Source organism: Stegodyphus dumicola, chromosome 6 (assembly GCF_044657685.1).
Source record: "Stegodyphus dumicola isolate Sdum_Otavi_A_Nest chromosome 6, ASM4465768v1".
In the NCBI taxonomy this organism is placed as follows: domain Eukaryota; kingdom Metazoa; phylum Arthropoda; class Arachnida; order Araneae; family Eresidae; genus Stegodyphus; species Stegodyphus dumicola.
The window spans coordinates 70,979,745-71,268,102 of NC_140773.1; the positions used below are offsets into that span (position 1 = coordinate 70,979,745).

At 32.5% G+C, this 288,358-nt stretch overlaps 2 protein-coding genes across 10 annotated transcripts; both read left to right on the forward strand.

The window, feature by feature from the left end:
• Nucleotides 1-21,970: 21,970 nt before the first annotated feature.
• LOC118193729 (uncharacterized) lies at nucleotides 21,971-231,460 on the forward strand. 9 transcript variants are annotated; one of them, XM_085818507.1, is made up of 31 exons: nucleotides 21,972-22,481; nucleotides 27,455-27,552; nucleotides 37,319-37,363; nucleotides 51,790-51,811; nucleotides 58,132-58,172; nucleotides 59,742-59,769; nucleotides 66,774-66,832; nucleotides 76,139-76,181; nucleotides 90,788-90,843; nucleotides 90,928-90,946; nucleotides 93,287-93,324; nucleotides 94,697-94,730; nucleotides 94,895-94,938; nucleotides 123,038-123,056; nucleotides 135,392-135,435; nucleotides 142,037-142,093; nucleotides 152,840-152,858; nucleotides 152,994-153,043; nucleotides 153,151-153,204; nucleotides 172,888-172,939; nucleotides 176,995-177,225; nucleotides 179,464-180,350; nucleotides 183,427-183,627; nucleotides 183,872-183,994; nucleotides 184,253-184,318; nucleotides 184,465-184,479; nucleotides 191,733-191,843; nucleotides 199,404-199,576; nucleotides 208,721-208,771; nucleotides 225,116-225,223; nucleotides 231,075-231,460. In XM_085818507.1, the coding sequence occupies exons 1-31, from the start codon at nucleotides 22,178-22,180 to the stop codon at nucleotides 231,151-231,153; spliced, it is 3,171 nt and encodes a 1,056-aa protein (XP_085674633.1). In that variant the 5' UTR covers nucleotides 21,972-22,177; the 3' UTR covers nucleotides 231,154-231,460. The 9 variants fall into 9 exon arrangements, with proteins under 9 accessions (XP_085674635.1, XP_085674639.1, XP_035220746.2 ...); XM_085818509.1 differs by lacking the exon at nucleotides 208,721-208,771 and having other exon boundaries at nucleotides 21,971-22,481; XM_085818508.1 differs by lacking the exon at nucleotides 184,465-184,479.
• Nucleotides 231,461-275,676: 44,216 nt separating this feature from the next.
• On the forward strand, nucleotides 275,677-284,260 carry LOC118193728 (uncharacterized). Its single transcript, XM_035364854.2, has 3 exons — nucleotides 275,677-275,789; nucleotides 278,833-279,107; nucleotides 283,889-284,260. The coding sequence occupies exons 2-3, from the start codon at nucleotides 278,948-278,950 to the stop codon at nucleotides 284,077-284,079; spliced, it is 351 nt and encodes a 116-aa protein (XP_035220745.2). The 5' UTR covers nucleotides 275,677-275,789; nucleotides 278,833-278,947; the 3' UTR covers nucleotides 284,080-284,260.
• The last annotated feature ends 4,098 nt before the right edge of the window (nucleotides 284,261-288,358 follow it).

Here is a 288,358-nt window from a genome sequence, read left to right on the forward strand (position 1 = left end):
AGCTGTCATGGAAAGAGCTTTTTCTTTTCACAGCCCACTCAATCGCTGAAATCGATTAAAAACAAATTCTTTCATACGTGTTTAAAGCTCAAGCGTGTTAGCTGTCATGGAAAGAGCTTTTTCTTTTCACAGCCCACTCAATCGCTGAAATGGGTTAAAAATAAATTCTTTCATACAAGTTTAAAGCTCTAGCGTGTTAGCTGTCATGGAAAGAGCCTTTTTTTCCCAGCCCACTCAATCACTGAAACGGATCAAAAATAAATTATTTCATACATTTGTTTAAACCTCATGACTGTTAGCTGTCATGGAAACTGAAATTTATGTCACGGTTTGTGTGTCACACGTCGTCAACGGTATGATTTGAGGTGAAAATTGAAAACCCGGTATGAAAAATCTCTTTAACTTCACTTTAGAAGAAGGTGTGGGATAGAGAGATTTCGTCATTGGAAAAATATCTTTCAATGTCCGTCGATGAAATCCAAACGAGGGGTCCTAGCTTTTCAAATGGGAAACATTTTCCCCTAAACGGAGGAATGATTTCTATTCTGGGAGACGTCAAAAATTGGAAAAAAGCTTGTGTTCACAGAAGCTCTTTCTAGAGGAGTGGTCCTGGGTCCAGATGAGGTAGAGAGAGAAAAAGCATGCTGCACCTTGGACAGCCCGCACAGTTCTGAACAGAAAACGTAGAATACTTTTATACAAAAGTATTGAAAGTGAAAGTAAAAGGCCAATCGTCTTGGCTGTAGAATTTTCACTTGGTTGCCGACTGGGAAAAATTTTTCAAAGCTCAGAAAAAAAAAATTTGAGATGTAAAAAAAAAAAAACTTTTTGTTAATTTTTATCATGTCTTCTAGACATGATGAAAATTAACCCTACATCCCTTTTGTGTGGGAATGTTGTCTTACTGTTTCTAAAAATAGACCATGTATACCAATATACTACAAACGGACTTGAACGCCTGTTCTCAGTATGTAGCTATACAAATTTGAAGGTGAAATTAAAAAAAAGACATCTTTTTGGGGAAAAGGGAGTAAATTTGTATAGGAATATACTACAAACGGAATTTAAGGCCTGTTTTCAGTATATAGCTATACAAATTGGAAGGTAAAAAAAAATAAAAAAAAAGACATCTTTTTTTTTCGGGGGGGGGAAGGCAGTGAATTTGTATAGGAATATACTACAAACGAACTTTAAAGCCTGTTTTCAGCATATAGCTATACAAATTGGAAGGTAAAAAAAAAATAAAAAAAAAGACATCTTTTTTTTTCGGGGGGGAAGGCAGTGAATTTCTATAGGAATATACTACAAACGGACTTTAAAGCCTGTTTTCAGCATATAGCTATACAAATTGGAAGGTAAAAAAAAATAAAAAAAAAGACATGTTTTTTTTCGGGGGGGAAGGCAGTGAATTTCTATAGGAATATACTACAAACGGACTTTAAAGCCTGTTTTCAGCATATAGCTATACGAATTGGAAGGTAAAAAAAAAATTAAAAAAAAGACATCTTTTTTTTTCGGGGGCAAGGCAGTGAATTTGTATAGGAATATACTACAAACTGACTTTAAAGCCTGTTTTCAGCATATAGCTATACAAATTGGAAGGTAAAAAAAAATAAAAAAAAGATATCTTTTTTGGGGAAAAGGAGTGAATTTGTATAGAAATATACTACAAGAACATCAAGAAAAGAACATCATGGGTCCAAGAATTGAAAGTGAAAGTCCAAAAACGAAATGTTAACGACTGGGAAGAAAATTTTCAAAGCTGAGAAAAAAAAAAAAAAATACTTCCTTTTTCTTTCTTAATTTGATGTTTTCATTCTTTTGACCTTGTAGAAATAAAAAAAGTGAAAACATCAAATTAAGAAAGAAAAAAGGAAGTTTTTTTTTTTTTTTAATGTGTTAAAATTTTTCCAGAGCTCTGAGAATTTTTCCCAGTCGGTTTCTAGAAGCAACTCGTTAATGTATTTAAACCACTCGCGTTTCAGTTTCAGATCAGTCTGTGCTGTGCACTCAACGTGGATACACGCTTCTCACTCTCCTGGGAAGACCTTCTGTGAAGGTATGTGAACATTTTTTTCTTACTCTTTTGTATTTCATAGACTACAAATATTTATTGAGTCACCCATTTTATTGAAATGTATTCTTGTTTCCTTTCAATACTTTGAGGTAGGGTAATATTTTTCCCCCTGCTACTGTTTTTGTTTTTCAAGGCTAGAAATGTTTTACTCAATAGCTGTTTTTATAGAAAACATGCTATTATTTCATATACTGATATATTTTGTGAAACTTTAACAAATTCCTTTCAAGAAGCCAAGATCTCGTGATCCACAGCTGGCTAGATACGTCAGTGTAATCGGATCACGATTGTTCCATCATATACTGATATATTTTGTGAAACTTTAACAAATTCCTTTCAAGAAGCCAAGATCTCGTGATCCACAGCTGGCTAGATACGTCAGTGTAATCGGATCACGATTGTTCCATCATATACTGATATATTTTGTGAAACTTTAACAAATTCCTTTCAAGAAGCCAAGATCTCGTGATCCACAGCTGGCTAGATACGTCAGTGTAATCGGATCACGATTGTTCCATCATATACTGATATATTTTGTGAAACTTTAACAAATTCCTTTCAAGAAGCCAAGATCTCGTGATCCACAGCTGACTCCATTAGTCAGTGTAATCGGATCACGATTGTTCCATCCTATACTGATATATTTTGTGAAACTTTAACAAATTCCTTTCAAGAAGCCAAGATCTCGTGATCCACAGCTGGCTAGATACGTCAGTGTAATCGGATCACGATTGTTCCATCATATACTGATATATTTTGTGAAACTTTAACAAATTCCTTTCAAGAAGCCAAGATCTCGTGATCCACAGCTGGCTAGACTCGTCAGTGTAATTGGATCACGATTGTTCCATCCTATACTGATATATTTTGTGAAACTTTAACAAATTTCTTTCAAGAAGCCAAGATCTCGTGATCCACAGCTGGCTAGATTCGTCAGTGTAATCGGATCACGATTGTTCCATCATATACTAATATATTTTGTGAAACTTTAACAAATTCCTTTCAAGAAGCCAAGATCTCGTGATCCACAGCTGGCTAGATACGTCAGTGTAATCGGATCACGATTGTTCCATCATATACTGATATATTTTATGAAACTTTAACAAATTCCTTTCAAGAAGCCAAGATCTCGTGATCCACAGCTGGCTAGATACGTCAGTGTAATCGGATCACGATTGTTCCATCATATACTGATATATTTTGTGAAACTTTAACAAATTCCTTTCAAGAAGCCAAGATCTCGTGATCCACAGCTGGCTAGAGCAGTCAGTATAATCGGATCACGACTGTTCCCTCCTATACTGATATATTTTGTGAAATTTTTAACAAATGACTTTCAAGAAGGCAAGATCTCGTGATCCAGAGCTGACTCAATCAGTCAGGATTAACGGATCACGATTATTCCATTGTATACTGATATATTTTGTGAAACTTCTTTAACAAATGACTTTCCAGAAGGCAAGATCTCGTGATCCACAGTTGACTAGACTTGTCAGAATTAACGGATCACGATAGTTCCATTGTATACTGATATATTTTGTGGAACTTTAACAAATTGTTTTCAACAAGGCAAGATCCTGTGATCCACAGCTGACTCCATCAGTCAGGATAATGGATCATGATTTTTTTCAATCATATACTGATATATATTTTGTATATTTTGTGAAACTTTAACAAATCCTTTTCAAAAAAGGCAAGGTCTTGTGATCCACAGCTGACTCCATCAGTCAGGATAACGGATCACGATGGTTCCATCTTATACTGATATATATTTTGTGAAACGTTAACAAATGACTTTCAAGAAGGCAAGATCATGTGATTCAATAGAATTGTTCAATCGTATACTGGCATATTCTGATAAAACAACAGAATGATCCAATTTTGAATACGATCCCAATATGTTTTTATAAAATCCATTTCATATTTTGTAAAACGTGAACGACTGACTTTCAAGCTGGCTGCATGGGTGTTTTTTTTCGTGGTTTTTCCCCATGTGTAACGTGAATACGAGCCAGTTTCCCTTCCAAAGTCCTCCACGAAGGCATTTCTTAAGGCAAATAGCCCTCAAATGCTTTACCGTCATCCGAATCGACTTGACCTCTCTCCAAATTTCACGGTGTCATTTGAACTATCGAGTCGGCTGTTGGAAAAAAATGTCTGACAGCTGAAAACAATTCAGCTCCAGTGCACAGCACAGACTGATTTAAAGCTGAAACGCGAGTGGTTTAAATAGATGAGAACCCTCTATAGAAATAATTTGAATATATCTGGTTTTGTGAATCAAGCCGACTGGGAAAAAATTCTCAGAGCTCAGAAAAAAATTCTGAGATGTAAAAAAAAAAAAAAAAAAATCTTTTTGTTAATTTTTATCATGTCTTCTAGACATGATAAAAATTAACTCCCTTCTCTTTTTGTCTGGGAATGTTGTCTCACTCTTTCTAAAAATAGACTATGACTCATTCTTGTGGAATTCTGTTGGGATTTTACTTTCGATTGGCTTTTGACTTTGTTTCAATAACTGGGGATAACTGGACATGATCAATAGATAACTGGGGAAGTTATCTATAAAAGCATTCCGCGTTTCACTTCAGATCCGTGTGGGCTATGGAAGAGGCAACACGTCTCTCTCTTTACCCAATCTCATGATATTCTTTAAGAATTTCTTAGCCATTTGTCAAAGAAGGGGACTATAATTGAAGAATTTATGAATTTGGGAACATGTCACCCATGGCAAATCTAAAATCTTGGAAGTGGATACTGGAAAGCCCCGCTCTGATTATAATTCTGAGCTCTAGCATGGGACATTTTTTAAATCAATAAGCTAAACTATTTTTCTAGTCTCATATTCTCTCGTGACTAGGGTTCCAGATTTGGGTAGAGAGAGACATGTTGCCTCATCAACAGCGCGCACTGTTCTGAACAGAAACGTGGAATGCTTTTATAGAAAAGTGAAGAGTTGAAAGTGAAAGTCGAAAAACGAAATGGGATCGGCTAGGAAATATTTCTCAGAGCTGAGAAAAAAAGTTCTGAGATGTAAAAAAAAAAAAAAAAAAAAAAAAAACAATCTTTTTGTTAATTTTTATCATGTCTTCTAGAAATGATAAAAATTAACTCCCTTCTCTTTTTGTCTGGGAATGTTGTCTCACTCTTTCTAAAAATAGAGAATGACTCATTCTTTCTAAAGAGTAGAATTCCAATAAAAGATTGGATGAGTCATGGTCTATTTTTAGAAAGTGGGACACAACATTCCCAGATAAAAGTGGGATGAGTTAATTTTTATCATGTCTAGAAGACATGATAAAAATTAACAAAAAGTTTTTTTTTTTTTTTTTTTTTTTACATCTCAAAATTTTTTTCCCAGCTCTGAAAATATTTTCCCAGCCGATCTCATTTCGTTTTTCGACTTTCACTTTCAACTTTTCTCTTTTCTATAAAAGTATTCCACGTTTCTGTTCAGAACACTGTGGGCTGTTGAAAAGGCAACACGTCTCCCTCTCTACCCTAATCGGGAATCCATGATGTTCTTAAAAAGAATTCTTTGAGAATCTCTTATCCTTTCTAAACTTTAGAAGAGCTAGCTGGATGTTTCTTCATTTCTTTTTCAAGTATGTGTTCAAAGGATTCTTTTAAATAGTTGCAAGTAAGACGTTGTATCATTTTCTGTTGATCATGAATCTATTAAAAAATTTCAATGCCTAATTTTAGGGCTACCTATACCCGGCATGATTCATATGTTTTACTCTACGTTTTAGATGAGACCCTCTCTTAAAAACACGATTTTCCTATTCAAAGTTGAAATGAGTTTCTAAAAGCATGATCCTTTTAAAAAAAACATGTGTGTTTGTGTAGGTGTGGTGGGACGGTTAGATTTCTTTCTTTCTTATTTATTTTCGTGAAAAGCATTTCTGTGTAGACGAAAGTAGGAAGAGATTTCGAAAAAATATTCTATCCTAGAACGATGAAGTCATTCCATTGAAATCTTCTCCTTTGATCCATCAATAGCTTCGAAATACAAAAAAGAAACATTCAGCTTGTCTAAGGTTCAGGAATTGTAAGAGATTCTTAAAGAATTCTTCTTAAGATCATCATGGGTTCCAGATTTGGGTAAAGAGAGAGGGAGACCTGTTACCTTTTCAAGAGCCCACACTGTTCTGAACAAAAACGCGGAATACTTTTATAGAAAAGAGAAGAATTGAAAGTGAAAGTCAAAAAACGAAATGGGATCGGCTGGGAAAAAATTTTTCAGAGCTCAGGAAAAATTCTGAGATTGGAAAAAAAAACTCTTCCTTTTTCTTTATTAATTTGATGTCTTCACTCTTTTGACCTTGTAGAAAGTCAAAAAGTGAAGACATCAAATTAATAAAGAAAAAGGAAGAGTTTTTTTTTTTTTCTGACTCAGAATTTTTTCTTGGCTCAGAAATTTTCCCAGCCGATCCGATTTCGTTTTTTTACTTTCACTTTCAATTCTTCTTTTATCTATAAAAGTATTCTACGTTTCTGTTCAGAACAGTGTGGGCTGTTGGAAAAGCAACACTTCAATGTTTCCCCCCTCGACTCGATGAGTCAAACAAGACCTATCTAAAGGGTTATTAGAACGAATTCATACTTGTGTATTGAAATCACTCCAGTTTCGACTTAACATCAGTCTGTGCTGTGTATTCTGCTTGGATACATACTTTTCCCTCCTAGAAAGAGCTTTTGTGAAGGTAGGCCATCCATTCTTCACAGCTCTTAGACATTTATTTACAGCTGATTTGATCGACGAGACATCACCTTATTTTTAAGCATCCAGTCTCTGGGATCTATGAAAGTTTTTATCGTTTTGTTTCTGTTGAGTCTGTGCTGTAGAGCCCCCAAATGTCTACAAGGGTTCTTATTCTACAACGTGTGCACTGTTTTGATGTTTCATTTCATAGCTGGGGTGATGGGTGGGTCACCTTCCTTTCAAACTGCACCGTGGAGGTAGAGATATTAGAAAGTTTCCAGCCTACGTGTTTAATTCATGGGTTAACCACGGGTCGTGAACAAAAGAGGAACCTTCGTGGATCGTCCCTAGGAAAAAGCATACAAGGGAAATGGCTACTCGTGTTTTGTCTATTCGACATTATTCAAAAGGATCTCTACTCTCTTTTTGGTTCGAAGTATGTCTCTACCTGTTGTCTTAGGTGTCTAAAGAAATTAGCTTTTCAGGAAAGGAGTTGTCTTAGGTTTCTAAAGAAATTAGCTTTTCAGGAAAGAAATGTTACTTGAGAAACATGACGAGATAGGTTGAAAGAGGTTTCAAAGAGAAAAGAGATATGTCGTTTATTTTTTTCTTGTCTGAAGACATGATAAAAATGAACAAAAAGTATTTATAATATATATTATATAATATATATATTATATAATATATATATTCTTTAATTTTTAAAAAATTTTTTTCAAATCTCTCAGAAAATATTTTCTAGCTCATCTCAAAATGACCCTCCTACTCAGTTTCGAAAAAAGAGACTGTCTTACTACTCTCTATTTTTTTTCAAATTTCTAAGAAAAAAAAACATTTTACAGCAACATCTCTCACCATGAGCCTGCTTCATCCTTTCCGAAAAAAAGACACGTTGCTATTGTCTTCATAGGTGTTTCTCTGAGATCCTTTAAAAATGGTTTCAGAATCCACTCGACAGGATTTGTCAATGTATTCCGAGCTTCACTTCAGAGGGCTTGCTAAACATACCTGATTTCAGGGAAAAGAGTTCCACGAGTCGTTGGAGGAGATATCCAAAAAAATATAACGTGGTTGTGAGTCAAAATAAACGAACCCTTTTCACTTGAGAGCCATCACGAGATTTCAGTGACCACGAGAGGGTGGAGAAGATATCCAAAACACAACTCGTGGAGATGACTATCTCGTAAGAGAAGAAATCTAACCGTCCCACCACACCTACACAAACACACATGTTTTTTTTAAAAGAATCATGCTTTTAGAAACTCATTTCAACTTTAAATAGGAAAATAGTGTTTTTAAGAGAGGGTCTCATCTAAAATGTAGAGTAAAACATATGAATCATGCCGGGTATAGGTAGCCCTAAAACTAGGTATTGAAATTTTTTAATAGATTCATGATCAACAGAAAATGATACAACGTCTTACTTGCAACTATTTAAAAGAATCCTTTGAACCCATACTTGAAAAAGAAATGAAAAAATATCCAGCTAGCTCGTCTAAAGTTTAGAAAGGTTAAGAGATTCTCAAAGAATTCTTCTTTAGAACATCTTGGATTCCCAATTAATGTAGAGAGGGAGACGTGTTGCCTTTTCAACAGCCCACACAGTGTTCTGAACAGAAACTCGAAATACTTTTATAGAAAAGAGAAGAGTTGAAAGTGAAAGTCGAAAAACGAAATGAGATCGGCTGGGAAAATATTTTCAGAGCTCAGAAAAAAATTCTGAGATGTAAAAAAAAAAAAAAAAAAAAAAAAAATCTTTTTCTTAATTTTTATCTTAATTTTTATCATGTCTTCTAGACATGATAAAAATTAACTCACCCCCCCTTTTGTATGGGAATGTTGTCTCCCACTTTCTAAAAATAGACCATGACTCATCCAATCTTTTCTTGGAATTCTATTCTTTAGAAAGAATGAGTCATTGTCTATTTTTAGAAAGTGGGAGACAACATTCCCAGACAAAAAGAGAAGGGAGTTAATTTTTATCATGTCTAGGAGACGATAAAAATTAACAAAAAGATTGTTTTTTTTTTTTTTTTTTTTTTTACGTCTCAGAATTTTTTTTTCTGAGCTCTGAGAAATTTTTCCTAGCCGATCCCATTTCGTTTTTCGACTTTCACTTTCAACTCTTCACTTTTCTATAAAAGCATTCCACGTTTCTGTTCAGAACAGTGCGGGCTGTTGATGAGGCAACATGTCTCTCTCTACCCAAATCTGGAACCCTAGTCACGAGAGAATATGAGACTAGAAAAAATAGTTTAGCTTATTGATTTAAAAAATGTCCCATGCTAGAACTCAGAATTATAATCAGAGCGGGGCTTTCCAGTATCCAGTGCCAAGATTTTAGATTTGCCATGGTGACATGTTCCCAAATTTATAAATTCTTCAATTATAGTCCCCTTCTTTGACAAATGGCTAAGAAATTCTTACAGAATATCATGAGATTGGGTAAAGAGAGAGACTGGAGAAGATATCCAAAACACATCTCGTGGAGATGACTATCTCGTAAGAAAGAAAGCTAACCGTCCCACCACACCTACACAAACACACATGTTTTTGTAAAGGATCATGCTTTTAGAAACTCATTTCAACTTTGAATAGGAAAATCATGTTTTTAAGAGAGGGTCTCATCTAAAACGTAGAGTAAAACATATGAATCATGTTGGGTATAGGTATCCCTAAAACTAGGCATTGAAATTTTTTTAATAGATTCATGATCAACAGAAAATGATACAACGTCTTACTTGCAACTATTTAAAAGAGTCCTTTGAACCCATACTTGAAAAAGAAATGAAGAAATATCCAGCTAGCTCTTCTAAAGTTCAGAAAGGTTAAGAGATTCTCAAAGAATTCTCCTTTAGAACATCTTGGATTCCCAATTAATGTAGAGAGGGAGACGTGTTACCTTTTCAACAGCCCACAGTGTTCTGAACAGAAACTCGAAATACTTTTATAAAAAAGAGAAGATTTGAAAGTGAAAGTCGAAAAACGAAATGAGATCGGCTGGGAAAATATTTTCAGAGCTGAGAAAAAAATTATGAGATGTAAAAAAAAAAAATCTTTTTTTAATTTTTATCATGTCTTCTAGACATGATAAAAATTAACTCACCCCCCTTTTGTATGGGAATGTTGTCTCCCACTTTCTAAAAATAGACCATGACTCATCCAATCTTTTCTTGGAATTCTATTCTTTAGAAAGAATGAGTCATTGTCTATTTTTAGAAAGAGTGAGACAACATTCCCAGACAAAAAGAGAAGGGAGTTAATTTTTATCATGTCCAGAAGACATGATAAAAATTAACAAAAAGATTTTTTTTTTTTTTTTTTTTACATCTCAGAATTTTTTTTTTCTGAGCTCTGAGAAATATTTCCCAGCCGATCCCATTTCGTTTTTCGACTTTCACTTTCAACTCTTCACTTTTCTATAAAAGCATTCCACGTTTCTGTTCAGAACCCTGCGCGCTGTTGATGAGGCAACATGTCTCTCTCTACCCAAATCTGGAACCCTAGTCACGAGAGAATATGAGACTAGAAAAATAGTTTAGCTTATTGATTTAAAAAATGTCCCATGCTAGAACTCAGAATTATCTGTTCAGAACAGTGCGGGTTGTTGATGAGGCAACATGTCTCTCTCTACCCAAATCTGGAACGCTAGTCACGAGAGAATATGAGACTAGAAAAATAGTTTAGCTTATTGATTTAAAAAATGTCCCATGCTAGAACTCAGAATTATAATCAGAGCGGGGCTTTCCAGTATCCATTGCCAAGATTTTTGATTTGCCATGGGTGACATGTTCCCAAATTCATAAATTCTTCAATTATAGTCCCCTTCTTTGACAAATGGCTAAGAAATTCTTAAAGAATATCATGAGATTGGGTAAAGAGAGAGACGTGTTGCCTCTTCCACAGCCCACACTGATCTGAAGTGAAACGCGGAATGCTTTTATAGATAACTTCCCCAGTTATCTATTGATCATGTCCAGTTATCCCCAGTTATTGAAACAAAGTCAAAAACCAATCGAAAGTAAAATCCCAACAGAATTCCACAAGAATGAGTCATAGTCTATTTTTAGAAAGAGTGAGACAACATTCCCAGACAAAAAGACAAGAGAGTTAATTTTTATCATGTCTAGAAGACATGATAAAATTAACAAAAAGATTTTTTTTTTTACATCACAGAATTTTTTTCTGAGCTCAGAATTTTTTTCAAAGTCGGCTTGATTCACAAAACCAGATATATTCAAAGATATATTTAAATCAGTCTGTGCTGTGCACAAAATTGTTTTCAGCTGTCAGACATTTCTTTCCAACAGCCGACTCGATCGTTCAAATGACACCGTGGAAGTTGGAGAGAGGTCATGTCAATTCGGATGACGGTAAAGCATTTGAGGGCTATTTGCCTTAAGAAATGCCTTCGTGGAGGACTTTGGAAGGGAAACTGGGTCGTATTCACGTTACACATGGGGAAAAACCACGAAAAAAAACACCCATGCAGCCAGCTTGAAAGTCAGTCGTTCACGTTTTACAAAATATGAAATGGATTTTATAAAAACATATTGGGATTGTATTCAAAATTGGATCATTCTGTTGTTTTATCAGAATATGCCAGTATACGATTGAACAATTCTATTGAATAACATGATCTTGCCTTCTTGAAAGTCATTTGTTAACGTTTCACAAAATATATATCAGTATACGATGGAACCATCATGATCCGTTATTCTGACTGATGGAGTCAGCTGTGGATCATGGGATCTTTTGCCTTGTTGAAAAGGATTTGTTAAAGTTTCACAAAATATACAAAATATATATCAGTATACGATTGAAAAAAATCATGATCCGTTATCCTGACTGATGGAGTCAGCTGTGGATCACAGGATTTTGCCTTGTTGAAAACAATTTGTTAAAGTTCCACAAAATATATCAGTATACAATGGAACTATCGTAATCCGTTAATTCTGACAAGTCTAGTCAGCTGTGGATCACGAAATCTTGCCTTCTTGAAAGTCATTTGTTAAAGAAATTTCACAAAATATAGCAGTATACAATGGAACAATGGTGATCCGTTAATCCTGACTGATTGAGTCAGCTCTGGATCACGAGATCTTGCCTTCTTGAAAGTCATTTGTTAAAGCAGTTTCACAAAATATAGCAGTATACAATGGAACAATCGTGATCCGTTAATCCTGACTGATTGAGTCAGCTCTGGATCACGAGATCTTGCCTTCTTGAAAGTCATTTGTTAAAGAAGTTTCACAAAATATATCAGTATAGAATGGAACAATCGTGATCCGTTAATCCTGACTGATTGAGTCAGTTCTGGATCACGAGATCTTGCCTTCTTGAAAGTCATTTGTTAAAATTTCACAAAATATATCAGTATACGATTGATAAAATCGTGATCCGTTAATCCTGACTAGTCTAGCCAGCTGTGGATCACGAGATCTTGCCTTGTTAAAGTTTCACAAAATATATCAGTATACGAGGGAACCATCGTGATCCGTTGATCCTGACTGCTCTAGCCAGCTATGGATCACGACATCTTGCCCTGTTGAAAGGGATTTGTTAAAGTTTCACAAAATATATCAGTATACGATTGATAAAATCGTGAACCGTTTTTCCTGACTAATGGAGTCAGCTGTGGATCACGAGATCTTGGCTTCTTGAAAGAAATTTGTTAAAGTTTCACAAAATATATCAGTATAGGATGGAACAATCGTGATCCAATTACACTGACGAGTCTAGCCAGCTGTGGATCACGAGATCTTGGCTTCTTGAAAGGAATTTGTTAAAGTTTCACAAAATATATCAGTATAGGATGGAACAATCGTGATCCGATTATACTGACGGGTCTAGCCAGCTGTGGATCACGAGATCTTGGCTTCTTGAAAGGAATTTGTTAAAGTTTCACAAAATATATCAGTATAGGATGGAACAATCGTGATCCGATTACACTGACTAATGGAGTCAGCTGTGGATCACGAGATCTTGGCTTCTTGAAAGGAATTTGTTAAAGTTTCACAAAATATATCAGTATATGATGGAACAATCGTGATCCGATTACACTGACGTATCTAGCCAGCTGTGGATCACGAGATCTTGGCTTCTTGAAAGGAATTTGTTAAAGTTTCACAAAATATATCAGTATAGGATGGAACAATCGTGATCCGATTACACTGACGTATCTAGCCAGCTGTGGATCACGAGATCTTGGCTTCTTGAAAGGACTTTGTTAAAGTTTCACAAAATATATCAGTATATGAAATAATAGCATGTTTTCTATAAAAACAGCTATTGGGTAAAACATTTCTAGCCTTGAAAAACAAAAACAGTAGCAGGGGAAAAAATATTACCCTACCTCAAAGTATTGAAAGGAAATAAGAATACATTTCAATAAAATGGGTGACTCAATAAATATTTGTAGTCTATGAAATACAAAAGAGTAAGAAAAAAATGTTCACATACCTTCACAGAAGCTCTTCTCAGGAGAGTGAGAAGCGTGTATCCACGTTGATGCACAGCACAGACTGATCTGAAACTGAAACGCAAGTGGTTTAAATACATTAACGAGTTGCTTCTAGAAACCGACTGGGAAAAATTCTCAGAGCTCTGGAAAAATTTTAATATATTAAAAAAAAAAAAAAAAAAAAAAAAAAAAAAAAAAAAAAAAAACCTTCCTTTTTCTTTCCTAATTTGATGTCTTCACTTTTTTTATTTCTACAAGGTCAAAAGAATGAAGACATCAAATTAAGAAAGAAAAAGGAAGTATTTTTTTTTTTTTTTAAATCTTTTTTTAGCTTTGAAAATTTTCTTCCCAGTCGTTAACATTTCGTTTTTGGACTTTCAGTTTCAATTCTTGGACCCATGATGTTCTTTTACTGATGTTCTTGTAGTATATTTCTATACAAATTCACTCCTTTTCCCCAAAAAAGATATCTTTTTTTTATTTTTTTTTACCTTCCAATTTGTATAGCTATATACTGAAAACAGGCATTAAAGTTAGTTTGTAGTATATTCCTATACAAATTCACTTAATTTCCCGAAAAAAAAAGATGTCTTTTTTTTATTTTTTTTTACCTTCCAATTTGTATAGCTATATACTGAAAACAGGCATTAAAGTCAGTTTGTAGTATATTCCTATACAAATTCACTTAATTTCCCGAAAAAAAAAAGATGTCTTTTTTTTTATTTTTTTTTACCTTCCAATTTGTATAGGTATATGCTGAAAACAGGCTTTAAAGTCCGTTTGTAGTATATTCCTATACAAATTCACTGCCTTCCCCCCCGAAAAAAAAAGATGTCTTTTTTTTATTTTTTTTACCTTCCAATTTGTATAGCTATATGCTGAAAACAGGCTTTAAAGTCCGTTTGTAGTATATTCCTATACAAATTCACTGCCTTCCCTCCTCCGAAAAAAAGATGTCTTTTTTTTATTTTTTTTTTACCTTCCAATTTGTATAGCTATATACTGAAAACAGGCCTTAAATTCCGTTTGTAGTATATTCCTATACAAATTTACTCCCTTTTCCCCAAAAAGATGCCTTTTTTTTTAAAATTTTACCTTCAAATTTGTATAGCTACATACTGAGAACACGCGTTCAAGTCCGTTTGTAGTATATTGGTAGACATGGTCTATTTTTAGAAAGGGTGAGACAACATTCCCAGATAAAAGGGGGTAGAGTTAATTTTTATCATGTCTAGAAGACATGAAGACATGATAAAAATGATAAAAAAAAACAAAAAGTTTTTTTTTTTTTTTTTTTTTTTTTTTTTTTTTTTTTTACATCTCAGATTTTTTTTTCTGAGCTCTGAAAATTTTTTCCCAGTCGGCAACCAAGTGAAAAATTTCCAATCGGCTTTTACTTTCACTTTCAACTCTTTTCTATATAAGTATTCCACGTTTTCTGTTCAGAACCGTGCGGGCTGTCCAAGGTGCAACATGACTATAGACGAGCGGTCTAATAGTTCCATGACAAAATATCGCTTTAATCTTTTCAGTAACAGTATTGAGGATACTTTTCTTGTAAAAAAGAAACAAGTATTGTTTTCTTTCATCTAGGGAAACAATCATACCTTGGATGTTTAGAAGAAGATCCGTTTAAGTAAAAACGATTAGCCCCATTGCACAACATCATCATGGGTTCTCAATCTTATCCCAACAGCCCTGTGATCATTGTTTTTTTCCAAAGTCAGACCAAAGTATTCCTTTTAAATCATTTTCTGTTCTTCCTGGGTGGGGGATTGCGTACCGAGAATGTATTTTCCACAAACCCCACGGATTAGAACAGAAATATATTACAATCATCACGCCATCGTGGTTTTCGAAAGACAAAACAATTCCTCATGAAACAACATCTTTTCTTCCTGGTTGTGAGATGAGGTAGAGATGTTGCATCGTCCACAACCCACACTGATCTGAGCAGAAATGTGGAATGTTTTTATAGATATAAGAAATAAACTGAAAGTGAAAGTAAAAATGAAATCGTGTTGGCTGGAAATATTTCTTGGCTGTCGAATGGAAAAAAATTTCCAAAGCTTAAAAAAAAAAAAAAAAAAAAAAACTCTTCCTTTTTTTCTATTAATTTGATGTCTTCACTTTGTTTACTTTGGAATGAAGAAACCCAAAGACCATGACTCATCCTTTCTAAAACATATAATTCCTAGAATGAGTCATGGTTTATTTTTAGAAACACTGAGACAACATTCCCACACAAAAGGGGGGTAGGGTTAATTTTTATCATGTCTAGAAGACATGATAAAAATTAACAAAAAGTTTTTTTTTTTTTTTTTTTTTTTTACATCTCAAAATTTATTTCTGAGCTTTAAAAAATTTTTCCCAGTCGGCAACCAAGTGAAAATTCTCCAGCCAAGACTTTTACTTTCACTTTCAACACTTTTCTATAAAAGTATTCTGTTTTCTGTTCAGAACTGTGCGGGCTGTCCAAGGTGCAACATGCTTTTTCTTTCTCTACCTCATCTGGACCCAGGACCACTCTTCTAGAAAGAGCTTCTGTGAACACAAGCTTTTTTCCAATTTTGACGTCTCACAGAATAGAAATCATTTCTCCTTTTAGGAAAAAATGTTTCCCATTTGAAAAGCTAGGACCCCTCGTTTGGATTTCATCGACGGACATTGAAAGATATTTTCTCATGACGAAATCTCTCTATCCCACACCTTCTTCTAAAGTGAAGTTAAAGAGATTTTTCATACCGGGTTTTCAATTTTCACCTCAAATCATACCGTTGACGACGTGTGACACACAAACCGTGACATAAATTTCAGTTTACATGACACCTAACAGTCTTGAGGTTTAAACAAATGTATGAAAGAATTTATTTTTGATCCGTTTCAGCGATTGAGTGGGCTGGGATAAAAAAGGCTCTTTCCATGACAGCTAACACGCTTGAGCTTTAAACATGTATGAAAGAATTTATTTTTAATCCATTTCAGCGATTGAGTATGCTGGGGAAAAAAAAGCTCTCTCCATAACAGCTAACACGCTTGAGCTTTAAAAATGTATGAAAGAATTTGTTTTTAATCGATTTCAGCGATTGTGTGGGCTGTGAAAAGAAAAAGCTCTTTCCATGATACCTAACACTCTTGAGCTTTAAAAATGTATGAAACAATTTGTTTTTAATCGATTTCAGTGATTGAGTGGGCTGTGAAAAGAAAAAGCTCTTTCCATGATACCTAACACTCTTGAGCTTTGAAAATATATGAAAGAATTTAGTTTTAATCCATTTCAGCGATTGAGTGGGCTGGGAAACATTTTCTTAGAGCTCAGGGGAAAAAAGGCTCTTTCCATGACACCTAACACGCTTGAGCTTTAAAAATGTATGAAACAATTTATTTTTAATTCATTTCAGTGATTGAGTGGGCTGTGAAAAGAAAAAGCTCTTTCCATGATACCTAACACTCTTGAGCTTTAAAAATGTATGAAAGGATTTATTTTTAATCCATTTCAGCGATTGAGTGGGCTGGGAAACATTTTCTTAGAGCTCAGGGGAAAAAAGGCTCTTTCCATGACACCTAACACGCTTGAGCTTTAAAAATGTATGAAACAATTTATTTTAAATCCATTTTAGCGATTGAGTGGGCTCGGAAAATTTTCTTAGAGCTCAGGGAATGTGTCTCCAGGTTGAATGCACAGCACACACAGATGGGTAGTTGAAACTCGAGTAGCTTAAATAAATGTACGAAATTTGGGTCATCGAGTGGACTAGGAAAAATTCTCAGAGCTCTGGAAATAATTCTGAGTTCAAGCATGAGACATGAGAACAGAAATGTATTACAGTCATCATGTCATCATTGTTTTCGAAAGCCAAAAGAATTCCTCATGAAAGAACATCTTTTTTTCCTGGTTGTGGGATGGAGTAGAGTTGCTGCATCTTGAACAACCCACACTGATCTGAACAGAAATATGAAATGTTTTTATAGATATAAGAAATGAATTGAAAGTGAAAGTAAAAATGAAATTGTATTGGCTGGAAATATTTCTTGGCTGTTGAATGGGAAAAATATTTCCAAAGCTGAAAAAAAAAAAAAAACTCTTTCTTTTTTTCTATTAAATTGATGTCTTCACTTTGTTTACTCTGGAATGGAGAAACCCAAAGACTATGACTCATCCTTTCTAAAACATATAATTCCTAGAATGAGTCATGGTCTATTTTTAGAAACAGGGAGACAACATTCCCACACAAAAGGGGGGTAGGGTTAATTTTTATCATGTCTAGAACACATGATAAAAATTAACAAAAAGATTTTTTTTTTTTTTTTTTACATCTCAAATTTTTTTTTCTGAGCTTTGAAAAGATTTTCTCAGTCGGCAACCAAGTGAAAATTCTACAGCCAAGACGATTTGGCTTTTACTTTCACTTTCATCGCTTTTCTATAAAAGTATTCCACGTTTTCTATTCAGAACCGTGCGGGCTATCCAAGGTGCAGCATGCTTTTCTCTTTCTCTATCTGATCTGGACCTAGGACCACTCTTATAGAAAGAGCTTCTGTGAACACAAGTTTCTTTCCACTTTTTAATGTCTCACAGAATAGAAATCATTAATACGTTTAGGGGAAAATGTTTCCTGTTTGAAAAGGTAGGGTTTTCGTTTGGATTTCATCAGGAACCGTTTATCAGGTTCTAGCGAAATTGGATGATCCATCCATGGATCAGAATTTCCCATCTGTAATTTGGATGGATCAAGATTTCAACATAGTTTAAGAAAAATCCTTCAATCCTATTTGAAAGGAGATGTCATGATATTGAAAGACATTTTTCCATGACGGACATTGAAAGACATTTTCCCATGACTGACATTGAAAGACATTTTTCCATGACGAAATCTCTCTATCCCACAGCTTCTTCTAAAGTGAACTTAAAGAGATTTTTCATACCGGGTTTTCAATTTTCACCTCAAACCATACCGTTGACGACGTGTGAGACACAAACCATGACATAAATTTTAGTTTCTATGACAGCTAACACGCTTGAGCTTTAAAAATGTATGAAAGAAGTTATTTTTAATCCATTTCACCGATTGAGTGGGCTGGGGAAAAAAAAAGGCCCTTTCCATGACAGCTAACACGCTTGAGCTTTAAAAATGTATGAAAGAATTTGTTTTTAATCCATTTCAGCGATTGAGTCTACTGGGAAACATTTTCTTAGAGCTCAGGGGAAAAAAAGGCTCTTTCCATGAGAACTAACACGCTTAAGCTTTAAAAATATATGAAAGAATTTATTTTTAATCCATTTCAGCGATTGAGTCTGCTGGGAAACATTTTCTGAGAGCTCAGGGGAAAAAAAGGCTCTTTCCATGACAGCTAACACGCTTAAGCTTTAAAAATGTATGAAAGAAATTATTTTTAATCCATTTCAGCGATTGAGTCTGCTGGGAAACATTTTCTCAGAGCTCAGGGGAAAAAAAGGCTCTTTCCATGACAGCTAACACGCTTAAGCTTTAAAAATGTATGAAAGAATTTATTTTTAATCCATTTCAGCGATTGAGTCTGCTGGGAAACATTTTCTCAGAGCTCAGGGAAAAAAAAAGGCTCTTTCCATGACAGCTAACACGCTTGAGGTTTAAAAATGTATGAAAGAATTTATTTTTAATCCATTTCAGCGATTGAGTCTGCTGGGAAACATTTTCTTAGAGCTCAGGGGAAAAAAAGGCTCTTTCCATGACAGCTAACACTCTTGAGGTTTAAAAATGTATGAAAGAATTTATTTTTAATCCATTTCAGCGATTGAGTCTGCTGGGAAACATTTTCTTAGAGCTCAGGAAAAAAAAAAAGGCTCTTTCCATGACAGCTAACACGCTTGAGCTTTAAAAATGTATGAAAGAATTTATTTTTAATCCATTTCAGCGATTGAGTCTGCTGGGAAACATTTTCTTAGAGCTCAGGGAAAAAAAAGGCTCTTTCCATGACAGCTAACACTCTTGAGCTTTAAAAATATAGGAACAAATTTATTTTTAATCCATTTCAGCGATTGAGTCTGCTGGTAAACATTTTCTTAGAGCTCAGGGAAAAAAAAGGTTCTTTCCATAACACCGAACACTCTTGAGCTTTAAAAATGTATGAAAGAATTTTTTTTAATCCATTTCAGGGATTGAGTGGGCTGGGAAACATTTTCTTAGAGCTCAGGGAATGTGTCTCCAGGTTGAATGCACAGCACACACGGATGGGAAGTCGAAACTCGAGTGGCTTAAAAAATAAATATACGAAAGCTGGGTCATCGAGGTGACTAGGAAAAATTTTCAGAGTTCCGGAAATAATTCTGAGTTCAAGCATGGGACATGAGAACAGAAATGTATTACAATCATCATGTCATCATTGTTTTCGAAAGCCAAAAGAACATCTCATGAAAAAACATCTTTTTTACCTGGTTGTGGGATGGAGTAGAGTTGCTGCGTCTTGAACAACCCACACTGATGTGAACAGAAAAATGAAATGTTCTTATAGATATAAGAAATGAATTGAAAGTGAAAGTAAAAATGAAATTGTATTGGCTGGAAATATTTCTTGGCTGTTGAACTGGAAAAATATTTCCAGAGCTATAGGAAAAAAAAAAAAAAAAAAAAAAAAAAAAAATCTCTTCCTTTTTTTTCTATTAATTTGATGTCTTCACTTTGTTTACTTTGGAATGGAGAAACCCAAAGACTTTTTAAACATATCCTTTTTAAAAACTTATCTTATCTTATAAACTTTAAACTCATCCTTTTTAAAACATATAATTCCTAGAATGAGTCATGGTCTATTTTTAGAAACAGTGAGACAACATTCCCACACAAAAGGGGGGTAGGGTTAATTTTTATCATGTCTAGAAGACATGATAAAAATTAACAAAAAGTTTTTTTTTTTTTTTTTACATCTCAGATTTTTTTTTCTGAGCTCTGAAAATTTTTTCCCAGTCGGCAACGAAGTGAAAAATTTCCAATCGGCTTTTACTTTCACTTTCAACTCTTTTCTATAAAAACATTCCACGTTTTCTGTTCAGAACCGTGCGGTTTCTCCATGGTGCAACATGCTTTTTCTCTGTATACCTCATTTGCATCTAGGATGTTTTTCCTACTTCAAGAAGTGGAATTTTTTGGGAATACCTTACAATTTCACGAGCTAGCTGTTTCTTATATTTCGAGGAGATTTCAATGAAATTGTTTATAGATGTCACCTATTGCAGATGGGGAAAAAGTCTATACTGGATCGCTGGAGACATCTCATCCAGATAGGTCACGTTATATTTTTTCCCACACCTAAATAAACTGGACATGAGCCATCCTTTTGTTTTCTCATCCAACAAAGATAGACACTGCAGACCGTTTTGGGTTTTCATTCTTCGCGAACCGAGATGAGCCGCAGCGACACTTTGCGTTTTCTCTGAGCGCAATAATGGATTACGTGAGCAGCCATTTTGTTTCCCATCTCACCCAGATAGGCCATGTTGTATTTTGTTTCATGCACCTAGCCAATTTTGGACATGAGCCATCCTTTTGTTTTTTTTTGTCTATCGAACCAAGATAAACTCTGGAGACAATTTTGTGTCTCAACGGAAAAGTAAATTTTCTGAATGGGTACCGGTGTTCGAATACTTTTGTGACCGACTGTACATGGGCCCCTGCAAGCCGGAATTTTGATGATGCCTCTATCGACCGCTTCAGTGTCACCTCGAGCGTCGTCTCGTTAGTTAATCAGTCCTATCTAAACTTCGACTTCTCGTCAATGAACATTCATCCTAAGTACTATGCATTTGAGCTCAGCAGTTATACCATTAACATGTTCGAGAACGTCTGAACTCCTGATAATCCAACCACTTTAAAATTGGCAATGGTTTACTCACAGAAAGCTCAGACAACTCGACAGCTTGCGGACTTTAAAAATAAGTCCTGGTTACCTGGGCATATTCACAATGTCACCGCTAATCCTACTGACGGCCATGCTGCCCAGCTACTCATCAACTATTTCATGGAGACCGCGCTGTGGTCTGAAACACGACTACGCATTTCCGAGGATACATTTTTTTATTTTCTCTGGCAAGCTTCTACTGTCTAATAGACTTAATTACGATTATGAGTTTCTCCTACTGCACCGTTGCAACTTCAAAATCCGTAATGCTTTGGATTATATGATGCCGCAATTCATGCTTCATGATTGAAGAAGCTTATGACTACCTCTTTATTGCCAGTGTTGCAACTAAGGATTTAACCCTGACCTTTTAACTTACATCTTTTAAACAAACCTCGGATCTTGAAAAAAGAAGAAGAAGCAACCAACTTAAGATTGACATTGACGATTTTAGAGGCAAATATGAGACTTAATCTAGCCGGTACTGATCATCCAGAAGCCTGCTTATTTCGCTAGTGTATTTAACTATTAGCATTGTTACCTATTTCGCTGGATTGTGTTGTATGCAAATAGTGATGGACTGTGCGATAAACAGCGTCCTGCAAAAGAGTTAATTATGTAACTCGCTTACTGCCTGACTCTTACTTTTCTTATTCCTTAAGGAAAAGACAGTGATATGCCAAAAGGTTGCGTTCATGTTTCTCAAAATTTACTCTTAAAATCTAAAGAAAACGAAAGTCAACTTTTACAATAGCTAACCTTTGCCGTAAATAAAAAATAAAATGATGTAATGGATTAATCTTTCAAAACTTGAGTGGCAACAGCTGGATTTTACATTTTTTTTTTTTTTTTTTTTTTACACGAAAAACGAAATTCGAATTTAGTTTCTGTATACGGTGGATGGTGGATAGGATACGTTTAGATGAAAAAATAATAATTTTTTTGTTTCTTTAACTTCGGTTTTCGCGGCATCTTGTTTCCTGTAGATATTCGAGAGGGTTTTTTTTAGTTCTTTTAAAGGTTTTTTTTTTTTTTTTTTTTTTTGCCGAGAAGCGAGAAAATGTATTACACTGAATACAATTTGCGTCAGCTGCTGGAAATAGCTCTTCGTGTTCCAGAAGTTGGAGCAGTTAATTTCAATATTTTATATACAATTCTCAAAGCAATTATTCAAAAACAAGGTCTGGAAGGGGTGAAGCCATATTTTAGTATCGATGTACCCTTACCAGCGCATATTGCAGGTTTAAAATCTAAATTAAACGCTGCGTATATTAAACGCTCATATTCCGATGAATCTCTACAGCCTGCTGATTCATACCGCAGTGATGATATAAGTAACGTAGATAAAGAAGATAGAGATCCAGGTATTTAATGTCACTTAATTCATATCTTGCTTCAAAATGCTTCATTTCTGCGAGTCAGCACATTTTTGGATGTGTATGTTTTTATTTATTTATAAATTTTTATCTGTGCGTGTGATATTTCATTCTTTATCAATTAGTTATCTGATGATGTGCAAAATTAGTTATCTAGGATTATATTGTTTATGAAAATTAGGACTATCTGCCTGTGGCAGGTATCCATTCATGGGAAAGATCTTTGCAAGGGAAACTAGAGTATATATTTTTTAATGTATGTAAATCTCATGCGACCATGTTGTTCAACCATTGGAAATAGTAACAGTATTCTGCTAAACGACTCTTAAGTGTTTAAGAAAATTAAATTTATAGTAATGCAGGTAAAGTGCAGAATCGCCCAATTATTTGGTGCGTAATGTTTGGCATTTTTTACAAGAGTAATAAGAATTAGATTTTTGTCAATTTCCTTTGACTTTTTAAGTGAAAATACATCGAGGTGTACATAGACAAAGTCAAGGGAGTGCGCAATGCCGAATTTGTGCAATTCTCTGATGTTTTTTTAAGTGAAAATAGGTTGATGAGCACATGGATACCGAGTTTGAGCAATTCTTAAAAGTGTGCCAAGAAGTGGGTGATTCTGAACTTTCTCCATGTATGCTTCATACTTATAATTTAGTATTGATGAAAAGTTTCGATTAAATCCTAGGGCCATTTGGTTGATCTTTGGATTATGGTAACCTGGCGATTTTTTTGGCGAAAATTTGGCGACCAACTCTGCTACAGCAACCCTTTATGTTTTTTTTCCCGCCGCCATTTTGTCTTCACGAAGTAAAGACATGTTTCTTTTCTTTTTATTTACTCAACACTTTTTCCAACAATCTATTAGCCGAATTACACTTATGCTAGAAATTTTATGTAACAAAACTGCTTAATCATGACAAATATTAACTGCAGAACTGGGAAAAGTGCACAATTGCAAACTCCTTGCGCGTTTTTCAGAATAGCACATACACATGAACCATTTAGACGTCGACTTATTTTTACTTAAAAAAACATCTCAGAATTTCACAAAAAGGGCATTGCACACACTCTTAACTTTATCCATCTACACTGCTATTTTCTCATAAATTACAAAAATTTGCACGAAAATGCAGGAAAATTTTCTTAATCTTTAAACTCGGTAAAAAGCACATATATGAAATTACCTGATCGCGAAAAAGTATATACCCTTTCCAAGGATGAACATTTCCTCGTATAAAATAAATAAAATATCCAAAAGCTTTTACTTCTAAATTATCTATTATATTATAAACGTCACCAACGAATTTATACGCAAACATTAAAAATGGTTACAAATACTTAGTGTCAAATATTTAAATTATTTCCATGCACATTTACTTCCACTGAAACGTATACCAAATTCCTACAAACATATAATTCACAAAATAACTATCATTTAATTAAAATATAATTAAATTCAAAAACACTACTTAAAATATTAATAAGCACTTACATTAAATTAATAAAAATTAGCTTATAATCCTAATTACTTTAAACTAAATCATTGCTAATAACAATTTTCCAATAATACCATATTACTTTATTTACTCCTTACATTTAGAACAATGCATAAAAATAATATCCTCAAATAATTAAAAATACTAACTTACCTAATCTTCTTCAGAATCTTGATTACATGGCGGATACACTTTTCTAATTGATTCAATAAAATTATTGAAAGATTTTTTCTGCGAATTTTCCCTCCATACTTCTTCCGCTAAATAAAAAGCAAAATTCTCTTTATCACAATGCCTTGGAATGGCGCTTTTTATAGCACTCCACGTGCCCTCTATTATATTCGTACGTGCACCTGTTTCAAGATCTTTAAAATGATATTTATGGTTCACAGCAAGATGTTGAAAACCTTCATCCTCCAAACATGCATATGATTTCCAGCAATCAGATACGATTATTGTACCCGGTAGAATATACTGTTTAATATTCTAACGGTGAGGTGCTGTTCTTAGCATCGCGAAAAAATTTGAAAAAGGTGCAAATCCCCCTCCGTGTCCTACTAACCTTTCTTCTCGTCGTGTGACGTTGGTGGGATAAACAATTAAAACTGCATAGGCCAATGGGCTGAGATTGTAGTGTTGGTGGGAACTCCTGTTCCCCCCTTTTTTTTATAGAGGGTGTGACAGACATGAAAAGACACGGAAAGAACTCAAAATGGCATCAGTCAAGTTGTTAGAAGAACAAAACTGTATATAGTGATAGTATATAGTGTATAGTATATACATAGACGTTCTTTGGGTCATTTTTGGTGTTGGCGATAATTTTCAAAATCGCACCTAGGCTGCACCATGTACTAGGATTTTACCGTCATCTTTTTTAACGAAGAGTTTTACAGATATGCGTTTGTCATATTTAAGCTAACATGCAGCAAAAAATTAAGTATTTGCATACAGAAAAAAAAAAAAAAATAGTTTTGAGTTATTTCACATTTTCTGCTTATCTGCATTCACTTTTGGCTTTACAATGAGAGTGTGAATAATCAGAAAATACCTAACATTCTTTTAAATTTAATATCTTTTTTGTTAGATCAAAAATTTAAACTGGAAGTAAACATGTAAAATATTTAAAATACCATTTGGTTTATGCTAATGCCTAACTGACTGTATATGAAAAACAATATTTTTTTTTTTTTTTGCTTTATGCAAAATATCCAGCAGTTTTATTATTTACAGTTATACTCATAGGCTGCAATCTTTCTTTAATAAATAAATAATAATAAAAAAAAAAAAAAAAAAATCTTAGTCCAGAAGAAGATTATTTTTGCATATAAGAAAAGCTCCAAAAAGTTAATGCTGTGTTCATTGTGAATAGTAAGAAAATGTGCAGCATAATTATCAAAATTAATTATAATTAAATTGTATATGGTTAAAATCACTTTAATGTGCTCTAAATTCTGTCATAGCATTTGTGCATGGGCAGTCTATCCATTTTGTTGTTTGGAATCCCGATAATGTACTTTTCAGCTTTTTATTTTCCTTTATTTCCTTTCACCTGTGTACACACTCCTGATATTGATTTTATCTATCAAATCTTTTGATATTGGATTTATTTGTAGAATATTGATTATACTTCTTAGGATACCTGTTCATATAAATAAACCAGTTCATTAAAAATCAAGGTAAAAATATATTTATAGTTGCCCCTTGGCGTAAATTGGTAATTTTTGGCAGTACATGGATACTGAGTTTGTGCAATTCTTTTATTTGTTATTTTGGCTTTGTGTAGCAGTGATTTTTGGCACACATCGACCTATTTTCACTTAAAAAATTCAGAGAATTGCACAACCTTGGCATTGTATCTTTGTCCATGTGCACATCGATCTATTTTCACTTAAAAAGTTAAAGGAGCAGCTAAGAAAAAATATATAATCTTAATAAACTACATTTTAAATCAAACAATCAAATAACATAAAAAGAGGAAATTCATCTTAGCATTACGCAAAGTCAATATCCACTTATCTTATTTAGAAATTTTTCTGTCTTCAGTCAAACAAAATTCCTTAACAACATCCAGAAACTTCCTAAAATTATCTAAACTAGAATCTGTATACTGGCCTCACCACATAAGTTCACAAAAATAAGAGTAAAAAAAAAATCCTCCATATTGCCGGTATCCTCCGTTGTTCGAACATATGCATTTTCTTCCAACAAACAGGAAACTTATAATGGCTACTAAGTAAACCTTTATTTAAACACCAGTGAATTAATGCTGTTTTCCCCTTTCGTTCCAAATTGTGCAGAAACTTCAAATTAATCTTACCACATTCAGCCATTTTACCATCTTAACCACAAAACAGCAACATACTTCCTAACCAACACACATAACAAGCCATTAGAAATCTTTTCCCATCATTCAAATTCATCGCAATCATGCAACTACTTATTTCATAATAGGATTTTCATAACATTTATTTACTCAGGTTACCAAAAATGAAATAATTTCCTGTTAATAAAAAAAGCATTTGTGGTACAAGGGCAATTCGTGGTAATACATTTTATTTCTTTTAATTATTACATGCTTCACCCTTAGGCACTACACGGAAAGGGAGGGATGCCCTGTGGAGGTCTTTTTAAGGGAAACTGGCTTGTATCCACGTTACACACGGGGAAAACCATGAAAATGCCCATGCAGCCAGCCCGTTCGCTGGGACTCGAACCCCGGACCGAACTACCAGTGTTCAGAGTCTTTTACCGCTCATGTGGTGGGCCCATGTGGTAATACATTCAAAATTGAATATTTATCATGCGCAGGGTTGCCTGAATAATTGTTGTATATGTGGTTATCAGAGTTTGGTGTATTCTGAAGCTTTGCCAGTTCCTATTAAGATGGTTACAATAATAAGTAAGTACCATATATTTAATTTTCTATGATACATAGTTCAGCAAAATGAAGCTTGTATTATTCAGGTTGCTGAACTATGTATAAAGAATGTATTGAGGGTGCTGAACTATGTACTCTTAAGTCAGTTTTTATTCTTTTAGAATAACATCACAATGCAGCTGAAAATTTTCTTGGAAAATTCTGGTTCTTCATATTTCAAGGTTGGCAGCTATGATATAGTAGGGAAATAAGAAATAAATTAATCTATCACTACAGGTTAAACCAGCATGAAAAGTAAAATGAGAAATATAAAAGGAATTAAACTGAGCTGTCCCCCAAATCTCCAATAGAACTGGGTATGCATTAAATGTTATATTAAGCATGTGGAACTGAATGAAAGGAAATATATATATATATATATATATATATATGTGAAAAAATTTTAAATCATCTCTTCAGCAAATAAGTGTTGCAGTTTTCACAAACAAAAGTAAAGTAACAATTATGCTTCTTCAAATATGAAGTTCTACTTCATAATTATTTACGAAATCAGAAATACTCTCATGTGTAAATATTTTTTTTAGAAGAGATGCTTAACATTTATAAAAAAGAAGAAGCTGTTAGATGGCAGATTCTGAAACTGGTTAAAAGAATGGGAACTATTGAAGATGAAATAACTGAGGCAAGCTATGAAAAATTTTTAGTAGTGTGTTTTATATAAATGCTGAAGATCATATGACTATGTGAAAGATCTGTTGTATTGATTAGTTTAACTGATAATTAAACTTAAATAATTGGTAAAGTAATTAACAAATTGGGGCATTCTTTTTGCATTGGAAATGGGAAATCTTTAAAAAAATATCAAAAGCATATCATTGAATGCAATTTAAAACAACTGATAGAAAGCTGTCTTTTCATTCATGTTAAAATTTCATTTACATTATATGATAATATTATTTTTTTTTTCCACTGCAGAGATTTTAAAACTTTTTTGTATTGTAATTAACAAGAGATGTATAACATTAAGAAATTTGATAATTTACAAATTCTTCCATTTGATGTTAATTTCAAATAAAAAGTCTGTGCATTTCGAGACACAAAGAAAATGATCTCTTTTTCAGGAGCAAAAATCTTTATTGAAGTTCTTAATGATAGATCCACTAAGTATTTTTAGCCATAATAGTAGTTTAAAAACTGAAACTAGTATTTATTATAAAGATGTGTAGCTTATGATTATCAAGCAAATAAAAAAAATCACTCTATAGTGGTATTTTTTTTATAAGCTTTGTATCATACTGTTAAAAATGTCGTGCATAGATAAATGGTTTTAGTGCAATTATATATGCGAAATTGTTGTATTTTTCTGTGTTATGTAACATGAAAAATCTAGACAGAGGAGCTATCCAGGAAAAGTAAGAATACAGAGGCAGGTCTCTTTAGTAGATGAATATCTTGGTAATTTGATGCTGGCAATGGTTTTGGCAACTAAAATTTAATGACATTTTGGTCCGGTCCCTGTAATCACTGTAATAGGTACTTTAATTGAATAAATGTAATTGATCACTATACAGTGCATCCGTAAAGTCAGGGTGCACTTTTGATCTGTCACAGGAGAGCAATAAAACAAGATATAAATGTGAAATCTTCACCAAACAAAAGGAAAACTGTCCAAGTTTCCATAGTATGATGTGTAAGCATGTGCGCACACAGGTGAATTCAGTGTGTTCTATAGCTTGCCCAGTTCGAATCCATGACCGAAGTGCAATGTGAATATCATCGTGTGTACAATGAACTGCCACCTCATAGGAATAACATTCATTGGTGGGATAAGCAATTGAAGGATACAGGTAGTTTGTTGGACAAACCCCATTTTGCCATCGATCAGTGACGAGTCTGTAGAGACTATATGGAAGAGTTACCTAAGAAGCCCTGGTTAATCTTTGGATTATGGTAACTTGGCGATTTTTTGGCAACTAACCCTGCTACAGCAACGTGCTAGTTTTATTTTGGACGCCATTTTGTTTTCACGAAGTAAAGGCATGTTTTTTTTTTTTTTTTTTTACTCAACATTTTTTCCAACAATCTGCTAGCCGAATTACGCTTATACTAGAACTTTTATGAAACAAAAATGCTTAATCATGATGAAGATTAGGTGCGAAATTGGGAGAAAGTGCAGAATTGCAAACTGCTTGCCACGTTTTTAAGAATTGCACATACACAGTATCATCCATGTACACGTCGACCTATTTTCACTTAAAAAAAAATCCCAGAATTGCACAAAAATGGCATTGCGCACACTCTTGACTTTATCCATGTACATTGCTAAAGTCCTAGCTAGTAACCTTTATCGCCTTACCAAAATGTCGCCAAACTACCTGTTACCATATTCCAAAGATTAGCCAAAATCCTTACAGCAGCATCATATATGCATCATGAGATCGACAATGATAACCGATTTCTGCAAATGATTGTGTTTAGCAATGAGGTGACATTCTATGTTAATGGACATGTTCATTGTGATAACATCCAAATATGGGCTACTGAAAATCCTCATGCCTACTTAGAGTACGAACGTAACAACCCTAAAGTGAACATGTTATGTGGCCTGATGCATGATAAAGTGATAGGACTATTTTTCTGCGGAGTAGACTGTGACGGCATGGATGGAGCCTACATTGACCTGCACTGAATAGGTATAAAACTTTAAGAGATTTTCTCTTGTTTGGTGAAGATTTCCCATTTCTATCTTGTTTTGTTGCTTTCCTGTGACCGAACAAAAGTGCACCATAACTTTATGAACGCACTGTGTTAGCCGTAATCATGATATGACCATCATATTGCATTCCAGTAATTTCAAAAAGCAGAAAGTACCAGAAATATCTCAGTGATCAGGTGAAAAGTATATAACAGACATGGCCAAACTGCGGCTGACAAGCTACTTGCGATCCTTTGCCATCTAAAATGTGACTGATTTTGAATAAATATAATTTAATGTTTTAATACAAATGGAATTTGAAATAGAAATCATGCATTGCCATGTTTCTTTATTAATTGCTAATTTAATTTCTGGTATTATATTTGTAAAAATTTAATAGATTTCAAACAGTCCACTGCTGGCTTATCGGCTGAGCAACAAATATGTAAAATTACAAATAATTCCATTTCTGGTGTATAAATAATTCCAAACATTACTATTTCAGTTAGGATGCTTTTTGAACAGGTAATGGTCATTGGAATACACTAATACATTATAAGTACTAATAAGTTAATCTAAAACTCAATGTTAATATTTTTACTTAATTATTCTCCCTAATATTACTCTCAAGTTAATGTTACTTCAGGCAGTATCTGCTTATATTCCTGTGTAATTCCATTGTTCACATCAGCTGTGATCCACCTGAAAGATTTGCTATTCATTGTAGGGTACTACTTTTATTCAGTCCTTGAATGGCGTGAGTAACTGATAAAGAAACCTGTTTCACTGTGCAGTTTATATAGAGCCCTTTTGGGAACTACACTGATATGCGCCCTTGAGTCGGCAAATTTCTCGACAAACATTTTAGGTGAGAAACTCCACATTGCCATATTGCTATCTAAATTTTTTGCCTACATTTCGAACTTTAAGCCTAAAATGTCTCCAAAAACACTGTTTTCGCGAATGCAAAAACCACGTTTTGAACACACAATTTAAGCTAAAAATCCAAAACAAAAACAAAAAATTTAGATAGAAAAATTGTAAAATTTCTAACCAAAATTATTTGACAAGAGTCCTTGTACACAGCGATATGTTTTAACTTAAAAAAACATCTACGAATGGCACAATCTAGGCAATGAACGAATCTACGAACTACGCACACCTTGCTTTAATAAATTAACATAACAACAATAAATTTCAAAGAATACCATGTACACAGCATCCTGTTTCAACTTAAAAAAACATCTACGAATTGCACAATTTAGGCAACAAACGAATCTACAAACTACGCACACCTCACTTTAATGAATTAACATAACAACAATAAATTTCAAAGAATATACCATGTACACAGCGTCCTGTTTCAACTTTAAAAAACGTCTACAAATTGCACAATTTAGACAGTATGCACTAATCAACAAAATAACTAAAATAAATTTCAAACAATTCAAAAATACAACAATAACGACAGAAATGCATACTAAAAAAACAATGAACATAACATTCTACAAAATAAGAACAAGAATAAAATAAAATGCACTTACCATGAATTAATGCTTTTTAGAACAGCAGAAATACCAATTTCATACCGCCTTTAACATGCCGCCACGTAATCACTATTGTGTTTATGTGACAGCCAGACACACTATCCAGAAAATTCATACTGTGGTTCACAAATAAATAAAAAATAATCACAAATCCCTAGTTCTATCATGCACAGCCAGTAAAAATAATCTCCCAGACCCTCTTTCCACACCTCCAAATACCCACTGCCCCTCAACAGGATGGCCACGATGATATTTCCTTTTGCCGAATTTCAACAACTTTCAACATTTTATCTTTCTCCCTAGCTTCTCAAACACAAAGCATGATGTGAACCAACGAACTCCAGCGAAAGATTTTTCAACGTCAACAGGGTTGCCATACAACACGCAATCGCACCAAAAACCAGCGCAGAACACATATTGCCACATTTGGTGAAATTAGGGCATATATCAGAGTTGTACCCTCTTTTGAATCTGTGGAAGAATTTTACAAGGATTTTATATTTGATGGAGCTTCAGCTTCTTAATTATAATTGTCTCAATTTTGCTGCAGATCTCCTTCAAAATTAATTTCCTGTCCCTAAGCAAGTCAGGCATTTTTATGCAACTGCTTCACAGATTTTGCAACTATTTACAATAATATGAATTATGAACACATTACCTAAGTGAAACGCTTTCATAATAATTCCTTGTTAATTCTAGACAGAGGCAATTCTAGGCTCCATGATAATTCTAGGCATCATAATTTATTTCACCAATGGTTGTGCATGCTAAAATATTTGGAGTCATGGGAAGATCATTATTTTCACAACAATTTAAATTTTAGTCAAAATGATCAACAGAACACAAACATCTCTCTTCTCCAAAGTTTCTGTCAAAATTGGCATATAAAATCACTTTAGCTTGTGATATTTTCTTGTATTTTTCAATTTCTTGTTTGATTACCGTCTTTCTTTCTACCTCGCACTAGGTTAGAGTTGCTGGTAAATATCACACTAGGCTAGAGGCATTTTGCTGCCCGGCATATCTAAAATTTTTCACTCTTTAGTTCTGCTGCTCTGCAGCTGCACCAGTTACCCCAGCTCTGATGCCAGCATTACACTTCTTTTAATCTGTTGATATTTTTTATCTTCCTAATTTTCAACCATCATGTACCTCTTGCACATCCTTCATGGAAGCTTAGTAGCCAAATGAAAAGTTGCACAATCATTCACTGCTTGATCACTACAATTTTCGGGCAATAATGTGAAATTTTGTTCCCGTAAATGTTTATTTTTAAAGTCTTATCTTTTATTTTGTAAAGTACCCTACCTAAAGTACTGTATTTGAGATTTATTTTCTGTAATGTAACCCAATGGAAAGTTGTACTTTGTAACTGTCAGACTGACAAAAATTTATTTTAAACTTTCTCCTGAGTTATTTTATTTAGAAATTCAAGACAAGACAGTTTTTTGTGCCATAGTCATTTGCCCACCATTATGAGTCTAACAGTTAGAATATGGTGGATCCGTTCACTGATTTCACAAGAGCTTAGGAACTAAATTATTAGACGTCTGCCTTGTTTGAAAGAACTCTCTATGTTGGTCCTTGTTAACTGTGTGGAGAAACAAAAACTACTTTATACCACTAGACAACACACTTTATACCACTAGAGCCGAGACCGTCAAAGTACAGATTTCAGCCAGTACAATAAACAACTTCAGGAGCAGAGGGGAACATGCTAGAGAAAGGCGAAACATTAAAGCTAATTCTCATCTGAGTACCTGGGAAATTATTTCTAATTGGAAGATATAATCTATGTTGTTTTCTCTGAACCATAGGTAATTTTATTGTTTGAAAGAGAAAAGTACTGAAGTTTTTAAAATCATGTGAAGACTTCAGAAATTTTCAGATTTATATTTTGCTGTAAAAAAACTTAGAAATGATGACATGAGTTTCAAATTAGGTTTATTACCCACAGCTGAACATTATACCATTAATATTATTAATATCAGTGTCTAGTTCTCTCTTGTACTAGATTGAATATTAGTTTATCTGTAGTACTCTCACATCCCCGTATTTGGAGTAGGACTTGTCTTTGTTATGAGCAACATCAATGGCAGATTCCACCTATTTCTTTAATATGACATCCCTGATCTATGAATGAGATTTGAATCCAAGATTTGCTGACAAGTATGTGCTTTGTGCCACAAAACCTAATTGTCAATCTCTCCTAATGTCTACTTAAATATTAAATCAGCTGGTGCATACCTATTATCATTATCTTGAGGGTGAAACAAAAAACACACTGATGTGATGATTTCTCTGAAGGTTTTGAAAAACAAAGTTTGCGAAAGGAAATTAACAAATTGTACTGACCTCTTCAGTGAGCTGTGACTAAGTTTGAGTGATCATATATGAAAAGAGGGTAAAAGCATATTTATGGGTACCCCTTGGCAAAAATTGCGATTTTTGGTGGTGCATGGATACCAAGTTTGTGCAATTCTTTGACTTGTTATTTTGGCTTTGTTTTTAGTGCCAAAAATCACCGCTACAGAAAGACAAAATAACAAGTCAAAGAATTGCACAAACTCGGTATCCATGTACACATTGACCTATTTTCACTTAAAAAAAATCACAGAATTGTACAAACTAGGCATTGTGTACTCTTTTGACTTTATCCATGTACAAATCAACCTATTTTCTCTTTAAAAAGCATCAGAGAATTGCACAAACTTGGCATTGTGCACTCCATTGACTTTGTCCGTGTATACATCGATATATTTTCACTTAAAAAAGTTAAAAGGAGCACCCAATTCTAGGTAAAAGTATATTTATGGAACATTCAAACTACTCAAATTACCATAAATGAAACAACAACTTGGCGATAAATGAAACCACAACTTCACGGTAATACAAGAGGTATCCTTCAGTCTACTCTAACTGTAAAGACTTTCAAAAACACTTTTATTTCATATACAAGTTATATGTAGCATTTGAGGATTAACATATCGAAAAAATAATAGAATAAAATCATTCAGTTGGTGAAAGCTTTACAATTGCTCATTATGTGATTTGCTTTTGAATTTTGAATTTTCATGAATTATTATTTTTTTTCTGGTTTTGTTATTGTATGCTACCAAACATAATGATAGTCAGATTTTTTTAAATATCTGCTAATAATGTTTTTTGTTAACAGTTTACAATAGCTAAGACAACTCTTTCCTTCAATTTCTGAAATACGACATTTTGATTATTGATTATTAAAGAAATATTCCATGTTTAATTTTTTCCCCTCTGTACATGCAGATTTATTGTTTCATTTTGAAAACTGTTTTGGAATGGCTTCTTGCCATTTGCATTCTGCACTAAAAATTAAGATCTCTTTAAAATTCTTTCATTAATCAAAACTTTCATAACAGTCTGCATATCAATGCTCATCACTTAATCCATTAATTTCAGAGACTTTTTTCCTGTGTTGATATTTTATCTTTATTTACATAGAAATTTAATTATTGCATCTGCAATTTATATACGACTCCTGAGTTTTCAAGAGAAGCACTTTAAAAAATTTAGCTAGTTTTCATTTTTGCATTTGATTCTTTTATCAGGATAGTGTGCTTTGAGAAAATTTTTAACGAGACAATATGAAATAAACTACAAGCTATTTATTTTTATACTGCCTAATTATTAGAAAATATTAAAGTAAATATCTGGTAGTTTATATAATATTGCCTTGTTAAAAATTTTGTGCTTAAAATGTTATTACCACAGACTATCCCTCTTAGACAAAAGATGTTAACATTCTATTTCGCAGTACAGTATAAAGTCCATAATCCGGACTTGTCGGGACTTCGGTGATTCCGGATTATAGATCATCAATTTAAATCTGGTAAGATGGCATGCAGAAGTTATACTATTAAAAATATGAAACCGTACTTTATGAAATAAAAAGCAATTATAATCTAAAGAGTATTAAATTTTACAAAAAAAAAAAAAGGCTTAATATTTATTTGTTTACTTCATTTAAAATTTCAGCACGCACATGCATAAAGCATATGCGCGCAATGTATGTGCATTCTTTACATGCATGCGTAATGTATGTGCATTCTCTACACGCATGCATAAAGTTTGTGGCTTTGAGGTGCGGATTATAGATCATTCTTGATAATGGGCGTCCGGATTACAGACTTTGTGCTGTATATAACAATTTTTATATTTTTGGTTATTAAATATATTTGGTACTTTTCTGTTATTAGGACCAGATTCAGAAATGTATGTATATATGCATGTATATGTTCGTGCATGCATATGTGTATGTGTGTATATATGTATGTATGTGCATACACATACATGTTGTACATGTACACATACATATACACATGCATACATATGTACATTTCTGAATCCAATCCCATTAACAGGAGATTACCATATTTTTTATATCAAAATTATTACTATGGTTATGATTTCTTTCAATTCATGATTCAAACACACACACACATATCTATAAATACATATATTTGAATTCAGGAATGTTCGAGAGCCGCATCTAGATTTTCTAAAAGCCATAAGTTCATATTTACATCATTATACAAGTTGTGGAGGAGGTTTTAAATAGAAAGAAATCCCTGATAACTTTGTAAAAAGAGTCTAAACTAATTAATTACTTCCTTTTGGACACTGAATAGTTTTAATTTACCATATTTCATATACTATATACAGTCAAAAGTCGTTAATTTGGACACCCATAATCCGCACCTCAAAGCTAAAAACTTTCTGCGCATGTGCCGCGTTGACACATGTGCATAGGCGTTTAGGCGTGCGCATAAGACCTCTTACGACTGCGCATTTGCGCGTGCGCAAGCGCAGAATACGTTTTCGCGTGCGCGTTTTATGTATAACGGACGGTATAAGCTAAAATTATCTAATTATCTATTTCAGTTAATGTTGATGATTGTTTCTTAATTTTTGAATTGGATCCGGCTTATTATTTTTTGCAGACTGTAAGAGCAATGCTATAAAAGTAAACTTGAACTTTCGATTATGTCAAATAGAATTTCCGATTCTGGAGCTCCCAAAGGATCGTACAAAACGAAAGTATGTTTCGATGTCCATGAAACAAAAAGTGGAATTGCTGCAAAAACTGGATAAAGACATGAAGAATGTGACAGAGAGGTTAGTGAAAACGAAAAAATTTCGATTGACAAGTTAGTCGGTATTCTCGGCACAGCAATTAACGGGTCTTGAACAGCGGAACTTTGTAACTGAACAAAAAATTATACTGAACAAAATATTGTCTGTTTATAGAATTAAAGAGAAAATATTATCACATAAAATGAAATAACTTAAACAACTTACATTGAAAGAAATGTTTAATAAAGTAAACAAATAAATATTAAGCTTTTTTTTGTAAATTTTGATACCCTTTAGATCATAATTGTTCTTTATTTCATAAATTACGGTTTCATATTTTTAATTTTAGAATTTCTGCATGCCATCTTACGCGATTTAAACTAATGATTTATAATCCGGAAAAATCGATAATCCGGAATCGCCGAAGTCCCGCCGAGTCCGGATTAATGACTTTTGACTGTATATTATATGCATGAGCCGCACAACTTGCCTGTGAAAGCCGTATCAGGCTCGCGAGCCGCACTAGGGCCACCCCTGTTATATATTGTGGCAGTTAATTAAAGGCATATCTTTCTTGTGGAATTTAAGTTTTAGTGAAGCACTGGAACTTCTGCACTGAATATAATAAGAACTGTAGAAAATTTATAAAATGCTTCTAATTCTATTTGTGTTGAGTTTGTTAATAAGAAAAAGTAGTAAGTTTACTTACTTATAGGTGCCTTCTCATATTTAGTATTATTAAGGTATTGGATCATATGTATCTAGTAAATTACAATCTATAAGAGACAGAGAAGTGAAATAAGTATACACTGAATTATATTGCTGAGAAAATATTTTTTCCGAAAATACAAAAATTTATCATCTGATAAAAAATGTGATCCATTTAAGCTTATTCAAGATGTATTTGTGTACCTTTTTGTGTGTACATTGTGTGTGTGTGAAAATTTTTTACTTATTGAATTATTACTTTTAATTTTTACAAATGAGGAAAAATACTTTTTACCGTGTATATTAAAAATAATAAAGGAATTCAGTATATATATTCATTATATATATTCAATGTATATTCAGTATTACTTTCCTTTAACTTGTAGTTGCATGTGCTGATTTCTCAAATGGTGGATGAGCTAGCAGATATGGTAAGTAAAGGTGTGCTTTTTTAAATGTTTGGAATATATTTTCTGTAATTGGTCTTGTTCACTTGCTTTTGTAATTGCTTTTTAAAATATTGAATTATGAAATTGGAAAAAATAATAATTTCTTTTGTTTTTGGTTAAATGTATGAAATTATTGAACTCTGGTAATTTTTATCCAGGTTTGGTTCTGATGAAATGGATTGTTGCACAGAAATTTTTGCACATTTTTGCAATGTTTGAGATAATTATGAGCCTATATAAGTCCATAGGGACAGCTCTCATACAGCCTTGTATGACTGCTGTAATAAGCCTGTCTGTTTACATATTTTAGTTGAAAAGTACCTCAAATAGTTAGTTTAGGTTTAAATATGAAAAAATAAAATTATGTGGATTTTATTAAACATAGAAAACAATATCCATTTACTTGTATAAGCCATCTTGTAAGTTACATACCCGACCTTTTACCATGAAATTAAAATATATAGTCTTGACTGTTTTTGATATATTTAATATTTGTTATATGAATTAGTAAACAGTATTATTTAAATACTTCTACTTCCATAAAAATTATTTGGTCTAGTCTCTAGAATTTCTTTTTTAAATAATCATAAAATAAAATAATTCTGCTCAGTGCCTGCCCTAAATTCTAAAAATTTTGCCTTCCCTAAATTTTGTTGCTCAGTGCTTCATTAACTTTTAAACATTCTACCATGTTGGCTCTGGCACCAGCCTTGACCTTACATCATTTTATAGTTATTCTCAATGCTTGTATTATCAAATAAATAACACTACTAGTTTCTTCTATGCATTCTAAATGTATGCAGTTTTTTAAAGTAACATTGTCTTTAAATAAATCTCAAAATCCTAAAACAAACAGGATATTTATTGAGGAAGAAATTGATTACATAAAGAGAAAGAAAGTTGTTCTTTTAAGGTATATTGTTGAAACATTAGCCAATTAGAAGATGAAAAAGAGACAACTGAGTGCATTGATTTGTGTATTGAAGCAAGTGAACTTAAAAGATACTGAAAAGAAAAAAAAAAAAAAAAAAAAAAAAAAAACCTTATTAGCTAAAATATCTGAAAAATTTTCATAGATTAGCAATGCTTATTTTAACATATGTTTAAAAAAATTAATTGGAGCCAGTTTAATAGTAAGTCATTAATGACCAAGGGTATCTAACTACCTAATTTAATTACTATTTGTAACTCCCTAAACATTAAGGCAAATTATCGCTTTTCCTTATCCTTAATGTGAACGCAAGATGCAGCACAAAAATATAAAAATTAAGCTAAAGATTTATTCCTCACAACTAGTGAGATTTTAAAATCCAAAACAACTTATAACTTCTGGTGTATGTTTGCTTTTTGGAATTTTACGATTTATTAACTCAGTTACAACTCCATTAACTTTATGTGAAGCTACAACCCTAAGTGTGTCTGATAGAGAAAGTATGACTAACTTTTGCCACTTATCAACCATTTAAAATGTCAGATATTCAAATGTGTTGTGGTCAATGTCTTTCTTCAATACTAGCACCGAAAAACGATTTAGAAGATGTTGCTCTTTCTTTTTTCTGCTTGTTCAGTAAGCAACCAACAACCAAGCTTTTACTACAATTCATGCTGATTATGATTTCATTTCACATTTAACATTTGGCACTTGATTTAAAATCAGTATAAAACTTCTGGTTGAGCAAGTTTATCACAAAATGAAGTTAACAATAACAGGTTTAAATTAGACAACTTGCTGTTTCTCTTGAGAAGGAACAGCAGTGTCACAAGGCCGGTGGAAGTGATCAGGAAAAAAAATTCGTTCTTTGCTTCTTCTTGAAACTTTGCAGGTTTCCTTAATGTAGAAAAGGGCTTTTGTCTGAAAAATGCCAAGAGAGTAAGATGTCTTTCCACTTCTGTAATAATGCTGTAATGTCAATTATTTTAATTAACCGAGAAAGCCTGCATTAAGTTTTTAAATATAAATAAAGAAAGACAAATGGTCTTAGTTTTTCTATAACGGAAGCTCGGCAACATTACAGAGGCATGAAAGAAAGAATTAACATTAAGCTAACTATTAGTAAAACTTCAATAAAATGTGCTAATCTTCATTATGTAAGACTATTGTAAGTGAAAATAAAAATGTTTCAAGAATTTTTTTATTTAATTTATTTGATACTTGATAAAGTTTTTGAAGTTTATTTTGTACTCAAATTTGTTTTATAATTATGTTTAATAATAATAATATACCCTTAGGATGCATTATTAAAATGTGCTAATCTTTATAATGTGTGGGAGTACTGTATGTGTAAAATATTTTTTGCTTAATATTAATTACTTCATAAAATTTGTTAAGTTGATTTTATACTCAGATTTGTTTTATAATTTTGTTCAATAATAATAATAAAACAAACTTAATTTGAAAGTTATTGAGGGACCAATTGATCAGCACATGTACATTGCGCAAAAAATAAAAAAAGGACAGTTCAATATCTCTTGTTCTACAGGCCCTATTGACGAAATTCAACCTGCATTTTTCATGTCTCAAAAGCATGACATAGGATATGTATTAGATTTATATATAACATTGTTCTTATGTAGGTATTTTGATACAAAATCAAACTTTTTCTGAAATGGCATGCCAATTTTTTTCCATATTTTGATTCTACGACTCAAATTATGCCAAACTGCCAAGTTTTGTAAAAATTGCACAATTAGTTTTTAAAAATTAGCTCTCAAAATTTTAGTTTCTCAGTGTTAATTGAATTTGATATATGTTTATTAATATTTCTTTTTATTATTAAACTTACTCGATTCCTTCTTCCAGAATTTGAAATTTTGGCTTAATCCAAATACGAGGGCCATCCAGGAAGTAGATTACGTTTCCGTCTGTGTCCGTTAGGGGCGGGGCTAGCGCGGCCATCTTGGGGTCAGAGCGTTGCGCAGCTCAGTCTGCATCTAGCCGTGCTAGTGAGAGGTTCGTGCTGTGCTCCGTTCAGATACTGTGACGGTTTGAAATGTCTGCGTTAATTGAAAATCCCGCGAGCTGCGGGGTGCGCTCAGTAATAAGGTTTCTGACTGCAAAAAACTGGAGGAAATTGGTTTATTGTAGTGCCTCCTGGAAAGAGGCACTACAATAAACTCTCAAAGGTATTGCCAAACTCTCCAAAAACTCAGAAGAGCAATTCAAAACAAGCGCAGAGAAATGTTGAGCTCTAAGATCTTGTTGATTCACGACAACGCCCGGCCCCACACGGCAAATGTCACTCGTAAAGTTCTTGAAACTTTTAAGTGGGAGTTGTTTCCTCATCCGCCGTACAGTCCCGACCTGGCACCGAGCGACTTCCACCTATTCCCAGCAATGAAGAAGTGGCTGGCTATGCAGCGTTTTGATGACGACGCACTGCTGCAAGAAGAGGTAACGAAGTGGTTGAAGGCGCAGGCGGGCGAATTTTTCGACGAAGGAATTTCCAAGCTCGTACATCGCTACGATAAATGCCTTAATTTGTATGGTGACTATGTAGAAAAGTAGTATTTGAGTGTGGCTTTCATCTGTATATAATAAAATTTGTTTCCTATACTTTGTTTATTTTTTTATTTCAAAACGTAATCTACTTTCTGGATAGCCCTCGTATAATTCGCACATTTTTTATCATTTATTTTTAAAATTTGTATTTAAAAATATTTTTCCAACAAATTTTTGTATTATAACCTATAGAATGTTTAACATTGTTTAAAAGTAGATGTATTTCTAGGCACACCTGCAAAAAATCAGAGTTTTTTTATTCAAAATTTCTAAGATATACAAGAATTTGCATATTGGAGCATTTTGAAATTTGGCAACTTTTTTTTGAGCAAGAATAACACCAAATGTTATATACGCACTTTGTTAAAGTTATTTGAAAGTATGAACAATGACTTTTTTCCCACATGTCTGCAATGAAAAGGAAAATGGGTAGCTATAAATTAAGTAGTTCGCCAAGTAAATTATTCTTGCCAAAAAACTGAAAAAAAATCCGCCAAGATAAATTTTTGAATTTTTCCATAAATTTCGCACCAAATTTTACAGAATTTTACATTTAGGCATAATTTGAGTCGTAGAATCAAAATCTGGAGGGGGGGGGAATTGCATGTCATTTCGGAAAAAAAAACCGATTTTGTGTCAAAATACCTATGTTGGAATGATGCTCTATATAAATCTAATATACATCCTAAGTCGTGCTTTCGAGACATGAAAAACACCATTTGAATTTTGTCAATTGGCTCAGTAGAAGTTATGGAACTGTCCCATTTTTTCCCCTTTTTTTTTCACAGTGTACCATGAAATGAAAACATGCATGCATACAGGTATTATGCTTTTGAAGACATTCTCATGAGCATCCCTGAGTGTGTAGGAACATACCCTGTAGAACATACCATGGCAGTTGTAGACTATGTAAACATCACTGCTGAAGAAAACACCTGTTTTTTTTTTTTAAAAACTCTAATAAATAGTTTTTTTTTCAACTTGATTTAAAATATTTAAAAATCCTGAGGTATGTACTATCCATACACAATTAATAAGTCAGCTTATTTGTTTCAAATTTCATGAGTATTAAATATTACTATTTAAAATTCTGAGATTTTGCTGTGAGTCTGATCTGATAGAAATTACTTAAATGGCATATATATTTTGTAATATAATAGAAAAAATAAGCAAATCACAAATGCATGTCACATGTTTATTAACTTGACTAACTAAACTGTTGCCATTCAACAAAAAACAAAAAAGGAGCTACACATGAATATTAAGGAGCATAGAGTCTATAATTATAGCATTGCTTTGGCAGATGCAGTATCATAAAAATAAAATAAAGCTTATTTCTAGCATTCTCCTTGCCAAAGTATGCCTAAAATAACTCACTTAAATTGATTAAATACTACCTTCAAAATGAGGGATTTTTTTTTTTTTTTTTTTTTTTTAAGGGAACTTGCAGAAACTCTTCAGAACTGAACAATAAGAAAAATTGGTAAAAGAAATTTACAAGTGTTATGAGCATATACAGGCACCTTTTATATTACACATAGGAGAGCTATTTGTGAAAACCTAAATATTTTCTCAAGTTGGTTAACACTGTCTTTGAAATGTTTTTAGTCAAAAGATCAGCTATGTTTTCCTTGAAATTTACATATTCCAAGTTAATCACACCTTGCTCAGTATAGGCACAGATAAAATGATGCTTGATGTCCATGTGCTTACTGTGTTCCGATGTAGTTTGGTTTTGTGCAATGAACATAGCTGCTTGGTTGTCTACTTTTATAACTGAGGGCGATGGGATAAACTTCAACATCCCCAGTTCATTCAACAGTCCCCTTATCCATAAAACTTCCTTTATAGCAAGACCAGCAGCCACATATTCGGCTTCAGCCGACACCTAAGATCAGAACATATCCACTGAAGGACTTTCTGTCAACCTTGTCAGCATCAGAGAATATTTCAAGGGCTCTTCCTGTCTTTCTGAATGTAAGGGATAGCTGTCTGGTCTCTTTAAGATAGTGGAAAAGATGTTTAACACTCCTCCAGTGAAATTCAGTTGGCCTCTCATTAAACTGGCTAGTATAGGTTGCACTAAATGCAATATCAGGACGTGTTCCACAAGCAAGGTATAATAGGCTACATATAGCTTGCCTATATGGAATTTGGTCACTTTCTGCTTTTTTATCTCTCCACTCTTCATCTTCTACCTTTTGATGTTTTACAGTGGGATCCATGGGTGTTGATGCTCCCCTGACTGATTCTAATTTGAACTCCTTCAGAATTTCTTCTATGTAAACTGTTTGATGTAATGTTAAGGTGCCATCAGTCTGCTTCTGGATCCTCATAGATAGTATTTCATTTGCTTCACCAAGGTCTGTTGCTTTGAATCTTTGCACAAACATATGCTTAAATGTGGTTATTTCCTCTAGGGTCCCAACAATTAACATCTCATCTACATAGATACCAAGATATAATGCTTTGTTTGGGTGGTAATAAATGCATGGATCGCATTTTGAGCATGACAGTCCACAATTCTTCAAGAAAATATCAAAGCATTCATTTCATTCTCTTCCTGATTGCTTTAAGCCATACAAGCGTTTTTTTAAATGGGACACTAAATGCTCTTTATCTTGCTCTTGAGATCCTTCAAGCTGTGTTATGTATATGTCTTCTTTGAGTAAGCCATTTAGATAGGCAGCAGTGATGTTCGTTTGATGAATTTCCATTTGTAACTCGACAGCAAGGGCTAAAAGGATTCTTATAGATTTTGTCTTTACAACAAAGTCTCTGAAAAATCTCTACCAGGGACTTATGAGTAGCCTTTAGTTGCTAATTGAGCTTTAAATTTGATTATTTCTCCTTCTGCATTTTTTCTTTGAATACCCACTTGCATCCTATGTGTTTGATGCCAGCTGGCTTTGGAACTAATTCCCATGTCTGCTTTTTGTACAAATTAGACAATTCTTCCTTCATGGCTTCTCTGCATTTGGTGAATTCATTGCTTCTTTTACACTTGTTAGGTTCTTACAGATTTTGATGGCAGGTTGTTCTTCACAAACAGCTTTATATAACACTGGATCCCATAGTAAGTCTTAGGTCTCCTTTCTCTAGTGTTTTTTCTGATTCCAAAAGAGTCTTCCTTACTACTATCAGAATCTCCCAGTAATGCTGATTCTGTATCTTCAATTTCTTCTGCTGTGCCATTTAATGTTGCTTCAACATCTTCAACTCCTGTGGTGGTGCAACTGATGGGTACTTCTAATGGAACAACATTTACTTCACTGTCAGAATTGTAAGTTAAATGTTACTTCATTTTCCTTCTTTGCTTGAGTAGCTATCTGGCTCCTCCTCAATGGAAAAACAGTCTCATCAAATTTAAAATTTCTGCTTGCTAAAAGCTTACCTTCCTCTGTATTCCATAGTTTGTATCTTTTCACGCCTTCGGGATATCCCATAAAGACAAATTCTTGAGTACACTTCCGTAGCCTTCCTTTCTGCAGCGTGTTATCAATTTGAGCAAAAACTCGACAGCCAAATATTCTTAGGTGACTAATTTGCACAGGCTTCTTGTTTCAGAGTTCTTCAGGTATGTTTCCTTCAGTAGCTTATGATGAACACTTGTTGTGCAAATAACAGGCAGTAGTCACAGCATCTACCCACAATTCTTGTGGTATGTTGGAATCTAGGAGAAGACATCTAGTCATATCAAATAGAGTATGGTTCATTTTTTCTGCAACTCCATTTTGTTGTGGTGTCCGGGGAACTGTGAGTTGTCTTGTTATTCCATTTTTAGTTAGGAAATCATCAAATTCATTGTTGACATATTCCCCTCCATTGTCACTTCCTAGAGTAGTGATTTTGAGTCCATGGAAATTTTCAACATTTGTTCTATATTCCATGAATTTTTCAAGGACATGATCTTTAGATTTCATAGTTTTAACCACAGCATGCCTTGAACGACGTACCTTGATCCACCTTTTGACATAGGTATGATAGTCCACTTACATCAGTATGTATCAGCTGAAGTAATCTAGTTGAACGTTCAGCTTTTTCCTTGGGAAATGGAGTCTCATTTTCCACAAAACACATGTTGAGCAAACAGTCTCCTTTTCTTGGATTTCTTCACACGTCATATTCGAATCATCCCTTTTCATAAGTTTCTTAACTCCATCATGATGGAAATGTCCTAATCTTAGATGCATAGTTTCTTTATGTCTGAAAAGATATATTATGTGTGTTTGCTTCTCTTCAATTTTGTATAGTCTTCCATACCTATGTGCAGTGAGGATGACCTTATCTTGTTGTCTTGGATCTTTTATGATTGCTTTGCCTTCCTCAAAGGAAACAGTAATTCTCATTTCTTCTGTTCTTCCTACTGAAAGAAGATTACCATCAGGCTTAGGGACATACAGAACATTTGCTAGGTGAATAGCATCTTTCCCACATTGTCTGATAGGATTCAAAACAATGTCTCTTGTGCCAGAAACTTCAATTTTTTCAGAATTGGCTATCTCAACTTGTGATTTCACTGAAGCTAAATTCATAAATTTCTGCTCTTGAGTTCAGTGACTTTGCTATCAAGGTACCAATCACAGACAGGTTTCTCACTGCAAGAATCAACAAACAGTGCTTGATATATTTCATTAGAAACCATTTTTCCATGTGGGGTTTTAGCAGCAGAGCAATGTTTGGCAATATGACCCCACTCCCCAGAAGAAAAGCAACGGGTTTTTCTGTCAGTATTTTTATGCTGTTTCTGTAATGGCTGCATAGTTCTGTACTTATCTCGAGTTTTGAGGGCTTTCTCTCCCATGACCTCACTGGTAGCAACTTCTTATTTCACTTCTGTGTAACACAGTAACTTTTTCTCTTCTATGATGAGACGCTATTTTACGATTTGAGTTGACAACATATCTTCTTCATATTCTAAATTGAGGATAAGGCCTTCATATTCCTTGAGCAAACCCATTAACATAACGAGGGAAACTTCTCTGTCTGCAAGTCCGTGTCCGTAAGATGATAACTTTTGGTGTAGGTCCATCAATCGACTTAGATAAGAACTTGACGCTTTCTCCTGGTTTTAAAGTTGCATCAAAAAATTCTTTTAAAAGTTGTAGAAAATACAAGAGTCCGAATTTTGTATGGATGTCTTTTAAAGTATCCCATGCTTCTTTCGCTCTTTCACAGTTAGCTATGTCATCTAAGAACTTGTCTTCAACAACTAAGAATAGAAAGTTTAAGGCTTTCTCATTAATTTTCTTTTCATCATTCTTTAATTCAGCACCGTAACCTGGATCAATCACTTCCCAACAATTTTTTTGAACTGAAGCAGCTTGTTCTCAGATTTTCAAAGTATTGTTATTATCTCCGTCGAGTTTCTGAATCTTAATTTCTTCCATCGGGTCACTTTCAACACGTTAAGCTTAGCTTTGCCAGCGCTGTGGATGTTGCTTCTTTTTTTTTTTTTCGGAAAAATTAAAATTTCTTCTTCATTTCTGCCAAATAAACTTCTTTAGAGCATATCATGCTGGTAACGTGATAGAAATTACTAAAATGGCAGATATATTTTGTAATATAGTAGAACAAAATAAGCAAAACACAAGTGCATGGTATATGTTTATTAACTTGACTAACTAAACTATTGTCATTCAGCAAAAAACAAAAAGGAGCTACACATGAATATTAAGGAACATAGAGTCTATAATTATAGCATTGCTTTGGCAGATACAACATCATAAAAATAAAATAAAGTTTGTTTCTAACATGATCCAAATACAATTAACTAGAAAAGTCCTTTATTATTCAAAAATATGTATATTTATTAAATTTTTTAATATAAATTGTTATGATAGTTAACTTCCGAAGCTTTACAGGGTGAATGAGATCATATTTTGATTAGTATGTTTGCTAATAATAATTTGCAATAATAATCATTATCATAATTTGATCACTACTGATGTATAAGGGCATCATCTCCTGCATACAAGTAGTATATTTTTTACTCAAAATAAATTCCAGTAGGAGAATTCAGTTATTTTAATGTTAAACAATAATTTTCGTTAAGAACCTGAGGTCACGTCTCAAATACGAGTTATAGCTTCTTAGAGATGACTACTTAATATGAATGCAACTGCTATAGACTTCACCAAAAAACTAAAAAAAAGACTATGTCTCTAAAGTTTTGAATGCTTTTTTATCTGGTTTGTTTTTGAAATCAGTTTGAAAATTTCTTTGAAAATATTGCATATGGATGTGGAACTAGTTATATAAAATTATGCTATTTGCAAAATAAATAAATAAATAAGAATAATTAATAAATAAATATATAAATTTCAAGATATTTTTTCACTTAAATGCTATCATAAAATGCAATTTAATGACCTCAATATCTATGAGACAGTGATCAGTTTCAAGATCTTCACCATTATACAAGAATGTATGCAAAGCAATCTGCTGTAGAAAGATTTTTTGTCAGTTTTATACTCTAAATGAGAAGATAAATCCTGCAATATTTGCAATTAGAGAATAAAATGCAATTAGAGAAGATACTAATTGCATTTTATTCGATTCTAATTGTATGAATTCATGTAGATATGTGAAATAAAGAAAAGCCCATTTGTGCATATCTTAGCCTACATTGTTGTCTCTTTAAAATTAAGTGTGCAGTTATTAGCTTAGAACAGTGTTCTTTTTTCATTGTATTTACTCAGAATAAAAAGTTTTTAAAAGTGTTTCATCCTACTTACTTGTTTATTAATTGATATAACTAACCCAAGAGATATAGTTTCGTACTTTTCTGTTATCAGGGACGCGATTCAGAAATGCATGTGTGTATGGATGTATGTGTTCATGTATGCATGTATATATGTAGGTACATTAGAGTGTGTATGTATACGCATGCAGATATATGCACATTCATACACATGTACATGCAAACATACATTTGTTAATCCAGTCCTGATAACAGAAGACTACCTACATTTTATCATGATATCATATAGCAAAAAATATCTAAAATTTTTAATAACAGATGTTGTTCAAATTGTATGTATGAGAAAAGGGAATAATAATATTGCGTGCGTACGAGTTCGTTATGAAATGAATGCACAAGTCTGATGAAAAATGAACAAAAATTTATTATTATCACAACAAAAATGCTTAAATTTTCTCAAATTATCATGCAGTATTACAATATCTCACAGTAGTTATCTTTTAACTACTCAAATGTCCAATAGAACGTAATTCAAAACAGCTAAAGAACGCTAATCCGCGAATTCGCTACAATCAACAAGAGCAGTTTTCTAAGCAACAACAAAAACTAAGCAACTACTACAAACTGAGATGTTTTCCTCCTTTTATAAGATTTTAAAATCACGCGCTAGAATTTTCCAGTACTTTCTCGAAATCAAAAAGAGATATTTATTTATTTAACGCACGCGCTCTTGTATTCTTAATTTTTCCGGCTTAGCTTTCTTTTAATATTCGTCACGCGCTGCACTGCGCAAGAAATAAAACCGTTTAATTTGTAATTGAACTAACATTAGCTTTTTAAATACCAAATTCGTAACACTGCCCCCTTCCCAAGGACTGCACGTCCCGGGCAGTACAATCCCTGGACAGGAAGCTAAACTTACAACTGTGGCATAAACATTACATCACAATATCAAACAACATGAACAATAAATGCAATAACTAACTTAAATCAAATGCTATCAAATACTAAATACAAAACAAATACTAAATACAAATCAAATCAAATACACATTTAAAAACAAAAAGGACCATGGTCTGATACTATTTACAAGTATTTACATTACGTACTATGGCCATAGTAATGAGCTAACCTGTCGTAATGAACGACTTTAGGTTTAGAGTTCGAAGACTTACGAATCCGAACCACGACGTCATTCAGCCTATTTAGGACTGTGTATGGGCCATCCCAAGGTGACTAATTTCGGACAAAGTCCTTTCCGTCGAGTCGGATTCCACAACCACACATTGTCTCCTTTGTTGGATCTCTGTCTAGTAGCTCTTGTGTCGCATCTGGTCTTCATTTTCTCCGTCGCCAAGTTGACTCGCTTTCGTGCAGAACGGTGCATCCCGTCAAACCGGGCCTGGGCATCTTGGATGTGTTCCTCAGGCGATGAAGGCGCATCCGTAGGGCGACTAAACAGGCGGTCACAAGGCAGACGAAGGTCTCGACCGAAGAGCTTCTGGGATGGAGAATAGCTGGTAGTCTTGAGTTTCTTTTCGACCCTGGTATGATTTCGGCAGCTTCACGAGCTCGATCTTTCGGACAAGGTGTCGACATTTCCAGGCGAGGATCCCTTTTGAGGATGGATAGTCATGCCATCAGATGCTGAAAGCAGCTTATTGTTTTTGAAATCTAAGTAAAAATTGTATTTCCTTAAAAAGTCCAATCCGAGTATGCATGGATCTGTAATATCCGCCACATATGCCGTGTGATGGTAGGCGGCACTTCCAAACGTGATGTTTACGTTTAACTTCCCAGTTATGTCGATCTTGTCAGCAGACGCAGTCTGAAGGGTAACACAGGATGGCGTCCAAATAAGTTTATCTTTAAACTGTTCAGCTAAATCTTTCCTAATGATGGTAACATTAGCTCCTGTGTCAATGATCATATTGCAAGGGACTCCATCGATATTCCCATTGATGGACAGTCCGTTATTGTTGCCACTCACTATAGAGATCTTAAGCGCTTTAAAACAGGGATTTTCATTATCTGGCAACCTCCATTCCTTGATATGGTCATTAATTTGTTTCCTGCGTCGTTGCTCAGAAATTGTCTCAATTTTCGTACCCTGGTGTGTTCTGCAATTCTTTCGTACGTGGCCTTCAGCTCCACAGTTCCAGCACTTTGGTTTCTTGTCAGTCCTTTTCCTTCCCGTGGCATTTAATTGTCAGTTTAAATCGTATGCCTTATTTTCCGTGCTCTGGGGAGTTCTGCAGTTCCTTCGTAGGTGGCCTTCAACACCGCAATTCCAGCAGTTTAGGGTCGGTTTTGTTTCACCAATATTCCGTCTCAAGGCGTTGAGTTGTCTAGTTAAATCGTCTAGACGAGCAGTGACTTGATTCTCTGGCTGCTGGACTTGAGCAGCTCTCACGGGGTGGCGGTCTCGACGAGTGGCTTGCTGGGCTGCCTCGAATTTCATGGCGTACACTAAAGCACTTTTCAAATCTTTAACATCCGCCATTCTTAGAGCCTTCTGTATTTCGGGATCCCGGATGCCATCGATAAAGTACTGCAGGGACAGGATTTCCCTCGTTTCTCTCGGGCACTCCGTAAAGGCGAGGTGGGACAGCCTTTCAACATCTGTGGCGAGTTCCTGGAGTGATTCGGTGGGCTTCTGTTGACGGGATTTTAATTGAAGCCTGCTGTAGTCTTTTAAACATTTCTCGCCAAAGCGCAGCTCCAATGCGCCGGATAAAGCTTCGAAGTCAAGTCTTTGGTTTTCTGGAAGCGTCTGCTCTCAGAGAAGCTGCGAGATGGCAGGCCTTAGTTTGGGAATCCCATCCATTCGCATCCAAAACGATAGAAAATTGTGTTTTATGCACTTGCCAGGATGTCTTCCCATCATATGTGCATAGCTTCAGAGAGGAGCGAGCAGGCATAGATAGAAATTTAAAACCTTCAGAATTGCTTCCTGCCATCTCTATGCACTTCTTTAGGCTGTCAACTTCTTTGGCGATGGCAGCAGAAACCCTATCATCAATTTGGGATTCGATTTGTTGTTGAACAGAACAAACTCTTCCTTCTATTTCTTCTTTGACAGAATCAACTCTGTAACCTATTTGTTGTTCCACTGCCGAAACTCTGTCTTCTATTTGCTCTTTCACAGAAAAGACTTTTTCTTCAATTTGTCCAACTTTAATTTCAACAGCGTCTATTCTGCCTCCCATAACCTGAAATTTATTTTCTATTATGCAGGTAATTTCTTTTTTCATCTCTTCTTGTCTTGCTTTAATCTTTTCCTGTCCTGCTTCAATCTTTTCCTGATTAGATTTCATATCTTCTTTCAACGAGGCAAAGACTGAGATCAACTGCCTTAATTGCTCTTCCATCGCTCTTGTTATTGGCATTCAAACCCCACTCCTGACACCAAAAATTATTGCGTGCGTACGAGTTCGTTATGAAATGAATGCACAAGTCCGATGAAAAATGAACAAAAATTTATTATTATCACAACAAAAATGCTTAAATTTTCTCAAATTATCATGCAGTATTACAATATCTCACAGTAGTTATCTTTTAACTACTCAAATGTCCAATAGAACGTAATTCAAAACAGCTAAAGAACGCTAATCCGCGAATTCGCTACAATCAACAAGAGCAGTTTTCTAAGCAACAACAAAAACTAAGCAACTACTACAAACTGAGATGTTTTCCTCCTTTTATAAGATTTTAAAATCACGTGCTAGAATTTTCCAGTACTTTCTCGAAATCAAAAAGAGATATTTATTTATTTAACGCACGCGCTCTTGTATTTTTAATTTTTTCGGCTTAGCTTTCTTTTAATATTCGTCACGCGCTGCAGTGCGCGAGAAATAAAACCATTTAATTTGTAATTGAACTAACATTAGCTTTTTAAATACCAAATTCGTAACAATAATATTAACTCTTGGCTTTATTTTAACTAAAATTTAGTATTGCTTTGGAGGTAATTGTCATCTTTAAAAAAATAATCATTTGTAGATATAAGCACCAGTAAATATGACTTAAAACTTCCATTTATAAATTTTAAGTTACGAATGAATTTTGATTTTTTAAAAGAATTTATCACTTAAAACTCATAAATTTTTCATAATAGTCTATAGTTGTTTATATTCTTTTTTTATAAAATCATTTGTATAAACTCTAGTTTTTAAATGAATAAAAATTTATCATTCTTTGATCTAGAAAAGAATTACTACTTTGCAAGGTATGTACTTAATTTTATCATTAGTTATGCTGTTTTGCTATTAATGAATATTTTTGTTTTTATTACTTAAGGCTTTCCTTTTCATAATGAATTAATTAATTTGTATTTTACATGATGATTTGAATGCTTTTAACCTGTATTTGACAGATATTTTTTTAAAGTTATTTCAATATGTGTTTTTATTATGATCACAATTTTTCTAACATGCTGCTTTCTCTCTTTTTTAAAGTAAAGTATTTTTTTTTTTTAAATTTCATTATTATTCAACTTAATTTTTTGTTTTATGAAGTAAGTGTATAACAAATTTTAAAATTGTTAAAACAGTCAATTCAGTTATATATAAGTATACACATACTGATGAGCCAAAACATTATGACCACCTACTCAATACTCATTGCATTATTTTTGACCTGCAAAATAGCTGTAACTCGCCTTGGCATGGATATCACAAGTTCTTAGCAGATGACTGGAGACAGGTTGCAATAATTGTCTAAATTAACATGATCCAAATACAGCAGTCATGCAAAATCAAGTTATTCAACATGGTAGTGTTTGAGTTCTGAGCTGCCATTCCATGGCATCCCAAATGGGGTCTATTGGGTCAAGATACAACAAGTAAGGTGGCCAGGACATTAATTAGAATTAATCCTTATGCTCTTCGAACCACTCCAACACAACTTGAGCCTTGTGACATGGGATGTTGTCCTGCTGGAAGATTCCATTTCCACTTGGAAAAACAGACTCTATGTAAGGGTGTAATTGATCCACAAATGTGTTCAGGTAGTCGTAGCTTTCATGGTCTGTTCTACCATAACTAAGGGTCCCAGGACTGCTCATGAGAACATCCCCTGTAGGGGTCTTCAACCTTTCATGCCAGAGGGCCATATCAATAAATTCACAAAGATCTGCGGTCCACATGTCTGTCAAAAAATAGGGTAGTCAATATAAAAAAGGGAGATTTGTTTTGCAAGACTACAATTGATAAGCGAAGAGAGAGTGTTACAGATTTGTATATGTATACATTGGTTCCAAAAAGTCAAATGGAAATTGAATTGAAATGTTTTGCAATTTTTTTTAACTATGGAAAAAAAAGTATAAAGATGATTGTACAAAACGTGTTACAAAATGCATTTACAATAAAACAAGGGAAAAAACTTCCATTATTGGTGGGAGATGGTAGTTACTTTAGTTTTAATGTGAAATATGACATTGTTTTTGCTTGATTAAAGTTTCAGTATCCGGTTTAATCTGTGTGGTTGCAATTCGTAAAGTTTCCTCCAAATGCCTGTCTGTCAGCTGTGTTCTTGTTTTTGATTTTAGGATTTCATTTTACTAAAAAGCTGTTCACATATGTAGGTACTGCCAAAGATAGAAGACATGAAGAGTACATATTTACAAATTCCTGAATACTGTCTTTGGTCACGCACTTCAAATAAAAATCAAATATTGCAGGATTTTCAAGAAACTTGCATTTTACTGCAGAGTCACACTGTAAATCTGTAAATTCTAATTGAAGTTCAGGTGGAACACTTCCAACGTCTACTAAAAATGGTGAGGAGAACAATCTCATAAAAATTTCATTTTCACGAAAATCTGCTTTTGAATTCCTGTTTCAAATTTGAAATGCATTGTACGTAATTATTTGAATTCCATGCTGTAGAGTTCTTCACACACTCCATCAATTTTGGAAAGTGAGTGGAGTTCTTATTTAGCAACTGACTTTCCCACAAGATTAATTTTGTCTCAAAAGCTTTCAGAAAGTAATGCATATTATGAACAAGTAGATCTTTTTCCAGTAAGTGATAGTTCAAATCCTTGAGATGATCTGCAATATCGACAAGAAATGCAAAATCTCTCAACCATTTCTCATCACTGAACTCGTGAATAGATTTTCCTTTAGATTCGATGAATTGTTGAACTTAGCTCTTCAAAGAAAACAGGCGCTGAATCATCTTTTCTCAGCTCAACCAATGTGCTTCCGTGTAATACAAAGCATCATCATATTCAGCTTCCAAATCACTCAAGAACTGTTAAAATTGCCTGTGATTCATCTTTTAGACTGAATGAAATTAACTACTTTTACAACAACATTCATCACATGTTCAAAGTTTGAGAAGGACTTCTTGCTCCAATTTTCTTGGTCGATGATGCAGTGGAAAGTCATCATAGTATTATTTCCACTTTCCTTCACATCAGATTTGAGTAATGTTGTTACTCCTAATTTTTCTCCAGTCATAGATGTAGCACCATCCGTGGTTATAGCAGTTATATTACTTACAAACTTTGTACAAAGTTTGTTTCAGTCTCTAACACAAATCTGTTCCTCATGTTGTACTTTTAAGTGCAACGACACTGGCTAATTTCTCTATAACATCAGGCATGTCAATAAAATGTTCTAAATATCAAGAATAAGACAAAAAAGTTTTTGTACAACAAAAAGCTGACAAGCCAATTTTTCTTGAAATCAAAATTTTCTAAAGTTCTTCAATTTTTCTTCCAAATCGGATGTGGGGTCACTAACATGCCTCCAGCGGGCCATGGGTTGAAGACCCCTACCCTAAAGCATAATACTGCCATCAGCAGCCTATGTATGATCTGCTATACAGAGGGGAGCAACTGTTTACCTGGAAGATGGTGTACCCTGACATGACCATTGACATGATGAATGAGAAATCAGAATCCATCTGTTCAGGCAACTATCTTCCACTTATCCATGGTTCAGTCTCAATAATGACGCTTGGTCAACAGAGGCACATGAATGGGACATCTGCTGCCCAGTTCCAAATCCAACGGTGTCCTCTGAACTGAGTATTCCGAAACACTAGCACTTGGACTTACATTGTATTGGTCTGTCGGTTAAGCCACTGCATGGCACTGATTTTGCTATGCCTAGCGGGGCAGTCTCCAATGTCCTTTTTCTTTGATGATGCATTGACGTCCAACAACTTTGCATCTACTGCTGATTTCGCTGTCTTTCATCCACTTTGCATAATGCTAACGACAGCAAACCCTGAACAACCTACTAGTTTTGCATTTTCAGAAATACTTGTTCCAAGTCTTCGGGCCATAACAGTTTGCCCTCTATCAAATTCACTTAGATCAAATTGCTTTCTCGTCACCCACAAAAGTAAGTGCAAGAATGATTGTTTATCTTCTCCAGCAGCAGTTCAATACCATTCTCACTTTATTATGTGTCCTCTACATCATCCAATCGAGTAGAAATGGTCATAATGTTTTGGCTCATCAGTTTATATGTATATATTGAAATGCCTAAAATTATATATGCAAGAGACAGGTTTCAAAGCTATTTTATATGTGTGCCTTATATTTATATTCAGTGATTTTATTTTTGAATGAATTAATTAAAAATATGCATATCTATGAAGCAAAATCAAATTTGGCAAAGAATTATGAGTTCAAATCATAATTAAAGAAGGGTGAGGCAATTTAATTAAAAATGTTAAAAAAATATTTCAAGCAGTTCCTCTACAAAATTTATAGGTCTTCACTCTGAAGAAAAGTATTTAAAATGTTTGTAATTACATCTATAATATTAAACTCTGCATATAATATAATCAATTTATGAAACTAATATTGTTTTGGTACTTATTAATACAATTACCGTAGTTGTAGCTATTAATACAATTACCGTAGTTGTAGCTGCCAGATTTTCAAAATACACCAAACTATGGCATATTGCCCAGTTCTGTTGGTGTATGACCTTAAAGCTGTTCATTTTTAAGTAAGGGCTACCAGGTTAAAAATGCTAAATGCAGTTGATGTTTGGCAAATATACTTTTTGCCAAATAATTCTTTGCCTTACTGAACTGCTTCTTTGCCACCTATATGAGCAATCTGTTGATAATTCAGAGTCACATTGCTTTAACTTTTGATACTTATAATTTTGTGTTTAAAGAGTGTTTGCAATCTTTAAATTCATTGAATCCGTAATAGTTGCTTAGTTAGCTTATTAAACTTTTGAAGTATATGTGAAACAAGGTTTTTCCCCCCAAAAAATATCTGGAACAATCAATGTCAAGGAAAGAAAAATAATCCAAAATGAGCTAGAGTTTTCTGAGAAGGAAGCAGCTTTTGAAAAGTTATGTATTTCTGTTCAGCAGATTCTGAATGGAACAGCTGCCACAACTTGTATCATTGAGAACAGTTATGACTATAAATTAAGAAACTAATATTTCGCCTGTCCCCTATTGCCCGCAAAACAAAGATCTAATAAAATCCAGAATGTGCTTTTAAGCCTGGATGAGTTTGATTTGTTTGCTATTTGGCAAACAATCAATTAATTTTATGCTAATAACAAAATTTCTTCCTTTACTACTTTGTTGCCTGTTATGAAGCAAAAAATTTATTTCCATTAGAAAAAGAAATGTTAATGTGGTACAAAATTGGGCTTCAGTGAAAGTGCATCTTAGACAATCAAACAATGGCTATGCAGAGATAAGATGTGTGCAGTGGCAATACAGAGTTTTGCGAGATATCAAAAGATTAAAAAAGCATGACAGAGTAATCATTTGTTTGGATGAAATTTGTATACATGGCAGTATGTGCTTCGGGAAATGTTAGCAGGTTGGAAAAATTCTAAAATTGATAATTGTGCATGCTGGTAACCAGGATGGGTTTATAGAAGGAGCGAGTTTCGTTTTTCACTGTGGCATGACGTCAAGCATTACCAATGGACTGATGCATTTTGGTAATTTTTCAAAGTGGTTAAAAGAGAAACTCCATATTAATATTCCATCAAATAGCATAATTTGTTGGATAATGCCCCTTACCATACCAAGGTTCTGAATCCAAAGCCATCTAACTATGTTACTACTGTGTGAGTGGTTAGACACAAAAGAAGTTGTTCACAATCTTTGTGTGAGCATGACGCAAATGTATGCCCAATGAAAAAATACTACATTGATGAATAGTTGAAGGAAAGAGGCCATAATATATTTTGAATACCCTCTATCTTCATGGTTTTAATGCCATAGAACTAGCTTGAGCTGCTAGAGGAAAGTATGCACGAGAGAAGAATGTTAGTGGTGAAATGAACTTCAAAACAATGAAAACTTATAACAACCGAAATCATTACAACTAAAAACAAATGTTGGGAACTTGACAATTTATTTGAAGAAACTGTTGAACAACTAAATTTTATGGCTTCTCAGACAGTGAGCCAAATCAACTGCAGAATCTGATTCTGATTGCTTTAAGAGAAATTCCTCTTTAAGCTGGTTTGGAATGTTGTAGATATTAAAGATGATCCTTAACATTTGTTTCTGATTTTTGTAATTATTTATTCCCATAAATTTGTCATAATTGGTTGCTTTATCAAATTAAAATTTTCATGATTAATTAAATTGTTTTTCTTTCTACTTGCATCACAATTTTCCTATTTATTAATGATTATAACTTTATCGTCAATTTCAAATTATAATTTCTAACCAAAAATGGGCTAACAGGGCCACATCAGAAAGCCACTATAGTTATATTAACATGGAAACTTTACTTCTCATCATAGTTGAAGAATGGAATCATCTGAAATTACATGACTGAAATACCTTTTTCTCGATCAGTAACTATTCTTCACTTTTAACAAGCAATGTTTTGATTGTGTTCTTTTTATTGCATTCCAAGTTCGAAAAGTTGTATAAGCCAACTGTGATATTTTTTGCATTAAACTTCATTTTAATATAGTCACTTATAGGATTTGTCTGCAGGAGAAGAAACTGTGGTAAAATTTCTGAAAAAATACATTAATTTTCTGTAAAATATTCAAGGGAACAAAAATTACTTCGAAACTATTTTTAAAGTGATTGCTACAAAATTTCCACCAGAATTAAAGAAACAAAAACTTGCATCTAAGTAGGTTTACTGATTCATTTTTGGAATATATATGTAATTAAAATGTAAAATATGAGAGTATATGTATTTCCATAATAAAAACATTTTTGCAATTATAAGTCATAATTCTTTTCTTATAAAAAATCCCTAAAATGTGCTAAAGTACCCTTATTTTTCATAAATAAGTTTAATAGTTTTCTAAAATTCAAAATCATAAATTTAAAATGAACTCATGAGAAGTTATCTTAAAACTGCTAATGTTATTTTTAAAAAGTTATAGCATTATGCTTAAAATTATAATTATGGTTTAAAAAACCAGATTCTTATATATAATTACCAAATTTCAGTGCTTTATTCAGTAAGTGCACTGTTAATAATTTCTTAATAACTTAAAAAAAGTTTCTTTAGTAAAGTAACTTTTTATTTTTAAGATAAGGTTTAAGATAGGTTAATATATAATTTTTTTCTTTTAGATTCATCCTTTACCACCCAGATTAATGAGCTGAGGGAGAAAGTAAATAGTTTTTCTATTTAAAACTGATAATTCTAAAGCATGTTTTGGTACTTTCTGACTATTCACAGTCCCACGAAAAGTCCCAAACTCATTTATTACTTTGAAGAGCATTCACAAAGTTGTTGACGAATTTCTCACCAAGCTAATGCACAAAACGCAACATCCATTATTAAAATAACGATAAAAAAGAAACATTGGTAATAAAACACTTACTTTTTTTTTAGAATTTTTTTTTTTTTTTTCCATTATTGTTCTTTCTATGTGCACATAGACCGGTTTTTGCTTAAAAAGTATCAGAGAATTGTGTACCGATGAAAACATGCATGTGCTATGCATACACCTGAGTTGCCACATAAATAGTTTTTGTGAAGAAATTCAAAGGATCGATGTTGGGGCTATATAATGAGTGTGGCAAAAGATCTCATTCGAGTCCGTATAGAGTTCAGCCGGTGAATGCAGACACATGCAGTCTTGCATTATCTTGATTGATCATTACCTTTTTGTGCCAGGACTCTGTGTCATTTTTCCTTGATTTCAGCGTCAAAACAGACTAGCATTTTGCTATATACCTTACTAGTCAAGGGTTTTACCTTTTTACAGGTACTGTTTGTAAATAATACCACAGCCATCCCACCAGATACAAAGCATTATCTTTTTGTTACTCAAATTGCGCTTTGCGATGCTGCTGATGGCATGAGCAAGCGGCAACTAGTGATTAAATTTCTACGTCAGGTTTATGCGATGTATTGTATGACTGGTGTACATGGCACTAAGCTAAGGAGTTAGGCGACTGTCTAGCTCCTTAACAAGCTCTTAAGTGGTTGCATACTGATTTTCTTTCACAAGTTCTCACAGGTAGGCCTCATGAACGTCAGTAAGCCACCCAGAGTGCTCTGCTTCTTGAATGTCATAGTCCTTGTTTTTGAGCTTTTCGGACCGAACCTTCACAGTTTCATATGATACAGCATTAGTACCTAAAGCTGCGTACATGATTTGGTGACATTTTGTAGCTGACTTTTTGCAACAGAATTGGAAATAAATCATGGTTCTAATCTGCTAGATTGATAGTTCCATTTCAGACACCTTGTACTTATGTTAACAATATTTTTTTTACAAATTTCACAACACAGCATTCTAAAGCAAGCCTCTTTCTTTCAAATGCCAAAAATCATATGACAAAATTAAACATAGCAATGTGAACTGCTGCGCAGACGATATTTGTGCCGGTGGGAAACTTTTATTAAAACCCAATATTTTAATGATGTATTATTTTGCCTCATAAATACTTTTTTGTGACTTTTTGGCAGGGTTGCAGATAATCAGAAAGTACCCATATATTCATTTTCTCTTATATTCTAACCTGCTGAATTTATTTTAAAAACCTTTAAAAATTGTGGCTTCTAAAAAATTTGATTTATGTAGATTAATTAAAAATAGCATATAATATTAAGCATATGTAATATTATAGTTTTAACCATTTAGTTACTTGAGGTATTAATAAATGCATTTTGTATCTTCATACATTTATTTAATTAATAAAATGAATAATTGCATTTAATATACTTGCAGTTGACAGCTGAAGAAAGTACCAAAAAAAGTAAGGTCATATTTATATGTTATTAAATTTTTTCTAAAAATGGTTATCTTCCTTGAAATTTTTCTGTCTTTCTACCATTTTTTTTTTTTTTAAATTTATATTGTTAATACTTTTGTCTTATCTCACACTATTAGCTTCAGCAGGTACTGAAAATAGTGATTAACATGCCAATAATATGTATGTCTTCCTTTTGCAGCTATGTCCTTACTCTTCAGTGTGTTTTTAAAAGTAATTTTGAACTATGTTATTCTTTTCTGTGTGTTTATGATTTGTTTTATCTTCATGGATTTTGAGATATACTGAAAAAAGAAGTAGAAGCTGATGATTTATTTACCACTGACATCATTACAGCAGCTGAAGATTTTTACAGCAGTTACTTTTACGATAACTGAGATAATTAATGCTTAGATCATGATTTACATTATGTTAGTATCTATTGAAGTTCTTGTTCTGGAATAAAATACAAATACAATTTTATCTTTTGGAGGGGTGGAATTTTTTGTAATGTTTTTGCCCAAGAAATTGCCATTGCTTTTGAAATCAGTAAATTAGCCTTTTTCAAATAGTTTAAAAAAAAAAAAAAAAAAAAAAACTTTTTTTAGAACACAGAGACACATTCTTTTAAAATTTGTTTGAGCTGCCTATGACCTCTGAATGCTAATAGCTGTGCTAAGCATTATTTAGATGTATATATTAAGACGTTTTTTAGATTGTTTAAATATTCAGAAAGTTCAGTTATAAAGTATAATTAAAAAATGAAACTGCCTTGCACATTAACTATAAAATAATTCATTATGGTATTAAAAAATGAAAAGTCATAAAGAAACAAGAAAATGTCAATTTGTAAAATAATTTGAATGAACTTTTGCCTTGCTTTTGGATTGGCCAAGCCTCTGTCAATAACTTAAATGTCTGCAGTTGGCCATAACTATCACCATCAGTACTTCCTGTGTAATTTCTGTGTGATCTAAAATTATGCTGTCTGGTGCCTCTCTAAATTCTAAAAATTTTTAGATCCTCTAATTTTGCTGCTCGATGCTTCCGTAAATTAAAAAAAATATTCCACACCTAACTTCTTCCACTCAGCATAGCCAAACCAGTTGCATGAACTTTGCCACCACCTTGATCGCTATGTATTATTGTCAGTGATTAGTTATTTATTTTCTGCTGTTATACAGCATGCATTGCAATGTTTCTTAAAGTAAAGAAAAAGTTTGTGTTTTAATTCTGTTTATTGAAGAGCTTTTGGATACACAGTATTTTTTGTTTTTCTGTATGGTGCATACACGAATAAATCGAAAAATTTTCTGATGCATGAGCAGGCCACATTCAGCTGCCCGTGTGAAAAGCATGGATTTTCCGAATTTAGTCCACAAACTTGTAGCGATTGTCCCTTTCAACAAAGCACAGGGACAATTTTTTGAATTTAAAAATTCAGTTGGATAATTGACAAAATTTTCTCGATTCATTACCACATTGATGGACTTATATGTTGCCACTTCGCCTTGTATTTCCTTTTGAATGCTTAAACTGATGGCATTAACGTTGTTGTTTTTGGCTCCTAATATAGCAAATGCACTGAGCCACTGATGATTTTTATAATTCTGCTCAATATTTGGGAAACCTTTGTGAATAAATTCTTCTGTGGTTGGTGTGATATATTGTGTGCATTCATCGGTTGCCATTTTCTCATTCTCAATGTCCAACAATTGTTTTCTGAAGCATTCAGCAGATGCATCATGTTGTATTTGTAAATTCATATTGGTTTCAAAGCCAGTTTCTGTACATGTTTCTATAAGAATGATCATTTGAGATGTGCATTAAGTTCATCAGCAGGTGCCAAACATAATATAACTAGGAAAGTTGGTTGAAAATTGCCAGACAATAAAATGAGTGTGCTGTCAAAAAGCTGTTCATCACCTGTTAAATCATTTAGAGTTTGTTGAAGTACTTCCAATGCTTTTTTGTGTGCCATAGTGTATTCATCCCATATAATGAGTTGACATGATTGGAGTACTTTAGCCATTCCAGAATTTCATTTGATATTGCATGTTGATGTTTCAGTGATTTGCATATTTAATGACAATTTCAGTACTGAATGTGCTGTTCAACCACCGTCTAAAAGAGTTGCCACAACTCTGAATGATGTGATTGCTAGTGCAATATATTTTTGTGACTGTACAGTTGCCAAAATAAGTGATATAAGAAAACTTTTGCCTGTGCTTCCGGGCGCATTTAGGAAATACCATCTGCTGCTCTGGCTTCTAATTGCATGCTTAATTCTGTCATATACTATATGTTGTTCTGAAACCAATCTGGGGAGATTCATTTGAACAAATGTCCCAATTCATCAACATCAAAGTGTGTTTCTCATTGCAAAGATCGTTTGGAGATAGATCGATTTGGTGCAGCCATTCATAATTGTATCAGTGCTTTGTTAGCGACTCCCAAACGTATGTTTTAAGTCAAAACTAATGCCTCATTAAATACAGTTGGTGTGGATTAAATATCTGGATTTTGATTCATTCTATCCAAATGATGTAGGATGTGTTCACACATTGGTTTGTATCTTTCCCAAAGATCATTTGGATTGTAAGGGAAGCATGTTGTCAATATGATTGCAAATGACATTCATATTTGCTGTGGTTGAGCAGTATTTGATTCATCAGTGAGTGAAGTGTCCTAGTATGCATCATTTTCAAGAAGATTTAATTCTTGGCAAACTTCTTGATAAGTGGAACATATTTGACCATTTACTATTCTCAGTTTTTGGAAGGATATTGTCCCATGTACATTGATTAATGGCAGTCACAAATAAAAGCATTCTGAATTGTTTGGGTGAACAGTCTACAGACGGCCTAATGCACCGGTCGAATATAAATTGGGATGTCCTGTAACTGCTTTACTTTGTTTGCAATGCTGAAATTTTTTCCTTGATGCCTTCCATGTATAGTATTTTGGCTTTTCAAAGTAAAGTAGCGTCTTTGCAAACATATCATCTGTACACAGTGAGGAAAATACAGTTGACATTGGTGGCAGCGGTGTCAATGCTCTTGCACATGCGTTTTCTGTTGTGAAGTACACCTACTGTACATTTCAAGGTGAACTGGCGAATGAACATTAGATGATGTTCATATATTGGAAATGAGAAAATGCTCCATACTCCTTCATTGCTAATAATATAGCAATGAAGGTTGATATTGGTAAATTTTATTAGTAGATTCAATTGCATTTCCTGTTCTTGAAACTGCCATATCGCTTCCTTTGTAGACATATTTTGCAAATGTACTTGATTAGTTTCACCAAATTGCAATACTCTATATTGATGTATACTTTGTTCGTTTTCAGGAATAATGTTTAATACAGTACAACTCAACAGTTATTGACTTCATCATTGTTTATCATTGACTTAACATCATTGTTTCACACTTTTAAAGTAATGGATTTGCCACCATTTTCAGTTGACCATTGACGATAGAGTGGATATCCATCATTGCAAGTGATAGTCTTGGCATGTAAGTCTCTTGGGTATCATTCCTTCCATTTACCATCAGACATGCATGGTGAATTGTTGTTGAGTATGCTACATAGACCATGAATCATGTTTTTGGTGACAACTTCAAATGAGCCTGGATTCTGCTGAGCTGATTTGATTGATTTGATCTGGTGTGGCTTTTTGATCAAGCAAATCAAAACGTGTGTGCTAGTCTTCTTTTTTGCCATTCAGTGTAATACTTCCAAAAGTATGTCTTTCCAAAATCATGATGCTTGACAATGAAATCCACTAAAGATTTCAATTTTTGTTTGAACACATGTGCAAAAATATCATGACGATCTGATGATGATTGTCCAGGTAATAAAAGTTCTTTTTTTTTCATCTCACACAAGATCACACATAAATGTAGTGAACAAATCTAGGTGGCCGTATCTATGAACATATGTCATTACATCTTGAGCATATTCATGCATGTGCTGTGGATTTCCTGTAAATGCGGCTGCTGGTGTGACAATTTTTCCCAGTTCATTAGGATTCATATTGCCATCATGAACAATTGCATCATGCAAATGAATTTATTCTTCAGAACACAACTAGGTTTGATTTAATTGAATGTAGAGAAGTCATTTCGTATCAATTTTTACATACATATCGACTAATTGTCAATATTTTAATATGTGATTTTCAGTGTTTTCACTGATTATCAATCAATATGATCAGTAATTCACGGCACTGATTTTCTTATTTATCTCCTCATGTGTTTGTAAATTTCTCAAATTGATGTTGAAATGATATCCAAAATATTATAATTTTTGCTACTGTATGACTATTCTTACATTTGAATTAAAAAGACACATCTTTTTAAAAGATTTTAATTTATTAATAAATGATTTAATATTCATTAATTAAAACTCAGAAACCTAGAGTTCAGAAGTTAAATGATCAAACAAATGCAAAATTAGCATTTTGGATTTAAGATTATTTAATGAAATCAGATAGACATTTTTAATCATATTAATATATAATACTTCTGTTATTTAAAAAGAGATTCATTATTAGTCAATAATAATTAAATAATTCAACTAAAAATCAAAGGTATGAGAAATTATTCTCATCACAAGAGTTGAAAAAGAGGCAATACTTGTAAGAATGACTTTTTTACTCTTTAGTGGAGTTATGCTTTCTAGAATAGTGACACTTTTCAGTAATGATATCAGTTTTTTATTTGGTTATGAGCTTTTTGTTTATGCTGTATTATAGTTGCCACTTCTATAAGTCAGATTGGCCAAATATGTGTTCAAAGTTCTTTGTGGTTCATCCATTTACTTTATTGAGAACCATGACTTGTTGATCCTTCAGTTATTTGGTGCTTTAATAAAAGAGGTTTAAACAGCCAGCTTACAAACACTTCTTTTATCAAGGTATGTTATCAAGGTGTGTAAGTTCTGTCTTCTTTTATCAAGGTGTAAGTTCTATCTTGAACCTTGAATGAGTGTGTTTCTCTGAGGATTAAAAGAAATGTGGTTCTTAATTAAGTGAGCTTTGTTTTCTTTATGAAAACCAGTTAACATGGTGTGGAAGTGCAACCTTAGCATTCTATCGTGTTCAAAGTGTTCCCATTGAGGTACACGCATTAGATTTGCAAGAAGTTTTCAGAAATGTTTCATGCAATGCTTTCTTGCATAATCATACATTATCACTCTATAAATAGAAAAGGAAGGGATATTGTAAACAGAATAAGAGGTAAAGAAAGCATTGGTTATGGCTGTAACCATGAAGTGAGAGATTGATTCAATAGACAAAATGAAATTCTTTTTCCTGGTTAAAAGCATGAAGTTTGAATTTGATCAGATTACTGGAAGAAACAATCTTCGATTTGCTTTGTTTGAACCTTGTAATATGCCAAATATGCCTAACTAAAAAGATCTAAGCTTAGAAAACTAAACTGAGAATTACCCGAACAGCACTGTGCTATTTACTTAAACAAAGAACTAAATTAGATGAGAGCTATTAAAAAATGCAAAAGTGTCAAGGAAGCACAAAAGTACTGGAACTCTTACAGATCTAGAAACTGTTTTTATAGGATGGTTTCAAGCAATAAGACTGAAACATGCTCCTATTCCCGGAGCTGTGCAGTTTGCTAAAATGCTATAAGAGAATGTTCTATGAAGTGATTGATGACTCACAAGATGGAGAAAAAAAAAGCATTCTTCTTAGAAAACTGCATTGCAAAAATTAAGGGGCAGATCATTGTATGGCTGATAGCCGAGTACAAGATGTTTTAGCTGGACAACTAAAGTAATGAAAGCTGCGCAAAAATTATTGTACAGGTCTTTTATATTTTATAAAGCTTTGTTAGAATAAACGTTAATGTTTAAAATGGAATAAAAAACTGGCTTTAAGAAACTGAAGGAGTGAGTTATTGTAATATTAGTAGAACAATCAAGAGGCCTTATTGAAACCTCAGCTTCAAAGGGCTTAATCTGAGTTATTCTGAAAACAGGAATTTATGGATGACAAGCAGTATTTCTACAGATTTTTCTTTGGAATAGAACAAACAATTGAAAAACGAAGAAATAAGTTGTTTGATTACTGTGCCGTACAGCCCTTTGATCTTGTACTAAAAAATATTGAGTTTGTGTCTATTCCTGCAAATACAATTTTCATCTCTTAGGTTTTATACCTTGGCATAATAAAAGCTTTGAAATGTCAGTACAGGAAAGGAGATGTTAAAAAAAAAAAATTACTTTTAAAGGGCAACTACTTCAAAGAAGATAATTAAATTGTTATCTTTGCTAGCATCTATGCATATTATGGCCAATGTATAGAATATGGCTTTATAAAATATGGCTTTTATTTAGAAAGGCCTCAGATGAGATGCAAGCTATAGCCAATATTTCAGACATCAGTGAGGGAATTTATGAAGATTCATTTTTAGAATACATTACAACTGAGATAACATTGAGACAATATGTGAAAACTAACTACAGTATTATAGAAAAATTTAAAAGAGCTTTAGAAACTAAAACTGGCAGTGATAGTAATATGGCAGAAAATGAAGACATACAAATTTCAGTCAAACCTAGAAAAGCTGTGCAAAATTTAAGAACTCTTGAATTGAAAAGTGGGGATCAGAGAAAGCTATCAGCAGTTTTACAGACTTGAGAATGCAACTCAAAAACTGTTGAATGAACAATACGGAACAAACACAAATAATTCGGTTTTTTTTATAAAAGTTTAAAATTTCATGAATTATATAATTATAAAATTTTTTTATAAAATATTGAAAAATAAATCTCATATTGCATCCCCTCTAAAAAACTTTTAAGTACCAAAAATTTTTTTCATTAATTGAAATCTTTTATTCTCATTATATTATTATTTTTTTATTGTAATAATTTTAGTTTGCTAAATAGTCATTAAAAATTTTGATTATAAAAGTAGCTTTGAAAATTATTTATAAAAAATAGTTGTAGTTACGGAATTGTATGGATCTCATATGTTTCAGACGTGGAAGATATAATTCCAGAAATAGAAGATCAATTTGTATCATCTCTATCTCCTGTGGTAAGATTTACTCAAAATTATCTACAATTATGCCTCCAAATGGATTTTTGGTGGATAATTATACATAATTGTTATAAATAGAAAACATGTATTGTGATTAGTTATGTCTAAATTCAGAATGTGCTTGGTTATTCTATGCATGCTGAAAAGTGCATAAATGTTGGTTAGATAAGTAGATTTTAGAAATATGCCTCTGAAATTTAGTTAGTGAAAGTATCTTCAACTGGATTTCGCCAAACTCGTGAAGAAATATGTATGATTTAAGAGTATGCATATATTGTTTTAGCTTTAGTATTTCCAATTAAGTCCTTAACCCTTTCTAAATGGGCATTCCATATATACATTCCCTACAAATGCACACATGTCTATGAATGTCTCTCACAGCCGGCCGTTCCCCCCTGCATCGCTGGAAAATGACCTGGATGGGAATGTGTATGTGTATAGTCTTAGGATCCTGACCTTCAGTTTGATCAGATTCTACTTAACTTTACAGATTTGTTAACGTGTCAGCTGTTGCACAGGAGGAGGGAAAGTGTAACGCAAAAGAACAAACAGAACTTGACTTTTTAACTTCATTCATGCTATAAACATTTAGGTTCCGATATCCCTTTGAATCCTTTTTTTTTTAATTCTTTTATTTATTTATTTTGCTACTAAGTATGGTCATTTTGTGGGGGTTCTGTTATGCTTTGCATTGCTTTTATTGCTTATATTTCACATACTTTCCTTTTTATTTCTGAAAGCCTTGACTTCAGTTTATTATGGCAAGCAAATGTTGTTTATCAGAAGAAAGATATACACCTATCCCTCGATTTACATGAAAGATAGGTTCCGCACAAAACTGTGTAAATCGAAATCTTGGATTTTTGTATGTAAAACAAAAAACATACTAAATGTGCATAATTTAGTTATTTATTTACATGAAACAAAAGTAAGACATCTTAAAAGTTATCCTTCCTTCATAGAATAACAAATATGTATAGGTAATAGTGTAGATACATAAGAATTTTTTTTTTAAGAAAGAGAGATGAAAAATGAGCAACCACCTTCACCAGGAATCGAAACCCGGACTTCTGGAAAATGCGCCCAATGTGCAGACCATCACACCAAAAAGGCGTTAGAAATACCTTATATATATATACTCCCCCTTTTAAAGTGCGACTGGGGTTTGAGGGGGGGACCCAATCGCCAAATCCCGGGTGAGGAGAATCATCATCCACAACCCTTTTAGTTCGGGTGCCGCTATTAGAGATATTAGGGGTTTTTTTAAGAGAGATGACAAATGAGCAACCGCCTTCGCCGGGAATTGAACCGCGGGCCTCTGGAATATGCACCCAGCTTGTAGACTACCACACCCCGAAGGCATGCCAAGAAAGCGGGAGAAATATGTTATAATAGAAGTGCATATTTAATTTATTTTACATTAGGAAAATATAAGATCAATAAAAAAATTACTATCACTTTAATCACTGTCATCACTTTTTTGAATTATTAGTCTTTTCTTCTTGATAGGTGTGATGTCACTTTCATCATTTGAGTGTTCTTAATAAAATTCTGCTTCAATGGTTGATGAATTAGGGAAGATCTCAAATCAACAAAACTCTGTAGTTAACAACACTCCATAATTAACAATTGCTTATGCTTTTTTCCTAAATATTTGTAAATCTCCTCATATTGATTTAAGCTTTTACTAAGCTCCCGTTGGAATTGGAAAGCTCATTCAACATTTGTGTAGTATTGCAAAAAATGATTACCTAATTTTTCTTCCCAATTTATGTCCTAAGCTGATGACTCTTGCTGTGAGCGCAACTGGTTTAGATTGCTCTTTATCAGAATCATTGTCTTCATCATGTTTATATGTTTCATGAATCATGTTAACTAACTCATTTTCATTTCGTTCTTCATCAACCATTATTTCTTCAATATCTGCCTAAGCTAAATCCTCAAAACCTTCTTGTCCTATAGTTTGGGCCAATTTTGTGATCTGAGAATATTCATGCTGTAATCTATCATTCTCATCTTTAGCAGCATCTGGCCATTTTGCTTTTCAGCATGCATTAAGCATTGATTGTTTAATCTGAGTAATTGATAGTCCGACATGATTAACACAATTTAAGATTCTAAAGTTCTTCCAAGTATCCATAAGAGATTCATCATTCTCCATTTGTTCTAAAATATACCTGAAGGTTTGTTTGGTATACGGTGCCTTACTTGATCTAATGGTTGTAATAAGGAAGTTGTATTCTTTGGTAAAAAGACAACTTCTATATTTTTGTGTTGTAAATCTTGAGGATGACAGGTCCATTATCATTTAATAGAAGAGCCTTAAAAGGCAATCCCTTTGTACTTAAATAATGTTTGACATCCATGTTATAAAGCCATTCATTGAAAGCTATGGCCGTGACCCACGCTTTCTTATTAGCCATCCAATGAACTGGATGGCTATTTATGTTTATTCCTTTAAATGAGCATGGTGTTTCTGATTTGTTAATAACCAACGGTTTTATTATATAATTGCCTGAAGCGTTGTAACGGAATGAATTGTTATAAGACTTTTCGCTTCCTTATGACCACTAGCTGATTTGCAAGCTTTAGCTGAATATGTTCTTTCAGGCATGTTTTTCCAGAATTACCTAGACTCGTCAGCATTGAAGATCTGATCAGAAGTGTAGGAGTTGGCGGCAATGATTTCAGCAAATTTTTCTGGATATTGTTGTGCTGCATCCGAATTAGTAGATGCACTTTCTCCTTTCAATCTTAGATTATATAAAGCATATCTTTGTTTAAATCTCTCAAATCAACCATGACTGGATAGGTATAGTGGTAAATGATCCAATTAGTTGACATGGATGAGAGTGATGATTCATTTTCTAAAGAGTTAGGGAGCAATATTTCTAGTGATTCTGATGCAGACATTTTATCAGAGATTGAGCTCGAGTGCCTGCCTTCCACTTCGCATGAAACATTTTGTTACTTCTTTTTGTAAATAGCCTTTCTTGTATTTTTAAAAATTAATGTTTTTTAGTATATTTTGTCAATTAAACCTTTGAAATGGTTTGAATAACGTTTCCGAAAATTATTTCTTATTAAGTAAGCAGAATTTTTTTAAATATATTTTCAGTAAAGGAAAAAGATTATTAAATGTTAATTTTAACATACATGATAGCATAAGTAATAATCTAAAATTCTACCAAAAATTATGACTTTAGGACATACTTTTTGTTGTGATTTTTTACTTCCTTATATTTAGTAAAGGAAGTATTGTAATCACGAAAATTTTTGGGTATCTCGTTTCAAATAAAATATCCATTTTGACTGCTATCGAATACAATTTAACAATGTTTTTACGTGACATTTGTATGTAAGAAGAGAATAAAGGACTCTTTTCCAAAACAGGGTGCAAAAAGTATTTAAAATGAATTCAGAAGAGATATTGTAATGTCTGTACATATGCACCTTGCATAACTCAAAAACGTGTAGTCTCAGAATGTTGAAATTTTGTATATAGGACTGCTATAACGTGCACTTTTTCTTTTGGTTGCAATTGGTCACACCAAAAGTATATATATATATATATATATATATACTCAGCACCATGAGCTCTTTATTTTTATTCTTATGTGTTGGTAAATTGTGCATTTTTTGCTTTAAAAATGATTGAATTATGTTGTTCTTATCTTTCGGTTAACATTTTTATGCCTTTAGTTAATTTGCATGCAATAGTTGTAGAATTATCAAAAATTTAAAAGTTGTTCAAGTGCGGCTAAGCCTAATTTTTTTATCACAGCTGCCATATTTGTTTATATTTGAAACTTATTAAAATAGTGAGTTAAGTGAGCTTCTACACCTTCAGTATCCTTTTTACTGAGTAAGACCAAAAGTAAACTTTCAGTTTTGCGCACTGAAAAATCTGCTTTCTTGTTTGCTGTCTGAATTGCTTGTTTTTACTTAAAAAATTTAATTTTAATTGTAAAAATATTTTAAATTGTTTTAAATGTATTTTGTGTTTTATATTTTTCTATATTTTTCAATTTTTGATAAAAATATTTTGAGGTTTTATGTATATTTGTCTTGTTGTGAAGTGAGAACTGAGTTAATTGATGGAGAACTGTATCTGTAATGAAATTGGACGAAATAAGTTTAAATTAAATGCAGCAAAAAATGCATATAATTTAATATTCTGTGCAAGAAAGTCATGTAGTGTACACATAAGATTTTTTCCTAAAGTTAGGCTTAGGGACACAAGCCCTGTCCCACGGAACATTCCTTTTGATTCCGATCTGTTCCTAGGGACTTCTGAAACAAAGGTACACCATCTTGAAACAGTTAAAAAATAAGTAGGAGATTTCAATGGAGTTTTTTCACAGAAAACTTTGAGATAAGTATTCCTGAGTTTACCACACACATACGAAGGTTACTCTGAAATTTTTTAGGTACACATAGATTTTTAAAGTTATGCTTGCGAAATTTTAGGAGTGTTCAAAGAGTCTCTTCCAGGATCAGTGAACTTCTGTAGGCGAATTTTTCAAAGATTAACTGCTACTACCCAATGAAATGAAGCTTGACTTTCTAAACAATAGTCCTGTAGGACGTTTTTGGAGAGTTCAGATTACCAATATTGTTAACGAGTGATAATGAACCACAGTTCACTTCACACGAGTTTAAGATATTTCTACAGAGTAACAGAATCAAGCACAGAACCACAACACTATTTAAGCCATCTAGTAATGGGCTGGCTTGAATGGTATGTGTTTACAGTAAAACAATCTTTAAGGACCATGCAAAATTATCCAGAAAGAGAGAAAAAACTCAGTACATTTTTAATGCAATATAGAAAAGCTTCAAATTTAACTACTTTACAGAGTCCTGCATTCCTAATGCTGAAGAGAGAAATTCAAACAAGAATAGATTTATTGAGACCAGATCTCAAAAGAAAGATGAAAGACAGAGTTCGAAAAGGAACCCACAAGGTTGCAGATCAAGGATTTAGTGTCAGCATTTGCGAAGGTGACAGACGATAGAGATTTGGAACCATCCAATCCAAGCTTCATTACACTATAAATGTAGATGGTCAGCTACGGCAGCAGCATGTAGACCAGATGTGTGATGGAGGAAAAATAATTGATAAGGGTTGCACACGTCTACCTCCAAGCTCTCATGATTTTCAAGGAGCCTGATTAGAGTGAAGTTCCAGAACCATCCAAAGATAGATGAGACTGTGTCGTCTTCTGAGCGAAAAATTTTACCAGAAGTTCCATCCACTGGAGCCACAACCTTTGCTTCGGTCCAGTAGAATTTGATGTCCCACAGATAGATTGCACTTGTGATAAGAGGGGAGTATTGTGGTATATCAAGAACTTAATTGTAATCAAAATTAGAACTGACGTGTGCCAAGCATTGAGCAGTGTGCTAAGTGATTGTGGATGTAGACAGACTGTAATGCTGGTCGTTGGACTTGTATGTGTGTATTTGTAAGGTTTTATGTACAGTGTGGTGTGTCTTGTATATAATAAAATATCTGTGGATAAATACAATGTCTTGTGCTATACAGTCAAAATTCGTTAATTCGGACATCCATAATCCGGACCTCAAAGCTACAAACTTCTGCGCATGCGTCGCATAGGCGTTTACGCATGCGCGTAAGACCTTCGCGCTTGTGAATATGCATGTGCGCATGCGCATAATACGTTTACGAATGCGCATTTAATGTATAACGGACGGTATAAGCTAAGCTAAAATTATCTAATTCAGTTAATGTTGCAGATTGCATTGTTCCTTAATCTTCGAATTGGATCCGGCTTATTATTTTTTTTAGACTGTTAGAGCAATTTTTATAAAAGTAAGCTTGAACTTTCGATTATGTCAAATAGAATTTCCGATATATATTTACTAATATGTAAAGGATCTACAAAGCGAAAGTACGTTTCGAAGTCCATTAAACAAAAAGTGGAATAGCTGCAAAAAATGGATAAAGGCATATCCTTTGTTTTTCTAACCATTCCGAAATCTGTTTATCAATCTCACGCTGCTCTGTGGTGGCGGGGGGGGGGGCGCCACGGCACGCAATGAATTGGAAGTTAACCTGTCAGCACTATCCTTATTTTCAGGGCAGATGTTTGTATTTTATTTGGCTTATAATTCCTTACTAAATGTAGTATTTCATCTTGATGTACTCTGTCTTTGATATGATTTAAATCAAATTCCTCGTCATTATAATTCACTTCCGATAGTGAAGAAAGTGACACAGAGGTTATTGAAAACGAAAAAATTTCGATTGACAAATTAGTCGGTATTCTCGACACAGCAATTATAGAAATTATTTCTGTTTATAGAATTAAAGAGAAAGTATTATCACATAAAATGAAGCAACTTAAACAACTTACATTGAAAGAAATGTTTAATAAAGTAAACAAATAAATATTAAGCTTTTTTTTTTGTAAATTTTGATACCGTTTAGATTATAATTGTTCTTTATTTCATAAATTACGGTTTCATATTTTTAATTTTATAATTTCTGCATGCCATCTTACCAGATTTAAACTGATGATCTATAATCCGGAAAAATCGATAATCCGGAATCGCCGAAGTCCCGATGAGTCCGGATTAACGACTTTTGACTGTAATACCCACTAAAGACGTAGCATATAGCCTCGTCATTCTCATCTTCGGAAAGAAAATAATGTTCGTGTAAGTTCTTTTTTAGATTAAAAAATAGCCAAACCACACATAGCTAGATCAGGTAAATAAGATGGATGTTGTTTTTGTTCTAGAAACTCAACTGTCAGTCTTGCTGAATGATAAGATGCATTGTCACAGTAGAGCATGAATCATCTAATATCGACTTGAAGAATTTTTGGACGACACTTAGTGGTGTACCAGTTAGTTGTGGCTGTTTTCTGTCCTTCTAGCTTCATGGCTTTGATCAGTCCTCCACTTCTGAAGAAAATGGAACACATTGCTTTTTTCATGGGACATTGACTTTTCACCATTGTGGACATGGGATTATTTTCAAAGACCCATACTTTACTTTCTTGATGTGTTGGAATGTCAAAAAGTACATTTCAGCATCTGTTACGATTTTAGAAATAATGTGATGATTGCCATCTTTAAATAATTTAAGAGTTTCTTTTCTGATTCTGTTGCTTTCCTCTTTTGAATGCTCACTTAAATTTTGGGGAACCCAAACTAGTTGTTTTATATGCAGTTCTTCATGAATAATTTTATGTATGGCTGCAGATCCAATGTTAAGTTCCTTCTTTATCACTTGGTAAGTGCAGAGATTATCATCGATTAACATTTTCCATGTGGCAGACACATCATCTGGGATTACCTGCTGACAATGGCCTTTCTGTGTGTTCTTCTTCCCGAAAAGAGTTGCGACCTCTGTTGAAGTTCTTTAAACCATCTGAATACATGTGCATAAGATGGACTTTCATTTTCAGATGCTAATTATAGACATTGAATGCATTCTTCTTAATTTAATCCCACTTTAAAATCATAGAAAATATTCTCTCATCAACTCCATTTTTCTTTCTACCTAAAATTTATTAAGTGCTAAACAATTTGCAACTGACCAATAAAAAATTGTCTGCTAAGCTAAAATAATTCATATTTTCAAATCTTACCCTGCCACTTATAGTCTGTGTGTATGTAAAAAATTTCAGAGTGACCTTCGTATATATGCATAAAAAGGGTTCCTTAATTTTACTAAAATAAAAGAGTATAATGAGAGTAATCTTTAAATTAAAATGTAGTTGAAAACATAACATAGCCTTCAACAGAAGTGTAAAATTCACGAGTGCAATATAATTTTACAAATCACGTTTTCCTTTTTCTTATTTTTTTTACTGCTGATGTTATGGTATTAATCTGTTAGCCATCAAGTGATTGATTTATTTACGCATACTTATCTCCCAATATTAGTAAGATCAAAAATCACCATCTTAATAATCCTGTTAAAACATTATGGAAAGCAGTCTGAAATGACAAATTATACGTTAGTTAACTGGAATTTTTATACATATGAATCTAAAATCTGTGCTGCAAATGTTAGATGGATTTAAGGAAGCGAGCCCAAATAATTTCGTAATCATGTATTATGCAACGTACTGCTTTTTTTTTTTTTTTTTTTGTTAGTTATCTTTGAAATGCAGCACTAAATTTGGTTGTTGTTTTAATCATTTCTTTTTACTGCCATTTTCTTACTTGTTTGAATTTTAAAACAGCATTTTAATGGCACCATCTAAGCAATAACTAGCTAACTAAAAGCAGTAGATCATGTACTACATGATTACCACAAATTTAATAATCAGATTGAATAAAAGCTTATTTTATGAAAAGCTAAGCAATAAGTGTTCTTTTGAAGCATTGAATATTTATTATAGCTTGCCAGAGACTAATAAGCGCTTTCTTTTTCAAATTAATTATTCAAATGAGTCATCTGTAATATATTCAGATGTTTGAAAATCTGCTCGACCAACTTAGAAACAGGTAGATTTGAGTCCCTCAGAATCAGTCCTAAATACAGATTCATAGTTCACTATATTAAAATCATGGTATGGAGCTTCTTCTCCCATTCACAAAAATTATCTCAATTAATTCTTAGTTTGTTGGTGTAATCCTAGAGGCTATTAGCAGTAGCTTCATAGACCATTATCTCCTTAAGAAATAAAATTTAAGAAAACTGCATCATTGTGTTTTATAGAAATTTCTGGCTTAATTTATACATCATATGCCACTTTTCCTGTATGAAAATCTCAAATAAGATTCAACATGGCTATTTACAAGTAGCCATGGTACTCATATATGCCAACTGGAAAAGCCCTTATGTCCAATATTAGTTTTGATTTCTGTAATGCATTATGAAATTGGAAGATATTTCTTGTTTTTTAAGTTATACTGTGTTTTCATACAGGAATTATTTTACATATGTAAAAAAATACTTTCAATCATATCTAATGTTGATTTTTAAGGACTATCATGGGTGAAGTTTCACCTAAAATACGTTTTTTACAATAGTGTTGAAAATGTTCATGATTAGTAAACATATTATTTGTTTAATTAGTGCTATACTGTTATCTATAAAAACGTTTGTCTGTATTTTTCGTTATGTGCATAGCAAACAAAAGTTTCAATGTAATTTCTTGCAGTATCCTTGATTTTAAAGTTGAAAGATATGCTACTGTACATCGGCCTGCGCAGCTGAGGTTATCAAGAAATACATTACCTACCATAAATTTTTTTTTGCATTTTATGTAAAGTTTCTGATATTTAAGAACACATTAAAAAGCTTTTTTGATATTTTAGGTTCAGGAGTTTCATAAGAAGCTGGCAGAAAATTATTCTGAAGGTGATATAGTTTATTTATTAAAGCTAAGCAATAATGCATGCTGTAATATTTATTATACAAAAAATGTGACAATAATGATGTAGCTGTGACTTGAACAAAATTTTTTACAGATTATCCAATTATTCTTTTTCTAATAATAAATACAAAAGTAATAAATTTTACTTAATTTTGAAAAAATGTGTGTGTAATAACAGCTTTAAAAACATGTATATTTTAAATGATTTCATTAAACAATAATTTTGTGTAACTTATTGATCTCCAAGTTTTGTGTCTTGTAAAAAAAGGGGGGATATGTTTCTTTTTTAAACATAACAGAGTGTTTATAGCTGCATAATATGTTAGTTTCGAACTGAACTGGGACCACAACTAATCCATGAGCTGAAAGACTGACTGTAACGTGAACAAATCAACCCATAAAGCAAATGTATAATCAGATAGGCACATGGAGTATTTTTGTAAGTTTGAATATAATCTATCAGATTATGGAAATCTCCCAAAAATCAAGGCCCCAATTTCAATTTTATTAGATTTAACTCATACTCACTCCAACTTTGGCTAGAATATATATATTTTATATAGGCTCTGGTTAGAATATATACCATGCATACACAGATGCTTCCTGACCTTATAAATGAGTTACATTCAGAATGACCTTTCAAGCCACAAATTTGTTTGTGAAATGGTATTAGGTTTGTTAGGCATATCTGTTAGCCATGCTCGAGAGATAAGAGCTAAAAATAGTACCAAATGAAAAATTTAAATACTAAGACAAGTAAGTAGTATGTTTTTAAATTTTATATACAGTACATTATAAAAAATAAATCACTATTTTTCTATTCAGTACCTACTTTGGATAGTCATCTTTGAAGCATGTGTGGATGATGTGAAGCTAAGGCTAGTAAATCTTTACATAGGTGGGGTGAGTCAGTGTCTGACTTGCCCTCTGAAGAGTCATCGACAGGTAAAGAAGTTATTTCTGGGAAGGAAGCTGTATGAGTGATTTAAAGAGTTACTATGTGAAATGAGCCACCAATACTGATTACTGAAGTGACTTTCTTAAGAAAATAAGTGTCTAAACTTGTCTGAACTGCTTTTTTTTTTTCTTTTGCATAAATAAAATGAAAGCACTGTGTGGCATTGTACACTTTTTGCTTTTTGACATTTGGCATATTTTTTGATTCTGAACAAATTTCTGTCTTTGAGAATAGTTTTCTTTGTACTTGTGAAAGTTCTTAAAGCAGATAACCTGTATATGAAATAATTTGAATACTAAAGAAATGACATGAAAAAGTAATTGCAATCATTGTCAATTTTAATATTTCTGTATTCTCATTGAGAAACAAGTTTTCTGCCAAAGTGGCACAGTAGATGGCTGTTCTCGAATGATTGCTTTGGTACACTATAGAATTTTGAAAGTACATTTGAAGTAACATATATTAGCAAGTTGGTTAGGTTAGGTTATTTAATTACGGCAAAGCATCGAGAGCTATCTGCCTAAGGGGAGGGATGCCTTCGTGGAGGACTTTCAAAGGGAAACTGGCTCGTATACACGTTACACATGTGGAAAACCATGAAAACACCCATGCAGCCTGCCCGTTCACGGGACTCGAACTTCGGAACGAATTACCAGTGTTCAGCGACTTTACCGCTCGGCCGCTTATTAGCAAGTTGGCAGCAGTGAAACAAGACAGAGAATGCAATGTGTCTAAGATGAATCTGTGTTCAGAGTGATTTATTTTTGCTTTAGCCTTATTTTGATTGACTAATTAATAATGTTCTAAAATTATTTTTGGCTGGAGTGTTATATAACTGCTTCATTAACAGTGTACAAAAATTGTATGACCATAATTAATTTTGAAATGGTGCAGTTTAGATAGGTTTATTTTAAACAGTTACTATTTTTAGGACAGAAAGGGAAAACAGCCAAATTAAAATAAAAGTTTATAACTTTATGGCATTAAAGGATTTTGCTGTGTACTAACACATTATCAAAATTGACTTATTGTAAACTGATTTTATGTCAGTGTTCATTGGTACAGTATTCTATAATGAAATCTCTTGTTGCTTGTGAAAAAAATTTTTAAGTTGGTGTTTCCCTCAGTGGCTGACTTATTCTGAGTATGGGTATGACAATTTTTAAGTAGTCTAGTCATTCAGGGGATTATTATTATTCTTGGTGAGATGGGTGCCATGATCCTGGAGTCCCAGTCATCTAGCCTTTTTTCTTTTCGCCTTCCTCTTGGCTATTATTTTTCCCTCTTGTGGTTTTTCCTCATTTGAGATAGGGGCTTATAAGATTTTATTACAGCTCTTGTCTCTAACTTCAAGTACTAAGTAAACTGCCCATATATTTGCTGTGCATGAAAACACATGTCATTGGAAAGGAGGTTCTTGGTGTTAAGGGGCAAAGTACTATCCCCAACATGCTGCTTTGGCCTCTGCTTCAGCTAAACGGAAGGCACTTTGTTGTCCTAATGTGTATCATTTGGTTGGTCTGTCTTCGGCAGCTTGGGGATAAGCTTTCGGGAGTACTTGCTTTCAGGAAAGCTGACTATGGGGCTTCAGTTTGCATATAGGTTTGGCTAGCCATAAGACAAGATTCTGTGTTTTTTATTAAGTCCATGGTGGTTGAGGCGGTTAGACCTGAATCATTTCTTTCAAACATAGCCTCTTCAAATGTAACATTTTATCAAAAATCTGATTCTAATGAAAGCAATCCAAGCACTGCAACTCCTGATAAATCTACTGTTAACCCTCTGACTCGCTCAGGTTTTCACTTAGAAAGCAAAAAAATTCCCAAAACTACTACAAGAAAAAATTATTTTCTTAATTTTAATGTCAAAATGCCCCTGATAATTTATATGTGGTCTGTCAAAGAATGTTTAAGTTGTATACCTTAATTGTCATATAAGATTTTATATTCTGAACCCTAAACATTGCTTCCAGTGCCAGCATCTTGGCCATTCTGAGAAGTCTTCAATGCCAGACCAACAGGCACACTTGCTATCTGAGGATTTAAAGTTTTCTTCGTGTTTAAATAAACTAAAGCTTGGCAGTCTGTAATTACCATAAATCGGATTCCAATTAAAAATTGTCGAAGTCGTGTCAAAGTCCAAACTCTAGCCATTAATTCTAATTTGCTTGAATGATAATTCTTTTCTGTTTCTGTTGTTCCTTTACTTACACAATAAACTAAATGCCATTTTTTATCTTCACCTTTTTGCAACAGCATTCCTGCCAGCCATTTGTTGCGCGCGTCTGTGTGCACTTCAGTCTCTGCTTCCTGATTATATAACACTAGTATTGGTTCATTAGTTAAATGATCCTTAAAAGTATTGAATGCTTCTTGCTGATCTTCGTTCCAACGAAATGTTTCATCCTTCCTCGTCAGTCTCGTTAGCGGCTCAGCTTTCTCTGAATATTTCGGTACAAACCTTCTAAAGAAACTTGTAAGACCTAAAAATTGTTTAACTTCATGTTCATCGGTTGGTTTAGGAATGTTTAATATGGCTCGTACTTTTCTTGGTCCAGGTTGCATACCATTTGATTTTATTAGAAATCCCAAATACTCAACTTAATCTTTTCCAAATTCGCATTTTGTCAGTTTCAATGTCAGCATTGCTTCTCTCAATCTATCAAACACTTTCCTAAGTTTTTCCATCATTTCTTCCCAAGATTTAGCCGGAATTAATATGTCGTTCAAATAGCACAATACTTTATTAAGCAGTGGACCTAAAACTTGACTCATAAGTCTCTGAAATTCTGCAGGAGCATTAGTTAACCCAAAGATCAAATGTTCAAATTGACCAGTATCATCTGGAGTGATGAAAGCTGTTTTCAGTTTCGCTTCTTCAGTTAAAGGAATCTGCAAATATCCATGAGCTAAGTCCAATGTAGTGAAAACTTTACACTCACTAAGACATTCAAGAAGATCATCTATCCTAGGGAGTGGAAATTTATCTTTAACAGTTTGCAAATTCAACTTTCTATAATCTATCACTAATCGTAATTCACCTTTTTTTTCCCTTACGAGTAAAATTGGACTAGCATACGGAGATCTTGTTTCAGTAACAATTCCATATTGCTTCCATTCATTTATTATCTTCATTATAGAAGCACGCTCTTCGGCATTGGTTTTATACGACTTCATGCAAATAGGCTTACTCCCTTCAATTTCTTTAATATCCATTTTTGTTAAGTTTGTACACCCTAATTCCTCCATATTTAATGCAAAACAATCTCGATACTCATTTATCAAATGTAAAACTTCATATTTTCTCTCTTGCATATTATTGTTATTAACTTTAATTTCTTCTAAAGTAATCGGTCTCTTAAACTTCATAATTTCATTTATTATCAGTATTTCCTTTTGACTTGAATTTTCAGTTTTCTGATCTGAACTTGGTTCAACTAATTCTGCCACTTCCGCTCTACCGATACATTGATTCTCTTTCAAAATTAGTTTTTGATCACTGTAGTTAGTGACTGGTATCACAGTTTCTCCCTGTATTACTTCCAATAATGAGCCCAACTCATCTTCCGATCCACTTATTAAAACATAACCGTTATTTATTTCATCAGTTTTAACTTTCCCGAAATTAACCATATTACTTTCGATTTGAGTTTCTTGGGAAGCCTGCAGTTTAATTCGCGGAGTGTTGCTATTATTTTGCAACTGTGAAAATGGGCAATCATTAGCATAGCATATGTGCAAGGTATTACCTAGCTTGGCGTATGCAATATGTAGTAAATCAATCTATGTTCGACCAACTAATAAGTCGCATGGTTGCGTTTAATCTCCTACAATTAGAACTGTAATGTCCTTTCCTTCCACATTATCAGTCTCTAAGTTAACAGTTACTTTTCCCAATGTTCTAGCGGCTGGATTACTCTGGTTCCCAAAGCCAAACAATTCCTGCACATCAGGTTTTATAATAAGATTCAGTCTCTTAGCCACAGACTGTTTCAATAAACATGAACTAGAACCCGTATCTATGATTGCAGTAATTTCTTCTCCATTATTGATGCGAGCATACTTTAAATATACAGCTGGTGAAACACCTGATTCTGGTCCACGAATAAATTATTTTTAACATTTGTCAAGTCTGGATTCTTAGACTTGACACTTTTTAAATGTATGACCCTTTTCATTACATTTCCTGTAAATAATTTCTTTTTTAGGTTGAGAACAATCCGTCGCTATATGTCCATAATCGTTACAATTGAAGCATTTCGGCTCACCCTTTTCATTGCAGATGCCAGAATTATATTCCCTTTTCCTTTCATCTGTTTTATAAAATCTCTCAGATTGTATTTATTATCAAAACTGTTTTTAAAACCCACTTTGAAATTACCATCTGTTTGCATAGAATCGTTAATATTTCTGTGTCTTGAATACTGATTATAGGATCCTTCATAAAATATAGAACTAAATTTGGGCTTAGAATTATGCCTAAAAGTTTTATTTTCTACTTGAAGTACTTTTATCCCTACCCGAATATTTTCATATTCATCTAGTTTTTCAGGCAACTCTTCAGGATTAATGAATTTAGACCAATCATCAATGAAATGGTCTCGGATGGCAGCAGGAACCTTTTTCTTTAATTGATCCGTAATAATAATTTGTTTTAAAGAGTCAAAATCTGTTACATTTAATCCAGCAAGCCACTCTTCAAAATCATTTTTTAATTCAAACGTGAAGGCCTTCCACGTATTACGCAACGTTTTAATATGATCAACGAACTTGTGCCGAAACTGTTCAGGGCTTAACTTAAATTTTCTCAGTAGCAGTTGTTTAACGTGCCTGTGGTCATTAGCTTTTTCTTCCGATTCACGGGAAATTAATTGAGTTATTTCATAAGGCAATAGACCCAACAGCTGAGAAACTCAGTTTTGTTCTTCTAACCCAATACGTCATGCCTGTCTCTCAAATAAAACTAAATAAAAACTTATATCACCTTCATTCAAATCATACTTATGCATTAATTTACTCATATCACAAATATTACTTGTACTAACATTAGAAGGAACAGAATCATTTACATTACTACTTCTGATTTCCGCTTCTATTTTCAATTTTTCAAGTTCAAATGTTCTTTGCTTATCTTTTTCTTTTTCTAAAATTTCTAACTTTTCCCTGTCTAAACGATCATTTATGATTCTATCTAGCATTTGTTTAGTAAAGTCTTCGTTATAATTCTTACTATTCAAAATCATATCTCTTAAGCCTACAATTTTAATACCAGAAGGGATATCTACATCAAGTTCCAAAGCAAGTTCTTTTAAGTCACATTTCTTGCCAAATAAGCCATCTTAGACTTCAATTTTCAAATAATAATACAATAATTATTCTTAAGTTCTTTCTGTTTAATGCTTAGACATAACATAAACAGTTTATAAATTTACGTGCCTTTCTACTTTCAGTTTTGGCGAGCTTCCGCATTCAGCTTAGGCTTAATGTACATTAAGGCAATATGTTGTTAAACCCTAGATAATAATTCTAGTTTAAATCCCATTTCTGAAATGTTAGCAATTAATTAGTTCCTTTATTAAAAACACATTCCTTCAAACATTATCGTTCAAACATTAATTGTTAGATACTTGCTTTATTCAGAAACATTACTGTCAATATTACTGCTCAAAAACATTACAGTTCAAATCATTACCGTTCTAAAACAAACTGTTGTTGCCAATCGGGAAAATACGTTTTAAATAAAATTAATACATTGTGTTTACAAGTCATTGGAAAGGAGGATGTGCAGTTAAAATAAGAAAGAGACGGGTCACTCAATACAGAAAAAAGAAATAATAGTTCATTGCAAACATAAAAATAGCTCTCAAGAAACTGCTAGCAAAATTCATAATCAGAGTAATAGTTCTATAAAGGGTATGATGTCAGATTCTTTTGACTCTGATGACATGAAAATTGAAGATGTGTTAGACATTCTGAAAAAACTCCTATGAAAAATAAAAGAATAACATCAGAAAAATAAACATCAAGCATAATGGCCACCTTCACATCGTGGGACTGCTATGGATTCCACCACAATCTCATTAAAATCAAGGCAATGATTGATGTTCAGCCTATGTGCTTTGCACTGCAGGAAATGCTGCTGAAACGAGAACGGCATGCAAAGCTTCAGAGATATATTTTGGCCAAGAAAGACAATCTGGTAGGTGAGCTAGCTAAGGGAATGTGGGTCTCGTTGCCTCACTCGATTATCCATCAAATAGTCTTGATTTGACAACTCCCTCCAAGCTGTCACCGTACAAACAAATTTTCACATTTTGGTTACCACTCTTTCTGGTTATTTGCCACCAGTGATCACATCAATCAACAAGATTTGACTGACGTAATTGAGCGGCTGCAAGAACCCTTTATAATAATAGGAGACGTAATTGGTCACAGTCCACTCTGGATGAGTAAGGACACATATCTTCTAGTTATACAAATTGAGCAAATGATTGAAGATCATTACATTTATGTCTCAGTAATGAACAGGATACCTACATCCTGAGCCTACGCAAACTTTTTATGTTATTGATCTTGCCATCTGTTCACCATCTATTTTACCTTTTTATACATTTAGTGTTAGATATGATCCTTCCAACAGCAATCATTTTCCCATTTTAATATCTCTCAAACAAGAGGGAGTAGATCCTATGTCATGAACTACTAATTTTATACTTGATAAGGCAGACTGGGAATGCTTCTCATCTCTCGCAGAGCTGACAGAAGGAATATTGAAAGATGTGCCCATCGAAAATGCAATGAAAGGCATTAATAATATTATTTTTCAGACAGCTAGACTCTCAATTCCTGTGACATCAACAAGGTACCATAGTATTCAAAACCGTAGTGGAATAGTGAATGCCAGGAGACATAACAGAGAAAAAGCTTAAGGAATCTATCTCACTTTATCTACCTCACTTATAGCCTTCAAAAATGCTAAAGCATATGCTAGAAACATCAAAGGCATCAAAGCCAAAGGGATTCAGGAATCTTCTATGTGTCATCAGTAACATCCTCTACAACAAGTAAAAGAGTTTAGGAAAGAGTTAAAAAAACATGCAGACCTTATAAAGACTTCTCACTTTTCTTTCCTAGAAAAAGATGGCTGGATGATTAGCACCACAGAAGAAATTGCGAACTCTCTTGATGCGAGAACTCTCTTGATTTGCAACTGTTGTTTCATCCAGCAGGAATTGCCCACCAACATTTCTTTCTGAAAAGCGTCGCTCAAAGAATATTCCCATTACATTTGATTCTTCCAATTCAGAGCTATATAATGGTGAGTTTTCCATGACCCATATTACAGACACATAGGTCTCCCCTAGGTCCAGATGGCATCAGTTATGAAATGCTTAAGCATCTTTCCTGTAAGTCATTAACAGCCTTTCTGTCTCTTTATAACTGAGTGTAGAAGAAGCATATTTTTCTTAGTGCAAGGAAGAAGTCTTGTAAGCTTTTCAAAAATGGTGAAACGCCACCTAGTTTATTACTTAGGAAAAAATAACATAATTTTGCAAAGGAAGATTGACCATCAATAACATGCTTCATTTGGAAACTTCTGTTCTCCCAGCCTTTGTGAAAAAAAAAAAAAAATCATCCAGTTTCTGTGTTTTTGCTGTTAAAAGGGCATACAATAAGGAGTGGATATATGGTGTAATCTTCATGCTACTGGTTTACACGGTAGCCTGCCTAATTTAATAGAGAATTTTTTTTTAAGGCTGGGACTTTTCAAATTGCCTCTGTGGTATCAGATAGCTTTTATCAAGAAGAATGTGTGCTTCAAGGCAGTGTTCTTTGTGTTGACCTTTTTATCTTAGATATAAATTATGTTCTAAGAGAACTCTGTCCAACTGTTTCTGGGTCATTGATGACTTCCAGATTGCTTCTTAAGGTACAGACATGAGAAACGTTGAGATGCAACAGGATTCAGAAAGGGTCAGACAGGCATGGATTTATATTTTCAGAGAAGACACTTTGCATTTGTAAGAAAGCATAACCTTCATTCTGAGCCTTAACTTCACCTAGAAGTGTCACTGATTCCAGTTGTGTCCAAACTGAAGTTTCTAGGAATAGTGTTCGACAAAAAGTTAACCTTCCTTTCACATGTTCGTTATTTGGAAAAGAAGTGTTTTAAAACATTAAACTTTAAAATTAAATTTAAAAGTCTTTTCGAAAACTTCTGGGGATGTGGAACTTTGCTCACTGCTCTGATTTTCAGAGCACTAGTTCGCTGTAGACTGGATTATGGCTTAGTTGTTCGTGGACCAGCAATGCCTTCTGGTGTACAGAAACCGGATCCTTTTTATCATCAGGCTGTACAGATTTGTTCTGGAGCTTTCAGGAAATCCCCTGTACAGAGTCTACATGTGTACTGCTATGAACTGTCGCTCCAGTTCAGATATAAGCAGATGTCTTTCTCTCATTATTTCAATATATTTTCATAGCCTGACCACATTAGTTGTCTCCTGGTGTTTCATGACTAATACAAAACATTGTTTCAATGCGACTTCTTTGTGTGCCTCCATTCCTCAAAACAGTTCAGTTGTTAACAAAAAATACTGCATATTCGGTATAAATACCCAGAAATTGAACATCTACAAATTCTGCTTAGGAAGGATATGCATTAATTTAGAAGTCAAACAACAAAAATCAGCGCTATATTTAAAAAATTTCACAGGACTAGTTTCGATGGTTTTACCGAACCATCATTCTCAGGTGCAAAAGCGCAAATGAACGAGATAAGATATGATGATTAGATATTTTGTTGTTTGACTTGTAAATTAACATTTGTTCGGCATGTTGTTATTGTATCTTAAGGATATGCATATTCAGCTTCTGGATATTTTTCTCAGTTTTGATAAGAGAAATACTAGCAACATTGCATATAAACAACTTTTTGCTGAGCACAGACATTAATATAGTAATTACATGCCTATACAGATAAATCTAAATCTGATAGATATGTTAGATCCTCAGCTAGAAATCATATGAAGGGCAAACGATTACATGATGAATGCTCTGCACCCACTTTGGCTGCTATTTATTATGCACTTTCATATATAAGCTATTCCAGAGAAAGTCTGTAGTTTATACTGTCTCATATAGTGTGCTAAAATCATTAGAAAAAAATTCCCTTAGTCATGGATTTTATGAAATTAAATCTCAATTTAAAGCTTCATTGATACAAAATTCTTTATTGTTGAGTTTCTAGAAATATGGGGAAATAAAGGGCAAAAATCTGGTGGATATTACAGCAAAGTCTACTATGGATCTATCCAGTGATCTAGTCCCTTTGAACAACGATCATTAAAGTTAAGATTTTTAGTAAATCTCATTGGTACTTTGTCACTCTGTCAGCACTCTGCACTCTGTAAGCACTCTGCCATGGTCAATTGAATAATAAATTAAGGAATGTAAAACTGGTAATAGAGTATTGGGAGGCAAATAGGAATTGGAAGAAGGAGGTGGTGTTAATTTGTTAAAGAATCAGCTATTTCTGAATCACTCATTGTTACCTTCTAAAAGCAGAAAGTGAGCCAGTGTGTCCTAATTGTAATAGTATTCTGTCTGTGCATAATTTTTTTATCAGTGTTCTTACTTTAACAGATTGTGTTTGAAGCATATTAATGAGTGTGACTTCCTCTTTCATTGCTTAATCAGTAAAGAGGTTAATATTTTTTTTTTTTTCAGTACCTGAAAGAGTTGGGTCTTTATCATTTAATTTCATTTAATTTTCAAATTATGCATATGTTAACTATGTATTTTAATGTGTCTCATGTTTTCAATTTTATCCCTGTTGTTTATCAAAATCATGGTCTGAGTTTTTATACATTTTTTCATTTCAGTCATGATTTTACTGATTAACTTGGTTTTTAAGGTGGCCATTTTTTAAGCTTCTATTTAAAGTATTAATTTGTGGTACCTTCATTGAAACTGGTGTTGCATTTCATTGAAACCGTTTCTTATGATATGTAAGATTTATGAATGTTTCTTGTGGTATAACATAATTTCATTCAAAATTTTATTTGGTCATATTATAGTAATAATATTTTATAATAAATAAAATAGTAATAATATTTTATAATAAATAAAATAGTATTACTTCATTAAAATAATTTAAAATAATAATTAAAAAAAAGTTTTTATTTCTTTTCCTATTTCAAAAACATTAAAGATAATAATTTTTATTGGGTAGTTTGAGTTTAAATTTATCCATCCCCCCTTTTTTATAAAATTTAAGAGAATAAATTGTAGATGCAATGACTGCTCTTTAAATTAATTTTATCATGTTTGTTTATGTATAAGTTAGTGTCTTGTATCTTAAAATGTATTTCTGAAAACATATTTGTTTTATATGTGCAGTCTAATGTTTAAATAATATATAAGTTTTTGATAATGCAATAAATGATAATTAATGAATCCCTGTAATCTGTGCTCAGCTTTTAATGTAAACAAACAACTTCCATTAAAAAAAAATCAGCTTGGGAAATCTAATGGCAATTTTTTCTAATGTGTATATAAAAACGAACTTTTTATCACAATATGCTATATCATTCAGGTGAATTTATTTTATTATTTAAGTTATTTAGCACTTTCTACACTATCATCGGTGCTTTTTTTAGTACTAAATATGGATCATGAATCGCCCCTCCCCCTTTCTATTTTCTTCTTTCTTTTTCCCTCCTTTAGATAAATCTCTATTTTTGGATATATTACATTCCTTTATCTTTCAATATTAATTTCAAAATTATATTGTTCATTAGTTCTGAAATTATGTGGTATGGATTATGAATTTATTTGTCCACAGCATTTTAGAAATTGCATTCCTATTAAATGCACTGTGTAGCATTTTAAAATGTGTTTACAGTGACAAATAAAAATAGATATTTGAAAACAGCACTCGCAGAAATTTTTCTGGTTTAAGAAGACAACCATTGTAAAGAAAAAGGGGCTAAGAAGCAGAGAAATATTTTTTAACAAAGCCAAAATTTTAATTCTAGCACTTTTTCAGGCTTATTAATTAGTTTGTGCTTGTGTGGAACATAGCAACAAGATTTCTGTGGGCTTTCATTTAGAGAGATGCTAAAAGCCTTTTTATTTATTTATTTTTATTTTTTTTTTATTTTATTTTTATTTTTATTTTTATTTTTATAAACAGTGTATTTGTTTATTCGTTTTCTTTTATCTCCTTTAAAAGTTCAAAAATTATTGTTTGACATTATTGATGGATATACAATTATTTTACATAAAATTCTTCAATATGCTTCTGGAAAAAGATTCTGCAGTTCCACATAAAATCTCAATGCTTAATGCCTTCTTATATTTTTTCTTTGTATATTAGCACATTATATATTTTAAAAATATGATAATTTTGTGTTCAGTAAATCTTGATTAAATAATTCTTAAGATATGAATAGGTTCAGTTCATTTATTGAAAGTCTTGAAACTTACTCTGATATCTCAGTACTCAGATTTGAGGTTGTATTACGCATCATTTATCATTCTTGACATAATAAAAAAAGGGTATCAAGCCTGAACTAATCTGATGAGGGGAGTAAGACTCTGCATGAGGATTAGAATCTTGAATTAAAGTAGATAATTTAAGTATGTTCTTCTGAAAGATATCTCCCCAAGTTTATTAAGAAAAATGAAAAGTTTAATATCAGTAAAACTGCAATAGAAATAAAAAAACAACCATTCTGGCAGTCATAGAGGTTTTTTTTTTGTAAATTATCTAAAGCTCAAAAGAATACATTTAAGCTTAGCTTTAGCATGTGCAAAACTTAAACACCTTTTCTAATTTTAGCTGTAATTCTGCTAAAAATCCACTATAGACATGAAATTCGTTCTACAGATGCACAACATTTTACTTAAAAGATGAGGAAAGTAAATACGGAACAAATAGAAAAAGGCTTTATTGACAAAATGTGTCTGGTGCAAAAAACTGTCTGGCCAAGAGGGAGAACTAGCTAAAGAGCCTTAGTAAAGGATATGACCTTCCTTAACTGGCAATGTTTGCGTTATACAGTTTGTTGATACTCAACACCAGATTATCTAACAATTCTTGGGGTAAGAGTTCCCATTCTTGAAGGAGCATCTTTTTCAGTTGTCTGGTGTTTTGCAGAGGGTAAGATCCTGTTATCAGCTGTCTCCCTAAGGTATCCCACACACATTCAAGGGGATTTAAATCGGGGAGCATGCTAGCCAATCCATTCTGTGAGTATCTTCATCTTCCAGGAGATCCTCAACAGTATGAGTCCTGTGCCGTGCATTGCCATTCATATAAACAAAATCAGAACCAAAGAAACCATGGAAAAGACGCGTGTGAAAGAGAAGAACTTTATCATACAATCTCTGATAAAGGAATCCCTACTGAAAATATGGAACTGTGTCCTGGTATGCAGCATTCGAAACAATGGATGAATAGGCCACCTTTATGAAGTCATCTGACTACTGTGCCTGCCATCTGGTTGCTATGCGCAACTGCTGAGCAGTGTTGCCCTCTGTCTGATTTCAATCTCTTTTCACTTATAGGAAATATATAAGTCATCAATTACCATTGCTTCTATTGGCTGATCACCACCAACCTTTCTTACAGCTGTACCTGTCATTTGGAAGGCTTTCCAAACTCGTGAAACAACACTTTGATCTATTCCAATCTTTTGGTTAACAGCCATCAAAGTATGCCTTTCCTCAAGCTTTACAATCATTCTACCATATGTAAAAGCATCCTGATGTTTTCTTGTAGCCATACTGGACATATAACATCACTTTCACTTTCAGAAGAATGCCTGGAAATGTGCCTTTTTTTTTAAGTTGCCTTGCAATGCACATACTGATCCCTCATGTTTTGCATGCTCTGGTGTGCCCTCTGACATCAAAGTGCTGATATTTGCATATGTATCACCTTTATACTGAGCTGGCTTTCCACTGTACTATTTATTACAGCCCTTTTTAACAATTTCATGGTTGTATAATGAAAAATGAATTTTTTGCTTGAGTTTTGAACATTAATGTAGAAATGGCTGACCTTCGAATATAAACCTGTGACTTTCCAAAGCAATTATTCAAAGTGTGCATTTTATGTATCAGCAAACTTTACTCATGCATGTATTTATATACTGTTTTTGTAAACAGCAGAAAATTAATGGAAAGTGCAGATCAAAGAAATAGTTTTTTGTGTATTGCATACTTATTCATATGTAAAAAGTCCAGATTTAATATAAAAATCAAAGAGAAAAAATGAAAGCAAGAAAATTACATAAACTTCAGAAAAATGTGATCTATAATCTACAAAATACAATAACCTTGATCTCAAGGTATGTGTATTATAGAATTCCATTGTGTATTGGTAATTTATTATTACTCACGTTTTATATTTTTTAAAAACGATATTTACATAGTTTTATCTCAAAGTAATGTATTTAAACTTTTCAGAGTACCCTCAACATGTCATGCTCATATACTATATGTAATTAATTCATATGCAAGTTCGTTCTTTTTTTTTTATAAAACATATGAAAGTACAAGGTATTCAATTAGTACAAATATTTTATAAATTTTTTTTATTTGCTTACTAATATTTAAATTTTAGGTAATGTTTTAAAGGAAAAAGTAGAGCAAGTTAGTTTGGATTTAGACACTATTCATGTAAGTTGGATAATTTTGAATTCATTTTAAAATTTAAGTTTTCATTTAAAAATTGTCTTTGCTAATTTTTTTCTGTATTTCTAGGAAAATGTGAAGAATTTGGGTAAGTGTGCTTTGCTTTGCATCTTATTATTATTACTTTTTTCACTCCTTTTAGTGTTTTTACCAAAAAGAGAAAAACAAATATTGGGAGATCTCTTCCTTTAATTTGCTTTGTTTTATATTTATTGGACATCATGGCTTTATGAATGAATTTTGAACAGAGCAATAATTTATGGACTACTACATAATTTTAAATAAATGAAATTAAATCATAGATAAGTATATGTTAATGAATAAGATGTTAGTTACTTTCCTAGTTGAAATTCTATTATTGGGCAACCCCTTTTAATGGAAATTTCCCAAATCCTTGGAATCTTGATATTTTTGTAGAGTAAATATTGCTGTTTCCCCCCTTCCCCAACAAAGAGCTTTGTTTAAAGTTTAGTTTTTCTCTGTTTTCATCTTGTCATTGCCGGTTTTCAACACCCCCTCCCTTTAGGAATGAATCTAGTTGCAGAGAAAGACTTTTGTAGTAAATAGTTCAAATGAAAAAGTGGTCTGTTGAAATGGAGACAGTAGGAAATATGGGAAATCATGTTTCTTTAATAAGTTTGAATCAGAACCTTAAGGTATCAGAAACTTAGGTGGAAGATAAAAATTAACTGTATGCTATATTGAAACAGAAGGCAGTTGGGCAATAGAGGTATAAATTTAAAATGCCAATTTTCAAATAGATGTTATGGAAATCATTTGAATTTTTGTATAGATATAATCAACTGGTAATTTTATTCCTTTAGTCACCGCATTTTAAATATTCAGTTGCCACATGTGGTGACTTTGGTTTATGGCTATAGGTTTTTAAGTGGCATTGTTCTGTATGCTACTAATCACAGTATGTGCCCATGGATGGATGATTTCACCAAAAACTAAATCATGAAGAAACCCACAGAGCAGCAGAATGGGATTAGTATGGTTTAAGAATTTGGATTGCCCACAGCATTATTTCATATGCTTGAGCAGCTTTCAGAACTACAAGTACTGCTGTTAAATGGATTCGTGATGGTCACCCACATGCAACTACATTTGCAGAGATCTTCTATATGGCCCAGCTAGCTAAAAAGAACAAATGCCGGACTGTGAGGGGAATGACTAGCTGCATGCATAATAGTAATATACAGAATATCACAGTTTTCAGTATAATGACTATAAAAGGCTGGTATATTCACCTGACATTCCCTACTGAGAACCACTTCAATCTTTCATCAAGACTTTCATGCTGGAGACTGGCAACCATTAATATGGTACAAAAATGCAATTTTCTCTCTATATACAGTACAAAGTCTTTAATTCGGACGTCCATAATCCGGAATGATCTATAATCCGGACCTCAAAGCTACAAACTTTCTGCGCATGCGTAGCGTTTACGCATACCTTTATGCATGCGCATATGCGTTTATGCATGCGAATAATGTGTTTATGCATGCACGTTTAATGTATAATAGATGGTATAAGCTAGGCTAAAATTATCTAATTATCTATTTCAGTTAATGTTGCAGATTGCATTGTTCTTTAATCTTCTAATTGGATCCGGCGTATTATTTTTTGTAGACTGTTAGAGCAATTTTATAAAAACTTTCGATTATGTCAGAAAGAGTTTCCAATTCTGGAGCTGCCAAAGGATCTACAAAGCGAAAGCATGTTTCGAGGTCCATCAAACAAAAAGTGGAATTGCTGCAAAAACTGGATAAAGGCATTAAGAAAGTGACAGAGAGGTTAGTGAAAACGAAAAAATTTCGAATGACAAGTTAGTCGGTATTTTCGGCACAGCAATTACAGGACTTGAACAGTGGAACTTTGTAACTGAACAAGAAATTACGTCTGTTTATAGAATTAAAGCGAAAGTATTAGCACATAAAACGAAGCAACTTACATTGAAAGAAATGTTTAATAAAGTAAACAAATAAATATTAGGCTTTTTTTTTTTTTTTTTTTAAATTTTGATACCTTTAGATCATTATTGTTTTTTATTGCATAAATTATGGTTTCATATTTTTAATTTTATAAGTTCTGCATGCCATCTTACCAGATTTAAACTGATGATCTATAATCCGGAATCACCGAAGTCCCGACGAGTCCGGATTAAAGACTTTGTACTGTATATATATATTATTCATCTGTTTTTTAAAATTATTATTATTATTATTATTGTATCATGTTTCGTGAGGTGCTAGTAATGTAACTTTCATTTGCCTAGACCGTTTTAATGGCACGCACATGTGTACATTTGTTTTGGTCCTTAAATTTTATGCATTAATATAGTTTGTATTTTGTGTTTATCTTTTAAATGGATGAATTTAAAATTATTTTGTTGCTTCAAATCTAAAACAAAATTAATTTTTAGATGACAAAATTGGTACAGAAGTGGAACTGAAAATAAAAGTAAGTGAGAATATTTTCAAGAATTTTATATGTAATATTTTAATAATAAAGCTTTTGCGGAAACATTTTGCAGAATATGTACAATATCACTAGTTCAGAATTTTAGCATTTCCAAAAAATTCCATTCCTTCCCATATTATCTTTTTACGCCTGTTGTATATTTTTGACTTTCTATATACTTAGATTTGCTAATTATTATTTTATGGTTGTGTGAATTCTGTAGCCTGCTGATCCAAAATTTATTTCAACAAATTCTATTAATGTTTTTTGTTTAGGTTTACTCCTATACAATATTTTTAGTTATCTTTAAAACTTCTAAGTATAACCATCTTTTGATTTTTATCGAGACTGAAAATTTTAATTCTTACATTAAGTTTCAAATTTTTTATTTAAATAAAGATTTAAAAGTTTATGATTTTTTACATTAAAGAGAATTTTTATTCATGAAAATGAAAGGTTATCATGAATAATAAGAGACAAAATTCAAAGTTTGCTTCTAAATGAGCTCATTTAACACTCAAATGTAAAAAATAATTTATCTTCTGATATTAATGCTGTTGAAACTGATATGATTGCATGTTATAAATTTATAAAGATTTCTTTAATAACTAAGCCTGCTCTACAGGAAAACTTGAAACTATCGAGAAGAATAACAAATCTTAAGGCAAAGGAATAGCTATCAATAGCTCATAGAGAGAAAACGAGATAAGTAAAAGTTTCCTAAACACATAAGGAATACCACAGATTACTAAAATCACTAGCAGAGCAAAGTATAAAACCAAGAGAAGCTCATTAGGAAAATAGTCACACAATCCTGAGTTGAAATCACAACTCTGGAATCTAGGCTGCAATGCAGACTTGTATGTGTATACTCTCTTTGCATGTATGCAGACACACTTTGCTTGAGAGGGAGAGTAAGCGCTTTCATAAACTTTGAGAAAAGTTGCTTGTAGATCTTTAAAAGATCTTAGTGTTTTCTTAAATTTACTAGGATGGTGATAAGTTGGTAAGAAATCACCAGATGTCACCAAAGCTTCATAGGAGTACTTCTTTTCTGTCTCTGGTTCTTCTTGAGCTGTCCTTTAAATTTGTGTGTCAATAAATTCAGAGTTAAAAAATCTACAGCAAATATATAAAAATCAATTTATAAATAAATACAGATATTTACTTAAATTATAACAATATTGTTATTGATGTTCTATTAATATTCAGAATATTTTTCACTGAAATAGTTTTATTTGTGACTGAAGAAAAAAACTTAGAAATTCTTCATATTTTTCTTTGTTGAATGAAAATATTGTTTGTTTAATTTTTTTTTAATGTTCAGAATGTATTGTTTTTCATTAATGTTTATTTTGCATGTCCTTTCAAGGAGAATGTGCAAGAACTGGTTTCAAAAGAAATAGGTAATGTGTATGTTTATTTATTTATTATTTGTAGTTTGTATACTAAAACCTCGATTGGAACAAAAAAGAGTCTTGAATTTTATTTTTTAAATACTTTTTAAATATTTTATTATCTGCTTTCCAGAAAAATATATATATAAATTTTCCTCATTTTTTATTATTAGATCTTGGATTAAAAAGTGTTATTTCTGATGTAGAAGCACTGAGGGTGAGTGAAAAATTGAAAATATTTATTAAAGATCGATTTCATTTTAATGCAGAAAAGAACTTGTAAAAATGAATCTACAAATACATAGTATTCATTTGGGAATAGTTTTGAATAAAAGCAATGAGAACAATTGTAATTCTAGAACAACTGAAGGTAAAATAAATGTATATTATTGTGTTATTATTAACAAAAGATGGAAAATATATTAAATTTTTTATTGTAAAATATTGGAAATTCTATATCAATTAATTGGAGATCCATCATTTATAGAACATTCCTAAAGTAGCAAATGATAAATTTTAGGTTTCATGAACGGTTATCACATAGATATGTATACATAGCAGTATAACTTCAGTGTGCATGGGAAACTGCTCCAATAACATAAGACAGCATTTCTCAATCTGTGGTCTGCTGACCTCAAATGGTCCTCAAGAACTACCCTCGTAGTCTTTCTAGCTTCCCCCCCCCAAAAAAAAGACAAAAGCAAAATTTTAATTAACTGCTCATACCAACCTTAGAGAGCATTTCAGAGTTTTGAAGTTACACATGGCAGTCATCTATCATATTTTCTCCCAAGACTGACATTTAATAAAACCTATTATCGGTTACTCTATGTACAGACTTTCCAATCTAGTTTTAACAACAAAAGATGGATGTAAAGTGTTCTGACTGTGGTGCTTCTTACCAGCATACATCCAAACATATAATATAACTTGAATTTGCAGGCTCATCCATCTCATGAATGTAAATACCAACATTTATTTAACTTCTAGTTAATAAAGCAAAGAGCCTTGAATTATTAAAAACAGATATATTTTCCCTTTATTTAATATCATTATAAAATTAAATGAATGTTAATTGCAGTTTAAAAATGTAATTGATAATAGCATATACTGAAAAAAATTACTTTTAAAGAAGACAAGAGTAAGTTAATCCCCAAAACATTTTAATTTATAAAAGTTGTTTCCACTTGAAGAAGATTTGGTAAATGTTGATATAAGATGGTTACAAACAATTAGAGATGGGCAAAAGTGCTCCTGTAAGGTATCAGATCGAAACCGTTCACTCACTGAAGTGATTCAGTTCTTTTTAACGATTCACCCTTCACTAACAATGACCTTGATGACTGCGCTTAGAACAGGCTGGGATCAAGAGTGGTGTACAAAGATGGGAGAAAAGCAGAAGGAATTGAACAAGGAGTGGTATCGCTGGAATCAACTCAACCACACTGCTGTCTCCCAGGGCTCATTTCTTTCAACTGTACTTTTGAGATTCCTTAAAAAACTTTTCTACATAGATAAACAAAAAAATTCTGAAAGTTAAAAAATAATGAAAAATAAACTCAGTTTTGTTAAAGATTACATTATTTTATTACTATAATTGATATTTTGTTGCTACTACAAAGAACAGTGTAAAAACAAATTTTTAGATTGGAGTGAGAGCCCGAAGAACAGGAAATTTTCTGCTGACAGTTCGGGCATTTTCCTATTCTTTATCTAATTTGACAAAATGATACCAAGTATCTCTCAAGGTTCTTCTGTTCGACAGGGTCCACATTTTGTTCTCCAATCTTGAAAAGTACATTAGATGGAAAAATTTATCTTTATAAATATATACTAGCTCTAAAGAAGATTAAAGAAAAATTCACAGTTCTTGATTACATAACGTTAGTAAAATAAGTAAATAAATAAAAATATAATTTATTATTTTACATAAATATTACAGTAATATTGTATAAAAAAGAAAATACCTAATATACATAGCTGTACTATGACACGGTATTTAAAGAATTGAAAGGAAACTCAAAGGAACAGCTCCGAGGAAGTGAAAAGAGCAAATAATCAAGACTTCGCAGTAGCCAGATTTGTGGCTAGAACAGGAGCGATGAAATGAGCGAATAATCACATCCCCGAAGGACCCAGATCTGCAACTATTGCTGGAGCGCTGACAGCTGGGAATCTGAGGAACTAGTTCCTATAATCTACATACTTGAAACAGATCCTCACACTCTAGATTGGAAGATAAAAACTACATCCATATTCAAACAGGGATGATCAGTTTTGTTGAGAAATGTTGGTTTTTTTGATGCTTTTTTTAAATACTTGATGGAACACAAGCAAACTAAAAGCACACACGTATACATAATACACATACACACATAAAAAGTAGGTTAAAGACATTTGGGGTGAATAATAAAGCAAAGAATGCTAGTGTTTATGTTAAGAGGAAAAAATTTTTTTGGCATGCTTCCCAACAACAGCTCTTGGTGAACTGTTAAACAACTGCTGTTCCGTTTAATAATAAAATCTTACTTATTAATAAAAATCTTACTTAGTATTGAGAATAAATAGAAAGCATTTAGATTGTCACTAAAAAATGCAAGACAGTTTTATAAAACAAGACAATAAAGATACAGCTCCATGTTATTTTAAAATCTTACAGTTTATTTTATATGAAAATATCAGTTATTATAAAGTTGTATAAATTAACTGATGTACATTGTGCGAGAAAAAAAAAAGAGACTCTTCTATATCTCCCGTTCTACTAGGCCGAATGACAAAATTTAACTTGCGTTTTTCATGTCTCGAAAGCCCGACTTTAGAATGTGTATTAGATTTATATACAGCAATATTCTAATACAGGTATTTTTGACGCAAAATCGGATTTTTTCTGAAATGACATGCCAATTTTTTTCCATATTTCAATTCTACAACTTAAACTATGCCAAAATGCCAAGTTTTGTAAAAATTGCACGAGTAGTTTTTTAAAAATTAGCTCTCAAAATTTTAGCTCCTCGGTGTTAATTTTAATTGAATTTGATATATATTTATTAATATGTCTTTTTTTTTATTAAACTTACTTGATTCCTTCTTCCAATCTTAACAGAATTCGAAATTTAGGTTCATTCCAAATGCAATTAACCTATTTTTTATGATTTATTTTTAAAATTTGTATTTTTAAAAAATTTTTATAAATTTTTCGAAAAAAAGTTTGAATTATAACCTATAAAATTTTTACCATTATCTTAAAGTAGATGTATTTATAAGTAAACCTGCAAAAAATTAGAGTTTTTTATTCAAAATTTCCTAATATATATGTGAATTTACATATTGGCATATTCTGAAATTTGGCATATTTGTTATAAGCAGTAATAGCGCCAAATGTGGTTTACATACTTTGTTAAATTTATTTGAAAGTATGAATGATGACATTTTCCTGCTAGTTTTCAATGCAAAAAAGGTAATTTAAAATCTGAAATATTTCCGTTTTTATTATAATGATTATTTTCTCCCCTCCCGCTGTGTATCAAGCTATTAGGTGACTTTTTGGTAAAGGTTTAACTTTAAATTAAGTTTTTAATTGCTTTTTTGTCATTGAAATAAGAGAATAACAGATGCATGACAGACATAACAAACCTTAGCAATATATTTTGGTATAGACTTTTTAGGCATAGAATGGCTAACACCAACAGAGGAATATAGGAATTTTCAAGCCAAACTTCAGATTAATCTGAATAGATGGGAATGCAATAATGCTGAAAGAAAAGTCAGAGAAAAGTGATAGTTTTTTAAAGAAAGGAATTTTATATATCCTAGCTCAATCAAACCATTAGCCATCATATTGTTGAATTTATTCTAAATTCTGTCTATAATTTGATTATCTTCATCTCAGTGGTTAACCAGCATTTCACCAATACATTTCACCTGCTCCAAAACTCATGGGCACCAAAACTAGTGAATGGTATACAATGTAGTCTGCTAAAGTCTGTTACTTTAAAAGAGGAATTTCAACATTATGTTCTGCCTTTGATTTGACTCGTAACCGTGGAAACAACAGCTGTGGGAAAGAGTGACTTGCTTAATTTTTACCCCCTTTCATTTTCGTCTGACGTGTTTCACTTCACATAAAGCAGATAAATGAAAGCTGAGTTGAAGTGCAGTCTTAAATGACTCTGAGAAAATAAATGCTGTGCAGTAATGAGAGTTGGGCATAATTCAGTTGCAGTGTAATTACAATGCAAGTGCAAATATAAGTAATTCAATTACAATATTATTAGTTACATTGTTATTGTAATTACTTAGATATGTAATTACGATTGCAATGCAATTTCTATTGCAACTCAATTATGATGGAAGTCTCTTAAAAATCGTGCAGTTATCATTGTAATTGTGCTTGCAATTACATTAATATACATTATAGTGTAAATGTATTTTAAATTGCACAATTATAACATAATTGTAATTGCAGATAGTTCAGTTACAGTGTAATTATAATTGCATGATTTGTGATTACAATTACATTACAATTAACAATCAAATTAACCCATTAGCCGCTGGTGTTGCGTTGACGCAACGGTCAAAATAAATGCGTATATAAATATAACTACCTAAGATATTTTATACCAGCAGATGATTTTGTGTATGGAATATTATGAAGATTATTTCTGTAAAAAAATATTTGCCTTCAACAATCATTTTGTTTATAATAATTATTCTCATACTTTAAGCAAAATTTTCGACCGGGTATTTTTGCTGAAAATATTTAACGAAAGGATCGCCGTCTTTATGAGTGATCTATTTTTAGTCAAGGTCACCGTTTATCAGAACATTACATCAGTCAGATGTTTATATTTGTGTTGGTAAGGGAGGGACAACAAGTGTTGCGCTGACGCAACGTCAGCCGGAAACGGGTAGTCAATCTCCTTTTTCACTCATTCCTTTCGATGTTCTGTTTCATGTTCTGGTTGTTTAAAAATGCCTAGAATGAGGTATCTTACATTAGAAGAAGCCCTTCAAAGATTTTTTGATGAAGAAACAGATGATGATAATGTTAATAATGACCAAAATGAAACTGATATTGTTGTTGTTTCCCCAGAAATTTCAGAATCTAGTGACGAAGAAGAAAGGAATGGCAATGTTTTAAATAATGACAATGATATTTTACCAAATGATATTGCTGGGGAAATTTAAATTCACGTAAGAAGTAAGTTTCAGCCTTCTAAAAGCAGTTATAGTCATACTAAAAAGTTTAAAAAGCAGAAGACTGAAATCTTGAAGTGGATAAAAAAGGAACTGTTAGTTATATCTCAGGAAGAACATGAAGAAAGAGATAGATGAGAAATTATAAAAGACAAAATACAAGGTAAAACTAGTGCACAGATTTTCGATTTTCGTTTTGGTTTAGACATTTACTCTCTTCTCGTTGAACAGATAAATATATACGCTACGGGGGGGGAAGCGCCAAGAATTTATTGTATCTGAAGCCTGTATGAGAAGATTTATTGGAATATTATTGCTTACAGGATATCATTATTTACCTCAAGAAAAAATGTATTGGTCTTTTGATAAGGACATTTCTGTTCCTGTTGTACGAGAATTGATACCACGTTTGCAGTACAGGAATAGTAAGCAGAATTTGCATTTGACAATAGTCAAATTGACAGTACTGATAAATTATGTGAAGTGAGACCGTATCTAAACTTACTAAATATCACCACTTTTTACTACTGAAAATATGAAGTCTCTTTTAGATTTCAGACACGAGAATGCATTATTCCTTTCGCGAACTCCTATTGAGAGTGTAGAATCAGCTAGAAATAGATCAGCAACAGGAAGACCTCGTAAATTCAGCATTAAAAAACCATTGCATGGAGATGGTAGACTTTTTATCATAAAGTCCGTTGATAACAAAAGACTTTGTTGTAAAGAGTACCATAGCCAGACTGTTTCTAGATGCAAAGTATGTAATGTAGCTTTACATCATGATTGTAATCAAGCTTTTCATGCTTGAATCTTTCAATTGAAATAATCTGTATTTGTAAAAGAAATACAATGTATATTTTTAATATTAGTACAATCCTACTCACTAAACATCCGTAGTCTTATTCCGCTGAAGTTGCACGAACGCAACACTCACGTTTTCCACGGGTAAGAGCATTTTTTTTTTATTTTCAATGTAAATTTATGTTATAAATACTTAATTTAATATTTGTTATTATTTTCATGAGAAAAGAAACATTCCTTGTAGTTTTGGCGGTTAATGGGTTAATAATAATAGCTAAAATTATAGCTGCAGTTACAATTATATTGTATATGTACATACAAACTAGAATTACAATTAAATTTGTTAGTTCTTTGTTGTAAAGAGTACCATAGCCAGACTGTTTCTAGATGCAAAGTATGTAATGTAGCTTTACATCATGATTGTAATCAAGCTTTTCATGCTTGAATCTTTCAATTGAAATAATCTGTATTTGTAAAAGAAATACAATGTATATTTTTAATATTAGTACAATCCTACTCACTAAACATCCGTAGTCTTATTCCGCTGAAGTTGCACGAACGCAACACTCACGTTTTCCACGGGTAAGAGCATTTTTTTTTTATTTTCAATGTAAATTTATGTTATAAATGCTTAATTTAATATTTGTTATTATTTTCATGAGAAAAGAAACATTCCTTGTAGTTTTGGCGGTTAATGGGTTAATAATAATAGCTAAAATTATAGCTGCAGTTACAATTATATTGTATATGTACATACAAACTAGAATTACAATTAAATTTGTTAGTTCTTACAGTTTATTCACCTTGAAGGAGGTGCATTATTTTTCCTTGTCATATAAAATATTGTCCTTGAAAAGTAAAACTTGCAGACATGATTCATGCCTCTGAAATTCGTGAACGAAATGAATATAAATAATCTAGAAGCAATTTTTGGAAAGTGCTGTCAGTGCGAAAAATATAAGATCTTTATTAAACTTTTATGTACTGTCACATATGGCCGTTTTTCAGAGTATTGCCATTTGGCAAAGCATAATATCTTAATTTTTTTTTTTAAATTTAAGTTATGTTTTGTTGTTTGAACAAAGTTAGTGATTCACTGTACAGTCAAAAGTCGTTAATCCGGACTCGTCGGGACTTCGGCGATTCCGGATTAACGATTCCGGATTTCCGGATTATAGATCATCAGTTTAAATCTCTTAAGACGGCATGCAGAAATTCTAAAATTAAAAATATGAAACCGTAATTTATGAAATAAAGAAAAATTATAATCTAAAGGGTATCAAAATTTACAAAAAAAAAAAAAGGCTTAATATTTATTTGTTTACTTTATTAAACATTTCTTTCAATGTAAGCTGTTTAAGTTGCTTTGTTTTATGTGATAATACTTTCTCTTTAATTCTATAAACAGACATAATTGTCAGTTACAAAGTTCCGCTGTTCAAGTCCTGTAATATAATAACTACAGTCAAATGTGCCGAGAATAACAACTAACTTGTCAATCGAAATTTTTTCGTTTTCACTAACCTCTCTGTCACCTTCTTCATGTCTTTATCCATTTTTTGCAGCAATTCCACTTTTTGTTTGATGGACATCAAAACATACTTTCGTTTTGTAGATCCTTTGGGAGCTCCAGCATCGGAAATTCTATTTGACATAATCGAAAGTTCAAGTTTACTTTTATAAAATTGCTCTTACAGTCTGCAAAAAATAATAAGCCTGATCCAACTCGAAGATTAAGGAACAACGCAATCATCAACATTATCTGAAATAGATAATTAGATAATTTTAGCTTATACCGTCCGTTATACATAAAACGTGCACGCGAAAACGTATTCTGAGCTTGTGCACACGCAAATGCGCAGTCGTAAAGGTCTTACGCGTAAACGCCTATGCGCATGTGTCAACGTGGCGCATGCGTAGAAAGTTTTTAGCTTTGAGGTCCGGATTATGGATCTTTCTGGATTATGGGTGTCCGAATTAACGACTTTTGACTGTAGTTATTTTATTGTTAAACTATAATTAATGCAGTTATAAGAGCTATAACATAATGATATTTATAATTAGAACAATTGCATTTTTGGCTTAGTAGCAATTAAATTTTTTGCTTAGTAAACTTTTTTTTTTAACAGTGGTAAATCGATTTAGGTTCCAATTCTGGTGAACAATCTAGATGCTTAATTATATTCATACTTTTCCTTTTGTGAATACAAATGAGTTTTCCTTAGAAAGACTTGCATGAAGGCATCTTTATTCTTATACACTTTGCTGTATTCAATTAAACAGTCAACTAATATTTTTGCTTAACAATTGTATATAGATTTAGTTTTATCCGAAATATTTTCTGCATGAGCAATTTGCTTGCAGCAAAGCTTGCTTTAACTGTTTATTGCAGATATGTTTTGTCTTTAATAAACATCTAATTCATATAGTTAATGCCACTATTTGAAGTTGCAGTCCACACATAAGCAGAATGGTCTCAGATAGAATAATAATGCAGTTTTTCTGTTGGCAGCTGTTATATTCATTATTATGCTTGCTTATTCCTATCTGAGGCTATGACAATTAGTTTGGGCACCTATAAAAACAATATGTTTAAATTATTTATTTTAAACATTGGTTATATTTAATAAAGGCCTTTTCATAGTTAATATCATCACTGCAAGTTGGGCTTAGTAATTATGCAGCATTGTCTCAGTAGAAAATAATTCTGTTTTCCTTCTGGCAGCTACATCTTCAGACTGTTCTTTTTAATAATATTATGCTTGCTTATTTCTACCTGAACCAATGGAAACTAGTTAAGGCAGGTACATCTGCTTGTTAATGTGTTTTCACTATTTATTGAAACTATGTGTTTTTTAATAAAGGCCCGTTTCATAGTTAATATCATTACTGCAGTTTGGACTTAAATAATGCTGGAAGATCTCGAATGGAATGCAAGGCAGTTTTTCTGCATTCAACATCTATCAGCAATTGAGCCGTAACATCGCTAACATTATTAATTTGACCCTGGTTTAAATTTCAGCAAATAGGCTGGCTAGATAGGACTTTCTGTGGTTTTACTCACTGTAAAGCCAGTTTCTCTTAGAAAGTCCTCCACGTAAGTATCTGTCTCCTTACCCGGATTGTGTGATTTACCCGTATAACTTAACCTTCTGCCAGAACAGTCATCTTCAGGCACTTGCAAAATTATGCTTGCTAATTTTTACCTGAGGTTCTAGAAAATAGATTGTATGGATGTAATCACTTGTAAGTAAATAATGTTTTTTCACTATTTAGGGAAAGTATGTGTTGTATTTATTACTAAATTAATTTGTAACTATGGATCCTAGTCATGTTTTTACAAGCTGAGGTAGAAAAAATAGGAATTACCAGTGTCAGTTATTTTCCTATTGTCCACTGCAATTACAATTGCAGTTTCTTTGTAATTGCAGTTACAATCACAATTACGTTTTTGTTATTGTAATTTGATTACATAACTGCAGTTAGATTATACAACTTTGCAATTACAGTGTAGTTGTAGTCAGGGCTGTGGAGTCAGAATTGAAGTCGAGCAGATTTTTGGGTAAAGAGTTGGAGCTGGAGTCGGTAAAAACAGGCCGACTTTGATTTCAGCTTTTGTTGGATTGTTTGAATTTGACATGAAATTTAAATGAATTGAAAAAAACTAATGACAAGCTGGGTTATTATTGTTATTTATGGACTATATACATAGTTAATTTCTATTTTAATTAATAGTTAATTTCTATTTTATTGACATATTAATAAGTAAATATAAGGGAGGAGGATGGCTGTGATATTTGCCATTAAACTGATTCATTTAGTTACTTTATTTAGTTACAAATCTCACTGGTAAATTTAGGTAAGCAGCAGTAGCAGCAAGAACTCCCAAAATTGATGCCATTCTTAGGAAGCAAGCAGTAAAAGGAGCAATTATTGATCAAGTAATGCGATAAGGAAGTACATATTTAATAATAAAGAGCTTTTTAGAATTAAGAACTTTTTTAGAAGATGTAGATAACCCTAATGTTTCACTGACAGAAAGACTGTGGAATGATTTTGCAGAATTGGAAACTCTTCTTTCTACACCGTATACAGCCTCAAAAAAGCTGCAATCCGAAGAATTGACAGGAGGCAATAATGGAAGAATGTGATGTTTGTTCTTTCTGAAATGGAGGGTTTATTGCAGAAGGAATCATTTCTTCAATGAAGAAAAGAGAAACTAGTTTTCTAGACAATGAGATCTTGCTGGGTTCAATATATGTAGATCCGAAACACCGAATTTTCTTGGATGACAAACAAATTATAAAGGCAAAGAAAGCCATCTGTGAACTTTCATTAAGAATGAAATTATTCTCAGAACAGTTAGAGAATCAATTCGAAAATCAGGACAGTCAAACTTCAGACACTGCAATTGAGTCTCTATCATACTCTTCCAGTGATGAATTAGATTTTGAGAAATATTTTTGGATAATATTGAAAAGGTTAAGGCAAAGCGAATGAAAATAAAGAGCCTTTAGGCATAAAAATGAAAAAATACAAACAAGATTTCTACGCAGTCTTTGAAGAAATAGAGAAATGTGATTGTGCTTGCAAGATACCTCTTTTAGAACTTATAAAAATCTATCGTGAAAAGTTAAAAGAAGTACTAAGAGCTCTTCCTCCTACTCAAGTTAGTGTGGAAAGTTCTCAGCTCTGAAGTTTATTAAATCGGATATGTGGCTCTCCAATAAAGAAGATCTTGCTAAAGCTATACTTTTTCTTAGAAATTACTAATGCCAGTTTTTCCATTTCATAATAAATGCTAATTAATATAAATAATTTGCTATACCGTCAATTTTTTTTCTGTGGCATCTATTACTTCTTTTATATTAAAAAATAAACTAACCCATATGTGTATATATATATATATATATATGTGAGGGAGTCAGAGTCATCATTTTCCCTACCGTCTCCACAGCCCTGGTTGCAGTTACCGGTAATTGCAGGTAGATTTCATGATTACAATGCAATTATAATTACAATTTAATGGCAGTTACGTTGTAATTGTATTGAAACTGAAAATTTTAATTGAAAAGCAATTACTTTGTAATTACAATTACATGGTCCAGTTACAATAAGAGTGTAATTGTAATTATAATTACAATTATGTTTTCCCTATCTCTGGCAGTGATGACAACACAGCTTAAGTTCACAAACAGGGGGAGCAATGGCATTGAAGCACCTGTTTTAAAGTAACAGACTATAGCTGAGTCATGTTTTCAGCAGAAGTTTGAATTTCGTGTTTTGAGCAGAAGGACATGCATGAAACTGTGGATCCAAGTTATTAGCCTGAAACATATGATTAGGATTCTATTAAATATAGAGGATTTTGTGAACAAGAGTTGCATACATAGGTCTTCCTGTTAATCATTTGCAGTTTTTTGTGAATGCCTTCGTATCTATCATGTATTCCACAAAATAATTTATGATTGCAGTTATATGCAGTTGAAACCAGACCAAGACATCAAATACTGTGCTAGCTGTATCAGAACCCTCCCCCTTACTTTTCTCAGATTCGAATCAAATTGAGGATTTGTGGAACCTGCTCAATTCTCTTTATATGCTTTATAACAAAATTTAACGGACAGAGTTGCATTATGGATAGCTATAAAAAACTCACGAACAAGAACTGGCAAATTCTTATAACAGCTGTATACATAACTGAAATACTCTTGCAGATTATTTTTACTAGTTATGTTTAGTATTAAAAGAAGTGTTAGGATTGTGATATATTTTATAGATAATATTATACATGCTGAGATGCAGCACATATTTTGAGTAGCTGATAATTAGAACCTCGGAAGAAACTTATGTTATTAAACCATGTTAACATGCATTTAAACAGGTGTCTGAAAACGAACAATACTTTCATTGAACCAGCTTACAAATCAGTATTAATTCTAATAAGAACTTTATATTGAAGTAAAGCACTAATGCATATTCAAAGATGACATTTTTATTCAGTCGCTTCTGAAATCTAAACATAATCAACAACTCTCTTGAGCAATAAATTGCTATTTCCACAAAAAATCTTTTAACATGAAAAATAATTATTATACATTGGAGATATAGGTTTTAGCATAGTACATTAGTATTTATCATCCTTCCATCTTTCTATGTGAAAATTAAATTTAACTTTTCAAAAATATAATAATAAAAAGTTTTAAAAATCCTGGAACTTAAACTGCATGTATAGGTGGAGAGGAATACAAGTAAAATAATAGAATATACAAAGCTCTAAAAGTAAGAAAATTTAAAAATACTATCCCTAAAGAAAAATTAAAATGTAATAGCATAGGACAATTAATAATAAAATAAAAAAAAAAAAAAAAAAAAAAAAAAATTCAAGTCTTGGTGATTTGGAATTCGAGTTATTCTTCCAGATCTAGTAACTTTTGGCAACTCATTGTTTTTCCAGGTAGGAAAATCTTTCTTTTCATGCTTTGTAAATTTAGACAACCTATTACAGCTGTTGTGCAAATTGTAACTCGTATTGATAATTGTGGAAACCTCTTTTGCCAATGAAATCTCCTATAGATAAAGATTCTGAACCGCCTAAAGTAACTCCTCACTGAGTTTGAACTGTGGCACATACCAGGAAATAGTTTCAATATTCTACCAAGAGGCCAAAATAATTTTTTTCTGTCATCACTGCCTTCTAGAACTATGTCTCCCTCTCTAGGATCACAAAAACTAGATATTTTCTTTTTTAATATTTTTAAAGCTCCAAGGTATTCTTGACAAAATCTCTTTCTAAAGCATCACACACATTTTAGGCATAATGCAGTTTGCATTTTAAGAACTTTGTATTTATATCATGCCCAAAATTAGGAAATGAAACATTCTGAATTTCTTTCAAGGAATTCGAAGGTGTTGTGGCTGTAAGATTTGAATCGGCCTATGCCACCATTAGAGGTCTGTCATTAAGTACAACTTCATAATTGCGTGTAACAGTGTACATTTTCTCATAGTTAAGATTGGGTTTTTGAGGATTTTTCTTAATATTCTTTTCAAAATATGAATCAGATGCTTCTACCCATCTCCTCACCATGGAGCACCAGGAGGTATAAACTTCTGAGTAGTGTGCTCGTCATCCATTTGTTTAATCACATATGTGGAATCATTTAAGGCAAAAGCATTATTTGCACCTACAAAATTAGTTCCATTCTTTGTATAAACTACTGAGGGCCTTCCATGTCTTGAAACAAAACGATGGAAAGCTTGTAAAAATGCTTCTGTTGATAATGAAGTTACAAGTTCTAGGTGAATGTAGTGATACACTGCGCACATAAAAAGGCAAATCCATGCGTTTTGTTTTGCCTCTGAGAAGTAAAGGACCTGTAAAATCAGTTTCAGGAATTTGGAAAGTAGCAGCATCTTTCAATTGATCTGCTGATAATGCTGGTGCTGGAGGAGTCACATTTTTGGCAAAATAGTGTTTACAAACAACGCGAGTCCATATAACAGAAAAAAACAGTTCTTCATTGAGGTAAAATCTAATATTTTTCACTTAGAGAATTCAAGACTTCAAAAATTCTAACATACATTTTTTCTTATGTTTTTCCATTACCAAAACTCTGACGATGGTGTGGTTGCTTGGTAAAATCGCTGGAGTTCTAAATAAGGTTGTGTCATCTCTCTGAAATATTGCAGTTTTTGAATGTATTATACCATCTTCTACAGAAGAGTTTAGAGACTAGCCTTTTATCTTTATTCTGCTGAAAGTACTGCTTTGAATAATATGGATAATTTCTTTTTCTGCATCATTTAGTTCAATGGTGGTAAGGTCACCTTTCTTTTTTCCCTCGTTTCTGGATTCACAAATCGATGATCCAAGCCATTACTCTAATAATTTTTCTATAGCTTGAAAGATAATTATTTAACAAATCATAGGCATTGGCATTAATCATAGATGTAACTATCTTCCTCTTCTTTTCTTTGGCAATTTTTTCTCCTTCACTTGTGAAATCGTTCCTTGCTGACCCTTTTGGTAGCAAATAAAGCCACTGGGGTCCCTTCCAACATTTTGAGTGGAACAGATCAGCTGGATTTAATATTCCTAGAGCATGTTTCCAAAATTATTTAGCAATTAACTGTCTAATTTCTTGCTCTCTGTTATGAACAAATACATCCCATACTCCATCGTGCTGTATCCATGCTAGTATGTTAGATGTATCGATCCAGAAATAAGCTCTATGTTATGTGAATTCTTTTAAAATATTTGCAGCAAGATGTGCTATGTAGCTCCAAGTCGTTCTAACAGTGTTATTGTAATCTCTCGTTTTCCACAGGGAAGTACACTCTCTTTAGCTTATAACAAGTGAACATGAACAGAAGTTTTAAGTTTCAACATGAACAAAACCTAAAGGTGAATAAGCAATTTTACTTGTGTCACAAATGAAAAGTAGAGAAATTGGGTGTGCTTGAATGCCTATGTGTATCTGTCTTGGTATTTTTAATTTTTATAAGTGGTTTAAGCAGTTTAGCTGCTTATAAAATTTGAACTCGGTTTCTGCATCAACTGCTTAATCTCAAGATAGTTTTCCTTTTCACAGGTGATGCAGTAGTAACACATGGGGAGTAAGGTAATCTGAAAAGATATTCCAAGGGTGTCAAATATTTAATGAGCAGATGCTAAAATTCATCTATTTGTTATCTTTTCTGGCAAGTCTTCAATAATGGTGGAAACATTTAGGCAAAACATATTTCTCTTATGTTCTTAACACATTCCTAGCAGACTGGATGGGTTAGGAGAGTCATCTAAAGGATCAATACATTCCCAACCATAGAGATCTAATATAACTGTAGGAACTTATGTAAATCGATGATGTTCCTCTGGGGGGGGGCTGTTGATGCTAGTTAAACAGTTATCCTTATAAAAGCAATTTTTCAGCTGTTCTGCAATTTTCAAAGGATACTTCAATAATTTTTTTCATTTGTTCCATTCAAAGTGGATTCCAAATGATAATGAATCACAGATCCAAGCAAAATTGGGCTACATAAACGCCCAAATATTATGCTACCTTGTCAGAAGTATTTTAATAATCCATCAGATCTGTACCAAAAAAATTGTAGATAATCTCTGTCTTTCAAACGAATGCTTATTTGTTAAAAAGCCATATAGATATCAGTCATGTAAAATCTTTTAGGAATTGAAAGAATTTATTCAATGAGATTCATTCCTTTCTTTTTCAACACAATCGTTAAGACTAAGTGCTCAGGAAGTATTGTAATCGCAAAAAATTCCATGTACTATATTTCAACAAAGATATCCATTATGACCGCTATGGAATGCAATTTAATGATGATTTTGCGTGACATCCGTATGTAAGAACAGAAAAAAGGTTTTTTTTTTTTTTTTCCAAACAAATTATAAAACTGATTTAAAATGGATTCAGAAGAGATTATTTCATGGCGTCTGTACATTTGTATGTATGTATCTCATATAACTCAAAAATGAGTAGCCTCAGAATGTTGAAATTTTGTATATAGGATTGCTATAACATGTAGTTGTGCATGTTCCATTTTGGTTGCAATCAGTTGTACCAAACGTATATAAATATATATACCCACTCTGCTACTCAGCTCATTGAGCTCAGTTTTTCTTTCCTTATATGTTGGTAAATTGTGCATTTTTTGCTTTCAAAATGATTGAGTTATGTTGTTCTTATATTCTGGTTAAAGTTTTTATGCCTTTAATTAATCTGCACACAATAGTTGTAGAATTATTAGTAATTTAAAAGTTTAAGTGCAGCTAAGCCTAACTGTTTTTTACCATAGCAACCATATCTGTTTACATTTAAAACTTTGCAGAAAAATGAATTAAATCTTTCTGCACCTTCAGCGTCTTTTTGCAAAAAGGAAACCTTTAGTTTAGTGCGCGGAAAAATGTGCCTTCTTGCCTGCTAGCCGAAATACTTGTTTTTGCTTTGAAGCTGTAATTTTAATTGTAAATTTTTTTAATTGTTTTGTTGTTGCCTATTCTCGAAAGATCTGACATGTCAGATCAGCTCCAGAAGGTTGTTGACTGCCAAAAAATCAATAACAAAAGGTGATCAGATGCCAAGTCCCTTTAGAAAGTCTGCAATCCAGTGATCTGGTCACAGCATTTTTTACAAGCAGGATGGATTTTTCTGCCACTCTCAAAGGAAAGACATTTAAGGTGGCCACTGGTTAGTCTAGCCAGAGCAGTCTGGGAGCCACGGTCAAATTTGATTTCCAGCAGAGAGCCAGGGGATGTTTCTGTGTGTCATTGGTGTGTGGGTGGAATACGTCATATTAAACTGAGTTTAGATCTTTCATTTGAGTAAAGTTCTTGGTAAGTAAGCGAAGAGCCAGTGACCGTTTCATTCTCGCTACCCTATATGGCCAGTCTATCAGCAACCTCATTACCGTTAATGTTGACATGTGATGAGATCCATTGAAGGTGCACGTCGTGGGTCTGAGAGATCTTCCTCAGTTTGAGCAGAATTAATATGCTGGTTGCATCGTTTGTGGAGGATCAACGTTTGTGATGTTGTAGTGCTCTGCAGATTCAGATATAGTTATAATCATAACAATCCCCAAAATAACAATCATAAGCCAAGATGGCATCAAGCTCCAGGGTTCGTACGGCCAGGGTTCGTTTTGGCCAAAATCAGCAGGAGGTTCTTAATTTTAATCATCTGAAATTTCTATCTGTTTTTATGCCATTTTGAGTGTGAATTAGCATTTTGAGGAATATTTTTTTTCGATTCACTGCCATATATATGGTTATCTTTTGAATGTATTCATGAGTTATAATTTGTTTCTATTTCTAATATAAATGATGGGATACTCGAGTTTCTAAGCAAAAAGTGAAACATAAGCATTTCAAAAAAATTTTTTTTTTTTTAAGTAAATAGCTCTTAAACAACTTTTTGCTTTTTGGGATGTGAATTCTTTTATTAAGCAGTTCTAAATTTGGCGTCTTTTCAACATTTTGGCGATTTTAAGATTAGTTTATATAGAAACTTTTTAATTCCGAGATCTGAGAATTTGTCGATGATTTTTTTTAAAACATCGTAACATTAATAAATTTCATTAAATTAATGGTAATATATTGAAATTATATCTAAAATATAACATTAAAATAAGACATTTTTATTTTTTGCTGTAATATTATAACGTTTCATTTTGGCAACTTATTATGCAATATTTTAAATCTGAAAAATAAATAAGGTATAATGCTATAAAGCACAATTTACAAAACAGCTCTTAGCAAAACCAAAATTGGCTATGTAATTAATTAAAAATGTCTTGTTTTTAATTTTTTCATAGTAAGAGTTTTTCCCATGTAATTGTCTCAGAATATGCATCAGTTTTCTCTATAAAATTAATTTTATACTTTTTCTGTCCTTTTTTTTTCCAAAATATTTCAGGCTTTTTGCTGTTACGAAATTGGTAGGGGTAATTTTTCTTTAGGATTTTAGACATTGCAGTTTGTAAAGTTTAGAAGGATTTGAAGACAAGATTTATAGACCCACCATTCTAGAAGATTAGAGAAATATATGACAAAATGAAAAATGTCTCCATGGTATCTACACACAATGGATGTATTTTACAGAAAGTTTGCAATGAATTTCTTAATTTTTGGAGAACATCTGGAAGAACAATGCAAACATAATATTTAAATGTTTTACTTCTGATACTAGAATCTTAACATATTAATCTTCTCTTTATTTTCTCTACTTTTCACTACACAGAAGCATGGAAAATATCAAAAATGCTTCTGATCTTATCACATGGGCAGGCATTATAGAAAGGGAATTTTTTATTAATAAAGAAATTGAAAACTTACAATTTAAAAGATTCGCGTAATATTTCTTAATGCATTATACACATAGCTGGCACTATGCTTTTTCCTACCTGATGCAATCTCTGTGGATCCTAAATTCTGTTGCCTAGTGCCTTTCTAAATTCTGCTTCCAATGCCTGCTCTAAATTCTAAAAGTTTTGCCATTTCTAGATTTTGTTGTTCGGTGTGTCACTAAATTCTAGATATTCTGTCACATCAGCTCTAACCGGCCTTTACTATATATATTTCATATTGCTTATGAATGTTCATATTATTAAAGAAATAAAATTACCCGCTTTTTCTCTACATTCTAAATGCATTTAGTGTTTTTTAGAATAACAGAAATCCTTAATTAAATCCAAAAATTCTAAAATGAAAAGGAAACATGTTGAAGAAAGGAACTGAATACATAAAGAAATTATTCTTCAAAGATATGTGCAGTTATTATTATGTAAATTACCCAATTGCTTAGGATTTCAACCTTTACTATAATTCCCCATTTCTATTTCCTCGTATGATAGAGTTAATGAGCCAGATTAAATTAAAATTAAATAGTATAATCTTTGACCACTAGTCCACATTATTAGTTTGAATTTGACTGTTCTTGTTTAATTGCGTCACCGTGAGCTGTAATTGATTTTGTTAGCATCAGAACATGCCTTTATGTTCTAAGCTCTTTTTAAATAAGAGGCTTATTTAAACCTTTGTCTGATATTGTAGTTAATTTCAGACATAGCGATAATATGCTTCATGCCTGTCGGGAGTTTTGGAATATTTAACTTTTAACAGATCAATTAAACCCGCATAGGTACATTGTGGAGAGGGTGACAAGTTAGGAGATAAAGACGCAGAAACTAGTCATTGATTTGCATATTGAGACAAATCTCTAATTGTTATAAAAATGCTTAAAGAGAAGGAAATCGATATAAACCAGCCAAAATGTCTGGGAAGGCTTCAAATTAAAATGATGGATAAATATTTTGTTGACTGTTGTTACAAAACATAAATGTTCTGTAGCTTTTAATGCGTAATTATCTTAATATCGTTTAAGAATCTGTGTCATAAATTACATATGCTTTAAACTGTGAGATTTTATTAGATTTTGATTTAAATTGGGCTTTTTTAACAAATATTGTTCAAAAATTAAATTTAATAGTGGTCATGTAAATTCATAATGACTAAGGTTATCAAACTACTTAATTTAATTATTTATATCTAACTGCTTACCCTTAAAAATTATCTCTACATATTAAAGTGAGTTATTGCTTTTCATTAATACTCACTGTGGTCACAAGATAAATTATATAAAAGTAAAAATTCAAGTAAAACATATTCTATGCATCTACTTAAAATAACACAAAACAACTTATCACCTCTGGTGCTTTAATGGCTTATTGGAACTTTAAAGTATATTAACTGGGTTACAACCCCTGGAACTGTACACGAAGCTACTACACTAACTGCATCAAACAGAACCTGACTAACTTTCAACACTTGCCAACCTTGCCTACATCAGGCCTTTCAGGTTTGTTCTAATCAGCAGGTCTCTCTCTAAACAAGCAGCAGCGGTGACAACATTCAGTCTTTTGGTTATGAATCATTCTGATTATGATCTTACTTCTCATTTTAACGTATGCCGTTTGACATAAAATTTACATGCTATTTATTAAACCTCTAAATTGACCAAGTATGTGACAAAATGAGACATACAAAAAAAAAAAAAAAAAAAAAAGCTAACTTTTAGTAAAACGTAAATGTCACTTATCTTCTTTCAAATATGACCAACAATTATAAGTGTAAAATATTTAATGCTACTTGATAAATTGCATAAAGTTTATTTTATTCTCAAACTTATTAACAATTATGCTAATGACTTCATGTTTAGTAATAATGCGTACTACTTAGGGATCTATTTTATTTTTAGGATGGTATTGCAAAAGGGAAATTCAGGCATAGATAATATGTTCATTTGAATTTATTCAGTTCCCATTTGCTCATATGTCCTTAATTTTTTTCATTAATGGTCCTTAAAAGTACTTAATTTCCGTGTGCAGAAATGTGTATGAACCCTGAGCTCCACATTAATCGCAATTAACTCACTCCTGAAGACAGAGTAAATGTCAGGGTTGTGCTGCTTTTTTGAGTTTCAAAGTGTGTGTGTGGGGGCTTAATAAAAATACCGCAGCCAGTATGATCTTTTGTACGACTGCCATCAGTATAGACTTGCAATGCATCTTTAGGAATGCAACTAGTAATTTCCAGAGCCAGCTCTCTAAGAAGGTTTTCATGGTGAGTTTACTTGTTTGCAGTAAATTTCAGATCAAAGTGGAAGAAAACTCTTTGTAGTCCCACTGAGGGATCAATAAAGAATCTTAGAGGTGCGACTTCCTGAGAGATCAGGTTCTGAGTATCTGCCAAGCTAAATGGGCTGTATTTTTTTAGTCTTTAATTGTTAAGCCAAGTGGAAAGATACAATGATGTATGATGTTGGGGGCCGTAGCTGTATATTATATTGAAATGCTTAACTAAATTAATTCTTCTTCTAATATGCAGTAACTGGAAGTTGATCTTGAACAATGCTATACCAGAAGGGCAGCTATTTCTGGTTCCGAGAATAATTCGAGCTTCACTTAGTTGTATACGTTCTTATTTCTGAAGATTGGTTTGCGCAAGAATAAATTTGGTATCCATATTCTAGAATACGTCTTATTAGGGCGATATATGTGGCTCTAAAAGGTGTCGATATACTCCAGTAACAGGAGCTTCATTAAAAGAGGTTCCAAAAGTGGATCTTTATGAATGAAGAATGGCACATAGTGTTTTATGTTAGCCCTAGGATTATACATATTGGCATTATTTAGTATTATTTCTTTAAATAAGCCAGTTAGCATTTATATTGTTGGTCAAACACTTTATATCAATGCAGTTATCAACGGATTGCTGGAAGGAGTTCCAGTCAGCCCTAGAAAAGTTCCAGAAGGATTTTTTGATGATTTGAATGTGCTGTTTTTCCATTTTATTAATTAAAATAGGTAGGTGGGCACTCCCAGTTGAGTCCATCACAGTCCATTTGCATAATTGATGGATGTTTGAACTGACAAGTGAAATGTCCAACGCCTCTATTGTATTATTGTTATAGGCAGCATGGGTAAGGGTACCCTCATTGAGTATCATAAACCCAGTGTCATCTATTAAATGCAGCATTTCTTCTCCTCTGCTTGAAAAACAACCCCAGAAAGAGTGTTTGGCATTGAGATCACCTAAAATGAGCATGTTGTCTTTCAGAGCCAACGGAAGGCCTTTCAGGAAGTTGAGATTGGTTTGGGGGTATACATTGTAAATATGAAACGGTTTGCTTCTCCATGTGACATCTATGCTCTGAATCTCAAAGTTAGAACTAAAAGTCACACAATCAGTGCTCTTGTAGTTGATACCTCTGATCAGAAACGCAAGACCCCCCTCCTCTCCTGGAGGGTCTGTCAAGTCAATAAATGTATCCTTTAATTTTCAAGTTCAAAGTGATTTTTAACTTTGTTTCTTGGATTGCAATAGCTTGTACATCATGGGTATTTGCAATATCTAAAATTTGTTCAAGTTTGACTCTAGTAGCTTTTGTTGAGAGTCCATTTATGTTGCACTGTAGGATTTTCAGGGTTTTTATCTTATAAGAAGACTGTAGATTACTTTTCGAATGGTGCTCTCTGCCTAAACCCTGAACATGTCCCTGGTTGTTCTGCATGACGGACAATGCAACAGCATCTGCGGTAGTCAACAAAACCATAAGGAGGAGGAAGTGAGCAGCTTATGTTGGTCAAAAAGACTAGAGACCCCCTAGGCAAGATCTCCAAGGGTAGAAGTCTGTCTTTGATCCTTTGCCTGCAGGTCTTAGCTGAGCATTAATAGAACAACCTTCACGCCTTAGGTGACTTTTCCAGGAGATTACTCTCCCAACGTACTTCACCCATTCCGCCCAGGTACACCCCCTCGTAGGCTAAGAGTACACTTTGAGGCAACCTGCAGGACTTGAGGGGGTTTAATTGTTTTAACTGTATGTGATGTTTTATGTTTTTCTGTATCTTTCAAATTTTAATGAAGATAGTTTGAGTTTTTATATATTTTTTTCTTTTCGCACAGTTTTAAATAAATTGGATAAGAAATATATCTAACGAAATTCAAGAAAATAAGTTTAAGTGAAATGCAGGAAAAAATGTGTATTATTTAATATTCCATACAAGGAAGTCGTGGTGTGCACATTAGCTTTTTTGCTTCGCTGAAGCATCTAAAACAGGTCTTAATTTTTTGTAGTGGCGTTTTCTTTTATAATATGCTTATAATGTAAATAATAGTATGGTAATTCAATTTCATTATTTGGGAATTGTTCTATTATTCTCTCTTGTTCCCATTCCTTTAGTATTTCCCCATAAGCTTCATATAGATTTTCCAGTTTTAGTCATTTGATTGTATTATTTAACGTTATCTAAATTAAAATTATCTTTCAAGGGTATAATCGTTTTTGAGCCATGGTAAATGTAGTTGGAAGCAACTTTCATCATTCATTCTAATTGTGTTTAAGAAATGTTCTCTTGGAGTTTCATGCAACTCTCGGAAGGCTCTGAAATCCTTTTTGAATCGAGAGATCATTAAGTTGGGTAATAACACTTCCTTATTCAACACTGATGTTACTAATAATATTGAGTTATTTGAGATCTGTGAAAGGCTATTTTTATCGATTACAGTCCAACCTAATTTTGTCTTCATGGCCGCGAATCCTGAAGCTAGAAGTCTGAAGCTTCCCATCAATAACTAACCCACTATATCAGCCCTTCTTAGGATTTCAGTAGAACCAAAATTTTGATCATTAAGGCTAATGCCATTTTTGACTAATTCATCTGTTCATTCCCCAGTAGTGACTAAAGGCATAATACTATAAATAACATCTTGACTAAGAGCCTTGAAATTGCTAAGATAGCTTCCATCAGTTTCATCTTGACCAAAAGCCTTGAATATGCAAATATAGCTTCCATCAGTTTTGGATACAAATACAGTGAAAATATTGTGCTTTTTTATTCCTCTAGAGGTTTTGACAAATAATGAGTGTCAGAGCTTTATTTACTACCTTTTTTGACATACATTTTTGCTGTATTGCTCTGTAAAATACACGAGGGAGTGTCCAATAATAACCGGAATTTCATAATTAAAAGCATGGACTTTATTAATTTTTGTAATACACATTTTTTGAAAATAATTTTAATCTCCTTCAAAGTAATCTCGGTACTAATGCACTTGCCCAAATGTTCATTCCATTGTTGAAAGCACTTTGCAAATTTGGCCTCTATGGTACCTGCTAGTGCTGTTGTCATATTGTTTTTGACTTCATCAATATTGGCAAAATGCTTGCCTTTCAACTCATCCTATGGAAAGGAGGAAGTTCACGGGAGCCAAATTTGGTGAACAGCATGCATGAGTCAAGGTTGAGGCCAAAAACCAGTGAATTGTGAAAGTGGGAGCATTGTCATGATGCAGGAATCACTTGCCAGAATTCTACAAGGCATTCCCAAGTACACTTGCAATTCATTTAGAGTATGTTTTTTTGTAAGCTCCTTGCACCATTGCAACAGTTTCAGCTGTATTCTTACAGAGTAAAAAACGAAATGGCACAGCTACTCATTGTTTGTGAGAATCTGCCATTTCTTCATATCAAGAGTGCACTACAGGCACACACACAGAACTGCCAGAGAAACCACATGCATTATTGTTGGTTGACACCATGTGACATACTGATTCACTAGAGGTCTTCCCGCAGCACCCTAGGAAAGAAATCTTGTACTACTAGTACAGGATGTGCAGAAGTATGATTCAGGTTATTTTTGGGTCTTCCCTTACATGGTCATTGGGAAGCAGAATTTATTATATCCCTTATTGTACTTTTACAAACATGCCCTGATAGAGTAACCATTAAAGTTTGAAGTAGAACATTTGGGGACTTTGAAAAATTAGCCAATGTTTCATCTTTATGAGGAATTTGACTATTTTTTTTTTTTTTAATAGTAGAGCTACTTTGATGCTTGTATATTTTGACACAAGAGTTTGTGATGTTTTTTTCCCAGAAGCAATACATGACACTTTTTTCTAGCATTTAGCTATCCTGTGACCCTTATCTAAGTAAAAGAAACAACTATGACTATTGTGTACAATATTTCTTTTTTCATTCAAAATCAAAGAATATACTGATGCAGTTGATGGATATTTACTATGACTTCTAAAATCAGCACTTTTTGAGCTATGACTTTTAGATGGTTGGTTTGTCCCTAAACATTTACTGTTGCTTTTCTCTCTCTGTTTCATCAAGTAAAAAATAGAAGTAACTCATCTAAATTCCATTCATTTGATAGGAGAAATCTATATTATTATGATCACAATCTCCCTCATCTGTTTCAAATTCTGTGCTTTCAATGAAAAACTCTGAACTTTTGCCATGCGTGAAGAGTTATATTAGGTAATGATGATTCTACCAGTCAATACAACATTGTGACATATTTATTTCTTGCAATGCTGATAATTTATAAAGCACGAAGTTTTAATTTCACACTGTCATATAATTTCCTGAATGAAAACTTTTTATTTGAAATTGTCTTCAAGACTAAAGAAAGTAAATAACTTTCACCGTCATGTGGGAAACTCTTAATTCCTCAGTAGACTATTTTCTCTTCGTTGAATTTTTTCTCTTCATTTGCAGCACGTAATGAATTGGAAGTTGATCTGTCAGCACTATCCTTATCTTCAGGGCAGATGTTTTAATTTTATTTAGCTTATAATTCCTTACTAAATGTAGTATTTCATCTCGATGTACTCCATCTTTGATGTGATTTAAATCAAATTCCTCGTCATTATAATTAGCTTCCGATAGTGAAGAAAGTGACACAGAGGTTATTGAAAACGAAAAAATTTCGATTGACTAATTAGTCGGTATTCTCGACACAGCAATTATAGGACTTGAACAGCAGAACTTTGTAACTGAACAAGAAATTATGTCTGTTTATAGAATTAAAGAGAAAATATTATCACATAAAATGAAGCAACTTAAACAACTTACATTGAAAGAAATGTTTAATAAAGTAAACAAATAAATATTAAGCTTTTTTTTTTTGATACCCTTTAGATCATAATTGCTCTTTATTTCATAAATTACAGTTTCATATTTTTAATTTTATAATTTCTGCATGCCATCTTACCAGATCTAAACTGATGATCTATAATCCGGAAAAATCGATAATCTGGAATCGCCGAAGTCCCGACGAGTCCGGATTACCGACTTTTGATTGTATATGGAAACTGAAAAATGATTGAAAAATTAAATCACTTCTAGTGGAAAAAAAATCTTTAATATGTGTATAATTACCTCGATTAGGTATGCATAACTCACATCTTGGTTATAAATTCTTCCAAAGTGTTTATCAAGTCTTGTAGAATTGCATGCCACTCTTCTAAAAGTGTACTTTTCAGCTCTTGGAGGGTGTAGGGAGGACTTTGGGATGTTGAAATTTGGTGCCTAAGGCATCCCACTCATGCTCAAACTGGTGAGTAATGTGGCCAATCCATTCGAGTGATATCTTCTGTTTGCGAGTATTCTGACACCACATGTGCTCGATGAGGCTGATTGTCATCCATTTGCAAAAACTCTGGGCCAACTGCATCCCTAAACAGTCTAACTTGGGTTCCAATACATAACCCTAATATCTCTAAGCAATTACAAAACCTCCTTGAAAGATATGCAGCTCATTGTGGCCATTTGTTATGACTCCTGCCCAAACCATTAAACTGTCATAACAGAAAGATATTTCATGGACAAGGGAAGGCAAGTTGGGCATTCATCAAAGCACATCTAGAATCACTGTTTAGACTATATCTGGACTCATCAATAAACAATACTCAGGCCCAGTCATCTTTGCTCCATTTGAACATAAAGACTGCACCAGCTTAAAAGGGCCTCTCTAGAAGCTGAAGTGAGTGGGACACAAACCATTGTTTTTCTCGCATACACCCCAACCTTGTTAGGCCTTCATGCAGCAGAAGAATGGCTAATTCGAATTCCTGTAGCACCATGAAGGTCTAACACTAAATTTCTTGTAGTCACTTCATGGTTTCTTTGAGCCGAAAACAACAGAAAACTGTCTTCTGATGCAGTTGTTGATCTTGATCGCCCTTGACCAGTCTGTCTATCAACTGATCCATTCCTTAAAAAGCAGCTCCAAACTCTTGATGTGACACTTTGAGGGATATTCACATTTTTGGCAACCTCCATTTATGTTCGACCTCCCTCAATTCTACCAATAATTCTCCACTTTTGACCTTTCTCATAAATGATGCCGTTGAGCCACAACTACTGAATAATGATCACTCTTTGACATCACATTCACTTAAAACAACACTACAGACCAGAATTCCTTATCTAAAATGATATTGGTTCATTTGCTTAAAGGATATTAATTAATAATTAGTATATTAGTTAATTTAGGATTTGCATTAACTACAAATATAAAGTAACATAATTTTGATACTCTCCATTTATAATTTTCAATCTCATCAAATTCTTTATTTATCACATCTTTATTTTCTTCAAGAATTAAATAATTAATTTCTAGCTAACTCCTCATATTCTAGCATGCTAATGCATGTTCAAAGTTGACATGTTTATTTGGTCTCTTCCGAATTCTAAACATCATCATCTCTCTCAAGCAATACATTGCTGTTGCTATAGAAAAGTCTTTTAACTTGAAAATAATTACTGCTCATTTTAGATACAGGTGTTAGCATAGTTCATTCATATTTATCAGCAGGTATCTTCTTTAAACTAATTAATGGTATAAACTGAGAATTTTTGCAATAGCTCGGTACTGTTCATAATAGAAGTTGATGAAAGTTGACTACTGATTGTTTTAGAAATTGTGCTATGCCTAGTTGTGATAGTCCTTTTGACAATTTTCACATGTGTGCTTGTAGCATTTACAAACATAGCCATAAGAGGGCTAATATTAATCAGAAGATAACAGAGATGGTGCTGGTGAATTTAAGATTTCATTTTATTACTGGTGGAAGAATTTGATTCGATTCTGTTACAACAATTAAAAATTTGCTTCCCTTAAAAAAAAAAAAAAAAAAAAAAAAAAAAAAAAAAAAAAAAAGGTTCAAAATTAATTTAATTTTAAATTATCCATATGAAGAATCTTGAAAGAAGCTATTCATATGTATGGAATACCATAATTATGAGTATATGTAACCTGGGGATTGTTGACAAAGTTGACATGCTTATTTGGTCTCTTCCGAATTCTAAACATCATCATCTCTCAAGCGATACATTGCTGTTGCTACAGAAAAGTCTTTTAACTTGAAAATAATTATTGCATATGGGGAATTTAAGATTTCATTTTATTACTGGTGGAAGAATTTGATTCGATTCTGTTATAACAATTAAAAATTTGCGTCTCGTTTTTAAAAAAAAAAACTGGTTCAAAATTAATTTAATTATAAGTTATCCATATGAAGAATCTTGAAAGGGGCTATTCATATATATGGAATACCATAATTATATGTAACCCAGGGATTGCTTGTAGATCTATAATATTAGAATAATATATCGAAATACATAAATTAAATTCACACCCATATCTATTTATATATGATGTAATCAAATGAAAAATTATGATAATGCTTAAAATTTTCCATGTTTAGTTATCTTCAGATCTAGATCTGACCTTACTTAAGTTGAGAAAAACAGTTTCATGACATCATGCAGTGAGGAGCAATATTGAACAATAATGTATGCAATATGTAGCATGACTTCATCTCTGAGTAGATGGCAGACATGTTTAATAAGTGTTAGTGAACAGTTGTATGCTTTTTATTGGTTGAGGATAATAAACCCAGCCTCACATTTTCTTGAAAGTTGAGAAAAACCTACCAGAAATTTGCAACACATGGCTAATCAAATACGATCATTACATCTAGTTCACAGAACAAGTGGATGTATATGTGAAGGTCAAAGCATGGAATTTTGTAACTGAAGTTCCCCTTTGTACACAGTATATTTATTGAGTACATATGACATCTGACAGTAAAGAAGCCAGTGCTACACATTACAGTATTGCATGTAGTAATTTCTTGCTATGTGACGTAACAAATCTATTTCTGTTCTGTTATATTTGGAATGATCAATTCTACTTTTGAAAAAGGAATGCCTATTTCATATCTTTATGGGAGGAACTTTTAGCATTATTGCATCTTTTTCATTTGACTAAACCATATATACATATGCCATTAATTGTTTTTCAATATTTATATGCTGTCATTTAATTTATAATCAATTTGATACAAATAAATAGCACTTATAATGTAAATCATCATCGTAAGATTTATTCGTTAAGTACGTATTTGCTTGTGAATTCTTCAAACTTTTCTTTTGCAGGTAAAGCATGCACAATTAGGTGAGTCATTTCTTATATAGTTTTTAATTCTGGTGAGTAGCAATTTTTAAGCCTTAAATGCTAAGAATCATTTTATGACTTTTCATGTTGAAAAAAAAAAAAATCTTTGGTCAGAATTTCTTTTCTTTTTCTTTTTTTGCTTAGCTGCACTTCTTAACAAAAGTGGAAAAATCTTTTTATCTATCATAACCTTATAATTAGTAGCTTTTTTCTTTGAATATTAATTGCATGATCTGAAAACTATTTACATCAATGAGCATGATACAATGTCTCACAAAAATGATCGGCTGCTATACTTTTTTTTTTTAAATAAGAAGGAGAAAAGCTTTGAAATAAAATAATAAAGAATATTTTCCCTTTGATTACATATTTTCTTAGCTCTCTCTCTTTGTGTTAAATAAATTTGAAAAAATTTAACAGTAAATTTAAAAAATAATATTTTATACTTAAATTTAAAAAAAAAAAGATACCGCGAAATTAATCAGACAATTTCTAATTAAAGCCATCTGAAATTAATAAAAAACGAAATTTCATGAAATTAGTTTGGATAAAAAAGCTAGGCAAAAATCTAAAAATTGTTTTGCAAATTAGATTATTGCAAATTCAAATTTCTTTTTAGAAAAATATCTGTTATTTTAATATTTTTTTGCAATGGCTTGGTCAGGAAAGGAAACATTGCTAGAAACCTACAGATTAGTTATTGATTTGCATCAAAAGAAAAAAAGTTATTAGAAAAATGGCCTATTTATGTAATTTCAGTAATTCTATAGTTTTGATATATATTATTAAGCGTTATAAAAAACAGGATTGTATTCAAAACAAAAGAAGACCTGGAAGACCATTTAAGTTATGGAATAAAGCACTTTATTCTAAGGAATATAAAAAAGTAATAAAAATAAGGAATATAAAAAAGACTGAGTGCTTCTAAACTCGCTGCGAAACTTGTTGAATTATATGGAATATGTGTAAATCCAGAACTGTAAGAACAATAATCTAATTTGCAAGATATCATGGACAAGTAACAAGAAGAAAATTTTATGCTGGGGGTAGGGGAACCTTGACCTTGTTTAAGGAAGAAAAAAAAAGGCTTTGACTTGTTTTTGCAAAATCACTGAAACGGAAGACACCCGACTACTGGGAAAAAATGTTGTTTGCTTATGAAAGCAAATCTAACATCTTTCAGCTCAGATGGACAAGTGCTAGTGTGGAGAAAACACAAAGAAGAATTTCAGAAGCAAGAAGTCACCAAGTATTAAACATGATGGAGGAGGAGTTATGGTGTGGGGATCTATGGCACATTCCGGTGTTGGTAATATAGAGTTTATAGATGGTGTTATGGATCCAGTATAAGTATGTTGACATCTTTATGGAAAATTTGTCTTTGTTGGCACATAAAACTTAATTTACAAAACTGTTTTAAATTCTACCATGATAATGATCCAAAGTATACTGCACAGAATGCTAGACTCTGGCTGTTATATAAGTGTCCAGAAGTAATTAAGGCACCACCTGTATCGAAAGATCTTAATCTTATTGAACATATTTGGCAGGAACCAGAGTCAGAAATTCAAAAACAGAGCAGCACCTAAAATCAGTGATTCAAGAGGAGTGGCATAAAATAAATCCGAAAATAACAAAAAAACTAGTGGGGTCACCACCCAAAATATTAAATGAAGTGATTGAGTGTAAAGGTAATCCCACAAGATATTAAGTAGCAAAAACAATGTAATTTTTTGTCATTTTTAGCTGTTACTAAAAGTGTCTGATTATTTTTGTGAGAATATTTTTCTTCATTAAACAAACAATATTGATTTTTGAATTTAATTTTTGTCTTTTTGAAAATTTATTTAATGTAAAAAATGTTTAATTTATTTATAATCAAATTAAAAGTATTTTTGTTTTAATTTATTTTTGTTTTTATGTTCATTAAAAAATGCAAAAATTCAAATGTCCTATCATTTTTGTAAGCCACTATATATATATATATATATATATTTATATGCATTTTGTTCCATTTTATATTCTATAATATAGACAGTAAATAAGCTAATATAAATGAACCTACTAATTTATCTTTGCTTTATATTATGCTTTTGTGTTGCTAGATGCTTTTTTATTTACAATGATGTATAATTTCCTTTTGTAAATTATAGTTTGATGTGTCTATGGTATAATAGCTATTATTCTATTATACTGGAGTATAGATAGATTTATAGTATTGTTAAGTAATGAGATAATCTAAAAATAGGCTGTGCTCAAAACATATGGCATGCACAGTCAAAATAAAAGAGGGGTCAGTTTTATATCTCCCATTCTAGTCAGCCAATCAATGAAATTCAACCTGTCTTTTTCATGTCTCAAAAGTGCAACTTAGGACATATTAGATTTATGCATAGTATTATTATAATCTGCATATTTTGACACAAAATCAGACTTTTTCGGAAATGACGTGCCATTTTTTCCTGACTTTATTTTGCACCACAGATCATGCCATAGTGCGAAGTTTTGTAACAATGCAGCAGTAGCTTTTTTTAAATTAGTGCTCAAAATTTTAACCCTGCAATGTTAATTGAATTTCATATGTATTTGATAATATTGCTTCTTAAACATACTTGATTTTTTTTTTCATTATTCAAAATTTAGTTCTCATCAAATAAAATTCATACATTTTTTCTGATTTATTTTTTAAATTTGTGTTTTTTGAAAAAAAAAAAAAAATTGAATAACAACCTATAATTTTTTTATCATCATCTTAAAGTATTTATATGTAGGCAGTATACTATACCTGGAAAAATTAGAATTTTTTATTCAAAACAAAGAAAGATAAACAGAAAAGCAATATGACCAAAACTGTGAGACCCCTAAGGTTTAGATTATTTTGTTAAATTCTTAATCTGAAACTCTTATGAAATATGTATATCATGCATAGAATTTTTACTTTTATGGGGGGAAAAACGAAGAATCAGTCTAAACAGAGTCAACATTCAATAAGCTGTAACTGAAGAGACCTTCCCCCAAAAGAAATAGTGGAAATTTGAGAATTAGTATTGGTATCGAATAGTGTGTTTTGACATTCACTTTGATTTATCTTTGCATTCCCAGTTTCATAAATCATTTTCTCGAAAATTCTGAATTGCAAAAGTTCAAGTAATCAAAGTTTTAGTCTTTATTTACAGTGGAGCAATTAAGTTATTAGATTGTGTTAAAAATTAGGGAAAGTTGCAAGTTTACCTTGATGCAACTTTCTGTCATAATAAATGTGTTAGGTAATTAAACAGAAGGTTTGTAGAAGTTTGTATTTGGCACAGGTCTAAGAGTAGATGTCACATTCTTTTAACCTTTTCTTGCATGTGAAGAAAAACTTTTCTTTGAGAGTCAACTTTAGTTTTAGGAAGCAAAAATAACTGCAGAGACAAATCTAGATATTATTCTGGATCACTAAGTGGACATACTTACTTTTGGTAGGAAAATGATTCTATGAAGTGGTTCATAGAATATTTATTGTCATCCTATACAGCACATTTAAAATATCAGTCTCCAACTGAATAAACTAAGATTAAAAATCACGCTTTTTATTCTCAGTCATTTGTGCCTACTGTGCCAAACATTTAAAACTGTATAATTGTTTTGGCACTTCTGATTGTAAGATAAACCAAACCTAATATCACTTAATATAATGCAGTGTAAACCTGTTTAGTTTTCCCCAAATGCAGAGAAATTATCATCTCTTCTTTAGATTCCAAGAAAATGAAGTGAATACAGTAATAGCAAATGAACCTAGAGTTCATTTGCACTATGGTTTGGCAGTCTGCAAACTAACACATTAACAAAACTTAAACTCTACTTTTTGTACATGAGAATATAATATTTTTAATACTTACAAATCAGTTAGTAAATTAAAGATTAAAAATCTGGATCCTAATTTAAGTGGGCCTACTAGTAACCAAGTTATTAATGATTTCTGATTATTGGTAGCTTGCCCTTTTTGAGTCTTAACCCAGACAAATAGGCTGGCTGCACGATTGGTTTTCCCCAAATATAATCCGAAAATGAGCCAGAATGATTCTCCACGAAGGCATCTCTGCCCTTAGGCACACCATGTGCTTTGCAGTATTCAAATTACCAATCAAACTAATTTCAGCACGATTTCTAAACTCAGCTACAAAAGCCTGAAATTGTCTGTAAATCAGGCATAGCTAACCAGTTGGGAGGAAAACGAGAGTTATAGTGAACTGTGAATACTCCCTTTCTAAATTTAAATTGTCATTCATTAGTTAAACTTCTTAATTTGTACTTTTGGTGGAGCTGATTAAAAGAGTAGAAGTTCAGGTATAAAACCTTGATTGATATAAAATTAGCAGCATTTGCACAGAAAAAGACTTTTAAAATTTTCCAAATTGTTTTACTAGAATTTATTAATGTAACAGTAATAATCATTAATTATATTAGTAATGATTACAGTCCAATTCTTCACATTGTAAATTAGAATTTTAAGCACATGTGAAAATATGTTACATAGGGAAATGCATTTTAAGATGAAAGAATGAGTTTAATTTTTATTTTAATTTTTTTACACTTATTTAATAAAGATGCCCTCATTAAGAATCAAATTCAGAAGTTGTACAAGGTTTATATCTCTCTTTATTGTGTGCCCCCATGGTGTAAATGAAAATATGTCTAGCTAGCAATCAGGAAGTCCAGAGCTCAAATTCGTTAAGATATTGTTGAATTTTGTAGTTTGCTGGCTTCTAAAAATTATAATATACTACTTTACAAGTGATGTACAAACTAGAAGGTGGTGGATGACAATTCATCACCATCAGGATTTGGCAACTGAGTCTTCCTTCCTAGTCACCTTTTAAGTCAGAAAGAGTGTAAGGTTTTTCCCTTCCTTTGTGGTGTAACTGAAAAGCATGTCTGACTAACAGTCGGGAGGTCCTGAATTGGTGAAGGCACTGTTGATATTTCTAGTTTTCTGGCTTCTAAAAATCATAATATACTTTACAATTTCAGCTCCCTGAATAAGTGGTGTACCTGTCCATAAGACGTTAAGTAACCGTAGTGATTTCTGTAGAATCAGTGAACTACTATAATCTGACTGATTAATTCAATTTCTTTAGAATTGAATGTTTGTATTACAAATTTGATTTTTAAAAAAATTATTCTAAATTTTATATTTAAGTAAAAATACATTGCTATTTAATAAAAACGGCTCTTTAATGACAATACCAATGACTCTTTCAAATATAAACAACAGCTTGTTTCAAAATACATTATGTAGTTAATGTCACAAAATATCTTTGGAATTATTTTTATGTGCTGCATTACTACATACAGAAAAGAAAAACAAATCACATTCTAGTAAATTTTGCCATTGGTAAACATTACTGTAGTAGGAGACATGTTTTATTTTCAATATTTTTGCCACATTGTTCAAAGTATTTATAAGTGTTAAATACTTAGGCACTGGCGTTAATAAGGGTATGCAAAGAATACCGTTTTATAGGGGCCCAAAAGCTTAGGGGGTCCTTGAATGTCCTTCTGAACTACATTTACTTGATTAGAAGAAGATGGATTCTTTTTTAAATACTATATCCACTGCTGGTGATTCAGAATTGCAGCACCACAAAGGGATGATCTGGCGAATGTCAATCACATGAAAGGAAGAAGAGGTTGGGATGTACAAATGGTTAGTATTTCAGCCCATTTAGACGCTGCAGGTGGGAAAAACAACATCTGAAGCACTGCATAAGAGAAAAGTTGTGTAGTGGAAAGCGTTTTGTAAGGCCAGAGTTTGGTTAGAATGTCGTGTCATTTCTCGAATAATAATAAGAAATGCTTATCAGCAAGTGTCAGAATTCAATAGAGGCAGGATCTTTGCCTATTGAGAGTGTGAGAGTATGGATTATCGTTCTGTGATATCGCCCATCTCACTGGTCGTCATTAAGCACAATCATACAAATATGGAATCAATGGGTTGCTGAGGGTCATACTGAATGCAATGCAGGACCTCAATGCCTTTTTATGACTAATGTCCGAAAGGACAGACATATTGTGATGTTAACCCTGAAAAGTTGTATAACCATATCAGGGACCATTAATCCGGAAATGGGCATGTTTGTAGCACACCAAGTATCCACTCATACAGAGTATCGCTGTTTGCAGCAGCATGCACTACAGCATGGTGACCATTACTTCAACTTCCCTTGACAATGCACATTGTCGTCTTTTCAGACGAATTCCAGTTCTGCTTGCAGTATTCTGATGGCCTTATACATGTCTGGAGGCTTTGAGGAGACCGCACGTTGCCTGCTTGCATTCGATGTCGGCATAGGGGCACTTCACCTGGTGTGATGGTTTGGGCAGCCATTCGGTACATGGCATGCACATCTGTAGTTCAGATTGATGGTAATTTGAATGCACATGAGTACATTTCTGACATCTTATGTTCAGCACTTGTGCACTATATTCGAGGCATGACAAACGCCATCTTTGAACAAGATAATGCAAGACCACATGTAGTATGCTGTGTTCTGACCTTCCTTGATACACAGGGTATTCATTTGTTGCCCTGGTCTGCATGGTCACCAGATCTGTCACTCATTGAAAACATCTGGTCATATTAGAGGTCTGTATGTTAGAGCAATGCTATATATAAATCTAATATAAATCCTAAGCTGCACTTTCAAGACATGAAAAATGCAAGATGAATTTGATCAATACAGGTTGTATGTTGACTAAAAGGTAGATATAGATCTGTCTCTCCTTTCTTTTGATAAAATGAAGATACTTCTATATACTCAATTCATTATTTCTGAATACTGCATGATATTTACAGCAGTGGTTGTTCTACAGCAGTGGTTGTTCTGTATTTCAAAAAAGCTTTTATTTTCTTTAAACATGAAAAATAAACATAAACAATAAAATATCAGCCTTATCAGGTTTGCAATGGACATATGTTTATATGCATTTGGTATTAGGACTTAAATCAAATTCTGTGAAGAAGAGTTGGGAGATGAAGAATAAAACTTTCATAGATTTGAATAACTATTTTCAGAAAGTATGTATTACTGAAATGGAAAGAAAACAATATCTGTTAGTCAAAATTTCTGGTATCCTAATAATGACTTTAGCAAAGAACATTGACACTGTTTGGCACCAACCAAAAATCTCAGTAGCAGATAACGTACCAATAGCCAACATTTTTCTAAAAAATATGCTATAAAAATAACATAGTAATAGATAAAATTTTCTTGTTCTTAGTTACAACCCGAAATATTAGTCTGTTACATTTTTGTTTCCAAGATATTTTGCAGGATTTTATAAAATGTCAAATTGTATTTTACAGGATTATCAACCGTCATAAACTGAATTTATTGGTCCAACACATCTCATGCAAATAATTTTGTTGCATTTCACTGACTGAGATTTGAGGAATTTGAAAAACAGGATAATTTCACTGAGCATTTTATTGTGTTTCTTAAACCAAAGCAATTCACATAAAGCAGCAAGAAAAATCATAATGTTAAAAAAATAACCTTCATTGAAAATATGGTTTCCATAAAAAGATTTATCAGGCCTTAATATGATAGTTATAAACAATAGTTTGTAAATGTATCAATCAGTAGTTTGTAAATGTATTTTTTCTGATAAATAAATAAAAACAGGTAATTTTTAACTTAAGTGAGGCTCCTGAACATTAAAATAAAATGTTTGCAACATATAATATTTTTATGTGATGAGAGTTAAGTGGATACCAATCAGGGTCGGGCAGATATTGGGGTAAAAGGAGTAAGAAGGAGTAAAAGAACGATTCCAACTGCAGTTTTTGTTGTAGAGTTTAAATTTGAAATGAAATTAAAATGAATTGAAAAAATTAATGACAAACTGAGTTATTATTTTTATTTATGGACTATATATAGACTAAATTGTTATTTTCTATTTTATTGACATATTAATAAATAAATGTAAGGAAGGAGAATGGATGTGATATTTGCCATTAGTGATTAAACTGATTCATTTAGTTACCAATCTCACTAGTAAATTTAGGTAAACAGCAATAGCAACAAGAACTCCCAAAATTGATATCATTCTTAGGAAGCGAGCAGGAAAAAGGAGCAATTATAAATCAAGCAACGTGATAAGGAATTACATATTTGATGATAAAGTGGATTTTAGAATTAAGGACTTTTTTAGAAGATGTAGATAACCCTAATGTTTCACTAACAGAAAGACTGTGGAATGATCTTGCAGAATTGGAAACTCTTCTTTCTACACTGAATACAGCCACAAAAAAGCTGCAATCTGAATTTCGAGGCGAGAATGGAAGAATGGGATGTTTGTCCTTTCTGAAATGGAAGGTTTATTGCAGAAGGAATCATTTCTTCAATGAAGAAAAGAGAAACTATTTTGCTAGGTTCAATATATGTAGATCCAAAACACCGAATTTTCTTGGATGACGAGCAAATTAAAAAGGCAAAGAAAGCCATCTATGAACTTTCATTAAGAATGAAATTATTCTCAGAACAATTGGAGAATTCGAAACAGGACAGTCAAACTGCAGACATTGCAACTGAGGAGTCATTAACATCCTCTTCCAGTGATGAATTAGATTTTGAGAAATATTTTTGGATAATACTGAAAAGGCTAAGGCAAAGCGAATGAAAATAAAGAATCAAGGGCCTTTAGATATAAAAATGAAAAACACAAACAAGATTTCTACATGGCCTTTGAAGAAATAGAAAAATATGATTGTGCTTGCAAGACACCTCTTTTGAACTTATAAAAATCTATCCTGAAAAGTTAAAAGAAGTAGCCCTAATAGTAACAGGCTTCTTTCTACTCAAGTTAGTGTGGAAAGACTCTTCTCAGGTCTGAAGTTTATCAAATCGGGTCTATGGCCCTCCAGCAAAGAAGATCTTGCCGGAGCTATACTGTTTCTTATAAATAACTAATGCCAGATTTTCCATTTCCTAATAAATGCTAATTAATATAAATAATTTTCTATACCATCAATTTTTTTCTGTAGCACTTATTACTTCTTTTACATTAAAAAAAATGAGCTGTAACCCATGTATATATTTTTATGAGGGAGTCAGAGTTGGTGCTGGTCATTTTCTCTACCGACTCCACAGCCCTGATACCGACAAAATAGACTTCTAATTTTGTTAACATATAATTCTCATCATGCCACTAATATCCTTAATTATGAAATCTGGTCAGATGATACTTCTGTTTAATGTAAAAGGTAACACAGAATATAATACATTAATGTTACTATTGAAGAAGTTTGTCTATTGACCAATACTATGTTTAAAATCTCTAATTTCAGAATTTTTTTTTCTAAACCAATCTTTTCAGTATTTATGAAACTTTCTACATTTAAGAAAATTTCAATTCTGGCAAAATAGAGTAGTTTTTCAGTGAAATTCAAAATCTGTAATTTCGTTGCTATCGTGGAGGTCATTATTGAAATTCTGAGAAAGGTGTGTGTATGCACGCATGCACACGGGAGGAGAGTTGTGTATATCATTAAAGAAACATATATTATTTATCGGGAGAAAAGGTAAAAATTAATAAATAAGCCAAGAAAATTAAGGAAAAATAATAACAATTTAAAAGCATATTTTTTAATGTGAAACATTTTATTTCTGATGATCTCTTTTATGAGAGTTTTCTGGTTATTAGTTATTAAGTACAGACTTAATAATGTTTATTATTATATTGAGTACTTTCTTATTATTGCAGTCTCTGTTTTTTAAATCCCAATTTTGCATCAGAATAATAGCCAAGTTCATGTTTGCTTCTCACATTTATTTTGTGTCTGCCATGTTCCTGCAACTGCTTTTAATATGACATCAGCTGCAAAGACTTATTAAAATGGCTAACAGTAACTCATTGATTTTTATTATGCCAGTTAGCAGAGTGCTTACAGTCTTTCAGCATTTTGTTTAAAAGCAGCTATTGTTGGATCAAGGAAATGAAATTTCTGTTTCACAGGAAAATGTCCCTAACCTGCTTTTACCAATTCTGTTCTATATGTTCACCAACAGTCTGAATAAACCTTCCATTTCTCTTCTACATGATCTATTTTTGCCATGAGTGTGGTTGCCTCTCTATTCAGAGCATGAGCTAGAAGGAAGTCACCATTTTCTTGGCAAAACCCACCAAATATCCAGTATTATGAAAGAAACTTCAGGCCTTAGTTTTACTTATACAAAGTGATTTTTCTTTATGTACACAATTTTTTCAGGGCTACATATTCGCTTATTTAGTTCTCAGATTAGATGTAGAGAACACATCTTTCTTGTAAAATTATTCCAGTCAGTAGTTGTATTTTTGTAAAGGCTGGATTATTTCTTCCACAAATTAATTAATGCCGGTTTCTGTGTTCAACAGTAAATAAATTGTTGCACTGATACAAAGAATATTCTGAAAACACTGATCCAATTGTTAAAATGTGTCTTTTCCTTCACTTGCAGCTTTTCATATTACATCTTTAATTTATTGATATGCAGTTATATTTAATGGTCATTTTTGCATACTTGAATATGCGATAAAATGTATCTTTCTTGAAAGAAATATCTTGCTCACTTTTGGTACAGCAAACATTTTAAACACTTTTTTGAAAAAATATGTATGTTAACACATGGAACACTTGGAGCTGTTCTTATGATGAGAAAATTATAATTGATCATGAATTGCTAACATTTAGATGAAAAAAAGAAGATACAGGATGTGAGTCAGAAGTTTCAAGACTGGTTCATTTCTGAGTAGGGGAGCTCAGAAATGAAACTGGCTCTGCCAGGTGGAGGAAGTATTGGGGGGGGGGTCTCAGGGAATGAACTGACGCTGCGGCAGTTGCCTCTGGAACCTTGGAGAGTGCGCATCTCTTGCAGCGTGAGTGCGTGTCATTGAGCTCGGTCAAAAAGTGGGTGATGCGAAAATAGAGCAGCACTTGGAGCAACATTATGCAAATAAGTTTTGCGTGCAACTGAACAAAACCACCACGGAGATGTTCGGTATGATTCAAGAGGCCTTTAAGGAAGAAGCCATGTCCTGTGCAATGGTTTTCATGTGGCACAAACGTTTCGAAGATGACCGCGGGAATGTTGAAGACGACGACCGCTTTGGGAGGCCATCATCAAGCCAAACGCATCAAAATGTAGAGAGAATGCTGTAACTTTTAAACAATGACCATCGTCTTAGTGCTACATTAATTGCCGATGAATGGGGACTCAGTCTGGGTACGGTGTGGAGGATTGTGATGGAGAATTTGATGATGCGAAAAGTGTGTGCCAAAATGGTGCCAAAAGTTTTGTCGATGGATCAGAAGAAACGGCGCATGACTGTTTGCTAGGAAATGCTCCAACGGTTGAATATTGATCCAAACCTTCTGGAGAAAGTGATTACTGGTGATGAGACCTGGGTCTACGAATACAATCTTGAGTCGAAGTGTCAAACCTTAGAAAGGCACACTGCTTCCTCGCCGAAGCTCAAGAAAGCTCGCATGAGCAAGTCGCATGTGAAATGCATGCTGATTGTTTTTTTTTTATGGTAAAGGATTGATACCTAAGGATTTTGTTGCTCGTGGACAGACTGTCACAGGTGACTTTACCCTGGAGTGCTTCGCCGCTTGAGGGACCAAGCCCACCTCATCCGCCCTGCAATCAAGGGCGACTGGATTCTCCACCACGACAATGCGCCCGCTCACATGTCGCCCGCCGTCGGTGAAGTTTTGGTCAAGCTCAACGTGACAACACTGCCGCAGCCATCCTACAGCCCCAACTTGGGTCCAAGTAACTTTTTCCTCTTCTCCCGAATCAAGCAAGTGAAGCGATTCGACTCCATCGACGCCATCCAGCATAACGCCCAAGGCCTTCCAGAAGGGCTACGAACAGTGGAAGATGCGCTGTGTTGATAATGAAGGATCATATTTTGAAGAATTTTAGTCCACTGTACTTAAATGTCCAATAAATTTCTAGGTCTTGAAACTTTTGAATCACACCCTGCATGAGTAGACATGGCTTACTTGGTGTCTTTTTCATGAGCAAATTATAAATGATTGTTGCGAAGGCTGGCAATCATTTGAAGATGAGTTGCACTGATAATTTATTGATAATCTTGGTGCCATTTATGAAATGGGGCTGTAACTGATACCTTTTTTTTTTTTGTACTTTCATTAAAAAAAAATTCATTCCAAAATGTAAATAAATATAGAAAAGCATAATTTTGAATTTTTTTTAATATTTCATTTAATAAACTGCTGAAGAAATTATCATGTGTGAAATAAATTCTGTAAGTTTCTTTTGCTTATTTTAAATATTTATTTTCAGATGAAACTTTTAAAAAATATGTGTCCGATTCTGCATTCATGAAGGTAAGATTTATGCATACTGAAATTTTGTTTTTGGTTTTCAGAAAATGTATTATAAAAATTAAGTAGCAATTTGTGGTAATGTTTCATAATATGTCTATTAGATTCAAAATGATTTTCAGCAGCTCAGAGCTAGTTGCTTTATTACTATCATTAATAAAATGCAGATACTCCATTGTTGTCTCAATTTGTTAAAGTAGATGTAACACCTTACTAAAATTAACTCCCCTCCTTTTTTTTTTAAATTTTGAAATAAAATTTTGCATATACGTGGTTTAGTCCCCTCTACTCTCTAAGAATGTATTCTAGGTAAAACTGCATTTGCTCAAAGTTGCACTAAATGTTACCAAATACAGCAAAATATTTACTTTTTTTATCTTTTTTTTTTTTTCATTTTGTTTGATGTTTAAATTTTGTATGATATATATGATCAATACAAGCTATCGTATAAAATTTTCACTGAGTTTAGTATTATGAATCATACCTGACTTATATATGCTACTTTGTTTAATTTATATTTCATGAATCCAATAATTAAATTTAATTATTAAGAATTATAATGCTGGTTTAGATTTATTATTGTAACAAAAATAAGTGCTTAAATAAGTCTTTGAGAATCTGTTAAAATGTTCTTACTACAAAGGGGTTCTGATATATACCACAGTAGTTGCACAGAATAAAGGCATGAAATAAAGTAATATTGCTGTGGAGTGCATGAACTACCTTAAAAAAATTTAATATTTCTGTAACATGTAAGCAGTTTGAATCGAGTATGAAATAGTTTTGTCTGGTGTTTTGTAACTGGAATTAAATTGAATGAAATTTGATGTTGTGCTGTGACCAGTGTCCCCTCCCCCCAATTAAGTGAATATACATAATTTACATTTCATTATGTGCATTCAATTATGTTAAAATAAATAAAGAATTTAAAATGAGAGAAAGGTAATTTAAATATTGAGTAAATAATAGAGGACACTGGTTATTATTTTTTTTAATTGTGTTAGATATATGATAATATTTTAAGCCTTAATGGAAATAATGAAATTGATTTAAAAAAACTATTTTATAAGGAAGTCATAAAAATAGAATCTGATAGTCTGAGCAATCTGTCTTTTATATTGTTCGATGGAAATTTTATTTATATTATTAGCTTTTTTTAACCCTTTAACTGCTTAAGACGTGTTTAAACGTTTTTGGAATTTCTTTAAAAATGCTTAAGACATCTTTACACGAATTTCAAATCGCATGAAAAATGCTTAAGACGTGTATACATGAAGCCCGAATTTCGCGAAGATTGCTTAAGATGTGTTTAGACGACGCGATCTGGTCTTCCTTCCCCTACCTTTCTGCAAGCGGCTGTCAGTTGACACAAAGGTCTTAATAGGGTGTGAAGTCTCTTTGAAAAGAGCACTTTACGAAAAAGTCCTTAGAGTGAAGTATCGTTGTCAGACAGCAGGTATGTATTATCTGTGTGCCGACTAAAAGTTTGCGAAAGAAGCTAAATCGTTTTACAACTGTTTGCCTTGTGGTACTTTATATAAATGAAAGTCAAACAGGATCCGACGTTGTTATAGTACATTGCCGAATTTTAGTAGAAACAAGAAAAAATAAGAATTGTAACAAAGGATGCCTTTATGCCTATATGTTATAGAATCAAATATTTTATTTTTGTATTGACAAATGATTACAATTTCTGATTTGTCAGGAAAAAATATAAAATGCTGCAACCAGCTTTCTTGTTTACCCTCGTATTTCAAATGCGCGTTATTATAATGGTATATTCTTTTTACATTCTTAAATGTTAAAACTGTGCTTTCAGCATGCCTGAGTTTTGTACTCGTATGTGTGGCTCTGTGCTCCGTAGAAATGGCGAACTGACATATAAAAATTATATGAATGTTGAAAGTGAAAGAAGATATTCTACTCGAAACTTCAACTAAATGGAATAAATGAATACGCCAAAGGAATTTCTCGAAACATTTGTTTTAAAAATTTTATTATTAAGATTTTAAATCCAAAATGTTTTAAAATCTAAAGAAAAAATATGTATTCCTTGAAACATTTTTGGAAAGAAATCTATCGATATAAAATCTCTTAAAATTAATGGAGTGTAAATTAATTAAAACAGTTAGTGTACAAAAGGGTTAGATATACTCTGCACAAAAAATTACAGTCAGAAGATCAATTATTTAAAGAATTAAATTAATTACATTAAAAGAATTTAAAATAAATTAACATCTGTCCAAATGTCAATGCTAACAGCAATAGCACGAATAAAAGTTATTCTTTAAATTCCGAACTTAATTCATCCGTCTGTACACAATGATTCTGTCTTTGCGATTACATTTCTTATAGATACTACAAAAGGCCGCCAACGAAGTAGCGGTAAAATCGTTGAATACTAATAGTTTGAAGCGGGTTCAAATCCTGACGAATGGATTGCCTACATACCAGTTTTCGCGAATTTTTGCTGCCCATGTTTAATATGAATATGAGCCAATTTCAGTTAGCTTTTCATGATGACGTGCCTTGACTACGAGTCCTCGCTTGGGTTGTGTTTGGTTTGGCTTGTTAGATTATTAAGCACGTGAAGGCGATCTGTCTAAGGGGAGGTATGCTTTCGTGACAGATTTTCTAAGGGAAACAATCTCGCACTACAAAAATTTAAAACCATAAAAATGCCCATGCAATCAGCTTGTTCACGGGGGTTTGAATGCAGGTCAAACTACCAGTATGTTAAGAGAAGCGATTTCAAGAATGTTTACTTATTTTATTTAGTTTGTCATAAGCTAAATAAAATAATTAAACATTCTTGAAATCTCTTCACATTACTGAAATGGCAATAACTTCGAAGTATACTATGCTACCACTTTTCCTCTAATATGAAATTTTGAACTTTTCCATTATCGGACAGCCCACCAGTGATTGAGCGGAGTCTAACGAAACAACTGGTGGTTCTGTCCGGGGTTCGAATCCCGGCAAACGGCTGGTTGCCAGGATGATATTCTTAGTTTTCCATATGTGTAACATGTATTCAAGCCAATTTCCGTAAGGCAGTCCTCGAACGATAGCATCCTTCACCTTAGGCAAATAACCATCGAGTACTTTCCCATAATCAAATAAAACTTTATCCATAACATGCTTTAAATATTTTTATGTTGAAAAGTGCATGCGCCAAAGTTGGTCCCCATTGAATGAAATATGTTGTTTATTTTTTCTCTGTTTTTTATAACAACAATGTTCTTGTTTTCAGAATCTGAATTTTAAATGAAATTCTTTTAATAATATGCGATTCTATTTTGTTTTTTGTTTAATGAAAAATGAATTTAAGCGACAAATTTCTTACATTTAGAAAAATTTTCGATTTTTGAAACGAATTGCTGTCAAAAGCGCATCTTCTCGTTGCTGCATATATTTATTTAAAGCAAACTGCTTGCCGCGTATGCTTTTATATTTGAAAAGATCCAGAGAATTTTCAACAGGGAAATAAAGTTATTAATTTTACTGAATTTTGTGGATTCTTTGTGTTTTGAGGTAAAAGTCAAACCATCAGATATGTGATAACCTTAAAATAAGGGTATATATAATCAAGATTTTGCGGCCAGACATTCCCAGCGAAATATATTACAAAAAATTATCTATGTAGAATTAATGTATCCGTTTAGTATTTGAATTTATCAGTGTTATAACACATCAGTTTATCAGTGTAAGTTATATTGAGATTTAGTTGTGTTCGATATAAGAATTTTATTTGGTTTATATAAATCCGTTTCGTTTAATAATATTATATTTATTAAATACTATTTATTAGGTTTCCATATCTGTCGAACCCAATCAATGGCCTCCTGGCTAGGATATCTGATTAATGCTATTTCGACTTGTATTCGAACCCAAACAAACGAACTGGTTGCATGGTTGAATTTTGTGATTTTCCCGATGTGAAACATGAACATGAGTACGTTTTACTTAGAAAGTCGTCCATGGAGACATTCATTGCCTTTGGCTGGTAGATCTCGTTTCCTTTGCCATACTCAAAAAATCTAAAAATTTTTCAAAAAGACTAACAGATGCATATAACAAAATAAAATCAAGTAAATGCATATAAGAAAATAAAATTAAGTAAATGCATATAAAAAACTTAAGTAAATGTATATAACGAAAAAAATGAGGTAAAAAAAATTTAATAATTTTTTTAATATTAAAAATTGCTTGTTTTTAAATTGCTTGTTTTCAAATTTTATTTCATTTTTATGTATGTACTAATACACAATTTATGTGTGCGAAAGTGTGCTTGTTCAGCATATCCACATATATTAATTAAATAAATCTGATTTGAAATGCATGCACTAACGCGCTATTCTCGTAACTGGAAAAACACTAAAGTATTGTCTGAGAAAAATATTTATAAAAAAAATTAAATTTCGTCTCCTTACTCGGTGCTGTGTAAAAAATTTAAATAAGCTTATTAATTTTTTTCTTCTTTATTAAAAACAAATTAGTTTCTTTTCATCTATATATGAAAAATAACAAAATCTTGCTGTCAGACTGGAAATTCTTAAAAATATAAAACTCGTTTTTTTTCGAAAAAGTTTCTGAGAAATTTCTCTAGGTCAACAGGTAGTAACAGGACCACTGACTGCTTTGTTTGAAAAACTCGATGAAGTGGATGATTTTACCCCCAAAAGGTTTTCTTTAACAAAGCAGATGCGTTTCAAATGGCTTTGCTGCGAAGCGTTCGTATTTGAATAGCTAGAAACTTGAGTTGGAAGACTTATTGTTCCTGAAGCAATCAGTCAGACAGCAATAAAATTTGTTATAGATATTTCTGTCTCTCTCTCTCTGTGAGTTCTTGAAATCTTGGAATGGGTGAAAGTTTATTTTGTTTTACATATATAAGGAAACTGCACGTAAAGCAAAATAATTCAAGGCATCCATTGTATGTTAATCATTGTACATTCCCTCAGCTCTTCGGTTGGGTATTAAGAAAAGAAATTCCTATACTGCTTTTGTATTACTTGTATAGTGAAAGATTTGATAAAAATAGCTTCATATGAAATGTTTTTCTCTGATGAACGAATATAGCTGAAACATGTTTCTGTCTTCAAGTATATCCACAAAACATGAAATAGTATTATACTCTTTTATGTTGTATTGCATTTTTATATTACTTCGTGGTAAATTTTTTGATTCTTAAATTTCTCTCTCTCTTTTCTTATAATACACAAGTACTCTTTCAAATATGGCTGACCTATGAACCTAAATTTTTATAATATAAAATTTTATATAAAAATTAGCCGTAATCATTAGACACAGCTTTGTGTATATTATATTCTTGAATACATGCCTGCAATTAATACTAAGAATACTTTGATAAAATTCGTGATATAATTAATAATGAAAATACTGTTTAAGCTAAAAACTGATTGAATCTTTTTTTCATTATAGGGTAACATGAGCCAAACAATTTTCGTTAGAAATCTACAATTATGCTAACTTGACACATCAGATAGAAAATATTTTATCGTCATCATCGGCTATGATAAAAGATTTTTACGCTTAAGATTTTGGATTATGATAAAGCACACCGGACCTATTTGTCTAAGGGAAAGGAAGTCTTCATGGAAGTTTTTTTTTTTTTTTTTTTTTTTTTGTGGGGAAACAAACTGTTAATTCACAATTAATTGTACTTGTGAAAAACTCCTAAACCTCCCATGCAGCCGCTAGGATTTACCGGTGCTCAACTATCTTACTGCTTGGAGACTAGTTGGCTTTCTGAACTTACGCAATATCTATCTGAATTTGAATATTTGCATAAAAAACGAGCAAAATAAAATGACACATTGTAAATAGTACATTTTACTGAAATCAAACTTTCTTTGAAAAAGGAAATTAATTTTAAGGAATAAGATGGTTGTATTTAATTAAACGGCGGGCAATAACAGCGCTGATCATATGTTTCATATAGGAAATCATTTTCTTCGTGTTATCATATAATGGAAATTATCACAGATTATATTTTTTAACAAAGAAGTCATGGGTTATCTGCTTTAAGAGAACACCTTCATGGGTAATTTTCTAAATAAAATTGGCTTGAATTCACGTTATGCATCGGGAAACTCATAAAGACCACAAGCAGCTAAACCAGTGGTTTCCAACCTGTGGGGCGCGCCCTCCCCAGGGGGGTGCGAGACTGTTGCTAGGGGGGCATGCAGCTGTTTCCAAAATATCATTTTCGAATACAAACCAAAAAAGCCGAACAGGTGTCAAAAAAATGAATCAGCAGTATACGTAATCCACAATCCTCGCCGCGAATTTTTCGGGTGCAAATGCTAAAACATCCCATCTGTTACAACTGGACTCTGAACTCCCAGTGCCATCTAGCGAACTTTAGAATTAATTCCTAAGTAAAAAACTTTGAACTCGATTTGCGTAGGAGGAGACAGTCGAACTGCTATGCAGTAGGAGAATTGGAACCGCTTTGTATCTGAAAGCGCGTTTAATTATCATGGATGTTAAGTGTAAATCAATTATGACTGTATATATGTATATAATAATAATAATAATTTTATTGTAATCTCTATAAAAGGATGTGCCTTAAATTTAGTTTACAGTTTTGACGATCTTCATGTCGATGGAATACTTGCCGCCCGGATTCGAAAAGGTAAGAGATATTTTTACCTTTATTCATTTGAACTTTGTTGTTACACCATCCATACTCTTCTTGGAACGAAATATCTCGCTTTCACGTTTGGAGCCGGTCACCGGTGGGGCGTGGAATCAAAAGATAAGCACTCGCAACATCCCGTAAAATTCTCGTGCTTACTCGCGCCAAACTTCAGTAAACAGAAGCATCTGATTGTTTCTGTTTTCTATGAACAGAACTAGTTCGTTAGTAGTGCTTGCGATAACCACGTTGATATATGGAATGAAACACTTCGCTTTGGTAACTTCTAAATAAATTAACATTGAGGTAAATTTCATAACTGTTATAATAGTACCTTATTAACTAGGAAATGTTAATTTAATGTTGAGGCAGTTTTTCGGCACGAGCGCAAAGTGCCAGGGTTATAAACATCCGTAACAATAAAATAACATCCTGGCCGATGTTAATATACTATTTTTTCACTACTAGCGCTTTTTTACTTTCTCGTAAATTTACCAGTAATCGTTTTAATTGAGTAATATGAATATTGTTATTGGAAAAATTCACGTTTATGTAAGTAGAGCGCAAGTTATTTTTATGTTGTTTATATTCCAGTAATTAATTTTGACAAAAAAGTTTTTAATTCTACATTTAAAAATTATCCCAATTAAGACTGATATTTAATTTAAAAGAAAATATTGATATAATTGTATTGTATTTTAAATTAATATAAAGTCATTGATTTAAAATAATACCCCTTTTAGATGGATAAATATGTAACTGGCTTGAAAAAAAAATTAAATGAAGCAGAAGCAGAGGGCAAAAGAAAAGATGATGAAAATATCGGAAATACATCTTCGCAAAATAGTAAACCTAAATATAGAAAATATGATCCAATGTACTTATCATTAGGATTTACATATAAGGTTATTAATGGCCAAGAACAACCATTGTGTTTGCTGTGTATGAATACTTTGGCCTCAGACAGCATGAAACCAAATAAATTAAAACGACATCTTGAAAAAGTACATGCAGATCACGTTGGCAAGACAAGAGAATTTTTCCAAAGAAAATTAGAGAATTTAAATAAACAACAAGAAATGTTTTCAAAGACCATGTCTGTAACACAAAAAGCATTGCTTGCGTCATATAAAGTTTCTTATAGAATTGCTAAATGCAAAAAGCCCCATTCAATAGGAGAAACTTATTCAATAGGTGCTACCTGCAGCTATTGACATGATAGAAACGATGCTCGGTGAATCATATGCTGATCAACTTAAAATCATTCCACTTGCAGATAATACGGTGGGAAGACAAATATCCGATATATCTGAAGATCTTTGTGATCAATTAATAGAAAAAGTAAAACTATCTTCTTTCGCGTTGCAAGAAGATAAGGCTACCGATGTTCTTAAGGATGCACACTTGATAACATATGTAAGATATGTCGTGGAAACTGATGTTAGAGAAGACATGTTATTCTGTAAACCTATTGAATGCAATACTACAGCAAGGGAAGTTTTTAAAATCATTGATAATTTTTTTAATGAAAATGGCATTCTGTGGGAGAACTGTGTTGGACTATGCACAGATGGAGCTCCATCTATGGCAGGAAAAAATGCTGGTCTACAGGCACTAGTTCGAAAGGTGGCTCCTCGTGCAGTTTGGATGCATTGCATGATTCATAGACAATCACTTGTTTCAAGAGATATGGGTGAAGATCTACTAACTGTATTTGAAGTTATTACAAGAGTTGTAAATTTTATCAAAAATAGCCCATTAAGAGGAAGGCTTTTCGCAAAATTGTGTGATGACATGGGTTCAGAATATAGATCACTTCTATACTATTGTGAGGCACGTTGGCTTTCACGTGCCGAAGTACTTCAAAGGGTGTTTGAGCTAAAAGAAGAGATCGCCATATTTCTTAGTGATAATAATAGAGATGAAGCACACTTTTTTTATGACACGAAATTCCTTGTAAAACTTGCGTATTTAGTTGATATTTTTCAAAGACTCAGTATTTTAAATAAATCAATGCAAGGGGCTCAAATTCATGCTTTTACGCAGAAAGACAAGATTACTGCATTTATGAAAAAATTGGAACTCTGGATAATAAGTTTGAAAAATAATAACTTTGACATGTTTCCCACTTTTAAAATTACCTCTCTTGCTGATGAAATAGAAGAAAGTAAAGTTCTTATTAATAATCATTTGACCAGTCTATGGAAGCAATTCTCGTTGTACTTTAAAGATCTTGACATGTCCAAATATGAATGGATTAGAAACCCATTTGTGATTGAAAAATATGATGATTTTGGCCTTACGACAGCAGAGCAGGAAATGATAATTGACTTATCTAGTGATAGCACATTAAAGCAGATGTTTCGAGATGAAAATAATATTGTTACGTTTTGGCTATGAGTAAAGGACGATTTTCCTACTTTGACAAACAAAGCTTTAGAAATTTTATTGCCATTTGTAACATCTTACCTATGTGAAACTTGTTTTTCTACAGTAGCTGTCTTAAAAAAAGTATCAATCTCGCTTAATGATTGAAAAGGAACTGAGAACCGCGATTTCTTCAATGATACCACGGTTTGAGAAAATTTGTGCTGAAAAACAAGCTCAACCGTCACATTACATTTTTATGTTGTAGTAGTATTAATTATGTATTCTTTTTTGTTTTGTTATTATATTTCTTATAATAAATATATTATATTTTTACATAATATTGTATATTATTTTGTAGCCCATTAAATAAATTATAATATTGGTACTTACGTATTAACGCAACCAGGCCAAAATTCGCATAAATCGTCAAATTTGGCGACCCTACTTACGGCAACCCTACGTGTGTGAAAACAGACGAAAGTTTATTTGTAAAAAGAAAAAATAACACTGGGTGTGTACTACCACAGCAATGGGTTTTCAGCGGAATTTGCCGAGAAAAGAAAGAGTTTTTTTGGTTACTGTACCTAACAGAAGTGCCGTTACCCTCATGGAAAAAATTTGCGAAAATATCAAGGAAGGAAGCATCATTTATTCGTATTGCTGGAAAGGATACAATACAAGTGAGTTCGAAAATGCTGGATTTCTGCATGGAACTGTTAATCACAAATATAACTTTGTGGATCCCAACACGGGCGTTCACACATAACATGTAGAGCGCATGTGAGGCTCAGCCAAATGGCGCAACAAAAAACAGAGAGGAACAGCCCGTCATCATCTTGACTCATACCTTATTGAATTTATATGGTGCCAAGCTCAAACTGTTAATGGCGAAGACAGTTTTCAATCAGTGCTAAAAGCAATAGCCAAAAGATTTCCGCCAAAAAAATAATTCTGCAACTTGTTGAAATTCGAAACCGGAAGGGTTTAATTGCTATTTTATATTTTAAAACAAAATAATATAAAAACTATATTAAAATTATCTGTAATTAATAAATGTACATTTTCTTTCTATTCATACTTTTTTACTCAAACTTACAAATCGCGCCAACCTGGTTGCGATAATACGTAAGTACCATAATATCAGTTGAGTATTTATGAAATTTGATTTTAAGATAAATTAACGGGACACAACAATTTGTTTTTTAAAGGGGGGCACACCAATTTTTTTTTTTTTTTTTAAAGGGGGTTGCCGGTACAAAAAGGTTGGAAACCACTGAGCTAAACTGTTCGGCTGCCAACAACAAACTACCAACATCCAGCAATCTTATTCATTCAACTATAGTGAACTTAAATTACTGTTTTTATATTATTAGTAGTATTAAAATAACGAAAATATTTATTCTAATAAAAATTTTTGTTTGAATAACCTCCCTAGTAAAGTATTTCCTTTGGTTGGAGATTTGTCAGTAATAAATGCTATGTTCAAAGAAGACATTTATTTAGAGCAGAATGCTTCAAAAATGTATGCTGGAATCCCTAGAAAGAAAAAATATTGCCGGAAAATATATCTCCAAAAAAATATTTAATTAATCATATTCTTATGATTAATTATTAAATAATTAATAACTTTTATAATAATTAAATGCAATGCTTATTTATACTTTACCAAATATATAGCAACAGTCTTTCTTTACAAAAATACCATATTGAATTATATTGTAAGCTAATAAGTAACAACATTGCTTTGTTTAATTAAGATACAATAACAAGCTGAACAAACATTAAATTGGAAGTCAAACAACAAAAATCAGCATTATATTTTCAAATTTTCACAATGTAATTTTCATTATATCTTATCTCGTTCATTTGCGCTTTTGCAGCTGAGGATGATGGTTCGGTAAAACCATCGAAACTAGTCCTGTGAAAATTTGAAAATATAACACTGATTTTTGTCTTTGACTTCCAATTAATTGCTTTGTTTGTTATTACTATGTCTCATCTTTCCTATTTCAGATAAAGTTTACTAGTGTTTCTTGGACAGGAAAGCAAGAATTTTTAATTTGAATCAATAAATTTATGATACACTGAAAACGGTTTCAAGTTATAATTCTCTTTCTGAATATCTTGAATGTATATAAAAAAGTAAAATGCAAATTTAATATTAATATTATCATCCTTAAAAAACACCCAAATGTTTCGTTTATTACTCTTAAAACTACGTAATAATTAAGGCAAAAAGAAATTATTTAAAATAATAATTATTTGCATGCAGTTGAAGAATATAGGAAAATGCTGAAAGTTTTAAAGATTTTTAATTAATGACAAAAATACAGAAAATCGGAAATAATAGGAAATGTTTCAGCAATATCTCAGAAGGAATGAAAGTTGAATCAAATATTTGTCAGAATAGAATTTTAGTGATAGCAGTTTAATCAGTCTGCATTGAAATAATCAGTGACATACAGATTTAGTTTACTTAGGTTAAAAATGCGTAATAATTAAAAATTTAACCGGGTAAATTTTAAAACCAATTTATTTGAAAACTAGCAGCTTCACTGCCAGCCTTCGTCTGGCTTTTAAATGTACCGGAAAAATGGCTGAAGGGAACACCAAAAGTTAAATTAAAAAACTGTGTAGAATTTAACTCTGCAGAACAACTTCATAAAAAAGTTATTACGTATAACAAAATTACAATTAAAAAAGCAATATTCCTTAATACAAATATTAATTATCCTAATAAATAAATTAACCAACTTCCCTTTGCAAAATCTTAAGGACTCAAATGGTATAAAGGAGGTTAAAAACTTTGTTTCCTAAAAAAAATCAGTCAAAACTTTTCAATATATTAAAAACAGTGAAATGAGCAATAAATAAAATAAAGGAATGCAAAAAACAAAAAATTCTGAAAAGCGAAGTATAATTAATGATATTTTATCTTATATTTTCAGGGGAAAAAATTACAATGAAATAAGCTATATCTCTTAATACAAATATTAATTATTCTAATTAAAAAATTAACCAACTTTCCCTTGAAGAAAAAAAATCATGCAAAACGTTTCAATATCTTATAAACAGTGAAATAAGCAAAAAATAACATGAAAGCAACTCAAAAAACATAAAATTCCACGCAGAATTTTACTTAGCAGAACAACTTTATCAAAAAAAAAAAAAAAAAAAAAAAAAAAAAAAAACAATAAAAATGTATTATATTTATATAAAAGTGACAACGAAATATGCCAATCTCTTAAAAACAGTGACATAAGAAATATGATGAAAAATTGTTGCCAAACCCATATTTCTAAAAGAATGAAACTATTCAAAATGATGCGATTTCATCAAAAATCTATCAACAACAATAAGACAGGAAAATTGTTGCCAAAATCACATTTTTAAAGATGTGAGATGTGAGAAGTGTACTCGGAAGCTTCATTTAAAAAATCTTTTAAAAATACAAAATATTATCATTTTTACAAAATACTTTTTGTAAAAGCATTCGCAAGGATGAAAGTTTAACGTGTCCAAAAATCAAAGAAAAATAAACTGTAAATTTTTAAAAATAAACTTTTTTAGAAAAAATCCCATTGAAAAAGTGTTAAGCTCCCTTTGTTAAATAAATTCGTATTTAATTGATTTATTGAAACACGAAATTTATTTTAAGTTCATAAAATAGCTAAGTGCCTACGTTTCATGACGATGTGAAAATGGAGTGTGTAGAGTAAAATCTCGTTTCCTATAGCCCATTGTGTTTCAAAATGACGCGATTTCGTCACAAAACATAAAATATAAAAAAAAATTCGAATTCGAATTTCGAAAAAATCACTTTGAAGTGCACTGGCTCTTGTGTAGATGTACCTATGTACCAAATTTCGTAGCCGTGGGTCTATTAGCTTACGCGCAGCGCGAACGAAAGACACACACACAGACAGACTCTTTCTTTTATTATATGTAGAGAAGATATGTAGAGATAAGATTGTTTAAAGGAAGGAAACTTTTCGCAGCTGTACCCTGGGGCATTAAGACGGTCATCACGGAGAGTCTAGCCTTTTGCAATTCTCTTGAGAGCTTTAATCTACCGAACAATATCTAGTAATCAATCTCACTTAGCGGAATCATTGAAGTAAAATTCTGGGAGGGATGGGAAATAACAAAAGAACTGCTTGACAATTTTCAGAGATTTAGGGTTATTTTCGCGACATTTTACGGGAAGTTCGGCCCAAAACTAGAGACAGTTTTAAAGGGATTCGCAGAAAATCACTCGACAGGCTAAGGGTTAAGTTGACTTTAAGATCATAATGAAAGCAATTATGTTATGAAATGAAATAATCCAAAGTTAACTAATTTAAATTCATTTACATGAAAACTCATGCAAGTGAAAGGAAGGAACTCACTTTTGCCTTTGATTTAAATCATTGCAGTACTAAAATGAAAATAAATATGAAAAGATATTCTGAAGTTTAATATGTTAATCTAGGTAGAGGCTCTATTGAATTTTATATTTTGTGCAAATTATGTCTTCTTTTTAGTTGTTTTTGTTTTTAGTAATGAAATTTAATGATTAATAATTGATAGCATATGCAGTGTAATGTATTAGGTTATCCGGAAAATAATGCAGGTTAAGACACAATAACACGCCGAATAAATACTAATTCAGAAGTCAAACAACAAAAATCAGAGTTATATTTACAAAATTTTCACAGGACTAGTTTCGATGGTTTTACCGAACCATCGAAACTAGTCCTGTGAAAATTTTGTAAATATAACGCTGATTTTTGTTGTTTGACTTCTGAATTAGTATAATGCAGGTTTTTAACATATATCTTTAAAGTATCATAGCTCAACTCAAAAACAATGTTATTAACACGTTGAATGCCACGTGCATTTTACGTGCTTCACACATGGCGCCAACATGAATTTTTTATTATTCGATGCATACTATGTTGAAATATTATCTACAGAAGATAAGGTGAGTTATGTAATCGTGTTTAATGCATTTTTCCTGGTGGGCGTCACCACTCACCTCTGAGGGGCTGCAGACCATTTTTGCGATTTATTATTTAAATTTGCGAGATCTATTACTCTTCAAAACATTATAGTAACAATGGTTATTATTTAAAAATTTATCTGTATCGATATTTACTTTTAATTATATATTTTTACTGTTGGTCGCATCGCCGGTCACCGGTGGCCCTCACAGTGCTGTAGCCAAATCGAGTGCCAGCCACCAGTGACCCCACAGCAGTCAACGTATTAATCAAAATAAGCACCAGGAGAATCGATGCATTTTTGCGAACAAGGTATAAGTTTATTTATGCCGGTAGAATAAAATTCTGAAGTTCTGGACGCAATAAAGTTGTTAAAGGCGTTTTTGGCCTCGTCTTGGTTTCTGAAGCATTTCTTCTGCAGAATGTTATCCAGATGTTTGAAAAAGTGGTAATCGGTCGGCGAGAGGTCAAGCAAATATGGGGGAAGAGGGAGAGTCTCGTATCTCAATTTGTTCAATTTCTGTAGGGTCAGGTGCACGATGTGTGGCTGAGCATTGTCGTAGAGAAGAACTGGCCCTTTCTTTTGACCAATGCCGGGCACATGCGTTGCACATTTTGGTGCATTTTGTTGATTTGCTGACAGTACTTATCTGCTGTAATCATTTCTCCAAAATTTAGGAAGCTGTGGTGGATGAGACCAGCTGCAGACTACCAAACAGTCACCACAATTTTCTTTTGGTGCAAATTTGGCTTAAAAAATGTTGCGGTGTCTGACCGTGGTCCAACCACTGAACCGAATGTTGCCAGTTGTTATAGAGAATCCACTTTTCCTCGCACGTAACAATTTGATCAAGAAAAGGGTTGCTTTTGTTGTGGAGAATAAGAGTAGACGACACTCCAAAACAGTGATTTTTTTTATTTTCGCTCAATTCGTGAGGCCCCACTTATTGAGCTTCTTTGACTTTCTTATACGATTCAAGTGATCAGAAATCGTTGTTTTGCTTACGCCAAGCTCCTCCGCAAGCTTTCGAACGGTTGTGCACGGGTTTGTTTGAACTAAAGTCTTCAAACTGTTGTTGTCAACAGCTGAAGAGCATCCACGACACTCTTGATCTTCCATGTCAGTTCTCCATGGTGAAACTTTTGGTACCACCGTTGAATTCATTAACACATTTTTTGTCTCATACTTTGTTGCCATTTTGAGCCGTTTGTGTTGCGCTCTGGCCTTGCTTGTACTCATAAAAGTAAATTTGCGGAAAATCTCGTTTTGGCATCTAAACAAAAACACCTAGATATTATTTTTTAAAAATAATTTTGGAACTAGAAATATAGAGCGAAAACAGGGCTTCAAAATGATATATAAACCAATGTAATTCAAAATATTTTTGTTGCTAAAATTGTGCAGGAAAGATAAACAATTGCAGGAACCTGCATTATCTTCCAGACAACCTGATATTAGTGATACAAAGAATTACTTATTTAATGTAAAATTCAATGCTAATTTTATGTTTCTTCATGAAAAATATTATTAAGGGTAAAATGCACTATGTGCTTACAAAAATCTGACTACTGCAATATGTTTTGCTCTTATTTTACTTGTGAATAGTTTGAGTAAACATTTTTAACCTACATCACTAGAACTATGTCATTAAAATTTACAAGCCTACATGGTAGTGCATTATGTAATTTTTGTTTTTCTAAGTATGCGAATATATATCTTTTGGAGAAATTGTATGCTAATAACTATTTTAAATGTCTTTATACTCTAATAAATAATGTCTTTTATTAGAATTAAATTCATTTTAATATGCAAAGATTTCAATAAGCAATTTATAATAATATCATTATATCAAAAACTTTATGACAGTGTAATCACAATGTTTGTTTCTCAAGCTTTTGTGTTCAAAAGTTACGTAAATTCATTCACTTTGTTCAACAAACTTCAGAAAAATTGTTTTAAAATTGTCTATTCTTTGTTTCAGAAATTTCAAGAAAACTGCATTAGATAAAATATATGTAAAAAATTACTTGTTAGCCAAAATTAGAATAAATAAATTAGCAGAAATATAAAAATTAAATTTTATTTTTTGTCACACACTAATGTGGATAAAACTCTTTTTGCATTGCTTAATGCTTCATATACAAAACACATATGGAAAAAATCTGCATATGAGTTAAAATTTGAACATGAATGGTTTATTTTAAAAGAAACCACAACAGTACTATGTTCTTTTTTCATACCTTGCTGCATGATCAATGCAGAGAATATGTGAGTTTTATTTCATATTGTCAGCTTCCAGTATTTTCTGTTTAAAAGCAGATGTAAACTATTTCCTTGATACAATTATTCAGCAGAATTCTTCACAGATTTGTAGGATTCTTCTGATGACATTGACTGGAATGGATGAGTGTGAATGGATGGGTTTCCAAGAGAATGAAAACTATATTAGAATAAGTAAAGGATTTTTTTATATCAGTTCTCTAAAAAATCTGAGCTTCTTCAAAATTATCATCTAATCTTTATTTATCATTAAAAAATTCTGAAGAATTTCTAGTTTTCTCTAGAAAAACTTCAAAGGAGGCCTTCAGAAATTCCACTTGAAAATTAAGTCTGAAAACACATTAAATAAAACTTAAAAGTTATAGAATTTGTTTTTAATAATAAATTAATAAAATTGTAATAATGCTTAGTATAAAACTTAAAAATTATAGAATTTGTTTTTAATAATAAATTAATAAAATTGTAGTAATGCTTAGTATAAAACTTATGTAAATAAAATACTTAGAAAATGTAAAACATAATATCCAAAAGAAATTACATATTTCATAGAAAGTCAAATAACAAAAGGAAGAAGGTGGAGGAAGTTCATTTTGTGACTTAGTAATGTAATTTAGGGATTAGCAAGCTAGAGTAAATGGAATGTTATAATAAAACATGAAGATTTTGAAAATATGATCCCCATATCATTTTTGCGTAAATCATTGTGCACAAAAAAGCAATGTACAGGTAAAACTGAGAAGCAATTAAACGAATGGCAGGATGTGAATCCCTTCAAGTAACTAACAAGGAAGTTTAGGAAAAAAAAATTGGATGGGTGAGAATCAGTTTAAAATTTATAGTTTCCCAAACAGGATAACTTTGAAGAAATTCCCATTCATAACCAGATATTTCTGATTTTTTAATACGCTTTTGTAAAATGTGTGAGAATCCAATAAATTCAAAACTCAAAAAAGAACATGTGTTTTCCATCTTATATATGTGCTACATAAGTATACTTATTTTATGTGATTAGAAGTGTCTAATTCACTAGATAGATAATTGTCATTTTTTTAAAATTTGATGCTGTCTCTCTCTCTCTATATATATATTATTATTTTTTTTTTTATTTAGGACAGTTTTGACACTTTGAGTAAGTGATTCTTTTTATATATTCCTTTTTATTCATTCATCTATTCAATTTCTTAAATCTGTCTGTCTACAATAGATAAACTACAAATCAATACTCATTGTATTAAATTGAAATGCATTTTTTTTAACCATGTAGCTCTTAAACACGAGGAATTAATTGAACAAATTCAAGACATTGAGAAAGTAGTATGTTAATTGTTTTTGATAGAAAGATTAATTTTAGTGCATTGTTTATCCATTCCTGGCTGTCTTTTTTGATTTGCTTTTAAGTAAAAAATAACTTTTTATTACAGGATACTCAAGGTCCAGAAACTGATACTTTACTTCGAAGGTTAGAGGAACTTGAGGTAATTTTTTTTCATTTATTAATAATATGATGTTTGTTAAATAAGTTGGAAGGATATGAGATGATTTTATAATGATTCTGTTTTTAAAAGATTAGAAAATCAGCAAACTCTTGAAGCAGCAACAGTGGCAAGGATCAAGGTTTTGGGATTCTATCATGTACTTTTGTTTGTTTGCTTGTTGTAATAATTTGACCACCTTTAGTGTTTTTAGAGATATTATTGGATTAGAATAAATTGTATTCAAAACCTCCCCTGTGAAGATTAGAATTGAGAGATTACTACTGAAGTATGTTTGTGAATGATCAAATGATAAATTATACCTCTTTCAAAATTTTCAAGGATTTAAACACATTTGGTAAAAATAATGATGTTGGAAATAAGAGCTTTAGAAGTTTATAAAAATATAAGCGTATGGTTTGCTAATAGAACAATTCCACATTTTGGGTGTGTGGGTGTCTTTAATTAATTACTCCAGATAAACAGGAAGAAATTGACTGTTTATAATAAATAACACACACAAAAATAAATACAATGGTTATTAATAATTAAGGAAAAATCACAAAAATGATGATTACTCAAAAAGTTACATGTATAAAATGCATAGTAAGGTATAAAATTACATGGAAATAAATTACCTTACAGTTATGGTGTTATAGAAATTAGCCTATATGTAAAACGAACAAATCAGATGTGTCAGTTTCATACAGGAAAATTACCTTCAGTATGGAATTTGATCTCCCCTAGAAGCAATACAGTGCATACGGCAATGTGTGATGCTATCAATTATGCAGTCTATCTGTTCCTTAGAAAATGAGAGCCGTTGCTCTTGCAAAGCAGCTGCAAGCATGGCAAGGGTCTGAAGAGGAAGATTGAGAGCAGCTAAACGTCTTCCTAAAGCATCTCAGACATACTCGATAAGATTCAGGTTCAGTGATCAAGCTGGCCCTACCATGCGCTGAACATTTGCTGCTGAAAATAATCATCCATGATGAAAGCCTTGTGCGGTCTAACATTGCCATCCCTCTAGCACGAAATCTTCATCTATTGCCCTGCATAAGGGTGCACATAAGTATCAAGGATTTCATTTCTATAGGTCTGAGCATTCATGGTTCCATGTGAAAAGACATGGATATCCCAAATAGATACCATCCCAAGCACAGACACTGCCTCCGCCATAGTCATCTCTCTCACAAATGTTTGATGGATGACAATGGATTCCATGTCCTCTCCAAATCAAAAGACGCCTACTATCACTTTGGAGGCTAAACCTGGACTCATCCTTAAAGAGAACAACTCTCCAGTGATCAGCTCTCTAGTGGATATGTTGATGTGCCCACTTCAAATGTTTCCTTCTTTTATGTGACATGAACAGCATGCAAAAGACTGGTTACCTTGCATATAGACCTCCTTCGTAAAGCCTTCTACACACAGTTGACATTGACACTAACCTCCATGGTGGCTGCAGCAAGGTAGGATCTGAGTAGAGTCAGAGATGCAATTCTATATCTTTGTGGGAATAACAACAAATATTGGTCATCAGCACTCAGGGTAACAGTTGGCTATCCTTGGCTGAGCCTCTTGGATGGCAAATCTGTGGTTAGAAATAGCATGTTAGTTTTAAGATAAACTTTTTAAAAATATAATCAAGAGAAGACTTATTCTGAAACGGGTGACATTTGAAATTTCCACATTACAAATTGGACAGGTAGCAGTTTTGGCAACAAAGCATGCTGGCCACTTTAACAAGAAAATACTCTGAAATGAGCAGAGATCATCTTCAGTATGCTTAAAAAAGTTTATCAAGTTTAAATAAAACTGGGAAAGGTCAGTCTCAGTATCATTTTTCAGATCAGCATTTACAGATTAAAGGCAACATTATAATTATATTTAAATTATGTAATTTTCCATATATTTACAATTATTAAAATTTGAAAATGTATACCTTTATAAGCTTTGGCATATGGATATTTAAGCTAGATATTTATAGTCCTACCAGTGTCTATGAATTTGTTATATTCTTAAACTTATACCTATATAAATTTAATTTTATCTCAGTTTTAAGTCTATGAACCACAGATGGATTCACATTTAGCCATCTGGCTACTTCTGTTTGATTTTGTCCTGCCACTAATCTCCCAATAGCTCTCCACTGCAGTTCTTTGGGCAAATGATACATGAACGTCATTGTTACAAATTGGCTATCTCAGATTTCTTACCTCAGTATCACAGCTAATTACACAGTATTACAGGCTTTCTCTCAAACATGCAATTTTATGCTGCTTGCAGATGATGCATTCTGACTACAGCGCCACTAATTTGCATGCTGCAGTTTTGATCAACAACTCTTATTTGACAACATATTTAAATTTTATATGGATAGGCTTATTTTTGAAAGAGTTATTGCTATTTTTGCAATTTTTCGTTAATTTTTGGAAACTATTGCAGTTGTGAGTAATGCAAGGAGGGCACAGAAATTGAGCAAACCCTCGTTAACGCACAAGAAATATCATATCTTGCTGATATTACTTATAAAGTATACTTGAAAATGAAAATCATCTAATTCTTTTTTATCCATAGTCTCTCTTAAATCATTTAGATATGATTCAGATCTGACTGACTACTTATTGGTCCTGACTATCAAAGCTGTATTTATATGGTATTACGAGGCCTTCTGGAAGCTTCAGTGTTCCAGTCGACAGGCTCCTCAAGAAAGTGACTCATAGCCGTACAAACAAAAAGTTGGAATATCTAACCACTGGTTTGTATCTAAGTAATGGCATACAGAGTGATATACACAGCCCGAGTCAAATTTAAGAGTGTCATGACAAGTCTTCTTTGCTTGAACAGACCTCCATATGAATGCTGGTTCTAGTCATTGTGACCAATCACCTATTACATTGAGAAACTAGCTGTGGGGGTAGGGCTTCTGTAAACATCAGGGAAAATTGCACATACAGATTCAAAAATATGTTTTTCTGAAACTTCCAAAAAGTTGCTAGATTGGAAATAAATTGCCATTGTCAACATGACAGTAAAAAATGTAGCCGAGGCCTCTCAGGAGAGTTTCTGCATTTATCTATAATTTTACTTGAGCTTTTTTCATAGTGTAAGAAGTGTTGGGTTCAGAATCGTAAATTCTAGGTACTCTGCAAGAAATAAGCACCTATATATAAAATACATGACTACATATGGACCTAAATACACAAAAATATTCTAAAATTATTATCCTTAATTTAAAACTTGTATAAATAAATAAATAAATAAAACTATACCCAATGTTATTAACCCTCTGAGCAACCAGGGTTTTTGCTAAGAAAGTATAAATTTCCCAAATCTACTATGAGAACAAATTATTTTTTTGATTTTAATGTAAAAAAATCTCCTGGTATTTCATACCTGAATTTGTGTAATTTTGATATATTGCCCTAATTTCTTTGACATATTTTAATATGCACATATATATACATTATAACACAAAAAATATTTTAGGCGATATATATACGACCTTGCCGCTTAGAGGGTTAATAAATAAAACTATGCTCATTGTAAATAAACAAAACTATGCCAGTGCACAAAATCAACATTGTAATGAAATGGATTCATATAGTTTCAGAAATTTACAATATTAATGACAAGCTCTTTGAGCTTAATGTGGATTCCCTAATAAAAATTTTAAAAAATTTATTTTACTGCCTATATTTCTATGTTTGGAAATAACTGAATTCTACATAACTTCATAGATAAACTTTTTAAAAATATAATCAAGGGAAGACTTATTCTGAAATGGGTGACATTTGAAATTTCCACATTACAAATTGGACAGGTAGCAGTTTTGGCAACAAAGCATGCTGGCCACTTTAACAAGAAAGTACTCTGAAATGAGCAGAGATCATCTTCAGTATGCTTAAAAAAGTTTATCAAATTTAAATAAAACTGGGAAAGGTCAGCCTCAGTATCATTTTTCAGATCAGCATTTACAGATTAAAGGCAACATTATAATTATATTCAAATTATGTAATTTTCCATATATTTACAATTATTAAAATTTGAAAATGTATACCTTTACTTTTAAATAAGCTTTGGCATATGGATATTTAAGCTAGATATTTATAGTCCTACCAGTGTCTATGAATTTATTATATTCTTAAACTTATACCTATATAAATTTAATTTTATCTCAGTTTTAAGCATGTTATTGCTGTTGAATTAAAAATAGAAAAACAGATTTATGCGTTTGCATTTTGCATTCATGAAATCATGCAGAAAACTTAGAGAATTTGAATCAGTTACAAAATTTCAATGAAGATCCAAAGTTATAAAGTTAATATGAAAACTTTGATTTGGATTTTTTTTTTTTTTTTTTTTTTTTTTTTTTAGCTTTGCTGTTTTAAATCTTACTGTTTAATTTCCCTCTTGCATTCTTTAATGGAAATTTAAGCATGTTTCATAATTTTTTATTTTTTTAATGGGGATTTTTGATTCTGTTTTTAAATCTAACATCTTACTTATTTACTCTTTATTAGTATTTCAGGTTCAAGGCTTATACACTTTTTAATCACATGTGAAAAATACTGCTTTTTGTAATCTGAAATTTCAAATTTTTACCACCTGTTCCTTGAAGAACCAAATTACTTTTTTCAAGTACTGTTTAGTTAAATCAAATATTATATCTTGAAGTTTTGCTATATTATATTTTGTTATTGTAACTATTACAGAAATTTCGGTATGTAAACTTTGTGCAAAGGTATTTAGATCAGCCAGTAGCTGAGAGTACCTAAAAATACTTTCTATTCCCTGTGATAGAATGGGCTAATTGTTTCATTTTCCCCAAGCATGTTTCAAATATTGGCAATTCTCCTTAGAAATCTTCCATAAAGGCAACCCTTCTCATAGGCAAAAAAATTTAGGGCCATTTTGACTGAAATGTATATCTGTATTAGCAATGTTGCTGGGAAATTCATAAATTGATTTGAATGGATATCTGTAGATGTACAAGGTGTGACAAAAAAAAAAAAAAAAAAAAAGATTAAGTGTGTAGCTTGAAAACAGAGTGGAGTTAGCAACAACTGTTTAATGAATGACATCATGCCACACATCTCCTCTATCCACGCAGCCAGTTTTGACTTAACCGACCACGCCAGTGGAGGAGTACTACGTTGTTCAGTGAACACGTGCAACTGCATTCTGCCGGTAAAATGTCTAATGTAAAAACTTAACAGCTAATCATCATCAAGTTTCTTGTGAAACTTAAGAAATCAGCCATGGAGGAAACATTTCAAATGTTAACCAAGGCTTATGGAGATGAAATTTTGTCTCATGCACATGTGTTTGAATGGCATAAGTGGTTTTCAGAGGGAAGCAACTGTGTGGTAGCTGATGAACATCTCCTTGGGTGCCCATCACGTTCATTATGATTGAAGTGGGTTCCCAGTGGTCAGACTGTTAATCAAAATTACTTATTTGAAGTACTAAAAAGACTTTGTGAAAAAATTAGAAAAAAAAATAATTGACCACAGTTTGGGAATGATGGATGGCTGTTGAACCAGGACAGTGCACCCGCTCACACGGCCCTATCTGCCAAGCAGTTTCTGACCAGTAAAAACATTACTGGGATTGAGCATCCTCCTTATTCACCTGATTTGTTTCCATGCAACTTTTTTTATTTCCTTAAGTTAAATCTTACTTAAAGGGAACTCATTTTACCTCAGCTAAAGAGGTTCAGGCAAAAACAGAAAATCTCCTGAAGGGCCTTCCAGAAACCTCGTTCCAGAACCATTACCAGCAATGACAGCACTAAATGCAGAAGTGTGTGAATGCTAAAGGGAACTATTTTTTAAGGTGATAATGTCACAGAGAACTGATTCTGTAAGTACAATGATTTATCAGACTTGTCTTCTTCTTCTTCTTCTTTTTTTTTTTTGGTCACACCTTGTATATTTTATGTTTAGAAATAATTAGATTTTTAAGTTACACAATTGTAAATAAAATTTTAATTGTGTTTTATCTGTAAAACTTAATATTTTTAGTTATAATCTTACTCTTTAAATATAAAACTTTTAAATATTGAATTGTAAGCCTATTCTTTTAGGACCATTTTATTATACAATACAAAGTCCAAAATCTGGAATGATCTAATATCCAAATGTCAGGACCGTTTTTCGAGGGGGGGGGTAGTCTAGGAATAGAGAATGTAATACTCAGGAAAAATTTCTCCTGACTTATTGAGATTCCTGTATGTTACTTTCACACTGTATGCCACGTACTAACAGATTCCTGTATGTCACCTGTTGGCTAGGTAATCACAGCATGGCCCCCATAATAATATATTGATCGACAGTTTATTGATATTAGAGATGACTGCACTTTTGGCCTTTGAGTACTTGTATGTTGAGATCAAAATTATTTGTGAAATCCAAACAAATTTCTTTGGAGTAGGATGCTGCTTAATACTGTTTTTGGAGGTGGATGTAGCAGCCAGAAAGGGAGAACGAATTAGATTGTGAAGGACTTAAGTTGTTGAGTTCACATAGCAAATTGTGCTGTTCCTTAATTTTCTAATTTGATATAGTTTATTATTTCCAAGACTATAACTATTTCAGCTATTTTATTAAAATAAGAATTATTGATTATGTTAAAAAGATTTTTGATTTTAGAATTGCAACAGGTTCTGCAAAGTTATACCACATTTAAATATCAATCAAATAAAAAATATAATTAATTCAAGTAATGGTTTAAGCTATATCTGTCTTAAACTATAAAAACTCAAACTATAAACTCTCCAATGCCACATGCATAGTCAGCAGAATGCAATATTTAGGGGGAAAAAAACTGGAAAAACTTTTTGAATTTTGATACCCCACTCACAATTACAATCATGACAAAATGATGATTAAATGTGAGGCAGCGTTTCAGTGAGTGCATGCTATTGATGGGCCCAATGCTAATGTCTCAAACCAGAATATTTCTGGATTTAAATTAAAAAATTGCTGCGATATGAGGCAGTTAAGAATTCCAGCCAAAAAGGCTTCAGCTGATACTGAAGCAGCTTAACAGTTTGCAAATTAATTCATAGAACTCATTCACAGTGAAACTTTATAATACTGATGAAACTGGTCTTTTCTGGCAATATACGCCCCAAAGTACCTCAGCATTCTCCTCAGAAAATGGTCATTTTAAAACTCTGCTAAACTTTTTTAACAGGAGCGAGACCATCCAAGAGTTTTTGAAATATTTTAACATGAAATTTGCTGTGTGGAGCATTGAAAGGTCTGTTGATAATTTTAAAAAATGCTAGGCAAAATTTGTGGCAGGGTTCTATATTTTGAGGTAGTGATGCTGATGGTCATAAACTTGGAATGTTTGCCTTTTGCTTGCAATATAGAAATATCACAAGAAAAAGACAATTTTTTTCAATTAAAAGGATTTGCAGAGAAATGTGGAGAAGTGATAATATATAAAGATAATGTAACTCAAATTTTGCATTGCAGTGACAATATCCCACTAACTAAATAAACTCACAGATGGTAAAATCTTAATATTTTTTTTTTTTTAATTTAGAAAATATTGCTACTGAGAAGTCAACCTAAGAAAATGCTGAGGAGGTTGTTGAAAGTTGAAAATTAAAAGATCTGGATTGATAGTTTAGTGGAATTTTCCACATGGCAATTATAGAATTTATCAATAAAACTTTGCATCTGACCAAGAAGTTATATCTGTCTATAAAATTAAAGTAATAGTATAAAAAAATGAAACAGATTTAACAACTTACATTGAAAGAAATGTTTAATGAAACAAATAAATATTGAATATTTTTTGTAAATTTTGATTTCTTTAAGTTAGGGGTTTCAGTGCTTTGTGCCTTAGGGCCACATCAATAAATTCATAAAGATCCATGGGCCACATGTCTGTCAAAGTAGCATATGCAGAAAATTTATAAAACAGAGGGATGTTTACAAGACTAAGATTAATTTTATGGAGAAAGATAGGATTACCAATTAATACAATAGATTAATCTAAGATTCTGTGTTTTTTATTAAAAAAAAAAGTTTAATAGAAGTTGAATCAATATATTTTGTACTTTTTTTTTAATTATGAAAGTGATATGATGTATAGTACATAATGATGTTGAAAAATCCACTGACCAAAAAAACATCGCATTACTGGTGGATGGAAGTCACTGTAGTCTTAATGAGAAATTGAGCATTGTTTTTGCTTTTTTGAAGCTTCAATATTTAGTAGAATCTATGTGTTATGATTCATGAAGTATTTTCTGAATGTTAATCTGTCAGATGTGTTCTTGTTTTTGATTTTATATTCTTCAATTAACTGAACACCTATTCACATACTACCAAAGATAGTTGACATGAACAATGCATGTTTACATATTCTTGGATACTTGTTTTCAAGCATGTACATAGAATTAAATTCAACCAATCAATGTAGGATTTTCCAGAAACTTGCATTTTACTGCAGAGTCACACTGAAAATATAAAAATTCTAATTGAAGTTTAGGTGGAACATTTTCAAAGTCTACTGAGAAGAGTGAGGAGAACATTCTCACGAAAATTTCATTATCACAGACTGCAGAAAATCTGCTTTTGAATTTCATTCTCAGATTTGAACTGTGCTGTGCATAGTCATCTGAGTTGTTTTATTCACTAACTCCTTCAAGTTTAGAAAGTGAATGGAATTCTTACTTAGCAGTTGACTTTATCATAGAATTAATTTTGTCTCAACAGCCTTCATGGAGTCATAATTGTTATGAACAAGTAGATCTTTCCCTAGTAAGTGGTTATTCAGATCATTGAGATGACCAGTAAATGCAAAATTTTTTAACTACTTCTCATGATGGAACTCACAGATGGATTTCCGTATAGATTCCATGAATTTTTAAACTTCATCTTTGTAGGAAAATAGGTTCTAAAGCGTCTTTTCTTGGCTTGACCAGTGTACTTTTGCATAATATACAATGTCATTATGTTCAGCTTCCAGATCACTTAAGAACTGTTGAAACTACCTGAGATTAAGTTCTTTGGATCTGATGAAATTAACCACTTTTGCAATAACAGCTATCATTTGCTGAAATTTTAAGAAGGACCATGCACATTTTTTTTATTTTTTTTATTTGGTAGATGATACATTGGAAAGCCGTCACAGTTATATTTCCACATGTCTTTGCTTCACATTTGAATAATGTTATCATTCCCATTTTCTGTCTGGTCATAAAAGGAGTACCATCTGTGGTTATGGCAGATATATTGCTTAAGTCTATCTCATGTTTAGCCAAGGGTTTTCTTAGACCTTGTATACAAATCTGATCTTTGTTTTTTACCTGTAAGTGCAACAACACTGGCAAATTCTTCTACAATTGTGAAGTTTCTATCAACAGCACAAATAAGGATGGCTGCTTTGCATCCATTGATTTATCCATCACTACAGAATAAACTGCAAAAGTTCTTACAGGTGAATTTTAATTCATTGTGTACATCTGCTGCCACACTCACCTTTGCTACTGTAACACCGGACAAGCTAATGTTTGAAATAGCTGAGTTTGTGACAGACAAAGTGCATCAACTGCATACTGAAGGCATTCTCTTACAAACTGTCCATCAGCGAAAGGTTATCATGTTTAGCAATTTTTTTCTGCTATCATTTAGCTAACGCAAACAATTATTCTACTTTCAGTCTCCTTATTTGCTCTGAACGAAAAAGACTGTTGCTTTGAAAATATCCTTCCAATACAGAATATTTTCCACTATGCTTAGTATCATAGTGCCTTTTCATCTTATGTTCTTTCATTACAGCTACACTCTCATTGCGAATAAGAGAAACTGCTATATGCTTGTGCTCAGTGAAAAAGTAAAAAAATGACCAATTTTCTTTAAAAAATTGCATTTTTCTTCAACTTTTCTTATTTTGTTATCAAGGATTGCCATTAGACACTTTTTCACACAATACTTATGAATTTCAGAATTGTAAGAGTTATGAGTAAATGTAGCTAAAATCAACTTAACAAACTGCCCATCACCAACCAGTCACAATGTTTATATCAATCTTTTCTTTGCCAACTGATTACATCACTGGAAGAAGCCATTTTTTTCCTCTCTCCATCCTCTATACTTTTGAACAGGATTGCCTGTGATGGTATCGGAAGACTCTGGGGCGTAGTTTCTTTTATGTTTATCTTAATCAAGAAGGTCAACACAGTGGGGGGCTTAAAATTATTGACACTCATCAGAGTTGGGTGAGATAAATCTCAAACATCTCGTTAACTTCTGTATAGGGAAAATTCAAGAAAAACAAAGAATCTGAGACAGTTGCATTGACAGTTTTGTTTTTAACTTATCCAAAGGCTTGAGGGGCCACAAGTTGAAGACCTCTATCTTAAGGTCATAAATGTTTCATTACTTCACAATTATTTCATACTTTAATTTTATATTTTCATATCATCATACCAGATTTTAACTGGTGATCTAAAATCCAGAAATTTCTGAAATCGGTAATTGTTGAAGTGCTGGCAATTCCAGGTCTTGGAATTTGTACTGTGTTATACATTTGATGTCGGAACTAATTATGTCCAATTGCAAGTGTCAATGTATGTAATTATATAAGACTGTAGTTTAAGATATTGTTACAGTTTTATTTATCTGTGTTTTGTATCCTGAATAAACAGCTTAATATAGAGGAAATCCATGTCTAAGCTGATAATGTATTGATTAGGATAGATTACACATGCATTTGTGTAGATTATCACCTTTATTAGTATTATCTGGTATTATAATTCCTAATGTTTTATACATGCATTAACCTTTTTAAAGACTGCAAAGTTTGGAAGGGTTTCACATAAAAGGACGAGTAATTGGAATGTATTTTCATCCCCTTTTAGTTGCCACTGTAAAGGAAACTACCACTGATTTGAAACCTTTCCTTTAGGGGTCACCTTTGTTAATTTTCAGATAAGAGATTAGGGATTACAAAGGAATTTTTTCTCTTTTCTGCTGTCCCTTTTCCCTAAACTAGGGAAATATATATGAAGTTGAGATTTCATAGCTAAAGTAATTGTCGAATAGCGGAATATTAACTTTTACGAACACTTGTGTTATAATGAAAATGCACCTTAGTAACAAATACCTCCTAGGTATGCCTAAAATCAGTAATCAGGACATACTCTAATCATTTTTTTTTTTTTTTTTTTTTCAAACTGGATGTAGTTTAGAATTACATATATTGATTGAAACTTTTGATTTATACTCGAAAATAATGTTTGTAATTACATACAATCAGCATACGCACATGTTACAGATTCGCATTTGTGCTGAATATGCACACATACCCCTTTTACATATGTATATACCTAATGTATATGCATATCAGTATGATTAGGTTATTTGTGTAGAATTCTAGAGAGCAAGTGAATTGTGCGACACACAACTGAAAGTTTTTGCACTGAGCGAACATTCCACTGGTGAGGGAAAATGAAGTGGAATTTACTAAATCCCATAGTTGTGAGGTGAGAAGGTCATCGTACAATGCCTATCTCCGCACCCTGAAGGGTGGGGGTGGAGGGAGAATTTCTCCGGCCAAAATTTCGGCCACAGCCATCTTTTTGAGACTCTGCAACTCTGGACTATATTTTAGTCACCCATCTTCTGAGTGTTAATGAAAGGAAAAAATCTATTTAGATATTCCTCAACAGCACGGCATGCCGCTGCAACATGGCAAATGTGTCGCATTGTGATGACCTCAATGTCGCAGTAGCATTGTAGGAATGGCTTAATGTCTGCTTTTTGCGACGTTACACTACAAAGTAGATGTGAAGTCACGTTATGACATGCTATACGCATTAACACTGTGACATGGCTATGTAGTCGTGCTGCAACGTTGTCGTGAAATTACATTGTGATACTGATGTGAAGTCATACTGTGACATTCATGTAACAACTCATTTTGACTTTAATATAAAGCCATAGAGTGACATGAATGCAGTATAATAAAGTGCCATGAATATAATATCACTAAAGATGTAAATGGATGTCACGCAACACTGAATTACTTTCTAAATGTTTAGAGCGATGAACTCCTATTTTAGAGAACAAGTAACTACTACAATGTTTTAATGATCCAGTGAGGTGTTATACTTTTCAAGGTATTAAAATACTTCCGTAATATTCGAAATTTTTAAATAATTGAAAATATCCAATATAATCATTTGAAATTTCCTCATCTTACTGAGGTTGCAGCTCACCGTATTAAGGTTATATAACTGTAAACTAGAGTGTACAGAAAATGCAGAACATATTACAATATATATGATGCAAAAGTGATCATATGGTCATTGCTAATGCTTTTGAGTATAAGCTGTCCAGAAGCTACATAATTTTGCTTTCATTCTTTAGAATTTAATATTTAAAAACAGTTCATATTTTTCCAAAATTCCTAAATTGTATTAAAAATCTGAGTTCTTATTATAACTTATTAAAAATTAAATTTTATTTCTTAATTTAACACTTTCTTCCCCCCTCTTTCAAAACAGAAATATTTTTCCCTTCATCCATTAAAGTTCACAAGTTCCTTTATTTAATCAATACATATGGAGAGTAAACTCTTACTGTATACTGACTTGAATGATAGCAGTAATAATTAATATATAATAATTGAAAATAAGTTTAAAAATTATTATTAAGAATGAAGCGATTATTGACGAGAATAATATCAGAGATGCATGCACTTTATAGAAGCGCGAGAAAAATCAATGAAGATTTTTTTGCTATCCACAAATTTCTGCAAACATACAATGAAATAAGGGCATTTGGAATGATTTTAATATGATTTTTCAGAGCAATGATGAGGATTCGGAAAATGTGTTTTGAAGTAAATATGAAGTAACATGAGATATAGGCATTCTTGCTATCCTGCTCCTTTAATATAAACACGATTCAGTTTTTTATTTAAATTAAATAATATGAAGATATATTTTACAATTCATACTTTCAAAATGTTATTAATTTAATCTAAATGAATCTGTACAACACAGAGCCGTACCATTTTGGGGTAAATCAGGCATTTGAAAGTAAAGTTGCACATATACTGTATAAATAAGAATTTGGAACGAAATAAAAATGTTTAGGAGAAGCAATTATGAGATTACTTTCAGATATTAAAATCTGATGATAAGGCCCTGATGCTTTACTTTCTTTGAAGTACTTCATTTTTCTTTAAACTGGATTTTCTTTAAAGTTTTCATTTAATTTCTTTATTGAAATCAGAAATGATTTCAAACTGTTAAGATGTCAGAAAGGCATCAATACATGTTTTAGCTATGATGTTATAGTTTTTTACTAGATGAGAATTAAAGAAACAGTTTCCTTAGTATACTTTTAACTGAAGAGAAATAGATTATTTGATTTCTTTAATATAAAAAATTGAAAATGCAATGTAAAATGAAATATAAAAACACGTTTATGACTTTCATTTTAGAAACTACGCAATTAAAACTGAATTTCAGTTATTTAAGTTCAAATTGAAATTGGCTGTATTAATGAAAATAAAAGTAATTTATGAAAATACAAGTAAAAGTAATAAAAGTAAGTCCACTACTTAATTTTGTAAGAATAACTTTACAACTTTTGTTAAAATAAAAAAAATAATGAAAATATAAAACTTCTCTTACATTGAAAGAAATATTTGTTTGTCCCACAGTATAATGCAACGCAATTATAGAGAGTTTTCAGAACCTTCGATTGACTCTCCAGGAATTGGCTTTCTGTTATAAAATTTCCAAACAAATTTATTTGCTCATTTAAATGAGGCAAAGAACTGAGCTCCGTGCCAATAAAAATGAGTTCCATGAAGTTATATTTTACCTTAAAATCAGTTTTTCTTTCCCTTTTTGGCAAAGACTTTTCTTTAATTCTTCAGTGTTTTATAATATGCGAATTTCCAAGTTATCACAATGAAATTTTTAAATTACTTTGTGAAAGATTCCTTTCTTAATTTTTCTAAGCTTTCTTAATACGATTGCAGAAATAAGTACATTTTCAATGTCTACTATTTCTGCAAATGATACATTAAAGCAGAACTATATGTGATAAGCTTACCTAATTCAATTAGACCTAATTAGAGGGTTAGATGTAATTTTTAAGTTTATAATAACAAAATAAAACATCATGTTTGCAGAAGTGAAATATATTAATTTAAAATAAAATTATAATTTCAAATTATAATTTCAAAATAAAAAGTTTATCCTTGAAACTTAAAATTTCGATTTATAGTAATTTTCATTCCATTTATAAAATCGTCTGTAATAGGTTAAATTTTCTTAAAATACAATTTGAAATTCGGTTTCTTTATAACATGAAGTAACTTGTACTTTTAGAGACAAATTAATATTAATTTATACTCTTTTGTCACAAGTGAAATTTTAACTTTCTTCATATATAAGTAACGATGAAATGTAATTTCCTTATTTTTATATTGTTATCATTTAAATAATTTATGTATCTATTTAAAAAATTAATACCATAAATATATTCTCTTGATCCTTTAATTAACAAATACTTTTGCACAGATTTTTATGTTTTTCTTAATATATAAAGTGAATACGAGTTAATTTCCTTAGAAAGTCCTCCACAAAGGCATCCCTTCTCTTAAATAGGCAGCCCTCATATGTTTCGTACTATTCAAATAATTTGACCTAAACTAGGAAATATTTTTCTCTGACTAAATATCTTAATAAGGAAATTGGGTTACTTTAACATTACAAATATATTATACATAAAAGTGTGACATAATTTGTGAAAACAAAAGATCTGATAAAATAAATTTGAAAACTAATTTCAGAAATTTACATATAGGAAACGTGTAGGAAAGTTCAGTGTTTTAAAGTAATACACCATTTGTAAAGTTATAATAATTAAAAAAAAATGTGTTCTATATAACTAAAACGGGGTTATGGAAGTTTGGCATAATTTATAATGTGACGCTAAGTACCACGCATGGAAGTAAGTAATTATTTTGTAAATAATTTCAAAAAATAGCTGAACACATTGAAAGTACTGCAGTAAAATGCATAAAATCAGTTCTTTTGTCACTTTTAACATTAAAAACAACAAAAAGTGAATTATATCTACCAAATAAACCTGACTCCCTAAATTAAAATTTCTAAGCAGTGAAACAAAAATAAGATGACTTTTGATAATGGCTCTTGCTTCCGCACTCTTTGTAATACAAGTAAAAGTTAATCTACTGCCAGTATTTCTTTTTGTTCATAATATTTAAATTATGTTTTTATTATCACATATTAATTATTACTGATATCATTCACTTCAATGTACAATAAACAGTGCTTACTTGAAAATGTAGCACAGACGATGTGTTTGGTGAACAGAACTAAAAAAATGGTCGCAAAAATCCTTAAAGCAAACAAACACTATGCAGACAACAAACTCTTTCGTCAGTCTTTCTTGATAACACTAGATACGGTAGAATGTGAATCTATTCACCACAGAATAGTTCAATGATTTTGAAGTACCAGATCAATAAAAACATGCTAAAACTGCTAATATTTTTAATAAAAAAGAAATAACTAAAATTGTAAGATATTAGCATAAAAGAATCATTTATTTAGAAAGGTTTACTGAAACACATAGCAATGAATTGGGGGGAGAGGGAGGTCAGCACACAAGAATACCTCCCATTAAAGAAGAATTACGTAAGCAAGGTCAAGAAAGGTCAGGGGGGAGACTGCGAATTTCTTGTGGTCAGATTAAACGTTTGCTGCGGCATGTATGTCACATCCGTATGACATCCACATCATAATGCAACATTTCTGTGACGTTGTACCGTGTTCACAAATGTAATGACAAGAAAATGCAACATTGAGATGTCACTGCAACGTCTGAGCAACTAAGTGTGCTGTATAGGTGTGCTGTATACATATTTTGTAATGCATATTGTTGTGTACATACAGGTTTGTAATAGTTTGAATGCACAAGTCCGATAATAGGTTAATAAAAATTAATTCTTTTATTAAAAGAAATATTTCAGAACTCTGGAATTTTCCACAGAAATATTTGTACAAGCGTCTCCAGTATAATCAGTAGTTACACTTCAAACTACTAAGAACATGAAATACAATGCAATGCAAAGCACATCTAAAGAGAAAGCTAACTTAGATATTTCAGTCACACATAATTAAACAACTCGCAACAACAGTAACTAAGCAACTGAGAGCAGATGCTTTCTCTTCGGCCTTAACTAGTTTTCAACCAGCCACAAGGCATTTCTAGTACTTCTGCTCCTCGAAATTACTGGAAAGCAATATGAATATGGAATTATGGTTACAGCTAACATAGTGAACAATTACATTTATTCAATTTCAATGCAAATTACCAAGATGCCCATTTACTCAATGTTAAATGCACATGCCCCTGTATTCTTACTTTTTCGGCATAGCTTTCTCTTAAAATTTGTCTTGCGCTACATTAAACAAAAATACAACGATTTTAATTATAATTCTGCTAAAATTACCTATCTAAATACAAAATTCGTAACAATATCCATGAATAATAAACATTACAAAATAGAATGTCAGATTAAGCAATAAAAAATAATGCAGGCAAATGTGTTCTATTTCAAGTCTTTGTTATTTTTGTCCTAGGAATATAGATATTTAGAAAGAAAGAAGTATGTGTAGTAAAGAAAAAAATGTAGATGATACATACACTGATATGAACAGGGAAAGAGTTAAGTAAATGTATATAAAGGTTAAGTAATGCACATTTAAATATCTGAATATTAGCTTTTTTAATATTTAAATCAGTGATTCTCGACCACTGTGCCATGGCACTTTTTTGTACTGCCAGTTTTTTTTTTAAATTAAGAATTATACTCTAAGAAAAAAAATAAAATCCAGAACTGTATTATTCAACCGTTTTATAGAAATAAACTAAGGGTATTTGTGGTATATTTAACTTATCCTTTCGTGGATAGATGGAAACCATCATAGAAGTCAAACTTACCAGATTGTGTGCTCTGCCCATCGAGGAGTTGGCTCCAATTCAAAATTCAACTATTTTATTCGAATCAATTGTATACCTTCAGAGATTTTTATTTAACAAGTTGTCAGTTTAAAAGAGTTTTAAATAATCTTGTAGTTGTTTAAAATAGTAGAACGAAAAATGAATAATAAATAAAGAAAATATAATAAATGCAGATTTATAAAATACATCTCTAATATAAGACTACATAGCATACATACATCTAATAATATAAGAGGCCATTTAAAAAAATTGAATGTCTGAAAAAACCTATAATTTTATATGTGTATTTAATATCTGGCAATCTTGATTATGCGTAGTGTAACATACATCTCATAGTAGATTGTTAATAAGTAATTTATTTTTAATATGTAATTAATATATCTTTACCTGATATAATTGAAAAATATGAATTTTTTATGAAGTATTATACATGTATATGAATTTTTTATGAAGTATTATACATATATATGAATTTTTTTATGAAGTATTATACATATATATATGATGCTTGTAATTATTTTACTACAGTTCTGGATTAAACCCAAGGAAAACTACGAGGGCAATCCCCAAAAAAAGGTCTCCTATATTTTTAGATATACAAAGAACCGTTTATTTTCTATAATTGCTACATCACTTTAAAGATTGCTTTATTTTTCAACATAATCGCCATTTCGGTCAATGCATTTTTGTAGACGCTGTGGCAGTTTTACAATGCCCATGTCATACCAGCTTGCCGCCATGCCCTTCAGGAAGCGTTGAACCTCATCTTTCCAAGTCCAAGAAATTGTCCTTTTCGTCTCCGTAGCGGCAAAGAAATTCGCGGGAAGAATCAACCTGTTGCCGTTTGTGGTCTTCTGTCAGTATACGCAGCACCCATCTTGCACACACCTTCCGATATTGCAACTTTTCCTTTAAAATCCTGTGGATGGTGCTTCTGGAAACCTCTGGAACCAAAATGCAGAGAGCATCCAGAGTGATCCTCCGATCTTTACGCATGAGTTCCTCAACTTTCGTGATTGTCTCATCGGCAATTGACGGCCTCCCACTCCTTTCTTCGTCATGAATTTCAGTACGACCGGCTGTAAACTCTCTACACCACTTGCAAACATTTTTAACATCCATGCACGACTGTCCATACACTTCTGTCAATAGGTGGTGAATTTCAACCGGTTTAACGTTTTTTGCGTTCAAAAATCGAATAACTGCGCACACTTCGCAATTGGCGGCAACGTTTATTGGGAGTTCCATTTCAAATGGCTGCCAAGACAAGACTGAGCATCCGAGCGAAGCACCTGCATGCGTATGTGGTAGCGGAGAAGGCACCACAACAGTGTTGCTAACAACCGTATTAAAACTTTTTCTACGTTCCCGAAAAATAGGAGACCTTTTTTTTTTTGGGATTGCCCTCGTATATACTGGTTCAGTTTACTATTTACATGCTTGCTGTGTGATTGAATTTATGAATTTAAATATATGCTATGTAGTATTGCGTTCTCAAACTTAAATAAAGGGTATTGAAAGGTTCAGCATTTTAAATAATTTTTTGAAAAAATATTTTTACTTTAAAAGAACCTTCTTAAATTGATAAATGGTTAATAAGAAGAAAACTTAATGGTGATAATGATGATGTTAGCAGAGCCGATGCCCAGTACAAATAAAGATGTTTCCTCCTGCAAAAAACATATTGTTCTTCGGAAATATGATGATTTCTTAAAATGAGGATTTACATCTACAATCGAAAATGATATAGTTGTTCCTGGGTGTCTGGATTGTGGTAGTAAATTATCAAATAGTGCTATGGTTCTGAGCAAGCTCCAATGACACTTTCTTACTAACCATCTTTCACTTGCTTCAAAAGACAAAAGCTACTTTCAAAAATCATTATCTGCAAAATTCAAACAAGTAAACGTTTTCGAAAAATGACTTAGTGTGTCTCAAAAAGCTGAGATAGCTTCTTATAAAATAGCTGAATTAATTGCAGTAAAATTAAAACCTAATAAAAAAAAGAAGAACACTAAACAAATTATATTACCAGCTTGTCACAAAATTGTAAAAATAATGATTGGTGGATCAGAAGATATTGATATTTGTAAAATACCACTTTCAAATGATACAATTCATCGCAGCATTAAAGACATGTCTGGAAATATTGAAGAAAATATTACAAAAACTCTTGCAAATTCGAACTGTGCTCTACAAACAGACGAAACAACATATGTTACGGGAAAAGCACAATTAATTGCATTTGTTTAATTCATTCATGAAAATGATATAATTAATCAATTTTTATGCTGTCATGAGTTATCTGATTGTGCAACCAGAAAACATATTTTCAATGTAATTAACTCGTATTTGTAAAAAATTAAAGTTTCATAAGAAATTAAAGCTTCAAGGGCTATTAGCCTAAGAGGAGGGATGCCTTCATGATGGACTTTCTAAGGGAAGCTGGCTCGTATACACATTACACATTACACATGGGGAAAATGCTCATGCAGCCAGCCCGTTCGGGGGATTTGAACCTTGGACTGACTTACCACTGCTCAGCGATGCTTACATATGTAATGTTATCTGATTTAACTAAGTTCCTTAAGTTCTGAATTATACTCTAAATCATGTAATGTCTGAATCCATTTTTTAAATTTAGGAGTGTGTATATTCTGGATCCAAATATCAAACTGAAATGGAGGGACTAGCTGGTATTTTATTTTTCCCTTTTATGTTTTTATCTTCACTTTACTTTTATGGTACTCAATTAATATATTATTTTTAATGAAAAATAATTTTTTCAACTTTGCTCAATTTTCTGTACTAAAAATTTTAATAGAGTGTTAGTTTTCTTAACATTTGTTTACGTTTTTTAGTTTAGCTCCATTAATGTGAGATGTAGTAAAATAAAAGCAGAACAGAAACATGCTAAGTGAAACATAAAATTAGTAAAATAACAACCTTGAGTTTGGCATAGATTCAAGTCAAGATCTCAATCAATTTCGAGGGCAAACAGGTACAGGTCCTACTACATGAGGAGCAAGAAAATCTGCAAGACTGTTCTTGCAGATTTGTTTGCTCTTAATAAAGAGGGATCTGCACCTGTTTTCCCTCGAAATCAATTGAGATCTTGACTTAAATCTATGCCAAACTCAAGGTTGTTGTATTACTAATTTTATATTTAGTAAAATATTTTATCTTCAGGTTTTTAAAGTGAGTGATTATAATTTGATAACTTTCAAACTGCTTTTAATGTGCTTTAAAGCATGTTTAAATTAGAAGACCATGAAACAAATATTTATTAGTTATATATTGTGTATGGGGAAAATGTAAACATTCTTGGTTTCTGTAGAATAAATACTATACATATGACAAGATGAATGAGAAACTAGCTAAATTGCTCAAAGTTATATTTTGCACTTTCACACATCCATTGAAATTTTCATAACAGATAGCAGCTGTATTTTTCAAGTGCAACAAGGAGGAATTCAGATGCAGACTGGATGTTTAAATCTAGATGTGTAAATGTTGTTTTGCTAGAATTTCACCATTGAAGAAATTTGAATAAAAGCTTGCCAAACTATGCTTCACTTTTATAGAGGATAACATATTAAGTAAATTTCATGTGCAGTTGTCAAATATAATCATTTTTGATATTACTATGTTTGCCATCGATATTAAATGTCATCTCAAATGATTTTAGTGAAAACTAAGAACTACATCCAAATTCATTGTTAATATTTATGAAGCTTTCCATTTCATTTACAGTTTTATAGGTAGTAGGGCCAACAAGCTATAAAATGGGAAGTCTATACTGTAAAATAATGAGAAGTGTGTACTGTATAAATAACAAGATCTTTCTTATGTGAACATCCATGTCACTCACTTTGGCTAAAATTAATTTGCAACATAAGGAAAATTTCGTTTTCACCAAGTCCCCCTCCCCATTAAAAAAGTAATTTTTTAAGTAGAGGTATGTTGATTATATATTTGTCCTATGAAAACATCCGGAAGATGAATTTAATGCACTATTTTCATTTATCTCAGAAAACTTTCCCAACCTACAGCTTATGATTAATAGAGAACCTAATAATGGCATTCAATTTCTTAACATGTTCATCTTAAGAAAAAACATCTGGCAACACATAAAAAATTTTGTATGATAGACAAGCTTCTGCAATTGTATCTCAAAAAGTTAAGTTGCTACCAATGCAAGATTCAAATAGAAGTAAACTCACTGGAGCATTCCCTTATTATCCGATTACCTTATGCATCAGTTCCAATTTCAAAGGATTTGGTTATAAATTTACCATAACTCCAACCCCATTCATTAAAAATTATTAAATACAGACAAATCAGATACACAACAGATATTTTTGCTGCGTATATTAACTCAATTCACAATGAAAATACAAAAACAGAAACTCAATATATTGGTTTGACATCTAAAAAATTATCGGTAGAAATTGCCAATCATAAAATGTTTATAAACTGTCTGCCAGTCAGTAACTCCAAGAATACAGCACATGTCTTTGGTTAACTACTTCTTGGAGCATCTTAACTCAAAAACTGAATGAGGCAAAGCCAAAATTGTTACCAAAGAACCTCATAAAAACAAAATTAAAAAAGCATAAAATTAGTTTCAAATTCAGAGAAGCATTAGAAATCTACACTAGATAGTGTTGCAACAGAGTTCTTCGTCTCAACCTTTCATATGTCTGGATGTCACTTCTGAGAAGTACAATAAACCTAAAGAAAGTTATAAAAGAGGAGATCTTGAGTGAGCCATTCATTCCATCAACATGTACTACTTACATTTAAATGTGATTCAGCATGATAACCTAGAATATTTAATTTTTTAACTTCGTTCTAACTGCATGTCCCATTTAACAGGTTGACTGCCGCACGCATTTTACGTGGTTTGCCCATGACACCAACTTGAAATTTTTACTATGTGATGTATATTATGTTGAAATATTATCTACAGAAGATAAGATTAAGCAAGTTATATAATCATGCTTAATGTATTTTTCGTGGTGGGGGTCGCCGGTGACCCCCCAAGGCTCTGCAGACCATTATTGGGATTTGTAATTTAAATTTTTAAAATTTATTATTCTTCAAATCATTATAGTAACAATGGTTACTATTTAACTATTTTAACAATGGTAACTATTTAAAAATTTATAGCCCCAACGGCGCTGTAGCCGAGTGCCAGCTACCAGTGACCCCTATGGCAGTCAACGTGTTAATCCTTCATCATATAAGAATTCATTTTTGTTTGCAATGTTTCCTACATTTTTACAAGAAATTCTTTATGCTGTTGATCTTGGTAAAAACTTCACATTTCAAACCAAGCACATGAAAATAGTGGTGATTCATGTGCCGTATCATGATGAACAATTGTAACATGACCACTTATCCTGTTGAAAAGAAAATAAAAATATTCTGACTCTTTTCTCACTACTTGGGCTAGTTATGTGGCATATTTGATCATCTTGTATATTTCATGAATTTTCTCTGTGTGTAGCAAAGAAAACTATCCAGTATGAAAATTAGGGTAGGGGGAATGTTTCTTTGGCATTTTTGGCACCTGCTTATAATTGCTTTAGCAATTAAGCAAATTATAATTGCTTTAGCAATTAAGCAATTTATTTCTTGGTGTATATGTTATACATTGTGATGCTTCTTGATACATTGTGATGCTCAGAATACTATTTCAATAATTGTGATGCTCAGTCTACTATTTCAATAATATAAAATGTTTTGGAAAAACTAATAGCTTAAGCTTAGATAGCATGTATACTTCTTCCCTTTGTTTTCTATAAATATTTATTCTATTTCTTTGCATGTATTTACCTTTTTCTTTGCATATATTAATATATAGTATGTATATATATAGAACTATGTATGTATATATAATAAAAATTATATGTATGTATATAATTATATAATATGTGTGCGTGGTTATTATGCATGTATCTATATATGTATGTAATAAAAATTATGCATTGTAACATATAACATGTTGTTTATTTTTTTACTGGTGATTTTTGTTCTAAAAAGAGGCAGTTGTGGATATTCCATTATATTTTTTATGCATTATTTATTACATAAACACAAATTATTAACAAATGCAAAGATGGGCACTCTTGCTATTCTGAAATTAAAAGTTATGTTTCACATAGTTCTAGTTGGTAACAACAACAAAAAAGGTGGAAAGAGAAATGGCAGACATATTAACAGAATAGAAACAAATGTGAGAAGAGAACATAGATTACAAAAAATGCTAGGTTAAGAATAGTGGATTTGTGGTTCTCCTTTATTATCATTGATTAATAAGGTTTTGGTTTGCAAAATTTAACATTAATGTTGGCTAAAAGACTTTTGCATTCAGTAAATACAATTATCATGTACATTATATAGAAAGCATATGACAAAGATTGATTAAATTAATTTTTAAATGATTCAGTGCGAAAGATTTATTATAAACATGCTCTTATTCTCAGGATAGAAAAAAGAACTAACCAAATTAAAAGTGTAACTTAAGGGAATAGTGTAAATTAAAGTTAGAATTTTGGATAAATGTGTGGTGTGGTGTGCTGTGCTGTGTATATATACATACACATATGTATTTATGTATGTATGCAACTGCTATGGGAAATTTTCTTTATTTATTCTGGTTTTATTCCAGAGTGATGGCTATAAAATCATGCTACCTGTTTTCAAATATAATAATAAAGTAACAGAATATTACTGTGAATTACAGGAATGCTTTCAAGATTTGAATTCAAATCTGAAAGTGAAGAAATCCTCCCACGTATTTTTGACAAAGATGAGTCTGAAGAGCAAACAGGTACGATTCCAGGAAAAGTGAAAGCTGATGCTTCTAAGAAACATGCTGCTGCTGAACTAAGTGAAATTAGTGAAATGAAACCTGCAGTGAAAACAGCCATGGAAATGTTTTTTAAAAAGAAGAAAAAACCTGAAGAGGATGAAAGTGTGTTGTATATTTGTGATTTTTTTTAATCACTGTATTGAAGTTGAAAGAATTATTGAGGAAAAAATATGCTAATGTAACTATTTATTCACATCAATGGGTGTAGCCAGCAGGATGGAGTTGCATTTATCTCCCTAAATGAAAGCAAATCATTTTTTAAATTTATTTTTATTTTTTAAATTTCGACCAGCAGAAGATGACCAACAGTTTGCTCTGTTTCTAATTATAAAGCTTATATATATATATCTATTAATATATATATATATATATTAATATATATATATATATATATTAATGGAAGACTCTGGACCAGTAATTTTAATCTTCTCCTAACTCCAAAGATTCTTACAAACAGTCATGCAACTAAGCAACATCTGACCTGCCGCTTAGGGTAACCTTAAATGATATAAATTGTTTACAGATATCTGGTTGTAATTCCTATAGTTTTTTTGTTTTTGAATTGTGCCTTTGTCCTTTCAATTGGCAAATGAATTTCATTTACAGTATGCTGAGGGCTAAGAAAAGGTTTCTTTTGGTGAAATTTGGAAGTCTCAGATGTCTTTCGTGGGTTACTGAGAAGAGAATGCAAAATTGTTGCAATCTAATTTTGTAATTCTAGTCGTTAGGGTATATTTGTATTCAGCAGAGCGCATAATGTTAAACAATTAAAGAAACTAACTCAGTTACATATAATTCATAGAAGCTCTTCAAAAATCACTAGTATTTGGTGCTCAAAGCTTTATGACAACCAGTCAGAATTAAAAAAGGGTGTGCACTATGGAAATTATTGTATATGCACCATGGAAATCATTGCTTTCCTTCCCATGTGAGCACTTCACTGCACTTTTTCCTCTCCAAATTCTCTCATTTTCTGCATGGGGAAATTTATTTAAAATTAGTACTTCTTGTTTATGGTTTTCAGTCTTCAATCAGTCAGTCTAAAACCAAGTTTAATGCTTACAACACGTTAGAGTATTTATTGACTTTTCGGAGCTAAAAATATAAGCTGTTGGAGGTAAATTTTTGCATATTACTACTATCTTAGCCAGAGTTTGCTCAACACATAAGGCATATTAAGCACTATTTAATGTCATTCACAATAAATGTTAATTATTGTTCAACAGGCTCTGATTAACACAGTTAGAAGCCTTAATTAGAACCTTTTTCTAGTGTATTTAATGTTGCAATGGAGGGTTCCCCCCTTTTTATATTTATTATTTATCAGTTTAAAATTTGTAATTTAGCTAAATCACTTACTTATCCTATTATAGGCAAAGGTATTTTGCTGTCAAAGAGAATGAATATATTTTTTCATTTCAAAACTTTTGTTCCTATAATGTTACAAATTTAAAAAATTAGCTCTTCTCTTTCTTTTCTTTCTTTCTTTCTGTCTTTCTTTTTTTTCTTTTTTCTTTTTTTTTTTTTTTTTTTTTTTAATTGAATTTTTTTGTAATTTTAGTTCATATTTTCATATGTTGAATTACTTCTATTCTAGATGTTTTTGGGACTTTAAACTGAAATTAACGTTGTTAGATTTTTTAAAGCTTTTTTGCTTGTTTATGATTTTGTTGCTATGAAAAAAATTTTAAAAGCTTTAATCCGACCTGTATTGATTCAAAATTTATATATATATTTTTTATTTTTTTCATTTATTGGATTGCTTATATTTGCATGTTTTGTTTTTTGGACTTGGTCAACTCAAAATAATAATTTAAAAATTTGTTAATGTTTTTGATATTATAATTTTGCAATTATTGACACTGCTTACTTCAGCCTGTAGGGGTTGGACTGCTAAAGATACAAATTGCTTTAATTGTTTTTATGAACTTATTTTAAGTTTTAAACTTTGTGTTTTTGTTGCTTTATTTTCTTTTTTGTTGGTTTATTTCAGGCTGATTTATTTTCTTCTTTCATTGTACCAACCTCCTGATGATGATACAGTGAAAGATGTAAATTTCTTATTTCATTTTTGGTTTTGACATGCTTTGTCCCCCCTTTTTTTTTTCCAGTTTGTTAGTGTACTTCTGGTTTTTAGTTTTTACATGTGTTTTTCCAAACTGAATAAGGGATGAATTTTATATGTATTTATTTATTTTATTTTGCATTATTATCACCATTTGTTGCTGCTTTTAGTGCATAATTGAATTAGATTTTGAACTGTATTCATTCTTTTTTCATATTTATGTATATATATGTCCTGAATTGAATAAAATAATTACAATTCTTTAATTGGACTAGGAGAATCCAAAGGCATGAAAAAGACTGTAAAAGTTAAAGAAAAGAAAGATGCTGATAAACAGGCTCTGAAAGATAAAGAAAAGAAAGATTCTGATGAGCAGGCTTTAAAGGTTAAAGAAAGGAAATATGATGATAAGCAAGCTGGGAAAATTAAAGAAAAGAAAGAAACTGATAAGCAGGCTGGGAAAATTAAAGAAAAGAAAGAAACTGATAAGCAAGCTGAGAAAATTAAATTAAAGAAAGAAGCCGATAAAGAAGCTATGGAAATTAAAGGAAAGAAAGATACCGACAAGCAGGTTGTGGAATTCAAAGAGGAAAAAATTGCCGATAAGCAGAAAGAAGCTGTAGAACTAAAACAAGATGAAGAAATTGATGAATATGATGAAATTAAAGTGCATGACTTAAAGAAGGAGGATGAAATTACAAAAGCAGAGGAGAAGTCTAAGGAAATTTCCAAACGTAAATTTCAGAAAGCTCTTAAGAAAGTTGGAACTGTAAAACGTATGCACAGACTTGGAGAAAAGGAAGAAGGAAAAGAAGAACTGGAAGGTGACCAAAAAGAAGAACTTGAAGGTACAGAGGAAGAAGAATTTGAAGATGTAGAAGAGGAAGAAGATGAGGATGTGGGAGAGATTAAGGATTATGAAGGTTCTGAGGAAGAATCTGAAACTGTGGAAGTCAAAGACGATGAATACATTTCAACATCTCAAGAAGATTTAGATGATGATGAGCATTTATATGGTCTTGAAAAAGCCAAAGTAAAGTTCAAAACTGCTGTACATGGTGTTAATTTGATTGGTAGTTTAGACAAGAAGAAACGTAAAGGTAAGATAGAAGAAGATGAAGAGCAAGAAACTGAACAATATGAAGAGAAAAGTACTCAAGAGGTAATTATAAATTTGGAAGATTAATAACTTTTATGATAACTTTAATCAAAAATACCATATAAATGTGTAATGCTATAAACGTTATTACAAATTTGCATCTTATGTTTACTTTAAATGCTAGAACTAAAATATAAGCTTGCATTTTATGTCTATTCTTCAGTGCACTTTGTGTCTATTTTTAATGAAATTCTAACATATAAAGTAAGAATTAATGCAAACTTGTACTTTACATCTATTCTTTGATGTTAAAACTGTATTAAAAGGATATATACCCCCTTTTTTAAAAAACTGAAATAGATGTTCATTAATTATTGATAGTTCTAGTATTATTAATTTTACTTAACTGCCTTGAGGAAAATCTTTAGAACTGATGCATGACTGAAATGATCTGTTTTCAAAATCTAAATCATTTCTTAATTTTCTTTTACAGAAATTAAACACGCATTCATTTCTAAATAATACTACCTACTACATGTATTTAAATGTTCTTCTACCATCTGCTTTTATATAGTTATTATTAGACTATAGTGCATCTTTCTTAAAAATTATTTGTCATGTTTTGTGTTATATTTTAAATCCCAGATTTAAATCAAAACACAAAAGTCACACTTTTGTAATAAACATTATATTTGAGGTTAAATGCAATACAATATTAGATAAAAGGGTTCTTAATTAATTTTAAAATAAATTTTAGTATAAAGTACTTTATCACTTCTGAAAGTTAAAAATTAATGTGATGTATACTTAATTGCCAATCTGGTTTTTATAAAATAAGCTAATAAAATTGAATTTGTTGTAAATAATATTAAATGTTTCTTTCACATTAAAATTTTTTATAAAAATGGTTGATTGTTTTGGATTTTTATTTTATTTTTTTTATTTTTTATTTTTGAGTAGGTTTGACTCATAGAAGGCACAATCAATCCTATAATTTTAATAATAAGGCACCCCAGTTTTCTAGAAATATTAGATTGTATATTAGTGTCAATAGATAAGGTTATTATTTTGTCTTTGTTGGTATAAATATGAATTTTTTAAAATGTTACGAAAACAGAACATTAGTTCAAAGCAGTATCTTTATAAATATATGCAGATTTTCTTAGGTAATTTCTTTTAAAGATTCCACAAAAGAACTGTCCCAAAATAACAAATATCCACAACAGCAGTTTTTAGTATTGAATGAAGCATTATAATTTATGAATGCATTAGATGAATATGATATTTTAGAACTTTTATCAAATAATTATGGTCGAGGTGGAAAAGATTTAGTAATGATTCATTTAAAACATGTAAAAATGTATAGAATTCATCAAAAAATGATAGAAAAAATTCTGAATCGTCTAAAAAAAAAGAAATTGCTTGGAGAAATTGTTCTCTTGCACAATCAGTAATGCCTGTCGACAAAGAATCCATCAGTATGTGCATCAATGACACTTTCTCCATGTACTAGTATCAAGCAAAAATTAAATTTAGTTTATTGTAATTCATTGTATGAAACCGAAAAACTGGCAAAAGCTTCATCTCTGTTTAAATATTTTAAATGTGAATTTCATGCAATATGAGTTTTTTTCCCCCCCCCCCCCAACATATCTTTTTGTAGATGAGAAAATGATACATTTTTTTAGTATACATTCATGCAAAATGTTTCTCAAAGGAAAATCCATTTGTTTCACTTTTAAAGTTTGGTATTGTATGTTCCTATGAAGAGTACTTATTTCATTTTGATATGTGGTCAGGAAAATCTTCAAAGATATTGACTGATCATGGACTAGGTTAAGATGTTGTAAAAGATCTTTCAAGTGTGGTGAAGTTCCTTAAAATCAGTAGATATATTTCAACAACAGATTAGGAACCTGTCCTATTATACCTGTAAACAAAATGTGGAACATATGATATTGCATTTGATAAAGAGCATGGCGTTGCAATATTTCAGTGGAATGACAATTCCGTCACAGCTATGCCAATTAACTTTGATAAAGTTTGTCTCCCTTCTGTGACCAAAAGGTACTCAAAAAAAAAAAAATAATAATAAATAAATAAATAAAAATAAATAATTAAATAGGAAAAAAAAAACTGTATCCACAAAGCAACCTGACTGGCATTAGGTTTTTGTAACATTTTGTATCTTTAATAAAAATTAATATTTTTTTCCTTTAAATTTTTTTTCTCCTGATTGAACTTGAATACATCAAAAATGTCATTTTTGTTTATTTCCTTGAAGTGAAAGGTAATGTGGTGCCTAATGGGTTAATATATTCTATGAAGAGCAAGAAATATTCAAATGATTTGCTACACTAAACTGCTCTTTGCCTGAGATTAATATTTATTCCATGTATAAATAATTGTGCATAACACAATTATTTTGATTGAATTAATTCCTAATGATAGGAAAAGAATAAAATATATATTTTAATATCAAATTTATAAATGTTGTGATTTATGTGAGCAACTCTTTCTTTTCTGTTTAATAAATAGTTCAATAAGTTAATTTCTTTTTTTTTTTTCAATGACAAATAAGTATCATTTGCTTTTAAGTCCATTGAGTCCATGTCCTTTCTCCACATAACAAATAAATATCATATGCTTTTAATCAATAATTTAGGAAGTTCATCGTCTTAATATTGGTTCTGAAATTCAAATCATCATTAGCATTTCTTACATTTATAAGTTCTCCTTTCACATATCTGTCATTTTTTCTGTGCTTCACTAATATTATTAGTTTTTTTTTGGAGGGAGGGTCACGTGAACATTTTTTTAATTCTTATGTTGTCAGACAATTTGTAATTGTTTTTAATCATTATTTACTATTTTTTTGTTATATGACTATTTTTTTGAGTTATGCATGACTTATGCAAGATATGAGTAACTGATATAAATTTATTGCATGATATCTTTCGAAGTATTTGTTTTAAGAAAGATCATAATTAAGAATTTTGAATGAATGGTTAATTATAATTATTTTTATTCATTCAAAAACAGTTAAGATTTTAAAACTGTTAAATTTTATTTATTCAAAGACTATCTGTATTCAAAACTGCTAATATCCTGAGATTAATGCATTTTGTTTTACTCTAAGCTATTTGATGAAATTACAAGTTTGAAAACTCGGGAGGAGCGTTCTTCATCCGATGACTCATCTGAAGAGAATTTTCTTTGTCTTCCCAGTCCTACAGTTTTATCAAAAGATATTTTTGAAGAATATATACTGAAAATGAAGCATCAAATTATTCTTTATATTAAGAAACACCTGCAGCATTCTCAGGATAATGTAAATTATGTAAGTTTATTGCAATAATTTTAAAAAATTTTTTATTTGTTTATTACTTAATTCACTAATAAATATTAAAAATCTTTAATTATGAGTACTTTATCTGTTCATTAATTGATAACAAGCGCGAAGTTTTCATGACCATGAAACTTTTTCCTATTCATTCAGAAAATATATAATTGTTTGATAACTTTTTAGAGATTGTTATAAAAACCTAAGGTATCTTTGATAACTATATTTTCTTTTCTTTCAGAAAGAAAATGAGATTCCCATTTTGAAGAAAAAAGTTGATGATTTAGAAAAACAAATGCAGATTATTAATAAAAGACTCAACATTAAAGACTCAAACTCTCAAATAATAGAGGATGATATGAATGTAAGTAAAGTAAAGTTGACTTTATTTGGTACATTAAAAAAAATTATACTCAATAGATGAAGTGGAATTTATATGTTAGTGAAATTATTCTAATATATTCCTTTAAAAATGCATGCCATATGTGGGACGATTTTATCACAAAATAACTTGATATATGTTTTCTATTTTATTTATAAATAGAACAAAACCTGTTTATAAATATAATAGTTTATAGATTTAATTTATTCTTTACTATTTTAATTTGTTTTAAATCTATAGGCTTTAAAAAGGATAACTAAAAATCATCTGTTGGATATTATGGATATAAAGCATCAGCTTGCTCGAGTAAGTGGAATTTACTTTTAATAGCATATATTTAAATATAAAATAATTTAATTAATATTTAAATATTAATATTTAAATATAAATTGTGAATTTTATTTTTTATTCCTGACAATTGCTTTAATAATCTATTCTGGATTTTATTGCAGAGGCGATCGAAATTGGTAAATATTATTTTTTGTTAAAATTTTTAGTACTTAAAAATTTATTATTTTAATATAGAATGAATTTGAAGTATGTTGTTACATATGGCTTTATTGGAAATGTCAATCCAAACATATAAAACAGCTCAAGTATCACAGATGAACAATGATGAATAATAAAAAAGAACAAACATTTATAAAGTAGAATCAGAATAAATGAACATGGAAACAAAAGTAAAAAGTTAAAAATTTAAACAGCAAGAAAAAGAACATAACAGATGTAGTCTTTACAAGGAGTTCATGAAAGCTGTGGCATTCCAATATAGTTTACATATCTCACCACATTTCTGAGACTCTTTATCTAGTTCTGGGCATATAAGATGCTCTGCATTCATGATGCCTGAATTGCAAATGTAGCATATACTAGACGGAGAGATGCCAATTTTATTAAGATGATGTGCCATGAAATCATGACCCGTTTGCAGTCTGAAGGAATTTGAAGTATAATTTGTATAAAAATGCATTTCTCAAGTTTTTTTAACCTAGGTATTCTGTGATCAGAGAAAGTTCACAGTAATTCACACACTGGCCAATGAATTAGACATAGATTGAACCTTTGAGATTTTCATTTGAATGCATCCTAGGAATGAAGTATGCAATTTTTTTTGTGGCGGGGATTACATGTGGTTAGAATGCTAGTATAAGTAAGGTGTAAGAGTGCTTTTCATGATGAATGAAGTAAAATGGGAAAAACGACAGATCATTCACCATTTGAAAAAAGGCTTATTGTTGGTGCCTGTTTAGCAGGGGCTTCAATTTCGAAGACAGCAAATGTCACTGAGTTCTCAAAAGCAGCCATATCAAAGGTTTTTAAAAAGCTGGAATCAGAACCCACAGTTCTTTTCTAGAAGATGTAACTGCAGTTTGAGCACTGTTTTCCAAGAGAGTGATCGGTGGCATCTCTGATGACTTGTACTGCAGAAAAAGGACTCTACTGTGCTTCAACTGACACGATTGTCAACCAAGGCTCTTTCCAACAGATTTCAGCTCAAACTATATCCAGAGAATTGCAGATGATAGAAACTCTTAATTCCTCAGTAGACTGTTTTCTCTTCGTTGAATTTTTTTCTCTTCATTTGCGGCACCTAATGAATTGGAAGTTGATCTGTCAGCACTATCCTTATCTTTAGGCAGATGTTTTAATTTTATTTGGCTTATAATACCTTACTAAATGTAGTATTTCATCTCGATGTACTTCCGTCTTTGATATGATTTAAATCAAATTCCTCGTAATTATAATTAGCTTCCGATAGTGAAGAAAGTGACACAGAGGTTATTGAAAACGAAAAAATTTTGATTGACAAAGTCGGTATTCTCGACACACCAATTATAGGACTTGAACAGCAGAACTTTGTAACTGAACAAGAAATTATGTCTGTTTATATAGAATTAAAGAGAAAGTATTAGCACGTAAAACAAAGCAACTTAAACAACTTACATTGAAAGAAATGTTTAATAAAGTAAACAAATAAATATGAAGCTTTTTTTTTTTTTTTTTGTAAATTTTGATACCCTTTAGATCATAATTGTTCTTTATTTCATAAATTACAGTTTCATATTTTTAATTTTATAATTTCTGCATGCCATCTTTCTGCGTGTCGCAAGCGCATAATACGTAAATTTTTACTGATTTAAACTGATGATCGATAATCCGGAATCGCGGAAGTCCCGACGAGTCTGGATTAACGACTTTTGACTGTATAATTAATTAAAAATGTCTTCTGTTTAATTTTTTCATAGTAACATTTTTCCCCATGTAATTGTCTCAGAATGTGCATCAATTTTTCTCTATAAAATTAATTTTACCCTTTTTCCTTCCCCCTTTTTTTCCCCAAAATATTTCTGGCCTTTTGCTGTTACAGAATTGGTAGGGATAATTTTTCTTTAGGATTTTAGACATTGCAGTTTGGAAAGTTTAGAAGGATTTGAAGGCAAGATTTATAGAGCTACGATTCTAGAAGATTTGAGAAATATGTGACAAAATGAAAACTGTCTCCATGGTATCAACATGTAATGGATGTATTTTACTGAAAGTTTGCAACGAATTTCTTACTGAGAACGTCTGGAAGAACAATGAAAACATAATATTTGAATGTTTTACTTCTGATACTAGAACCTTAACATGTTTATCTTCCCTTTATTTTCTCTACTTTTCACTAGACACAAGCATGGAAAATATCAAAAATGCTTTTAATCTTATCACTTGGGCAGGCATTATAGGAAGGGATTTTTTTATTAATAAAGAAATTGAAAACTTACAATTTAAAAGATTAATCTAATATGTCTTAATGCACCATACACATAACTGGCACTAGGCATTTTCCCACTCGATGCAATCTCTGTGGATCCTAAATTCTGTTGCCTAGTGCCTTTGTAAATGCTTTCAATACTTGCTCTAATTTCTAAAATTTTTGCCATTTCTAGATTTTGTTGTTTGGGGTGTCATTAAATTCTTAAAATTCTGCCACATCAGCTCTGTAACCGGCCTTACATATCTCATATTTCTTCGGAATGTTCATATTACTAAGGAAATAAAATTAGCCACCTTTTCTGTACTTTCTAATTGTATTTAGTATTTTTTAGAATAACTGAAACCCTTAATTAAATCCAAAAAATTTAAAATGAAAAGGAACCGTGTTAAAGAAAGAAACTGAATACATAAAGAAAATTATTCTTCAGAGATATGTGCAGCCTTTACTATAATTTCCCATTTCTATTTCCTCATATGATAGAGTTACTGAGCCAGATTAAATTTAAATTGTATAATCTTTGACCACTAATCCACATTTTTAGTTTGAATTTGACTGTTCTTGTTTAATTATGCCTCTGTTAGCTGTAATCGATTTTGTTAGCATCAGAACATGCCTTTATGTTTTAAGTTCTTTTTAAATAAGAGGCTTATTTAAACCTTTGTCTGATATTGAAGTTTGAGACATAGCGATAATATGCTTCATGTCTGTCGGGGGTTTTTGGACTGTTAACTGACCAGATGAAGTAAACCCTCATAGGTACATTGTGGAGAGGTTGACAAGTTAAGAGATAAAGCACGCAGAAACTGGCAAGAGCATTGGTTTGCGTATTGAGACAAATTTTTTAATTGTTAGAAAAGGTACTTAAAGGAAGGAAATCCATATAAACTAGCCAAAATGTCTGGAAAGGCTTCAAATTAAAATGACGGATAAATATTTTGTTGAGTGTTGTTGTTACAAAACATAAATGTTTTGTAACAATATATTATCAAGTAGCATTAAATATTTTACTTTTATAATAGTTGTACATATTTGAAAAAAGATAAGTGACATTTACATTTTACTAACAGTTAGCTTTATGTTGATTTTTTTTTATGTCTCATTTTGTCACATACTTGGTCAGTCTAGAGGTTTAGTAAAAGCAGGTAGATTTTATGTCAAACTGCAAAAGTTACAAAACATAAATGTTTTGTAGCTTTTAATGTGTAATTGTCCTAATATCGTTTAAGAATCAATGTCATAAACTACATGTATTTTAAACTGTGAAATTTTTATTAGATTTTGATTTTAATAGGGATTTTTTAAACAAATATTGTTAAAAAATAATATTTAGTAGTGGCTATGTAAATCCATAATGACTAAGGTTATTAAACTGCCTAATTTAATTACTGATAACTAACTGTTTACTTAAAAATTATCTGTACAACTTAAAGAGAGTTATTGCCTTTTATTAATACTCACTGTGGTCACAAGATAAAATACAAAAATGTAAAAATTCAAGTAAAACTTATTCTTTTCATCTAGCGAGACTTAAAATAGTACAAAGCAATTTATCACCGCTGGTCTGCCATCATGGCTTCACTTACCTTAAAGTATATTAACTGGGTTACAGCTCCTGGAACTCTACACGAAGCTACGACACTAACTGCATCAAACAGAGCCTGACTGACTTTCAACACTTGCCAAACGTGCCTACATCAGGCCTTTCAGGTTTGTTCTAATCAGCAGGTCTCTCTCTAGACAAGCAGCAGTGGTGACAACATTTAATCTTTTGTTATGAATCATGCTGAATATGATCTTATTTCTTATTTTAACTTGCAGTTTGTCATAAAATCTGCCTGCTTTTACTAAACCTCTAGACTGACCAAGTATGTGACAAAATGAGACATAAAAAAAATCAACATAAAGCTAACTGTTAGTAAAACGTAAATGTCACTTATCTTTTTTCAAATATGTACAACTATTATAAATGTAAAATATTTAATGCTACTTGATAAATTACATAAAGTTTATTTTATTCTCAAACTTATTAATAATTATGTTAATTAATTCATGTTTAGTAATAATGCTAACTACGTAGGAATCTATTTTATTTCTAGAATGGTATTACAAAAGTGAAATTCAGGCATAGATAATATTTTTAATTGAATTTATTCAGTTCCCATTTGCTCATAGGTCTTTAATTTTTTTCATTAATGGTCCTTAAAGGTACTTAATTTCTGTGTGCAGAAATGTGTACGAACCCTGGTCCCATATTTTAATCCTTTTTTAAAAACATTATTAACAGAGAAAAAGTAGGTTATAAAATAATTTCCTTACAAAATCTAGTGTGTCTTACTAAAGATCATGATTACATAAAACAAAAGTGAAGTTCTTATTTGGACTTCTAATGAGAGGGACCTGATGCATTCAACCATTTTTAAGCTAAAGCAAAGCAACTCTTTCTCATTTCCTTGGGTCCTGGTTTTGGACAGCCCTTGTTGTGACTTTAATAGCACCTCTCTCTTAATGTTAATGAATAAAACATTATTATTTTTTTTACAAGAATGTAGTTTGAATTTCTGTAAAAGCTAAATCTGCACTCTTTGTGTTTCGAAAAAATAGATTAAAATATCAAATTATTGCTATGCCTACTTCTATATTTTAGGTTTGCCTGCTAACCAACTTGCACTGACTTGTGCGCATCGTGTTTTAAACATTTAGCGATATTTGATAATGCATATTATGTAACATGCAGACGATGAGAAAAGTAACATAGGTCTGCTACATATAAGCTTAAACATGATGGCAAGCACTGGCCATTCTCTTATTGAGGCTGCAGTTCTTATGAATGTATTGTGATGTCATGCTTATATTGCACTGTTTGGTGATATTGTTAAGGAGAAGTCTGTATTATGTTTTAAATATAGAAAACATTGCTATCAATAGTGAAGAAAGTGACAACAAGGTTGTTAAGTACAAAAAGAATTTGATTGACAGAAATATTTCATAAGAGAAACAAACATTTTTTTCCCGTAAATTTTAATAATCATTATTTCATAAACAACTATTTCATATTTTAAATTTTGTAATTTCTACCTGTTAGTAGATTTGAATTGATGATATAAAATCTGGAAATTTCTGAAACCAAAATTGCTCAAGTCCCTTTGGCTCTGGATCTTGGACTTTGTACATACTATTAAAAATAAAAATTACTTTCTCAGAATCTAAAATATCTTGGCAGAACTGAAATTGTCAAACTATGTTTCATTTTTTAATTTCTGCTTTCACTTTTTAAAAAAATTTCAAAGTACGATGTTTTAAAAACTTAACATGTATCTTGTTTAAGCATTTTAACCATTTTTCAAATAAAAATAATTTAATTATAAATCTGAGTTATTTTTACTGTATCACAACCATTTCAACATTTACAAAACTAAAGGAATGAAATTTACAGTTATTTGATGCTCTACAGTAGTAGCCCAGTATGAGTTGCTGCCCCCCTTCTTGAACATTTGCTAATATGCAAACAATAGAGGAAATAAAAACATTAATCAAGTATTTTGTAAAGTTGGGAAACATAGGAAGAATTGTGAATCACTACTCTGCTACAGGAGTATGAAATGCTTTAATTAGCACGCTGGGTGCCGTGCGCATTTTACGTGTTTTGCCCATGGGGCTAATATGATTTTTTTTACTATGCGATGTGTATTATGTTTAAATATTATCTACGGAAGATGAGATGAGTTATATAAATGTGTTTAATGTATTTTTCATGGTGGGGGTCACCGGTGACCCCCGAAGCGCTGTGGATAATTTTTGCGACTTATTATTTAAGTTTTTGCAATTTGTTATTCTTCAAACCATTATAGTAACAGTGTGTTATTTAAAAATTTATTAGTATCGATATTTACTCTAATTATGTATTTTTATTGTTGGTCGCATCGCCGGTCACGGGTGGCCCCCAACGGCGCTGTAGCCGAGTGCCAGCCACCAGTGACCCTCATGGCAGTCAACGTGTTAATCCTTCATCATATAAGAATTCATTTTTGTTTGCAATGTTTCCTACATTTTTACAAGAAATTCTTTATGCTGTTGATCTTAGTAAAAACTTCACATTTCAAACCAAGCACATGAAAATAGTGGTAATTCATGTGCCGTATCATGATGAACAATTGTAACATTACCACCTATCCCGTTAAAAAGAAAATAAAAATATTCTGACTCTTTTCTCACTACTTGGGCTAGTTGTGTGACATATTTCATCATCTTGTATATTTCATTCTTCTCTGTGTGTGTAGCAAAGAAAACTATCCAGTATAAAAATTGGGGGAGGGGGGACTGTTTCTTTGTTTTAATGATATGCATTAAATATCATTTAATAATGCAACCACAATTTAAAAGAGATTTCCAGATCTTTTGAATTCTTTTTTTAAGATCGTTCATTATGTAAGTCATTTTAAATTGATTTAAATATCCTTGATGATAAACACCTTTAGAGACTTTCTTTTAAATATTTCATAAACTTCTTCAAATAACTTCCCTAGCTATATTATGTATTATAGCAGGATATGTTGTTTCACATGTTTTTCTTATACATTGTGCTACCATGTGTTTGGCACATATAACCTTTCTGGTTATGCACCATTAATTCTACCACCACCATCACCACCTTATACATTGCACTTGATTATAAAGCTTCATTGTCATGACCATTATATACAGTATCAAGGAACAGAAAACTTGAAATGGTATGAAAAAAGAATTCTTTTTTAATCCTACCCCAAATTGTGCAGTTGGAAACATATTAAAAAAGGGACGTAATATTTTACTTTAAGCATTTGTTATTTATTTGGGTAATTATTATGGGTATTTTAATTTTCAAGCTCCAAGTCATTGGATTTTATTTAATATGGTATTTTATATGAAATTTAAGAAAACTTGTAGAAATCTGATAAATGCTTTTTTCTATATCTGCTTTTCTAGAAAGCTGAAGCTTATGCTGTAAATAAAAAAGTGAGCTTCAATGAATTAACAGCTGTTGAAGACAGAATTATGAAGTTGTGTTTGGCAACATCTACAGATTTAGTAGCATTGGTATTATATTTTAATACTCTTTTCTAGTATTAGGTTTATTAAGATTTTTATATAATATTAATGTATTCAATTGCTTTCACGGTATTTTATTAAATAATATGTTTTATAGGTCTGTATCACTGGGAAATGTTGCACAGGTTAATTTTGCCAATCTTATTTTGCATTTTATAGTGTCATGAAACCATAAACATATTCTTTCCATGATATTTAATTTTTTTAATGAAGCTGTGTATTAAATTGTGAATGATCTACTGTTGATTTATCATGAATAAAATATTAATCTCTACATATAATAAAAGAAAAAGTCTGTCTGTGTGTGTCTTTCATTTGTGCTGCGCATAAGCTAATAGACGGAGAGCTACGAAATTTAGTACATTGGTGCATCTATACAAGTGCCAGTGCACCTTGAAGCGATTTTTACAAAATTCGAATCAGATTTTTTTAAATTTTATCTTTATTGATGAAATTGCATCATTTTGAATAGTTTCATTCTTTTAGAAATGGGGTTTTGGCAGCAGTTTTCCATTCGATGCTTTGTATACTTCACTGCTGACAGTCGAAATTATGAGATAAAATATTTATTGCCTTTTTCACTGTTTTTAAGATACTGAAAAATTTAGCATGTGGGTTTTTTTTCAATGTGAAGTTATTTAATTTATTTGGTAGGATAATCAAGATTTGTATTAAGGATATTGCTTATTTCATGCTGCTTATTTTCTTTTGATTTTTGGACATGCAACACACACATCGCAATCTTCTTATTCTGACACGTATGTGTCTTGCAAGGCACAACAAAAATAATCTCCTTTTTCTTTCTCTTTATTAGCTAATGGCAAAGAGGTTTGTATATTGTGAATTATGTTATCCACAAAGCACAATTTTGATTGGTTATTGCTTTCTGATGATAGTTTCATTTTTTTAGAAATGGGGTTTTGGCAACAATTTTTCATACATTGCTTTGGTTTGCAATGGGAAGTGGGTTAATTTATTTATTAGGGTATTTAATTTTTTTATCAAGGGATATTGCTTATTTCATTGTAAATTTTTAAATATGTGATGCATTTTTTTCGGGGGGGGGGAGCATGTAGCAGCTAGTGAACTTATAAAAGATTGTAATAAGAAAGAATTTTCTTAAGAGAGAAAAAAACAATAAAAAGAGACAATTTAGATCTCCCTCAAGATATCAAAAAAGAGTATCTAAAATGTGATTCTCATAAAACCCTCAAACCAAAATATATATTTCAGAGCTTAGATTTACATTGTTACATGCACAAGTTCATAATGGATTGAATGCATACAGAACCGATGATAGCATGATAAAATTTATTTTCCCAAAAGAAACACTTTACGGTTCTGCAACGTTTCATAAAAGTACTCATACAGCTCTTTTCAGTATGACAGAATACAAGCAGTAGTTACCATTTCAAACCACTAAGAACGTTAAGCACGGTGTAATATAAAAAGCTTCAAATGCCTAAGCTCATGCAATGATCTCTTAGTGCTCTCAAAACTCTGAACTGATGCTTTCTCTGGTCGCCCTATGCGGCAAGAGATTTTCAGCACCTTTGATTTCATAAAATTCCTGAAAGGCATACAATCGCATTTACATAGCTCTGGATATAGTTACAGTTACGTAAGGATCGGCCCAGTTACAGCTACATAGGTATAGGACCTAAATATCACCAAAAGTTTAGCAATTTCTCGATCTTTCCAAATTTTTGGAAATTTTGTGATTTATTGTTTTGCAAACAAAATTTACTGATTTCATGATCTTTTTAAATTTGACAACCAAAAATTAGTTGCCAAAACCATTGCCAGCTTGGTGACAAGATAGCCATTTATCTCAATGTTAAATGGACATATCCCTGTAACCCTTTTTTTTCCAGTATACTTTGCACTCTTGAAGCCTTTCATGTTACATTATGCAAGAGATATTACAATTTTTTTAATAATTTTATCAGAATTTTTTACATATATACAAAATCCATAACAATATGAAACATCGGTTTTAATTTATAAATATAGGACTAATCAGGAACATAAGTAAATTGTTAAATAAGGGAGTTGGGGGTAGAATTATGGCTAGAAATGTTTAGCTATTCCAAGCATGAAAAGCATTTAACCCTTTGTGGCACACCTAAAAATTTCCTTCTGTACGCACAGAAAAATTGAATGAAAAAGGATTTGAAGGTTACTATAGGTTACTCTGAACCTTCTTTATTTATAGTCTTATAGTCTTTTTGAGAGCTCAACACAAACCAGTCCGTATATTTTAGCCATGTTTAGTTTTTTAAGACCCTCATTTTTCAACGAAATCTTCCAGATTTGTTTTACTGTATAAAAGTGTTTATACAGTAAAAACTATTTGTATACTGTTTGAAAGGAAATTTTTATGTTTTTTTTTGGCTGTATGCTAATCTCCTTATTCTACATTAGTTTGAAATCTTTACCTTGAAATCTGTCTTAAAATCGAATGGCGAACCGAGGTGTTCGCAGACTGGGCTCACTGAGAGGCAGCTGTATCTTTGTTTCTCTGCAGCTCATCGGTTAACTTATTAACATAGAAAGGTGAGTTCACATCTGTGTTTCATTTCCTGTTTTTCTCTTTCTTCTTTTCCTTTTTTTGGGGGGGGGAGGGGGAGAGGAGGTTTGGTTATCAACTAAGAAATTGTTGGGGTGATTTTCTGAAGGTCAGGGATAATTTTATCAGTTAGCTGTTTGGTTTTTCACTAGAGCAGTTCTCTTTTTATCTTTCGCTTTGGTTCAAAGAAGTTTTCTTAGCACTATGTTTAATAGTTTTGAAAGGTAGACATATTTTTATTTTACAGTTTATAATTTCAAATTGTAGATATAATATTAGTTTATTTTTTCGGATTTTTAATTGTTTTCCAAACGGATCAGAGAGGGCTGACCATTTCTAGAGCACTGAAAGTGGTACACGAATTGCTTTCAGATAGTGAATCTGATACAGATCCCAGCACATATGCAAAACATGCAATATTGGGTTATGCTTTTTCAAAGGTGGTGGCACTTTGTTCAAAAAGCACCACAATGAAAAAGATAGACTAAAATGTAAATATGAAATGTTTGTGATGTAAATATCATATACCCAAGTTACTTTTTTTTCTATTCATAAACATGTAATCATCATATAACCAAAAATGAGCTTTTTAGGAGAGTGTAGAGTAGCAGATCTCCCCGTAGCACACCCTGGATAATGCTAAATCTGCTATGATAATTAGAATCTAGTGTTTTTTAATCGTAAGCAAAATCCCTTACTCTTTTACGCGCTTCCCAGCAATGCTCGTTTCAGCACTCTTTTCGAAGCTCTATTCAATCAGTGTGTCTGCTCTGGGCACACCCACAGAATTAAAACGGTAAGTGCTATCTTTACAAAATTGTACTTGTGTACTTCTCTAAGCCTAATTAAACTGCCTACTTTTTTTAAATCAAAATTCCTACTTTAAAAGGTAGCTTGCCAGAAAGGGTTTAAATAATGTGTAAAAAATTTTATAAATGTAATAGTTGGTAATATGTTTGAAAATTGGCATGATTTACATGTACAAGCAGAGCTATAACCATTCTAGTTCCTGAAAATAAAGATAATTGTGAGATATCTATAAGCTCCATACTAGGCAGAAAGAGATCATTCTAGGTACATACAATCTTTGGGCCCTATTTTAGGAGTTCCATACTTTCAGAAAGGCTTGCTGGCCTAAACCATCGCACTAAAACAGGGTTTCTTAAACCTCTTTCAGTCATGACTCCTTTTTATCGCTGAGATTTTTTGTGACCCCCCAGGACCCCATAATATTTACAAAAATTTTGTGGGGCCCCAAATGTTTTGTGCAAAACCAACACACACACACAGAGTGAAACTGTCAATTTTTTTCACTTGCACTGTAATATACTATTGCAGTTTTAGGTCATTAACTTTAATTTCTAATTTTAAGACATAGAACAATGTGAAAATTTTAAATAAGTACCTGATGAAATAACAGCATCACATGCAAAGCAAGGTAAATGAACGTTTATATTATAAAAAGAATGCATCGAAACGTTTTCATTTTTTCTTTGTCTGTATTGTCTTATCTTTCTTTATCTATTTTCAGATACACTGTGTAAAAATATTTGGTAATTGTAAAATTGTTGTAATAAGTTAAGGAAATATCAAAACAGCTAAAATTTTTGGTGACCCCCTGCTGCAGATCCCACGACTCACAGTTTAAGAAACCCTGCCTTAAAAGATCGGCCTTCTCATTTTACTTAAGATACGAAAGAGGAAGGTGACTGAACTCTGGTCCTCTGTGCTGCCTATTTAGAGGGATCTTAATTGAGAATTGAATTCATTTGTGCTTTTTTCTGAAAGGTGTTTTGACTATAGATTTCACTAAGCATAATAAATGGTCCCAGAGGACATTACTATAAATAATAATAATACGATATATGAAGTGATATTAATGTAATATAGGTACATATAATGAAATAAAACACAGGTTCGTACGGTCCTTAAGAGTCCATAAATTTTTTGGAATCGATTTTTGGTACTTAAAAGTCCTTAATTTTGGCCAAAATTGGCAGAAGGTCCTTAATTTTGATCATCTGAAATTTCTGCCTATTTTTATGACTGCCTTTTTGAGTGTGAATTAGCATTTTGGAGAAATATTTTTGGCAATTTGCTGACAAATATCGTTATTTTTTGAATGGGTGAATGGATTCATGGGTTATAATTTGTTCCTATTACTAATATAAATGGTGGGATAGAACTGAGCAAGAAGTGAAAAATAAGCATTTCGAAATTATTTCATTTTTTCTAGTGAAGAGCTCTTAAACAGCTTTTCGGGATGTGAATTCTTTTATTAAATTGCTCTAAATTTGTCGTCTTATCAACATCTTGGCAATTTTAATATGAGTTTCTATAGAAAATTTTTAATTCTGAGATCTGGGAATTTTTCGACAATTTTTTAGAACATTGTAACATTGATAAATTTCACTATTATGTTTACAATAATTAAAAATTGGTGGCATATCACTATCAGTTTATTGATATTACTTTTTGCTTGCCTTTTCATGCAATTTTTCAATGCGAGCAAAATGTGTAGTTTGCTGATTATTATTGTATAAATGTATTTACATTTTCTTTGTAATTCATGTTAGTGGTCCACCAAATATAAAAATTATATATGTAGCGGTCCATGAAGTTTTAAGGGTTGACAACCGCTGTTTTAAAGGACTAATCAATTTTAATATTATTCTTTTTACTTGCACGAAATATTTTTCGGTACTTTTCCGTTCTGCCGGCGCAGGTGATAAAGTCTTCAATAATGGTACAACTAATGCCAAACGGAATATCCTTGCTGGTAACCTTTTACGCCTCATTTTCAAAACAAGTCGCAGCCGTATCAGATTGATTGTTTATTTCAATACTGGCATACAATTGCATATAAATTTTACTAGATAGTTCAATTTTATGCCATAAGGTTATTCGCGGTAATTAAGTCAATTAGGATGCAATCACATCACTCACCCGGGAGCAAAAATATAAAAAAAGGCAAAGTCAAGGGTTAAATTCATCAATTCTAATGAGAATGCACTAGCGAAGTAAAGCACTGCGGTTTTACATAGCTTCGGACTGAGTAAGTTAATCATACAAATTGGCATTAAACTTGTATTCCAAATTAAGATTTAATTTGAAATTAATGTAGATAATTACTGAAAGAATTAAATTTCGCAGCGTAGTAAACGTGACATGAGATCACTTGGAATCACATGATATGAACCCGCAAATCAGGATGTTGAACCATGAAAATATAGTAAATTCTTAATTTAGTGTCTTTTTACAAATTTATTGTCTTTACTTATTGGCTTTTTACGGAATTTTAAATGCTATTAAAATGTTTATGCCTTCAAAATAAAAAGTTCGTACAATTAACATTTGTTAACATTTTTTATGTGTATACTGTATATTGTCGCCAATAAAATCTGCTTGGCGAAATGGAAAAGTACCAATTTTTCCATTTTTGCACGCATTTTACACTGTTACCATAAATCACATGATGAAATAAAAAATAATGGAAGAGTGTGAGAAGGAGAAATTTGTGAATAAATGTGGTATACAAAGTCAGGCATCAAAAAGAACTCTTGAGATGATATGTTTAAAAAAATAATTCCTTAACCAACACTGACAAAGTGCACTTATTTACAGGCGCTATTAACAGAAATTCAAACTGAACTGTAAACTGAACTGAACTGTAAAGCAACAATTCATAGAAATGAGTATTCTGGAATTATAAGAATACCTGATTGTATGGTTTCCAAAAAGTCACAAATTTTGTGCATAATTTCTATGTTCCTTAGTACCTATTATATTGTCTTTACTTATTGGCTTTTTACAGAATTTTAAATGCTATTAAAATGTTTATGCCTTCAAAATAAAAAGTTCGTACAATTAACATTTGTTAACATTTTTTATGTGTATACTGTATATTGTCGCCAATAAAATCTGCTTGGCGAAATGGAAAAGTACCAATTTTTCCATTTTTGCACGCATTTTACACTGTTACCATAAATCACATGATGAAATAAAAAATAATGGAAGAGTGTGAGAAGGAGAAATTTGTGAATAAATGTGGTATACAAAGTCAGGCATCAAAAAGAACTCTTGAGATGATATGCTTAAAAAAATAATTCCTTAACCAACACTGACAAAGTGCACTTATTTACAGGCGCTATTAACAGAAATTCAAACTGAACTGTAAACTGAACTGAACTGTAAAGCAACAATTCATAGAAATGAGTATTCTGGAATTATAAGAATACCTGATTGTATGGTTTCCAAAAAGTCACAAATTTTGTGCATAATTTCTATGTTCCTTAGTACCTATTAGTGTGAACAACTTTCTCACTTATGAAAGAGAACAAGTCCACAATAAGATCAAGTTAACAGGTGTTAACATTTGATTTCTAAAATGAGCTAGAGCAAGCGATGTGTTCCAGATATTTGAAAGCTTGTTGCAGGAGGTGGGAAATGCCAGCTGCCAGAAAATAAACATTAGATATCTATCTACTACTGGTATTTTCTTATTGTTTGTTCTGTTAAAAAAACTGCAATATTAGGCAGGATTTTACTCACTTTTTATAAACATCATTTGGCTTCCCCTCTTGTAATCTGCTCTATTTAAAATGATGACTATTGAGGTACTGAGTTTGAAATGGCTATCCTAAATAAACCACAGGTAACTGAAATCAAAAGTACTGTATTGAAGCCATGCTATGCAAATTATAATCAATCTGAATTTTGCTCTGTGATTTTTTTTTTTTCTTTTGTGTGTGTGTGTATTAATGTATTGTTATGCATTTCTCTTATTTTCAAAAGCTTTTTCCCATTGTAAACATTTTGGCTTATTGGTATAGTAATTGATGTCACTGGTGTATTGTTATCTTACTGAATTAATGAAGGATTAATTATTAACTGTGACAGTAATCAGTGCATGCATTGAAGAGCATTAACTTTTCTTTTATCTGACTCATGGATAATAGTTAATTATTTGTTTTTATTAGGAAAGCAAATTAGAAAATTCAAACAAAATTCTCAGTGAAAAGATAGACAAAAAAATAAGTTATGAGGAATTTAATATTCAACTTGAGACTGTGGTTAGAAAGTTGCAAGAACTGGAGAAAATGTTTAAAGCTTACAGTACTGAAAAAATTACACAAGACTTTGATGATATAAGGTATATTTGTTTCTCTTACATTAACATTCGTTTTTTTTTATTAAATAGATAAAATGTTTTTATTATTATATGTTTCTCATTTCCTTGTAAGGAAAGTGTTTGTATCATGTAATAAACATGTTATTATTTCTGCTGTGCCTTATGCAATTAACATAACTGGATCTTGTGCCTAGCATTTTCGTTATGAAATACAATACTTTTGTGATTTACCATTACTACACATTTCTGTTACAAAGCATTTTTCAGATTTGTTTATTGTACATTGGAACACACACTGGAGTTAATCATTTTGTTAGTTAGTAAAAGATCAAAATGAGAAATTCCTTTATAATATGGTAAAATTGACAGAATGACTTTATTTTAATGATTGCCAGCTTTTGATATTGCTTATGTTTACCCACCTACCCTGGACTATGGTCTTTTACATTTAAAGCTATTATTGCAAATAATTAATTGTTCATCACCAATTTGATATGTTTCAAAACTGGATTTTATTGGTTATATTTCAAAAACAAATTTATCTCCCCCAACCTATATGCATACAAAAGAGAGGTTATGTTTTTGGCTCAAAAATTCAGTAATGAGTTTTCATTGAGAAAACTTGAATTAGGATCCTCACAATATGTATTTACTGTTGATACGATTTTTGTACATATTTAAATAATTTTGAGCAAATTATATGTGAAATAGTATTTTTATGGGTCTGTGTAATGTAACACGAAAATACAAAGCGGGGCTTTCCCGACAACAGCGAAGCTTTGCTAGAAAAGTAAGAATATAGGAACAAGTCTATGGATTAAAAGGCTATTTCGCTAAATTAGTGAAATATTGCTAGGCTGGTGATGGCTTTAGCTGAATCTTGTCGCCGAATTTGGCGAGAAATGGTCAAAATTTGACAAACTTAATGCTAATTTGGTCCAGTTCCCATATAAGTGTTATTGATCCTCTGTGTAACTGTAACTGTATCTGGCTCTTTATAGTTTCCAGTAATTTCAAGAAATTGAAAGTATTATAAATCTTTTCGGTGGCTGAAGAATAGCTAAGTAAGACCGAGGGAGCATCAGTTTCTCAGGAGTTGTTAGTTCAAAGCTGCATTTAGAGGACAGTACAAAGTCTCTAATCCAGAATGATCTATAATCTGGACCTCAAAGCTACAAACTTTATGTGCAAATTCGTTTATGCATGCACATAATGCGTTTACGCATGCACGTTCTTAATGTATAACGAACAGTATAAGTAACGTTACCATTTATTTTTTGACTCAAAACGTGACATTGGTTTATTTAGGTCAATTCATAGGTAGTCAATGAAAAAAACAACACTTTTTTAAAATTATTCATTCAGAAAAAGTTAGTTGGCTTAAAAGTTACGAATCACAAAATATAGGTACCCAAAATATTTAGTTATTTTTATCAGAAGAACAAATTTGTTTTAATATAGCTGGTGACGATTTCAAGTAAGAATAAAACTCTTGGCACTTTTTTTTATATTCACCTTAATTATCAACATCACCTTTAGAACTGAAATTTGTAACTGGGTTTTCTCAGATGTACACAATTTGTTCATAATAGAAAATACTCTTTCTACTGGAGCATTTGTAGCAGGCAAACATAAAATATGTTCAATTATAATAGAAAAGTTTTCATGCTGAAGATTGTTGGCACGAATGTGTTTGAATACTTCCACCCAATGGGTTTCTATGGAAACATTTAAATTATTCCATTCCGTTATTTTTTGCGATGTAATGTTATTAGAAATTAATGAAAATTCATCAAAACTTCAGTATCTTTATTACAGTCAATATATTGCTTTTCAATTACATCCAGAGATTTTTAAATGTCTTCCCATGTGGGGACCTTTTTTAAATCTGTCCAATAAAATATCTCCATTTCTTTGGTAAGAAAGCAAGTCCACTGCTCCAGATATTCACGGCTTGTTTTATAAAATTCTGTAGCCGTTCTTTTCACAAATTCTTCTTCGATATCAGTACCACTATCTTTCAATTTTAACATTAATTGATGGACGATAAATGGAAGAAACTGTTTGGTCTGTTTCTGAGTTAAATTGTCTTTTAGTTGATTGATTTCTTTTCCAGCTTCAATTGCCCATACAGTCTGACCTTCAAGTTTTAAGACAGCTTGATAAAAACTTGCTGACTGAGCGTGTAAAAAATAAAACTACAATTTGGATGTGGGATCTTCAAAAAAGTTTTCACGTTAGGTGTTTTGAGTAAGGGACGTTTTTCAATACTCAAAAAGTAGCTTTCCAACGGCTGATACATTTTTAAAACCTTCTCCAAAGCAGGCATAAGATCAAGTCATCTGGTTTTGCTATAGCCGAGCATTTGTTGATATTCCGTTTCAGTTTTGCCACAAAACTACTTTAGAGCTTCAACTCGAATTGTATAAATATAAAAAAATGAATATATCTTCACAATAATGCTTTCGTAATCTACGGGTAGCCCATCTGCAGCAGATTTTATTGCATTGTGAATTACATGGGCTCCATATCCAATACCTATTAATTCTTTTTTCAGAGATGATTGTAATTTCGTTAATACATTGTTAGTTCCTCGGCTAACTGCATCTCCGAAATTGACGTTGGCATTGTCCCCACAAAATGCTGTGATTTTTGCTGTCAAATTATTATCTGTCAACACTTGGTTTAAATAATTGACAATGATGTCAGAAGTTTCACCAGGTTGGTCTTAGAAGTGTAAAATTTTTACTTGCACACCTATGTAAGGATGAAAAAAGTGCACTACAATGGGGTATATTTTCTTGTTACCGTGGTTTGATGCATCATTTTGGTAAGAAAGCAAGTCCACTGCTCATACAGTCTGACCATGAGTCATCATTTAGTATTGTAATACAATTGCACTTATCAAGGTCATTTTTTAATTCTTTCATTGCTGTAGGCAGTCAAAACATTTACTGCAATAGCTTCTGATTTCGTACGTGTGCATGTAAATTTGGGATCTAAACATGATTGAGTCAATTTTGCTGCACAATCATTAGAACGAAAACTGTGGTTTTCTTGTATCGTGTGATAATCCCAGACACCTTCCGCTGCAGCAACATCCAAGTCCTTCAAAAAGTTGGCACGTCCGATTTCTTGAAAAAGTTTAACAATGAAGAACTCGAAGAGGCGGCACGATCGGCATTTTTATGTTTGTCAGACTTTAAATGCTGTTCGATATCGCCGCCACCACTGTGAGAAACACTAAATTCTGTACGACACTTTTCACATCTGACATCTGATGGAGTATTTATTGGTTTGAAAAACGGATATTTTTCTTGTAAGCTAACATTGAACGAACACTTACGTTTCGGCATTTTAACTTGTGATTCCTAAGCAAAAGAAATTTAAATTATTTACTACACGAGCATCAAACAAAAACAAAACAAATAGCGAGAAGTATGCAAATGAAAAGTTTGTCAAACAATAAGTCAACAAAACACGAGCGATATGATGTCTTGGCCACTCTCGGCTATCAATGCGTTGCCGACGACGCGGTCTCGCTCTTGCACACCACTAGCTCGCGTCCGGTTGGTTTAGGCGTCACATTGCGGCGGCGTGCAGGTTGGTGGCCGGCCATCTGCTACTCAAATTTTTGCGTGGTTTCTGAAAATGGGAGAATTTTGCATCCCACATTCCATTTCGGGGACATCAGGACTCGTAATTGTAAAAAGGGACAGTCCTGTTTAAAATGGAATGTCTGGTCACATTAGGTATAAGCTAGGCTAAAATTATCTAAGGTATTTCAGTTAATGTTGCAGATTGCGCTATTCCTTAATCTTCTAATTGGATCCGGCTTATTATTTTTTGCAGACTGTTAGAGCAATTTTATAAAAAGTAAGCTTGAACTTTCGATTATGTCAAAAAGAGTTTCAAATTCTGGAGCTGTCAAAGGATCTACAAAGCAAAAGCATGTTTTGATGTCCATCAAACAAAAAGTGGAATTGCTGCAAAAAATGTATAAAGTCTCAAAATTTTATGCATATCCGCGAGGAATATGGCATTGGAAAGTCAACTGTATATGACATAAGCATAAAGAAAAAGGAACTTTTTGAATATTTTGTGGATTCCGACACCCCACTTGCAATGACTAACAGAAAAAGGGGTTATGCTAAAAGTGATGATCATCACAAAGTGATGAATGTTTAATAAAGTAAACAAATAAATATTAAGCTTTTTTTTTTTTTTTGCAAATTTTGATACCCTTTAGATCATAATTGCTCTTTATTTCATAAACTATGGTTTCATATTTTTAATTGTATAATTTCTGCATGCCATCTTAGCAGATTTAAATTAATGATCTATAATCCAGAAAAACCTCTAATCCGAAATCGCCGAAGTCCCGAAGAGTCCAGATTACGGAGTGTGTACTGTACTGAGATATCCATGAGAGCTTCATCTTTTAGGTGCACTTTGTGTTTAATATTATTAGCAGTTCAAAATGTAATTATGGATTGTTTTCTGAGATACTGTGAAGAACTGTACAAACAAATTTTTGTAGAAAGTTCCAGAATTAAGAAATGTTTTGGGTAAAATAAAATTTTTAAAGCTATCATCAGTTCTGTGTAATTCAATCTATTATAAACCCATACACATGCAACACTATTTTGCAATAAGGTTTGTCTGTTTGTAAATGTGTGACGATTTTTTCATCTGTGTTAATTCTAATATCAAATTTCCAAAAATTTCTGTTTCCCATTTTAAGCATTCTGTGTTTATATAAAGAATTGATTATATTTTGTGTAAAATTGGACAAACAGAAGTGGTATGTTATTTAAAGCCCTGAGTTTTTAATGAGAAACAATATTAAAATATAATTCAAAGCTTTTTCAGTTTTAATATTTAGGACTAATTAATATGAATGAGAAGAGCATATATGCTTATGGCTAAAATTGATGAACTAGAAGAGATACTTTACATGAAGCTCTGAACAGATTTTCATGAAAAAACATATTATGATATAATTGAAAAGTTCTGAGATTTAGTATTTAAAACTCAAATATGTATATACAGTCATGATTGAGAATAACTTATTAAATTTTTACGATACAGTGTCTGTTGCTTCTTAAAATCGCTTTCTTTGCAAACGTATTTCAGTTTATTAAGCAGCTGAGTGTAATAGATTACTACATGTGATTGCAAATTATAACTGATTTAGACTTTTCAAATAAAATGACAACAAATTTAATAATTAATTCTAAAACAATAATTAATTACTTCTGAAATTAAACTATTTACATAATTTTGAAATTAATTTTTTATAATAATATTTTCTAATTATATTTCGTATAATAATTTCTTGATTAAATTTAATCTCTTAGAAACAATTAGTTATTCTATGCGTGCTTGTTTCATATTGCTCAAAAACAGTTTTTCAGATTTTATTCTCAGTTTTGTTAATTTGCTCAGTTGAAGAGTTTTTCTTAGAATTTGCAATGCTTTTCTAGATTAAATTGATGTTAGCATATCATCACTTTTGCTGTCATTTTCTGCAGTTGTACAAACACTTTCATAGTCAGTTTTTACACAAGCTGTGTCAATATTTTTGCAAATTAGCACATATTAACTTCCCTCAGTGATGTCTCAAACATTAGTTACAGTTTGCAATTTCTCTGAGGCTTTTTCTACATAAAAGTCACATGTTCGAAAACAGTTTCTAATTGATTTTAAGAGATTAACACACTGCATTCACTGTAATTTGCATGGCCTCTAGCAGAGCTGTCGACTTATCTTCTTCAAAGTGCTTGCATTTTCAATAAAATTCAATTCTGATCATCATTTCCTGACACACATTTCTGTAATGACATTTGAAAGCTTTGATAATGCCCTGCTTTAAAGGCTTATTGTTAGAAGTTGTATTTGCAGGAAGTGACACTCCTGTTTTTCAAAAAGAAATCGGGTATATGTGCTGTCCAGTTATCTCATTAGTGAAGTGTTTTTTTTTTCCCACTTTTCTGTTCATTGTTCCTTTCAAAAGAAAATCAGTAGAAATATTACCTCTTGATAGCCACGGATTCTTTGTTGCAGTGATAAAATCTGAATTCAATTCTCGACTCCTTTCAAACCATGAGGTTTTCTGCTTTTACCAATAGCCAGTACTGTCTTCATGACATATATATTGTATATTAAATAAGCTCAGTAACTCTTTCCTTCAGTTTCTTAAACCAGCTACTCTTTCACTTTCAAATACAATATTTATTCTGTTGGTATTCTGTAACACAGTCCAATTTTGTCTGTATTATAAATTTGGGATATATTCATTAAAGTAAGTGAAATGTCAAGCAAAATGTCTTTTATCCAAATATCATCTGCATGATGGTCTGCCTCTTCCTTCTCACCATGCAGTTTCTAATGGAGAATGGATTTCCCTTTCTCCAACTTGTGAGCCATCTCACAAGTCTGACTCACAACTGGTAACTGAAATAGAAACATTTTATAATTTTATAGCTTGAAACGGTTCTAGCAAAGCAGTTTCAACATCTTTGCACTTCCTTAAGACATTTGTATTTTTTATTAGTTTTCCATTAATTATAATTCCTGTTTCAAGTAAATGGCACAATGCTGTTTGGAAAATTTCCAGTTTAAATGTAGTTATTCTCTGGCTCCACTCAAGAATGTCAAAAATCTTTTAATAGTTCATCCTTTTTTTAGGCTTAAGTCTTTTTACTTGGCATTTCAACACATAAGAAGTTCACATAACAAATTAAAAAGAATTCTTCATCTAATAATTTATTCAAATTTTAATACTTACATTTTTAGCCAGCAGAAAGATTGCCCTTTGTCTATTTAATTAATCTACCACTTCATGATTACAAGCATGACCAAAGATTTCTTTGCTTCTTCCTGCACTTACAGTTGTAATTTCTTTTTTATTCAAAGACTGTTAATATTCAATAATACTAAGAAGCATTTTATGAACTTAATACATGCTTAATAATGCTCTATGAATATAATGTGTCAATTCCATAGGGAAGATTCTGAATATGGAAACCTTAAAAGATGGATGCAGAAGTTTCACTTGCTATCAGCTGGTCGAGGAGAAACTTTCACTCATTTACAGCATCTGTCTGTATTGTTTTTGTTAACTTTAAGATAAGGAAATTTTCCTTCCTTGAAGTCCCATGCAGGCAAAGAACTTGGAAGGCAGTATTTCACTGGTACAGAGACTGCAGGATAGGAAGATTTTGAACAAATTGTTTTATTAGCACTACATACTTGAATAATAATGTCATGGCCTACAACATGTTAAGTGGATGGGAAAAAAAAAAGAGCTTTGATTGGTACAGGATATTTTGTCAGAGAAGAATGAATCTTTTGCCAGTCTGAGTTTAATAAATGGAGGTTTTTCTATTGGGTTAGTATATATTTGTTTAGGTTCTTGGAGATTTGAACCTGATAAGCAGTGGACACTGTATAAGATAAATCAAAAATAGCACTTGACTTAAAACTCTTAAGAGATTTTCTTGGAAAAATATAGAATCACTATAATAAAAGTTTAATCTAAAATAATGAAACGCATATTAAGTCTATTTCTCTTGCATCTGGACATGGTATTTGCATCAAGCCATAAACGAAAAGGATTTTAATTCCGGTATTTCATCTGCAGAACTTCAAAACTCTTGTAATGCAGGTATGTTATGAAAAAATGCACTTTTTATTACCTTTCACTGTGATGATGGGGCACAAGAGCAAATTAATTCGAAAACACCTATTGCTTTCTTTCTTACTCAATCGGGAATGTGCAAGTGTCACTATTCATCTGTAATTCCAGAAACTAATGAGCACTGTTTAATGATACCTAAATAACTTTGGGGAATTTAGATTTATTGATAATATAGAAATAACATAGACAAAAACCAAATTGTATTAAATTAGACATTGACAAAAATTATTTTAAATATGTTATAAACGCTTAATTTTCTTTAATTCAAAACCAATTAAAGTAGGTTATCCAACTGCACAATAAAATACAATTTTTACTAAAAAGAATAAAAAGGCAAGCATTTGGTTATGTTGATATGAACTTGGAAGAACCAGTTTTTGCATGCGGCCAGTTAAACCTAATAAAGTATAATTCAAAATTTAGTATTACAAACCTATCTATTTATTAGTACAACAAATTAAATTTTATTTGCAAACAACCAACCAGAAATGATACTTTACGTAAAGCTGTTTACTGTTTAAAACTTCGAACTGGCTGCAGGTCATATGCTGGCATCATCAGAATTTTTGGTTCGTTTTGTTTTTATAACTAAGTACTTTTTCGTTTGTCATCAGTCATTGTTTTGTGTGAAATTAGACTCTCAGCAAGCTTGCATACAGGTGTGCAATGATCAGTTTCAACTAATGCTTTTTATTTGTCATGAGTCTTTGTTTACTATGAAATTAAATTAGATTCTCATCAGGCTTGCATACAGGTGTGCAATGATTAGTTTCAGCTAATGATTTTTTAATATGTCATCATTAGTCTCAGTTGATCTACCAGAATGTAGCTCATCTTGAACTGGGACATCACAAGAACAATGTTTTGAAAACCAACTGTGGCATGCGTTCTCTGTTAGTGCATGCTACTATATAGAGCACATTCCCTTTTGTGTGCATCTATAGCTGTCTTACCTTTGTGAAAATATAAAAGTAAATTATTTTTAAATGTTGATTTTTTTTCTTTCATCCTTTAACATAAAATCCCTACAAAAAACATTCCATGATTTTGTTAAATTGTATTTAAAATGCTATTTAAAAAATGTGACCATTAAAATTTTCTGTGTGCTGTAGTAATTAAAATTTTCTGTATGTTTACAGCTGTAAGCTAAAAGTAATTACTTAACAATCCAACAGCAAATCAAAATTTTCATTGATAGTACATTGATGAACATAACCGAAAAGAATAGTTTGTTTTTGATTTCTAGAGACTCTGGCTTTTAAAATTCATAAGGATATACTAATATAACATTGCTGCATAATGACATAATTTAAAAAAAAACAATATTATAAAAATTCTTCATAGTGAAAATTATTATGCAGTCTCAAGACAGAGGAGAGGAAATGTGTTTTTGTCATCTTTTAGTTAATATTGTGTAATAAATAGCTTTTAACACTTTAACTTAATTAAATATACTGTTGTAGGCCTATTCAAGTAAGGCATTATATCCAGGGAAAAGGAAGTTCGAGATTCTTGTAAGTAATTTTAAAGATATTTTTATGCTACACATTTTAGGATGATTAGCTGTTCTGCTTAATGTAATCTTGAGTAGTATCAGTGAAAAATGATTGCATAATAATTCATTGATATATAAAATAGCCGTTTTACATTAGCTTGAAAAATATGCTATTTTATGAATGCCATGTGTAATTTTTTAATAGCATAATTGTTGCATTATGCATTAAGTGCATTTGGAGAACTCTATGCATTTAAGGTTGTTATGTATGTATTTACTTTTTATGTTTGACATAATTAATATTTTTTAGCTTCTAATAATTTTGAGGTAATTTATAACTTGTTAATATCGCCATATAAATATGTACAGATAATAACTAATTATTATTAATGTAGTTATATTATTTTAGAATAAGCTACCAATACTTGCCTAAAAAATTAAACACCTGACTGTAACAGGATTTCATGATAAAATATATAAAATAAGATTATTTTTTTAACCCACTAGTAATTGAATGATTAAAATTATGGATATTTTACTGTTTCATCCTGAATGTAATTCTTAAATTTGATTTCTTGAAAATTTTGAAGAGTTATTTTCACACAAATAGCTTAGCATGTCCCTTTCAGAAAAATAGCACAATTAATTTTAGAAAGTTCTATGATAATGATGTCTTTATCCAAAATGGATGTCTCTTCTATGCTTAATAAATAAGCATTTTTTTATTTTTCTTGTTAACTGCGTACCACTTAGTAGCAAAACTAAACATTAATGTGAAATTCTAACTAGATGCAGCAACCTTGATGCTTAATGCAAAGATAATTATTTTACATATTATGAATGTAATAGATGGAATGTTTAATGGATGCAATGTGAAGGTTGTGCATAATGCTAAATTTGTGCAATTTTTATAATGTTTCTTGAGCGAAAACACGTCATTGTATACATGAGGAGATCGAAACTGTTGTTCTTTTTATGTACACAACAGTGTGTTTTCACTTTAAAAAAAAGTCAGAAAATTGCAGAAATTTGGTATTGTGCATAGCTTCACCTTTTTGCACATTCAACATTACACATGTTATCATTGTATAGCTATTTATGATGTGATATAAATAGGCTACCACATTTAGTGACTGGCACCTCATTAACAGAAAAATATCCAGCATCTCATTTATTGTTTTCTGATGAATTTCTATTATCTTTTTCAGTTAGTATTTTATTAAAACCATATTAATCTATTTCTACTTTTTGCTGTTAATAATATTTTTAATTTCTAAAGGAAGATCTGTTATACCAATAAGGTTAAGTTTTCACTATTTTTTAAATTAAAAAGAAGCCATAATTTCAGTTTAGTGGTTTGGTTATGTTTCAAGTCTTTTCATGGTTGATGTCATTTGTATTCAAATTAAGCTTGCTTTTTTATATTACTGTTTTGATTTACCTTAATATTTTTGACATGTTAATACAGGAAATACATGTTCCTTTAATTATTAAACACTTGCTTTCTATCAAATAAATGTTTCTGTCTGTACTGAATATTGAATGAGAGATTCACTTAATATGGATTTTACATTTTACAAACTGGAATTTACTTTTTCATGTGTGGAATGTATAGTTGATATAATGTATTAAATTAAATTACAGATCTTGTGCAAATTTTGTTGTGAATCAAAATATGATTTTTATAGCTTGCAAATGTTTTAATGAATTAACTTGGTACTGTTTATATGTAAATTAAATATGATAGAAGTTTATATGTGAAATTCAATATGAATAGTAATTCTGAAATTACATATTTTCTGTATACTGTGTAGGGTTGGCCCAAAATAATAGAAACACATGAAAAAATTTAAATAAAAAGAGAAAGAATTGTGTATGTTGCAGAAGCATGTTTGGCATCCAGAACTACTTGAATTCTTGGAATGGGGGATATATCTTTTGAATAATGATAATAGATATTTTATACCATTCTTCTAGCAGAAATAGCTCTAATGCAATGGGAGCTACTGAGCGAACATTTAAATCTAGTGATTCTGCATACTAGAGTAGACGTCTAACTTTATCTTAATTTTTTTTCAAACTGTGAATGGATGTTTTGACATCGGTTAATGTTGCATTATAATAAAAAATGTAATTACTTATAATAAACAATGTGTGCATCATTGAATTCACATGGCTACTTAAAATGGGTATTTAGTCACAGATATTTACTTACTTCAAATCATGATTACTCTGTGCATAACTGAACTGTGATTGTCATATAAATTTGTTCTTTATAATAGTCCTGATACTGTACCCACATTTGAAACTGCTAATGGTAAAGGATGGTCATGTTTAATTTTCACCTCTAAACATGCAGCTGATATCATTCAAGATTGGAAGTTTTTAGATGAAACAAGCCTCTCTGATCATAAATATATCAGCTATTCCCTCAATTAAAATTCTGCAACTTTCGTTATCAGGCTTAAAATTTCACATACAAAAATTAAAGCATTTGAACATAAAATTCACATTTGAAAGTAATTTATGTAACTGTAAGATGCCAATCTTGATTAATCACTTCATCAAAAATTTAATTAATACAATTAGAAATGTATTAACATGATGTCTGTGAAAAATTACATCCAACCAAAAGTACTGAAGCATTTAAAACAATAAGCTGATGGAACAAAGGTATCAGATAACAAAAACATAAATCATAACCTTAAAAAAAACTAAAAACAATACAAAAACATATTTCCTAACCATATTTAAAAATGAAAGAACACTCAGTAAAATTTCTCACAGTAAAATTGCACTAAAATGCTAATTTACATAGTATATTGTATAAAATAGGTATGGGAATAAAAACTATTCACTCCTATTGAATTGCATTTGCACACCTTTGAAATTGCGGACAGAAGAATACATTTCACTTCTAATATAATACTGAATATTTCTTTTTCTGAGATGATATACTTGCTAAAGACACTTTAAAAAAGGGGGCTCCAATTCTACTCTGTACAATGTTGTGATGATACGCACAATGATCTTTCCTTTATCAAAGATGATATCATTATTTATCTATTAGGTCTTATTTCTAAAAATAAAGCATCAGGCTCAGATGGCTTAGATTACATTGTAATTAAAACAATATTTATGTCACATTCTGAATTTTTCCTTAAATACTTCAATAAGCTGATAAAATAAATCCCAGAATTTTTAAAATACGCCAACTTAAAATAAATAAATAAATAAATAAATTAAGAACCTATACACCCTTAGTCTTTTTGGCCTATCTTCCTTCTTTTTGCTTTAGGCAAAACTTATCATCACTAGAATTTAAAATCATATTAACTTTCCAAGCATTATGAATATATAATGTCATACTTAAGGATGGCCTTTATTAAAGACTGGAAAAATCTGTGGGATCTTTATGAAAGAAACAAAAACTATCTAAGTTGTTTAAAAATTATTTCCCCCCCCCCAAGAAAAACGTGAATTTTAGGCAATGTAGATGTCAATCAAATTCTCACTGTGCATGGAAGGTTCCTTGCTTACTTAAAAAGGTTCCACTTCCAGGGAAGTGATATATTTGAAGTTTGTAATAAATTCGGTGATTCAAAGTACTTCGTTGGGAACTGTTGCCTGACAGGAAGTGTAAGAGGAAAATATATATTTACAAAGTTTGAAGATTTATTTAGTAACTATAAATTGTTTAGAAAATTTGCAAGAGATATGCAAATTGTGAATAGAATAAGAAGAATATTGGTATTGAGATGTAACAAAGCAGAAAATCATATTGAAAACAGATATGATTAAAGTAAACTTATAAATTTAAAATGAATTTTGATAATGCAGGGTGCAGCAGGGAAATTACCTTATTTTAAAAATGAATAACACAAATAGTATAAGCGATATCAGTTTAATCTTTCTTTAAGTTATAGAGAGACACTTAAAGTTTTTTTTATTATGGTTTAAAAATAATATCATTAAGGTGCCCTCCGTTCTGGTCAATGCATTGAGATAGTCACGTTTTGAAGTTTCTTTCCACTTTTACCAGCATATCAAGGGGTATGTTGTCGATAGCAGCTTGAATATTGTTCTTCAGTTGAGCCAGGGTCTTTGGACGTTAGAGATTTCAGAAAGCCCCACAAAGAGAAATCACATGGGGCTAAATCAGGCGAGTGCACTGGCCACGAAATTCTCAGGATTCGTCCTACTCCATTATCGCATGCTTTGCTTAATGCATGCTGCAACCGGAAAGATGAAAATGAGCCCTATCGCTAAAGAACACAAAGGCATCATGAGGCATATTGTCAAAAACGGCTTTGCATGCATTTTTTCATGAAAGAAAATCGTGTGGATTAAGTTTTTGCACCACTGCCAATTTATATAGATGAAAATGCAGTACGTTGAAAAGTACGACACTCTTTTCAATGAATGCCACCCCACCCTTCTCGGAATAAATGTCACTAGATGGCGCGCATTTCAAATAAGGAAGTTTCCCTGGCACACCCTGTATAAAGAAAATTTGAATAAAAATAATTGAAAGTAACACTTATAAAGATTCAAAACTTAGAAAAAATACAGAAATGGAAACTATAAACCTCTATATACTAATTTCACTGAGAATGTTTGGAATGTATGTATTTGCTTTATGTGTTTGATTTCGTTTCTTTTTTTTAATAACCCCCTTTTTTTTTCTTTTGAGTTTTTTATGCTTGTTTTATGTGATTGTATGACCTGAACTTACCAGAAGTTTATTAAGTTTGTTCCATTACGTAACCATTTATTCTGTTATGTTTCTTTATTTAATGCTTGTTTGTTGTTGGATTGGCCTGTCCCCTGATAGTCATATGGCAGGCTTCACCTGCTAGGTGGGCTGGGGGGCCAGTACTTAGAACTAACTAACTAGATGAAGGATTGCCTTTCAATTCATTAAGCATAGAAAATTCTCTCAGCCTGTTGATAGATCTGAATTAATTACAAACAATTTTATCTGCCTCATATTTTCGTTCTCAAATTCATTGGGATTGTAATATTCTGTGCTTTTGTCCAAACCTCCTATTGCACTTAGTTGGTAGTGGAACAAATAGCCATCATTTAGAGAAGGATATTACAGTTTGAGGGTCTTAAATAATAGTCTCAAATACAGCTAATACCATCTGATGACCTTAGGGCAATTTTCGCATCAAAACTGGCAAATACTGTAAAGCTTTCAAATTAAAAAAAAAACTAATATGTACGTAAGACCTGAATAAATTGAAAGAAAATGTGTGTCATTTAATTTACAAATAAATATTTTCAGCTTGGAATAAATATTAAAAAATATATCTTAGAATGACTATAGAAGCACAGAATTTTTAACTAATTTTATCTGTGACCATTAATTTAAAGTACTGTTGTTTATTAATTACTGTATCAATTCACATATACAACTACTTCAATAAATTATTCTGAAATATAAGTTATACTTTTGAAAGAGCTGAAATCATGCCATTCTATTTTAAATTATCTTATCATATATATATATTTATTGAAATTCATTTAGTTGTGTGAATGTAAAATTTTGGTGTTTTATACATTGAAATATGAGGACAAGATCCATTTCCTTAAAGAGAAAATTAGTTTTACTCATGATTTTGTGCCTAAAAATAACTATTACAAAATTTTCTTGGTGCCATATGACAGTAATTCACTAATAATATGAAATACATTAAATTGCTTTTTGGAGGAAATAAATTAAGTATTGAAAGTACGTCAAATTATATGAATGCATTTTTTATAGCAAAATACTTACATTTCGCTGAAAGTTTTATGACCAGATGACCAAAGAAAGTGATCAAATGACATTTGATTATAAATATTTTAATATTATGTAGAGTTGCATATTTCCAAATTTTGGGATGGTTGTGGCATAAAATTCTCAACCAATACAAAATATTTGTAAAAAATAACTCTTAATAGAAAAAAGAAAGTATCAGATAATAATGGCTTACTATGTGAAGGTCACAATAACTGGTCACAATTACTATGTGAAGGTGAAGAAATATTTGAAGCCTTCCCTCCCCAAAAAAAAAAAAAAAAAAAAAAAAAAAAAAAAAAAAAAAAAAACTTTTAAATTTTATATTATGCTCAAAGGTCCACTTCCAGGGAAGTTATATATTTGAAAATCAAATTTAAAAATGTGTGTGTGCATGTAAATGAAAAAAAACCCAATTTTTTTCATTTACATGCACACACATTTTGAAAGCATTTGGGCTGATGTCCCTTTGGGGTTAAAATATTTTAAAAACAACATATTTTTAGAATTCCCACTACAGAGTCTCGCACGCTAGAGATAATTTTTTTTTTTTCCATACAGTGTTGCCATGCTCGCTTTGAAGTCATTGAGTTTGTTAATCAAAAGTCCTTTAAAGTTGTACAAAATATGAAATACACAATAAAAATTCCAAATTCAGGCTTCTAGGTTCCCATATTCGGATGGAGGACTATTATATTCAAAATTTGATGGCTCTAGGTACCACTGTTTTTTCGCAATGCAAGCAACTTACCTACATTCATGCAGAATCTTCATTATTTAATCTCCTTAAATATAATACAGGGCGATAATATTTGGTGGCCACAATTTAAAAACAGAAACGGACATTTATAGTGAACCAACACAAAATTCTATTTCGACAGTAATAGCCTTTATGGGCTTGAGAATTTTTTATTTATAATCTGGATTAGGGTTTGAAATAACACAATTACAAGCTCAGGGAAAGGTTAAGTAGACAAATTCATGGAGGATTTTCATAGGGAAAACAATTTGTTATTTATGACTGAGGAGTGATGAGCTTTATTAAAGTAGTTTCTGGCTTAAATTCATTAGTTAATAATGTTTAGAGTTTTATTAAAGAGAACAAAGTATTTCACAATATACGTATGTATTTTTTTAAATCAGCTTTCACATCTGATATATTTTATGTGCAATTTTTACGGCATCCATCTTTTACACACACTAAAATAATTTTCTAGAATATGATCAAAATAGCACTAATTAATATTCAATTTTATGTTTTGTTTGAAATATTACTTTTTGAGTAACTGGTCACAATTACTATGTGAAGGTGAAGAAATATTTGAAGCCTTCCTCCCTCCCAAAAAAAAAAAAAAAGCTTTTAGATTTTATATTATGCTCAAAGGTCCACTTCCAGGGAAGGAAGAAAATAATATTATATTTCTAATAGGTATAAATAATAATCTAAGTTTAATATTGTAAGTTAAATTTCCATTGATGTTAACCACGTGATTAAATAACCGCACACAATAAAAATTCCAAATTTGGGCTTCTAGGTTCTCATATTCGGGTGGAGGACTATGTTATTCAGAATTTGATGGCTTTAGGTATTACTGTCTTGTATATCTGTGAGCTACCTGCCTAAGGGTAGTGAGACTTTAATGGGGAATTTTCTAAGGGAAACTGGTTTGTATCTGCATTAAACACGGGAACACCACCATAATTGATACAAATATTTTATGGTGTTTTTCCCATGATTTTCTTTTTTTGTTAATATAAATATTATACATAATTGATACAAATATTATATACTGTGAAAAAAAGCGGGGACTGCTCTATTATCTCTCGTTCAACTGGGACAATTGACGAAATTCAACTTGTGTTTTTCATGTCTTGAAAGTGCAACTTAGGGTATGTATTACATTTACATATAGCATTGTTCTAATATAGGTATTTTGACAAAAAATCAAACTTTTTCTGAAATGACATGCCAATTTATTTCCATATTTTGATTCTATGACTTAAATTATGCCAAATTTTAGCTTTTTCAAGTTTGTATAAATCACACGAGTAGTTCTAAAATTTTTTTCTCAAAAACTTTAGCTTTTTTTGTTAATTGATTTTGTTATGTATTTATTAATATCTCTTTTTTATTAAATTTATTTGATTCTTCCTTGCACATATCGAAATGTAAATTCATTCCAAATAAAATTCATCCATTTTTTATTATTTATTTTTAAAATTTGTATTTTAAAATAATTTTTATAAATTTTTTGAAAAAACTTTGAATTATAACTTATAAAATTTTCACCATCATCTTAAAGTAGATGTATTTCTAAGCATACCTGCAAAAAATTAGAGTTTATTATTCAAAATTGTGATATTTACATATTGATGCATAAATTCAAATACACAAAAATTAACATATGTGAATTTACATATTGGCAAGTTTTGAAATTTTGCATGTTTGCTCAAAGCGATAATAACATCAAATGTGTTTTTTGCACTTTGTTAAAATTATTTGAAAGTAAGAACGTGTGACTTTTTTTCCACTCATGCACAATGTAAAAACGGAAAGGAAAATAGGTTGCCATAAATTAAGAAGTTCGCCAAGTGAATTATTTTTGGCGCAAACTAAAAATGCGGCAAGATAAATTTTCAACTTCTCCATAAATTTCACATCAAAAATTACAAAATTTAATATCTAGGTATAATTTGAGTCGTAGAATCGAAATATGGAAAAAAATGGCATGTCATTTCAGAAAAAGTCCACTTTTATGTCAAAATACCTATACTAGAACAATATTATATATAAATCTAATATATATCCTAAGTTGCACTTTTGAGATATGAAAAATACAATTTGAATTTCGTCAATCGGTCCGGTAGAACGGGAAATATAGAAGTGCCCCCCCCCTTGTTTTTTGTGCAGTGCTACTGTCAATGATGCCAGTTGCATGATTCAGTATTAAGTTTTGGAACAAAAATATATTCCTTGAATAAGAAACTAGATTTGCTGATAAGTAAAAAGGAATTGATAAAAATAAGTTTTTGGAAAGTCGACCAGTTAATTTCCATGAAGTATTTTTTCCATCGGTTGAGGGATTTTTAAAATCTAAAAATCTGCTAAGAAGGGCTATTCTGATTTTGGACAACTCATCTTCATACCCAGACTTAGAAGAGTTACAAAAGGGGACATACGAGGAATGTTGCCACCCAGTGTCACAGCGTTATGCCAGTCAATGGACCAAGGAGTTCTGGTTAGTTTCAAGATATAGGCTTAAGCTGTTGTCTTTCCTTCTTTCTCCAAATGACGATTGTCAATGTCTTATCGAGGACTTTAGGAAAATTAACTATTCGATGTTGCTAGATGGGTGGTGGCCGCTTGGAATGAGTTAGAGTCATTAACACTAGTTCATTCCTGGCGAAAACTCCTTGATCATGAAGGAAATGAGTTTGTTGAATATGATGGTGCAGAAAATGTAAACTTATTCGACCTCCTGAAAAGAGTTTCTGTATGTGCAGAAGCTGATGAAAATGATGTTAAACAGTGGTTCCAGAAAGATACCGAGCAAGACATTATGTCCGATGCAGAAATTATTGCTGCTATCACAGAGAAGGGGGAAAAAAATGGTGAAGACGTTGAGGATTCCACCATACAAGCCCCCAAAATGTCACATAATGAGGGACTAAGGGCTGTCGTAACAACCCTTCAGTATTTTGAACAACATGGTGCGTCGGTAATACACTCACTGTTCCTTCGTTGTCTTCGTGATGAAGCAGCAAAAGGCAGAGTGTAGTGCGAAAAACAACAGGACATTGCGCATTTCTTTTAAAAATAAGTAGCAAGTTTTTGCAGAGTCTTTCTTTTAGTTTTCATTACAGACATCTTTATGCCTTTATAAAGTATTTTTCTGATGTCTGTCTTATCGGGTAAATTACTGTACAATGTGTATTCATTAATTTTCATTAGTAACACACACAGTTATTTTGTTTAAGGTTACTTGGGCAGTTAAGTTTGAGTTACAGTACTACATTCTTTGTAAACTGTTGTATTCTCAAGCAACTAATATATATAAGTAGTGTATTTTCTGATGAAGCACTTATATTTATTCTTTTTAGAACCTTTCCCGATAACTCGGCATTTTCACAAACTCGGCCACTCCGTTGGTCTACATTAGACCCAGTTTTCGGGACTCTACTGTGTTTAGGTATTTTTCTGAACAGCAAATTTAACTCAAGTATATTTACTGTATTTCTAATAAATGTGAGAAACTTCAGAATAGACTTTATTGAAATACGTGTAATAGTTTTGATATTAAATAGAATGTTAGTGCAATTATTTTAAGAAGTTTATTTTTCCTATCATTTCTAATGGGTATAGAGCTTGGAATTGTCTCTGAAAAAGAAGATTAACTGTAATCGTCTGTGTCAAGCTCAGAGATTAATTCTGCTGTAGGCGTTTGCTCATGCTGGATTTCCACTGCTGTATATATTTATTCTGCAATGCATAAGCTACAAGGATAGCTTTTCCAATTGCTCTGTTCCTCATTTTGATCACTTAGTGCTCTTGTCTGCTCTTCCTAATCTATCTGTAAGACAATCAATACAAATTTTCGATATTATGGATGTTGAAAATTTTCACTTGTGTGCTGTATGGACAATAGTAAAATTGATAACAGAGTTGGTTTTGCTTATGTCATCTGTGAGGATGGTTTTGAAACTGATGATCAGTAGTTTCATATTAGAAATGTATTGTTATGGTTTTTGTACTCTGTTTGCTATTTTAGTAGAAATGTAATTGAAATTGTTTTATATCCCCGCGTAATGCAGCACAAGACTTATTTAAAGCGAAAGCTACGCTGAAAAAGTAAAAATACAGGAACACGCACATTTATTAAATAGATATCTCATAATTTTAGTCTGTTGCTTTCCAGAAAACTCGACAAATAAAAATTACCAGAATGCTCTCATGCATGATTAAAAAGCTTATAAAAGATGGGTTAAAACATCTCAGTTCAGTTGTTTACGTAGTGTTGCGTGCAAAAAAGTAAAAATACAGGAACACGCACATTTATTTAAATAGATATCTCATAATTTTAGTCTTTTGCTTTCCAGAAAACTCGATAAATAAAAACTACCAGAATACTCTCATGCATGATTAAAAAGCTTATAAAAGCCGAATTAAAACATCTCAGTTCAGTTGTTTACTTAGTTCTTGTTGTTTGTAGCGAATTCGTGGTGAGATCGGATTTGCTTTCTCAGCTTTGAATCGTGTTCTATTTGATGTTTTTGTAGTTTAAAGTATAACTACTGTGATATATTGTGATATTGTACGAATATCTCTGAGGAAATTTCAGTGCAACACTTTTTGGTCTCAGGAGTGGGGTTTGAATGTCAATCACAAGAGCAATGGAGGAGCAGTTAAGACAGCTGATTGCAGCCTTTGCTTCATTTAAAGCAGAGATGAAGGCTGGCCAAATCTCCATCAAAGAAGAGATGGAAGTGGGCCCAGAAGAGATTACATGTATAATAGAAAACAAATTTGAGTCTGTGGAAGTCAGAATAGGCGTGATTAAAAATAAAGTTGGACAGATTGAAGAGAAAGTTTCTTCTGTCAGGAAACAAATAGAAAAGAGAGTTTCTGCCGTCGAACAACAAATCGATTATAGAGTTTCATCTGTGAAAGAACAAATAAAAGAGTGAGTTTCTGCCATGGAACAACAAATTGATAACGGTTTCTGGTGTTGCCAAAGAAGTTGATACTTTAAAGAAATTCGTAGCGACATAAGGGAGCAATTCAGATGGTTTTAAATTCTTACCCATGCATGCTCCTCCCTCACTGAAGCTATCTGCGCATGATGGCAAGACCTCTTGGCAAGTTTATAAGACGAGATTTTCAATAGCGACAGAAGCGAACGAATGAGATTCCCAAGCTAAGGCCTGTCATCTTGCTGCTTCTTTCAGAGCAGACGCAGCGGATTTCCTGCAGTCTCTTCTCGAAAACCAGAGATTAGACTTTAAAGCTCTATCCGGCGCATTGGAGCTGTGCTTTGCAGGAAAATGTCTGAAAGACTACAGTAGGCTTCAATTAAAATCCCATCTACAGAAGCCCACGGAAACACTCCAAGAGCTCGCCATGGATGTTGAAAGGCTGTCTCACCGCGCCTTTATGGAGTGCCTGAGAGAAACAAGGAGAATCCTGTCCCTGCAGTACTTTATCGATGGCATCCGGAATCCCGAAATACAGAAATCCCTGAGAATGGTTGATGTCAAGGATTTAAAAGCGCTTTAGTGTACGCCATGAAATTGGAGGCAGCCCAGCAAGCAACACATAGAGACTGCAATCCAATCAGAGCTGCTCAAGTCCAGGAGCCAGTGGATCAAGTTACTACTCTTTTAGGCAGTTTAACCAGACAACTAAATGCCTTGATACAGAATATTGATGACAAGAAATCGATCCTAAAGTGCTAGAACTCCGGTGCTGAAGGGCACATACAAAGAAACTGCAGAACAACCCAGGGAACGGATGCTAAGACCGCTCCTAGTAAGAAGGAGTGAAACTAATTAGTGGCCATCTTGTCGGGCAGAGGTTGTCACATATTGACAAGTCCCGCTTTCAAGCATTTCATATTTCTGCCATCAGGGGCGATTTAGGCCGATCATCAGGGGCAGTAATGAACTCCTCATCATGAGATTTGTCAACGAAGTTCCCTGCAGTATGACCATCGATAAAGAGCCAATGTTACCATCATCAGAAAAGATTTGGCTCAATAAATGGAAGGTAAATTTCTCTGGACGCCGCCCTGCGTTATCCTCCAGGCTGTATCCGGCAAGAAGATCAACATCGACGGAAAAGTGAACGTTAACATCACGTTTGGAAGTGCCGCCTACCATCACACGGCATATGTGGCAGAGATTACAGATCCTTGCATACTCTGATTGGAATTTCTAATGAAATACAATTTTTCCTTAGACTTCAAAAGTAACGAACTGCATTTTGCCTCTGAGGACATAGCCCTATTCGGCATTAATGATGAAGGAGTGAAATCTGTCCACAGAATTATAGCTCAAGACGATATCACAATCCCAGCAAGAACAGAATTTTTACTTCCTCGACCTATAACCAAAAATAGATATTTCTGCGACGGCATCATAGAATATCCCAATAACTGTTACAGTCCGAAAGGAGTATTAGTAGCCTGCGCACTTGTCGACCTATTGAGAACCGTTATCCCGGTGAGAGTTTCCAATGTAACTGTAAAGGCGAGAGTTATTAAGAAAGGTGATGTGGTGGAAGCATGTACTCCAGTGACCAGCGTTAAACGAAACAGTAACACTCCAGAATCCGTGTTGTCAGAGATAATTATATCGGAGTTATTGCAGAATGTGCAATTGAACGATGAAGAGAAGAATGCTGCCGAACGTGTCCTTCAAGATCTTCAAGTTGTTTTCTCCCGCTTGTCTTCTGACGGGGGTCGAACCAGTTAGACACAACATAGAATCGATACCAGCGATCATTCCCCGATCAAGCAACATCCAAGACGTCTACCGATTGCTAAACAGGAAGAGGTATGAAGACTTTTAAAAGTGGTTCCGATCCGATTCCATGGAGTGACAAAGAGGTCAGGGAAGACCAGCTAGAAATCAGCGACATTAAATCCATAATTGAATTGATTGAGTCTTCAAACACCTGGCAGGACATTTCGAGCTATAGTCCCACGACAAAACAATATTGAAACAATATTGGGCTGTGTTGGACTCGCTCCATATTCGAAGCAGTGTCTTGTACTAGAAATTCGAATTGGGTGATGGAAAGACTTTCCGCTAGAAACTGATACTTCCAAGATCCCAGATTCCGGATGTCCTTAAAGAACTACATATTAGCCCTACATGAGGTCACTTCGGAATAATGAAGACCTTGCAGAGAGTTTGTGAGAGCTTCTATTGGAATAATGCAAAGGATGACATGCAAAAGTGGTTCCGATCTTGCAAAGCCTGTGCATGTCGGAAAGGACCAAAGAAACGTAGCCGAGGCAAACTGCTACGTTACAACATAGGAGCACCTTTTGAACGTATCGCTTTTGACATCTTAGGACCTCTGTCAGGAACTGCTGTTGACAACAAATACAACCTCATTGTCATTGATTACTTCACCAAGTGGCTTGAAGCATATCCTATTCCTGATCAAGAGGCTGTCACAGTACCGGAGGTGATGATACAGCACTGGATTTCCAGGTTCGGAGTGCCTCTTCTGTTACATTCCGATAAGGGAAGAAATTTTACATCATTTGTAATCAAAGAACTCTGCAAGCTACTCAGTATTGACAAAACCCAAATGATGCCTTTACATCCCCAGTCAGACGGAGAGAGTTTTAATCGAACCACCCTTAATAACCTATCATTAGTGGTTTCCAGAAACCAATAGGACTGGGACAAGAAGTTACCACATTATTTAGTTTGCTATTTTTAATAGAATTGTTATTAAATTATTTCATTTCCCCGTGCAATGCTGCACGCAACAAGTTTTAAGAGAAAGTTATGCCAAAAAAGTAAAAATACAGGAGCACGTGCATTTAATAAATAAATAAATTTCTCGTAATTATAGTCTTTTGCTTTTCAGAAAACTCAAGAAATAAAAATTACCAGGGTGTTCTCCTGCTTGATTAAAAAGCTTATAAAAGCCGGATTAAAACATCTCAGTTCAGTTGTTTACGTAGTGTTTGTTGCGTGTGAAAAAGTAAAAATACAGGAACATGCACATTTATTTAAATAGATATCTCATAATTTTAGTCTTTTGCTTTCCAGAAAACTCGATAAATAAAAACTACCAGAATACTCTCATGCATGATTAAAAAGCTTATAAAAGCAGGATTAAAACATGTTTCAATCCTGCTTTTATAAGTTAATTCAGTTGTTTACTTAGTTCTTGTTGATTGTAGCGAATTCGTGGTGAGATCGGATTTTCTTTCTCTGCTTTTAATTGTGTTCTATTTGATGTTTTTGTAGTTTAAAATATAACTACTGTGAGATATTGTGATATTGTACGAATATCTCTGAGAAATTTCAGCATTTTGTTTTATATCTTGGGATAAGAATAAATTTTATTAACTTTCTATCAAATTGTGCATTCAATCCATTACAAACCCGTACGCACACAACAGTATGTACTGTTTATATTTCTGAACTTCTGTTTATTAGTTTTACAATTAAGTGGATACTTATCCAGGATACACATGCTTCTAGTTAACTTAAGCTGCACTGATTCTCTGCCTTCCCTAGAGTCCTCTTATATATATATATATATATATATAATGCAGTCTCTCAGGGATTTACTGGAGAAGAGTATTTCAGTGTTTTGTACATTTGAACATATGCATGCATGGATATATGCAAATGAGAGAGCTGATTGGCTTACCAAGAATGTAGCTAGAAAATACTATATATAAATATTCCCAAATCTTAGTTTAAAAAAATATTCAAAGCAAAGTGATTGAACGATGGAGTTATGGCTATGTCATTTCTGATAAGGGAGATATTATGAAACTGTTCTTTCCAACTGTCTTTGAAAGACTGAAAAGTAAGGATTTGTAGCTTAATTTTTGTCTGGGCATGAAAAGTGTAATGTTTTCCTTGAATAGTTAAAACCGACATCTTCCAACTTGTGCTATTGTGATCTTGGCTCTTGGCATTCAGCAAAGTGTCTTCCACTTAATAAAGTAACATTCTGAATTTCTATACTAAAATACCATTTTTGACTTGTAGTTTTTTTTTTGGGGGGGGGCGGTTTCTGAGAAAATAATAGATTGGTGCATTCGACAATAATTGGATTGCCTTTTGTTAAATCATGCAAGAAATTCAATAAAATGTAGATTGAAATTAGAATTAAATGGCCATCATACTGTCCTGCATCTGTTTATCTACCTTCAGCCTACCTTTCTTTTAATGACTATATTGACTTTTATTTCAATAGTGTAAATGTTTTTCTTTGTATTTGCTTTTTTTTTTTTTTTTTTTTTTTTTTTTTCAGTCATACATGTTTGATTTATTCGTATTATTTAAAGTTGATATTTTTTCCTTTAGTTAGATTTTTGTAAGCCTCTTGTGATACTTTGTGGTGCACAAGGAAAAGGGTTTTTAAAAATAAATATAAAATGTGTAATATAATGAATAAATGTGCAAATCGGTTTCATGCATATATTGTTTGGGATTTTATCAATGTTAATTGTATTTTAAGTTTACAAACTTTAATCTATTTACAAATTTAGATTTTCATTATTATTATTTTTTCCCTTTGATATTTATATTCATAAGGGGTTTATTAGTCCAAATGGTCTGTTTTTTGCTCGTCCAGAAAGACAACTGAGTGGTCAATTTAATCTGTTTTATTTCTATACCACACATGGTCAAAAATTAGTAAATTCTGTTATTTGTATCTGTACGTGAGTGCACTCACAGTTGTGAAGATTTTATAATTCATTTCAAAACAGTTCATGTAAATTATGTGTGGAAGAATACTAAAGTATACTGACTCACTTTCCTTAATAATTAAATTTGTTTGTCTTTTGCATTTTTTAAAATACATTTTGCTTTTAATAGGAGTGCATGCAAACGTATCACCTCTCCAGACAAAGTTATTTCAGAACTTTCTGATTGCTATTTTCAAGAATTGGTTCCAAATGAGATTCAGAAACAAGTACAAAAGAAGTAAGAGAATTGTAAAGCTTTAATTATTTAAATATGCCTTAATGCCTTTGTAAAAATAGCCTAAATGTTTTAGAATTAGAATAAAGTTGTTTTAACTCTTGGCTGATCCCAAATTACTTATCAGTGGTAGGACTGTAGTTAATTATCTATGTTAGTTCAATACAATAAAAAGGATATTCCAAAATGGACTGTAATATTTTTTTTAATAATGATAAACAGGTTATCCATTTCTCATGAACTCCCAGTATTAGGTAAATTGCTTCTCAAGCCAAAAAAAAAGAGGGGGGGGTAGGATTTTTTTTTTTTTTTTTCTTGTTTGTTTTTGTTTTTTTGATTGTATGTGTGTGAAATTAGAACTTGCTGTTAGATGGGAGCAGCCTTTGTACCATTAAATAGTACTTTTTGTGCTGAAATTCATTTACTGCTGATAGAAAATGTGTATTTATTAAATAATTAACTACTTAATCTGACTGCTTGTGTAATATCTGCCATTTCTCAGAAAATGCATATTATATGTATATCCATATATATACACTACAAAGTCTGAGATCCTGAAAGATCTAAACTCCAACAACCTTTTTTTGGGGGGCATATGCTTTACAAATGCACATTTAATTCCTCCCCCTCCCCAATAATAAAACATGTGGAGAGTCCCAATTCTTAATTTCACGTCGGCACTAAATGAAATACCTCCTTATTGAAGAAACAATAATTTTAGCATAAATTTGTATGATCAATAATTTGGCTTCGTATTTGGCTCATGGTATCTGCTTTGGTATCTGCTTGCCATACATTTCAAACTGAAGCATTTTATGTAGAAATATCATTGATTTTACACCTACTAATATTTTATATCCCTGATGCCAACCTGGTGAATCATTATTTATTATATTTTGCTTTCATCACTGCATGGTGATCAACACATGACAGCTTGAGTATTGACTCATGCAGCAATGCCTAAACAATTTTTTTATATCAGTAATTGAATCAAAAAAGTATGGTAACCTTTTATATTGACATTATGCTTAGCGACGATTGCAGATTTAAGTTGAATGCACTTATCAAGAAAGAGAACTGGGTGAAATGCTGACGGGGAAAAATATAACGAAAATTTCTTTCCATATGCTAAAAATGGATCTTGTTAATGATACTCATAAGCCAAAAGATTACAATTAGTGCCATTTGGATTAACACTAGCATTATGGCATTTTCCATATATACCTATAACTATGATCATAGCTATAAATGATCATACCTATAACTATGATCATTTTGATCGCTTTTTTTTTAATAGAAGGAAAGTCTCATTTTTTGCTGATATTATGTAAAGTTAATGCTTATAACGATATATTTTGCAAGTTTAATAAGTAAATAAAGTAAACTGAGTAAATACATGCAACCAAAAGTAGTTTATTTTAACAAAAAGCAAAATAAAGCAATGTGAGTAAATATATTAATCGAAGGATAATTTAATATAACAAAGGGTTAAAAAAAATTCACTGTAGATATTTTTAGATATCTTATTTAATAAATTGCCTCATAAAATTTTTCAATATGAAATAATTATATTAAAAATTACACATATTAGTACTTACATTGCTTGGTTTTGCAGTGCATACAGATTACTAATTTTTTAATTTTACCTGTACAGGTTCCACAGACATATTTTGTACAATATTTACACATATTCAAAGCTTTGTTGCCTCTGCATGCATTTATTTGTCACTTGTTTACGTTTACGGGAAGGGTTGATGCAAGTGCCAATTCTCTTTTCGTTAGATACAGAAAGTTTGCGAATTCTGGATGAAATGTACATCTTTTGAAGCTCCTCGGCTGTATTCAAAATAAAATCGCAATGGCTGATAATCTTATATTCAGTTGTTTCCTTTCAAATTATCCATGCATTTATCACGGCCAATTCAAGAATATTAAAAACAAACTTGAACTGGCCAGTGGATGGAAGAGAACTTCACTTAGTATTTTCTGGCCATTGAGTCCAAAAACATCAACTCCATATTTGGCTGAGTTGTAAAAGTTCACAACTTTCGGTGTATTTTTTTCATCAGGTGAGATTTCCAATTTTGGGTGCATGGTACTCAGGAGTAGATTCTTGTTTTTCTCCCCTTGATAAGATGTAAGTTATATTGTCATGCTTGGCAATATTACTAGAACAGAGTTCATCCCTTGTATTTTTGAAAGAATAAGGTACTTTTGTTTTTGAATGATTTATTGTGCCAGTGCAGCTTATCCCTGAATTCCTCACTTCTTTTATCAATTTCAGTGGTTCCATCAAACGAAAAGCTGCGTGTTCACCTACTGTTTCTCCAACTGGTCTTGTTTTGTTTTTTCTCAAATAGGGAAATGTGTTCAGTAAGTATTTTGACTATACATCAGTAGCAAGCCAAAATTTAATGCCGAATTTGCACGGTGTTTTAGGCATGTACTGAACAAATCGGCATCGGATCTTCAGGGAAAATAATTGTTCATCCACTGTTATATTTTTGCCCAGTTTACAACATTTCAAGCAGCTTTCTATAAAAGCATTCTAGATATCTGAAACTAGGGCAAATGGGTCAGTTTGCAGTCTTTAGGATCATATTAAAAGTTTTACTTTCCTTTTCTGTTTCATGAACGGGTTCTCCATCAGGCGAATTGGATTCATTTCTTTCAGTAGGAACAATCCAGTACTCATCTGATAAACTGGATGTAGTTTCGAATTGAAATTCATTAGTTTCATTTGTCATCAGAAAGACTTTCAAAAACTTTCAGCATCCCTTTCTTCATGAGATATTTTCTACCAACACTTCTAGAAGAAAGACAGGTCAGAATAACAAAACTATCCAAACAAAGTAAAGTACATTTGTGTCTACTGAAAAATAAACTTTCTAATGCAAGTGAAATGAGCAGACACGTGGCACGCAAAATTTCCAAACAAGTGTTTTTATTTCCTCCTCGTACCCTCCCCACTCACTTCTGTGAAATATGCAATCTTCCCTACTATTCACCAAAGCTCTCTTTAAAGCTACTAAAGCTACTTAATCTTGTACCAACTGCTTTCTTAAATAGAACTTACTTTCAACGACACTGCAGAATGATGGATGGTAAGTCTTATGAAATGTGCACTTTGTATATTTTGAACAGAATAATTGTCTGAAATTAAATTTTTAATAAATATTGTACACACTGTCAGGTAATTAATAAGTAGTTATTTAAAAATAAATTGATCTAACATATAATATTTCATTTTGTGAAACATTAAGAAATATATTTCTCTTTTTATTCTCTCTTTTTTTTTTTTTTTTTTTTCTCATACTCTGTCAAGCTGAATTTTCAACAAACACTGGATAATGTAATGTTAATATAATTCTTATAATATCCAAAACTGCGAAGAAACTCATTTGTAATGAAACTACATTAATAGTCAGTGAAGAATTGCTGTTCAGTCTTAAATAATGCAGGTTTTCAGTTGCAGTTTGATACATTTTGGCATAGATATGGTTTACAAGATTATATGAATGATAATTAAATAGGCAGACATGTTTGTCATCTGTACTTCCATACCAGTAATACTTTTTTACATGACTATTTTGTGCCTCCTTTCAAATTATTGCAATCATGTAACCTTTGCCTCAGCAATGTAAGAAATTGTTTAAAATTGTGAATTCTGAAAGTTTTACCAGCTAGTTTTACCAATTATTGCTTTTGCTAGTTTCCCATCAATCTGAAAACTTTAGTTACTGTAAATAAGTTCTTGAAATCTATTTCATTTCTAAATAAATATTAATATTTCTCCTTTTTCACACCATTTTAATAACTGATTTACCACCATAATATGGAATGAATAATCTTGGTATCTGTAACTAAATTGTTCCTCATCATATAGAAAAGTAAATGGTACCTATGAAGCCATCTGTATTCAGTTAAATCAATTAGTTTCTGTGATTTGTACTTGCCTGTAACATAAGGAGCTTTGAGGGTTTTTCAAATACGAGTTAATCTTTTAAGGCAGATACTGTTAATGCAAGCTGAGCCCTTTGTGATCATACTAGCATATTATTTGTTTGCTAGCTGAGCTTGTTCATGAATACTGGAAAGTTACTTAAGCTACTTTTGTAAATAATTAAGCAGGTGCTGATATGCACAGTAGTTTAATTTGTTATTTCCTTCAGTTGGTCTAGCTTCATATTTTTGTGGGATTTATTGTTAGATTATGTTATGAAACTGCTAATTTAATTGATTCTATCTTGAGAGAAAACAAATTGATTGCAGGAAATTTTCTGTAGTTTTCTTAATTTATTTTTATTTTAGTATTATTACATTATTTTTTATGTGTGATTAAATGTAAGTCTGCCTGAAAATTTTTTCTCAGCTGTAGTAAGTTTTATATATTCTGTTATTATAAGTAAATGAGATTAGTTTGTGTTAATATATATATTTATTTTAATGCATGTTCTTATGTAGTAACACTTAAAATGTTAGATAAAAGATTTGTATTTGATTTTTTTTAATAAAACATTTTTGTTTTTCTTGAAATCTAAATTATGGCTGACATAGCATATGAAGCTGAATTAGTAATTAGCCGAATTGTCAAAATTTAAATTTTACCTTTGTAAACTTTTTTTCAAAGACATATAGTGCCTTTAAAGTCTGAATGTGGTAAATGTACTACAGCATTTAGATATAAAGCAGCCTGTTGGATTTTTTTTCCATGGAGCTTCAGGCAATTCAGAAATTTATATTGAATATCTCAGCTGTAACATGCTGTCTATTGTTTAGAAATTTTATCCTGTCAGTTGTGTCACACTTGCAAAAATACTGAATGCATAGAAAGTGCTTTGGTCTATGTAGCAAAGGATCATTTATCAGTTTTTATAGGGAAGGGATCTCACGCTTACAAGTTTTGATTACAAGCTTCTCAGATAACTATCAAGCTGACAAGCATCTTAGACAGTATGGAGAAAAGTATCTGTTATAAATCAAGATATCTGAGTGGCATAAGGTCTTTCAAGGTTGATAAACCATTTGCAAGTTTGAAACATGACCTTTTTTTTCGAGTGACTGAGAGACTTCTAAAGAGGTTATCACACATGGCTACAGTCCTTGCTAGACGGGACTTTTCTGAGAAACGAGATTCTGGTAGCACTGGTTTAAATGGGAGGATTCCTAGAAAAAAAGACTCCGCCTGAAATGAAGTCCAGCCTAGCTACAGAAATGATGTTGCAACTACTTGGGAGTTTTTCAAACCTTACCGAAAATGTCTCGGCTGGACCTCTGTCCCGTGTAGAGACAACCAATCAGATGAAAGTTCTGCTTCTGAAACATCACGTGATCCCAATTTGAGTGATAATTGATTAGTGTTTGGCATTCAAGTCTTTGTAATAAGTGAAAATGGCTACCCAGCTATGTGGGTTTCCTGGGATTGTGCGGGTTCTGAGAATTGTCCCTTTCTACGTCAAGTCCCTCTTGGCCGAAACATGATGTGATTGAGGTTTCACATTCATATTGCTCTCTTGGGTGTTGCACATGACTGACAATATCAAGCTTTCATTGCATTGCGATAATTACAGCATCCAAGGTTACTTGTTGTGGTACATGAACCATCATATTAAAAATGCAAGTCTGAGTACTATATGAATGATGTGTCTTAGTATCTTTATCACATATTTCAGTTCACTGTGAATAAAATATAAACTTTGAAGTAATTTTGATTTATCTGCATGCATCAAAATTTTTAATTTCATATTACTAAATATAATATAATATTCAAAATTTTAGAAATGTTAATATACATTTGCAATATTGCATTAGTTTGAAACTATTTTTTAAATTGATTGTCTATTATTTTATTTAGAATGGAAAAAGCTACATTTCGAGAATCAACTCATTACATTTCTGGAGCTCACACAAAACTGCAAAGAAAAAGGAATTGATCATGTACTTCTATTTATATTTGTTCATTATTACAAAGATTCAAATTTATTAATCAGAAACTGACAAAATTTTCATACAAATTATTTATTTCCTGATATGAATTTTTTCAAGGCATAGTATAATTCTTTTTGGCTAATTTATACAGATTTTAAATGTTGATTATATCCTGAATTTCATTAAATATTTTAAATTTGTTTTACAGCATGTAATTTTATTATTTTCATGTTAATATATTATTACTGATTATAATCAGCTTTGCAAGTTCTATCAAATCTTGCTTAGTAAAATAAATAACTTTATATTAAACTTTGTATTATAGCTTTCAAAATTATTATCTAACACCAAATACAGAATCATTCACCTGCCAAAACAGCAAAACATTAGAACGTTTGCTATGTAGCATACCAAAAATCTATACACTACTGGCCTTTAAAATTGCAGTGCAAGTAGAATGTGCTTGAAAGTTCATGAAAAGTTGAACATGCTATGATAGGCAAATGATTAGCATTTCATGGCATGCATATATTGTGAGCAAGCATAATAATAATTTGAAACAGTATAAAAAGAAAATTAAAAGCCAACTTTTCATTCAAAAAACACATTTACTCAGTGTTTTTGTTTCGGAATTCGTGTAAAAAGAAGTAATTTCTATCACATGTCTCAATTTGATCATAGCTTACTGGGGCTGCTTATTATTGTATAATACACTTGCTGCTTGTGCTGGTTGAAATTTACAGTCAAAAGTCTTTCATCCGGACTCGTCGGGACTTCGGCGATTCCGGATTATAGATCATCAATTTAAATCTGGTAAGGTGGCATGCAGAAATTATAAAATTAAAAATATGAAACCGTAATAAAAAAAAAAGCTTAATATTTATTTGCTTACTTTATTAAACATTTCTTTCAACGTGCGCATGCATAAAGCATCCATTATGTATAGTCAAAATTAGAAAATTGCAACCAGAAAACTATTTGCTGTGTATTCATGATATTTATAATGACGAGGAATTCGATTTAAATCATATCAAAGATGGAGTACATCGAGATGAAATACTACATTTAGTAAGGAATTATAAGCTGAATAAAATAAAAACATCTGCCCTGAAGATAAGGATAGTGCTGACAGATCAACTTCCAGTTAATTGTGTACCGCAACATCCCCCTGCAGAGCAGCGTGAAATTGATAAACAGATTTCAGAATGGTTAGAGAAACAAAGGATATGCCTTTATATTTTTTGCAGCAATTCCACTTTTTGTTTGATGGACATCGAAACATGCTTTTGCTTTGTAGATCCTTTGGCAGCTCCAGAATCGGAAATTCTTTTTGACATAATCGAAAGTTCAAACTTACTTTTATAAAATTATTCTAACAGTCTGCAAAAAGTAATAAGACGAATCCAATTAGAAGATTAAAGAACAATGCAATCTGCAGCATTAACTGAAATAGATAGTTAGGTAATTTTAGCTTACTGTCCGTTATACATTAAACGCGCATTATACGTTTACGCATGCGCAGAAAGTTTGTAGCTTTGAGGTCCAGATTATAGATCATTCCAGATTATGGACATCCGGATTAAAGACTTTTGACTGTAATAAGAACTGGCAACTGATTAAGCTTACCATGTTTTTGGATGCAACCCAGGACATATTTTTGAAATTACTTTAAAATCTTAACAGTTTACTGAAACATTAAACTTTATTTATTCAGATATTTTTCACTAGATATGATTTTTTTTTCCAGAAATGGTAAATTTGTTTTAATTATATCATAAAATTTACAGCAAAAAAAAGTTCTGAATTAATTTTAACATATGTTTAAGAGTAGATAATGATATTCTGCCCCTTTATGCAGGTCAGATGTTCCCCATAATTGAAAACACTCTCTCAAATGGAGCAGATGTCCCAGGCAAAAACATTGCAAACATTAATAGTGATATTATAGAAATATTGTAACATGAAATATCAGTATTTATTGGTTGGTTCTCCAGAACTCTGAGTGTTGTATACTAGAATTACAAAATTGTTTACACTTGAGAAGAATTTTTGTATCCTAAACATCATTTGTTTTTCTCTTAGAGTGCATAGCAATTCTTTTGCATATGATACAGACTCATAGGTTATTCTTTCCTGAATTCAGAATATGCCTGAGATGCTGTGATAGAATTAGCATACAATTTCAAAAGTACATTATAAAATAACTGTAGAGTACCATATAAAAATTTCAAAAGAGTTCACTTTCTAGATTTAAAAAAAAAAAAAAAAAAAAATTGATTGAATAGTAATTTTGGACATTTGTTACAATCTGGGCTGAACAACTAGTTCCCAAAATGGGTCTACCTAAATCACTTTGAACTTTTCTTGTACACATTTTCATTATCCTTTCTCTTCACATTGCCAAAATTACTGTTATTGTTACATATTTAACAAACCAACTTTTCTTCAGGTTTGTATTTTTTCATACAGTGCTAAAGATACAGAGTCAAAATTTGAGCTGTTCCACTTGAAAATTCATCAAAATTTAAAAGTTTAACTAGAATTCCCTTCTCCAGACTGAAATATCTTACAACAATCGCAACAAGTTTTATTTCACTTCTGTTTGAGCTATCCATCATTACTTTTACATAATTAATGTTTTCCAAAGAACACAACACATTATTAAACATAAATGGCAAAATAACATTAACAATTATTGCCTCAGTTTTGGTTCTAGCAGATGATTTGGGTCGTATAATTTTTTAACCAGTTTTAGATGCTCAGCATGGTGTTTTGAAAATGAATTTGTGTCTAGCAGTGTGGTATCAAAATGTCACTTCTTTAGCAGCGTACTCCAAAATCATTCTTATTGTTATTTCCAACTATGGCTTTATAAAAAAAAAGCCATAAAGAAAAACTTTACTGAAGCAATAGTATTAATAGTGATATTATGTTTAGTTGTTTTCATATGGTCTTCAGCATTAAACACACATTTTCTTTGCCCATTGCTAATTGATGAGATAAAATGAACAAAATCGTGCAAACAAGTTATGTCACACATGAAAACAATATAAACACATTGCTGCTGTTGTGTTGCCAAATAACTAAGTAAAAACTTGTAAAAGGCCATGGAGGGAACCTTTACTGAAGGCAGTAGCGTTAATAGCGATATTATGTTTAGTTGTTTTCATATGGTCTTTAATATAACCCTTTCCTTTTCGTAACAATTCAAAAAGTACTTTCAAGAGTTTTCAGTGATACACATGAACTTCGTTATCTGTGTCCAAAATTGTCAGGATAATTCCAGAGATAGCTTCAGGAATTTTCAGTGCTGCTCATCAATTTCGTTAACTATGTTCAAAATTATCGGGATGATTCGAGAGTAAATTTTCGGTGATGCGCTTGAACCTATTATCTATGTCCAAAATTATCGGGATGACTCAAGAAGTAGTTTCGAGAAGTTTTAATGATGCGCAGTGTACAGATTACTAAAAAATCCTGGCAAATTCTGTTGGATGTCACGCTGAAATATTGTATCAGACAGGGTCATCATGAGAGGCATTGATTATTCAAACACCACTGAAATTGAATCCAATTTTTTTAGGGAAGGTAGTGAATTCCTTCATACTGGGCATCAGTAAAAGTAGTTATTCCAAAGTTTTGGAAAAGAAATATTTAACTGTTTCTTAGGTTAAGATCTAAAGATTCGAATGATCTCAGTTTGTTGGTCTTTATATTAATTGTATAGCGAAATAAACTTGCTTTTAACCAAAAGCCTAAATAAGTTAATATCTTATTCTTAAATAAATATCCTTTCTCGAATAACAGTTTCTCTGCAGTGCGCATTAACGTGTGTCATTTAATTTATCCTTTCTAAAAGGACTGCTCCTCCTAAAACACTCAATTTTCTTTTCAAAAATAATTTTTAATTTGCTCAAAAAACACTTCTTATGTAATAGAATGGATATGTTTCTGATTTATTTTACTTCTACTAAAATAAAACAACAATAATTATAAACGGACAGGTATAGAGGAAATCAGAAGAAAATATTTTATTTCTCTTTGAAGGAAAAAAAAAACGCTTAGTTGCCCAGTACAAGAGTTGCAAATTTTTATTTTCTTGCTACTTAACATGATAAGCACAAAACAGTAGATACAAGATGTATTTATTCATATTGTTGCGTGAGTTCGAAAACTTACGGATCCGAACCATGACGTCATTCAGTCTGTTCAGGAATGTATATGGACCATCCGAAGGTGAGCGTAATTTAGCACTGAGTCCTTTTCTTTGAATCGGATTCCACAACCACACCTTGTCGCCTTTGTTAAATCTATGTCTAGTAGCTCTCGTGTTGTATCTGGTCTTCACTTTCTCGGTCGCCAAGTTCACTCGCTTTTGTGCGGAACGGTACATCACTTCAAAACGGGCTTGGACATCTTGGATGTGTTCCTCAGGCGATGAAGGCACATCCGTATGGCGATCAAACAGGCGGTCACAAGGCAGATGAAGGTCTCGACCGGAGAGCTTCTGTGATGGTGAATACCCGGTAGTCTGGTGTTTCTCTCCGACCCTAGTAGGATTTCGGCAGCTTTCTGAATAGGGTCTTTCACATGAGATGTCAGCGTTTCCAGGCGATGATTCTTTTTGAAGATGGATAGTCATGTCTTCAGATGCTGAGAACAGCTTATTGTTTTTGAAGTCTAAGGAAAAATTGTATTTCCTTAAAAAGTTCAATCCGAGTATGCATGGATCGGTAATATCCGCCACATATGCCGTGTGATGGTAGGCGGCACTTCCAAACGTGATGTTCACGTTTAACTTCTCAGCTATCTCGATCTTGTCACCAGACGCAGTCTGAAGGGTAACACAGGATGGCGTCCAAATAAGTTTATCTTTAAACTGTTCAGCTAAATCTTTCCTAATGGTAACATTAGCTCCTGTATCAATGATCATATTGCAAGGAATTCCATCTATATGCCCATTGATGGACAGTCCATTACTGTTGCCACTCTACAAATCTTGTGTGCTTTAAAACAAGGTTTTTCATTATCTGGCAACCTCCGTTCCTTGATATGGTCATTAATTTGTTTCCTGCGTCGTTGCTGAGAAATGGTCTCCATGTTCATACCCTGGGGTGTTCTGCTATTCTTTCGTACGTGGCCTTCAGCTCCACAGTTCCAGCACTTTGGTTTCTTGTCAATCCTTTTCCTTCCCATGGCATTTAATTGTCTCTTTAAATCGTATACCTTATTTTCCGTGCTCTGGGGTGTTCTGCAGTTCCTTCTTAGGTGGCCTTCAACACGGCAGTTCCAGCACTTTAGGGTCGGTTTCTTTTCACCACTATTCCGCCTGAAGGCATTCACTGGTCTTGTCAACTCATCCGTTTTATTATCCGTGCCCTGGGGTGTTCTGCAATGCCGTCGTAGGTGACGTTCAGAACCACATGTCCAACACCTTCGAGCCACTTTGTTCTCATTGCTACTCAGTATCAAAACGTCGACTTGTCTGGATAAATCATCTAAACGAGCCATCAGTTGATCCACTGGCTCGTGGACTCGCATAGCTCTGATTAGGTAGCGGTCTTTATGAGTTGCTTGCTGGGCTGCCTCGCATTTCATGGCGTACAACAGAGCACTTTTTATATCCTTCACATCCGCCATTCGTAGAGCTTTCTGTATTTCAGTATCCCGGATGCCGTCGATAAAGTATTGCAAGGACAGGATTTCCCTTGTTTCTGTCGGGCATTCCGAAAAGGCGAGATGGGACAGCCTTTCAACATCCGTGGCGTTCCTGAAGTGTTTCGGTACGCTTCTGTTGACGAGATTTTAATTGGAGCCTGCTGTAGTCTTTTAAACACTTCTCCAAGGCGCCGGACAGAGTTTCGAAATCTAACCTTTTGTTATCGGGAAGAGTCTGAAGGATATCCGCTGCGTCTGCTCTTAAAGAAGCGGCGAGATGACAGGCCTTAGCTTGGGAATCCCATCCATTCGCATCCGCCACGATAGAAAATTGTGTCTTATACACCTGCCAGGAGGTCTTCCCATCATATGTCGATAGCTTCAGAGAGGGATGAGCAAGCATTGGTAAAAATTTAAAACCATCCGAATTGCTTCCTGCCGTCGCTACGAATTTCTTTAAAGTATCGACTTCTTTCGCAACGGCTGAAGTCCTATCATCAATTTGTTGCTCGACAGCAGAAACTCACTCTTCTATATGTTCTTTTACAGAAGAAACTCTTTCTTCTATTTCTTCTTTCACCGAAGAAGTTCTTCAATTTGAACTTTTACAGAAGAAACTTTTTCTTCAATTTGCCCAACTTTATTTTCAACCACATCTATTCTGCCTTCCATAGCATCGAGTTTGGTTTCTATTATGAAGGCAATTTCTCTTTTCATTTCGTATTGACTTTCTTCAATCTTTACTTGTACGGCTTTTATTTCTTCTTTAACAGATTCCTTAACAACTTTTATTTCGTCTTTAAAAGTTAATTGACCAGCTTGGATGGCCTTCATCTGTTCCTTAACGGATTCTTGTCCCGCTTCAATGTTTTCCTGATTAGATTTCATATCTTCTTTCAACGAGGCAAAGGCTGAGATCAACTGTCTTAATTGCTCTTCCATCGCTCTTGTTATTGGCATTCAAATCCCACTTCTGAGACCAAAAATTGTTGCGTGCGTACGGGTTCGTTACGAAATAAATGCACAAGTCCGATGAAAAATGAACAAAAATGTATTATTATAACAACAAATATGATTAAATGTCCTCAAATATTCGTGCAGTATTACAATATCTCACAGTAGTTATCTTTTAACTACTCAAACGTTCAATAGAACTTAATTCAAAACAGCTAAAGAAAGCTAATCCGCGAATTCGCTACAGTCAACAAGAGCAGTTTTCTAAACAACAACAAACTACGAACTGAGAGGTTTTCCTCCTTTTATAAGATTTTTAAATCGCGTGCGAGAATTTTCTGGTACTTTCTCGAAATCAAAAAGACATATTTATTTATTTAATGCACGCGCTCTTGTATTTTCAATTTTTCGGCTTGGCTATCTTTTAATATTCGTCACGCGCTGCACTGCGCGGGAAATAAAACCATTTAATTTATAATTGAACTAACATTAGCTATTTAAATACCAAATTTGTAACAATATGTAATCGTGTTAAGCCCATATTCATTAATTTACTTCAAAAGCTTCTTTATATTCAAAACCTGTCTTATTATTTTTAAAACTGGACTTGCGGCTCTCGAACGTTCATATCATGCAGCTCCAATCGTCTTGAAGTTTGGCCATCCCTGGCATATATGGTACTCCTGAATTGCCACTATTAAATTATTAATGCCCATGGCTCTGCTTTATCTGAGTCTCCGTCTTTCCATCTTTCAGTAGGTCAGTGCGAGACCGCATGTTGCCCATGCTGTTCTGTCTTTCGTCAATGCACAGGGCATGCAACTCTTGCTTTGAATAATGCATTTTACATATCTATTACTAACTGAAATAGACTGACGGCTACACCGAAACTGGCACGACTATACGCACCAGCTTAGTATGGCATATGAATTCTGACATACTACTTGAAGCCGCGAAGACCGAAACATCCCGAAATGCTGTCCAAAATCTGTTCGATTCTTCACTCAGTTATACAGAGGCTATTCGCACATTTTTTAGACGATTTTGGTAAGTAGTAATAAAAATCTTTTGCTGCAAAAGAAGTAATTGCAATTGTACTATGTTTTTAAAATAAAAATTATCGTCTGTGGCTTGAAAGTTTTGTTTTTATTCAAAATGGCGAATTTAACAAAGCAGTGGTTCGAAGACTATATTTACGCTCTTTCCGAAGAGAAATATGCATACTCTGTTATGCAAAACGATGTGAGAGTCATGGTTTTGTGATATCTAAAGCGTCGATAGGTAATATCATCAAAAAGAAAGGAAAAAAAGTCAAATTGGAGCCTCAAATGGGACAAAAATTCCAAACAAGTATTCAAGGAAAAAACGGACTTCTTTGACTATTGCAAAGGTACGTTGTTTAATGTTAAAAGAAAATCCCCATAGTCAAAGGACAGTTGCAAAATCATTAAAATGCTCGGTGTTCACTGTAAACAAAATGATAAACGTTGATTTAGATCTTAAGAAAGCGAAAAAACGCAATGTGCATCGTCTTCTTCCAAAGCATATCGCTCAACGCAGGACACGCTGCAGAATTCTATATGAGAAACACTTATCCAAAGAAAAATGGAAAACAATTGTCACAATGGATAAAGCATGGGTGTATTTAAATGATTGCAATAAAAATAGAGCCATTTATTATCATAAAAGGGGAGAAAAAAATTTAAGTACATGGTTCAAAGAATCGAAAGAAAGTTTTTCTAAGGGATTCATGATTGTTGCTGGTTTTTCTTATAATGGCAAGTTAAAAATAAAGAGATTGCAAAAAAATGTAAAGATTAACTCCAAATACTATCAGAAACATATTTTATCGCCAATTTTTCTGAATGAAATACCATCGTTTTACCCACAGTGCCATCAATCTGTGAGACTCCATCAGGACAAAGCTAGCAGTCACACATCAAAATCTACTGTAAATTTCCTAAAAGAAATGGAACAAAAACTGATATCAAGGCCATACCCTTCACTGACATCCTTACTAAATGTCCCAATGTGTCAGCTATGGATTTTTGTGCTTTCGGACTTTTAAAAACTGCATTATCCAAACGTTGTCCCAAAACCCTAACAGGACTCTGGAAAGCTGTTCGGGAGGAATGGGATTGAATACCACTTCTGCCACTTCAAAAGGCATTATTATCCTGGAAATTGCTGTGTCGAAAGATAGTTTAGAATAAGGGATGTCAAATAGAACATTTAAAACACAAGAATTTTAATTTAGTTTTGTGAATACAATATACATGGTCTAAAAAATGTGCGAACAGCCTCTGTATACAGCTGCTATTATCAGAGGTAGATGTTCATGTTACCGATTTCTGCATGTTATATACCTCAAAATTACCTGAAAATATAATTTTGTCTTATGTATTTATGTGTATAATAAATGCGATTCTGCTGATTGTTTTCCATCATTATGGAATAAATTTTATGACCAACAGTACATATTAAAATAAAAGAAGGAAGAAAGAAAATGACGGATATTCAGCTTCCGGGGTCGTTTGTTTTACAGGCTGAAATCTGTACTCAAACAGGATATAAAATCTCAACGGTATAAAGTACACGAGACCGGCTTTTATTTAACACCTGTTCGAATGGATAGCATAACAGTTGGTCTTTTCAGATTTTAGCGGTTTCTACAAATTTCACAAACTTCGTGGAGCATCTGAGAGATAAAATCAAAATGTCCAACCACCCTCCGGGGTCGTGGCAAGTGAGAATAAACGAATGCCTCTCGGAGCATTGCGAGCTATGGTACAATGTAGTCCTAGTAATTATGGCAGAACATGTATTAAGAAAAGCAATTCAAAATGAAGTAAGAAGTATAAATAGGCAATTAATTTTAAAAGAAAATGTACTACAGAAGTATTATCCAAAATACACTGGCTTCCAAAAATTAAGTACGCCACTGTAATTAACAGAAATTGAATCAACAAAAATTGAGAAGTAAAACCTTGATTAACACCAGACTGAATATGAAGGGAGAAAAGATGGTTATGATGAAAGAAAACAGGCATTATATGCAAAGATGAAAGCAATATTTAAGCCTTTTCACTCGACGCATTTTCGCAACTCGAGGTGGTTTTCCTCATGTATAAAGATTGTCTTGCAGCTAGCTTAAAATGATTTCACACAGAAATTTAAAACAATCTAATCTTTTATATCTGAAGATACTTGCGGTCTTCCGGCTCTTTTGCCGGATGCAAACGGTATTCTTTGCAATATTTCTTCGGATTCTTGGCAAATTTTCCGTTCTGAATTTTTGCCTCTTCTGAAGAATCACTGTTACTTTTACATTCAAAATTTGTTACCTTGATTTTTCGCCTTCTTACACCTCTTACTTCATCGCTATCTTCGTCACTGTTAGTTTGGTACGTTTATATTTACCATGTTGGCAACACCAAGTTTCTTCTCTGCGTGCGAGCTATGGATGCCGTTGTAATGTTGTGCACGTGTTGTTAAGTTTCAATAAAATATGTGAAAAGATACGTTTCTTATTTTTCGACTTGCTTCTTCATATGATATCGGTTTATTTAACATGGTAGCAGAGCGTGGTTTGTGAATATGAACGAAGAATTCGGTAGTTATAATTTGTTTTAAAAGTTACCGGTACTAGCGTAAAAATGGCATGTACAAAAAGCAGTGATATCGGCATACCGCTATTTGATGGTTCGGACTATTTTAATTAGAAAGTGCGTATGATGAAATTTCTTCAATTTAAAAAGTGTAAAGATGTGGGTAAAAGTATAGTTTAGGGTCCCTTGGCGATTTTTGGCGGTACATGGATACCGATTTTGTGCAATTCTTTGACTCGTTATTTTGGCTTTGTTTTTAGTGCCAAAAATCACCGCTACAGAAAGACAAAATAACAAGTCAAAGAATTGCACAAACTCGGTATCCATGTTCACATCGACTTATTTTCACTTAAAAAAAAAAAAAAAAAATCCACGAATTGCACAAAAATGGGATTGCGCACTCTTTTAACTTTATTCATGTACACGTCGACCTATTTTCACTTTAAAAAAAATCCCAGAATTGCACAAACGTGCATTGCGCACTCACTTTACTTTGTCCATGTACACATCGATATATTTTCACTTAAAAAGTTCAAGGAGCACCAAATTCTACAATATAGGCAAGCAAAAAATACATAATCTCAATAAAATACATTTTAAACCAAACGATAAAATAACATAAAAAAGAAAAAAACATGTTATACATTTAAGCACTACCAAAAGTAAATATTCGCTTATATGTAAAGATGAAAGCAATATTTACCCTTTTCATTCGACGCATTTTCACAACTCGAGATGGTTTTCCTCATGTATAGTGATTGTCTTGCAGCTAGCTTAAAATGATTTCACACAGAAATTTAAAACAATCTAATCTTTCTTTTATATCTGAAGAAACTTGCGGCTCTTTCGAGTTCGCTTCGTATACCCAAAGCCACGTAAAAATCAAAATATCAATCATATTTAAATTACTTTTTTCAAACCAGGTGCTCTTTCTGATCGAGCGCTTCACATAGTGACCATCTGAACCTTTCTTCCTACAAACCCATTCAAATCCCTATAAACGGTTTTTACGTTCGACTAGACGCATATCTTTCCTACATACAGGACACTTATAATGGCTACTAAGTAAACCTTCATTTACACACCAGTCAATTAAAACTCTTTTCCCCTTTCGCTTCAAATCGTACAGAAACTTCAAATTATCTTACTACATTCAGCCATTCTACCGTCTAAAGAATCAAAACAGACACACCACAAAACACTCCACAAAGCATCCCATGATTTAAAATTTACCAGAATCATGCACCCGATTACGTCACAATAGGGTTTTCATAACATTCAACTATTCAGGCTACCATAAATTAAACAACAACTTGGCGATAAATCAAACAACAACTTCGCCATAATGCAAGGGGTACCTTAAAGTCTACTTTACCCAAAATGTGGTTCAGCGGAAAGTCAGTGAAAACGATGACGTGAAAAAATGGGAAGAAAAGGATATCCAAGCTACAAATTACATTTACGGCGCCATAACAAACAAGCAATTGGAATATATTCACGAGTGGGAGACTGCATTTATATAATTACGAAATTTGATGCAATGTATTTAAAAACTTCAACATCTCTACAAATTGTTTGTCGAAATAACTTAGAATGTGTAAAACTGAAAATTTATCCTGATGTAAATATATTTTTCGATGATTTTGAGAAGTATGTGAACGAGCTGAAACATGCCGGCCCAAGAAACAAGAAAAATTGAACTATATGCTTCAAATTACAGTCACATTGGTGACTTAATAGATGTATTACCAGAGAAGGACAGAACAGTCGATTACCTAAAGAGCAAAATTACTTGAAGAGAAAAATGATTATGAAGATTGTGCTCCAGCAGAAAAATCAAATGCGTTCAAAATTGAAACAATCAAATCGGGTCCACAAGGTAATGTCTGTTATAATTGTGGAAAACCTGGTCACATTAAAAAGAATTGTTGGCATGTCCATCAAAGGAACTATCGTGGTAATGGCTCCACTAATTATCGTGGTCGAAGTTCTTCAAACAATCGAGGACGTATTCGTGCTTTTAGTGGACATCGTGAACGTGGAACATACTCTAACCATAGAATAAACAGTCATCAAGGCAATAGTTTTCACACCACTGTTATCGAAAGTAACATGATAAGTTCCAGTGCAAATACTGTGACGAATAAAAATGAAATCAATTGGTTACTGGATAGCGGATGCACAGACCACATTATAAACAGTGATGAATATTTCAAAGAGCAAGTCATTTTGAAGGATCCTATTCAAGTGAAAGTCGGTGACGGAAGGATTTTGAAAGCTACAAAGGTTGGCAATATAATAGTTTCTTTTCCTGTATATAACTCTGAATCTATCGTAACATTGAAAAATGTATTTTATGTAAAAGAAATGAAAGCAAATTTATTAAGTTATTCGGAGATTACTGATAATCATAAAATAGTTTCAAAAGAAAAGTTCTCTAAAATATATGATAACAATGGTTCATTAGTAGCAATAGCAAAGAAAGATTATATAAAGTAAAGAGTTATGTTAAAAATAGTAAAATATTTGCAAATTTGACCAACAGTAAGTTAACGTTAAAAGAAAAATTGCACCGTTCATTTGGGCATGTAAATTTTAAATATCTGGATATTATACAAAGATCAGCTATTAGAAGGAATCCCTAAAGAAATAGAAACCGAATATATGAAGTGTGTCATATATATTGAAAATAAAATGCACAATTTACCATTCAAGAATAATAGAAGAAAAGCAGAAGATATTCTGAAGATTATACATACAGATAGATGTAAATGGACCTCACAGAACAAGTGGATGTAATGGTGAGAAATACTTTGTGAGTTTTATTGATGATTATAGCAAGTTGGCAAAAATTTATTGTATCAAATCTAAGGATCAAGTCTCTGATTGCTTAATTGAATATGCAAATGAAACTCAAAATTTAACAGAGAAGACTATCAAAGAACTAAGATGTGATAATGGTAGTGAATATAGGAATAGCAAGATATGCAAATTTGCAAGAGAAAAAGGTTTTAAGATAAAGTCATGCCCAACATATGTACATGAATTGAATGGTACTGCTGAGCGTTACAACAGAACTATAGTGGATATGGCAAGATGTCTTTTAGGCGAAGCAAAAGTTGACAGACGTTACTCGCCTGAAGTAATTAAAGCTGCTGCTTATTTGAAAAACAGGACATTAACAAATACTGTTGTAAAGAAGACACCATATGAAATATTTTTCAATAGGAAACCATCTTCTAATGAATTGAAATTATACGGAAGTAGAGTGTATGTAAGAATAGCAGAAGAAAAGAGAAAGTGGGATAAAAAAGCTGAATTTGGAATTTTACTTGGATATACAGAAGTTGGATATAGAGTTTTGATGAATAACAGAATAATAGTTGCCAGGCATGTTGACATTATTGAAGAAGACATAATATGTGTAGGTTGTGATGATGAAGATAAGAATGATGATACAAATAAGAATGAACAAGAAGTGTTCATGTGAATTGAGTAATAACTCCAAGGACAGTGTGATAAATGAAGATGAAACAAAAAGTGGTTTGAGACCAAGAAGGCAAATCAAACCACCAGTTCGATTTCATGAAGAATTCGGATACTACTGTGTTAGTGCAAATTTTTGTGATGCTTAAGTTCCAGGTAACTTTGAGGAGGCGACAACATGCAATGAGGCTGGACACTGGAAAGAGGCAGTGAAATGAACAGTCTTGTTAAAAACGACACTTGGACACTAGTGACTAAACCAGAGGATAAAGCAATTCTAGATGTGAAGTGGGTATTCAAAAGAAAACCAGGTAATGTTTTTAAAGCTAGATTAGTGGTTTGAGGTTTTCAGCAAAAAGATAGTATTGAGGATACTTACTCCCCTGTCATTAAGATGCAAACCTTAAAATTGTTACTTTCATATTCTTTTCAGTATAATTTAAATATTCATCAAATGGATGTTGAGACTGCCTTTTTAAATGGTTATGTTGTGTCTGAGGTTTATGTTAAACAACCACAAGGCTATAATGATAATTCGAATAGAGTGTATAAATTAAAGAAAGTACTATATGGGTTGAAAGAAAGCCCTCGTGCTTGGTATGAGTGTTTTAAATGAGTGTTTTAACGAGTATATTGAGAGTCTAGGATTTCGTAGAAGTAAATATGATTATTGTCTCTATGTAAAATCTGAAAATGATGTATTTGTACATATTATTTTATTTGTTGATGATTTGTTGATATGTTGCAAAGATACTCAGGTAATTAATGATATTAAGGAACAACACATAATAAATTTAAAATGAAGGATTTAAATAAAGTAAAAAGCTACATTTGAATTGATATTGAATATGATAATGAGAAAAGTAATATCTTAATACTGAGTCAGGAAAATTATATTCACAAAAAAATTTTAAAGGAAAGAAAAAACTAAAATTTACATTTCGAATTAAAATACATTAGCGAAAAAACAAAAAACTGCATTTGTGTAAACCAAAAACTGAAAAAAAAATTAAGTTTATGAAAATAAATATTACTTTTGTAAAATAAATAAAGTTGAAAATGTAGTAACACTTTTTTAAAATAAAAAGCGAAAAGGAAAAATAAAATTTGTAAAAATAAATATTACTTTTGTAAAAAAAATAAGTTCAAACGAAAAAAAAAACTTTTTAAAGTAAAAAAAGTTTAATGTAAATAAGAAATAAAGTAAAAATATGAAAAGGAATAAATTTGGAAAAAAAAAACTTTTGCAAAATAAAAAGTGAAAAGGAAAAAATAAATTCGTAAAAATAAAATATTACTTTTGTAAAACCAAAAAAGAAAGTTAAATATAAAAAAATTAACGTAAAAATACGAAAAGGAATAAATTTGGAGGGGGGGGAACTTTTACAAAATAAAAAGTAAAAAGAAAATGTAAATTCACTTTTGTAGAAATAAACGTCAATTTGCGAAAGTTAAAAATAAAATTTATGTTTGGGAAAGGAAAAAAATGGAATGAAAAATTAATAAATTAACTTTAGTTAGAATGAGAAGAAAAAAGAAAACAATTAAAAATATCCCAATAAAATAAAAAAAAGAGAAATTTAAAATGTGGGAAAATCTTATATTTAAAACAGCAATGAATAATGTAATGATTTAGAAACCAAAAGAAATCCTAGGCCATTTCAAGAAACATAAACATGCTCATTGGTTTAAAAAAAAAGGATATTAGCAAGATTTTGATTGCCTATCAAGATTGCATTCGTTCACCGACGTGAAAAAACAAATGTGTGACGCCGTTTTCAAGGCAGGTTGCGCATGCGCAGACTTTCAGCCTAGTGACATCATGGTCCACAATATGAAATAAAAAGTTTGATAAGACGAAGGGTAGCTAAGAGGTAACGCTTTTTTTCCCGTCCTTCAGATGGCGAGTTCGAATCCCAGCCGTGGAGTTATTTTTAAAACTCGTGCAATTACATAAAATGTATTATTATGAAAATAAGTAATGAAAAAATTAAAATTAATGATGTACAAGATAATTAATATTTATTACGTGTTAGATAATTAAAAATAATAAAATAAAATGGATATCATGCCAAACACGTGGTTCCAGAGGTCATTGCCACAAAAAATAAAAACATAATTGATTAAACTCGCTTTGATTGTGTTGCCACACAATCAAAGCGAAACTTTGATGATGTCATTCCATCTACGTCATCCGGTCCGTCTACGTAACTTCCGGTTGTCATGTGATCCAAGAGGGTGGAGACAACGCCTCTTTTCTGTGACGTCACTTCCGTCGCACGAGCACCTGCGCTTACTACTTCTCTTCAGTACTATACCGGGTGATTATAATTAAATTTCCCCTATAAAAGTCATCTTACAGCGGAAAAGGGGGAACGGAGTGTAACGAAATTTTGTATATGGGCTTCACACGAGATGCGCTCACAGAATTTCGAAAAAAAATTTTAGTTCCAAAATGTCCACCAGAGGCTGCCTTTTTGGAAACGACCAAAATGGAATACAGAAACAATATTAACAATCCAGAACAAGAATTATGAGTAATAAAATGCAAAACTGGGAAAAGCTTTCAGTTGTAGGAGAAAAATGTTGAGATTTGCATGCTTGGGAAGAAGAAGATGCTGTTTTACGAAAGCAAACGAAATGCTTCTGCTGCAGCTCGTGAATTTCGTCGTAGAAAGAACCTACGGCGTGGACTAATGTCTACTAAAAGTATCCGGGCCCTATATTTCACAAGTGCACATCAGCGTAGCCACTGAGGGAGGGATTTCGAAAATGGACCAATGAGCTTCGATTGCTCTTGTGACGCTAAATCTTCGTGCATGTGAGCGTATGTCGTTTATGTTTTAATTAGTATTTGTTTCGCAGTTATAAATGTATGGCATAATAGTAGAAAATCTAGTAGTGCTTTCGTTTTGTGAGTTTAATTAATTGCTGACAGTTCACTTTCGCGATATTTTATCACACATTAATATTTGGATTGATGTTCACGCCATATTACCGCTCTTTACATCGAGAAACTGACTCCAGCTACAATTAGGCTCTAATAATATGCATTTACTAACACCTGTGGATTAAGAGAATTCAAGTGCATAGATTTTTTTTTAATTGAGCTGAGGAGGACTAGAAGTGTTACAATGAATCTAATGATTCTGATTTCAGTGCTTGCATTCTTTTGATTTTGAAAGTGTAAAATTCAGAACACATGTTGTGTATGATCTGATTATATCCATTGTTAACATTAAAAGTTACATGTGAATAAATTGAATATATTCGTTGCGAATAAAATAAATTAATTCTGTTTGAAGAGTAGTTATTTGTCGACAAGACATTTAATAGTGAACTATTTTTGATTGGAAGTTTTACACACTAAATGTATACGAATGCAAATTAGTAAAGTTCACTTTGAATGTTCTACACTGACTACCAATAAGTATTTGGACACCTGTGATAGAAAAGAAAAACTAACTTTATTCAAAATCAGTAGTTGGTAGAGCCACTACGAGAGGTAATTACAGCGTGGAATTTCCGGGGCATACTTTCCACAAGTCTTTGTATGACAGCTAGTGGTATTTTCTTTCACTCGGCTTGGAGAAGACATAGAAGTTCCTTCACCGATTTTGCACGGGTAGTGCACCCCTGAATTCGGCGATGCAACTCGTCCCAGAGGTTCTCGATAGGGTTCAGGTCTGGACTCTGGGCAGGCCAGTCCATTCGATGAACTCCATTGGCACCATACCAAGCCTTGGTTAACGTCGAAACATGACAACTGGCATTGTCGTCCTGAAAGTAACAGGGGTCCAACCCGTAAAACTGCCACAACATAGGAAGCACATTGTCATCCAAAATAGTGCAGTAGGCATCGGAGTTGAGCTTACCATGAATGGGGACCAAGGGTCCCAGCTCATACCGGGAGAAACACCCCCAGACCATAATTCCACCTCCGCCGAACTTGATTGTTGGCGCAATGCATTCTGGCAGGAGACGTTCTCCAGGTAGACGCCAGAGCCAGACCCTGCCATCCGAACGGTAAAGGGTGAACCTTGATTCGTCACTCCAAAGAACCCATTTCCACTGATCTACGGTCCAATTTCGATGTGCTTTGCACCACATTAACCGAGCAGCGCGGTTGGACTTTGTGATCAAAGGCTTATGGGCAGCAACACGACCATGAAAACCAAGCAGATGTGCTTCCTTACAGATAGTATTCATTGAAACAATACTCCCGGATGCCTGTTGAAACTCCTCGCGGATGAGGGCCATCGGTTGAGTGCGGTTCTTCCGAATTTCTCTGGACAGCACTCGTCGGTCTCTATCTCCCAGTTTCATTGGTCTGCCGACTCGGGGCACATTCCGACAATCACCGCTCACCTTCCACTTCTTAATCACATAGGCCACTGTCGATTTTGGGTACTTCAGATCGCTAGATATGTCCCTTAAGGATCGACCACATTTGCGATACCCGATAATTATACCTTTCTCGAAATCAGAGAGCTCCGAACTGCGAGGCATCTTGCATGTGACTAAAGCCGATAGACTTAGACTTAGACTCTATAATTGACCGAGCTATTGCGAAGAGCAATGTTGCCGGTTCCAGAATTAAAGCCCAAGGACACTTGACATAAAGAAATCAGGACGTGGAGAAAAACTCAGATGAGAATACGGATATAAGGGGTAGAAGAGAAGTACCAAAAGGAGCAAGACAATCCAATCGGACAAGTTCGCAAAACGTGACGAGCGATCGTAACTTTCAAGAAGGACCTAAGACAATGTAAATCAATGACAACAATATGAGAAGATACACTACAGCAATAGTTCCAATGACAAATTCAAATACAATTAAACAACCTCAATCAGTAGTGCTAAATATAACACAATACAAAACAACTATACAACACAATTTAAATACTACTATTCAACGCATTACACTACAGTAATTCAACAACAACCTAAGCAACCTATTTACAACACCAATATATCATCACAATGCGAAAAGCATTAGTATTATCAATCTCCAAGAATAATATTCAAGCTACAGAAGAACTTCAATCAAAATCAGATGCATTGGAAGTATAAACAGCTACTAATTGAGGATCTAAGTGAAAAAGTTGTCGTCTCCTCCCATGAAAGTGTGAGCTGCAAGTGGTCTGATGCTTCTATCTTCGAAGAGAATTTCATAATTAAAGACTTGGGAGTAATTAACAAAGTCACATTGCATAGCTTTGTTGAAGAATTTTCCATTAGATCTTCTGATGTAATCTGGAATCGTCTCAAGTTTTAAGTCTCTGTGTAAAAGTTTATTGCGGATAAGATAGTGTGAATCAGTAATAATGCGCAGAAATTTGTTTTGCACTACTTGTAATTGATGCAGTTGAGTTTGAGTGACCGTGTTCCAAGCAGGAGCAGCATAACAAAGTATCGGTCGAATGCAAGTGGTATATATATGTTTTTTGGTACGCAAGCTAAGATTTGAATATTTTCCAATGACCGGGAGAAATCTGCATATTATGCCCATGGCTTTGCTCTTGACACTATTAATGTGATTAGACCATGTGAGCCTTTGGTTCAAAATAATTCCTAAGTATTTGGCCTTTGTGACCAGAGGAACAGCTTCCTGAAAAAGGTACAGATCTTTAAAAGCAATGTTTTTCTTCGTTTTGCTAAGAATTAAAATTTGTGACTTGCTAGCATTGATTTTTACGCGCCAATTTGTGCACCAGTCTTCTACGGCATAGAGGTAATTTTGCATTTTGTCTATTGCATGATTAGCTTGCATGGATTTAATTGCAATCGCCGTATCGTCGGCATAACATGCTAACAGAGAGTAATTGTCCAAACCAGGGTGAGGAAAATCTGATATGTAGAAAAGATATAGTACTGGACCGAGAATACTTCCTTGTGGGACGCTGGATCTAATAGGTCTTGAACTGGATTTTTCATTTCCTTGAGCGACGAAGAAAGTGCGGTTCTGCAAAAAGGAGAAGATCAGAAGAATGAGTTCTCTAGGAAGTCCCAAGTTGATAAGCTTGAAGACGAGCCCCTCATGCCAGACGCGGTCAAAGGCTTTTGCCGCGTCCAGCATAAGGAGCGCAACACTTTGCTTGTTATGGAATGCAGATCCCACAAATTCTACAATTCTTACTAGTTGTCGGGTAGTACTGAGGTTTTTTTCTGAATCCGTACTGATCATTAGGTAGCAGGTGAAGAAAAGGTTCCAATCTAGTGAGAATAAGTCTTTCATAAATTTTACTAAGGCTGGATAACAAACTGATTGGACGATAGCCGTTAGGCTTGGTCACATCTTTACCCGGTTTGGGAAGAAGAAAGATCTTGGCTTGCTTCCAAGGATCAGGGAAGTAGTTAAGAGAAAGACAAGCGTTGAGAATACTAGCGAATTTACTGATAAGTTTTCTAGGTAAGTTACGAAGCATTTTATTAGTAATTTGATCACTTCCAGGAGCTTTTTTGATGTTGAGATATTTAATAATATTAGTAATTTCCATAGGAGAAGTAAGCCTTGGGATGTTATGAGCCGAAGAAGAATGAAGCCAGGAATACACATAGTTTTCCAGAACATCTTTAAAGTTCTGATTCATGGGCTCCATATTAGGAGTAAACTGCTTTTCCAGGTATTCAGCGAAAATATCAACTTTATCTTTAAGTGAGTAGGCAATTTTAGTATCCGTATGAATAGGTCTATTGTTAATACTACTTCTTTTAAGATTTTGAAGATACTTCCACAAAGAACTGTCATTAATATTAAGTTTAGATATAAAATCTTCTCTTGTTTCCTTTTTAAAATCAGTGATAAGCTTCTTGATTCTTCTATTAAAAATATTGATTTCTATTTTAAGGGCAGGGTCCCAGTTACGGTGCCAAAGCTTCAGCAATCGGTTTCTTTCTTTGATAATGTCTCTGATACTGCGAGGAAGTCGAATATCATTGTTAGTTAATTGAATGGTAACTGTAGCATCTCTGAAAGCTTTCAGTATACTGTCAGTGAAGATTTGAATGGCAAGATCGATATCCTGTTTGGTAGAAAGTGAAGTGAAAATAGGAGGATGTATGATTAAGATATTGTGAAAAGTAATCCAGTCAGTATTATTTCTGGTAATAAGAGGGTCTTCTTTAGAAACACCAAGAGAAGCAATGACAGGTACATGATCAGATGTAAGTTCTGCCTTGACTTCCAAGGAAATAGGGATAGAAGTATTTGTAAGGATAATATCTAAGATGTCCGAGAGATTTGGAGAGGCAGGACGATAAGTGGCTTCAGAAGGTACATGTAATGCAACAGGATGATTGCAGATAAAATTATGCATAATACGTCCATTGGTGTTAGAACGACGACATCCCCATTCGAGGTGCTTAGCATTCATGTCTCCGGCAATAATAACTTGCTGATCTTCGGGAAGTAAGTTTTTTAACATATTTTCAGAAAGTCGATTTCGTGGTGGATTATAAATAGCCGTAAAATGGATGGTACCAAATTGTGGGAGTATAACAGCAACAGTCACACTTTCGAATCCAGAAGCAGAGTTTGATAAGGCAGGATTGCAGAGAGTTTTTAACAAAAATTGCAGCTCCTCCTCTTCTTTGTGAAAGTCTATCACCTCTGTAGGTGCGATAATTAGCAATATACAGTCTATCGGCAGGAACAACATGTGTTTCAGAGATCATGCCAATATCTATGTTATATTCTGTAAAAAAGTCCGAAAGTTCATCAGTTTTGTTAACAATGCCAGCAGCATTCCAATAGCAAAGTTTAAGCGAATCTGACTTATTGAATATGCTGATCAGAATTAGTTTCATCTGATACAGTATTAGTGGCATTTTCACGGATGTTTTGTGCAAGGAGTTGTATTCCTGAGTTTTTCAGGAAAGTGACTAGAGTATTAAGGTCATCAAATATCTTTTTTACTTCTGCAATAAAATTTGGAGAAGGATTGTTATTAGTTTTGATGGCTTCAGCAAAAGACTTATTGATAATAAACTTATCAGCATATGATTTTATTTGTTCTTTTTTAGCTTGCTTCGGAAACTTTTCACAACCTATAAATGAAGCTGTGTGGTCTAGACCACAATTTGCACATTTAGCAGCTGCGTTCTTGTCTTTTTGACAGGTTCTTGAGTCATGGTTATCACCACATTTAACACATCTAAAGTCATTGTGGCAAGCAGCTTGTGAATGGTGAAATCCTTGACATCGGAAGCACTGGACTGAGCCAGAGCGTCCTTTATATGGTTCGACTTTGATATGTAATCCACAAATTTTGGTTTCTTTAGAAATTTCTTTAGATTTTTCATTTTTCTTCAGAGTGATAAGAAAAAGTGGAAATTTTTTAACTTCTCCTTTAAATCTACGAGAGAGTTCACTGACACTTATAACTTGGTAATTTTTGCTTAAAAGTTCTTCTTTGATTTCTTTAGGATCTGTGTCCATTGTAAGATGACGGAAGACCACTTTATGATTCTTCTCATCAGGCAAGAGAAAGGAATGATATTTAATTTCCTTTTTGTTCAGAATACTTGTCATTTCTCTATGAATGTTGACATGAGAGACTTTAATTTTAAAGCCTTCTTTTTGAACGTAACCTGTGTAATCAGATTTGTCTGATAATTTATGTTCTGCAAATAACGCTTTTAGTTCTTTCCAATCAAATTTTTTATCATTTATATAAATAGCAGGTGGCGATTTTCCTTTTTTGTTTTGATCGTTTTGTATTTCTTCATTTATCTGAGATTCATTTGGAACAACAGAACTAGTGTCCATTGATTCTTGACTATTAATGGAAGGAGTAACAACTGGTTTGAGCTGAGAAGGATTAATGGGACGAAAATGACCCTTTTTCCTTTTACCCACACTACGATCTCCTTTGGGTTTTTGTTCAGTTTCGTTACCTGAACTATCCGTTTCTTGTTCGAAAGGAATTTCATTTGAATTGTCTTTATTTGGATTATTAGGTGAGCCTTTCATACGTTTTCTTTTGACAATTTTCCATTCACTTTCTGTAGGTGTAGAAGGAGTTTCTTCTTGGTGTTCTAATGACTCTTCAACTTCTTTGTGAGCAGTAATTAAGGCATCATACACTTTTTGAAGTAGATCAAATTCTTTGTCTTCTTTGATAGAAAGATTTCCATTTTGTTTTTTAATTCTCAGCTCCTCAACGGTAGCCGCAAAAACTTTCAAAAATGGTTCTATCATTCATAAGCAAATTAATGGAGTCCAGCGCTCCGGAACCTGACCCACACGAAGGTGTTCTGGATGAGCCGGCGGGACTTCACAAGGCCCTTGATTTCAGCACTGATAGTCAAAACAAAAGAGTAACAATCCGAAAACAGTAAAAAATCGAAGGATCAAAATCCAACAATTCAGTGATGAGCGATCAGTGGCACAAAATAAGCAACCACAAGGCGAAAACGCAGACGATCTCCAACACCGAGGCGGGAAAACACTCCTAAAGCCGATGCTGTTTCCTACACGATATATACTGGCGGAATTCGTGACGTACCTTAGGACCGCAGATATCGTCATTTGCATAGGTGTCCAAATACTTATTGGTAGTCAGTGTATAATAATAGCCAATGTAGAAAGTACATTGGCTATTATTATACACTGACTAGCCAATGTACTTTCTACATTGGCTATTATTATAGAACATCTTTTTCATATAGACTGCAAAAAATGGTACTGACTTCTATTTACATATGTAATCGGTGTTTTACATGATAGTTTTATGTAAAGATAGTATTTGGGCTCAGATGTTTATCACATATTTCTTTCTTTATCTTATTTACCACTTATTAAATAATATTTTTGCGGAGTATCCGACATGTGTTTGTATTTATTTAAAAATCTTTCAATCAGGTATGAAATCTTCACAATGCTTGTATTTGATCTAACTTTGCAATGAAAATTTTCAGAAGAAATCGACGATGCTTTAATTATTTTGTACAGAAAATTGCGTAGCAGAATATTTTCAACCACCTTGCTTAAATCTTAAAGCACGCGAAAGGTCATGTGACATGAGAGAAATATTACTGGATGTCCATTGGTCAATCCTAGAAGCCACTCCCTCGGTGGCTACACCAATGTGCACTTGTGAAATATGCATCCGGGCCATGCTTAAGAGATTTGAAGAAACGGGGAAAATAGGAGTTCAATCTAGAAGAGTAAACGTGTCACACCGGCATTTGTTGATGCCGTCAAAACAGCTGTTGACGCGCAGTCACAGACATCAGAGTTTGGGGGCAGTAGCGCGTGTGCAGTTTCTCGACAGACAGGCTATTCTTACAGCACCATTCGAAAAGTTCTCAGAATCATAATACACTACTTCCCATACAAGATCCGCCATACCCAGGAACTACTCGATAGGGACAAGCCACAGTGTTTCTCATTCGCAGTCAGTTTTCTCAACAGGAATGACTGTTGATCTGTCATGACCTTGAAATATTCTGCGGAGCGACGAGCCTCATTTCTACCTCAATGGGACAGTTAAAACACAGAACGGACGCATTTGAGCTAGGGAAAATCCGCGGATCCACACTGAATTTCCCCTACGGTCTCCAAAGGTCACTGTTTGGTGTGGATTCACGGCGACATTCAACTTTGGACCATTTTTCTTTGAGGAAATCGGTGAACGCAGGCCTGTCACGTGGATCATCTTTCCCTACATTGTCCTGGACACGATTAACAGCTGATCATTTTGCGCAATTTCGTCCCAATCTGCTTTTGTTTCTGCAAACTGAACTGTTTTTGTTTCTCCCTTACCTTTCTTAATATGGTTCGATGACAAGGTAATCAGAAACTACTTAATTAATGTTAATATTGTTTCTGTATTCCGTTTCGTCCTTTATTGTGTTAAATTTTATATTTTCGCCAAAAGATGCACTCTGGCGGACATTTTGGAACTAAAAATGTTTTTCGAAATTCCGTTAGCACATCTTGTGTACAGCCCATATACAAAATTTTGTTGCATTCCGTTCACCCGTTTGCGCTGTAGGATGCCTTTTATAAGGGAAGATTAATCATAACCGCCCGGTACTTCATTCTTGGACTCACATTTATAAGACAGATTTAATCTAATTTCGAAATAAGTGTTTAACTCTTTAGTGGGTTTGCGCCTAGAGAGAACTCTTTTCAAGAGATGAGAGGTACGATATCCATAGCTTAAGCATCAGGAGACTTCGCATGAATACTTTGAAAAGGTATATATGCAATATCTGCATCAGTCTTCATTTTTTCAAGGACTGCAGTCGTACTTTTCGAATGACTTCGTGCTTTGTCTTGAAGTTTCATTTATCGAAATTATCGAAAGTCACAGGGATAAAGATATAGAATTTCTTCTATAAATATCGGACGTAAAACTTTCTCTTGCGAGTACGTTGATTTGAACATTTTTTCCTACTGTTCTTATTTTCCATTTCCCATTCTAAGAAAATACTGCGGCAATCATAAACCCTTACTAAAAGTTTCTTTGAATTGACGGAACCAAGTGTGTAATTTTTTTTTCTCTCTTAGTTTTCGGTAATAATTAGTCCTTTCTTTGTTGCAGTTATGTTCTACAAATTTTTCGGCACTAAACAGATGCCGCCGTAAAAGTTTGTGAATATTATGCTTTTTAGCTTTTTCAAATTGTAAATCTGGGTTTATTGTTTTATTTATGATTGTTACAGATGTGTATAAAGACTTTGCAACTTATTTTTGCGTCAGCGGATTTTTTTCTTGTTACTAAAGATTTAACTTTAGAAACAGTACGTAATATCTTTTTCAGATGTTAGTTTGCAGTTCTGTTTCCATGTAGAAGTTGTAACTGGCGTTTTGTCCCTTTCCGATTAATAATGCTGCTTATTTCTCACATATAAATTTTAATACCATGCATTTCGCAATGTTTTTGAATTGTTGAATAGGAATATATTTCTTTGGGAAACGCAAAAGCGTAGCCTTCAATCCACAACTTGTTTACATGCGACATTTTGAAAGAAGAATAAGTAGCAGACGATATTGCTCATTTCAAATAATAAACTGTTGATCAGAAATTTTTTATTTCAAGACATTCAAATTTTTAAAAAAATTCTGTACCGAAATCGTTCTAAAAATGTATTAACACTGTATAAATCGTGCCTTTAAACACAGTTACTATTAGAGCATTCAGCTGCTATGTGTGTTTTTTTCCATGCGTTCCAACTTCATGTACGTAATATTATTTTAATAGTAATTCTAATATTTAAAAAAAAAAAAAAACCTTTTAAGTCTGTTTTATGTAAAATGTGTTCAAAAATAACGTTATGTGATTGTGCAGCATATCCAAGTTATGGGCATGGTACATATTTTCGCTGACGCTTTACTTAACGTGAACGGCCTTTAAAGCCTTATTCGTCAGATCTCGAATGTTAAAGGTACATTGCATCATGGTAAGTGTACCTGGGAGACCGCAGCAATACTTTGCCATAGAGATCATCTTCAAGAAATTGTAGTGAAAATTGGTTTATTTAATTATGGCAAAGCAAGTGAGAGCAATCTGCTTAAGAGAAGGCATGCCTTCGTGGGGGACCTTTCTAAGGGAAACTGGCTTGTATGTACGTTACACATTGGGAAAACCACGAAAACGTCAGCACGTTCGCGGAGATTCGAACCGAACTACTAGTGTTCAACCACTTTACGGTTCAGCCGTTGGTGGGCCAGTCGTAGTGAAGAAGTTTTTTGTGAATCGAAAGACTTTAATAAGTGTATTCAGTTGTATATATTGGTATGCGTAATAGCTGTATTTTTTATATTTTTTATGTTAATGGATGCCTCTCCTTGGATATGTTGTTAAATGCCTCTCCTTGTAAATAATCAAATAATTTAATTTACTAATGTTTAATAATTTAATTTACTCATTGTTTTCCGTTCTGTCTGACTGTACAAATAATAAGATTCTGAGAATTTTAGTTTATTCATTTAGTGAAGATATATGTAAAAAATAGTTTCATCATTAAATTTAACAAACAAAATAAACCAAATTTAGAAAAAATTGCTTCACCACATTGTATTGTTACTCACAAAGAGTATATGTGCAAAATTTGAGCTATATGGCTTCTTACGAAGTAGTTTAAAAATCAATGACAAACTTTTCATCGTAGAGAAGATAGCTAAATTAATGGTTTTTATAAAAATCGCAAATTTTTGTTTCTTGGCTTTGATTGCGTAATTTTTTTTTAAGCCATTTTGTCCTCTTTCCTTTTTTTTTAACACCTTCAAGAAAACCTCTGTATGTTTCCAGTTTATGGATTTGGTTCTTAAGGGAAATATTTGCTAGAAGTGATCTAGTGAAATAAATGCACAGGCTTAAGTTTTTTTTTAAAAATATATATGCGTGTGTAAAGAAGCCTCGATATAGTGATCATTCATTAATTTACAACGAGTTTATCGTAGCACATATTTTTCCTACCTTTTTTACCTACCTTAAGATTTTATATTCTCAATCTTTAATTTCTGTGAGATAATTCTCAAGCTAGTAGACTTCTTGTGACTGTTTAGTTTAAAATTGTTTCAGTTGCTAAACTAGAGTCTACATGCCAATATCGAACTGCAACTTTTATTAAATTTTATGATTTTTATATTTTTAAAATATTTTATTTCGCTTATTGAAACTTTGATAGTAAACTCTTCTAAGTGTTAGACTGTAAGCTGAAGTTTTAATATCACAATTTAATATTTTTTAATTTATCATCTTCTTAAAATAGTGATAAACAATAAAGGAGCTCATCGTTTTATAAATTTGTTTAGATTTTTAACATGTTCCAATGCAGTAGCATAGCAAATAATGTGTAGGATGCTAATTATCCTTCCTTTATATTTAAATCTAATATTCATGTAAGGACAAATTTCTTATTACTTTTTCGTGTAGCAAAGTACGAATAGCCTCTTACGGACAACGGCAAATAATTGATTGAAGGTACGTGTATGGACTTCTGACTTAGGGTCTCTGAGTCGAAGTAAAATTTCACGTGAATTCCGCTTTTTTGCACACTCTAAAAATATCTCAATACTGTCTGAAGACTAACTTTCCAATTTTGTACAATAGTAAGGGAAAATTTATTACTCTTTAAATAAATTTTGGTCAGCCGAAAAAAGGTAAGTAGGTTTATATAAATAAATAGAAACCCACGTGATAGATCTCGTTATTTTAAATAATGAAGCCACATAGTTTTAATATGAAGTGGACTCATTTGATTATTTTCAGAGCAATCAATAGAACTCTCCATACAATATGTAAGTTAATTAATGTTTATACCTGTATAACAAAAATTGAATTTTTTTAAAGTAAATTTTGATGAAAATTGAATCAAGTATGTTTTATAAGAAATTAGTTATAACATAAGAAATGACAGTGTATAAGGAAAATTAAGTGAACTTTCTATTGGAAACATATCTGAATTTAATGCAATATGTTTTCATCTTATGTAAAATAGTAATTTTTGTGAATATATGATTTCTGAAATTGTTCATACTTGTAATATAAATTTCATGTTTGATAAGAAGTTTGTTAAATCGCTTACTGCATAAACCTTCGACGACATTTGAAGTTTACATATTACAGAATGGTTTATTCAGTTTAATGGTTATTTTTAGAGACTTAGCTTGATGTTTTAATTTAAACTCATTAGTGGGCTATAAAAATTTATTTATTTATTTGATTGATGCTTTATACTTTACTTTAATTTTTTCATACACCGCGATGAAGCATTAATATTTCGTAAGCATCTAAGAAAGAACCAAACTTTAAATAGCTACAAAGATTTAAAAAAAAAAAAAAAATTGAATGATTTAAATGCTGGAAGACTGACTTTTCCTGCGCGTCTTTTGAATAGGAGTTAGTTTCCCTTAGAAAGCCTCTACGAAGGAAACCCACATCCTTAGGCAAATAGTCCTCAAGGGCTTTACTGTAATCTAATTAATACAAATTCATTAATGATGGAAATTTTTTTTAACTAGGTAATATGGCAAAATAAATCAAAAATACTTGCCTAAGGTCGGATGACTTCTAGAGAGGCTCCGAATGTACTCGAGAAATTCTGCAAAAAGCAACATGTAACGTTAACGTAAATCGATTTCGCCATTTCTATTAGTATTCTGTGTTTGTAGTGAACTTAGACTTAGACTCTATAATTGACCGAGCTATTGCGAAGAGCAATGTTGCCAGTTCCAAAATTAAAGCCCAAGGGCACTTGACATAAATAAATCCGGACGTGGAGAAAATCTCAGATGAGAAAACGGAGATAAGGGGAAGAAGAGAAGTACCAAAAGGAGCAAGACAATCCAATCGGACAAGTTCGCAAAAGGTGACGAGCGATCATAGCTTTCAAGGAGGACCCAAGACAATGGAAATCAATGACAACAATACGAGAAGATAAACTACAGCAATAGTTCCAATGACAAATTCAAATATAATTAAACAACATAAATCAGTAGTGCTAAATACAACACAATACAAAACAACTATACAACACAATTTAAATACAATTATTCAACGAAGCAACAGAACTTCAATCAAAATCAGATGCATTGGAAGTGTAAATAGCTAACAATTGAGGATCTAAGTGAAAAAGTTGTCGTCTCCTCCCATGAAGGTGTGAGCTGCAAGTGGTCTGACGCTTCTATCTTCGAAGAGAATTTCATAATTAAAAACTTGGGAGTAATTAACAAAGTCACATTGCACAGCTTTGTTGAAGAATTTTTCATTAGATCTTATGTAATCTCTAATCGTCTCAAGTTTTAAGTCTCTGTGTAAAAGTTTATTGCGGATAAGATAGTGAGAATCAGTAATAATGCGCAGAAATTTGTTTTGCACTACTTGTAATTGATGCAGTTGAGTTTGAGTGACTGCGTTCCAAGCAGGAGCAGCATAACAAAGTATCGGTCGAATGCAAGTGGTATATATATGTTTTTTGGTACGCGAGCTAAGATTTGAATATTTTCCAATGACCGGGAGAAATCTGCATATTATGCCCATGGCTTTGCTCTTGACACTATTAATGTGATTAGACCATGTGAGCCTTTGGTTCAAAATAATTCCTAAGTATTTGGCCTTTGTGACCAGAGGAACAGCTTCCTGAAAAAGGTAGAGGTCTTTAAAAGTTTGTAGTGAAACAGGGGTACGTATCTTTTATAGCAGCCTTGCAGACAGAAATCAGCATTGGCGCAATTCGGGCTTAAGAAAACTTGATTTGTTACAAAATGTTGTTAGCAACCCGTAAACGAAATTGAATGCAGTAAATGATAAATCGGTATTTCACTTAGTACCTATATAATACAAATTGTTCATTATGATATTTACGTATTAGCGCAACCACCTAGATCCAGTTTTGCGAATTTTGCAGAGGGAAAAAAGCAATAACTTTTTGTAGTAAACATACATGTTTATTACATACCTGTTTTACCTTTCAACTACGTATTTATTCCAAAAATAATACCTGTAAACGTTTTATAAAAGAACTTTCGTTTCTGGTAGAAATTTTGGGGCGATCTCTTTGAGAAGAGATTCGAAGTATTGTTCTTTTAGCGATTTGGGGACAAAAATACCAAAGGGTTGATAAATGTCACTCGACTTTCTTCCAATGACTGCGCAATGCATCCTACAAGCGCATATTTTAAAATCAAGTTTAAAACAAAATATAATCATGATTTGTCCTTAAAAGCTGTGAAAATCTGAAATTAAAAAAAGAAAGAAAGAAATGCATACCAAAATGGTGCCGTTGATTGTTAAAACGGAAGAATTGTCATGGCGCATGTTTACCTGAAGAATTGTTACCCGTATTATTGCCAGAATTTGGCGTATTCTGAAAGCAAACGCGCCCATTTAACAGCGCGCCAAATCTAGCGTACGCGCTGGTTTCAGATTGCGTAAGTTTATATAGTTCTATATTTCTTAAGACGCCATTGAAATACTAGTTTAATTTTTAAATCCTTTTTTGATATCCTATGGATTTAACAATTTGGGAATTGCCCATGATGAAAAGTCGGCAATAGAATTTTGGGTAAAGTGCAGAATCACTCACTGCTTGACGCGTTTTTAAGAATTGCACATACTCGGTATCCATGTGCACATCGACCTATTTTCACTTAAAAAAAATCCCAGAATTGCACAAAAATGGCACTGAGCACCCCCTTGACTTTATCTATGTACACATTGACCTATTTTCATTTAAAAAGGAAAATAAAATTGAAAAAAATCCAATTGTTTTTACCCTTGTAAAAAGCACAAATAATTGAGCGATTTTGAACTTCTGAATTCCGATTCTGAATATTTTCAAAGAAAAGGCATCATTCATTATAGAAAATTACGTTTGAACCAACGAGATGAAATTATGCTTTAGCGATTAGTCGGTAGCGAAATAGCGATACAGGTATCCATTCAATTATATTTAGCAAATTTTATAAAAATTATAATAATGATCTGAAATAGTTATTTTCTCTTATGCTTCCATTCAGTCATGTTTAGCCTTTTTCATATAAATTATAATAATAAAAATGTATATGAAACCTTTCATCTAAATTAAAACATCAATCTTAGATAGTTATTTACTATTATACCTCCTTTCTTGCCGCAATTATTTTTGGCAGCATTGGCATCAACAGTAGTTTGGTGATTTTTTACGGCTCTCGAAACCGAATAGTACCTACGTAAGCACCTTTATTATACATATGGAAGGGGATTTAATATAAATTTGTATTTATTACAGTATTCAATAAATTAAATTTTTGTAAATTTGTAATTTTTGTAAAAAAAATTTTGGTAAGCAATATATTTAAATTAATAACATAATTCGGTACTCTTCCCTTATGCACCTGCCACGCATTCTGTGGGGTTTTTTAATTGTAAACACTTTCTAGTTATAATAGTTTAAAGCTGGCAGACAGACAGACAAACAAATACACATGCACACACCGCCTAGCACTATTGGTAGACCAGGGGCCCACCAGGCACCAAAAAGCGAGGCAGGTGCATAACGGAAAAGTATCCAATTCACAAAGATAACCTCGTACCCCCCCAATTGAAGATTAATTATGAAATGTTAATTTTGCTTTAATTAACATTGATTTTATTTTTATTGTTGACTCTTCCGTGCTAAAGAAGCTATTGCGTTAGCTTTGGTGACACATGAAATTTTGCAAGTTTTAGCTTAGACAATTAAAATCGCTAATTTTGGCAACTAAGCACTGCAACTGCTTTAACAAGGATGTGCCTCTAAAACAATCAGTAAAGTGAAAGGGAAATTGCTAATAAAATTGATGTGCATATATCTTCGCATGTGTTTATTAGACGACAAGATTAGCATTTTTGTACAACTGGGAACCTCGGCACTCTCCTCGACACTGCATTCACCTTGGAGAAGTGTAGCGGTCTTTTACAGATGAAGAGTTAAAAATTACTTATAGGGATCAATTTCATAATTTTTTACGGTTTTTTTTTAACTCCCAAATTATTGAAAGTTTTCGTCAGTCAGCAAATATTATCAACATATGAAAAGAAAATAACATTTTAAAATGCAAATTTTAATTATTAAATAACGATTATATGATACATTAAAAAATAAAACACAGTTTTCTTGAAATCCTTCTCTTCTATTTTTAGCGCTGTTCTCCATGTACGCAGAGATCGGTTTTGACGAAAAAAATTTCAAGCTATTCTCTCAAAGTCAGCATTGCGCACCGGCAATTCACCAAACTCATCTGATTATTGTTCCCTTTAGCCATTTTGCGGCAAAATACTGTATTCATGAAGAACTTCTACCTCAGATTTTCCCGTTGCTGACAAATTCCACAAACGATATTTTAAGATTTAGTGGAAGGCAAAAAATATCACGATTTGTCTGAATACAAAAAGAATACATACGAAAATGAGAACGTAGCTTGACTGAAGGATTATTATGAGCATGGATGGGTGATGAATATTTCTGTGTATGGTTGCCATACGTAAGTGCCATGTCTTTTAGGCTATCGTACAGCTAAAGTACTTCACACAGTAAGACATTTCACATAAATTACGATTTTTAGTTTCCTGTCTTTCGAAGGAAAGATCAGTTACTATAAATCAAATACGATATATCAATTAGTTATAAGCAACATCGTATACATAACAATTATATAAAATTATACATACGAGTATTTATATGTAAAATAAATAAGCAAAAGTGTTTTAACTGCATTCATTTTCAGAAAATTCATTCTTCCAATGAATTCAATATAGTAATATGCAAATTCATCATTGATATTGTAGCGTGCGTACGGGTTCGTATTAAATTGAATGCACACAGATCCGATGGAGGTTGATTAAAAATATTTTATCAAAAGAAACACTTCAGAGATCTAGGATACTCTACAGGTGGTCACAGTATCACAGAGTACAACCAGTAGTTACACCTCAAAACGACTGAGAACGTTAAACATAAAACCCAGAGATATCCCAGTACACCGACAACTCGCAACAATTCTGACTACTCTAACAACTCGTGACAACAATTGAAGAACAGATGCTCTATCCTGCCTTACCTGGTATTTACCCAGTCCGCCAAGGTATTTCTAGATCTTTCTGCTTCTCGAAATTACTGGAAGGTATATGAGGGGTAAATATGTTTGAAGTTACACATTAAATCATTTACAGTTACTCAATTACGGTTTTTATTGCGGTGACACAGGGACCAGACCCAAATGTTACCAAATGGTCGAAATGTTTGACGATTTATGGTGATTTCTCGCCAAATTTGGCGACAAAATTAGTTGCCTAATTCGTTACAACGAATTAGACGATATCTCTCCAAATTAGCCAGATAATCCCCAAATTAGCGAGATAGCCATTTACTCAATGTTAAATAGACTTGCCCCTGTATACATAATTTTCCTGCAGAACATTAATCCTCTCAGCTTTTCATGTTACATTATATAGAAAAATACAACAGTTTCACATATAGTGTCATTAAAATTATCCAGCTATATACAAAATTCATAACATTGCCCCCTTCCTAAGGACTGCACATCCCTGGCAGTATAATCTGTGGACAGAAAGCCACGCTTACAGCTAAGGCAAATCAATACATAAACAATAATTGCAATAAATGACATAAAACAAATCAAATACTAAACCAATAAATAAAAGCATAAATTTACAAATTTATGTATAAATACGGCTATAGTCTTAGTGTACTATTTACATTACGTACACAATGGGTCTATGTACTAAGGGCATAGTAACTGTCTTAATAAACGACTTTAGGCTTAGAATTTGGTGACTAAAGGATCCGAACTACGACGTCGTTCAGTCTGTGTAGAACTATGTAGGGACTATCCCAAAGTGACTGTAGTTTAGGAGAGAGTCCTTTCCGTCGACTCGGATTCCACAAGCATAACTTGGCTACTTCATTGAATCGAAGTCCTGCAGCTCTCGTAGTATATCGGGTCTTCAATTTCTCCGTCGCCAAACTGAGTCGTTCTCGTGCAAAATTGTGCATTACTTCAAACCGAGCCTGGAAATCTTGGATATACTCCTCAGACGATTAAGGCGCATCCGGAGGGCTGCCAAACAAGAGATCATAAGGCGGACAAGAATGAACACGAATGAAGAGCATCTGAGACGGAAAATAGCCGGTAGACTCGTGGATAGCACTGCGATATTCCGGTAAAAACAGAGATAATTTCTTGTTCCAGTCCTGTTGGTTTCTGGAAACCATCAGGTAGAGGTTATTAAGGATGCTTCGATTAAACCTCTGTACGATGCCATCTGACGTGGGATGCAAAGGTGTCGTTTAGGTGTGGTCGATGGCTAGTAACTGGCAGAATTCTTTAATTACAGCAGAGGTAAAATTTCTGCCTTGATGGGAATGTAATTGAAGAGGCACTCCGAACTTGCAAATCTAGTGTCGTATCATTACTCGCGCTACCGTGACAGCCTCTTGATCAGGAACAGGATACGCTTCAGGCCACTTGGTGAAGTAATCAATGGCAACGAGAATGTACTTGTTGCCATCGGCAGTTCGTGGCAGAAGTCCCAGGAATTTTCCAAGTCACCACTTGCATTACTCCAGCAGAAACGCTCTCAACTCCATCATTATTCCGAAATGGCCTTCTGTTGGACTGCTATGTAATTCCTTAACGACACCCGGTATCTTGGAAGTATCAGCTGTTACCGGAATGTCTTTCCATTATTCGATTCAAACTTTTGTTTTAAGACGCTGTTTCATATATGGAGTGAGTCCCAGAGAGCTCAGTATTGTTTTGTCGCAAGAGTATAGATCGAAATGTACTGCCCGGTAGGTGTCTTTAAGACTCCATTAATTCAATCATGGGTTTAAAGTAATCGCCTTCTGCCTGGTTTTTCCTGATTTCTTTAGTCACTTCATGGGACTCAATCAGCCGATGCTGAAGTTGAAACGTGTCGTGAAACATAAAACCCAGATTGAGCACAGCTCGTTTCTCGCTTCTACCCTGGAACAATATCGGCAGCTTTCTGGGCAGGGACTTCGAGACCAGACGTCAGCGTTTCCATACACTGGTGTGCAAAAATTAAGGACGAAGTCGAAAAATTAGCATATCAGCTGAACGAAGAGGCAGAGCGGACAGAAAGACCAATCAGGAGATTAAATAAGGTGATGTACGGTAGCACATGCGCAGATATGCGGGTAGACGTAATGGGGGAGTGTCTGAGTAGTATAAAGCATGTTGTCGGTGTAAGATAAGTATTTCTGGCAAAGAGATTGCACGCCGTATAGCAGTTAAAATCACACCGAGTTGCTGCCTCAGCGAGAACTGGCGAATAATCAATCTGTTAGACGACATCTGGATGCTTTTACCCGAGATCGAATCATTGGGAAGTTGGAGGAAGGCCGCAGTGTTACAAGTGTGGCTGCAGAGTTCGGAATTGCTCACAGCATCGTTTCACGACTTTGGAGACAATTTCAAACTACAGGAACAGCTATCCGGGGGTTTAGTAGTGGTCGTCCCCGAGGAACCTACCCGCAGATGACCGGTATATTGCCTTACAGGCCAGAAGAACCAGGCGGCAGACAGCGGGAGAAATCGCTAGACACACGACACAGGCGACTGGACGACCGATATCGCGTTTTACCGTGGCCAAAAGACTGCACGGTGGTGGTCTGTTTGCACGACGCCCTGTACGGTGTGTACCTCTAACGCCTGCCCATCGGAGAAGGCGTTCTCTGTGGTGCCGGGAACACCGGAATTGGAGAGACAATGAGTGGGGACGAGTACTCTTTACAGATGAGAGCAGATTCAGTCTGAGTAGCGATTCTCATCGCATACTCATCTGGAGAGAGCGGGGAAGCCGCAACCATCCCTCGAACATCATTGAAAGGGACAGGTATGGAGGTGGCGATGTTCTCGTTTGGGGAGGCATCATGCTTGGTAGTCGTACAGACCTTCACATCTTCGACGCAGGTTCAGTCAACGAGACCCGTTATTGTAACGAGATTCTTCTTCCATATGTGCGTCTTTTTAGAGGCGCTATGGGTCCGCAGTTCCTTTTCATGGACGACAATGCACCATGTCATCGCACAGTAGCTGCCGAACAGCTCTTAGAGAGTGAGGATATTGAACGTATGGATTGGCCGGCACGATCTCCGGATCTCAATCCCATCGAGCATGTATGGGATTTTCTAGGCAGACGCTTGGCAGCTCGTACCTTACCACCAGTAACGATTCCGAAGCTTCGATTGGCGCTGCAAGACGAATGGGCAGCAATGCCGCAACAACTCGTTGACACCCTCATTCTCAGCATGGGCAGACGCTGTGAAACCTGCCTAGCAGTCAGGGAATATCATATCCCCTATTAAAGACCGGATATTTCTTGCTGGACACCCATCACAGGGATGTTTCGGCCTTCAGTCGCATTGCGCTCCATGCTACTTTTTTCAATAAAGCTTCTTTTTATCCCTCTGATTTCTCTTTTAGTAAGTGTTGCTTACATTACTCATGTCCTTACATATTGGGGATGTTATGGTATTAAATGTGTTGATTTGGAAAGCTTTTGTACAAAGTTATATTGAAAAAACCGTCTCGTCCTTAATTTTTGCACACCATTGTATGATGATCCCTTCCGATGACGGTTAGTTATGCAATATTGAGTCTCTGTATCTACTGCGCTATTTGGCTTTCAGGAATCTTGAAATTTAAAAGCCAGTTCAATAGGTTACAGCCGAAAACGTCGTGGTACAAAACATGTTGGGAGAAAATAAAGCAAAGAAAAGAAAAGAGAAAACATCGTGGTACAAGTCATCGTCGTCGAAAACAAAGCGACACAAAAACTTCGTAGTTTAAAAACATTGTCGTTGAAAATATCCCGGTAAAAAATAAAGTACCTACAAATCATCGCAGGATGATAACATCGCAGACAAGCATATTTCAAGCTTTAATAACTGTAAATGAATATTCGCATAATGATTTGTGAGCGCAAGATGGAAAGAAGGATGAATTTTACTTTCATATTTTTTATTAACCCTTTCCGGCACGCTATAAAAAAAGGTAGGCAGTCTTAATTAGGCCTAGAGGAGTACACGAGTAAAATTTTGTGAAGACAGCACATTTTTTTAATTCTGTGGGTGTGCCCAAAGTGGGCACACTGATTGAATAGAGCTTCAAAGAGAGTGCTGAAACGAGCATTGTTGTCAATGAACTGACCGATGAAATTCGGAGAAACAAAGAATACAGACTCTCAGATGTCCTATGTTATCGGTGAGACCGGTCTGGGCACACCTAGGGTTCGCCGTTTGATTTTAGGCAAGATTTCAAGATAAAAATTTAAAATTATTATAGAATAAGGAGATTAGCATAAAGCCAAAAAAATAACATAGAAATTTATTTTCAAACGATTCCTTTTATAACCTAAAAAATCTGGAAGATTTCTTTGAAAAATGAGGGTCTTAAAAACTAAACATGGCTAAAATATATGGACCTATAAATCCTTTTTCATTCAATTTTTCTGTGCGTACAGAAGGAAATTTTTAAGGTGCGTCCAGACCGGACACATTGTGCTGCAAAGGGTTAACAAATAAATTAAAAAAAAAAAAACAAGAAATAATTTTCACTATAAGGGTATCAGATTAACAAAAGTGAATAAAATAATCTCATAATTTATTTACCAATTTTTTATAGATTAGGTCATGCAATTACTTATCTTCTTTTTTCTACTCTTTTTTACATTATACTTTTCATAAAAAATTACCAGTAAAACTTTATAAAAAATAATTTATTAGTTAGTTAACTATGTCACCTTTGTTAGTTCAGTTTAAAATTCCATTAAATGCCATAAGTTGCATTAATTTTCTATGCTTAAGTTTCCATTTTACATTTTCAGCAAATATTTACCAGTTAATAAAAAAGTATGGAAGTAAAATTTATCCTTCTTTCCATCTTGCGCTCACAAATCATTATGCGAGTATCCTTTTACAATTATTAAAGTTTCAAAAACGCATGTCTGCTTTGTCATGATGTGTCATGTGATGATGTGTAGGTACTTTATTTTTTACCCCGATCTTTCCGATGACGATGTTTCTAAACTGCGAAGTGTTTGAACCGCTTTATTTTCAACGACGATGTTTTGAAACACGATTTTTTTTTCTGACTGCGATGTTTCCCTTTTGCTTTATTTTCTCCCATGATGTTTTGTATCACGCAGTTTTCGCCTTGCGTTGTTTTCTCCACGACGTTTTCGTTCGCGATGTTTTCGACGGACACCGTTCAATGATGCATGCATGATCTGTGCGGTAGGAAATTCCTGCTCCATAAACCTAACGGTTTAGAGCAGATGTTAAAGCCTCCTTCAGTCTGTTAAATGCATCTTCACATTCTTTTATCCACAAGAACTTTTGCTCGCTCTGCTTGTCAAGAGATCTTGATATCGATGAAAATTCCTTACAGATATCCTATAGTAGGTACAAAGCCCCAAGAAACTTCTCAGCTGATGGACATTTTATGAGCGTCTCCAGTTTATAACTGCTTACACTTTTTCTGGATCCGTACATACACCTTCGTCAGAGATGATATGTCCGTGGTAAGTCACTCTTCATCTCTGATGAGTTTACATTTAGCGGAACTCTACTTTAGATTGGCTTCTTTAAATTTCTGAAACATTCTAAGATTCTCTAGATGTACTTCAAAACTCTTCCCGACAGGTACAGGTACTGAACCATCGAAACTAGTCCTGTGAAAATTTGAAAATATAACGCTGATTTTTGTTGTTTGATTTCTAAATTAATATCTAGAATTTATTGAATTTAACAAAAGTGAAGATACAGTTAAAAATAATCCAGCACAAATATGAATAACAATACATTCAGAATGGTAACCTTAATAAAATACTGAAACATAAAAATTTGACATTTGGATTTTTTAAAATATAAAGAGTATGAAGATAAAAAAGTCATAATACAATGATAAAGAAAAAACAGAAGACTTAATGATTGTTCATATGTGCATGACTCAGTCAGAATTTCATGACTCATTTTTATATACTAGGTAAAACAGTTCATGAATCCAGTTAAATAGCTCCATGTAAAGTAGTTCCACGTAGTAAATGTTCCATGAAAATAATTTCACATAATTCCATGTAAAATTGTTTTGAGTCATTCATATAAAGTATAGTAAGATAAACTCATTCATTTAAATTGGGATTTGGATCTTATGAGGGGGAGATATGAATACTTGTAATTATTATTTGAGAATTATTTCGGTTGTTAGGAATAGCAGCTAAGTCACGGTGTGCAGAGATTAATGTTGAATTCCATTTATTGTTTGGAATAATAATTGCAGTATGTGAAGGTTTATCAACATTTCAGAATATATGTTGAATTATTAACCAAGAATTTGGTATTCTTCAAACTTTGCTTAATATACAATAAGGTTCTCGAATTAGAATAATATCCACAGGATTGTTTATTAAATTTTGAAATGATTGATGACTAGTAGTTTAGCAGTTTGAAGATTTATTTAAAGAAAACGAAGATGGATGTAGTTGAGACTAGTATAGTAGAAGAAATATTTTGCGAATCTTGCATTATTCTTGATAGTGCGTATGGATGTGGCATGTCTGATTTCTGCAAGGTATGTATGGCAAGAGGTAGTTGTTGCTGGATGTTTGCAATCATAACTTGTTGAATATCTTTCCTGATTGTTATAACACTTAATACAATATGGATATTGAGCTATACAGGATGAAACATGATGGGATTCTCCACAGAACGAACATCTTGGTTTATAATTACATTCCTTTGTTTTGTGGGAGAAATCTTGACAGGTTTGACATTTATAGACGCCATAGAATTCGATTATTTTGTTGAAATAATCGAATTCCAATGAATATTCGTTTTTTAGAGATGCAGTTTTCAAAGGATTTCCCATGACATTCAATAGTGAATTTGTCAGTATTATTGGATTCATTTAGTTTAAAGAATGGTTTTAGATCTGATGTTCTTGATTGAGTTTATTGAAGAATAATACTGATAAGTTCATTAGGGTTGAAAGTTTTAGGAACTGAGTGAATAGAACATTTTGAGAGTCTAGCTTGATATTTGATATAAAGTATTTCTTTAGCATCCATCTTGGAGTTTACATAATGATGAATTTTTTATGTCTTCAACATCATTGCATTATAAAGCAATTCCTCCTTTCCTAATTGCATTAATTTTCTTGACGTTAATATTTAATTTATGAAGAGGTAATACATCTTGAAATTTGTCTTGAAAATTTTTACAAATTTATTTTTACATCTTTAGGATATAGAAATATAGTTTTATTATTAAGATTGGAAGGAATAATGTTTACGACTTCAGCATAAGATCTTTCTGCATTTTGAGGAAATGTATTTCTTGAATTATTCATTTGTAGATTAAGACATTATTAGAAGTCGTAGCAGTTGAAGGGAATTCCATGTTGTGTTATAATGGATGAGAAAGATCTTTATGATATTCCTGAGCTTCTTTATTCAGTTGGAAATTGAGAGGTTGTGAATTACAAGAGTTATTATTCAGAGTGGATTGGTCATGTTAATAACTTATAAACGGATTCAGATATCTTCTTTTCTGTTGATTTGCAGAAGTTTGTAATATTGGACTTGCATTAATAGGAGCCTCAACATTTGTTGGATGTGGGTTAGAAACTGAGCCTTGTCTTGAGGGAGAATATTTGCTGTTTTGTTGCAAATTCGAACATTTTATGGGAGGTGTAGCTGTATCCTTCTTGACAATTTCATTTGTTTTATTGTTGCTTGAATTTAAGATTTCATTGCTGCTTGAAGTTAAGGCATATTCCTTCAAGATATCAACTTATATTATATTATTTGTGCTAATTGTGTGTGATATTATTTGTGCTAATAAGTCTTTTGGGAGACTTTTTTTGTTTTTATTTTGTCTATTAAGAAGTGCAATACATTTATTATAAGTCTCTTGAATTTTTAGATTACTTTTAGATAATATATTTCTGTTCGGATTTTATTATGATCTGGAAACGTAGAAACATTGTAAAATTGTTCACTTGTTGCATATGGTAAGATTGTAGAGTAATTTGTTTTTTCAGAAAAATCAAGTGATGATTGGCTCGATGACCTTGAGATGTTAGAGTTCAGGGAAAGTATAATAAATTTATCGAGTATTATTTCAGTAAAAATACTATTTCATTAAAGATTTTTAAAAATTACTATTTTGCAAGTTAGAAAAGACTCTTCCAGACAATGATAAACTCAACGGCATCAGCCTGACCCGCGAAAGTCCTTGTCCGGTAGTAAATGCCGCCTCTTTTCGGTTATTAGGATGTATTTCTACCTGCCAATATCTACTTTTTAAATTAAGCATTGAAAACCACTTGCTTCCAGAAAAAGTGTCCGGAATTTCATCAGTTCTAGAAAAAGGGTAGCTGTCTTTCTTCGCAATTTCATTCAGCCGACGATAGTCAAAACAAAATCTAGTTGAACCGCCTTTCTTTCTGACCAGAACGATCGAAGAGGCCCATGAACTTGCTTAAAGGCTCGATAATATTGCTTTCTTGCATGGCCTTTAGAATTTTTCAACTGCTTCCTGTTTAGCAATCGGTAGACGCCTTGGATATTGCTTGATGGTGGAAGATTCTCTGTATCATTTCTATGCTTTATCAAACTTGTTCGGCCTACGGCAGAAGATAGGAGGCAGAAAACATCTTGAAATTTTTGAATGACACATTTTTCAGCATTTCTCTCTTCATTGCGTAGTTGTGAGTTGTGCAATAACTCCACTCCGATTTTAGGTTCTTTGAAGACACTGTTTCTGGAAGGGTACTATTTCATTTAATGCAGGTGATTGGAGTAGATGCTGCAACCATATCACCTTTCCTTCTTTCCACATCATCTTCTCTTTATAACTGACATTGGCAAATATCACCGTAATAACTGTCCTCTTTAAGTCGACGAGTACCGAGTCTACTAGTACGCCTCGTGGGGTGTTACATCATAAATATAATCATAAAGGTTTTTCTTCGGCAAAACTGTACTCAATACTAGGAATTATCGAAATATGGAATAATAATTCCTGCCAGATAGCCTGTCCTAAGCTGGTTGGTTACAGGAAAGCACATGAAGACCATCTGCTTAAGGGCAGAGATAACTCAGTGGAAAACGCTCTAAAGAGAAATGGCTTGTATTTTCCATACAACTAGCCCCATAGGCTAGGATTCGAATCCGGCTTGAGCTAAGTGTTTAGCGATTTTATCTACTTGGCCCTTCATGGTCAGAGAACTAAAGTAATTTTTAATCACGTTATTAAATCTTCTTCCTCAATAATTCAGATAATCCGTTTTCATAAAAGTCGTGCTAAAAATGTCAAGCGGAGTTGTAGTTTTGATATGTCATATCATTATCGAAGTTTCAAGTATAAAACATTGCATTTCACGTGTGAATCCTTCTATGTTTAAATATTCTGTTAAGAAGAATCATATACAGGGTGGAAGTGCACCGGACATGTGCATTGATCTTATTTTAGAGTGACTGGTAGCTTCAATATATTTTACCGTTCTCTTCACATTTGTATCACATAGCAGAGTGCAGTGACGGAATGGGTAAATTTCATATTTTGCAATTTTTTTAAAGCTCCGTTAAGTGCCCTCACCATCTTAAGATTTTAATTTGCATACTTATTACATTTGGTTATTTGCTCTACTGATTCCACATATTGTAAAAACAATTTAGTGACTTTCCAGAGTTTGGTAGAATCATGCGACATATTATGATGTAAAACGCATTGGCGGAAAATTGGCTACGCCATGGCTCCATCAGCTCGAAATCACAAAACCTCAGAAGACTAAAACGATAGGATTTTATAGAGCTGGAGATGATACAAATTGATATATTCTGTCTTTATTTTTTACACCCTCGGGACATCTCTATGGCATGATGACGTTAAATACCCACATGCCACACGTATAATACCCACATGCTTCACCAGAAGATTAACGGGAAACGATGGCTGTAACGAAGATTACAGCCTCACTAATATTTACTATTCAATATTTGGTTAGTGTCAAGTTGCTTCTTAGATTGCCATTTGCGCCGAATACCATTTTGAGAGGTAGATGCTTTAAGCCAGGCAGTTACGCAGAATAAGTTTTATTTCTCGCTATGTTTTATTATGCGTCTTTCTTGAAGGCTTATCATTTTTGCAATACAATCTAAAAGCAATTTTTCCTCTATGTACCACGTTACATTTTAACTTTAAATATATTCTGGATTTTTCTAATTGTCAAAGTCAAGAAAATCGCGGAAATTTGGTATTAGATTTTAACAACTAGCAGACATGCTGATTTGTGGATTCTGAATTATAGATGGCTGTAAGTTTAAGTGTAGTCCAAAGATTCCTCTCTAGTACGATTTATAGGTAGTTAGAGCTATTGTTCTATTTTGCTCTTGTCTGGCCCACCAGTCGTCGAGCGGTATTCGCTGAACAGTAGTAGTTCGCTCTGGGGTTCGAAACCCGGTGAATGGTCTTGTTGTATGGGCGTTTAATCTCTCGTAGCTGGCACCTTATTAACCGACAAAACTGTATGGACCTCTTTATTTTTCTTCTGATTCTTGCAGTCATTTAAACTGCATGTCTCACTTTCTTGGACTGAAGATGGTGGTCAAACACTTGACCACCCTGCTCTGATAATCATTTCATGCGATGTCTTTCTTTGAAGGTTTATTAACGATATTGTGTAAAAATCAGAGATGATGTATCTCATCAAGATTAATGATAACCAGTGCTACCACTATTGTCACTGTTACATTTAAATTTCTGCAACGAACATGGATGGAACTATTCTGTTTTTCGAATGCGTTTGAGAAATAACCAAAGCGCACGGGGAGACATGCAAACTATGCAGAATAAGAAACAAATTTTAATGTGTCTTTTCAATGATAATGTATGATACTATTTATTGTAATTTTCTCATTAATGCAATATTTAGTTATATATTTATTTTATGAACACTTATTAATACGGGCGTTCCTTAAAAAGTACCTAAAATATTTTTTAGAGCTTTCCTTAGTTTCTGCCGTAATGGTTTAAGTTGCACTAAGATTACTTGATAGAATTTGTTGCGAATCTGATAGATTACTATAAGCAAGAAACTAATAATCTGAAGGAAGTAATTTAAATGCGTTTGTGGTTATCATAAACAAATTTACATACGCTTCGAATTTATTACGAAATTTGGCGATATTGCACGGTTTTACAGCTGAATTACTCAAGCGAGTGAAACCCTTATTTTTAGAATATCTTAAAAAATAATATCTGTTGCAGAACATTAATAAGCGATAAAACATTAATAATGCCATAATATTTTCCTTTTTCCTTTACAGATTTCAAGACTGAAGGCAACCATAAATAGAAGAACGCAATATCAGATTCCGACATGATTATGTGCCAACTTTGTATCAAGACGGGTGAGTAAATAAGAAACAAACATGCACCTGTATATTTTACCGTGGAACGCTTCCATGACTATTTTACAGTCATTTGCAAAGCATGACGCAAAAATCATGCATGGTCACAATGACTATTGTTTTCCTGTCATAGATCTAATAATTGAATCATTATCTCCAAATAAGAAAAATCATGTTTTCCCGTTTGGTTGTTTTTTTTCTTTCTTCTTGCGGTTTGCTGCACTTTTAACTTAAAATGCAGGACGGAAGATCAACATTACCTCGGTGTTTAATGTCATCAAAATGCATCAAAAGGAGACTGATATGTATTTTGCGTTTTGAAAGATGAGATTTTCTTTTTTAATGTTATGTGTAATTTCAAACAGCTTTACCTATTTCTTATGATATACGATTTTTCAGATTATGAAACAAAGGAATATTTGATAGAAAATTAAATCAACGATTCTCAGTTCCCTCCTATTTCATTTTTTGACCATGTATCAGAATGTCTTTACTTTAAGGAGATTTTTATTCAAGTTGTCTGTTCCAGTTACTATGTAAAATTGAAAATTGCAATTTTTTATTTTAATATGCTATAAGATATGCATAAATTTAAAATTTAGTTTAAAAACACATATTACGAGTAATTATATATTTATAATTAATAAATCGTTTAGTTTCGCTGCGCTTACATCTTGTCTATATTTTTCAGTCTTTCTGGGTACCGAAATTTCTTCCACATCATACCGCGAGCCTTCTGATATACAATCTGTGACAAAAAAATATATGCATCCAGAAAGAAACGAACTGATATCACGAAACTTAACATGTATGTAATGTATGAGGAGATAAACCAATGATTACAAATTCAGAACAAAAATCGTTTTATTAAGAAGTTATGGCATGAAAAGGTTACCAAATTAGTAAATAGTATAGCTAGCTCTAGCAGCTATGGAAGTCGAAACACGGCGTGGCATCGAATAAAGTAAGTCACCTATAACCCCCTGCGGAAGATCATGCCATAATCTTTGCAACTGGGCAGTTAATTCACCAATATTCCGGGACGGCTGCAGTTGCCTTCCAAGCATGTCCCAACCAAGCTGTACTGGCGAGATGTCTGGTGACCTGGCAGTCCACGGAAGTACTTCATATCCTTGAAGATATTGTTAGGAGAGCAGTATGTGGATGAGTATTGTCTTGCTAATAAATGGCACCTGGGCGACTTGATAGCATATGTCGTACAACCGGCGTTGAAATGTCGTCCACGTAACTGCGAGCCGTCATAGTGCCTTGAAGATGACTAAAGGTGATCGTGTGTTTCATCAAATCGCTCTACGCACTGTCACATCTTGTGTAATTGCTGTATTCCTCTCAACAACAAATGCCGGATCGGACAACTGGAATGGCCGCCTCCACACGCGTGTGCGTTGGTCATCAGCATTGAGACTGAATCGAGATTCATCGCTGAAGATCACAAGTCTCCAGTCGGTCACACTCCAGCTTGCTCGAGTTGTGGAAAATTCCAGTCGACACTGCTTATGATGTGGGTTCAGTGGTAGGCGTCTTAACGGACGTCGGAAGCATATACCAACGTTGGCCAGTCGTCTCCGAATGTTTTCCCTTTATACCACTGGATGCCTGGAAGGTCGTAAATGGCATTGAACCGATGCTAGCGAAGTTGTTGGTGCGGAAGTGGCCGCTCTTATGATTACGTGATCCTCGCGCTCATTTGTGTTCTTGAGACCCTGGTCCTCCTCCGTGACGGTAGACTATCCCTTCTGTCATCCATTGTTGCCAGCACCGAACAACTGGCAAGTAACTCCGATGGAGATGTCGTACTATATCCCTATTCGACCAACCTGCTTCTCTGAGGACTACTATACGAACCTTCTTAAAGTTAGATAACTGTTCGTACTTTCGCCGGTTACGTTTTAAAGGCAACTTTAGTAACAATACCGTCCATCCAAGTGAACAGATTCGTTTGAATCGGTACGAGAAATCATGTTTTTAAACTCTCCCAGCTGCACACCTCATATACGTATAGCACGCTTAGGTTTGTCTCATTGGCGTCGAAATTTAAATCATTTACATATCTCTTACGAGTCTGCATTGCTGCCGAGTTTCATGATTGTGGCTCAATTTCTTTTCGCGCATATCTTTTTTTTTTTTTTTTTTTTTTTTTTAGACAGATTGTATTATCTGAATATACAGATCTCATCTCGAATGAATTTTCCTTAAAACAATGAAATTCACTCCCTAGGGAAAATTTTCACCTGAACGAAAATTCTGGAATAAAAATAATCTTTGCTAAGTTATGCGTGTTATATTTTTTGAAAAAATTAAGTTATAGAATTTTAGGCTTTCTTCGGAGAAAGAAGTCTGAAGAAAAGTCCTAGTAAGATGTCTCCTCACCAGGACATAAATCCGGGGACCTTCCGAATTAAAGCCGGACGTGCTTCAACACACACGAGACCACACAATAGGAGCTATACATACTTTCTTACAGTCTTCCCCATTTAAAAAGTGGCTGCGGAGAGGCATGAGACTTAGTCGACTAAATTCAAGTGGGAGACGAATTACCATACACCTTTTTCAGTCAAGACAGCACTGCAGAGGTATTATGTTTATTTCAGAATAGAAAACATGAAGAGTCAGTGAAATCTTTGTCGGGATTCAAACCACGTATTTTCTAATTGCCATTTGCATGTGCTATAATTTACATTACGGCAGCGTGTCCAAGAAAATGTGAAAATTCCTTATAACCTCATATAGAAAGAAAAGCATAATCTCTTGATGGTTTTTCTAATAATTTAATTTAAACTCAGTTAACTGTTCAGTAAACTTTAATACAAGCAATGACTTATTTTTGCCATGAATATCATTGACTTGAATTGAAAGCGTGAAAAGAAACACGCTTTAGGTGGCATAGTTAGCTATTATTTTGAAACTGAGAAGCTCAACAATTTATATACATCTTGAACATTACGGGAAAAAATATATTGATTTTAAAATAAATACTGACGGACAATTTTGTTACTAAGCAGTTATACCTAATTTCTTTCAGGCCTTTAAATGTTTCTCCACACGACAGCTTTAACATTGGAAATCATTTTAATTCACTGACCACTCATAAAGTAATTCTGCCAAAACCGAAAGAAATAAGAATTCTCTTTCCCCTGATGGAATCGAATATGACGGAACGAATGCCATGGATGGCCCGTCTGTGCCACCTGCAAGGACGAGTTGATCATCGTCTGACAAAAGTGCTAAAGGACAGAGGAACAGCATGCAATCACGGCCATTTGCTGATACCAGATTACGTTGTACCTGGTTATACTGGTAAGAACCAAAATTGTCTAGATCTCACAGACTATGTTAATCTGTCGAAGGATCTTACTGTATTTAGTATGCTATTTAAAGCTGCCCGAAATATGATTACAAATGTCATATTTTTTTTCCCAAAAAATGTTTTAAAAATACTTCACAGTTTAATATCTTTTGAGTGTTTGATTAGTTGTACACCCACAGTTACAGTTTATGAAATTAAGGAATAAATCAAGTATTAAATTATGTTTTTAGGTGGTGACAGTTTTGATTCCGGGACACCATTTATTAGAAATATAGAAAACCTAAATTTTTTATCTGGGCTTTCGAAGGGAAAAAATTAAAACATTTTATAGACCAAGGTTATCAGACCATTTCGAGTGAACGGCCTGTTGTAGGCCAGAAATCGTTGGATGTTCCGAAAAAAGTATAATTAAAGGAAAACACTAAAAAATGGACTGTAAAATTAAAAATTGAAAATTGATGCAACTCTTTTGTACACTAAAATACAGTGAAAGCGGAAATGTTGCAAATGAAACGTAAAAGACCACGAATTTATTTACTAATGTACGCTAGAATTATTTTCCATTATGCTATATTTTTTCGCATGTAGCCTAGTTCCTAGTTAATGTGATCCCTTCCAGCATCGAACTGATATATAACCGTACACCTGATGCAGCAATGAGCAGAGTTACTATAATAAGATACTCATGTATCATACCTTCCTGTTAGGCCGCGAAGCACAGGTTCCTGAGCCGAAGTCCTATCCTACACTAAAATTAAATATGTGATGAATAACGTAAAGATAACATTTCAGATATGAACGATAAACAATCTGAAGGGAAGAAGTTCGTAGGTAGGTAATAATAGCAAAAAGTTCATAAATGTAAATTGAGGTACAAGTCCAAGTTCAGAGTAACAAAACTGAAGCAGGTAGATGTCGAAGAAACTGGAGAGAGTAGGCTTACAGAATGAAGAGACAAAGATGGTGTTTAATTTCACGTTTTAAATCTGCAATGCATACGGTAGTATCTGTTAGAAATGCTAAGCCATTCAATAACTGGTATTTCATAAAAATCGTGTTTTTGTTTCAATTCCTTCAAGCTGTGTTCCGCATTTAGCGAGTGCCATCAATTTGTCGGGCTACTGAATATGGTTGAATTTCACTCCCATCTGCTGATTCCAGGTCTTCAAGAAAGACTTTAACCTATGTATGATAGTCCCCATTAGACTTTATAAGTGATTGTAATAAAAATTTCTGTTGGATGCTCTTAAATCTTGCGCACAGTCAGAAATAAAACTTGTAGAATATATCATCTTCAATTCAGAAATAAAACTTACAATAAAGAAATTTGTCTGTATTTGAAGTCTGTATTTATTTTGGGACAAAAGGAATCAGAAGTGCAGCATGAATATGTTTTAAACGGAGGATAAAAGTTAAATACTATAAGGGAAAATGCATAAATAGAAAGTAGAAAATGTAAAATTTACATTTGTCTCAGACATAGTTTGGTGAATTCTTTGAATAAAAGTAAGATGTGTAAAAGAAAATCCGTCATGTTTTCTATGGCATTCCAAAAAGTTAATATAGTCATTACTAATTAATACAATACATTAGAAGGAAAAGTTGTGAGTATCTCCTATTTAATAGTATAAAAATAAGGAAATGTAATATTCAATTAAACCATATAGAAGGAACCTTGTACGTAAAAGTTCCAGAAAGGCCATGAAGGCCTGCTGAGTGAAATTTTATGCGCGTAAATTCCAGCTTAAATTTCGTAGACAAAGCCATATATGTCTATATATATATATATATATATATATATATATATATATATATAAGCTTACGTTTGGAGAAATGGAGATCAAAAAGCATTTCAAGCAAGGGAAATAAGTTAAGGGTAAAATAAAAATGCAACAAGAAAAATTTTAAAGAGTAGAAAACATTGGCATTTATAGAAACGAAAAAAGTGAAAAGAAAAAATTAAAATTTACTTTTGCAAGTAAAATACATTAGCGAAAAAATAAAAGCAAAATTTGAATTTGTAGAAACACAGAAGTGAAAAAAATTATGAAATGAATATTATTTTTAAGTGAAAAAATGTAAAACAACTTTTTTAAAAATAAAGAGCGTAAAGGAAAAATTTAACTTGCAAAAATAAATATTACTTAAAAAAAATAGGTTTAAACATAAAAACTTTTTTAAAGTAAAAAAGTGAAATGGAAAAAAGCTTCTGCTAAATGGGGGGGAAAAAAATGAAAAGAAAATATAAATTCACCTTTATAGGAATAAAATTGTAGAAACATTAATTTCGACATTAAGATTTAGGTTTGGAAGAGGGAAAAAAACTAATAAATTTAATTTAGTAGGAATGAGAAGTGAAAAAGAAAGCAATGAAAATATGCTTGGAAAATAACAAAGAAAAATTTAAATTTTGGTAAAATCTTACATTTAAAACAGCGAAAAATAAAGCAATGATTTAGAAAGCCTAAAGAAATCTATGTCCACTATAAGGAAAAAAACTTGCTGTGAATATCTGAAATATGAAGGATATGGCTATCGAGAATCTGAGTGTATTCGTTCGCCGTTGCAGAACTGTGAAGTGGTTCTCATGTCAAGGCAGGTCCGCGCATGAGCAATCTGTCAGCTTAGTGACATCATGGTGGTTTCCACTGTACAAGCTCAAATCGACAAAGAGGGTGGACAAGGTGAAATAACAAGAAATATGGCTTTGTTGTAACGCCCATGTCTCCCGTGGTGGTTATTTTTAAAATTCAGGGAAAATAATATTAAAATTCAATAAAAATTATTTAAAGCTAATAATTAATAATTAAAAATAATGACGTACTAAATTTTTAAATTAATCTATGAAACATTTAAAAAGCATAAATAATTAAAAAATGATAATCTAAAAATGATTAAACAGAGCTGAACATTTTTTTAGAGAACAAAAGAGTCATCTGTAAAATGATGAGCAACTAGCTGTTTTGAAGCACCTTTTCTGTAGTTGCCTGAAAAAAAATTAAAATTTTTATACGTTTTAAGTCATGTGACTAAATTTATCTTTACCTTTTCTGGGAAACATTTATTGGAACGAACATCGCTGGAGAATAAATTTTATATTACTAATTACACCTTATATTTTTAAAGGATAAAACTTAGATCATCACGCTGGTGTTACCAAATAGTGCAAATAATGTTGATATGTTTTCGAAATATCCGTAAAATGTACCAAAAATTGCTAAATAACTTCCCTGCTACTGTTCCAAATAAGCGAAAAGTTTTTCCATTGAAACGTTTAAATTATGTTTTAATTTATTAATTTTTCTTCGTCCTTTAAGCTTTGGCCCAAAAAAGAGGTTTCCTCAATTATACGGAATTTTAATAAAATCACACAGTCGAAGCATAAGCTTTTTCATTGACTTTGGATGCACTAAATAAAACTAAACAACTCAGAGTGTGCTTATGACGGGAACTGACACAAGGGGGCAGGCATTAGTCGAGGGATGACGTCTAGAAACTATCGAGTTCTAAGACCTACTGTATACAAGTATTCGTATTTCCCTACATAAACCGTATTTAGCAACTTTTTTCCTGCTTAAGTGTGGGGGTGAGCCGAGTTCAAAATAAATAACAAATAATTTTATCCCAAAAATGATATCATAGGTTAAATGATTTGTTTTTAAATATTTTTATTTTATTTTATCTTAATGCAAATTAATCAAATTTCTTGAAATCAATACCCGACTCAGAATTTTCTAGCAATTCTCCGAAGTCTTTGCTTGAGGAAATTCCGGTGAATGTCATCATTCTCCATTTCATCATTCATATTATTCTTATCCGCCTTGTAGAATATATCATCAGAAATAAAACCTGAGAAATCTCACCAAATTTGACTTGACGGTTACGAATATTTAGACCTGATTTCTTTATTCTGCAAGACCTATAAACTATAATCTGCTACCTTGGAATAGGCACTTAAGCCATTTCTTTTCCTTAAACATGACTGATAACCATAGCAACAGCTGCTGCGGAAAAAAGTCTTATCCTCTAATTTGCTAAAATCCCTAGTTGCTGCAGTTTTACCCATAAAATTCCTCGTCTAAATGTCTTGAATGCTTGGGCCTTCTTATGGGCATGCTTAGATAATGTTCGAGTACAAAGCTTTTCTAGAGTGAACCCTTATTAGGATTAAAAAGGTCGCGATTAACTATCTAAGCTACATACTCTAAAAAAATTGTACTTTCCACCCCTACCGAAAAATCACGAAAAAGTATTGGCGAGACAATGTACAATATCACCAAAATACATTTAAATACCAACCAGGTGTGCTCATAGAACATGTGTGTTTGAGTACATGTAGATTTGCACTTTTAAAATTAGTACTTTTCCCGATTAGTATTTATTTTTTGATTGAATCGTTGACAACATTTGTTTTTGTTGTAACGAGTAACTGCCTCCGAGAAATGTGCCTGTCTTCTATGGACAAAGAGTGTAAAGAAATAGGTGGCATTAGATGCATCGTTGAAACAGATTCAAATAATTGAAAATGCTGTCTTCAAAGTCGCCAAAGTGTTCAAAACTTTTCGGAAACGATGCCCATAATCAGAAAATACCTAAAAAATCAATATTTTTACATTGCTGACTGATTCTGCTTCATTTCTTTACGTGAAATAAGACTGGAGCCTCTGTTAACAAATATTACATGTGCAAACATTGTTTTGTACTTAATGTTTGCATAGAGTATAAATCCTTGCTTACACAATTTTATTTAATTAACATTCATTTTTTTCAGGTTGCCTACAAAAGAATCCAGCTTCATCTGCTCACATTTTTAAACGCTGCTGCCCGATGGCAAATTACGATTATGACGTCATTCAGAAAACCCTGCCGTATGAATTTCAGAACGCTGGAGATCCTTGCAGGCAAATCACACCTATTGTTCCAGGACTGCGACTTAGCTTGGGTCGTAAAGAGTGGATATAATGTTTCAAGGAATATCAGCTTAAAATTGTTGCTTCGGGTATTCAAGGAATAATACAGATAAGAGAATTTTCGGTGGTATTGTTTCCAAAAGAACGTTGAATATAAAATATGAATGAATTGAAAGCTACAATAATTTTCCACATAAATAAATAACACAGAATTTCAAAATGTCTTTTCAATTGATTCTGTTCCTAGCACTGTAGTGTAAAATAGTCTTGATAAATATTTATATAAATTAATGCCTATGAGATTAGTTGTAACTGAAAGTCTACGTCGCAATTTTATGTACTGCCAATAATAACTATGCCCCACGGATCCGTTAGTGACTTTTTTAACTATTTGTTTGTTTTGTTTCATAATGTTATAGGAAAAAAAACATGATAAGAGTACTGAACAACTTAATAGCTAGAGGTTCGGCAAAATGTGTTTCGTGTAAAAGGGGTTCTCGATTTTAAAAAGATTTTTTTTTTATGAATAGCTATTCTACAATTTATGAGGCAATACAAAATTTATATCTATTTAGAATAACTATACCTGAAAACGTTATAAGAGAGTTGACAGCGCAAAATTCGTTTCCTTTTAGACCCTGTTAAAATAAAAAAAGCTCACAGTTAACGCAAATTACTAGTAATTAAACGTGTGTTTAATAAAATTTTGCTTCATGAATATGAGCTTGGAAACTATTAATGTTTGGAAAATGAATGATTCTTACTTCAGATTTTTTTGTAGAATAAGAACTGCATTTTGTCCTCTCTCATGCTTCTCTACGGAATTAAATTAAATTACTGAAACAGCTAATTTCATAGTTTAGAGATAGAACATATTCTAATATGCGATATATTTTATGTTACTGTGTTTAATAATGCGGTATATCATGGACTGTGATGCACAGAATATTTTATTATTACTTTATTTAATGTATCAGTTGTATAGTTTATCAATTCAGCTTAGTCTTAATTAATGTATATCGTACGAATATCCTATTTTATACAGCGTTCGGCATCATCCGCCGTAAGAAATGCAGTTCCCGTGGTGATAAAAGCAGTATAGTATGTATTTTCACTGCTTTTTACTGTTAAAATGACAATATAATGTAAATATACGAAGAGCAGTCTCTGAAAGCCTGGATCTCTTATTAAGAGGATTCAAGTGGGTTTCAATAGGGGATAAGGGGTCCATTGCCCCTTCTGTGCTGTTGTGTAAGTCCTTCAAATAATATCTCGCTTCTTTGTTTGAGTGAATAAGGATTCTATTCATTGTCCTTGAAATTTGAGATCTTCATCAGTGTTCTTTTATTCTATATCAGTAAGAAAACAAAATTAAAGAATTATTTCCTCGTCTGTAAATGAGGATGAAAGAAATGTACAAGCCGCGAGTAAATACAAAAATACATAATATATTGACTGAAGTAAATGAAGAGGATATTGTAGAATAAAACAAAAATGAAACATTAAAAAGCTTTAAAACAAAAAAATATTGAACACTAAGGAATTCTTTTTTCGTTTAAAATTCGCTTCTTGTTATTCACAGCATGTATGCGGAAGTGCTTCAAGAGCAGACAAACCCTAGATGCCATAGCGATTCGCGGGATGCTAATTTTTATTTTAATCTCTTCCTTTTCAATTGTTGTTTATTTCTCAAAATCTTGTGTTTTCGCAAAACTATAAATCTCATTTACTCGAAATGACTATTAAGAAATTATTTTTGCAAGCGCATACTACAGTTCGTAGGCCTTCGCTTAGATTTAAAGATGAGAACAAAACTGGCTTATCTAGATTTCGAGCAAAATGGCTGAATTTAACGACAATGCGTCACTTCCACCGTAATTCCACCGTTTCCTTTTAACAAAATTAATCAGACAGGAGAGTGACAATAGTATATTAAGGCCAAGGCTGAGTCAAAGCACGAACGGTCAAGATTCAGTGGTCACAAATGTTATTTATTTCCGGCTTTTTAGAGATTTCTAGGCTTTTCCTATTCTTCAAGCAAGAACTATTTTATTTCAGCCATATAATTGCGACATTATTAGTGGTTTGGGAAAAATGTTACAGTGTAGTCCTCTGGAGTAATATGTATCCGGGAAATTTTACGTTTTCTTTCCCCATGTTCTCATTTAAAAGCGATTAGTTTCGCAGCATAAGCAAATGAAACTGATTGCCAAGAAATTTGATAATGAATTAACTGAGCCGTTTAATTTTATGATTTGCCCAACTGATCGAGTATGTAGGAGATGCCCTTAACATTTAAATCTCAGATACAGTTCAGGAATTTATATAGCATTGATTATTAATTTCAGATTTGGTAGCCATTCCTGAAGTCTAAGATACTCTTAACACCTTTGATGGAAGATTTACAAGAAGAATTATCGGTATTTATTGTCTCTTTTTAGAATTGAAGCTGAACTTGAGTAAGATGATTCATTCTACCCTTTCAACAAATTGAAGTTAAATTTAACTGAAGGTGCTTTAATCGCCATATTCAAAAGGGAAGGAAGCAAAAAAAAATTATTGACTTCAGTACATTAGACGCAGGACATTACCCTCTATAAAGCGACTGGTTTCATGCGTTATTTTGAAGTTAGTACCAAAATTAATTTCGTAAAATCTCTTAAATGGGTTGTAAAAGTTTGGATTCGAAAGAGAATATAACCTACTACATCACAGTTTAGTTCATTCACTTAGTATTTCTCAGTCATGAGGTCCGACCAACATCAGCAACCTGACGCTGGCTGTACATCAAGATTTATGTCGGAAAATTTTATAATTTAAATATACGCAAAATCATATTTCTAATTTACCACTGAAGTAACTAATATATTTTCATTCTTCAAATTATTAATTTCTATAAGAATGCCTAGTCTATATCAAGGAGAACCGCACCATTGGCCGAGCAGATAAAGACTGCTGAATATTAGTAGTTCATCCCGAGATCCAACCTCGTCGAACAGACTATCTGCTGGTTTAGTTTTCGTTATTTTTTCCAGGAACAATTTGATATGAGTCAGATTCCCTTATGAAATCTTCCACGAGGACCCACCTTCCTTTAGGCCCATAACCACCGTGTGGTTGGCCGTATTCAAATAACCTAATTTGCATCAAGAGTCTCCAGTCTTTTGGAAATTCTAGGGTGAACAGCCTCATAAAGACGAACCCAGTGCTGCAGTGTCTAATGTAAATGTTAAGAGCTGTATATAGAACTAAACAGTTATTTACAATAAGAATTTAACTTTCAAAGCAATTGCTATTGCATTTCATAAAAATTACACTTACGTTTTCGTTCAGAATGTATTTTTTGGAAGAAAATATGAATTTAACATTTTTATATTAATACTGAACATTTTCGTTCTTAAATACCAGGTCAAAAATATCTTAATCATAGATATGATGGCGATTGCGAAGATTTTCCTTTAGTTCACCTTTCTGTGTACTTTTAAAGCAGAAAAACTGCTCGCAAACATATGTTCATTCAGTGAGAGATATGGTGAATAGAAAGCATTTGTTAAACTCTCTTCAGGTATGTACAACTCATAAAAAGACGCTTACGAAAGTTTATGTTGTATATTCGTTTGCAGTTCTGTGTGTTCTATTTGCAAGTTTGGTGTAAACTGTGAATGACATCGTATATATACTGATGAAAATCGTGTTTTCTGAAATCTCAAAATGTATTCTCAGTGTCATATAATAAAATGGAAAATCAATATCGCTTATTTCCTTCGGTTTACATAAGTTATTTTAGGTACAATTTCAAGTTTGATTGGTTTATTGATTAATTGTTTAAGGCAAAAAGGACCTACTGGTAGCCGAACGGTAAAACTAGTGAACCTTGCTAGACTCAAATTTAGATTCTGGCGTACGGACGGACTGCATGGGAATTTTCGTGGTTTCCTCCATGTGGTAATGTGAAAGCGTGCATGTTTTCCTTAGAAAGACCTTCTACGAAGGCATCTCGCCCCTTTAACCAGACGAACCATCGAATACTTGGTTATAATTGAAATAATTAAGATACAATTCGAAATATATATCGAATATATATCGATATAATCGAAATAATCAAAAAGTGGGAAGCAAAACACAACATGCGTCTGCCTAAGCAGACGGATAACTTCATGGAAAGCTTACGAAAGGAAATTCAATTTTATTCACTTTAAGCGTGAGGAAAGTGTAGTAAGCCAGCGACCGAGCGATAAAGTTGCTGAACAGTGATAGTTTGTCCTGGGTCCGATTCCAAATGAATGGGGTGGTTGGCTGCAGGGCATTTTCGTAGTTTTCCCCTTGTATAA

What these genes read in the sequence shown, in the direction of transcription:
- LOC118193729 (XM_085818507.1), top strand. Translation starts at nt 22,178, where the DNA reads ATGTATTACACTGAATACAATTTGCGTCAGCTGCTGGAAATAGCTCTT. An exon ending in ACTGGTTTCAAAAGAAATAG is followed by an intron (nt 94,731 to 94,894) that starts GTAATGTGTATG and finishes TTTTATTATTAG; the next exon opens with ATCTTGGATTAAAAAGTGTT. An exon ending in CTCAGGATAATGTAAATTAT is followed by an intron (nt 183,628 to 183,871) that starts GTAAGTTTATTG and finishes CTTTTCTTTCAG; the next exon opens with AAAGAAAATGAGATTCCCAT.
- LOC118193728 (XM_035364854.2), top strand. Translation starts at nt 278,948, where the DNA reads ATGGAATCGAATATGACGGAACGAATGCCATGGATGGCCCGTCTGTGC. An exon ending in CGTTGTACCTGGTTATACTG is followed by an intron (nt 279,108 to 283,888) that starts GTAAGAACCAAA and finishes CATTTTTTTCAG; the next exon opens with GTTGCCTACAAAAGAATCCA.